A 258,219-nucleotide genomic window follows, 5' to 3' on the forward strand; every position below is an offset into this window, starting at 1 on the left:
TTAAAAGATGTAACTGTACTTAACTGTTGTTTTAATTGTCTTTTTCTCCCCTTCCCCCCAATTGCAGTATCCGATCTGCCGGAGGAGTACAGTTTGGTGGATTGTAACCCAACAGTTCCAACGCTGATGGATTTAAAGGCTGTCATTCCCAACCAGCTGTTGTTGGTCTCGCTCTTGGAACACCTCTGCTTCGTTTACGAGCGAAATCCTCAGCGCTCGATGAGCCTGTTCAAGTGTAAGACTCACCAAGTACAGTACTGTAGAGAAATCTAGCTGAGGGACCAGAGCCCAGCGTGCAGGATGGCTCCTGAGTTGAAAAGAAAAGAGGATGGAATATGATGTTTTAAATAGCCTGTAGATTGTAGCAGGAAGAGAAGATCAAGAAAGCTAAGCTGCCCCCCCCCCCCCCCACAGCTCTGACAATGAGTTAGCGTAGGAGGTGGTGTGATAAATGGAGTCAAGATACAAGGAGGAGGAACTAACGTTAATTCTAAATGATGCAATTGTGAAATCTATTTTGTAGTAGGGGGCTTGGTCAATGAAACCACAGGTACTGTAATTGGAATCTCTGTAACCTCCTTCAGCCCTGCAACCCTCCAAGATCTCTGCGGTCCTCCAATTCTGGCCTAGACCCTTTAAGCCAAATGGCCTGTTTGTGAGCCATAAAATTCTATGTAATTTCACAGCATTCAAGCATTTTATTTTAGAAAGAAGCCTTTACACCCAGTATCGATATTTATCTTGATCATTCAAAACTCTACTGTCCATATTCTAACTCGCACCCAGTCCCGTTCACCCATCACCCCTGTGCTCGCTGACCTATTTTGGGATCCAGTCCCACAATGACTTCATTTTGAAATTCTGATTCTTGTGTTCAAATCCATCTATGGCTTCACTCCCTCTCTATCTCTCTAACCTCCTCCAGCCCTACAACCTTCTGAAATCTCTGCGCTTCTCCAATTCTGGCCTCTTGCACATCCACAATTTTCATTGCTCCACAATTGGCGGCCGTGCCTACAGCTGCCTGGGCCCTAAGCACTGGAATTCCCTCCCTAAACCTTGCCGCTTCTCTCTCCTCTAAGATGCTCCTTAAAACCTACCTCTGTGAACAAACCTTTGGTTATTTGCCCTATAATCTCCATATATGGCTCAGTGTCAAATTGTGTTTGATAATCGTTCCTGTGAAGCTCCTTGGAATGTTTTACTACGTTAAAAGTGCCATATAAATGCAAGGTGCTGTTGTTAATGGCTGTTAGCATTACACACTGCACTAAGTTAGGATGTAAATATGACTGTCTGTGTGAAGCTGTTTCTTCAGTCAGTAATTCTGTTTAAACATACCTTCCTTTCTGTCAGCTGTGGCTCAGTGGGTCAGAAGGTTATGGGTTCAAGTTCCACTGCAGAGACTTGAGCACATAATCTAGGCTGACACTCTAGTGCAGTGCTGAGGGAGTACTGCATTGCCAGAGGTGCCATTTCTGGATGAGATGTTAAACCGAGGCCCCGTCTGCTCTCTCAGGTGGATGTAAAAGATCCCATGGCACTATTTTGAAGAAGAGTAGGGGAGTTACCCCTGGTGTCCTGGCCAATATTTATCCCTCAAACAACATCACTAAAAAAAAAATTATTTGGTCATTATCACGTTGTTTGTGGGAGCTTGCTGTGCACAAATTGCCTGCTGCATTTCCTACATTACAACAGTGAACACACTTAAAGTACTTAATTGACTGTAAAGCACTTTGAGATGTCTTGAGATGGTGAAAGCGCTATATAAATGCAAGCCTTCCTTTTTTTTCAGTGCTGTGTCAAAAGCTAGAGGGAATGCACTTGATTTCATCAATCACCTTCAGCGATGAGTTCAGCACCGTGAGGCTGCAACACAATCAGGCCTTTACAAACCTACTACAGGCAGCAAGCAGCAGCTTGTATCGACAGGTGAGTCTGCATTGTCGGATGACATTAGAGAGCTCTACATCTCAGAGGCTTCTGGATCCTTTGAAAGTAAGAACTTGCATTTCTATAGTGCCTTTCATAACCTCAGGACATGTGGAAGTGCTTCACAACCAATGAAGTACTTTTTTGAAGTGTAGTCACTGTTGTAATGTAGGGAAATGCAGCAGCCAATCTTCACTCAGCAAGGTCCCACAATCAGCAATGTGATAATGACCAGAAAGTCTGTTTTTAGTGATGTTGACTGAGGGATAAATATTGGCCAGGACACTAGGGAGAACTCCCCTGTTCTTTGAAATAGTGCCGTGAGATTTTTTACTTCCTGAGAAGGCAGACCTAACCTTAAGCCTAAGCCTGACCCTAAGTTTACCGAGACTAGGTTTAACGTCACACCCTAAACACAGCTCCTCCAACAGTGCAGCCTTCCCTCCGCGCTGCACTGGGAGTGTCAGCCTAGATCATGTATTCAAGTCACTGGAGTGGGACTTGAACCCACGACCTTCCGACAGATTAACTGGTTTGTGGGACATTGCTGTGCACAAATTGGCTGCAGCGTTTACCAGCGACTAAGGTTCAGAAATACTTCATTGGCTGTGAAGCTGACATCAGCTAATTTAGTGCAGGTCATGGATTGAGCCAGTGAGCTTCCTGGTCCACATGGCTGAGTACAACACCTCGTGGTGCATCTACCATGTGGGTGGAAGGGTGGTCTGTGGAAATGAGCACCATATCTCATGGTGTTCCCCACCCCCCACGTAGCATAACATGGTCAGCCTAGCAAATGTCCCATATTTACTTAGACCACACATTTATTTTGGTGGGGTGAGCTAGATTATTGGGTTGAGCCACAACCAGGGGTTGCTGAGATGCTTGGGCAGGTGTCCTTTTTAACTTTTTCCTCTGGATTTCTGTTGTCAGATTCATTTGGGGGGGAGAGGTAGTGGGAAGTTGGGGAGAACCCAGTGAGAGATGGAAAAACTTCCATTGGGACGCCTTCAGCTGAGGGTAGTGTCAGCACAGTTGTTGAGAAGTGGGTTGTTGGCATTGCAGTGAATGAGGTCTGGTTCTAATTTACATTGCATTCCCTTATTTTAGGGACATGCTACCGATGAAGATGTGCCTACCCATGTTTCTAGCAGGTATGTGTTGAATATAGTGGGTACGGTAGCTCAGTGGTTATGTTACTGGACTGTTAATCCAGAGGACATGTGTTCAAATCCCACTGTGGGCAATTTGAGAATCTGAATTCAGTTTTTTTTTTTAAATTCTGGAAATAAAAAGCTGGTATCAGTAGAATTGACCATGAAGCAGTCGGATTGTCGTTAAAAACCCAACTGGTTCACTAACGTCATTTTAGGGAAGGAAACCTGCCGTCCTTACCCAGTCTGGGCCTATATGTTACTCCAGTCGCAGACCAACGTGGTTCACTCTTAACGGCCCTCTGAAGTGACCTAGCAAGACACTGTTGTACCCAAACTTTCTTGGTGTGATTAGGGATGGGCAATAAATGCTGGCCTTGCCAAGAATAAAATGAAAAAAAATGTGGTTAAGCAACATTACTGAAGGTCTAAGAATGTGTTACCTAGAACACTGTAAATTGAAGTGGTGCTTTTTGATACTTGCTCAGAACAAAGGAAACGCTGTTCCAGGGACAGACATCTCGGTACCTGAATGAATTTGAAAAGATCGAGAGACTGGGAAAAGGCAGTTATGGAAAAGTGTATAAGGTGTGTGGCAAAATCTTTCATTTCTGATTTCTAGATGGTCGAAGTAAAGGTGGTATATTTGTCGATCAGGGAAAATAATGCATGGAGCTAGAGAAACAGTAAGAGATATGGGACCCCTTCCTGTGTGCTATCCTTCCATTTACCTACAAGCATTATAAAGCTCATCTATTGTAACAAGGGTTGTGAATCTTTGGAATTTTATACCTCAGAGAGCTGTGGATGCTCAGTCGTTGAGTATATTCAAGACAGAGGCCGATAGATTTTTGGATACGAAGAGAACCAAGGGATATGAAAGTGTGTGATGGTGGAGTTGAGGTAGAAGATCAGCCATGATCTTATTGAACGGCGCAGTGGGCTCAAAGGGCCAGATGGCCTACTCCTGCTGCTATTTCTTGTGTTCTTCTTATGAGCCTGAAGGTACAGAGCATCGCATGATGGCAGTTTTTTTCCAGTAGCAGATTACTAGGAAAAAAGTTTAGACCTCATACATCAGAACTGAAGTAAGTCATTCAGCCCCTCGAGCCTGTTCCACCATTCAATTAGATCACGGCTGATCTGTATCTTAACTCCATCTACCCGCCTTGGTTCCGTAACCCTTAATACCCTTGCCTAACAAATATCAAATCTCAGCTTTGAAATTTTCAATTGACCCCCAGCCTCAACAGCTTTTTGAGGGAGGGAGTTCCAGATTTCTACTACCCTTTGTGTGAAGAAGTGCTTCCTGACATCACCCCTGAACGGCCTAGCTCTAATTTTATGGTTATGTCAGTTAATCTTACATTATTCTACTTGTACATTGATGGCATTCGTTACCTTGAGCCATTAGCCTGTTTAAAATAAATGGGTAATGCCTTCATAAAGAAAGCGTACACAGGAATACAGTATGAGTGCATTAAACTTCACCAATTGGAATTTCTACCCTTGTATTTATATTTATTCCAGGTCAGGAATAAATTGGATCGACAGTTCTATGCCATGAAGAAGATTCTCATGAAGAAAGTTACAAGACACGACTACATGAAGGTACTCAGTTAATAGCAACAGATGGTGGTGCTGATTTTTTTTATTATTCGTTCTGGGATGTGGGCATCGCTGGCAAGGCCAGCATTTATTGCCCATCCCTAATTGCCGTTGAGAAGGTATTGGTGAGCCGCCTTCTTGAACCTCTGCAGTCCATGTGGTGAAGGTACACCCACAGTGCCGTCAGGGAGGGAGTTCCAGGATTTTGATCCCACAACAATGAAGGAACGACAATATATATCCAAGTCAGGATGGTGTGTAACTTGAAGGGGAACTTGGAGGTGGTGGTGTTCCCATGAGGCACTCACCACAGAATACCCAGCCTCTGACCCGCTCTTGTTACCACCGTATTTATATGGCTGGTCCAGTTAAGTTTCTGGTCAGTGGTGACCCCCAGGATGTTGTTGGGGGATTCGGCGATGGTAATGCTATTGAATATCAAGAGGCGATGGTTAGACACTCACTTGTTGGAGATAGTCATTGCCTGGCACTTGCGTGGCGCGAATGTTACTTGCCACTTATCAGCCTAAGCCTGAATGTTGTCCAGGTCTTGCTGCATGCGGGCATGGACTGCTTCATTATCTGAGGAGTTGCGAATGGAACTGAATACTGCAGTCATCAGTGAACATCCCCACTTCTAACCTTATGATGGAGGGAAAGTCATTGATGAAGCAGCTGAAGATGGTTGGGCCTAGGACACTGCCCTGAGGAACTCCTGCAGCAATGTCCTGGGGCTGAGATGATTGACCACCAACAATCTCAACCATCTTCATTGAGAACAAGGAGAGAGGTTAAGAGACATTCCTTTACACAGAGGGTTGTTGGAGCGTGGAATGCTTTGCCCCAGGGAGTGGTTGAAGCAGAGACCATTGCGTCTTTTAACAAAGAATTGGATAAATATTTGAAGTAGAGGAAGATACAGGACTACGGGCGGGAGAGAGAGAGCAGGGCAGTGGGATTAGTTTTGGATGGCTCTAGCAACGAGCTGGCACAGGCCAAATAGCCTCCTCCTGTGCTGTATATGGCGTGGGACCAAGCCGCACGGACTCAGTTTGTGCTGCCGTAGTGGTTCCAACTGGAAAGGCAGTGGGGGTTTTAAAATTCCCCTCAGTGCCCTTGGGCTTAGGAAAGGGTGCTGGGGAGGGTGGAAATCACCTCATTCATGATCACTGTGCAGAATCCTACTGAAGGTGTGTCGACATAAGGACAGGACTTGACTGTGGTGAACTTGCTCAGGGTAGGGTACTGACGTCTGGTGCCCACGGAATTGTAACTCTGTGAGGGTCAGCACTTTGATCAGAGGGGTACAATCTGGGGATATTGTTTCTGAAAATCATAGGAACAGGAGGAGGCCATTCAGCCCCTCGAGTCTGTTCTGCCATTCAGTTAGATCTTGGCCGATCATTTGTAAGAATCCTGGGTTTAGAGGCATAACTGGAACCTTTTCTGTTTTTTATTTCAGGTCCTAAGAGAAGTTAAAGTTCTGGCTGGCCTTCAGCATCCCAACGTTGTTGGCTATCACACTGCCTGGATGGAGCATGTACAGCCACTACCTGCGAAAAGTACAGTTAAACCTTGAATCTCTATAGAAACCAATACAAGTAGACACCCCAACCTTCTTTCATAATCGCATGTTAACCATTTGTCCTCTGTTTGCGCCGTTTAGGTAACCGAATGCCTCGTGGTAATTTATGTGCGTTAAAGGGTCCCTCTAGTCAGGAAGGTGGCAGGTAAGAATTTCTTTACTGAAACTAGTTGTGCAGATGCTGAAGAAGGAAAGAAACATTACATGGGTAGACTGGAGAAGCTGAGATTGTTCTCCTTAGGTTAACAGGAGATTTAATAGAGGTGCTCAAAATTATGAGGGGTTATGATAGAGTAGATAGGGAGAAACTGTTTCCACTGGCAGGAGGGTCGGTAACCAGAGGACACAGATTTAAGATAATTGGCAAAAAAGCCAGGGCCGGGGAGCTGTGTGTTTTTTTACGCAGCGAGTTGTTAAGATCTGGAGTGCCTGACAGGGTGGTGGAAACAGATTCAATGATAACTTTCAACAGGGAATTGGATAAATACTTGAAAAGGAAAACAATTGCAGGATTGTGGGGAAAGAGCAGGGGAGTAGGACTAATCAGATAGCTCTTTCAAAGAGCCGGCACAGGCATGATGGGTTGAATGGCCTCCTTCGTTGTTGCATGATTCTATAAGTAATGTTCAATTCAATTCGGTGACCTGGTGTGGGGAGGAAATTAGCCACAATTTCTGTTGCTGATCATTTCCCACTGCTAGAGAGTGCAGCTGAGTGGATACCAAGTAAGGACAGGATTGTATTTGGCTACAATTCCCTCCACAGTTGAATAGCTGGATGACTGGCACCATTTGAGCTCATGTTAAAGAACAAATGAACTTGCATTTATATAATAGTAAAATACTGCGGATGTTGGAAATCCGAAATAACAACAGAAAATGCTGGAAAAACTCAGCAGGTCAGGCAACATCCGTGGAGAGAAATTTGAGTTGACGTTTTGGGTCGAACCCTTCTTCTTTTGACATAGGATAATAATAATAACCATTTTAGTGATGTTGGTTGAGTGATAAACATTGGCAAGGACACGAGGGAGAACACGCCTGCTTTTCAAAATAGCGCCATGGGATCTTTTACGTCCACCTGAGAGGACAGACGGGGCCTCGGTTTAACATCTCACCTGAAAGACGGCACCTCCGACAGTGCAGCACTCCCTCAGCACTGCTCTGGAGTGGGACTTGAACCTGCAATCTTCTGACTCAGAGACGAGCATGCTACCCACTGAGCCACGGCTAACAGTGTCCCAGGACACCCCAAAGCACTTTATAGCTAATGAAGTACTTTTGAAGTGCAGTCACTGTGGTAATGTAGGAATTGTGAGACATAGGGAAAAAATATGGGGGTAGGAGACAACAACCCAGAGCTTCAATCTGGAGGATTTATGGTCCAGATGCACTTTAGTGCTTTTGGAAGCATCTGTATAACTTTTTTCTTGTAGTTAAGGTTATTTTTATACATTTGATAGTTTAAAACTTGTAGAACTAATGTATCAAATTGTATTCTACAGAGACCCTTCTGTCCAGAACACGCAAACCAGTGGCTCAAGTATCATTTTTGCGGACCCTAGTTGTGTTGAGAGAGTGGGAGAGACTTTGTCAGGGAGCAAACTGGTTGAGGAAGAGATGTGCACGAGCATTTCAAAGGAAAATGGCAATCGAATTTCCTTGTACAATGAAGACTATGGAGCGAACCTTCTAAATAATGGTAGACGTCAATCACCAGCCTTACTCCCGGGAGTGAAGAGTCTCAAGGTGAACTCTTCACATTTTTATTTGAAGAATGTGTCTGTACACAGTGGCACAGATGCAAGCTCTGAGCTACAGTTGTCCCGTGTGGAAAGGAACAAATTGGACCCATTGGATGAAGCATTGGAGTCGGAGACACAAGATCCCAAGAGGGATGAAGAAAGAGTAACTGGTGCTATAGAGGAGCTTTCAGGTTCGTCTGTCTACCTAAGCAGTAGTTCAAGTCCAGAGGATTGCTCGTCATTCACAGATGTAGACTCTGAGTCCAAGGTGAGGAAGCAGCAGCTGCTGCTTTAGAATTCTTTTGAAATTCAACATAAGGAATATGTGCTGGGGATAGGAATGCTTTTCCCATTCCATAGCAGCCAGTGCCAGCATCAAAAACACTCACGTTGGATACAGAGTAAAGCTTCCTCTACATTGTCCCATCAAACATTCTAAGGGCAGGTACAGCATGGGTTAGATACAGAGTAAAACTCCCTCTACACTGCCCCATCAAACACTCCCAGGGCAGGTACAGCACGGGTTAGATACAGAGTAAAGCTCCCTCTACACTGTCCCATCAAACACTCCCAGGGCAGGTACAGCACAGGTTAGATACAGAGTAAAACTCCCTCTACACTGCCCCATCAAACACTCCCAGGGCAGGTACAGCACGGGTTAGATACAGAGTAAAGCTCCCTCTACACTGTCCCATCAAACACTCCCAGGGCAGGTACAGCACAGGTTAGATACAGAGTAAAGCTCCCTCTACACTGCCCCATCAAACACTCCCAGGGCAGGTACAGCACGGGTTAGATACAGAGTAAAGCTCCCTCTACACTGCCCCATCAAACACTCCCAGGGCAGGTACAGCACGGGTTAGATACAGAGTAAAGCTCCCCCTACATTGTCCAATCAAACATTCTAAGGGCAGGTACAGCACAGGCTAGATACGGAGTAAAGCTCCCTGTTGCTTTTCCATGGGACGTAGCCCCATCTTTAAAGGAGTGTCCCTCCTGTATCAATGTATCATTTCTATTTTTCTCACAAACTATCGAAGTGGAATTGACTATTAATGCTCAGATAAGGCCACTTTTATGCCATGGACCTCAAGCCCACTGGGAACTCGGTTGAGATTATCCAAACTCGCTTCAATGGGAAGCTTACAGCCAGCAGAAAGAGGAGACCTTCAACAGCTCATCAGGGAGGGAGAAAGTTACCTGGACCTTTTGCTCCAGGAGGCAGCCACACCCCTTAGATTAAATACTTTAGAATTGACACGTGGTCAGGGACAGGAGGGTGAGACTGCGAGTGAGGCAGGTACAGGGATCCAGGAGGTAGTATTGCAGGAGCCTCAGTCCCTGCACTTGTCCAATAGATTCAAGATTCTTGCAATCTTTGTGGACCAGTACGGGGACTGCGGGGAGGACGAGCAAACTGACCACGGCACCGTGGTACAGGAAGCCGTTCAAGAGTAAAAAGGAAGGTGGTTGTAGCAGGTGACAGTATAGTTAGGGGGATAGACACTGTTCTCTGCAGCCAGGAGCGTGACTCCTGAAGGCTATGTTGCCTACCTAGTGCCAGGGCAAAGGACATCTCCTCCGGGCTGGAGAAGAACTTGGAGTAGGAGGGGGAGGATCCAGTTGTTGTGGTCCACGTAGGTACCAACGAAATAGGTAGGACAAAGAAAGAGGTTCTGCTGAGAGAGTTTGAGCAGCTAGGGACTAAATTAAAAGGCGGAACCACAAAGGTCATAATCTCTGGATTATTACCGGAGCCACGAGCAAATTGGCATAGGGTCAATATGATCAGGGAGATGAATGAGTGGCACAAAGATTGGTGTGGGAGAAGTGGGTTTCGATTTGTGGGGCACTGGCACCAGTACTGGGGAAAGAGAGAGCTGTTCCGTTGGGACGGACTACACCTGAACCATGCTGGGACCAGAGTTCCAGCGAATCGAATAACTAGGGAGGTAGATAGAGCTTTAAACTAAATAAGCGGGGGGAGGGTCCTGGTGTAGAATGCTAAAGAAAAAAGACAAGGAAGCAGTGCAGGAAAGTGATAAGGATAACCAGATTGTGTCAGGAAGGGACAGAGCGTACAAACAAATAGGGTCCGGGTAAGAAAAATGGTAATAAGACAAATAGGGCCATAATACAAAAAAAAATGTTAAGATGTCTAAAAAATGTTAAAAAGACAAATCTAAAGGCACTGTATCTGAATGCACGGGGCATTCATAATAAGGTAGACGAATTAACAGCACAAATAGATGTAAACGGATACGATATAATTGCGATTACGGAGACATGGCTGCAGGGTAACCAAGGTTGGGAGCTGAATATCCAAGGATATTTGATATTTAGGAAGGACAGGCAAAAGGGAGGTGGAGTGGCCTTGTTAGTAAAGGATGAAATCAGAGCAATAGTGAGAAAGGATATTGGCTCAGAAAATCAAGATGTAGAATCAGCCTGGGTGGAGCTAAGAAGCACCAAGGGGCAGAAAACATTGGTGGGAGTTGTCTATATGCCTCCAAAACAGTTAGTATTAGTAATGTAGTGGATGGCATCAAACAGGAAATTAGAAATGCATGTAACAAGGGTACTACAGTAATCTTGGGTGACTTTAATCTACATCTAGACTGGCCAAACCAAATTAGCAATAATACTGTGGAGGATGAATTCCTGGAGTGTGTGTACGAGATGGTTTTTTAGACCAGTATGTTGAGGAGCCAACTAGGGAACAGGCTATCCTAGATTGGGTATTGTGCAATGAGAAGGGGTTAATTAATAATCTTGTTGTGCGGGGTCCTTTAGGGAAGAGTGACCATAACATGATAGAATTCTTCATTTAAAATGGAAAGTGAAGAAGTCCAATCCGAAACTAGGGTCCTAAATCTAAACAAAGGAAACTATGAAGGTATGAGGAGTGAGTTGGCTATGATAGATTGGAGAGCTTCATTAAAAGGAATGACAGTGGATAGGCAATGACTAACATTTAAGGAACGAATGCATGAATTGCAACAGTTATACATTCCTTTCTGGCGCAAAAACACAAAAGGAAAAGCAGCCCAACCATGGCTAACAAAAGAAATTAAGGATAGTATTAGATCCAAAGAGGAGTCATATAAAGTAGCCAGAAAAAGTAGCAAGCCTGAGGATTGGGAGCAGTTTAGAGTTCAGCAAAAAAGGACCAAGAGATTGATTGAGAGGGGAAAAATAGAGTATGAGAGTAAACTTGCAAGGAACATAAAAGCAGATTGTAAAAGCTTCTAGTATGTAAAAAGAAAAAGATTAGTGAAGACAAATGCAGGTCCCTTACAGTCAGAAACGGGAGAATTTATAATGGGGAACAAGGAAATGGCAGAGCAGTTAAAAAATACTTTGGTTCTGTCTTCACGGAAGAGGACACAAATAACTTCCCAGAAATGCTAGGGAACCAAGGGTCTAGTGAGAAGGAGGAATTAAAGGAAATTAGTATTAGTAAAAAAAATAGTGCTGGAGAAATGAATAAATCCCCAGGGCCTGATAATCTGCATCCCAGAGTACTAAAAGATGTAGCCGTGGAAATAGTGGATGCATTGGTTGTCATCTTCCAAAATTCTATAGATTATGGAACAGTTCCTGCAGATTGGAGGGTGGCAAATGTAACCCCACTATTTAAAAAAGGAGAGAGAGAAAACAGGGAACTACAGGTTAGCCTAACATCAGTAGCAGAGAAAATGCTAGAGTCTACTATTAAGGATGTGATAACAGGACACTTAGAAAATATCAACGGGATTAGACAAAGTCAACATGGATTTATGAAAGGGAAATCGTGTTTGACAAACCTACTGGAGTTTTTTGAGGATGTAACTGGTAGAATAGATAAGGGAGAACCAGTGGATGTGGTGTATTTGGATTTTCCAAGAAGGCCTTTGATAAAGTCCCACATAAAAGGTAAGTGTGCAAAATTAAAGCACATGCGTTTGGGGGTAATATACTGGCATGAATTGAAAATTGGTTAACAGACAGGAAACAGAGAATAGGAATAAATGGGTCTTTTTCAGGGTGGTAGGCGGTGGCTAGTGGGGTACTGCAGGGATCAGTGCTTGGGCCCCAGCTATTCACAATATATATGTCAATGGTTTGGATGAGGGAACCAAATGTAATATTTCCAAGTTTGCTGACGACACGAAACTAGGTGGGATTGTGAGTTGTGAGGAGGATGCAAAGAGGCTTCAAGGTGATTTAGACAAGGTGAGTGAGTGGGCAGATGCAGTATAATGTGGATAAATGTGAAGTTATCCACTTCAGTAGGAAAAACATTATTTAAATGGTGCTAGATTGGGAAATGCTGATGTACAAAGGGACCTGGGTGTCCTTGTACACCAGTCACTGAAAGCAAACATGCTGGTGCAGCAAGCAGATAGGAAGGCAAATGGTATGTATGTTGGCCTTCATTGCAAGAGGATTTGAGTACAGGAGCAAGGATGTCTTACTACAGTTGTACAGGGCCTTGGTGAGACCACACCTGGAGTACTGTGTGCAGTTTTGGTCTCCTTACCTAAGAAAGGATATACTTGCCATAGAGGGAGTGCAGCAAAGGTTCACCAGACTGATTCCTGGGATGGCAGGACTGTCGTATGAGGAGAGATTGGGTCGACTAGGCCTGTATTCACTAGAGCTTAGAAGAATGAGAGGGGATCTCATTGAAACATATAAAATTCTGACAGGGCTAGACAGACTGGATGCAGGGAGGGAGGATGTTTCCCCTGGCTGGGGTTCTAGAACGAGGGGTCACAGTCTCAGGATATGGGGTAGGACACTTATGACTGAGATGAGACATTTCTTCATTCAGAGGGTGGTGAACCTGTGGAATTCTCTACCCCAGAAGGCTGTGGAGGCCAAGTCACTGAATATATTTAAGAAGGAGATAGATAGATTTCTAGAAACAAATGGCATCAAGGGGTATGGGGAGAGAGCGGGAATATGGTATTGAGATAGAGGATCAGCCATGATCATATTGAATGGCAGAGCAGGCTCGAAGGGCTGAATGGCCTAATCCTGCTCCTATTTTTCTGTGTTGGGTTCAAACCCAAGCCCCGCAGTTGAATGAACCCACTGCACCAAACAACCCCCGAGTTGGGCCGAATCTTTATCATTCCTTAAGTTCTTGGCACTAGTGGTTTTACCAAAGCAATGCGAATGTCAAAGCTTTTCAGTTTAATGGACATCCATCAGTTAGTCTGTTGTGGCATTTTGTAACTTATACTTTACTAAGTTAAATGATCATGAAACATAGAAGATAGGAGCAGGAGTAGGCCATTCGGCCCCTCAAGCCTGCTCCGCCATTCAATGAGATCATGGCTGATCATCCAAATTCAGTACCCTGTTCCTGCCTTCTCTCCATATCCCTTGATCCCTTTAGCCTTAAGAAATATATCCAACTCCTACTTGAGTATATTTAATGAATTGGCCTCGACTGCCTTCTTTGGCAGAGAATTCCACAGGTTCACCACTCTCTGGGTGAAGAAATTCCTCCTCATCTCTGTCCTAAATGGCTTACTCCTTATCCTTAGACTGTGACCCCTGGTTCTGGACTCCCCGACCATCGGGAACATCCTTCCAGCATCTAGTCTGTCTAGTCCTGTTAGAATTTTATAAGTTTCGATGAGATCCCCTCTCATTCTTCTAAACTCCAGCGAGTACAAGCCCAATCGACCCAATCTCTCCTCATATGTCATTCCTGCCATCCCAGGTAGCAGTCTGGTGAATCTTGGCAAGAACATCCTTCCTCAGATAAGGCGACCAAAACTGCACACAATACTCAAGATGTGGTCTCACCAAGGCCCTGTACAACTGCAGCAAGACATCCTTGTTCCTGTACTCAAACCCTCTCGCTACGAAGGCCAACATACCATTTGCCTTCTTAACCGCCTGCTGCACCTGCATGCTTACTTTCAGCGACTGGTGCACAAGGACGGCCAGGTCTCGTTGCACTTCCCCTTCTCCCAATCTATTGCCATTCAGATAATAATCTGCCTTCCTGTTTTTGACACCAAAGTGGATAACCTCGCATTTATCCACGTTATATTGCATCTGCTATGCTTCTGCCCAATCGCCCAACCTGTCCAAATCATACTGGAGTTTCTCGGCATCCTCCTCACAGCACACACGCCCACCCAGCTTTGTGTCGTCTGCAAACTTGGAGATATTACATCTAGTTCCCTCGTCCAGATCATTAATATATATTGTGAATAGCTGGGGTCCAAGGATCGATCCCTGCGGTACCCCACTAGTCACTGCCTGCCACTCGGAAAAAGACCCGTTTATTCCAACTCTTTCTGTCTGCCAACCAGTTCTCTATCCAAGTCAATACCTTGCCCCCAATCCCATGTGCCTTAATTTTACACGCTAATCTCTTATGCGGGATCTTATCAAAAGCCTTTTGAAAATCCAAATACACCACATTCACTGGTTCTCCCTTATCTATTTTACCAGTTACATCCTCAAAAAATTCCAGTAGATTAGTCAAGCACGATTTACCTTTTGTAAAGCCATGTTGACTTTGTCCAATCCGGTCACTTTTTTCCAAGTGCTCTGCTATTACATCCTTTATAATGGACTCTAGCATTTTCCCCACTACCGATGTCAGGCCTACCGGTCTGTAATTCCCCGTTTTCTCTCTACCACCCTTTTTGAACAGTGGGTTAACATTAGCTACCCGCCAATCCATGGGTACTGTTCCAGAGTCTATCGAATTTTGGAAGATCACCAGCAATGCATCTACTATTTCTCGGGCCACTTCCTTAAGTACCCTAGGATGTAGATTACCAGGCCCTGGGGATTTATCGGCCATCAAGCCCATCAATTTCCCTAACACCATTTCCCTACAAATACTGATTTTTATCAGTTCCTCCCTTTCATTAGACCCTATGTTCCCCGACACCTTTGGGAGGTTATTTGTGTCCTCCTTTGTGAAGACAGAACCAAAGTATGTATTTAATTGGTCTGCCATTTCTTTGTTCCCCATTATAAATTCACCTGATTCTGACTGCAAGGGACCTACGCTTGACTTCACCAATCGTTTTCTCTTCACATATCTACAAAAGCTTTTACAGTCAGTTTTTATGTTCCCTGCAAGCTTAATCTCATACTCTTATTTTCCCCCTCTTAATTAATTCCTTTGTCCTCCTTTGTTGGATCCTAAACTGCTCCCAATCCTCAGGTTTACTGCTTTTTCTGGCCAATTTATATGTCTTCTCCTTGGATCTAATTTCCCTTGTTAGCCACGGTTGAGTCACCTTTTTTGTTTTATTTTTATGCCAAACTGGGATGAACAAATTCTGTAGTTCATCCATGCGATCTTTGAATGTTTGCCATTGCCCATCCACCGTCAACCCTTTGAGTGACATTCCCCAATCAATCCTACCCAACTCGCACCTCATACCATCGTAGTCTCCTTTATTTAAATTCAGGACCCTGGTCTCTGAGTCAACTATTTCACTCTCCATCTTAATGAAGAATTGTATCATATTATGATCGCTCCGACCCAAGGGGCCTCGTACAACAAGATTGCTAATTACTCCTTTCTCATTACATAATACTCAGTCTAAGATGGCCTGATCTCTAGTTGGTTCCTCGACATATTGGTCCAGGAAACCATCCCGTATACACTCCAGGAATTCCTCCTCCACAGTATTGTTACTAATTTGGTTAGCCCAATCTATATGTAGATTAAAGTCACCCATGATAACTGCTGTGCCCTTATATGAGTCCTAATGGTGAAAGCTGAGTTTTGTAAAATGTTGAATTTGAAATCTATTAACGATTTTTTAAATCTGATTGTCGTCTCACATGTTGCACCTCAGGAAGGGTATATTGGCCGTAAATGGGGTGCACCACAGATTCACCAGAATGATACCGAGACTAAAAGTGTTAAATTATGAGGGCAGTTTGCAGAGACTAGGCTTGTATTCCCTTGAGAAAAGATCAAGGGTTGATCTAATTGAGATGTTTAAGATAATTAAAGGAATTGATGGGGTAGATAGAAACTATTTCCTCTGGTGGGGGAGTCCAGAACAAGGGGGCATAACCTTAAAATGAGAGCTAGGCTGTTCAGGGGTGATGTCAGGAAGCGCTTCTTCACACAAAGGGTTAAGAAATCTGGAACCCCCCCCCCCCCCCCCCCCCCTCAAAAAAAGTTGTTGAGTCTGGGGTCAATTGAAAATTTCAATACCGAGATTGATCGGATACCGATCAGCCATTATCTAATTGAATGTTGGAACAGGCTCGAGGGGCTAAATGGCCTCCTCCTGTTCCTATGTAGCATCACTGCCGCCATTTTGTTGTTGACAATCTGATTCGCGTCACGTGACTGCTGGGGACAGGGCGAAACAAATACAAGTGTCTATTTTCTTCAACTTATTATTAGTGGGGACCTCTTAAAGGGGCACGCACTTGTTGTCCAGTGATACTGGGGGAATCCTTTTGAAACAATCTGATTAAAATAGGCAAAACCATGTCCTGTTGGACAATCCTGGAGCATTTTGGCATGTCTGTGTGTTAGTGTGTCTTGAGCATAAAAATCTAGGCTGACACTCCAGTGCAGTGCTGAGGGAGTGCTGCACTGTCGGAGGTGCTGCCTTTCGGATGAGACGTTAAACCGAGGCCCCGTCTACTCTCTCAGGTGGACGTAAAGATCCCATGGCACTATTTCGAAGAAGAGCAGGAGAGTTCTCCCCGGTGTTCTGTCCAATATTTATCCCTCAACCAACATCACTAAAACAGATTATTTGGTCATATTGCTGTTTGTGGGAGCTTTCTGTGTGCAATCTGGCTGCCGCGTTTCCTGCATTACAACAGTGACTACTCTTCAAAATTACTTCATTGGCTGTAAAGCGCTTTGGGATGTTCTGAAGTTGTGAAAGGCACTGTATAAATGCAAGACTTTCTTGCTTATTTCTTAGATCCATTTCCACCTCATGCTATATATACAAATGCAGTTGTGCGAGGGGTCGCTTCAGGATTGGATTTTGGAAAGGAATACCAGCCCGAGAGGGGGTCCGTCACTTATCTGTGAGTTGTTTAATTCTTAATCATCTCTCATGCATCTTATTAAATATTCCATTTACTTGGTTCTAACTCTCCTATTTGATACAAAATAAGTCTTTATATTTTTTTTAAAAACTCATTAAAATTGTAAAATTCAATTTTCAACTTTTTGGTATCCTTCAGGTCCGTTTGGTTTGGTGGAGTCTGACTGCACCGCTCACATATTCCGTCAGCTGCTCGAGGGAGTGCACTTCATCCACTCCAAGGCCGTCATGCATAGAGATTTGAAGGTGAGTCTGTGTCACAGCGCTCAGTGCAAGACTTTACCGAATCACAGAAGGAGGCCGTTTGGCCCATCGAGCCTATGCTAGCTCTTTGAAAGAGCTCTCCAATTAGTCCCACTCCCCTGCTCCCCATAGCCCAGCAAATTTTTCCTTTTCAAGTATTTATCCAATTCCCTTTTGAAAGTTACTATTGAATCTGCTTCCACTGTCCTTTCAGGCAGAGTATTCCAGATCACAACTACATCTCCCCCCTGGCTTTTTTGGCAATTATCTTAAATCTGTGTCCTCTGGTTACCGACCCTCCCGCCAATGGAAACTGTTTCTCCTTATTTATTCCAACAAAACCCTTCATAACACCTCTTGCTAAAACTCCCCTTAACCTCCTCTGCTCTAAGGAGAACAATCCCAGCTTCTCCAGTCTAATCAGATGATGGAGGTGGCCCTGTATTAAATTTCACACAAATACTCTGTCCTTTCATTATGCACTCGGCAATCTCAAGTAATACCATGGACCTTTTATTCCTCAGTTAGTGTTTCTAGAGCTCCCCCTCACCCCCTTTGTTCTTATAGCGATGAAAAGAACCAGTCAGATATCAATGTTTTATTTTTATTTTTGGTAAAAAAAGAACCTTGTGTTTCATTTAAGCAGTGGCTGATTTGAGAAAGTATTTAGATTTAGTTCACAAGATCTTGAAATCTAGTCAAAAGCAAGGAGGGAAGAAAGGACACAGCAGTGCCGTTCTCAGTTAGACCTGAGGTTTTTGATGACAGCAAAGTGGCAAAAATTCTGTAACCTTTCAGTAAGAAGGCTAGCATATCAAATGATTCACAGACTAGGCGGGTCTAGTTGTAAATGGAAGGATATTTTCGAAACTCTTGTATTTTCTTACGACTAATCAAATTGAGAGAGTTAAACCAGTACCCACCGAGTGACGGTAGAAGTTACTTGGGCTCCAGAAAAGATACCCATCGGTGCATCTAAAATAAATAAACACCCGTCGGTAAAATCTGCATCCGCTCAGAGGTGCATGTGGAGCAGGCTGTTGTTCAGCTCCACTTGACCCTCGCACTCCGGCCGCTCTTTCGGCTTGACCGTGATCTCCGCCAGCCTGTCTGCGTAGTCCTGGTAACCGTACACAAACTGCCAGACCAAGGTGGGCAGGATCTGCTTGAGGCGTTGGCTGTGCCGGTGGCCGTAAACCTTCCTGACCGCCACCCGGCAGAGGTCCCGGAGCGCCGGAGGCTCCCGGCTCAGGGCCAGCAAGAACTCCCGGTGCCGGCGGAACTCTGGGACCAGTAGCCCACTGGGCAGCACCCCCCCGGCGCCGGCGATCCGCGGAGGGCAGGATAGGCTGAGCAGCATGGCCAGCAGACGGCCGCACCGGAGGTTGGGCCGGCGCTCCAGGAAGAGGGAGAGGGCCGACTCGCCCAGCTCCGTCTGCAGGCCGAGGTCGGCATCGTGCTCCAGCAGCAGCTCGACGATCTCCTCCCGCCCCCCGAAGCAGGCCTCGTGCGCTGCTGTCCTCCCCCGCCAGTCCCGGGCATCCACGGCGGCGCCTGCTGCCAACAGCGCCCGCACGCAGCCCAGGCCGGCCCCCAGCCGCTGCCCGCCCTTGCCAGAGGCGGCGCAGACGGCCAGCTGGAGCGGGGTGCCTCCGCTGCCCGCCACCTGGCTGTCCACCCGTGCCCCCCGGCCCAGTAGCTCCTCCGTCATGCGGCGGTCCAGCACCCCACTGGCCATGTGCAGTGGGGTCATGCCATGCTGGTCGCGCGCCTCCAGGTCAGCGCCGTGCCGCGCCAGGATGGCCACCGCCGGCCAGGCCCCATGCTGCACGGCCAGGTGCAGCGGCGTGTCCTGGCCCCCGCCATCGATGGCTGCGTTGACCCGCACCCCGTGCTGGCACAGCAGCAAGAGGCAGAACTCTGCTCGGCTCTGCATGGCCGCCATGGCTTTCTCGAACTTGGTCTTAGGTACGATCCAGTCTCGGACTATGTTGGGCCAGTGCATGATGATAAGATGCAGTGCTGTTCGGCCTCTGGCATCCCTAAGGCAAAGAAAGAGAAACAAAATCCATAAGAATTTTTAAAAGAAAGGACTAGCATTTATATAGCGCCTTTGACAACCTCAACAACAACAACTTGTATTTCTATAGCAGCTTTAAATGAGTAAAATGTCCCAAGGTGCTGCACAGGAGTATTTTAAGACAAAAAAATTGACACTGATCCACATAAGGAGAAATTAGGGCAGGTGACCAAAAGCTTGATCAAAGAGGTAGGTTTTAAGGAGCGTCTTAAAGGAGGAAAGAGAGGTAGCGAGGTGGAGAGGTTTAGGGAGGGAATTCCAGCGCTTAGGACCTAGGCAACAGAAGGCACGGCCACCAATGGCTGAGCAATTATAATCAGGGATCCTCAAGAGGGCAACATTAGAGGAGCGCAGATATCTCGGGGTGGGGGGTTGTGGGGCTGGAGGAAGGGGCGAGGCCATGGAGGGATTTGAAAACAAGGATGAGAATTTTGAAATCGAGGTGCTGCTTAACCGGGAGCCAATGATAGGCGAACCGGACTTGGTGCAAGTTAGGACACGGGCAGCCGAGTTTTGGATGATTGCAAGTTTACGTAGGGTAGAATGTGGGAGGCCAGCCAGGAGTGCGTTGGAATAGTCAAGTCTAGAGATAACAAAGGCATGGATGAGGGTTTCAGCAGTGGATGAGCTGAGGCAAGGGCGGAGACGGGCGATGTTACAGAGGTGGAAGTAGGCGGTCTTTGTTATGCTGCGGATGTGTGGTCGGAAGCTCATTTCAGGGTCAAATATGACACCAAGGTTGTGAACAGTGTGGTTCAGCCTCAGTCAGATGTTAGGGAGAGGGATGGAGTCAGTGGCGAGGAAACAGAGTTTGTGGCACGGACCAAAACAATGGCTTCGGTCATCCCAATATTTAATTGGGAGAACATTTTTGCTCATCCAGAACTGTATGTCGGACAAGCAGTCTGACAATTTAGACACTGTGGAGACGTCCCAAAGTGCTTTACAGCCAATTAAGTATGACCTGTAGGGGGTGGCGCGTGTGCCCAGTCAGTTATGCCCCTGACTGTCTGTGAGTGGTTCGAATCGCTCCCACGCCCCTGGGTTCTAGACACCGGACTTAGGTACAGGCGGCGATACAGAAAACTCAAGTAGACCGGTGGTTTGGTGTAAGAAAACCAAGATTTTATTAAAACAGAAAATAAAACAGTCTTATGAGAAGTCACTCGTATAAAATACAGGCAAATACGAAAATGTATATACTTATACAGGGAATGGGGAACACACGGCACATCGAGGGAAAAACAACTACATTAACAATCCACTTATCCTTATCCCACCCCCCTAAACCTAACTAGATTAAGCTATGAGGGGCCAGAATTCATGCTCACCAATCCAAAGCCTGTTATTCGTTATGGCGTGGACACATGCGTTTAACGCCAGCTTAGTCTCACTGTCCTCAGATATTTCTTCCCCAAGCGTCAGCTTATAACTCGGCGCCTGGTCTTAATTAATACGTCTTCTGCTGCCCTTCTCTGCTCTTTGTCGGGTCTACCTTACTCTTCGTCTCGGTTCGTTTCGCCTCGTTTCCTCTGCCCTCTCTCGTGGCCCGGGTGTCCTGGGTGACCTTGGACTCGGGTCTCGTTCCCCTCCCCTGCGATTGGTATGGATGTCCTTGACTGCTGAAAACTTACTGCGGGGAGCGAGGAGAGAACCCGCCACGAGGCCAGGGCACGAGTACGGGTGGCGGCAGCCCAAGGCCCGACAAGAGGTCAGAGTCGAGAGCAGAGCAAGAGTCAAGAGGGACGATTGCTACTGAGGGCCTACAGTTATACTCTTTTCGATGGCCCTTATCTGCGCGCTAAATCAGGTCAGTTCATTGTTTCAATTTTGGCGGGCTGTTTTAAATGATTATAGCAATCTAAACTAACTGTTTTTAGATGGCCGTTTATCGCACCTAATGGCCTGATGTCCGGGCTGTATTGTCATTAATGCATTCTAATCGGCCTGTCCAGCCTTGATGGCTTCCATAAGCTGTTTCCGATTGTTTATGCGGACAAACTAATGGCCTCATGCATATCTGACGTAATGCATATTCAGTGTTTGCTTAACTGTCTGATTTTTCAAACACAAAAGTCCTTTTCACAGAAATGCATTTTAAGTTTCGATTTCCCAAAGCTGCCTGCGCTGTTGCAGAGTCCAAGCTTTAAAATCTTACAGGCTTTTGGTCACGAGGTGCGGTCGCCATCTTTTGGGTACCCTTTTTAAAATGTCCATGCAGGGTCCCTTTTATTAATAACCTTGGGGGATGTGGGAATTTTGCGAATCTTACACTGACCTTCTGACTCAAAAAGCGACATTGCTACTACACACTGAGCCATGGCTAGCGCTAAGTTATTGTTACAAGTTATTGCTCAGAAACTGACATTTTCACTACCTCATGGACTTTTTAAAAACTGCACAATGACTGTACTTGGGCTACCAATCACATTGCATGCACAAAATGCATGGAATTTGTGGAGAGATGTTATAACGAATCATCCGCCCTACTCTCAAATAAAAGTACTCCAGTGCAGTACTGAGGGAGTGCTGCACTGTCGGAGGTGCCGTCTTTCGGATGATACGTTAAACCGAGGCCCCGTCTGCCCTCTCGGGTGGCCATAACAGATCCCATGACACTATTTTGAAGAAGAGCAGGGGAGTTATCCCCAGTATCCTAGCCAATATTTATCCCTCAATCAAAATCTATAAAAAACAGATTATGGTCATTATCTCATCACTGTTTGTGGGACCTTGCTGTGCGCAAATTGGCTGCCGCATTTCCGACATTACAATAGTGACTATACTTCAAAAAAGTGCTTTTTTAAATTCGTTCCTGGGATGTGGGTGTCGCTGGCAAGTCCAGCATTTATTGCCCATCCCTAATTGCCTTTGAGAAGGTGGTGGTGAGCCGCCTTCTTGAACCGCTGCAGTCCGTGTGGTGAAGGTACTCCCACAGTGTTGTTAGGGAGGGAGTTCCAGGATTTTGACCCAGCGATGATGAAGGAACTTCCAAGTCAAGATGGTGTGTGACTTGGAGGAGAACTTGGAAGTGATGGTGTTCCTATGCGCCTGCTGCCCTTGTCCTTCTAGGTGGTAGAGGCCACGGGTTTGGGAGGTGCTGCCAAAGAAGCTTTGGCGAGTTGCTGCAGTGCATCTTGTAGATGGTACACACTGCAGCCACGGTACGCCGGTGCTGGAGGGAGTGAATGTTTAAGGTGGTGGATGGGGTGCCAGTCAAGCAGGCTGCTTTGTCCTGGATGGTGTCGAGTTTCTTGAGTGTTGTTAGAGCTGCACTCATCCAGGCAAGTGGAGAGTATTCCATCACACTCCTGACTTGTGCCTTGTAGATGGTGGAAAGGCTTTGGGGAGTCAGGAGGTGAGATACTCGCCACAAAATACCCAGCCTCTGACCTGCTCTTGTTGCCACAGTATTTATGTGGCTGGTCCAGTTAAGTTTCTGGTCTATGGTGACCCCCAGGACAACCACAATCCTCTTCCTTTGTGCTAGGTATGACTCCAGCCAGTGGAGAGTCTTTCCCCTGACTCCCATTGACTTCAATTTTACCAGGGCTCCTTGATGCCACACTCGGTGAAATGCTGCCTTGATGTCAAGGGCAGTCACTCTCGCCTCACCTCTGGAATTCAGCTTCTTTGTCCATGTTTGGACCAAGGCTGTAATGAGGTCTGGAGCCGAGTGGTCCTTGCGGAACCCAAACTGAGCCCCGGTGAGCAGGTTATTGGTGAGTAAGTGCCGCTTGACAGCACCGTCGACAACACCTTCCATCACTTTGCTGATGATTGAGAGTAGACTGATGGGGTGGTAATTGGCCGGATTGGATTTGTCCTGCTTTTTGTGGACAGGACAGACCTAGGCAGTTTTCCACATTGTCGGGTAGATGCCAGTGTTGTAGCTGTACTGGAACAGCTTGGCTAGAGGCGTGGCTAGTTCTGGTACAAGTCTTCAGCACGACAGCCGGGATATTGTCAAGGCCCATAGTCTTTGCTGTATCCAGTGCACTCAGCCGTTTCTTGATATCACGTGGAGTGAATTGAATTGGCTGAAGACTGGCTTCTGTGATGGTGGAGACCTCAGGAGGAGGCCGAGATGGATCATCCACTTGGCAACTGGCTGAAGATGGTTGCAAACGCTTCAGCCTTGTCTTTTGTAGTCGCATGCTGGGCTCCACCATCATCGAGGATGGGGATATTCATGGAGTCTCTTCCTCCCATTAGTTGTTTAATGGTCCACCACCATTCACGACTGGATGTGGCAGAACTGCAGAGCTTTGATCTGATCCGTTGGTTGTGGGATTGCTTAGCTCTGTCTATAGCATGCTGGTTCCGTTGTTTAGCATGCATGTAGTCCTGTGTTGCAGCTTCCCCAGGTTGGCACCTCTTTTTTTAGGTACGCCCGGTGCTGCTCTTGGCATGCTCTTCTACACTCCTCATTGAACCAGGGTTGGTTGCCTGGCTTGATTTTAATGGTAGAGTGAGGGATATACTGGGCTATGAAGTTACAGATTGTGGTGGAACATAATTCTGCTGCTGCTGATGGCCCGCAGCACCTCATGGATGCCCAGTTTTGAGCTGCTAGATCTGTTCTGAATCTATCCCGTTTAGCACGGTGGTAGTGCCACACAGCATGATGGAGGGTGTCCTCAGTGTGAAGATGGGACTTCGTCTCCACAATGACTGTGCAGTGGTCACTGCTACCAATACTGTCATGGACAGATGCATCTGTGACAGGAAGATTGGTGAGGACAAGGTGAAGTAAGTTTTTCCCTCGTGTTGGTTCTCACCACCTGCTGCAGGCCCAGTCTGGCAGCTATGTCCTTCAGGACTCTGCCAACTATGTCAGGCTGTTGCTTGACTGCACAAGTCCCCAGATGTTAGTGAGGAGGACTTTGCAGGGTCGACTGGGCTGGGTGTGCCATTGTCGTGTCTGAAGCCAGTGCCGAGGTCGATGCCAGGTGGTCCGTTCGGTTTTATTATTCTTATTGTTTCTTGTAGCGGTTTGTTACAACTGAGTGTCTTGCTGGGCCATTTCAGAGGGCAGTTAAGAGTCAACCACATTGCTGTGGGTCTGGAGTCACATATAGGCCAGACCGGGTAAGGACAGCAGATTTCCTTCCCTGAAGGACATTAGTGAATCAGATGGGTTTTTACGACAATCCAATAGTTTCATGGTCACCGTTAACTGATACTAGCTTTTTATTCCAGATTTATTTAATTAACTCAATTTAAATCTCCCAGCTGCCGTGGTGGGATATTAACTCACTGTGGTAAACCACTGTTTGTATTCCTGTTTGTCCTGTTTGTATTCCACTGTGTACATGCCTGGACATGCCTCGGCTGACTCCTCCCACAGGTCCTAGTATAAAGGTGACTGCTCCCCAGCCCTTGGTATCCTGGACCGGTCGACCACTCGAGGCAGACCTCCATTCTGTTGTTAATAAAAGCCTTTAGTTACTCTTCTAACTCTCAGTCTTTTATGAGTAATTGATAGCGCATCACTCACGTCTCTGGATTATTAGTCCAGGCCTCTGGATTACTAGTGCAGTAACATAACCACTATGCTACCTTATTGGCTGTAAAGCAATTTGGGATGTCCTGAGGTTGTGAAAGGCGCTAAACAAATGCAAGTTATTTCTTTTACCACCTTGGCACCTTAATCATTCAGAATAAATATAGAGCGTCAATTCTGGTCCGCCCAGGCCCCTTGTCCCGTCCCATTTAGAGAGGCCTACGCACACTACTCGAGAACCACCGGAACAGATTAGAACGTTTAACTTGCAACACTTACCTTGCCTCGATATCAGCCTTCTGTTGAAGTAAGCATTGTAAACTCTTTGCCTTTCTGTATGTTGCAGCCAAGTGGATTGGAAGGACGGCCAACTCCTTCGGATGATAGAAATGTATTACAAGTATTAGACCAATAACATAGTTTTGAAAAGTATTTGCTTCTTGGACATTGACTTACATGGTGCTCGCTGACCTACATTGGCTCCCAGTTAAGCAGCGCCTTGATTTTAAAATTCTCATCCTTGTTTTCAAATCCCTCTATGGCCTCGCCCCTCCCTATCTCTGTAACCTCCTCCAGCCCTATAATCCCCCGAAATCTCTGCACTCCTCCAATTCCGGCTTTTTGAACATCCCAGATTTTAATCGCTCCATCATTGGTGGCCGTGCCTTTGGCTGCCAATGTCCTAAGCTCTGGAATTCCCTCCCTAAACCGCTCTATCTCTCTTTCCTCCTTTTAAGACGCTCCTTAAAACCTACCTCTTTGAACAAGCTTTTGGTCATCTGCCCTAACATCTCTTTATGTGGCTTGGTGTCAAATTTTGTTTTTGATAACGCTCCTGTGAAACGGCTTGGGATATTTTACTATGTTAAAGGCGCTATGTAAATATAAGTTGTGTTAAAATAATCAAGTTTTCTTAAAATTGATCGGTTTAGATTCTGTTACACCGAAAATGCCTTAATATCTCTGCTTGTTCATATTTGTGGCCTCTTCTCTCCTGAAGTCATTGACTCTTGCTAGAGTACGGTCCTGTGGGTCTCGTGAATCATGTGGTGAGACCCAGACAGTGACTGTCATCTCAGGCAGCTATTCGACTGAAAGGGGAACCAGCACTGAGCCCAATTCCACCTTCACCAGATGTCTACACACCTGATCTTTCCAGCAGGGGTCACTATCGGGAATGGGAACCGTGGCTGACACTTTTTTAACCGTCTTTCCTTCCCCCTCTCTCACCTTTTAAAGTATAACACCTCAGAATATCACTCTTCGGGGTAAGTAAGTTAATCTGACAGTATTCTCCATTTAAAGGAACTTCGAGCCTAATCAACAGGCTTTTCTGCTAGGTAGCTCATGTATTAGAAAGGTACAAAAGGGATAAACTGAATGGCCTTTTCTCACAGATAATTTATGGTCAGCAAATTGATGGGAATGACTGGACCCATCCTGAACTTTTGTCCAGCTGAAATGTCAAGCTTAGACCAATGGAACATGTTTTATGTAAATTAGATGGCTAATAGCCCTGGGAAAGAAAACTCTACATCATGGACATCATCATCTACATACCCAAAGTATCTGAGGACAATGTGTGGAGAATCGGTCAGCGATGCATTATATTGTTGCCCAGGATATTTACAGATATTAAAGTATACATCAGAAAGCCCCAGTATCTTTCTTCTTTGTGGTTGACCTCTTAGCACCATCCAGCATCTACTGTAGCATAGTCTCCCCTCTGTTACAGGGAGAACAGCTTAAGAGCATTGAGGTTTGATGATACCCAATAGCCTCTTGTCTTGAACTATTCTTGTGTTCAAAGCCTTGGCTCGATCACTTCAAAAGGAGTGAATTATAAATTGGGTGAATTTATGAATCCCTGGTCGGAATATTTCACTTGAGGAAAAGTGGGGTGTTCAACTCTAGACTCGAGTGACCTGGCAAATATGGATCTACTTCTCTTGAATCCAGAGGCTCAGTTGGATAATGCATCCCTCCTATTTTGTTTTGACAAGTTGATCAAAAAAGAGATTTGATAGCAGTGTTTAAAATCATGAAGGGTTTAGATAGAGTAAATAAAGAGAAACTGTTTCCAATGGCTGAAGGGTCGATAATCAACATACCCCCTAAGCTGTGCGGAAGAGTTACAAGAATGGCTCCAGGGATGAGGGACTTCAGTTACGTGGATAGACTGGAGAAGTGTTCAAGATCATGAGGGGTCTGGACAGAGTAGATAGAGAGAAACTGTTCCCATTGGCAGAAGGGTTGAGAACCAGAGGACACAGATTTAAGGTGATTGGCAGAAGAACCAAAGGTGACATGAGGAAAAACTGTTTTACACAGCGAGTGGTTAGGACCTGGAATGCACTGCCTGAAAGGGTATTGACCAGCTAGAGACTTATTTCTACTGACAAGGCTTTTAGGTGGAAGGGGAATTGGGGAGGATCACATGATTCTTTTAGCACTTCAAGGTGTATAACCCCCAGGTATATCCTGGATGCAAGTTCAAAAAATGCGGAAGGCTAAACTATATAGGTAGATCATTTTATGATCAACCTTTATAGATTTTATATAAAACCTCTGATACACTTAAGACAAAGTAAAAGGAATGTCTGAATGATTGGCTGGATTTACCTGAGTTTGAAGTTTGGGGAACAAGACACAGTTTTTCCAAATAGCTATGGGATCATTGATTGGATGGACCTTCAGCAAGCTTGTGATATTCTCTCGGTCTCCTTTCATAATGGCATCGTGAAGCTTGGCATGGCGATCATTAAATTCAGCGCGGCATTCACACATTTTTATTAGAGCTTTCTTCGGCAGGGGTTTTATACAAAGTGACTTCAGGATCGGCACATTCTCTGCTCACGCAGTCTCCATGCAACTGATTAGTAGAAACATGAGTGTGGTCGCTTACATGTAGTCAGATTGAGACCCCTGCAGACTCCCTTCTTGCTTTGATGTGCGGGGAGAGGTTTCCTGTTGGGAGGCAGCAGTTGCACGTGCGCGATTTTGATTCGTTTTGGGTTGTGATGGTAGCGGATTGTGATATCACAATCTTTCCGTTCCGTTCGGAATTCGAACTGCGATGTTACAATCTTGAGTTGTGTTTGGGATTGTCGAACAACCAGAGTGACCTGGTACCATTTGACTATTTGATCGCATCAAGCAATAGTGTCTGTCAGCTATATTTGTTATGGCGAATGGTACCCATTATTTAGATACTAGGTGTGTTCATCCTACCCCTGTCCCTCATCCCGACCAACACTGTAAAACAAATTATTTTTTCAGCTGACGAAACAGGAAGAGTTTCGGCATATTTTGATCAGATTCTGATGTCTAATCTGTTTTGTTACTGTAGTTATATCATAGAATCTTACAGTACAGAAGAAGGCTATTCGGAGAGCTCTTTCAAAGAGTTGGCACAGACACGATGGGCCGAATGGCCTCCTCCTGTGCTGTAAGATTCTGACACACTTGGCTACATGCCATGAAAGCTACTTCATTCATAGTTAAGGCTTACGTAAGCTACGCTCACAATGTGCTCTTTTAAAGCCAAGGAACATCTTTCTCCATGGCCCTGACCACCATGTTCGCATTGGGGATTTCGGACTGGCCTGCAGTGACATCATCGTCGAGGCATCGGATCCTTGGCCGGCAACAAACAAAGTAACTAGTGAGTATTGGAGGTCACAGTCTACCCGTGACCAATTCTCACTTTCCCCTGTGCGAGGAGATCAAACCATAAAGCTAGAATCTTGCACTATGCAGATGAACATTTACAGCAGGAACTTTTTCAACTTTCTGATGTGTGACTGCTGTTGAAGCTTAATTAAACTAAGTTTTAAAACTGTGTATTTTAATTTTTTTTTCGAAGTTTCAGGTAAATTGTCCCAATTCACACAGACTTGCATTTCTATAGCACCTTTCATGACCTTCGGACGTCCCAAAGCGCTTTACAGCCAATGAAGTACTTTCTGAAGTGTAGTCACTGTTGTAATGTAGGAAATGCAACAGCCAATTTGTGCACAGCAAGCTCCCACAAACAGTAACGATCAGATAATGTTTTTTAGTGACGTCGTTTGAGGGCTAAGTATTGGCCAGAACACAGAAGAACATAAGAAATAGGAGCAGGAGTAGGCCATACGGCCCCTCGGGCCTGCTCCGCCATTCAATAGGATCATGGCTGATCTGAATCTAGACTCACGTCCACTTCCCTGCCCTCTCCCCGTAACCCCTAATTCCCTTATCTGCTAGGAAACTGTCTATCTCCATTTTAAATTTATTTAATGTTGCAGCTTCCACAGCTCTCTGGGGTAGCAAATTCCATAGATTTACTACCCTCTGAGTGAAGAAGTTTCTCCTCATCTCAGTTTTGAAAGGGCAGCCCCTTATTCTAAGATTATGCCCCCTAGTTCTAGTCTCACTCATCAGTGGAAACATCCTCACCGCATCCACCCGATCAAGCCCCCTCACAATCTTATATGTTTCGATAAGATCGCCTCTCATTCTTCTGAATTCCAATGAGTAGAGTCCCAACCTACTCAACCTTTCCTCATACGTCAACCCCCTCATCTCTGGAATCAACCGAGTGAACCTTCTCTGAACCGCCTCGAGAGCAAGTATATCTTTTCTTAAATATGGAAACCAAAACTGCACGCAGTATTCCAGGTGTGGCCTCACCAATACCCTGTATAACTGCAGCAAGACTTCCCTGTTTTTATACTCCATCCCCCTTGCAATAAAAGCCAAGATTCCATTGGCCTTCCTGATCACCTGCTGCACCTGCATACTAGCTTTTTGTGTTTCATGCACCAGGACCCCCAGATCCCTTTGTACTGTAGCACTTTGCAGTTTCTCTCCATTTAGATAATAACTTGCTCTTTGATTTTTTTCTGCCAAAGTGCATAACCTCACACTTTCCAACATTATATTGCATCTGCCAAATCTCTGCCCACTCACTTAGCCTGTCTATGTCCTTTTGCAGGTTTTTTATGTCCTCCTCACTCACTGCTTTCCCTCCCATCTTTGTATTGTCGGCAAACTTGGATATGTTGCACTCGGTCCCTTCCTCCAAATCGTTAATATAGATTGTAAAGAGTTGGGGCCCCAGCACTGACCCCTGCGGAACACCACTAGTTACTGATTGCCAGCCCGAGAACGAACCATTTATCCCAACTCTTTGTTTTCTGTTAGATAGACAATCTTCCACCCATGCCAGTATATTACCCCCAATCCTGTGATTTTTTATCTTGATCAGTAATCTTTTGTGTGGAACCTTGTCAAATGCCTTTTGGAAGTCCAAATACACTACATCCACTGGTTCCCCTTTATCCACCCTGTTTGTTACATCCTCAAAGAAGAGAAGAAAAATTACGGAGAGGTTAATTGAGAAAGTGCAGCAAGAAAAACTAGAAAGGCGATGGTAGGAGCTTCAAATAAGAGCTTACTTGCTGAGCCCAAGGATGAGGTAAGGTCTCACTATGGATATACACAAAATAGTCAACTCTAGTAAAAGGATAAGATTCAAATTCCCAATAATATTAATCACTCCCACTAATCAAGCATGTTTAGTTGCAAATCTCAGCTACTTCTGCATAAATGATGGATTTTACCTTCTGGACATATTACCAAAATGTGGCAAATTCCAATATTATAGAAACTATTCCACTCCTATTAAAAGTACAGAAGAAACTGAGGAACATCTGCTCTGAATTCTGACAAAGAAACAAATCTTTGTGGCCAGAATGAAATCTTAATCTATCAGGAAGTGATAGGGATCAGAAAAGTGGAAGAAGTTGTTGACTATACAAATAAGAACATGTAAGAAACAGGAGCAGGTGTAGGCCATACAGCCCCTCAAGCCTGCTCCGCCATTCAATATCATGGCTGATCATCGCCCTCAACTCCACTTTCCTGCACTAGGATTCTAGTCCCAGCACTGGCCAAGTGAAGTCCGTCCCAACGGAACAGCTCTCTCCTGTCCCAGTACTGATGCCAGTGTCCCAGGAAGCAAAACCCATTTCTCCCACACCAGTCTTTGAGCCACGCATTTAACTCTCTAATTTTATTTACCCTAGCCAAATTTGCACGTGGCTCAGGTAGTAATCCAGAGATTATTACCCTTGTGGTTCTGCTTTTTAATTTGGCCCCTAGCTGCTCAAACTCCCTCAGCAGAACCTCCTTCTTTGTCCTATCTATGTCGTTGGTACCAACATGGACCACGACAACTGGATCCTCCCCCTCCCACTCCAAGATTCTCTCCAGCCCAGAGGAGATGTCCTTAACTCTGCGGCTGCAAAGAACTCTATCTATCCCCCTAACGATACTATCCCCTACCGCTACAACATTTCTTTTAACTCCCCCCACTTGAATGGCTCCACGGTGCTGTGGCCAGGTTGCTCATCCTCCCCGCAGTCCCTGTTCCCATCCTCACAGGGAGTAAGAGCCTCAAACCTGTTGGACAAGAGCAAGGGCTGCGGCTCCTCCAACACTACCTCCTGGATCCTCGTACCTGCCTCACTTCTAGTCACACCATCCTGACCCTGGCCACGGACTACATCTGAATTAATTAATCTAATTGGTGTGACTACCTCCTGATACACAGAGTCCAGGTAACTCTCCCCTCCCTGATGTGTCTCAGTGTTTGAAGCTCTGACTCCAGCTCTTCAACACGGAGCTGGAATTCCTCGAGCAGCCAACACTTACTGCAAATGTGATCACCGTGAGCATCAATGGTGTCCACCAGCTCCCACATATTGCAGCAGCAACACACCACCTGATCTCCCATTCTATGTAATTAATTAAATTTATCAATATTATTTTTAAATACCCTCTGCCCCGATTCTAGATGATGAATATCGCACCTTAGAAACTATAAACCACAGAGTTTAAGCTTAAAAAAGAGAGACTTACCAACCAATCACTTACCTGCTTTCTGGTGACGTCACACTTGGATTACTTTTTACCTCTCTCCTTCCCTCCGAGTTCGGAGATTGGCCTTACCTGGTCTCTGGGGCCTTTTATAGCCCCGCTCTGCTGCTCGAGTTTCCCGCCGACGCTCTGAGGCCTTACCTGGTCTCTGGAGCCTTTTATAGCCCCGCTCTGCTGCTCGAGTGTCCCGCCGACGCTCTGAGGCCTTACCTGGTCTCTGGGGCCTTTTATAGCCCCGCTCTGCCGCTCGAGTTTCCCGCCGACGCTCTGGGGAGAACTCCCCTGCTCTTCTTCGAAAATGCCGTGGGATCTTTTATGTCCACCTGAGAGGGCAGACCGGGCCTCGGTTTAACATCTCATCCAAAAGACGTCGCCTCCAACAGTGAAGCGCTCCCTCAAAATTTATTTATATAGTGCCTTATCACATCCTCAAGCCAATGGGCTATCTTTTGAAATGCAGTCACTGTTGTTATGTAGGTAAACCCAGCAGCCAATTTGCGCACAGCAAGGTCCCACAAACAGCAAGTGAATGAATAACCAGACAATCAGTTTTTGGTAGTGGTGATTGAGGGAGGAATGCTCGCAAGCACACCGGGAGAATCATACAGCACAGAAGGAGGCCATTAGGCCCATCGTGCCTGTGCCGGCTCTTTGAAAGAGCTCTCCAATTAGTCCCACTCCCCTGCTCTTTCCCCATAGTCCTGCAAATTTTTCCTTTTCAGTATATAATCCAGTTCCCTTTTGAAAGTTACTATTGAATTTGCTTCCACTGCCCTTTTCAGGCAGTGCATTACTCTTCGAATAGTTCCTGTGATCTAGGCAGAAAGGGCCTCAGTTTAATGCCTCATCTGAAGGATGGCACCTCTGACTGTAGCACTCCCTCAGTACTGCACTGAAATGTCAGCCTAGATTATGTGCTCGAGTCCTTAAGGGGGCTTGAGCCCACAACCTTCTGACTGAGAGGCAACAGTGCTATCAACTTAATTGCACATGGAGGAAGAAAAAAGTCAGCTGTCTCAGGAAAAGCAACTTGTATTTTGAAATATTATTTTCTGTTCATGACGTCTGTTTCCTCGCTGCCCTTCGGGTGGGGTGGGAATAAAATCCACCCGAGAGTTAACCTGGGGTGCCACTGTACACTTTTATTAGCTAAACCAAGAACACTATTTGGCAATGAAAACATACTGTATCAGCAGAATGGAGGGGAAAATAGAGGGGAAGCAGAGAGGAGACGGGTGCATGATGATAACTGGTTATGTGATGAGGACTGAGATAAATTGACCTTTGTCATGAGTTTTCTTCTTGTACTCCTGTTGCGGGCACGTTGATTTTTCCTGTTTTCTATTCACTCCCAGATTCAAAGCACACCTCAGGAGTGGGGACTTCGCTGTATGCTTCCCCTGAACAACTGAAAGGCTCTCACTATGATTTTAAGGTACACCTATCTCTTAAAAATGTAATCCACCTGTTTATTTTCTATTCGTGTATTCTCCAGGCCAGCTTGTCAATGCACATGTTTTTACAGCTGGAATAGCAGAATGCAGGATATAATTCGGGGCGATGGGATGTTTTATCAGATGCAATTTTAACCTAACTTGCTCGTGGGGAAACTGATCAGATCGGGTGCAACACTTGTTTTATACCTCATCTGATTTTACTCTCCATTGAAGCCAATATAGGGCAGGGTGTAAAACCAGCATTCCACCCAATCCCATGGGTTTCCCGCTTGGTTACAATTACACCCAAGTGGAAATCAGGAACTCTCTCCCCCAAAAACCTGTTGAGGCTGGGGTCAATTGAAAATTTCGAAACTAACATTGATAAATTTTTGTTAGGCAAGGGGTATAAAGGGTTACAGAACCAAAACGGGTAACTGGAGTTAAGATACAGATCAGACATGATCTAATTGAATGGCGGAACAGGGTCGAGGGGATGAATGGCCTCCTCGTGTTCCTATGTTCCTAATTGATTGAGGAACTGCAAGGTTTCCTTTGTCAGATTAACTGGGACTGAACTATTATATTAAGTCTTTGTTTTAAATTGTACTATTTGATCTCCCTTGGTGTTGCACACAGGATATCAAGTGTCGTCTTCTGTGAAACAGGGTTAGAGGGCATGGGATAATTGGAACAATGCAATTAGACATAATTCAGTCCCCATACAGTCTACCCTTATTTTTACATGAAACTCTGATTTTTATATTATTTATAGCTAAATAGCAAAACTTACGGGAACTTGGGAAGTAGAGTTGGTTGGAGGTTTTCTGCAATACAGGCAGAGGAGCTGGGAGATGTAAAACTCAGACAACAGCACCACCATTGGCTGAAGGGGGTAATTACAGCGTGACAAATTTACATATCCATGTTCTATTATAAATGTGGACATAGGAATTTACAATGGAATATTTGACAAAAGTGTAACAAAAACGTGATGACAGGAAGTAAGATTTTATAGACAGGAAACAGATGCAGACATTGTTTTATTAATTTATTATAGCTATATAAATGACTGCACAATACAACCTACATAAGTAAGGCTGCTCTTGTAAAATTGAGAAAACTTTCAAAAGTTATATCTTCTCCGCCCCATACTTTGCAACTATCCATCCTGGCTTCTAACTCTAATATTTTTGCAATGGTTTACACCATGGATTTTAAGCTTAGTCTGTGGTTCATAGAATCATAGAGCACAGTGCCTTCATTACTGCCCTGGCTGAGATCCAATAGTTCACCACAAAGCAAAGATATAATCTGGAACTGACCTGTGTCTATATAGTTAGGTACCACAACAAACATTTTGTGTTCAAAATTATGAAGGGTTTTGAGTGTGCAAAATTATGACGGGTTTTGATAAATAAGGAGAAACTGTTTCCAGTGGCAGAACAGTCGGTAACCAGTGGACATAGATTTAAGGTAACAACAGAAAATGCTGGAAAAACTCAGCAGGCCAGGCAACATCCGTGGAGAGAGAAATAGAGTCAACATTTCAGGTCGAAACCTTTCGTCCGGACTGAAAAAACACAGGAAATGAAACAGATTAAAAGGCCAGTTTGGGGAATGGGGATGAAAGAGCAAAAGAGAAGTGAAGAGACATTAAGAGGTATTCAAAACGAGACGAGATGGTGATAGGACTAGTAAAAAGACAAAAGACGGCGCTCCACGGATGTTGCCTTGCCTGCTGAGTTTTTCCAGCATTTTCTGTTATTTCGGATTTCCAGCATCCACAGTATTTTGCTATCGTAATAGATTTAAGGTAATTGGCAAAAGAACCAGTGAGGAGATGAGAATTTTTTTTTTAAACGCAGAGTGTTGTTGTGATCTGGAACGCACTGCCTGAAAGGGTGGTGGAAGCAGATTCAGTAGTAACTTTGAAAAGGGAATTGGATATATAGTTGAAAAGGAAAACTTTGCAGGGCTATGGGGAAAGAGCAGGGGAGTGGGACTAATTGGATAGCTCTTTCAAAGAGCTGACACAGGCATGATGGGCTGAATGGCCTCTTTCTGTGCTTGCACGAGGACATCAAATCTGCAAGACCAACATCTGAAGAGTGCTATTCTGAATTTGTTTTTAGTATTTGTTAAACTTGTATACTTCTGTTGCTGTATAAAAATGTTTTTTGCAAGAGTGGCCTGTTTTCCTGACGTTCTTTCCGCAGTTAGCACAAGGGATTCCCTATGACCTGCGTCAGCATTTGCAGGAAGTCTCCGTACAGAAAAGTTTGAAAGCCACTGGCTCTCACTATGGAGTTTTTTGTATTGAATCTTAACCATGGATACAAGATTAAATGGAAGAAATGTAGAACAGAGGGCAGGAGAAACTTCTTCAGAGTTAGGAGACTGCAGAATTGACTTCCAGGGTTAGAGGTTGAGGCGGAAACTATGTTAACATTCAAGATTAGATTGGACGGGTGGTTGAAGGGATATGGAAACAGGGCGGGTAAATATGATAGGAACTATTTGTTCATATGGAGGATAAACTCCAACAGGGACTGGTTGGGGCAAATGGACTGTTTCTGTGCTGTAACGTCTGTGTTTCAACCTCCACTTTCAGTCAGATATGTACAGTGTCGGCATCATCTTACTGGAGCTCTTCCAGCCATTTGGAACAGTGATGGAAAGGACCAAGATACTCTCAGCGCTTCGCGAAGGCCACATCGCAGAGGACTTTACACACCGGCAGCCTGTACACGCTAAATACATTAAGATGCTAACCAGCGAAACCGCTTCCCATAGACCGAGTGCAGAGGAGATGCTGGCCAGTGAACTCTTCGACAATTCACGTGAGGTAAGGGAGAAAATCTTAGTCCCTTAAAATTGGTTTCAGGAGTAAGGGTCAGAAACACCTCGTTCAACAAAAATAAACCCTCCTGTCTGAATTCCTGCTTTTCTCCGTAAGCATCCTATTGCTGAATTTGCGGGAAGGAGATTTTGAAAGGGGTGATCTTTGAGGACGCAGTTTTGTTAGCGAGCCATTAGTCAATTGTGGAGAAAAGTGGGCATTGTCCTGTTTCTCATCTGAGGAATTTAACTTTGTCTCTTGGGTTTAGTCAGCCATGGCTCACTGGTAGCACTCTCTCTCTCTCCTCGGAGTCAGAAGGTCGTGGATTCAAGTCCCACTCCAGGACTATCGGCTGACACTCTTAGTGCAGTACTGAGGGAGTGCTGCAGTCAGAGATGCTGTCTTTCGGTTGAGACATTAAACCGAGGCCCCGTCTGTTCTCAAGTGGATGTAAAAGATCCCACGGCACTATTTGAAGAGCGGTGGAGTTCTCCCTGGGGTCCTGTCCAATATTTATCCCTCAGCCAACATCACTAAAACAGATTATCTGGTCATTTATTTAATTGTGGGATCTTGCTGTGTGTAAATTGGCTGCCATGTTTCCTACATCACAGCAGTGACTACACTTCAAAAGTGCTTTGGGATATCCCGAGGTCATGAAAGGTGCTGTATAAATGCAAGTCTGTCTTTTTTTGGGGGCGGGGGGTTGGGGTTTAAATCTCTTATTTAGGCCAACTTTGGCCTTCAGTGAAGATTTAACTTCTAGAAAATTGAGGGGAAGAAAATAATTTACGGTGAGAATCTGGGGCTGTAGTAGGATTAGTTTTGGATTGCTCAAGCAAAGAACTGGTACGGACCCAATGGGCTAGATCACCTCCTGCGCTGTCTTGTTTTATGCTTCATCTGTTTTCTTTTTCTCCCCACCTTGTACTTTCTTTCACATGTAGGTCACTCCACCGCAGGGCAACCTAGAACAGAAAGTAGTGACCCAGGATCAAGAAATTAAGAGCCTACAACAGAAAGTGATTGATCAGGAAGCAGAAATCAGAAACCTCAAAGAAAAAGTCAAATTACTGGCTGGGGACGGGGAATGCAGCTAGAGATCTTCATGATGTCCCGGAGAAACTTACTCCCAGTCCGGCGTCCTTTTAACCCAAATTCACGATGAATACCTCATGTATGATAATGATTTGTGAGTTGTGAATGTACAGGTTTAATTTAATGAGTTGGTTATATACAGTGTGTAGGATTAAATATTGAATGATACATTGTCAAGGCTTTGCATTCATGGTGTCAGCTACAGCTCAGTGGGTAGCTGTCTCTATTGGTCAGAAGGTTGTGGGCAATGTTCCACCCAAGGTGTGCATGCGCATAGCCACACCTCAATCGGGAGGTCCTGCGCAGGCTGCTTACAAGCTGTTGCCGTTGGAAGATACCGCACAGCAAATTTAAAGGGACAGTGCACAAAAAAATTGGCACGAACATTGGTTGTGGGTTCAAGTCCCACTCCAGAGACTTGAGCACAAAAATCTTGGCTGACACTAGTGCAGTACTGAGGGAGTGCCGCACTGGCAGAGGTGCTGTCTTTCAGATGAGACATTAAACCAAGGCCCAGTCTGCGCTCTCAGGTGGACGAAGGATCCTACAGCACTATTTTGAAGAAAAGGGGAGTTCTCCCTGGCGTCCTGGCTACTATTTACCTGGTGATTATCACATTGCTGTTTGTGGGATCTTGCTGTGTGTAAGTTTCCTGCATTACAACAGTGACATCACGTCAAAAATACTTCTCTAGCTAAAGCGTTTTGGGATGTTTATTATTTCATTATTCACATTATATATTAATGATCTTGACAAGGGAACTAGATGTAATATCTCCAAGTTTGCAGACGACACAAAGCCAGGTGGGCGTGTGTGCTGTGAGGATGCTGAGAAACTCCAGTATGATTTGGGCAGATGCAGTATAATGTGGATAAATGCGAGGTGGCAAAAACAGGAAGGCAGATTATTATCTGAACGGCAAGAGATTGGGAAAAGGGGAAGTGCAATGAGACCTGGGTGTCCTTGTGCACCAGTCGCTGAAGGTAAGCATGCAGGTGCAGCAGGCGGTTAAGGCGGCAAATGGTATGTTGGGTTTCATAGCGAGAGGCTTCGAGTACAGGAACAAGGATGTCTTGCTGCAGTTGTACAGGGCCTTGGTGAGACCACACCTTGAGTATTGTGTGCAGTTTTGGTCACCTTATCTGAGGAAGGATGTTCTTGCCATGGAGGGAGTGCAGTGAAGATTCACCAGACTGATACCTGGGATGGCAGGAATGACGTATGAAGAGAGATTGGGTTGATTGGGCTTGTATTCGCTAGAGTTTAGAAGAATGAGAGGGGATCTCATAGAATTTTATAAAATTCTAACAGGACTAGACAGACTAGATGCAGGAAGGATGTTCCCAATGGCAGGGGAGTCCAGAACCAGGGGTCACAGTTTAAGGATAAGGGGTAAGCCATTTAAGACAGATGAGGAGGAATTTCTTCACCCAGAGTGGTGAACCTGTGGAATTCTCTACCACAGAAGGCAGTAGAGGCCAATTCATTAAATATATTCAAGAAGGAGTTAGATATATTTCTTAAGGCTAAAGGGATCACGGGATATGGGGAGAAAGCAGGGACAGGGTACTGAATTTGGATGATCAGCCATGATCTCATTAAATGGTAGAACAGGCTCAAGGGCCGAATGGCCTACTCCTGCTTCTATGTTCTATACTCTTTATAAATAGCAGGTAGTCGTGTCCTGGCCACGATTCCTCCCTCGACCAACACCAAAGATAGATGAACTGGCCATTCATCTCTCTGCTGTTTGTGGAATCTTGCTGTGTTTCCCCATCATCTGTGACTGCATTTTCAAATATAATGCAAGTACATTTTTAAGAATGGATTTCCTACACAGTCAGATGCATTGATTTGAGGAAAGTAAAAGGAGTACATACCTTCATCAAAGGGACTGCAGCAATTCAAGAAGGTAGCTCGCCATCACCGTTTCAAAGTAGAGATAGGCAATAAATGCCAACCTTGCCAGTGATGTCCATATCCTGAGAATGTATAATAAAGTCTGAAGTACACTACAAAGGTATTAAGGCCATTTGCACAGATCTGCATGTGTTAATTTACTCCTCTATGGTGTTAGTTACCTGTTGAGTTTGGATAATGTATACAAGGTGTCTTTCTAACTGGTGCCACAGTAAATGCCAAATTACCTGATGTAAAACATAACACTTCCAGACTGCTGGGCATTTCATAAATCTTAGTAGCTGTGCAGTGACAGGGTAACAGCTGTGATCAACCGGTTTCAGGCACCAATCCACAGGGTGGAGTGTTATCTTTGTCACACAGAAGAGCATTGTCGGAACAGATTTTCTGCTCCTCTAAGACAGTCAATACTACAGGAGGAACCATCTGCAGTGTAGCAGTGGGTACCAGATTAGGGGTTGTCCACAAGCTCGGTACACTAAACTCTCCCAAAGTGCATGTTTATTATATTTTAATCCTTGTACTGTGTAAAGTTGTATTAATCAGTTTTATCTGAACCAAGTTGTATTTAACAACAACTTGCATTTATAGAGTGCCATGAATGTTGAAAACATCCTAAGGCACTTCACAGGAGCGTTGAACAAAATTTGACACCAAGTCACACAAGGCGATATTAAGGGTAGAGGAGGTAGGTTTTAAGGAGTGTCATAAAGGACCAAAGAGAGGTGGAGTTTAGGGAGGGAATTCCAGAGCTTAGGGCCTCGGCAGCTGAAGGCACGACTGCCAATGGTGGAGCGATTAAAATCGGGAATCCGCAAGAGGCCGGAATTGGAGGAGTGCAGATATGAGGATTGTAGGGCTTGAGGTTATAGAGATAGGGAGGGGCGAGGTCCTGGAGGGGTTTGAAAACAAGGATGAGAATTTTAAAATCGAGGTGTTGCCGGACAGGGAGCAATAAGGTATAAATTAATTTTGGGGAAAGAGCAAAAGGAGCTGTGGGGATTTGATGTGTTTGAAAGAGTAGGATTGGCAGGGAGGGGGTTAAAGAAAATCTTGATTTTTGATGTACTTTTATGGATAGTCTCTAGCTATTTTCCCCAACAATTTCCACTTGCCTATAGTTCATTAGCAGAGTGCCAGAGCCCACTTAGTCAGGGTTTCAGACCATTGAACCTACACATGAAATCAATACATTTTATGTTGCTGCTCGTGTCAATCAGTCGCGGCCTGACTGGTATTAGAGGCAGAAAGAACTGATTTTTAAATTCAGATGAACTAAAACGCACAATTTTTATTAACAGAGAGACTTTTCAATCAAAGAATGCCTTTAAAAAGATATTTATTAAATGTTTTAAATAGGTGTTTCCTCAGATATGCAAACATTAAGAGCAGATTTAAATGCAGGGTGTCAGCAAGAAAAGACAAAGTATAATTTCACCATAACTATGACATTTACTTCAGCAGCTTTAGTGCTAGAGTAAAGCATGCTAGATTCTCACAGGATTTCACCCATCTCTGGACATTAGCTGGAATACCGGCACTCTCCGTCTGCTGCAAGGCACAGTACAGCGCGATGTCAGCCAACGTCAGATCAACTCCCACTACCCAGGGGCTTTTGCCGAGGACGGAGTTCAAGGCACGCAGTACGGTTGCCTTCTCCTTGGTGCTGCCCTTCTTCAGCTGGAAGATGGCAACGTCCACCCAGCTGTCGATCTGCGTCGAGGCCACCGCGTCGTATTCGCGGCCGAGTAACGCGAAGAGGAAGCGGGCGACGTTTCCCTCACCTTCGATGGAGCACATATTTTGGATGCTGAACTTCATCTGAGGTTTGGGCACTGCCAAAACAAAAAAAATACAAAAGCTGTCACACATGACCGGTCCATCTAAAACACATGGGCAAACCTCAAGATTTGCACACTTCAGAATTTCTACACTTATCTAATGGCCAAACTAACAGCTAGCACTCCCTACGTGTGGAAGACAGGTTCAGTGCACGGCAGCCCTGGGACCCAGATCAATGATCAACCGGTGAGGAAACAGCTGCTCCAATACTTGTGTTGCCATGAAGGCACATTATAATATCCATCACATTGATTTTCAACATATAATCTATAACTGCTGCTGGAAGAAACTGAATGCACCACATGTCGAGTACGGTCAGGGCTTACACCAGAATCAGCAGTAATCGTCTAGGCTTCTTACGCTGCCTCAACCGCTGGAAGATTACCCTCCTGCACCAAACCCAGCTTCAAAGCCTCTGGCAATGTCCCTCCAAATGCTGTTCAAAAATGAACAGTTCAGTGAAACTCACTGCACAATTTACATTCTTGCTTCTTCTGCCAAATCTCAAGACTTTACACTTAACCCTTTGCCCGCTGATCTAGCTTGTCTCTCTGGATTATTGAACATTGGTTAGTATCATTGGCCACTGCACCCATTTTTGTACCAGATACCATGGCCAATATTCTGTCCTCCGAGCCATTTAGTAAAATGGCCTGTTTCAGTGTAAATTTGCTCAAGTACAGATTTCCTTTTAAATAACTGAGCACAATCTTATGAGGAGCAAACCTGGGCTCCAAACTGATTATTTAGGGACATACTTGTTAAAATTTCTGGCTGTACAGTGAAGATAGGAAATGAGCTTGATTTGTTTTGCAAAATGACTAAACTGCGAACTCCAATAATTCAGTTTGTTTTCAGGAAAGCTCAAGAGTATGGCCCAATATTTTTTTTCTCACCATCCTTCCAGACGAGAGTGAAGCCGAGTTGATAGTCTCGCCGTGACCGACAGCTGCTTCCTTCACCCAGACAGTTCCAGAGTTGGGAGGGAACATTTTGCACCGAGGAGTGCACGTGCACTGAAGACAGCACCCTGTATTGTTCACACAGCAAACCGTGCAGGACCAATAGCGACAGCGGCATCTCAGAAGGGCTGGCATTGATGACGATGTCTCGGAGGACACCAGAACTCTAAAGCGAAGTGTAATTAAATTAAAGACAACTGTGAATGTAACACAAACAGTATAAACTGGCAACATAGAAACAGGAGTCGGCCATTCAGCCCCTTGAGCCTGTTTCCGCCATACAATCAGATCATGGCTGATCAGTACCTCAACTCCATTTACCTGCCTTTGTTCCATATCCCTTGATACCCTTACCCAACAAAAATCTAGCGATCTCAGTCTTGAAAATTTAATTGACCCAGCAATTGACTATGTTGTGTTTTGAGTTTTGCTTCAAGTTGTCCCAGTTCCCAGGTGTTACCTGAAGGGGGTGCTGGGGGGCTCGGTTTTACTTTGTCTGCATGGCAGAACCCGAAACTGAAAGTGAAAGACAATGTGCTGTAATGTCCACCCACTTACTCAGTAAATAGTAAAAGGTACATTCCGTCTCCTCTATTCATTACTGTTCGGTCAAGATGCAATACTGGCGATGAGGCAGCTGTTGAACTCTCTAGAAGGATGGAGATAGACATGCGAACCTACAGCCGTGATATTGGAAATTGCGACGAGCGGGCCACTCAGCTAGCAACATCAACGGCATTTTGATAGTTGGCTAGCTGCAACGTAGACGGCGGACGGAGTATTGTGCGGGTCAGGCAACTACCGTGAGTGTAGCTACCGTAACTCTGGCCGGAGGAGAAAAATAATTTTTAAAAAAAGAAAAAAGCCCGTGGATCTTAAAGGGACAGTGCACATTAAAACTGACGACCTTGGGACGTATTGAAGAGTTCTCTGGGGGATAAGGACAGTTCATGGGAGGAATACGCAGAAAGACTGGGGTGTTTCTTTGAGGCCAATAATATTGACAAAGAGAAGAAGCGCTCAGTGTTGCTAAGTGTATGCGGAGCTGCTACTTACTCCGTCCTGCGTTCATTGGTGGCTCCTCATAAACCTAGTGAGGTGGATTATGCTGATTTGATTGAGAAGCTGCAGAAACATTTTAACCCAAAACCCTCAGAGATTGTGCAGCGTTTCCATTTTCACAATTGTAAACAACAGCCTGGTCAATCTATTTCAAGTTACATTGCTGAGTTGAGGAAACGCTCATTACATTGTAATTTTGCTGACCAGTTAGACAATATGCTCCGTGATCGGATTGTGTGTGGAGTGCTGGACTCGACATTGCAGAGACAGCTGTTAGCGGAGAAGGCCCTGACGTTCCGGCTGGCCGAGGAGAAGGCTTTAGCAGCAGAGGCTGCATCGATGAACACACGTATGCTCCGTACAGAGGCAGCACCATCTCAGGCCACCGAGGAGGTGCACAAGACCACACACGCAGCTGCTGCTGCGAGAGACATGGAGGCAACTCAAGAGACAGGAAGAAAATGTTTCCGCTGTGGGGCCCTCCATGGTTCCACTACATGCAAATTTGTGTCAGCGGTATGTCATTTCTGTAAGAAAAGAGGACACATAGCTCGTGTCTGCATGAAGAAAGCTCAGGCTGCTGCAGCAGAGCCAACACAAGCATCGCAGACACACACCCTGACACTGGAGGACAACGATGAGTACACAGTGTATACCACGGAAGCTGAGCAGCTACCCCACAGACGGTGGGGATACACGGCAAATGTGATCATGAATGGGGCACCACTCTGCATGGAGGTGGATTCAGGCTCAGCGTGTTCGTTGATAAGTGAAGAGACTTACAATAGGTTGTGGCCAGGTGAACCCCTGGCGATGGCTCAGGTCGGTGGCGTGCTACGGCAGTGGTCCCAAGCTCAACTCCAGGTGCTGGGTATGATTCATGTGGAAGTTAAGTATCAGGCAGTCAAGGACACACTTCCACTTTATGTGGTGGCGGGGCAGGGCACAAGCCTGCTGGGCAGAGATTGGTTTGAGCCCCTCGGTATTGAAGTGACAGGAGTACACACGGTACAGCGACAGCCCATAATGCCTATGTTGGAGAACTATGAAGAGGTTTTTGGCGAGTTCGGGGCCTGTCAGGGACCGCCAGTCTCAATCGAAGTGGACCCAGGGGTAGCGCCTAAGTTCTTCAAGGTGCGACCAGTTCCTTTTGCGTTGCGCAAGAAGGTGGATGAGGCCCTGGATAAGCTGGTGAACCAAGGGGTTCTCTTGCCAGTGAAGAACTCCTGTTGGGCCACCCCTATCGTGCCCATTGCAAAGAAGGATGGGGGCCTGCAAATCTGTGGAGATTACAGATGTACGGTTAATACTGCTGTGTTACCAGATGTGTATCCCTTACCAACAGTTACAGAGCTGTTTTCAACACTGGCTGGAGGCACTCTGTTCACCAAGCTGGATCTCAAGCAAGCATACCAGCAACTGGTCCTGGATGAAGAGTCAGCCGAGCTGTTGACAATCAACACCCACAGAGGACTTTTCCAAGCCACAAGGCTGCAGTTTGGGGTGTCTACGGCGGTGGCAATCTTTCAGAGGTTCATGGACACCCTGTTGGCTGGTGTTCCGGGAGTTCAGCCTTACTTGGATGACATACTGATTACAGGCAAGACACAGGAAGCCCATGATGAGCGGCTGCAGGAAGTACTACGCCGGCTGGCTGAGGTAGGACTACGCCTTCAGAAGGAGAAATGTGTGTTCGCTGCCAATGGGGTGGAGTTCTTGGGATTCCGAGTGGACAAAGACGGTGTGCATCCGACTACGGAGAAGGTGGAGGCTATCAGGAGCGCACCCACCCCCAAGAACAAGACCGAACTGCAGGCATTCCTCGGACTGTTAAACTTCTACAGTTGTTTTCTCAAGGGCAAAGCCACAATCTTGGAGCCACTGCACAGGCTGTTAGACCAAGCAACAGTGTGGAACTGGACCTCAGCTCATGAAACAGCCTACAGACAGGCAAAGGAACTGCTACAAGCAGATAAGGTTCTGGCACACTATGATGAAAACAAGCCATTGGTGTTGGTGGTGATGCCTCACCATACGGGCTGGGAGCTCTGCTGGGTCACATAGAGCCAGATGGCCGGGAAGCGCCTATCAGTTTTGCCTTGAACACTCAACAACAGAACGTAATTACGCCCAGATTGACAAGGAGGCCCTAGCCATCATATTTGGGGTAAAGAAGTTCAGCCAGTACCTGTTAGGGAGACAGTTTGTCATCTACACAACCACAAGCCACTCTTGGGGCTCCTGCATCACTCCAAGCCCATGCCCCAGATCATATCACCGCGTATGCTTCGGTGGAGTCTGATGTTGGGGGCCTACAGTTATGAACTTTGCTACAGGCCTGGGAAGATGCTGGCTAATGCTGATGCTCTGAGTCGCTTGCCTTTGAACCGGCCGATGGCTGAGACGCCACCACCCCTGGAGGTGCTGCTACTGGAGGAGGTTCCGGAGGCCCCACTCCATGCCCAGCGGATTGGCAGCCTCACACAGAAAGATCCAGTCTTATCACGGGTGCTACGCTGGCTGCTGCATGGCTGGCCTTCCGAGGTCCAGGAGGAGCATTTCAAGTCCTTCGTTCAGAGGCGCCATGAAATGTCTGCACACAAGAACTGCGCGCTCTGGGGAAGCCGTGCGGTGGTTCCTGCCGCCGCAAGAGAGGAGGTGCTGAAAATGCTGCATGACTCACACCCTGGGATTGTGCACATGAAGGCGTTGGCGAGAAGCTACGTCTGGTGGCCGGGGTTGGACCGAGACGTGGAGGAGGTGGTAAAGGGCTGTGAGACATGTCAGCTGACTCGCCATAGCCCATCCAAGGCTCCCCTTCACCCCTGGGAGTGGACCACTCGTAAATGGTCAAGACTCCACATTGACTTTGCAGGGCCATTTCAGGGGAAGGTCTTTGATAGTGGTGGATTCTCATTCGAAATGGCTGGAGGTGGCTATCATGAGCTCCATGACATCCAGTGCAGTGATCAACACGTTGCGTTTGCTGTTTGCCACACATGGGGCCCCCGACGTGCTGGTTTCGGACAATGGAGCAGCCTTCACGTCAGCGTAGTTCAAGGCTTTTGCAGGCAGAAATTGGATCCGCCACGTGACCACAGCACCCTATCACCCCTCCTCTAATGGGCAGGCAGAGAGGATGGTGCAAACCACAAAAGAGGCACTGGTGAGGATATCGGTGGGGGACTGGCAAACCAGATTGGCCAGGTTCCTGTTATCACAGCATACCACACCAAACTCAGCAACGGGGAAGAGCCCTGCCGAGATGCTGATGGGTCGCCGGCTGGCGACTGCACTGGACCGGCTACACCCGGACTACAGGGATGAGATGCACACAAAGCAAGAAGAGCTGGCTAAGAAGCACCAGGGCACCGCCAGGCAGGTCGAGCCGTCAGAGACTGTTTGCCCGTTGCTATGCAGGAGGAGACAAATGGATGCCTGCCGTGGTGGAGCAGGCCACGGGTCCCATCGTACAGCATCCGTACACCTGATGGCCAGCTACACAGACGCCATGTAGACCAGCTACGGGGTCGTACTCCGGTGAGTGTAACAGAGACGTCACAGGCTAGGCCATTGTCTCCGCCACCTCTGCCAGGCAGTGACGGCCTGCTTCCTGCAACAACGACGGAAGCCACATCGACAGAAGGTGTCACGGAGTCATCAGCCACGGAGGAAGGTTTTCCTGCGGCTAGCAGTGGCACCCCGACTATGCCTGTCCAGCGGCGCTCAAGTCGGGTTAGATTCCGTCCCAGACGCCTGGAGGACTAAGGGGTTTTATCTGGGGGAAAGGAGTGTTGTGTTTTGAGTTTTGCTTCAATTAAGTTTGTCCCAGTTCCCGGGTGTTACCTGAAGGGGGTGCTGGGGGGCTCGGTTTTACTTTGTCTTTCACTTTCAGTTTTGGGTTCTGCCATGCAGACAATGTGCTGTAATGTCCACCCATTTACTCAGTAAATAGTAAAAGGTACATTCCGTCTCCTCTATTCATTACTGTTCGGTCAAGATGCAATAGACTACAACTGGAAATCCTCCTTTTCTAGATTTCACTGGAGCCAGGGACACCGTTATATGGACAGACATGTATAGCGACATGTTGAGCATGGTCTTTATAGCAACAGATATGGAGGCTTCGTTTGCATGAACAGATGACCTTAGGCAGTAATTTTAAGAGCGGCTATATTGATACAAGGGCTACTTTTATCATAATTCGTATAGAAATGCAGAGTGAATGCTAACATGCAGGGTCCACTGACAGAACTGGGCCAGCACATGAATATCAGAATCATACAGGGAAATTTTTTATGTAATGTAGATACATGTCACACTCCCACTTTTTAAATCTGTTTAACACATGAACAATTTTTATTAACTACAACAAAGGGCATTTCAATACAAGACTTAAATAGGAAATAATTAGAATTTATATAGACAGCTCGCTGTGTAAACAGTTAATAGCAGTTGTGCGTTACCAGTATCTGCACTGTAGTTGGGAAGATCAAAGTAGATTCAAAGATCAAAGAAATGAAGATATGATCCTTAGCTGATCCCAATCAGGGCAGCAGTAAGTGCTACAACTGGCCTCTGTGCCTTTGGGGTAGGGACGGGGGAACTGACCTGGGTCGCTGCTCCTGATCAATTCCCAGTGATCCCTTCTGGAATTATGGAGACTCAAGTGACAACAGCTCTTGCTCACAGTTTACACCCTCCATGAGTCAAACAGCCTGCTCACACCCACTCTCCAGGCTAATGCATGAAGAACGGCCACTTGGGTGAGGTACCGAAAGGCACCCTGTCCATGTGAAACTGTACCCCAGTGAGGAGTTCACACCTTTAAGTGAGAAGATTCATCAGGAAAAGGAGAGTGGGGAAATTTTTTTTTTAAAATCAGTATTTAATAATTCTACTCATATTAAACAGATTATTCTGCCTAATGCTCCTTCTCTTGGCAGGTTGCAGTCACACACATCATCTTCCAATTATTGAGGCAGAAGGAGGAAGAAAGGACAGAATAGGAGGAAGAGGCAGATAATTGAAGATTGTTTTTGATTCTATGTACTCCAGGGCGTATGCAACATCACATTTAGTTGAGTCAGAAACGCTCAATAACAGGCACGAATCCTCAAAATATTATTTAAAATGACAGTAAAGATGAACGCAAACTAACCATGCAACTAAAGCAATGGACGTTGGAAATTGTAAAGCTAAGAGGAAAAGAAAAATTACGGAGAGGTTAATTGAGAAAGTGCAGCAAGAAAAACTAGAAAGGCGATGGTAGGAGCTTCAAATAAGAGCTTACTTGCTGAGCCCAAGGATGAGGTAAGGTCTCACTATGGATATACACAAAATAGTCAACTCTAGTAAAAGGATAAGATTCAAATTCCCAATAATATTAATCACTCCCACTAATCAAGCATGTTTAGTTGCAAATCTCAGCTACTTCTGCATAAATGATGGATTTTACCTTCTGGACATATTACCAAAATGTGGCAAATTCCAATATTATAGAAACTATTCCACTCCTATTAAAAGTACAGAAGAAACTGAGGAACATCTGCTCTGAATTCTGACAAAGAAACAAATCTTTGTGGCCAGAATGAAATCTTAATCTATCAGGAAGTGATAGGGATCAGAAAAGTGGAAGAAGTTGTTGACTATACAAATAAGAACATGTAAGAAACAGGAGCAGGTGTAGGCCATACAGCCCCTCAAGCCTGCTCCGCCATTCAATATCATGGCTGATCATCGCCCTCAACTCCACTTTCCTGCACTATCCCCATATCCCTCGAGTCCAAAAATCTATCTATCTCAGCCCTGAATATACTCAAAGACTCAGCATTCACAGCCCTCTAGGGCAGAGAATGCCAAAGATTCACAACCCTCTGAGTGAAGAAATTCCTCCTCATCTCGGTCTTAAATGGCCGACCCCTTATCCTGAGACTATGCCCCCTAGTTCTAGACACTCCAGCCAGGGGAAACAATTGATCAGCATCTATCCTGTCAATCCCCTTCAGAATCTTGTATATTTTAATGAGATCACCTCTCATTCTTCTAAACTCGAGAGTATAGGCCCATTCTACACAATCTCTCATCATAGGACAATCCTCTCATCCCAGGAATCAATCTAGTGAACCTTTGTTGCACTGCCTCCAAGGCAAGTATATCCTTCCTTAGATAAGGAGACCAAAACTGTGCACAGTACTCCAGGTGTGGTCTCACCAAGGCCAAGGCCCTGTACAATTGTAGCAAGACTTCCTTACTCTTATACTCCAACCCCCTTGCAATAAAGGCCAACATGACATTTGCCTTCCTTGTTACTTGCTGTACCTGCATGCTAGCTTTCTGTGTTTCTTGCACGAGGACACCCAAATCTCTCTGAACACCAACATTTGAAAGTTTCTCACCATTTAAAAAATATTCTGTTTTTCTATTCTTCCTACCAAAGTGAATAACCTAACATTTCCCTACATTATACTCCATCTGCCACATTACTGCCCACTCACTCAGTCTATCTATATCCCTTTGCAGACTCTGTTCTCCTCACAGCTTACTGTCCCACCTAGCTTTGTATCATCAGCAAGCTTAGATACATTACACTCGGGTCATTAATATAGATTGTAAATAGCTGAAGCCCCAACACTGATCCTTGCGGCAACCCACTAGTTACAGCCTGCCAACCTGAAAAAGATCCATTTATCCCTACTCTCTGTTTTCCGTCCGTTAACCAATCCTCTATCCATGCTACTATATTACCCCCCAACCCCATGAGCCCTAATCTTGTGTAATAACCTTTTATGTGGCACCTTATCGAATACTAAAATAGAAATCACAAGAGTTGAGGAAAAGTAGAAAGGCAAACCACAAAAGGAGAATAAATAGACAAAGCGTTTGATAAAGAGTCTTAATGCCAGTCTCAAGACTGCAGCTTAATTTATTAATGGCTTCTTCACAAAGGAAGTCTGCGGTAATGTTCTTGACCCCAAATCAGAAGGACTGAGTGAATCAGAAAAATCCATAAAGATTCGTATTACAACTTAGTGAAGTGCTATAACTCTCCTCATATAGAGCACCGTTTCAACATGCTTTACAGGACAGTGGACAACGAGTGCATACCAGAGCCAGAGGGGGGTAGGGAAGGAAAAAGGGGTTGGATGGTGAAAGTGCAGCTGAAGAGAAAGGTCTTTCGGTAGATTTTGAAAGTAGGGAGGGTGATGACATAACAGGTGGACTGAGAAAAGGGCACATCAGATAGCATGTACCCAGAGCTCTAAGGAGACTGGCAGAAATATCTGTAGCTCACTGAGCAAAAGGGAGCTTCTCCCATTAAATTTACCTGAAAAGCACCTGCTCATTTAACAAGAGATGGGTTGAGATTCAAACTTACCTTTCCCAGTACAGAATCTAAATTAGCTGAGGTACGGATTGTCGGCACAAAACAGGCGTGGTTAATTTCTGTAACATCAAGGTCAGCATCTGGTGTAAGAACAGTCTTCGAGAGCCCGTCAACAACTGCCTTCAACTCATACAAACGTTTCAGGATTTCTGTTTGCCTCGATTCCAAATTCTCAAGTGCTGGATACTCATCCCCATTCTGAAAACAGATTAAGTAGTCATTTGCCTCATTGCTGTTTGTGGGACCTTGCTGCATGCAAATTGGCTGCCATATTTCCCTATATTAAAATAGTGACTAGGATTCAAAAGTTGGCTGGAGGGAGCACAGCGAGTGGAGCAGTTAAAAGGAGCGGCAGCAACTCAACAGAGGCAGTTTTTGAAAAAGTGATGTCGGCACAAGGGAAGGAGCTGATTGGTGAGTAGCCGATGAGTGTATATTTTTAATTTTCTTCAAAAAAAATTAAGTATTTAAAAACATAAGTTTACTTCTGCTAACTTAGTTAATAGCCTATAAAATAAAGGGAAAGAGCTAATTGGCGAGTAGCTGGGGAGTTTTTTTTTTGTTAAGTTTTAAGTTTACTTCTGCTGGGTTAGTTCTTAGTCTATTAACTAGAGGCATGGCAGGGCAGCTCAGTCCCATGGAGTGCACATCCTGTGCCATGTGGGAAGTCCTGGACGACCACATGTGTAGGAAGTGTCGCCAGCTACAGCAACTCGAGCTCCAGGTTTCGGAGCTTGAACGGCAGCTGGAGTCACTGCGGTGCATCCGCGAGGCTGAGAGTTACGTGGATAGCACGTTCCTAGAGGTGATCACCCCGCAGCTTAAAGAGTATGCAGGCAGAGAGAATGGGTGACCGCCAGACAGAAGAGGACCAGGCAGGTAGTACAAGAATCCCCAGAGGGTATCGCACTCTCCAACCAGTATTCTGTTCTGAGTACTGGTGTGGGCGATGGTTCCTCTGGGGAGTGCAGCCAGAGACAAGTCCACGACACCACAGGTGGCTCAGCTGCACCGGGGGGGGGGGGGGGGCAGGAAAAAGAGTGGAAGAGCAATAGTGGTAGGGGATTCGATAGATAGGGGAGCAGACAGGCGTTTCTACGGCCTCAGACTTGACTCCAGGATGGTATGTTGCCTCCCTGGTGCCAGGGTCAAGGATGTCACTGAGTGGCTGCAGGACACTCTGAGGGGGGCGGATGAACAGCCAGAGTTCGTTGTCCATATCGGAACCAATGACATAGGCAGACAGAGGGATGAGGTCCTGCAGGCAGAGTTTAGGGAGCTAGGAGAGAGATTAAAAAGCAGGATCTCAAAAAGGTAGTAATCTCTGGATTACAAGTTGAGTACAGGAATAGGAGGATAGAACAGATGAATGCATGCAGGAGGGAGGGCTTTAGATTCCTGAGGCATTGGGGCCACTTCTGGGGAAGGTGGGACCTGTACAAGCCAGGCGGGTTACACCTCAACAGAGCCAGGACCAATATTCTCACAGGGAGGTTTGCTAGCGCTGTTGGGGAGGGTTTAAACGAGCTTGGCAGGGGGATGAACACCAGCATATAGGAGTAGAAAAGAGGAATAAGGTGCATAAAAGAGTGAGTGCGTTGGATAGTACTAGAGAAGAAAGTAGCATCATATTAGATAGGAGCAGACTAAGAAAGACTATGAAAAATCAAAAATGGGTTTAGAATGCATGTATGTAAACACACAAAGTGTGGTGAATAAGGCTGGTGAGCTACAAGCAGAATTAATCGTGTGGCAATATGATGCTGTGGCAATAACAGAAACATGGCTTAAAAACAGTAAGGACTGGGCATTTAACATTCAAGGGTACAAGGTGCTGAGAAAAGATAGGGAAGGAAAAAAGGGAGTGCTGATTAAGGAAGTGTTGGAAAGGGAGGATGTTCTTGAGGGGACAAGGACAGGATCCATTTGGTTAGAGTTGAGGAGCAAAAAGGGTATGATCACGCTATTGGGCGTATTCTACAGGCCTCCAAATAGTGAGGGGGAGGTAGAGGAGCAAATCTGCAGGGAAATCACAGAGATATGCAAGAGCTATAGAGTGGTGATACTGGGGGACTTTAATTACCCAAATATCTTTTGGGATAATGCTAGGGTAAAGGGAAAGGATGAGGAGGAATTTCTGAAATGTGTTCAGGAGAATTTCCTTGACCAATATATTCTTGGCCCAACTAGGAAGGAGACATTGCTGGATCTGGTGCTGGGGAATGAGGTGGGCCAGGTCGACTAAGTGTCTGTGGGAGAACACTTGGGTACGAGTGATCATCGTTACATAAGATTTAGATTAGCAATGGAGAGGAGCAAGGAATTTTGGTTGGTAAGTATTTCTCTCTTTTTAAGCTTAAACTCTGTGGTTTATAGTTTCTAAGGTGCGATATTCATCATCTAGAATCGGGGCAGAGGGTATTTAAAAATAATATTAATAAATTTAATTAATTACATAGAATGGGAGATCAGGTGATGTGTTGCTGCTGCAATATATGTGGGAGCTGGTGGACACCATTGATGCTCACGGTGATCACATTTGCAGTAAGTGTTGGCTGTTCGAGGAATTCCGGCTCCGTGTTGAAGAGCTGGAGTCCGAGCTTCAAACACTGAGACACATCAGGGAGGGGGAGAGTTACCTGGACTCTGTATCAGGAGGTAGTCACACCAATTAGATTAATTAATTCAGATGTAGTCCGTGGCCAGGGTCAGGATGGTGTGACTAGAAGTGAGGCAGGTACGAGGATCCAGGAGGTAGTGTTGGAGGAGCCGCAGCCCTTGCTCTTGTCCAACAGGTTTGAGGCTCTTACTCCCTGTGAGGATGGGAACAGGGACTGCGGGGAGGATGAGCAACCTGGCCACAGCACCATGGAGCGGGGGGCCATTCAAGTGGGGGGGGGGGTGGGGGAGGGGGGGAGTTAAAAGAAATGTTGTAGTGGTAGGGGATAGTATCGTTAGGGGGATAGATAGAGTTCTTTGCAGCCGAGAGCGAGAGTCCCGAAGGCTGTGTTGCCTGCCTGGTGCCAGGGTTAAGGACATCTCCTCTGGGCTGGAGAGAAACTTGGAGTGGGAGGGGGAGGATCCAGTTGTCGTGGTCCATGTTGGTACCAACGACATAGATAGGACAAGGAAGGAGGTTCTGCTGAGGGAGTTTGAGCAGCTAGGGGCCAAATTAAAAAGCAGAACCACAAGGGTAATAATCTCTGGATTACTACCTGAGCCACGTGCAAATTTGGCTAGGGTAAATAAAATTAGAGAGTTAAATGCGTGGCTCAAAGACTGGTGTGGGAGAAATGGGTTTTGCTTCCTGGGACACTGGCATCAGTACTGGGACAGGCGAGAGCTGTTCCGTTGGGACGGACTTCACTTGGCCAGTGCTGGGTCTAGAATCCTGGCGAATCGAATAACTAGGGCTGTAGAGAGGGCTTTAAACTAATTAGTGGGGGGGGGGGGGGGGGGGGGGGGGGGGAGGTTTTCAGAGCGAAAAATAAAAATGACAGCGGAGAAGGCAATAGAGCAAGGTAGCAGTGGGGGAATTAAAAACCAGAGAGTGTGTCAGGAAGGGACAGAATGTATAATGATAAAGGTAAAGTAGTAAAAGGGGTAAAAGCAGGAATAAATTGTCAAAAAACATATTTGAAAGTTCTTTATCTGAATGCACGCAGCATTCGTAACAAAATTGACGGGTTGACGGTGCAAATAACTACACATGGGTATGATCTGGTGGCCATTACGGAAACATGGCTGCAAGATAATCATGAATGGGAACTAAACATACAAGGGTATTTGACAATTAGGAAGGACAGACAGGAAGGAAAGGGAGGTGGGGTTGCTATGTTAATCAAGGATGGAATCACTGCAATAGTCAGAAATGATATTGGGTCAAAGGATCAGGATACTGAAACAGTTTGGGTGGAGATAAGGAATAATAAGGGGAAAAAGTCACTAGTGGCCGTAGTCTATAGGCCTCCTAACAGTTGCAACTCTGTTGGTCGGAGTATAAATCAGGAAATAGTTGGGGCTTGTAATAAGGGAACAGCTATAATCATGGGGGATTTTAACTTTCATATTGACTGGACTAATCAAATTGGGCATGGCAGCATTGAGGAAGAGTTCATAGAGTGCATTAGGGACGGGTTCCTTGAGCAGTATGTAACTGAACCAACCAGGGGGCAGGCAATCTTAGATCTGGTCCTGTGTAATGAGACAGGATTAATAAAAAATGTCCTAGTAAAGGATCCCCTTGGAATGAGTGACCATAATATGGTTGAATTCCAAATTCAGTTTGAGGGTGAGAGAGTTAGATCTCAAACCAGCGTACTAAGCTTAAATAAAGGAGACTATGAAGGTATGAGAGTAGAATTGACTAAAGTGGACTGGGAAAACAGATTAAAAGTATAAGACGGTACAAGAGCAGTGGTCTACATTCAAGGAGATAGTTCACATCTTTCAAGATAAATATATTCCACTGAGGAAAAAGGGGAGTAAAAGAAAAGACAGCCATCCGTGGCTTAGTAAAGTAATAAAGGATAGTATTCGACTGAAAACAAGGGCATATAAATTAGCCAAATCTAGTGGGAGGATAGAAGATTGGGAAGCATTTAAAAGCCAGCAAACAATAACTAAAAAATTAATTAAGAAAAGGGAAGATAGATTATGAAAGTAAACTAGCAAAAAATATAAAAACAGATAGCAAGAGTTTCTACAGCTATATAAAAAGAAAAAAGGGTGGCTAAAGTGAACGTTGGTCCCTTAGAGGATGAGACCGGGAAACTAGTGGTGGGGAACATGGAGATGGCAAAGACACTGAACAAATACTTTGTATCAGTCTTTACAGTAGAGGACACTAAAAATATTCCAACACTGGACAAACAGGGGGCAATGGGGGGGGGGGGGGGGGGGGGAAAGAGGAGCTAAACACGATTAAAATCACTAAGGAGATGGTACTCAGTAAAATAATGGGACTAAAGGCGGATAAATCCCCCGGACCTGATGGCCTACATCCTAGGGTCTTGAGAGAAGTGGCGGTAGGGATTGTGGATGCATTGGTGATCATTTTCCAGAACTCCCTGGACTCAGGAAAGGTCCCGGCAGATTGGAAAACTGCTAATGTAACACCCTTATTTAAGAAGGGATGTAGACAAAAAGCTGGAAACTATAGACCAGTTAGCCTAACATCTGTGGTTGGCAAAATTTTGGAGTCCATTATTAAGGAAACAGTAACAGAGCATTTGGATAAACATAATTGGATAAACATAATTTAATAGGACAGAGTCAGCATGGTTTTACGAAGGGGAAGTCATGTTTGACAAATTTGCTCGAATTCTTTGAGGATGTAACATACAGGGTGGATAAAGGGGAACCAGTGGATGTAGTGTATTTGGACTTCCAAAAGGCATTTGACAAGGTTCCACACAAAAGATTACTGATCAAGATAAAAAATCACAGGATTGGGGGTAATATACTGGCATGGGTGGAAGATTGGCTATCTAACAGAAAACAAAGAGTTGGGATAAATGGTTCGTTCTCGGGCTGGCAATCAGTAACTAGTGGTGTTCCGCAGGGGTCAGTGCTGGGACCCCAACTCTTTACAATCTATATTAACGATTTGGAGGAAGGGACCGAGTGCAGCATATCCAAGTTTGCCGACGATACAAAGATGGGAGGGAAAGCAGTGAGTGAGGAGGACATAAAAAACCTGCAAAAGGACATAGACAGGCTAAGTGAGTGGGCAGAGATTTGGCAGATGCAATATAATGTTGGAAAGTGTGAGGTTATGCACTTTGGCAGAAAAAAATCAAAGAGCAAGTTATTATTTAAATGGAGAGAAACTGCAAAGTGCTACAGTCCTGGTGCATGAAACACAAAACGTTAGTATGCAGGTACAGCAGGTGATCAGGAAGGCCAATGGAATCTTGGCTTTTATTGCAAGGGGGATGGAGTATAAAAACAGGGAAGTCTTGCTGCAGTTATACAGGGTATTGGTGAGGCCACACCTGGAATACTGCGTGCAGTTTTGGTTTCCATATTTAAGATATACTTGCTCTCGAGGCGGTTCAGAGAAGGTTCACTCGGTTGATTCCAGAGATGAGGGGGTTGACGTATGAGGAAAGGTTGAGTAGGTTGGGACTCTACTCATTGGAGTTCAGAAGAATGAGAGGCGATCTTATCGAAACATATAAGATTGTGAGGGGGCTTGATCGGGTGGATGCGGTGAGGATGTTTCCACTGATGGGTGAGATTAGAACTAGGGGGCATAATCTTAGAATAAGGGGCTGCCCTTTCAAAACTGAGATGAGGAGAAACTTCTTCACTCAGAGGGTAATAAATCTATGGAATTTGCTACCCCAGAGAGCTGTGGAAGCTACAACATAAAATAAATTTAAAATGGAGATCGACATTTTCCTAGCAGATAAGGGAATTAAGGGTTACAGGGAGAGGGCAGGGAAGTGGACGCGAGTCTAGATTCAGATCAGCCATGATCCTATTGAATGGCGGAGCAGGCCCGAGGGGCCGTATGGCCTACTCCTGCTCCTATTTCTTATGTTCTTATCTAGATTGGAATAGGGCTAACTTTAATGGGATGCGAAAGGATCTAAAATAACAGAAAATGCTGGAAAAACTCAGGTGGTCAGGCAACATCCGTGGAGAGAAATTTGAGTTGACGTTTCGGGTCGAACCCTTCTTCAAAACTGGAAAGAAAAGAAAATTGATCGAAGGCAGGGCTGCGATCGGACAAAAGAAAGAAAAGAAACAAAAGACGTAAAAGAGACAATAAAAAGGTATTCGAAGCTGGACGAGATGGTAATAGGCTGAGATTAGGTGTGAAGTGTACTGGCAGGGCAAGAGATAGCTGCCAGGTGTGAGAGAGAAACAAAAGGAAAGGAGGGGGGGGGGGGAGGGAAAAAAGGAGTGGAAAAATTACAAGTAAAAATGTAATAGGGGCCGAGGTTATGATGTGAAATTGTTGAACTCGATATCGAGTCCGGAAGGCTGCAGAGTGCCTAATCGGAAGATGAGATGCTGTTCCTCAAGTTTACGTTGAGCTTCCGTGGAACAATACAAGAGGCCAAGGACAGTGAGGTCCGAGTGGGAATGGGGCGGTGAATTAAAATGACAGGCGACCGGAAGTTCGGGGTCACCCTTACGGACTGAACGGAGGTGTTCCGCAAAGCGGTCACCCAATCTGCGTTTGGTCTCCCCAATGTAGAGGAGACCGCATCGTGAGCAGCGAATACAGTATACTAGATTGCTAGAAGTACAAGTAAATCGCTGTTTCACCTGGAAGGGGTGTTTGGGGCCCTGGACAGTGGGAAGGGGGGAGGTATAGGGGCAGGTGTTACATCTCCTCCGCTTGCACGGGAAGGTGCCAGGCGAAGGGGAAGGGCTGTTTGGGGTGATAGAGGAGTGGACTAGGGTGTCTCGGAGGGAGCGGTCCCTACGGAATGCTGAAAGGGGAGGGGAGGGGAAGATACGTTTGGTGGTGGGATCACTTTGGAGGTAGCGGAAATGCCGGAGGATGATCCGTTGAATGTGGAGGCTGGTGGGGTGAAAGGCGAGGACAAGGGGAACCCTATCGTGGTTCCGGGAGGGAGGGGCAGGGGTGAGGGCAGAAGTGCGGGAGATAGAACTGACACGGTTGAGGGCAGTGTCAACCACGGTAGAGGGGATTCCTCGGTTGCGGAAAAAGGAAGACATGTCTGAAGCACTGGTGTGGAAGGTGGCATCGTCGGAGCAGATACGGCGGAGACGGAGAAACTGGGAGAATGTAGCCAGGGTAAAATGGAACCAAAGACTGACAGGAAAAACTGTAATGGAACAATGGATGATCTTTAAGGGGGAGATGTTCCAGGTACAGGCTAGGTACATTCCAACAAGAGGGAAGGGTAAGGGAACCAAAGCAAGGGCTCCTCGGATGACGAGGGAGATAGAGAAGATGATGAAACAAAAAAAAGGAGGGTGTATGATGCGTGTCAGGTGAATTCTTCAAGGGAGAACCAGACCAAATACAATAAGTTGAGAGGGGATGTGAAGATGAAAATAAGATTGGCAGAGAGAGAATGAGAGTAGAATGGCAGTCAACATCCGACACGGCAAGAGAACCCCAGGTGGGCAGAGGAAACACTTCAAGGACACCCTCAAAGCCTCCTTGAAAAAGTGCAACTTCCCCACTGACACCTGGGAATCCCTGCCCCAAGACCGCATGAAGTGGAGGAGAAGCATCCGGGAAGGCGCCGAACACCTCGAGTCTCTTCGCCAGGAGCAAGCGGAAGCCAAGCGCAAGCAGCGCACGTCAACCCAAGCACCCCACCCACCCGCCCCTTCAACCACCGTCTGCCCCACCTGTGACAGAGACTGTAGGTCCCTGATTGGACTCAGTCACCTGAGAACTCATTTTTAATGTGGAAGCAAGTCATCCTCGGTTCCGAGGGACTGCCTGAGAGAGAGAGAGTTAACATAAAAGGGAACCCAAAAATCTTCTACCGGCATGTAAATAGTAAACGGGTAGCAAGAGGCAGGGTGGGGCCTATTAACGACAAAGGTGATATACGCTTAGTGGCACAGGGCAAGGCTAGAACACTCAATGAGTACTTTGTATCGGTGTTTACTAAGGAGGTGGATGCTGACAAAATATCGGTAGAAGTGGAAAAGGTAGAAGCAATGGAAGGGGTGAAAATTGATAGACAGGATGTACTAGAAAGGCTGGGTACGCTTAGAGTAGACAAGTCGCCTGGTCCAGATGGCTTGCATCCCAGGTTGCTAAGGGAACTGGGGGAGGAGATAGCGGAAGGGCTTGCCATAATTTTCCAATCTTCCCTAGATGCAGGGGAGGTGCCCGAGGATTGGAAAGTGGCAAATGTGACACCATTGTTCAAGAAAGGGTGTAAGGACAATCCTAGTAACTACAGGCCGGTCAGTTTAACATCAGTGGTGGGTAAAGTATTAGAAACAATAATCAAGGAAAAAATTAACAGGCACTTGGAGAGCTAATTGAGAGCCAATACAAATCTGTAAAAGGCAGATCACGTTTGACTAATTAAATTGAATTTTTTGATGAAGTAACCGGGAGGATTGATGAAGGGAATGCAATGGATGTTGTCTACATGGATTTTCAGAAGGCGTTTGACAAAGCACCACACAGAAGGCTGGTTAACAAAATTGAGGTTCATGGAATAGATGGGTCAGTGGCAGCTTGGATAAGGAATTGGCTTAAGGACAGAAAACAGCGAGTTGTGGTAAATGGCTGTTTTTCAGACTGGAGAATGGTAGACAGTGGTGTTCCCTGAGAGTCAGTGCTGGGGCCACTGCTTTTTTTTTTTTTTTTAGATAAATGACCTGGATATTGGAATACAGAGTAGAATTTCTAAATTTGCCGATGACACCAAACTTGGGGGTGTGGCAAACAGTGATGATGATACCAATCGACTACAACAGGGCATAGAAAGGCTAGCAGAATGGGCAGACAAGTGGCAGATGGAATTTAATAGAGAGAAGTGTGAGGTGATGTATTTTGGCAGAAGGAACAAGGAGAGGCAATATACACTTAATAGCATAGTTTTAAAGTGTGCAGAGACAGAGGGACCTGGGAGTGAATGTGCATAGTTCCCTGAAGGTGGCAGGACATATTGAGAGAGTGGTTAGAAAAGCATATGGGATTGTGGGCTTCATAAATAGAGGCATTGAGTACAAAAGTAGAGAAGTTATGCTGAACCTTTATAAAGCGCTAGTTAGGCCACAAATGGAGTATTGCGTCCAGTTCTGGTCACCACACTTTAGGAAGGATGTGAAGGCCCTAGAGAGGGTGCAGAGGAGATTTACCAGAATGGTTTTGGGGATGGGGGATCTTAGCTACAAGGACAGGTTGGAGAAGCTGGATTTGTTTTCATTAGAGCAAAGGAGGTTGAGGGGCGATTTGATAGAGGTGTACAAGATTATGACAGGTTTGGGTAGACTAGACAGGGAAAGGCTGTTCCCACTAGTTGATGGTACAAGGACTAGGACACAGAATTAAGGTTTTGGGCAAGAGATACAGGGAGGATATGAGGAAAAACTTTTTTTACACAGCGAGTGGTGAGGACCTGGAACTCGCTGCCGACGGAAGTGGTGGAAGCGGAGACACTCGATGTTTTCAAGGGGAGACTGGATAGGCACTTGAGGGAAATAAACTTGCAGGGCTACGGGGATAGAGCGGGGGAATGGGACTGACTGGATTGGTCTACAGAGAGCCGGCATGGACTCGTTGGCCTCCTTCTGTGCCGTATGACTGTGACTAAGTGCTTTGTGGCATCCTAAGGCCGTGAAAGGTGCTAAATAAATGCAAGTTCTTCTCTCTATTCATTTTATGAACAAGAACCAGGAAACTGAAAGTTAGTAGAATGCCTCTAAACAACATTTTAAATGTCTGTAAGGGATGCTGGCAGACTTAGCCACATGATGCAATAATAAACTTAATGATGATTATTATTTATAATGCAGTGGGCCTTGGCCCTTCACACCCAGATTTCTCAATAATAAATCATAGCATGTATTCCAAATTAGAGTCAGAAAAGAAAATTGTGCAGCACAGGAGGCCATTCGGCCCATCATGCCCATGCCGGCTCTTTGAAAGAGCTATCCAATTAATCCCATGCCTCTGCTCTTTGCCCATGGCCCTGCAAATTTTTCCTTTTCAAGTATATATCCAATTCCCTTTTTAAAGTTATTGAATCCGCTTTCATCATCCTTTCAGACAGTGCATTCCAGATCATCATAACTCAATGCGTAAAAAAGTGTCTCCACATCTCCCCACCGGTTCCTTTGCCAATTACCTTAAATCTGTGTCCTCTGGTTACCAGCCCGCCTACCAGTGAAAGGTTTCTCCTTATTTATTCTATCAAAACCCTTCATAATTTTGAACAACTCTTATTAAATCTCCCCATAACCTTCCCTTGTCCAAGGGGAACAATCCCAGCTTCTCTAGTCTCCCCACAAAAGTGAAGTCCCTCATCCCTACCACCATTCTGGTGAATCTTTTCTGCATCCTCTTCCAGGCCTCGACACCCTTCTTACAGTGTGGTGCCCAGAATTGTTCACTATACTCCAGCTGAGGCCTTAACAGTGATTTATAAAGGCTTATTTTGCATCACTTCCCTTGCTTTTGTACTCTGCCTCTATTTATAAAGCCCAGGACCCCATATGCTTTTTAAAAATATAAATACAGCTTTAATCGACATGTCCTGCCACCATCAAAATAAATAAAGGGCAGTAAAATATGAATTATATAAACAGAATCAGGCCATTCTGTCCAACTGGGCTATGCTGGTGTTTATGCTCCACACGAGACTCATCCCACTCCTGTTCATCTAACCCTATCAAAATATCCTTCTATGGCTTTCTCCCTCATGTGTTTCTCTCACTTCCCCTTAAATGCATCAATGCTATTCGCTACAACCGCTCCAAATGGTAGTGAGTTCCACACTCTCGTCACTCTCTGGTTAAAGAAGTTTCTCCTGAATTCCCTACTGGATTTATTAGTGACTATCTTATACTTATGGTCCTTGTGTTGGACTCCCCCACAAGTGGAAATATCTTCTCTACACCTACCTGATCAAATCCCTTCATAATTTTAAAGATCTCTATGAGGTCACCCCTCTAGCTTAACTTTTCTAGAGAAAAGAGCCCCAGCCTGTTCAGTCTTTCCTGATAGTATATAGCCTCTCCGCTCTGGTGTAATTCTTGTCAATCTTTTTTGCACTATATAGCCTCTCCGCTCTGGTGTAATTCTTGTCAATCTTTTTTGCACTATATAGGGCCAGAAATTCCAGAACGGGGCTTGCAGCGCATGCAAGCCCCGTATTTGCACTTACCCCACGCTCCTGCCGATCAGCTCCAGGGACGCCTGCACTTCCAGAAACTGAAACAAGAATCCCGGGCAGCGTATGACGTCACGCCGCCCAGGAGTGCAGCCAGCACGGACCCAGGAGCGTGCAGTGTAAGTGAGACACGCCCCTTGAGGTCTCAGTTTCACTGGACACGCCCCCAATGTTTCTGTCAAGCTGCTTTGCTTTTTTACATGCAAAGCAGCAGTTTAAATAGGTTTTTGGAAGTTTTTTCAAGATTTTGGTAACTTTTATAAATTTTTTAAAATGTTTACATTATTTTGAGTAATCTGAAGTAGTTTTAAAGAGAATTAAAGCAATTTAAAGACTTTTAAAAGCCCTAAAAGAATTTTTTAAATTCCATTTATTTATTTAGCAATGTCGTCGTCATACGTGTCTTCACACTGTTCCCTTTGGGGAACTGTATGAAGTGGTGGAAGGATTTATGGCCGTGATTAACGCTCATTCCGTGACCGTAACCATCTTTGAACCAGCCATTAGGGCGGTTAGTCCTATGGCGGGAGGGTTTTACGGGCTCCCACAAGCTATACAAGGAGGGGGGGCCACCCACACCCACGGACGCAAATATCCCACTGGATGTCAACCCAGAATTTAGAGCCGGAGCTCCGACTCCACTTGCCGGGACTGTCTGGAGCGGGGTTCGAAACCCTACCCTGATCTGGCCCAGCGGCAGGGATCCTACCGCTATGACAAAGGCCCAATCCGATTAGCAACGTGAAATGGCAGCATAGGGCTCCAGACACGGGGAGGGAAAAGGCGCAGGAAACGTATGGGTGTCACCTTTTGTGCGGAGTGGGCCTTTTGTGTAGCAGTAAGCATCCCCGCCGCTGGGCCAGAAGCAGTAGGGTTTTGAACCCCACTCCAGACAGTCCCGGCAAGTGGAGTCGGAGCTCCAACTTTAAATTCTGGGTGGACATCCAGCGGGATACTTGCGTCCGTGGGTGTTGGTGGCCCCCCCCCTCAGATGGGTTGTGGGAGCCCGTAAAACCCTCCCGCCATAAGACTAACCACCCTAATGGCTGGTTCAAAGATGGTTACGGTCACGGAATGAGCGTTAATCACGGCCATAAATCCTTCCACCACTTCATACAGTTCTCCAAAGGGAACAGTGTGAGGATACGTCCGATGATGACCTCTTGCGCAATGCACCTCCTTGGACCCTCAGTCGCAGGTGCGAGGGGGCAAGTGGTGCAAGTGTTAAATTTTTTATTTTATTGACATGTAAAATGTTGGCCCAATAATTCCCTTCCAAATGCGCTAGTACGGTCGGGGTACTTACGCATCTGGCCGGATGAAATGCCGGTTTTCAGCATGCACAGTGCATGTGGGGAAAACCGGCATTTCCTGTCCTCTGAACGAAGGGGTTCAGAGGCAGAACGCGTGCGACTGCACATGCAGCGCGTGCGCAGTATAATTCGCCGCTTTCATTAATGCTTTCAGTGAGGTCCAGTCATTACAACTTACACATGAAAAAAGCATGGGTACAGTTGCTACAGAGGAAGATATTTCTTATCGTGGAGCTTCTGAAAGTATGTATGTCTGTATATATTCCTTTGCGTGTTATGTATATATTCCTTTACTTATGTGTATGAATGTATTATTTAATTATGACTTTCAGAGAAAGTAACTTATTGGAAAATCATAATTAAAAACATACATTCATAGTAAAGGAATATAAAACATACATACATATACGTAAAGGAATATATGTGGACATACATACATAACTCATTCCGTTCACACAGCCACAATTGCTCCTTCTACCTACCGTTCTGAAAACCCTTTTTAAAAAAAAAAAAAAAAAATTTTTAACTTTAAAACTTACTTAAAATTTCTTAAAATAACTTCCCTCCCTTTCCCAAACAAAAATATTGCATTTCAAAAGCTCCACGATAAAATATATCTTCCTCCGCAGCCAATGAACCACTTTACACTTGCTTTTTTTCAGTGTAAGTTCTGAGGACTTACCCTCACGGATTTCATGAATGAAATCCACGAAGTTCACTGCGCAAGCGCTGCCTGTGCAGTCGCACGCACTCGAGGTCTGGAAATGCCGGCGTTCCCCGCATGCGCTGTTCCTGCTGAACGCCGGCATTTCCAACGGCCAGAAGCGTGAGTACCCCGAGCGCACTCACGCTTCTGGCCTGGAATTTCTGGCCCATAGCCTCTCCGCTCTGGTGTAATTCTTGTCAATCTTTTTTGCACTATATAGCCTCTCCGCTCTGGTGTAATTCTTGTCAATCTTTTTTGCACTATATAGCCTCTCCGCTCTGGTGTAATTCTTGTCAATCTTTTTTGCACTTTCTCCAGTGCCTCTACCTCCTCCTCCTCGTAATATGGAGGCCAGAACAGTGCACAGTACTGAAGGGTATAGTTAATACTGATGAAGACTTGCAGAATGGGCATGTAATTGGCAAATGAATTTCAATCTGGATACGTGTGAGTTGCTGCATTTTGGTAGGAAGAAAAGACCACCTACTCATTGGAAAAGAATCCAAAAGAAATTTAGGGATACAGATACACAAATCACTAAAATTAGTGACGCAGGTGAATAAGGCCATTAAAAAAACAGGGTTAATTTCTAGAGGAATAGAATTGAAAAGCAGAGAAGTTATGTTAAACTTGTATAGAATCTTGTTAGAATACATAGAATGTACAGCATTGGTCCAAGTGTGTGAGTACAGCGGCAGCGGGAAACACGAGCTGTGAGGCTATAAAAGGCCCAAGAGACTCAGGTAGGCCTCACAGCGGCAGCGGCGGGAAATGCAAGCGGCGAGGCTATAAAAGGCCCCAGAGACCAGGTAGGCCTCACAGTGGCAGGAAACGCGAGCGGCGAGGCTATAAAAGGCCCCAGAGACTCAGGTAGGCCTCACAGCGGCAGCGGCGAGAAACGCGAGCGGCAAGGCTATAAAATGCCCCAGAGACCAGGTAGGCCTCACAGCGACGGCAGCGGGAAACGCGAGCGGCAAGGCTATAAAATGCCCCAGAGACCAGGTAGGCCTCACAGCGACGGCAGCGGGAAACACGAGCGGCGAGGCTATAAAAGGCCCCAGAGACCAGGTAGGCCTCACAGCTGCAGCGGCGGGAAACGCGAGCGGCGAGGCTATAAAAGGCCCCAGAGACTCCGGTAGGCCTCACAGCGGCAGCGGCGGGAAACGCGAGCGGCGAGGCTATAAAAGTCCCCAGAGACTCAGGTAGGCCTCGCAGCGGCAGCGGCAGGAAACGCGAGCGGCGAGGCTATAAAAGTCCCCAGAGACTCAGGTAGGTTTACTAATCTCCAATCTCAGAGAGGGAGAGAAGTAAAATGTAACTGAAGTGTGACATCACCAGAAAGCAGGTAAGTGATTGGTTGGTGAGTATTTCTCTCTTTTTTAAACTTTAACTCTGTGGTTTATACTTTAAGGTCTCTGTGGTGTAGCGGGGACTGTTTGCAAACCAGGGCCCTTAAATGTATCATTTAACTGTAGTGAAATTGGTGGGATTGATTTGTTTAATTTAAATTAATTAAAGGGTAAGTCATGGCAGGACAGCCCGGTGCCGTGGTATGCTCCTCCTGCGTTATGTGGGAGCTCAGGGACACTTCCTGTGTCCCTGACAACTAAGCGTGCAGGAAGTGTGTCCAGCTGCAGCTACTGGCAGACCGCATTGCGGCGCTGGAGCTGCGATTGGATACATACTGGACCATTCGCGATGCTGAGGACGTCGTGAATAGCACGTTTAATCAGTTGGTCACACCGCAGATAAAAGGTGGCACAGGCAGAAAGGGAACAGGTGACCAACAGGCAGAGTAGTATGCGCAGGCAGGTAGCGCAGGGGTCCCTTGTGGCCATCCCCCTCTCAAACAGATATACCGCTTTGGATACTGATGGGGGGGGATGGCTTACCAGGGGAAGGCAGCAGCAGCCAACTTCCTGGCACCAGGGGTGGCTCTGCTGCACAGGACGGGAGGAAAAAGAGGGGGAGAGCTATATTAATAGGGGATTCTGGTGCAAGGGTCAAGGATGTCTCAGAGCAGCTGCAGAACATTTTGGAAGGGGAGGGTGAACAGCCAGTTGTCGTGGTGCATATAGGTACCAACGATATAGGTAAAAACCAGGAGGAGGTCCTAAAAGATGAATATAGGGAGTTAGGAGGTAAATTAAAAAATAGGACCTCAAAAAGGTAGTAATCTCAGGATTGCTACCAGTGCCACGTGCTAGTCAGTGTAGAAATAGAAGGATATTTCAGATGAATACGTGGCTAGAGGAATGGTGCAAGGGGGAGGGATTCAAATTCCTGGGACATTGGAACCGGTTCTGGGGGAGGTGGGACCAGTTCAAACTGGACGGTTTGCACCTGGGGCAGGGCCGGGACCGATGTCCTAGAGGGAGTGTTTCCTAGTGCTCTGGGGGAGGGTTTAAACTAAAATGGCAGGGGGTTAGGAACCTGAGCTGGGGGACAGAGGAAAGGGAAACAAGGATAAAAGAAAAAGATAGGAAAGAGAAAAACAAAAAAGTGACAGGCAGAGAAATAAAGGGTTTAAATCAAACATGGCCACATTAAATAATAATTCTAAAAGATCTAAGAGCGTTAAAAAAACAAGCCTGAAGGCTTTGTGTCTTAATGCGAGGAGCATTCGTAATAAGGTGGATGAATTAGCTGCGCAAATAGAGGTAAACGAATATGATATGATTGGGATTACGGAAACATGGCTCCAGGGTGGCCAAGGCTGGGAACTCAACATCCAGGGGTATTCAATATTCAGGAAAGATAGGCAAAAAAGGAAAAGGAGGTGGGGTAGCATTGCTTGTTAAAGAGGGGATTAACACTTGAAAGGAAAGATATTAGTTCTGATTATGTGGAATCTGTATGGGTAGAACTGAGAAATACCATGGGGCAGAAAACGTTAGTGGGAGTGGTATATAGACCTCCAAACAGTAATGCGGAGGTCGGGGATGGCATTAAATGGGAAATTAGAGAAGCGTGCAATAAGGGCACAGCAGTTATCATGGGTGACTTTAATCTACATATACATTGGGCTAACCAAATTAGTAACAATACTGTGGAGGAGGAATTCCGAGAGTGTATACGGAATGGTTTCCTGGACCAATATGTCGAGAAACCAACTAGAGATCAGGCCATCTTAGACTGGGTATTATGTTATGGGAAAGGATTAATTAGCAATCTTGTTGTGCGAGGCCCCTTGGGTCGGAGCGATCATAATATGATCGAATTCTTCAGTAAGATGTAGAGTGAAATAGTTGACTCAGAGACTAGGGTCCTGAATTTAAATAAAGGAGACTACGATGGTATGAGGTGCGAGTTGGGTAGGATTGATTGGGGAATGTCACTCAAAGGGTTGACGGTGGATGGGCAATGGCAAACATTCAAAGATCGCATGGATGAACTACAGAATTTGTTCATCCCAGTTTGGCATAAAAAAACAAAAAAGGTGACTCAACCATGTCTAACAAGGGAAATTAGGGATAGCATAAGATCCAAGGAGAGAACTTATAAATTGGCCAGAAAAAGCCAATTGGGAGCAGTTTAGGATCCAACAAAGGAGGACAAAGGGATTAATTAAGAGGGGGAAAATAGAGTATGAGAGTAAGCTTGCATTGAACATAAAAACTGACTGAAAGCTTTTATAGATATGTTAAGAGAAAAAGATTGGTGAAGTCAAGTGTGGGTCCCTTGCATTCAGAATCAGGGGAATTTATAATGGGGAACAAAGAAATGGCAGACCAATTAAATACATACTTTGGTTCTGTCTTCACAAAGGAGGACACAAATAACCTCCCAAAGATGTCGGGGAACATAGGGTCTAATGAAAGGGAGGAACTGATAGAAATCAGTATTAGTAGGGAAATGGTGTAAGGGAAATTGATGGGATTGAGGGCCGATAAATCCCCAGGGCCTGATAATCTAAACATAGAAGATAGGAGCAGGAGTAGTCCATTCGGCCCCTCGAGCCTGCTCCGCCATTCAATAAGATCATGACTGATCATCCAAATTCAGTACCCGGTCCCTGCTTTCTCCCCATACCCCTTGATCCCTTTAGCCTTAAGAAATATATCCAACTCCTTCTTGAATATATTTTAAATGAATTGGCCTCTACTGCCTTCTGTGGTAGAGAATTCCACAGGTTCACCACTCTCTGGGTGAAGAAATTCCTCCTCATTTCTGTCCTAAATGGCCTACCCCTTATCCTTAGACTGTGACCCCTGGTTCTGGACTCCCCGACCATCGGGAACATCCTTCCAGCATCTAGTCTGTCTAGTCCTGTTAGAATTTTATAAGTTTCGATGAGATCCCCTCTCATTCTTCTAAACTCCAGCGAGTACAAGCCCAATCGACCCAATCTCTCCTCATACGTCATTCCTGCCATCCCAGGTATCAGCCTGGTGAATCTTCGCTAAACTCCTTCCATGGCAAGAACATCCTTCCTCAGATAAGGCGACCAAAACTGCACACAATACTCAAGATGTGGTCTCACCAAGGCCCTGTACAACTGCAGCAAGACATCCTTGTTCCTGTACTCAAACCTTCTCACTTCGAAGGCCAACATACCATTTGTCTTCTTAACTGCCTGCTGCACCTACATGCTTACCTTCAGCGACTGGTGCACAAGGACACCCAGGTCTTGTTGCACTTCCCCTTATCTATTGCCATTCAGATAATAATCTGCCTTCCTGTTTTTGACACCAAAGTGGATAACCTCGCATTTATCCACGTTATATTGCATCTGCCATGCTTCTGCCCAATCAACCCAACCTGTCAAAATCATCCTGGAGTTTCTCGGCATCCTCCTCACAGCACACACGCCCACCCAGCTTTGTGTCGTCTGCACATTTGGAGATATTACATCTAGTTCCCTTGTCTAGATCATTAATATATATTGTGAATAGCTGGGGTACAAGGACCGATCCCTGCGGTACCCCACTAGTCACTGCCTGCCACTCGGAAAAAGACCCTTTTATTCCAACTCTTTGCTTTCTGTCTGCCAACCAGTTCTCTATCCAAGTCAGTACCTTGCCCCCAATCCCATGTGCCTTAACCTTACACGCTAATCTCTTATGCGGGACCTTATCGAAAGCCTTCTGAAAGTCCAAATACACCACATCCACTGGTTCTCCCTTATCTATTTTACCAGTTACATCCTCAAAAAATTCCAGTAGATTAGTCAAGCAGGATTTACCCTTTGTAAATCCATGTTGACTTTGTCCGATCCCGTCACTGTTTTCCAAGTGCTCTGCTATTACATCTTTTATAATGGACTCTAGCATTTTCCCCACTACCGATGTCAGGCTTACCGGTCTGTAATTCCCTGTTTTCTCTCTACCACCTTTTTTGAATAGTGGGGTAACATTAGCTACCCTCCAATCCATGGGTACTATTCCAGATTCCATCGAATGTTGGAAGATGATCAGCAATGCATCTACTATTTCTAGGGCCACTTCATTAAGTACCCCTAGGATGTAGATTATCAGGCCCTGGGGATTTATCGGCCTTCAATCCCATCAATTTCCTTAACACCATTTCCCTACAAATACTGATTTCTTTCAGTTCCTCCCTTTCATCAGACCCTATGATCCCCGACATCTCTGGGAGGTTATTTGTGTCCTCCTTTGTGAAGACAGAACCAAAATATATATTTAATTGATCAGCCATTTCTTTGTTCCCCATTATAAATTCCCCCGATTCTGGCTCAAGGGACCTACGCTTGACTTCACCAATCTTTTTCTCTTCACATATCTATAAAAGCTTTTACAGTCAATTTTTATATTCCCTGCAAGCTTACTCTCATATTCTATTTTCCCCTTCTTAATTAATCCCTTTGTCCTCCTTTGTTGAATCCTAAACTGCTCCCAATCCTCAGCTTTACTGCTTTTTCTGGCCAATTTATATGTCCTCTCCTTTGATCTTATGCTATCCCTAATTTCCCTTGTTAGCCACTGTTGAGTCACCTTTTTTGTTTTATTTTTATGCCAAACTGGGATGAACAAATTCTGTAGTTCATCCATGTGGTCTTTGAATGTTTGCCATTGCCTATCCACCGTCAACCCTTTGAGTGATATTCCCCAATCAATCCTACCCAACTCGCTCCTCAGACCATCGTAGTTTCCTTTATTTAAATTCAGGACCCTAGTCTCCGAGTCAACAATTTCATTATCCATCTTAATGAAGAATTCTATATCATACCCGGCTACCGACCATAGAACATATATATCAGAAACGCTGCCTACGGAGGGCACGGACCATCATCAAAGACCCTACCCACCCCAGCCACAGTCTGTTCGCCCTCCTACCATCTGGAAGACGCTACAGATGCATTCGCACCCGTATGACCAGATTTAGGAACAGCTTCTTTCCCAGGGCTGTCATCCTACTGAACTCCACAAATAAACACTAAAGCCTGCACATCTGCCGATGCACTTTATTATGGTCATATTTATGCTAATATATATGTACAAATGTATGTTGAAATGTCCTAATCCAAATTGTACACTCTCGGGAGCCGCAAGCCTACATTTCGTTGTACTGCACTTGTGCACTAACAATGACAATAAAAGTAGATTTGATTTGATATTATGATCGCTCCGACCCAAGGGACCTCGTACAACAAGATTGTTAATTAATCCTTTCTCGTTACATAATACCCAGTCTAAGATGGCCTGATCTCTGGTTGGTTCCTCGACATATTGGTCCAGGAAACCATCCCGTAAACACTCCAGGAATTCCTCCTTCACAATATTGTTACTAATTTGGTTAGCCCAATTTATATGTAGATTAAAGTCACCCATGATGACTGCTGTGCCCTTATTGCACGCTTCTCTAATTTCCCTTTTAATGCCATCCCTGACCTCCGCATTACTGTTTGGAGGTCTATATACCACTCCCACTAATGTTTTCTGCCCCATGGTATTTCTCAGTTCTACCCATACAGATTCCACATCATCAGAGCTAATATCCTTCCTTACAATTGTGTTAATCCCTTCTTTAACCAGCAATGCTACCCCACCTCCCTTTCCTTTTTGCCTATCTTTCCTGAATATTGAATACCCCTGGATGTTGAGTTCCCAGCCTTGGCCACCCTGGAACCATGTTTCCGTAATCCCAATCAAATCATAATCGTTTACCTCTATTTGCGCAGCTAATTCATCCACCTTATTACGAATGCTCCTCGCATTAAGACACAAAGCCTTCAGGCTTGTTTTTTTAACGCTCTTAGACCTATTATATTAATAGTATTATTTAATGTGGCCATGTTTGATTTAAACTGTTGATTTCTCTGACTGCCACTTTTGTTTTTCTCCTTCCAATCTTTTTCTTTTATCCTTGTGTCCCTTTCCTCTGTCCCTCTGCTCAGGTTCCCAACCCCCTGCCATTTTAGTTTAAGCCCTCCCCCAGAGCACTAGCAAACACTCCCCCTAGGGCATCGGTCCCGGCCCTGCCCAGGTGCAAACCGTCTGGTTTGAACTGGTCCCACCTCCCACAGAACCGGTTCCAATGTCACAGGAATTTGAATCCCTCCCCCTCACACCATTCCTCTAGCCACGTATTCATCTGAAATATCCTAGGGTACTTAAGGAAGTGGCCCTAGAAATAGTAGATGCATTGCTGGTCATCTTCCAAAATTCGATAGACTCTGGAACAGTACCCATGGATTGGCGGGTAGCTAATGTTATCCCACTGTTCAAAAAGGGTGGTAGAGAGATAACGGGGAATTACAGACCGGTAAGCCCGACATCGGTAATGTGGAAAATGCTAGAGTCCATTATAAAGGATGTAACAGCAGAGCACTTGGAAAAAAGTGACCGGATCGGACAAAGTCAACATTGATTTACAAAAGGTAAATCGTGCTTGACTAATCTACTGGAATTTTTTGAGGATGTAACTGCTAAAATAGATAAGGGAGAAGCAGTGGATGTGGTGTATTTGGATTTTCAAAAGGCTTTCGATAAGGTCCCGCATAAGAGATTAGCGTGTAAAATTAAGGCACATGGGATTGGGGGCAAGGTATTGACTTGGATAGAGAACTGGTTGGCAGACAGAAAGCAAAGAGTTGGAATAAATGGGTCTTTTGCCGAGTGGCAGGCAGTGACTAGTGGGGTGCCGCAGGGATCGGACCTTGGACCCCAGCTATTCACAATATATATTAATTAATGATCTGGACGAGGGAACTAGATGTAATATCTCCAAGTTTGCAGACGACACAAAGCTGGGTGGGCGTGTGTGCTGTGAGGAGGATGCCGAGAAACTCCAGTATGATTTGGACAGGTTGGGTGATTGGGCAGAACCAATATAACGTGGATAAATGCGAGGTTATCCACTTTGGTGTCAAAAACAGGAAGGCAGATTATTATCTGAATGGCAATAGATTGGGAGAAGGGGAAGTGCAACGAGACCTGGGTGTCCTTGTGCACCAGTCGCTGAAAGTAAGCATGCAGGTGCAGCAGGCGGTTAAGAAAGCAAATGGTATGTTGGCCTTCGTAGCGAGAGGGTTTGAGTACAGGAACAAGGATGTCTTGCTGCAGTTGTACAGGGCCTTGGTGAGACCAGATCTTGAGTATTGGGTGCAGTTTTGGTCACCTTATCTGAGGAAGGATGTTCTTGCCATGCAAGGAGTGCAGCGAAGATTCACCAGGCTGATACCTGGGATGGCAGGAATGACGCTATGCGGAGAGATTGGGTCGATTGGGCTTGTACTCGCTGGAGTTTAGAAGAATGAGAGGGGATCTCATCGAAACTTATAAAATTCTAACAGGATTAGACAGACTAGATGCTGGAAGGATGTTCCCGATGGTCAGGGAGTCTAGAACCAGGGGGCACAGTCTAAGGATAAGGGGTAAGCCATTTAGGACAGAGATGAGGAGGAATTTCTTCACCCAGAGAGTGGTGAACCTGTGGAATTCTCTGCCAAAGGTGGCAGTAGAGGCCAATTCATTAAATATATTCAAGAAGGAGTTAGATATATTTCTTAAGGCTAAAGGGATCAAGGGATATGGAGAGAAGGCAGGAACAGGGTACTGAATTTGGATGATCAGCCATGATCTTATTGAATGGCGGAGCAGGCTCGAGGGGCCGAATGACCTACTCCTGCTCCTCTCTTCTATGTTTCTATGTTACACCAACAGTTTTACCATACCACCTTCAAAATAACTAAATAAATGGCATTAAAACATGAAGAGGGAAATTAGCTCGTAAGATGAAATTGTAAACGGTAAATTAGAGGCACGTCAGCTGGGAATGTGCAGCCCGAGGTCCCTGGCGGCCTGTGGGAGTGCAGGCCTGTCCAACTCCCCAACCAACACCTCCTACCTGAGCGTCCGCAGCGGCTCGGTGAATATTCGGCAGCTTGTACATGCAGGTGGGCAGCTCTCGGGCTTGGTCGCCCAAATGATACGGTTTTACCTTGTACATCTGCATAACTGACGAGCCCGACCCTCAGATCTCGACACCTCACCAACCTCCCGGGTCAACGCACCATGGAAACCTTGCACCTCCCGCCAGCCCCCGCGGCCGGCCGGCTGGTTGGTCCGCCCCCATTCCTTTATCTGATTAGTCGCTCAATGTCTCCTTTAGGTTTCTGATTGGATAACAGAGATGTCAATCTTATAAAATGCGTGGCATATATAATGGTGGAAATACTTGGATTCACATAATTGAGTATAGCATTTAAATCATCTCTTTATTATAATTAAATTCGTACATTCGTATCAAAAAGTTTTATTTTTAAAGATGAACGAAAGACGATTGCGTCGTCCGTGTGGCGCTTGGCATAATGGGTGTTGTAGGTTGATGACGCGGGTAACGCGAGGGGAAGGTTTTCTTTTGGACTACATTTCCCAGAGGCCAGTTAGCCGCGGCGCCAAAGCTGAACAGAGCCGCCTGGCGTTCGTGGTTACGTCGCTTGAGGTGGCAGCCGGCGCTCAGCTCGAGTCCGTTAATAAGTAAAGAGCTCGGTGGTCGCTGCACATTTGACCCTCTTGCTTGTTACAGTCCGCGGGGGGGTCAAATGGAAGCTTGGTGAGTTCCAGGACCGAACCGTGCGGCTCAACGTGAGGGGAGGGGCGGCCTGTCGGCCTGTGAATGAAGCCACTCCATTGCTCCTCAAACTCGCCTGGCACCGGGACGGGTGAAGGGAGAGTGTCAGCCGTGGCTCAGTTGGCAGCAAACTTGTCTCAGAGTTCAAAGGTCGTGGGTTCAACCTTCACTCTGGAGGCCGGTCTTCCACTCACCATAAACTTGAGGTCATCCAAAACTCAGCTGCCCGTGTCCTAACTCGCACCAAGTCTCGTTCACCCATCACCCCCTGTGCTGGCTGACCTACATTGGATCCCGGTCAGGCAGCGCATCGATTTCAAAATTCTCATCATTGTTTTCAAATCCCTCCGTGGCCTCGCCCCTCCCTGTCTCTCTAACCTCTTCCAGCTCCACAACTCCCCTGAGATCTCTGCACGCCTCCAATTCTGGCCTCTTGTACATCCTCAATTTCCTTTGACCTCAAATGTTAACTCTGTTTCTCTCTCCACAGATACTGCCTGACCTGCTGAGTATTTCCAGCATTTTCTGTTTTTGTTTCTCAATTTTCTTCACTCTATCATTGGCGGCCGTGCCTTCAGCTGTCTCGGCCGGAAGCTCTTGAATACTCTCATTACATCTCTCCTCCTTTAAGACCCTCCTTAAAGACTACCTCTTTGACCAAGCTTTTGGCCACCTGTCCTAAGGTCTCCTTCTTTGGCTTAGTCTCAATTTGTGTTTGATTATGCTCCTGTGAAGCATCTTGGGACGTTTTACTATGTTAAAGGCGCTATGTAAATGCAAGTTGTTGCAGAGACCTGAGCACATAATCTGGTACTGAGGGGAACACTGCATTGTCAAGGCTGCCATCTTTTGGATGAGATGTTAAGCCAAGATCTCGTCTGCCCGCTTAGGTAGACGTCAAAGATCCTGTGGCACTATTTGAAAAAGAGCAACGGAATTCTCCCAGTGTACTAGCCAACATTTATCGCTGTACCAGCATCACTAAAAACAGTTTTACTGATTGTTCCTCTCGCTGTTGTTTGTGTGACATTGCTGTGTGCAAATCAGCTGCTGTATTTACCTGCAGAGCAACAGTGACGACACTTCAAAAGCTCTTTGTTGGCTGTGAAGCGCTTTGGGATGTCTGGAGGATGTGAAAGGTGCTATATAAATGGAAGGCTTTTTTCTTTCTTGCCTTCTGTGGCTTTTACCTTTTGCCGAAAACTGATCAGGGGTGGGATGACAAGGTCAATGCGGATGAGGAAAGCCTTCCAATTTTATTTAAACTATAGGCCCCTCTCCCATCGCAGTATTGAACTGTCTCATGGTGTAAAGTCCCAATGACAATTTATTGAATATCTTACTAAGATCATGTAATAAAAGACAAAAGTAAACTCATTATTTAAAAAAATGTCATTTACATTAAAAATATTCCAAACAGCCTGCCCAAAAATCTAATTTTCAATATTAAACCAGTGGGATTGGCACAGTTTGTATGTGAGTTTCTCTGTGGGCCTGTTAACTATACCATAACTGACATAAGTATCTTTTATGTGCTTAGTGCGCTTTTGTTTTAGTAGTCTATTTTCTGTTGATTTAGCTCAGCACCTGCAAGAGTGATCAAGCCAATTGACCGACAGTCAGTGCACCAGATTTGTTCAGGGCAAGTTGTGCTAAGCCTCAGCACTGCAGTGAAAGAGTTGGTGGAAAACAGTCTAGATGCTGGAGCTACTAACATTGGTGAGGACAAAAATGACTAATCCAAATCTATGTTACTTTTCAGCAGTGTACATTTATATACCGAGCAGGAAGTACCTCTTTCAAAGGGCCGGCGCAGGCACGGTTGGCTGAATGGCCTCCTTCTGTGCTGTATCATTCAATGATAAAGAAAGTTATTGTACTTTCATGTATTTCAGACAGCTGTTTTGAAGCAACCCTCCTGGGACATTAGTTATACGTCAGTTAACAGTTGGTTGCAAATGCCAACAACAATTTGCACTTACTTAGCAACTTTAATGTAGTGAATTTCCCCAAGGCACTTTACAAAGAGGAGCAGGAGCTTGGGAGGAGGGATATGGGAAGCGATTGAAGGCGCAGTCAAAGGTAGGTCTTGAGGAGGCTGTTGAAAGTGATAGGTGATGTGATATGGCAGGGAATTTTAGGAAGGGAATTATAGAGTGCCGATAGGTGATGCCTGGAGGTTTTTTTTAAAGTTTACATGGCTTTTGGATAGCGCCTTAGCATATGAAATCCTTTTATTATCAGCTGATTTAAAAAAAAAAAATCAAACTGAGACTTGAAAGCTGCCCCTTTCTCAATCGCTGGTGTTTACAATGTCTTGAAACACCTTCAGTATTAGCCAACAGCACTTCATGGTGATTCAGTATACACGGTAATTGCACCTTAACAAGGTGTGGACTGCTCACTGAACATGTTTCTACCCAAATAGCTGGGGCGCTTAAAACAACGTAAGGGGCGACTATGTAATTGACAGTAATAGTAATAACAAATGGTTTGCGCTATTTACCAATTTAAATGGTTGCCTGATTTAAACGTGGGCAGTGTAAGTGGTGGAGACTATTTGCTTTTTTACTAAAGCACAGCTGTTTGTCAGTACAGCTCTGAGTAGATGCCATGTGGAATACTTCTAGCTATTGCAGTTAAAACATTTGATTACATCCAGAGCGACTGACCTCCTCCAAGAAATATCTAGTATTTTAATTTTTATTCCTGTCTCTTGTGCTACATATTTTTCAGATATTAGATTGAAGGAATTTGGAGCAGATTTGATTGAAGTATCAGACAATGGAGATGGAGTGGAAGAAAAAAACTTTGAAGGACTAAGTAAGTTTTTAGTAGGAATCACAGACACCCCACAGTGCAGATAGAGGCCATTAGAATGAGTTCAAATTCCAGTCTAGTTGAAAATCTAACATCCTTAGTGTTGCAGTTGTTAAGCTGCTGCAGATGAACCAGCTCTCCCTTCCCTCACCCCCCCCCCCCCCACCAAAAGTTGTTGGGGCTAGGACTCAATTGAAAATGTAAAAACTGAGATTGATAGATTTTTGTTGGGCAAGGATATTAAGGGATATGGAACCAAAACAGCTAAATGGAGTTCAGATACAGGTCAGCTATGATTTAATTGAATGGCAGAACAGGCTCGAGGGGCTGAATGGCCTACTCCTTGTTCCTATGTTCAACAGATTGCTTGCTTTGTTGGCCTTCATATATTCTGTGTACAGTGAAACCTGTAAATTACAGACACCTAGGGGACTGGCATCAGCTGTCCACTTTTTGCAGGTGTCCCTTTGTCCCAAATGATCATTGTCAATGGAGCGGAGATGGGGATGATTTGTGGCAGTATGCTGGAACCACTCCCACACCATATGCCTTACATTTCATGGTCATTCGACACGGGGAGGGGGGGAACTTAATTGCAATCAGTCCCTTTTAATTAAGCACCAGTGACATTGCTCGTGAAAAACTTTACAGGGGCCCATGTTCCGTGTTTTAAGGTGTAAAATAAACTAATTAAATAGGGCTTGGTATATTGGAGGCTGTCCGTCATTTACAAGTGTCCGTCGTTTCAGAGAGCTTCTTGTATCTTTTATAATGTAAAATACTTGGGACTGTCGTGAAATGTCCGCATTTTAATAGGATGTCCGTCGTTTGCGAGTATGTCTTTTTCTTTCGTATGGTAGTAGCAAAACAAATCAAATGCCAATATCTAAGTCAGATATCCAGGCCAAAGCTTCCGGTGTAACAGCGTGGATATCTTGTAGGCTGCCTGCAAATTTCCTCTGAGGGCAGTGCTCCATGATGTGCTCTGGGGTCTGATTAGGAGCTCCACAGTCACATGATGGGGATGCTTTAATCTTCCATCTATGGAGAAGGTGGCAGCATCTACCATGACCAGTTCTGAGGCGGTTGTTGGTTGTCCACTGTTTGCGAGGAAGGTTTGATCCTTCAGGTTGTACTGTGGGGTCCTCTATAAGGACTCCATTCCGTATGTCGCAGTTCTTCCAAGCATTCCGCCATCAGTCATCAAGGCTGAGGGGAGATCGCTGAAGGGCTTCGGCAACAGTCCAAAATGGCCTTCTGGATTTGAGACGGGTTGATGGTAGATTGTTCAAGTCAGCCTGGATCGGCATGTCTTTGTTGGTGTAGTGGTTGTATTCTCTGGAGACTGCATATTCGCAGCGTAGGTGTGGTGGGGTAATGTTTGCAAGCATGGGCAGCCATGGTGTTGGTGTTGATAAAAGCGTCCAGTCCTGTCAGAATTTTATAAGTTTCAATGAGATCCCCTCTCATTCTTCTAAACTCCAGCGAGTACAAGCCCAATCGACCTAATCTCGCCTCATACGTCATTCCTGCCATCCCAGGTATCAGCCTGGTGAATCTTCGCTGCACTCCTTCCATGGCATGAACATCCTTCCTCAGATAAGGTGACCAAAACTGCACACAATACTCAAGGTGTGGTCTCACCAAGGCCCTGTACAACTGCAGCAAGATATCCTTGTTCCTGTACTCAAACCCTCTCGCTACAAAGGCCAACATACCATTTGCCTTCTTAACCGCCTGCTGCACCTGCATGCTTACCTTCAGCGACTGGTGCACAAGGACACCCAGGTCTTGTTGCACTTCCCCTTTTGCCAATCTAGTGTCCGTAAGACCAAAATTGAAAGACAAATGTTGACATAGCAATTTACAGGACTAGACAGACTAGATGCAGGAAGGATGTTCCCGATGGCGGGGGAGTCCAGAACCAGGGGTCACAGTCTAAGGATAAGGGATAAGCCATTTAGGACTGAGATGAGGAGGAATTTCTTCACCCAGAGAGTGGTGAACCTGTGGAATTCTCTGCCACAGAAGACAGTTGAGGCCAATTCATTAAATATATTCAAGAAGGAGTTAGATATATTTCTTAAGGCTAAAGGGATCAAGCGATATGGGGAGAAGGCAGGGACAGGGTACTGAATTTGGATGATCAGCCATGATCTCATTAAATGGCGGAACAGGCTCGAGGGGCCGAATGGCCTACCCCTGCTCCTATCTTCTATGTATCTATGTTTCACTTTGTCCTTTATTGCAGTCCAGTTAAATGAAACATTTTAAGATTAAAATAGGCCAGTAAATTGTCCGTGGTGTTGCCCACAGTCACTGATGCAGATGTTATTTTTTGTGCAAGAGTTGGGAAAGAGAGGTCGAAAACTTAATCCACAGAGCCAGCTAGTTGCCAAGTGCTGCAACTACATTGTGACCGTGACATTACCAAAATTGAAAGGCAAATGTTGACATAGCAATTTACAGTGGTAAATAGTGGAAAAAAAGCATGACCAAAGATCGTGACAACAGGAAGTAAGGTTTGTGGACTGGAAGTGTGCATTCTACACGAGATTTTTAATATAAAAAGATTAGTAACCTTTCATTTGTGATGACATCTTAAAAGAAAGTAGTGAGTTCTGCAGGTATACACAGGGTGCAAGAATTGGTGATGCGATCGACTAGTAAGCGTAATAAAGCACGTTGTTGTCACAGTGGAATACCATACTGATCTTTCAACACTTCGACTTGGGTTTGAAGCCAGCCTGGACTAATATTAAAAGTCTCTTATATCTACTGGCTGTAAGGACGCTCAGTGATTAGAGTTTTGGGCAGACCAAAGTTTGACTCTGAATAAATTTTTTATTATTAATAATAAGTTTAAAAGTTCACAGTGATCTACTAGAGGGTGTGCCCTTCTTTAGTTTGGGATGGAGATGTTTTGGGAAGCTTTACTCTGTCTCTAAGTACTGTACCCGACCTGAGAGCGCTTTATACTGCCCCTGAGTGAAGAAGTTAGCACCAACATCCCTCATCTTGATTGGGACTCCGATTCACTCAAAATACAGATTTAAAGCTGATGGAATAATTTCTGTAAGGTTGAAAACTTTAATAGTTACTAAGGATATGTTAGTGAAATTTGTAATTGTGAATCTCAATTAAAAGTTACTGTAGTCACATTTGTGTAACAAATGAATATTTTAGCATGTTACAAATTTATATCTATTCATTTTAAAGCACTGAAGCATTACACTTCCAAGCTGCAAGATTTCTCCGACCTCTTACATGTGGAGACCTTTGGATTTAGAGGTGAAGCCCTGAGCTCCTTGTGTGCCCTGAGGTATAGAGACAGAACCTTCAGTATCAACAGTTATGTTGCACTGTACATGTAATCTGCTGCAGTAGGCATTGTTGTTTTCATATCTACACATTCTTCCTTTGGAGAACAGTGTGAAGTAGTGGAAGGTTTTGTAGGCTGATTAACAGTCTGACAGTTCGTGACATGAACGATGCTTCCTTGGCCATAACTATCTTTACATCTGCCGATCACGGGTTAGTTCTATAAGGCGGGAGTTTTATGGGCTCCCACAGCCCATACGATGGGGTGGGGGGCGGGAAACCATCCACCGGACACGAGTATGCAGTAGGCATTGTACCGTTGATTTGTAAACAGCAGATTGCGTTTGTATAGTGCTTTTAACATGAGAATTGTACCAAGGCTCTTCCTAAGTAGGGTAAAGAAGATGGTTACCAAGACAGGAAGTGAGAGGCTAGTAGAGGTGACTGAGAGCTGGGTCAAAGAAATGTGTTACGAACTGTTTTTGAAAGGAGGACAGAGCGGTGCAGAGGTTTAGGGAGGGAGTTTCAAAGAGCTGCTCCAAGACAGCTGAAAGCTCTGCCTCGAAGTATAGAAGGCCAGAATCCTAGGCACGCAATATTTGGGAGGGAATATAGAATTTGATGAGGTTGTAGATTTAGTGAGGGGCAAGTCCATGGAGGGATTTATAGATGAGGACAAGAATTCAGAATTCAATTTATTTCCTACAACAGTGACTGCACTTCAAAAGTATGTCATTGGCTGTGAAGCACCTTGGGATGACCTGAGGTCATGAAAGGTGCTATAAAAATGCAAGTCTTTATTTATTGTGAAACCGCAAGTCTGTTTAGGTGGTGAGCAAGAAGGGCGGGTATTTTCACAGCACGGGAGTCCAACAAGAAAACCATGAGAGTAGTCTAGTCTGGAGTTGGCGAATGTGTATTTAAATCTACTGCTTTTGCTATGTTTTGTTTTTTTAGCTCCAAGGAAGGGATCGGGCTGCACTGGGAATGTGCTCTTATCGTTGTCCTTTTGTTCTTTCCAGTGACCTTTGTGTCGTGACCTGTCACAAAACCGCCACGGTTGGAACCCGCCTGGTATTTGACCATAATGGGCTCATCAGCCAAAAGATGCCATATCCTCGACAGCAAGGGACGACGGTTAATGTTCAGCAGCTGTTTTGCACCCTTCCAGTCAGGCACAAAGAGTTTCTGCGAAATATTAAAAAGGTGGGTTTGCTTTTATTTTTAAAAAAGTTTTCAAGCAGTTAACATGAAACATTTATATGTTTAATTCACGCAACCTAGGTCTAATGTAGGTACCTGTCTCCAATACACTTTGTTTCAGTTGGAAGGTGAGGTGGCCCAGGAAATGGGCGTTCTCTATTATCTATGCTGCTCTGTGTTTGGCTCGCTGCCAGTAAATGTATTGTAGCTGGAATTTGTACACTGGAACAAAAACAGAAAACGCTGGAAACACACAGCATCTGAAAAGTGTTAACATTTTGGGTGTGAACTCTTAGTAAGAACCCATCTTTTCTCTTACAAATACTGATAGACTTGCTGTGCATCTCCCTGCTTCTTTTGCTTTTGTTTCAGTTTCAAACATTTGTAGTTTTATTACATAGAATGTACGGCACAGAAACAGACCATTCGGCCCAACTGATCCGTGCAGGTGTTTATGCTCCACTCGAGCCTCCTCCCACCTTACTTCATCTAAGTCTATCACAATAACTTTCTATTCCTTTCTCCCTTGTGTTTATCTAGCTTCCACGTAAATGCATTTTCTTTTGTATAAGTTGGGGTATTTGGTTCTCCAACAAATCTGATTGCAATATATTTATTCATGTATTTAAAAAAATATGTTTTTGAGAGGAGAATTGATAGAGGTGTTCAAAATCATGAGGTGTCTGGACAGAGTAGATAGAGGGAAACTGTTCCCATTGGCAGAAGGGTCGAGAACCAGAAGACACAGATTTAAGGTGATTGGCAGAATCAAAGGTGACATGAGGAAAAAATGTTTTACGCAACGAGTGGTTAGGATCTGGAATGCACTGCCTGAAAGGGTGGTGGAGGCAGACTCGATCACGGTTTTCAAAAGGGAGTTGGATAAGTACCTGAAGAAAAAAAATTTGCAGGGCTATGGGGGAAACGCAGGGGAGTGGGACTAGCTGAAGTGCTCTTGCAGAGAGCCGGCACGGGCTCGACGGGCCAAATGGCCGTGCTGTAACCATTCTATGATTCTATGTTTAGTGTTCAAGCTGCAATATTAGAAATCTGAAGTTTTTAATTTGTTTTATTTAAAACAGGAATACAGTAAAATGGCGCAGGTGCTGCAGGCCTATTGCATCATTTCTACAGGTATACGGATAAATTGCACGAATCAGGTTGGACAAGGAAAGAGAAACCCCATTATTTGCACCAGTGGCTGCACCACATTGAAGGAAAACATCAGCGCTGTATTCGGATCAAAACAGGTGAAATATTTATAGTGCACCTGCCCGGGTCAGAAGTCCTGCTGCTGCACTAGTATCCTCCGCCCTGTGCATAATGATGTTGATGCTGCATCCTCCATGAGGGAGAACATGGAGGGGAGGTGGAGCCAGCAGGAGGCAGTCACACTCTACTGGGAGGACTATTATTAGGATGGGGAGTCCTCTTAATACAGCTAAGTTAACATACTCATTAAATACTCGGCATGATTGCAGGCTGAGGTAGTCACTCTCTTGGCTTCTTTCACCCTCTCCCAGTTGCCGCATGTAGGCAGTCTTCTTTTAGCTCCCAATGTAAAGCAGGCCAAGTTGTCAGCTTCTGTGTGGTTGATGTTTTGTACAATGTGATCGACCGATTGGGGGGTGGTTCCCGTGGGGCAGGGCTGGCAGTATAGCCTTTTCATATGCATTCTGTGCCAGCGCACTAATGGTGTGAGAAATGGAGATGCCACAAATGTGCAGCCAAGGGATGCTGAGGTCGGAGCACTGGGTGTGTAAAATGGGAAATGTTATGTTCTGCAGCATTGAGCAATACAAAAATTCATCAAACACTGAACGCTTTCATATCCACGGAATATATTGTATACGTTGCACCGAACAAATTTTCTGCTGGGTAGCATTCATTTGTATTTTGCTCATTAAGTGTCCTACCCCAGGACTTAAGCTCATAATCCCAGTGCAGTACTGAGTGAGTGCTCCTTGCTGCACTTAGATGAGACAATTAAACCAAGGTCCTGTGTGCCTGCTTGGATTGACACTTAAGGATCCCATAGCACTATTCAAAGAGTAGGAAGTTTTCCCAGTGTACTGGCCAACATTCTGCCCTTGACCAACACCACTAAGGAACAGATGAATTGGGCATTCATCTCCTGGTTGCTTGGGGGGCATTGCTAGTGCAGAATAGCTGCTATGTTTGCCTGTGAAACTGTTATTGCATTCTGGAAAATAATTGACAATGTGATAAGGTATTGTATAAATGTTAGTATTTTTATTTCTGCAATACTAACCTACTCTTGTGAATGCCTAATGTTGCCACCCATGTGACTGTATATGCACGCCAAACATAACTAGACCACAGCCAGAGTTCCTTGCCACATTGAGGGCTTTCCAGTAAATACAGTATAACCGGTACTGAAATAGAGAAGCGAGTTGTTGTGATCTGGAATCCACTACCTGGAAAGCTGATGGAAGCAGATTCAATATTACATTCCAAAGGGGAATTGGGTTAATACTTGAAAAGAAAACATTTGCAGGGCTATGGAGAAAGAACAGGGGGTAGTGGGACTAACTGGATAGCTCTTTCGAAGAGCCGGCACAGGTACGATTGGTTGAATGGCCTCCTTCTGTGCTGTATGATTCTATGTAGTATCATTTATGTTTTTTGTGTTTTCCAGTTACAGAACCTCGTCCCTTTTGTTCAACTGCGCCCTAGCGAGGCTATTTGTGAAGATTATGGCATTAATCCTGCTGACATACCTGAAAAGCTCTACAGGTAAGTGATGATCAATAGTTAATATATCTGATTTCAACATTTGTTGTAGTAATGGACAGAAATTGAACATTTGTAAAATAAGATTCTTTTTCATTCACTCTTGGGGTGTTGGCATTGCTGGCAAGGCGAGAATTTATTGCTTATCCTGAGTTGCCCTTGAGAAGGTGATGGTGAGCCGCCTTCTTGAACCGCCGCAGTCCGTGTGGTGAAGGTGCTGCCACAGTGCTGTTAGGGAGGGAGTTCCAGGATTTTTACCCAGCAACGACGATATATGTCCAAGGCGGGATTGTGTGTGACTTGGAGGGGAACTTGCAGGTGATGGTATTCCCATGCGCCTGCTGCTCTTGTCCTCAAAGGGTTGACGGTGGATAGGCAATGGCAAACATTCAAAGATCACATGGATGAACTACAGAATTTGTTCGTCCTTGTTTGGCATAAAAATAAAACAAAAAAGGTGACTGAACCGTGGCTAACAAGGGAAATTAGGGATAGCATAAGATCCAAGGAGAAGACATATAAATTGGCCAGAAAAAGCAGTAAACCTAAGGACTGGGAGCAGTTTAGGATTCAGCAAAGGAGGACAAAGGGATTAATTAAGAGGGGGAAAATAGAGTATGAGAGTAAGCTTTCAGGGAACATAAAAACTGACTGTAAAAGCTTTTATAGATATGTGAAGAGAAAAAGATTGGTGAAGTCAAGCGTAGGTCCCTTGCAGTCAGAATCAGGGGAATTTATAATGGGGAACAAAGAAATGGCCGACCAATTAAATACATACTTTGGTTCTGTCTTCACAAAGGAGGACACAAATAACCTCCCAGAGATGTCGGGGAACATAGGGTCTAATGAGAGGGGGGATCTGAAAGAAATCAGTATTTGTAGGGAAATGGTGTTAGGGAAATTGACGGGATTGAAGGCCGATAAATCCCCAGGGCCTGATAATCTACATCCTAGGGTACTTAAGGAAGTGGCCCTAGAAATAGTAGATGCATTGCTGGTCATCTTCCAAAATTCGATAGACTCTGGAGCAGTTCCCATGGATTGGAGGGTAGCTAATGTTACCCCACTATTCAAAAAACAGGATCGGACAAAGTCAACATGGATTTACAAAAGGTAAATCGTGCTTGACTAATCCACTGGAATTTTTTGAGGATGTAACTGGTAGAATAGATAAGGGAGAACCAGTGGATGTGGTGTATTTGGACTTTCAGAAGGCTTTCGATAAGGTCCCGCATAAGAGATTAGCATGTAAGGTTAAGGCACATGGGATTGGGGGCAAGGTACTGACTTGGATAAAGAACTGGTTGGCAGACAGGAAGCAAAGAGTTGGAATAAACAGCTCTTTTTCCGAGTGGCAGGCAGTGACTAGTGGGGTACCGCAGGGATCGGTCCTAGGACCCCAGCTATTCACTATATATAAATGATCTAGACGAGGGAACCAGATGTAATATCTCCAAGTTTGCAGATGACACAAAGCTGGGTGGGCGTGTGTGCTGTGAGGAGGATGCCGAGAAACTCCAGTATGATTTGGACAGGTTGGGTGATTGGGCAGAAGCATGGCAGATGCAGTATAATGTGGATAAATGCGAGGTTATCCACTTTGGTGGCAAAAACAGGAAGGCAGATTATTATCTGAACGACAATAGATTGGGAGAAGGGGAAGTGCAACGAGACCTGGGTGTCCTTGTGCACCAGTCGCTGAAGGTAAGCATGCAGGTGCAGCAGGCGGTTAAGAAGGCAAATGGTATGTTGGCCTTCATAGCGAGAGGGTTTGAGTACAAGAACGTTGCTGTCTTGCTGCAGTTGTACAGGGCCTTGGTGAGACCACACGTTGAGTATTGTGTGCAGTTTTGGTCGCCTTATCTGAGGAAGGATGTTCTTGCCATGGAGGGAGTGCAGCGAAGATTCACCAGACTGATACCTGGGATGGCAGGAATGACGTATGAGGAGAGATTGGGTCGATTGGGCTTATACTCGCTGGAGTTTAGAAGAATGAGAGGGGATCTCATTGAAACTTATAATATTCTGACAGGACTGGACAGACTGGATGCAGGAAGGATGTTCCCGATGGCAGGGGAGTCCAGAACCGGGGTCACAGTCTAAGGATAAGGAGTAAGCCATTTAGGACTGAAATGAGGAATTTCTTCACCCAGAGAGTGGTGAACCTGTGGAATTCTCTACCACAGAAGGCAGTGGAGGCCAATTCATTAAATATATTCAAGAAGGAGTTGGATATATTTCTTGAGGCTAAAGGGATCAAGGGATATGGGGAGAAGGCAGGGACAGGGTACTGAATTTGGATGATCAGCCATGATCTCATTGAATGGCGAGCAGGCTCGAGGGGCCGAATGGCCTACTCCTGCTCCTATCTTCTATGTTTCTAGGTTGTGGAGGTCATGGGTTTAGGAGGTGCTGCCGAAAAAGCCTGACGACTTGCTATAGTGCATCTCTGGGTCAGAAGGTTGTGGGTTCAAATCCCACTCCAGAGACTTGAGCACAAGATCTAGGCTGATACTCCCAGTGCTTTACTGAGGGAGTGCTGCACTGTCGGAGGTGCTGTCTTTCGGATGAGACGTTGAACCGAGGTCCTGCCTGCTCTCTCAGGTGGACGTAAAAGATCCCATGGCAATATTTCAAAGAAAGCAGGGGAGTTCTCTTATTTCCTTTTCCCTATTTCCCTTAGCAGAGAGGTCAATAACTGGGGGCATAGATTTAAGGTAATTGGTAGAAGGATTAGAGGGGAGTTTTTTCACCCAGAGGGTGGTGGGGGTCTGGAAGTCACTACCCGAAGGGGTGGTAGAGGCAGAAACCCTCATCACATTTAATAAATACTTGGATATGCAACTGAAGTGCTGTAACCGACAAGGTTACGGACCAAGAGGTGGAAGGTGGGATTCGGCTGGATAGCTCTCTTTTGGCCCACACAGACATGATGGGCTGTATGTCCTCCTTCTTTGCTGTTAATTTATATCATTCTCCCCGTTGTCCTGGCTAATATTTATCCCTCGACCAACATCACTATAAAACACATGATCTGGTCATTATCACATTGCTGTTTGTGGGAGCTTGTGTGCAAATTGGCTGCCGCGTTTCCTACATTACAACAGTGACTACACTTCAAAAGTACTTCATTGGCTATAAAGTGCTTTGGGACGTCCCGAGGTCGTGAAAGGCCCTATAGAAATGCAAGTTTTTCTTTTTAGCAAACCGTATATTTGTACAAATGAAACACAGAAGGTTTCACCTTCTCAAAGCACTTGGGGACGGGCAATAAATGAGGCCTTGCCAGTGACGCCCAGATCCCGAGAACATAACTAAATAAAACACAGTGGTAGCTGTCCATGTTCCACGGTGTAGGTGGAACAATCCTCATGTACAACAGTCTCATCTTGCTAAGAAGCATGGGTAAGAAATGCTACAGTGATTAAAGGGGAAAAAAATGGACATACTTTATACTAATTTTCTCATTAGAAATGGTTCTCAGTCTTTGCACTTCCTGAATTATGCTGTTCTTTGGGGGATGGTAGGAGATTAGGGTAAGGAGAACAACCAAATCAGAAAATCTAGATATCCCGCTTTAACAAGCAATATCTGAATGAATTTCAATACTTCTGCTTTGACGTCTTCAAATGCTCAGCATTTTATTTGCTTGCTGTCATAGTCATAGAGTCATAGAGTTTTACAGCACAGAAAGAGGCCCTTCGGCCCATCGTGTCTGCGCCGCCCATCCATCCCTGTCCAGTCTAATCCCATTTTCCAGCATTTGGTCCATAGCCTTGTATGCAATGGCATTTCACGTGCTCATCCAAATGCTTCTTGAATGTTGTGAGGGTTCCTGCCTCTACCACCCTTTCAGGCATTGAGTTCCACATTCCAACCACCCTCTGGGTGAAGAAGTCCCTCCTCAAATCCCCTCTAAATCTCCTGCCCCTTACCCTGAATCTATGCCCCCTTGTTATTGACCCCCCTACTAAGGGGAAAAGTTCCTCTTTATCTACCCTATCTATGCCCCTCATCATTTTGTACACCTCAATCAGGTCCCCCCTCAGCCTTCTTTGCTCCAAGGAAAACAACCCCAGCCTGTCCAGCCTCTCTTCATAGCTGAGGCGCTCCATCCCAGGTAACATCCTGGTGAATCTTCTCTGCACCCTCTCCAAAGCAATTACATCCTTCCTATAGTGAGGCGACCAGAACTGCACACAGTACTCCAGCTGTGGCCTCACCAGCGTTTTGTACAGCTCCATCATAACCTCCCTGCTCTTATATTCTATGCCTCGGCTAATGAAGGCAAGTATCCCATATGCCTTTTTAACCACCTTATCTACCTGTTCCGCTGCCTTCAGGGATCTATGTACATGTACACCAAGGTCCCTCTGACCCTCTGTACTTCCTAGGGTCCTACCACTCATTGTGTATTCCCTTGCCTTATTTGTCCGTCCAAAATGCATCATCTCGCACTTTTCAGGGTTAAATTGCATTTGCCACTTTTCCGCCCATCTGACCAACCCGTTTATATCGTCCTGTAGCCTGAGGCTTTCCTCCTCGCAATTTACCACCCCACCAATTTTTGTGTCATCTGCGAACTTACTGATCATACCTTTTACATTCTCATCCAAATCATTTATGTAGATCACAAACAACAAGGGACCCAGCACCGATCCCTGAGGTACCCCACTGGACACAGGCTTCCAGTCACAAAAGCAACCTTCGACCATCACCCTCTGCCTCCTGCCACTCAGCCAGTTTAGGATCCAACGCGCCAAGGCACCCTGGATCCCATGGGCTCTTACCTTCTTGACCAGTCTCCAATGCGGGACTTTGTCAAAAGCTTTACTGAAATCCATGTAAACCACATCCACAGCATTTCCCTCATCCACCCCCCTAGTCACCCCCTCGAAAAATTCAATCAGATTTGTCAGACATGATTTACCCTTGACAAAGCCATGCTGACTATCCCTGATTAATCCTTGCCTCTCCAAGTGGAGACTAATTTTGTCCCTCAGAATTTTTTCCAATAATTTCCCTACCACAGATGTTAGGCTCACTGGCCTGTAATTCCCTGGTTTATCCCTGCTACCCTTCTTGAATAATGGTACTACGTTAGCTGTTCTCCAGTCCTCTGGTACATCCCCTGTGGCCAGAGAGGTTCTGAAAATTTGTGTCAGAGCCCCTGCAATCTCCTCCTTTGCCTCCCACAGCAGCCTGGGATACATCTCGTCCGGGCCTGGGGATTTATCCACTTTTTGGCCTGCTAAAACCGCTAGCACCTCCTCCCTCTCGATGCTAATATGTTCAAGTATGTCACAGTCCCCTTGCCCGATTTCTATGTCTGCATCGTCTTTCTCCATAGTGAACACAGATGCAAAAAATTCATTTAAAACCCCGCCTACCTCATCTGGCTCTACACACAGATTGCCACTTTGGTCCCTAATGGGCCCTACCCTTTCCCTGGTTATCCTCTTGCCCTGTGTAAATATCAATGACTGTTCATGCAAGCCTGAGTGTGCAATCATTTACAGTGGGAACTGTGCACCTCCTAGTGGCTGTCGAGGAGTACTGCATCCCTTAGCATCCACGTTCAGATGGCTCATTTCACAGAAATCACAGAAACCCCACAGTGCAGATAGAGGCCATTTCGGCCCATCGAGCCTGCACCAACACATATCCCACCCGATCCCCGTAACCCCACGTATTTAATCCCCCTAACACTAAGGGTCAATTTATCACAGCCAATCAACCTAACCCGCATCATTGGACTGTGGGAGGAAACCGGAGCACCCGGAGGAAACCCACGCAAACACGGGGAGAATGTGCAAACTTCACACAGACAGTCACCCGAGGCCGGATTCGAACCCGGGTCCCTGGCGCTGTGAGGCAACAGTGCTAACCACTATGCCACCATGCTGCCCTGATCACTTTGTTTCCTGATCACTTTGTTTTCAAAACCTTTTAAAAGTATCTTAAATTCACCGCTTTCTTTATAAAAGTGGAATTCTATTCATAGTTGACTTTACGTGAAGGGAAAATAAAGTTTTCTGTGTGTTTGGGGGTGGAGGTGCAGGGTTGACATAGACATAGAATGTACAGCCATTCGGCCCAACCGGTCCGTGCCGATGTTTATGCTCCACACGAGCCTCCTCCCACCCTACTTCATCTCGCCCTATCACCTAATCCTTCTATCCTGCAGTTCGGATAAGTCAGATGCCTGCAGCTCCACCTCTCCCCATGACTCAGTGAAGTTATCCAGTGAGCAGTTAGGTAACACGGACTGGGAAGATCCCAGTGTCAGCTGCCTTATCTGCAGCAGTGACCCGAGGCAGGGCAATTGGCTCCAGTGCCACTAGGTGAGAAGGGGAAGAGGGAGATGGAGGCATCCTCTTGATTGCAATCCAGCGACCTCTAGTGGAAGTGAGTGTGCGTAAGCCGTGGGTGAGGACAGGAATGGGTATGATGCCCTCACATGGTCGAACAGCGTGGTGTTGCTTGTTCAAAGTACACACCCTTCCCATTCTATTCTGTATATAGGTACACTTTATTTTATTTGTCACAGAGGCGCTTTGGTCAGATCTGCATTGCTGCCTGGCAGCTCCTGTGACATTATTGATGGGGAGCAACTCTTATATTTCCTGGAGCGGTTTTATGGTAAACAGTGGCAGGGAGGGAAGATGGGGTCACAGCTGTTCTGCTGGCCTGGCAGGTCACACTAATGAATAACATTTTGTGTGCAATAATGGTAACTTTCTTTTCTGTGATACACAGAATCACAGGGTTCGTGTCCTGTAGCGATCATGCCGTTGGTAGGAGTTCAACCGATCGGCAGTTTTTCTTTATCAATCAGCGACCATGTGACCCGGCAAAGGTAAGCAGCAGTGACAGTAAAAATGTGTGAATGATTAAATTGAAGTGACTTGACAACGCTGGCGACATGCATGCTGCCACAATGGCTGCAGACGGCCCTCCACCCTGCTATTGGCCCCGTGGGATTTAGGGGTTATGGTTAACAACAACTATTGACAACACCGTTGTCACTAGATGCGTTCAGTTCCTGATTATAGTTTGTGCCCGTGGTTCCTTGTGGTCAGTCCCTGATCTGGTCTGTGCCTGTGGTTCCTTGTGGTCAGTCCCTAATCTGGTCTTTGCCTGTGGTTCCTTGTGGTCAGTCCCTGATCTGGTCTTTGCCCGTGGTTCCTTGTGGTCAGTCCCTAATCTGGTCTTTGCCCGTGGTTCCTTGTGGTCAGTCCCTGATCTGGTCTTTGCCCGTGGTTCCTTGTGGTCAGTCCCTAATCTGGTCTTTGCCCGTGGTTCCTTGTGGTCAGTCCCTGATCTGGTCTTTGCCCGTGGTTCCTTGTGGTCAGTCCCTAATCTGGTCTTTGCCCGTGGCTCCTTGTGGTCAGTCCCTAATCTGGTCTTTGCCCGTGGTTCCTTGTGGTCAGTCCCTAATCTGATCTGTGCAAGTGGTTCCTTGTGGTCAGTCCCTGATCTGGTCTGTGCCCATGGTTCCTTGTGGTCAGTCCCTGATCTGGTCTGTGCCCGTGGTTCCTTGTGGTCAGTTTCTGATCTTGGTCGGAACGTTAAGAGGCGATGAACCTCCTCATAGGAAGTAAATGGAAAAACCCGAGGTTGAGTCAGCCTGCACCACTATTGGACTTCTCTTGGCAGACAGCAAACTGGCTGCTTGCCTTAGTGTTTTAGGGGACCCTTAAAAGGTGAAATAATTGACATATTGGGAAGGATGGAGAAGTAAACTAACAAAAAGTCTTAATAGATCCATCTAGTAGTGACCATTTATCATTGTGTTTGTTTCTTTGATGAATTACTAAAGTGCTTTACCTTTGCCTTTAGGTTTCAAAACTTGTAAATGAAGTATATCACATGTACAATAGGCACCAGTATCCATTTGTTGCCCTTAATATCTGTGTTGATTCTGGTAAGTGACACTCAAACGTATATTCTAGGATCTTTTATTTGCGAATGATATCTATTGAGAATTTTAGCTGAAAAGAATTGTGAACTAATTTACAAAACAGTTTTGTTTAAAATGGGAAAAACAAGGAAATTGCGGATTGATTGTAGTAATGGACTTCTGTTCTAATGACTTATACAACCAAGGTATGATGTACCCTCCATAATAAATCTAGCCATCTTCAGTGTGGTCATTTACTAGATGTGCTTTGCCATTTTTAGAGTGTGTTGATGTCAATGTTACACCAGACAAGAGACAGATTCTTCTTCAGGAGGAAAAGCTGCTTCTTGCAATCCTGAAGACATCCCTTATTCAGATGTATGATTCTGATGTTAACAAGCTCAACGTTAATCAGAAGTTTCGTCAGATGCCAGGTAAAGAACACACCGACCATCCTTCTGAGTTTCTCAACAAAAAAGTCTTTGGTGTGTGAGAAAACTGAATGTAAAATATTCCACAATTGATATCTTTTAGTTGCAGCGTACAGAGGGACAAACATTCTATGAAAGTATTGAAAATAAAAAAACTATAGTGTAGCTATCAGTGAACTGTAAGTACTGTAGATTATTATAGGTCAGTGAGCTACAAGTACATTGTAGATTAATGTATGGCTAAATGTTAGCTGTATTTCAATCAAGTCATTCTGAAGATATAAGCACTTTACAGCAGAACCCAGAGATTGATGAGAGCTTAGAAAGTCTTTAGTGATATTTGCAAATGGGCACTTGACATGTATGAAATTCCTTGGTCTGCTGCTATTTCAACAGGATTAATGCCTCAGTTAAGATAGTGTGACCCAGGAATAGCATATGAAGGTAACAAGTGTTCATAAGCTAATATCACGAGCAGTCATTTTTAGGTTTTTATGTTCTATATTGGTTTTTTAAAATGTTTTTATTGCTGTTGTGTAACTGGTACCTTGAGAATTAGAGATGGAATGATGCAAGTAAAAGATACTGCTGTAGTACTTGAAAGTACAGTACATTACATTTTGTGAAGGGCTGTGTAGTTTTGAGTGTTTTTAAGCCGCACCTAATTACAGATAAATTATTTCCAACACAACATTACTCGTACATTTCTGGCATATATACGAACTATAGCTGTTGCTAACTGTTCGCAAACACTACTATAAATAGGATTTAAATTCAAAATTGACAAAGAAACATTAACTTCAGTGCATCTGTGAAAGCTGAAATCTGTATCCATTTCATTACTAGACCTTTCAGCTTGAAAAATGCACCAGCTTTAGTCTGCCTGTCCATCAACTAAAAATCTTAACTCAATAATTCTTTGGCGTGTAGTGCTGTGGTTTTTGGCACTGGGTTAGTAGTCCAAAGGTGACAAGCTCCAATCCCATGATGGCAAGCTGTGAAATAGGATTCAGTAAATCTGATAAATTGTGGGCTGGCACCAGAATAACGATCATGAAAAGTTGCCAGATTGTCGATTTAAAAAAAAAAAAACTGGTTCACTAATGTTTCAGGGAAAGGAACCTACCCCTCCTACCTGCTTTGGCCTATGCGTGACTGCAGTCCCAGATTACGTTGACTTTTAATGCCCTCGGGATAACTAGGGATGGGCCATAAATACTACCCGGTGACACCCAAGACCCAGGAACAAATTTTTAAAAACTTGTACAACCAACGTGTTGGAAATTGACCAGGCAGGTCTGCCATTCTACTGACTGGAATCCAAGTAGCATATAGTGTAATATTGGACAGGTCATTTTGTGTTTTTAAACATTAAGCTTTGTTCCTAGTTTTAGGAATCTTTGAAAAAGTTCCCCAAACAATCGGTCCAGAGTCCTATGTTCCAACCGAGCGGAAATCCCCTGCTGTGCAATCGCATTCAGAGAAAGAGAAGAATATGAGCATTGCCAGATTACGTGAGGCATACTCGCTACACCAATTGTCATTGTGTGGGCCCAAGTACAGTAAACAACAGGACTTGCCAGTGCAAAGAAAACTACACTCGTTTTTGACCAGTTGTAAACTGAGTAGCCCTCAGCCTGATTGTAGGACTGACCCCCGTGACTGCCCGGCATCTGGAAATCCCGAACAAATGGAGAAGGACTCCAGGAACTCTGAAAGCAATACAGATTCTGGTAAAGGCAGCACAGCACCAGGCTCGGCGCTTGGCTGCAACACACCAGAAGCCAGCACTTCGTCCAAATCTACCAACAGCTCTGACAGTACAGTTAGCTCACCTGAAGCACTGCAGAATATTTCAGAAGCCAGGAAAGGAGATGAAGAACTGAAAACTGAAATGACCGGCTGTGACGTTTTGGTTCCTGGCGTTGCTGTGCTAACGGCGAAAGCTGATTCAACAGAAAATAGCAGCCGACCATTGGCGGGTTCTTACTCACACGGTTATGTCACCCAGGGTGCAAAACGCACAAAGATTGGTGGTTTGTGTTTGGACGTTGGCTTGTCTTCGGGTCTCGGAGCGTTTCAGACTTCAGAAGTCGATAGACCGGTAGAAATGAGCAAAAAGTTTGTGAAGCTCCCTTTTTCCATGAACCTTCTTGCTGAAAGGATGAAGATGGTCAGTAAGCAGCAAGCACAACGAGAAGAGGCGCAGAGATGCAGGCGATTTCGAGCTCAGATTAGTCCCGGAGACAATCGGGTGGCAGAAGATGAACTCCGGAAAGAGATTAGGTAATTAGATTAATTAAATTAATATGAATATATTTATATTTGCTTCTGAAGAGGTTTATTATATTATAAATCACCACATGGCTCCTGTTTACCTGATTGAAAAGACTATGTAATGCACAGTCTAGAATGCTCCATAAACTATAACTGAATTATGCTGTTACACTGATCAAAGATAAGAGCTCAGTGCATTTACAGAGTTATCCTAGGTACTGATAACAGCAGAATTGGGTGTAAATTTAGGAGCAAATCAAAATTGACACCAGCTGTTGAAAATTGTGCACAGTACTTTCATCAGAATGAAGTTGTGTTTTTAATACATAATCATAGTAATAAAGCATAGAATTAGAAAAGGCCATTAGGCCCTTCAAGCTTGCTTCTTCTGTAGGCCATGTATAATCTCACGTGAACTGCGCTGGGGAAAAGTTCAGTATAAATAAGCCTTGATCTTTACATTTAATCCAGTAAAGCTCCAGTCATCCACCCTCACTACGCCTTCACTGTTCAACCCTAACCTGCTGCTTCCACAGACAACACATTTTCTCCCTTCCCCAGCCCCAGTAATGCAGGAACCATTGATTTAGATATTGATCATTTCAGTCTGTACCGATCCCTACAACCAGATATTTATTCAGCTCCTTTTTAAAGAAGCTAATTGTTTCACCCGTAACTGCTCTGGCTGAGATTTTGTTGCTCAGATCCACTATAGGTTTCTCTTAATGCAATTTCCAGTTCTAATTTTCAACTGCTGTTGACGTTTCACCAAATGGTATGTTGGCCTTTATTGCAAAGGGGGTTGGAAGTCTTGCTGCAATTGTACAGGGCTTTGGTGAGACCATGCCTGGAGTACTGTGCACAGTCTTGGTCTCCGTACCTAAGGAAGGATATAAGATTCTGAGAGGGGTTGGCAGGGTAGATGCTGAGAAGCTGTTTCCCCTGGCTGGAGAGTCTGGAACTAGGAGGCATAGGCTCAGGATAAGGGGTCGGCCATTTAGGACTGAGATGAGGAGAAATTTCTTTACTCAGAGGGTTGTGAATCTTTGTAATTCTCTACCCCAGAGGGTTGTGGATGCTGAGTCTTTGAGTATATTCAAGGCTGAGATAGATATATTTTTGGACTCTAGGGGAATCAAGGGATATGGGGATCGGGCAGGAAAGTGGAGTTGAGGCCGAAGATCAGCCATGATCTTATTGAATGGCGGAGCAGGCTCGAGGGGCTGTATGGCCTACTCCTGCTCCTAATTCCTTTGTTCTTAATAAGGCCACACTTTCTATTAAAAAAGAATGAGTAACATGTTATGATGAAGAAGAGGCTTTGGCCCATTGATCATTCCTACCCTCTCCCCATCATTCTGACAGTTCACTTGATCATGCAGCCAGGACCTCAGTTTAACATCTCATCTGAAGTGCAGCACTCCCTTTGTACAGCACTGGAGTGTTAGTCCAGATTAGAGTGCCACCTACTGAGCCAAGCTGACACTAAATATATCTGTTCAAAACAAAATGTAAATAAAAGTCTGATCCTTTATTGATTATAATTGGTGGGGGGGGGGGGAAGTGGAGGAAAGGAAGTCCCATCTTGGGATCATGTGCTGCTTGTAACCTATCTTGGACCATCCGTTATTATATACATATATTATAGTTGCGCTACATCTCAAACTAGATCTTATTCAGTGAGTGGAATAATGGAGCGTTTTTCTTCACTGAAGTAATTTGCAATCGCAGTATATTCAGTGGCCTTGTCCTCCTGTTTGCAGCAAAGACCGGTTTGCCAGCATGGAGATTATTGGCCAGTTTAACCTGGGGTTTATCATCACCAAGCTTGAGTCGGACCTGTTCATTGTGGACCAGCACGCCACTGATGAGAAGTACAACTTTGAGATGCTGCAGCAACACACTGTTCTTCAAGGTCAAAAGCTGATAGCGTAAGGTGTTTTCTTTGTTGTACGTCGCACTATTGTCTGAAAGGAATTATTGCTGAATTCCTGTAATGCACTTTTCACTAAACCTTCTAACCTTGGTAGAGGTCTTGGGATTCTCTCCCCCAAAAGCTGTGGACACTGGGACAATTGGAGCTTTCAAGATTGAGATCAATAAATTTCTGTCCGGATATGGAGCTGAGGTGGGTAGATGGGAGTTAAGATACAGATCAGCCATGATCTAATTGAATGGTGGAGCAGGCTCAAGGGGCTGAAGGGCCTCATCCTGTTCCTATGTCCCTAACCTTTGAAAAACGAGTGCTCCACCGTGAGAGACCTGTCTGTTTTATTGATATATACATCTCCCCTCCCTAGAAATAGAATGTTAAGGCATCAGGTTTCAGTGGTAGAGTTAATGTAGTCCGATTTACGATGACCTTTACTACTTAAAAGTGAATAGAATAATTGAGTACAAGTATTTAAATGGGGTCTGTGGGGTTAATTGCCAGTAGCTGTATCTTGCTATACACCATCTATAAATATTATTGTCGTCCTCTGTTACAGGTGAATTCTAAAAGTAGAATGGAAGTTGGATGTGATTTTATTTTAGTGTATATTCTTCTCCAATTCATATATTTAAATATTGTTTTTGATTTCCAGGCCCCAGAATCTGCATTTAACTGCCGTGAATGAAACAGTACTGGTGGAAAACATGGACATTTTCAGAAAGAATGGTTTCGATTTTATTATAAACGAGCAAGGTTGGTTTGACGCCTTGCATTTAAAACACAGGCCAGAACTTAGATTTGTTCGAGGATCTATTCTTTTACTTTATTTATCTTGAGATCCATTTCTCCAAATATTGGTAACCTGCTGAACGTGGAGGAATTATTAGGGAAACATCTGAAACTTTGAGCCGAGACCTGTTGAGGTGGGCGGCCTATTTTGTTGCAACACCTGCTTATAGAAAATGTCTTTTTTTCTTTGTCCTCGGCGGTTTTCTGTACAGCCCCTCCCACTGACAGAGTGAAGCTGGTTTCCTTGCCAATGAGCAAGAACTGGACATTTGGTCTGCAGGATATCGAGGAGCTGATTTTTATGCTGAGTGACAGCCCTGGGGTCATGTGTCGGCCATCCAGAGTCAGGCAGATGTTTGCTTCCAGAGCTTGTAGAAAGTCGGTAAGTGTTCCTCAAAGTGTTCCGAACCAGAGAGTGCACTTAATGATCACCAAATGGCACTAATGCATTGCATGTTCCCTAAAGACCAATATATTGCACTGTAAATCTTATGGGAAGCTGAGGTCCTGCAAGATGGGTATCATTATATTTGTGCCCTTGTTAAACAGCATGTTAAGTGATGCCAAGCCTGCAGAGTACTGCTGTCGATTTCACAGAAATTGACACTTAAGGAGCCTGAAGTGAGCCCACCTGACAATACATCATTGTGGATCAGCTGTAGTATAACTGCAGACTACACGCCACCAACTTTTATAAAGGGCACTCTATTCTGATTCAAGTTTTGAATCGTACAAAAGAGCTGTCTATCTCATTAGGTTTTTCCCTCAACATTCAGAAATTCACCGGCATTCAAAGGCCGGTGAGCTCTGTGTATGCAGAGCTTTGCTTTTCCCCCACTTATGGCTTATATAGCTGCATGTACCTGCTGTCTTTCCCCTCAAATATGCACCCAACTCCCCCAATGGCTTAGTGGGTGGATGTCCCATGTGCTGTTAAACTGAGCCATACAAAATGGCCCAGCTTTGATCTGTGCTGAGTCAGTTAGCATGCTACAATTAACTTAAATACCCTTTGGCTAGGGTGGGGAGGCATCAGGCTGGGCTCCTGCTTCTGATCGCTCCCTAATGATTCCTGCTGCAAAGTGAGTGTGGGCAAGGAGGACAGAATCAGGCTAAACTGTGATACCCTCTGCTGCTGAATAGTCCCATCATCACTCTCCCGTTAAGAATAGGCACTAGGACAAGGTATTGAAGGAGCCGCTGGCTTTAAACAACATCTGAAGTAAAGAAGTTGAAGACAGTTACCATTGTGTTTGATATTGTGCAACTCTTTATCGACAGGTGATGATTGGGACTGCACTTCAAATCAGTGAGATGAAGAAGTTGGTTACACACATGGGTGAGATAGAGCATCCCTGGAACTGCCCACATGGACGTCCAACCATGAGACATTTAGTGAACCTGGACATGATATCTGTGGAATGAATGGCTGTATTCAGCCTGTGTATTAATCATAGATGTTATACTAATTTTAATTTTAAAAGTTAATCATCAAACCTGATTATGTTGTACTGGCAGTGAATTGCCCTCTTTCTGCAACTATGTATAAGCTTAACTGCAATTTTAATCAGTATTTTAGTTGTGGAACTACTTCTGCTAATCTTTTGTTTCATTTCTATTAAATAATTTTTATTTTTTCACTGCTATCTGTACCTCTTTACAAAACAAACGGCCTGTTGAGTTCTTGGCTGTCGTCATGAAATGCTACATTCCTCAATAGCCTGCATTGCTGGAACAAGATCGAATGCCAAAGCTGAATGCTCGTTACCGTCTCTGAACGAATCACTAAGACATGTTCCAGTCTGCTTAATGCTCGAATTGGGATATTTGAGCTGATTAATCAGCCCGTTGCTTTCCATTTCTGCATAAAATCATGCATTGATGCCATAATAATGAATTTTAAGTATAGATGATGATCTTTTGTATTTTCACATAGGTGCAATATGGTGCAAAACAATACAGTTTACATATGAAAAGGAAGGCCAGGAAAAGGCCAGCTGTTCCTCTGAGCCTGTTCTATACTGTCAGGGTGTAACTTTTGCACATCATAACCCCTATTTGTTCTCCACCCACACCCATCAGCCATCCTATCTCCTGGAAGAAACATACTGAGGCCAATTTAGGAATAAAAATCTCTGGGAGATTCCTCTCTAACCTCCAAAGACGATTAAACAAGTTCAAACAAGGAACAGGTCATTTAGTTAATAAAACAGCCCCAGTTACACTTCTTTATAGCTTTAAATTATAACCAGTTACAAAACCAAACTTTAAACTAACCTCCAAGTAATTAAAATGCACTGTTTTGAGCCTAATGTTTTCTGACTTGTGGTACAGTTCGAAAGACATAGGGTAGCCCTTCATTATTACCTCACCCAAGTAGCCATTATTCGTTTAATGGTTCATTTTTGGGAGGCTATTCAAGTCAGCACTGCCAAGACTGATCCCATACTCTCAACATTGCAATAGGGTCACTGGACAGCGATCACGAGCCGTAAGTGTTGATTTGGCGGGGGGGAGCCAGTAAAAGGTTTGTGAGGGATCAGCAGTTTGGGAGCAGGACCCTGGCTCACTGCTGAAGCACTCTGTCTTAGACTCGTTACATTGCCTCATCTGGCAGTGGTTATTCAACCTTGCCTCTTTCTCTGACTGACCTTGAGCTGGACGACTCCTCTGCTGAACTGAATGTCGCACCCAGTTTTGAGATTTTTTCCTACATGCTTGGGTACAAAATTCAAACTAAGCCACTGGATTTGTATTTCATATCCAAGTGAGTGCTATCAGCAATGAATTTAAATCAGGGGTTGTGTAGCTGGTAGGAGCACGTAGGGCAGTAGCACCGTTCATGAGAGTAAAATTGTTCTATATCCCTCTAATCGCAATCATTCAGTGAACGGGAAATGGATAACTGAATTTTGATTAGAGGACCCGACTATACTGCAGTGACCAAGGCTGAGGACCAGGGCAATGGGACATGTTGCTGCGCAAACCCACCAAAACTAATACCCCGAAACAACTTTTTATGGAGCCACTAGCCCTTCCCAAAGAGCAATTCCAACATTATCTGCAGTTGCGCTATTAAGCTATAGATCAGGGCTCAATCAGTAGTGGGACAATAATATAATGGTTATGATGGTTGAGCAATCCAGAGAATGACAGTTCAAATACCACCATGCACAATGAGAATTTGAATTCAGTTTTTTTTAAATCTGGAGAATGAGCTGATCTCAGTAAAGGTACCTATGAAGCTGTTGGGTTGTCATTACTAAACCAGTTGGGTGTTTTTTTTTAATGTCCTTTAGGGAAGGAAACCTGCTGTCCTTACTCAGTCTGCCTAATGTGACTCCAGTAACGCATCTGAATTGGCCTAGCAAGCCACTCTGTTCCAACTAGGGATGGGCAATAAATTGTAGCTTTGCCCACAATACCCACATCCCAACAATGGAAAATAAATCCAGAAACATACATACAGAATATGTATATAGAATATAGATTGCCCGGGTAAGGTACAGAGGGCTGCTGGTGCCTGTAGGATCGTGAGACATTAAACCATCTGCTGCATCAGGTGGATGTAAAAGATTTAAAAGGCACTGTAACATTTGCATGTTGAATTGTCATTGGCCCGCAGGCATCTGTAAGGAATACCTATTATATTCACGTGATCACATGCTGAGTTGCCATTGGCCTGCAGGCATCTGTAAGGACCGCTATTGTTTTGGAGGACCCAGGGTCCTGACTCCATCTTGTCCACACGGTGCTGTACTGTTGTGAGTCAGAACAAACCTAATGCTTCATTAAAAGAGTTTAAACTGTAATACTCCGTTGTCCTGCAATTTATTAGTTTTGTACAAAGTGTGCAAAACAAGACATGATGTCAGAACAGGGATTTGAAATGGACATCGAAGCTCCCTTACCCCGAATGAATTGGGAATCTTTGAACTTACCTAGAGAATGGAGCAAGTTCAAGCAACACGTGGAGTTGATGTTTTCGGGTCCGTTGAAAAGCAAAGGGGAGGAAGAAAGATGCAGCTACCTACTCTTGTGGATCGGAGAAAAAGGGAGAGACATTTTTAACACATGGTCTCTCACCGCAGATGAAGCAAAGGTACTGAAAAGTTATTTTGACCGTTTTGAAGCATATGTGATGCCCAAGACAAATACGATATTCGCTAGGTACAAGTTTCAGGAGATAGTACAAGGAGCTAGTGAGTTGTTTGAACAGTTCGTGACTGAGTTAAAACTGCTGGTAAAAGACTGTGCATATGCAGATAAAGATGAGATGGTCAGAGACCGCATCGTGTTTGGAATACATTCAGCTAAAGTGAGAGAGAAACTTTTGAATGTTGGGTCCGGGCTAACGCCGGACAAAGCAATGGACATAGCTAGATTGCACGAGATAGCCCAAGCACAGTTGAAAACCATAACCGGCGCCACGAGCAGCTCGAGTGAACAGACAGTGCACGCAGTTAATAGACACACACCAAAGAACACTGCCCAGAGAGCGTGTTTCAGAACAGAAAGAACAGCGAGAGTTCTAAAAATGGGCGACACAGACATAAAACGCTTCAAAAACTGTGGATATTGTGGAAACAACTGGCATGGAGAAAAGCAGTACTGCCCTGCCAAAGGAAGGCAATGTACTAAATGTGGTAAACGGAACCACTTTGCTAAAGTTTGCAAGACTGTTTTCTGAAAAGCAGTACACACAGTCAGTGACAGCCAAATGCCAGATAGAGAGCCAAATGCAGAGGAACTGTTTATTGATTCTGTGTCACAGAAAAAACTGATTTCAGAGACTGAGCAAGCTTTTGCCGATATTGAGGTAGGAAAACAGGGCAAAGAGCTTAAGTTTAAACTAGACACTGGATCTCAGGTTAATGTAATTCCTCTGAGTGAGTATCACAGCTTGAAGGATGAGTGTGAGCTACAGCCCACCTCACGCAGACTGACCGGCTATGGGGGTGAGCAGCTCATTGTAAAAGGCACATGCGTGATGAAATGCAAGTACAAAGAAAGCGACGTGATGTTGAACTTTTACATTGTTGACACCCAAGCACCTCCAGTGCTAGGTCTAAAGGCATGTTTAGACATGGACCTCGTCAAGCTAGTGCTATCATTGACAGCACCAGTTGAGAAGCAGACAGTCATGGAGGAGTTTGCTGACGTTTTCAAAGGAATCGGACTATTCCCAGGTGAATGCACTATTCACCTCGACCCAGCAGCAACCCCTGTGGTTTGCCCACCGAGAAGGATACCCCTTGCTCTGCGTAGTTGCCTGAAGGAGGAGCTGCAGAGCATGGAGAATACAGAAATCGTCGTCCGAGAAACAGAACCGACAGAGTGGGTCAACGCGTTAGTAGTGGTTGAGAAACCACGTACAGGCAAGCTCAGAGTCTGTCTCGACCCCAGAGATTTGAACAAGGCTATCAAACGCCCTCACTACCCTCTACCAACGCTAGGTGACATCACACCCAAGCTAGTGGGAGCACGTTACTTCAGTGTAATGGACGCACGATCAGGATACTGGACTATCAAGCTCACGGAAGAGTCATCTAAGCTAACAACGTTCAACACACCATTTGGACGCTACCGATTTCTGCGTTTACCATTTGGTCTTATCTCAGCTCAGGATGAATATCAGCAGAAGATCGACGAAACCTATGAAGGCCTCGACAGAGTAGTCACAATCGTAGACGACATCCTCATCTATGGCAGGAATAGAGAGGAACATGACAGGAACCTCCGTGCGATGCTACAAAGATCACTGGAGAAAGGTATCCGGCTCAACCCGAGAAAAGCATAATCGGATCCACCGAGATCAGTTATTTCGGGCATCGCCTCTCAATTGATGGCATTAAGTTGGATCCAGAGAAAATCTCCGCCATCAAGAAGATGGAGCCGCCGAAGAACCGCGCAGAGCTAGAGACAGTATTAGGCATGGTTAACTACTTAGCCAAGTTTGCCCCGAGCTTCTCCGAAATCAACGCACCCATGCGTCAGTTGCTCAAACAATCCAATGAGTTCCTGTGGGACAAACAACATGACACAGCATTTCAGAAAATGAAAGACCTAATCACCAGAGAACCAGGACCAGTTCTTGCCTACTTCGACCCCAACAAAGAGCTCAGACTACAAGTGGACGCGTCAAAGTACGGACTAGGCGCAGTATTACTGCAAGAAGGAAAGCCCATCGGCTACGCTTCCAGATCTCTCTCAGATAGTGAAATCAACTATGCTCAAATCGAGAAAGAGCTATATGCAATTCTGTTCGGATGTAAGCATTTCCACCAATATGTCTATGGCCGACAAGTCATTGTGGAATCCGACCACAAGCCCCTCAAGTCAATCATGAGGAAACCACTAGCCGCAGCCCCACCAAGGCTACAGAGAATGATACTTCAGCTACAGAAGTATGACTTCACAATCATTCACCGTCCAGGCAAAGACATTCCTGTCGCAGACACACTCTCCAGAAAGTCTCTTAGCTACCAGGACAGCAGCCTCAGTGAAGGCATGGATGTGCAGGTGCACATGGTGTACAACAGCTTACCTGTGAGTGAGTCAAAACTGAAGGAGATCTGAGCAGGAACAGAGAAAGATGCACAACTCACACTGCTGAGCAAAGTCATACATGAAGGATGGCCTGAGGAAAGGAGGAAATGCCCTCAGAGCATATCTGAATTCTGGAACCACAGAGACGAACTGTCACAAATCAATGGAATCATCTTCAAAGGGGAGAAAATCATTATTCCTACCAGTCTCAGAGAAGAGATGTTGACAAAAATTCATGCTGGACATATGGGCATGGAAAAATGCAAACAAAGAGCACGTGACATTATGTTTTGGCCCGGAATGTGCAAACTCATTTAGGACATTGTCGGAAAATGTTCCATTTGTCTAGAACGCCGCCCATCAAATGTCAAAGAGCCCATGATACCTCACCGTATCCCAGACAGGCCCTGGCAGGTCGTCAGCTGCAAGCAAGTGCATGCAAAACGTGTACAGAGACAGCAACACCAAAAGAGATACTATGACAGGTCAGCTAGACTACTGCCGCCGCTGCACAATGGAGAATCCATCAGAATCCAGGAGCATGACTACTGGAAGCTAGCAGTCGTCATCCAGCCAGCTGACACTGAGCGATCGTATCACGTCCACACCCCAGAAGGACAGGTGTACCGCCGCAATCGCAGGCACCTCCTGAACACCAAGGAACAACACCGTCATTCCGACGAGAGGTCAAGCCTAGAGTTATCCTTGACTTGTGAACTGTCAAAGGGTGTAGGTGGATCGCTCCCCTAAAAAAAAATCTGTACATTGTTATTGAACCGTTGAGATCTTTTCAGTGCTAGTTAAATGTTGAGTTTACTTATATGTTGATGCTACTGAGAACATTATGTAGAAGAAAGGTTCAAAAGTAATGCATAACATTTTTCTTTTAAAAGAAAGGGGATGTAACATTTGCATGTTGAATTGTCATTGGCCCGCAGGCATCTGTAAGGACTGCCATTGTTTTGGAGGATCCAGGGTGCTGACTCCATCTTGTCCACACGGTGCTGTACTGTTGTGAGTCAGATCAAACCTAATGCTTCATTAAAAGAGTTTAAACTGTAATACTCCGTTGTCCTGCAATTTATTAGTTTTGTACAAAGTGTGCAAAACAAGGCAGGCACTATTTTGAAGAAGAGCAGGGGAGTTCTCCCCAGTGTCCTGGGTTAATATTTATCCTTCAATCAGTATCACTAAAACAGATTATCTGGTCATTATCTCATTGTTGTTTGTGGAATCTTGCTGTGTGCAATTGACTGCCGAGTTTCCTACACCACAACTGTGACGACACTTGAAAAGTACTTCATTGGCTGTAAAGTGCTTCAGGACTTCCTGAGGTTGTGAAAGGCGCTATAGAAATACAAGTTTTTTTTCTTTACCCCAGCCAGAGTCAGCATCAGTAGGGTAGGGAAAAAGAAACGGGGAAGTTGGATGTTTGCCTGCATTTATTATGAAAAAGATTGCAGACGTAGGAGTTGTAAAAAAATCCAAGTGAATGAATGTGGTCAGGATGGAGGATGTACAACACTTGACAATGCTCCTGGTTGCATATTTAGAATTCTGAAGCGCGTGTTGGTGCAACGACATGTTTGTTTTGAGCCTGGCGGCGACCCGCAGTTGATGCGCGCGCGCGTGGAAGGAGTTGCTCTGGCAACCGCGGGGCTGCGTTGCTCGGGGCGACGCCAAGATGGCGAGAGGATCGGACAAGAAGAAAAAGAAAGCGAAGGAGGAAAAGGAGAAGGAGAAAGAGAAGCTAAACAAAGGGAAGTCAAGCGACTTGACGGAGGAGGCCTCCACGGAGCTCGAGGCGACGCAGTCGGAGGGGAACCTGTGGTGCCGGGTGGGCGCCGATCAGCTGGATGAAGGCAATCTGGAGACGGTGCCCGAGGAGCCCGACCGCACCAGCGAGCTGCATGAGGCCCCGGTGACTTATTATGAGGAACCCATCCTGACCAAGTTGATTGTGGCGAGGTGCGGCCTGGTATCCTGCGGCTCCGCCGGCGCTTGACAGGAGCCTGGGGCTCGCTCAGCAGTTCACAAGAAACCAGCCCTGTCTCTGCACCTGCTATTAACCAATTACTAACCCCCTAACCCGAGCCCCACCACAAACCTTAACCCGAACCCTAACCCTAGCCTTAAGCCCTACCACTGACCCGAATCTTAACCTGCACCCAACCACTAACCTTAACTTGAACTTTAACCCCTACCACTAACCTGAATTTTATCCTGAATCCTAAATCTAACCATTAACCTTAACCATAACCCGAACCCCTACCACTAAGATTTACAAGGATGATACCAGAAATACGAGGGTATACATATCAGGAAAGGATGAACAGGCTGGGTCTCTTTTCTCTTGAAAAAGGAAGGCTGAGGGGTGACCTATTAGAGGTCTTTAAAATTATGAAAAATTTTGATAGAGTGGATATAGAGAGAATGTTTCCACTTATGGGGAAGAGAATAACTGGAGGCCATCTATATAATAGCAAAATACTGCGGATGCTGGAAATCTGAAACAACAACAGAAAATGCTGGAAATACTCAGCAGGCCAGGCAGAATCCGTGGAGAGAGAAACAGAGTTAACGTTTCAGGTCTGGGACCCAGTTCTGATGAAGGGTCCCAGACCTGAAACGTTAACTCTCTTTCTCTCTCCATGGATGCTGCCTGGCCTGCTGAGTATTTCCAGCATTTTCTGTGGCCATCTATATAAGATAGTCACCAAGAAATCCAATAGGGAATTCAGAAGAAACTTCTTTACCCAAAGAGTGGTGAGAATGTGGAACTCGCTACCACAGGGAGTGGTTGAAGCGAATAGTAGGGATGCATTTAAGGGGAGACTAGATAAGCATATGAGGGAAAAGGGAATAGAGAGTTATATATATGAATAGATAGATTTAGATGAGGAAAGACGGGAGGAGGCTCATGTGGAACATAAACGTCGGCATGGACTGGTTGGGCCAAATGGTCTGTTTCTGTGTTTCTGAATATTCTTTGTTCCAGGCCTACTTAGGTCCCCTCCCTCACCTCTTTTTCCGGTACATTAATGATTGCATTGGTGCCGTTTCCTGCTCTCGCCCTGAACTAGAAAATTTCATTCACTTTGCTTTCAATTTCCACCCCTCCCTCACCTTCACATGGTCCACCTCCGACTCTTCCCTTCCCTTCCTTGACTTCTCTGTCTCCATCTCTGGGGATAGGCTATCGACAAACATCCACTATAAGCCCACTGACTCCCACAGCTACCTGGACTACACTTCCTCTCACCCCGCCTCCTGTAAGGACTCTATTCCATTCTCCCAGTTTCTCCGTCTCCGCCGTATCTGTTCCTCTCCCCTTTCAGCATTCTGAAGGGACCGCTCCCTCCGCGACACCCTGGTCCACTCCTCTATCACCCCCAACACCCCTTCCCCTTCCCACAGCAGCTTCCCGTGCAAGCGCAGGAGATGCAACACCTGCCCTTTTACCTCTTCCCTTCCCACTGTCCAGGGCCCCAAACACTCCTTCCAGGTGAAACAAATATTTGCTTGTACTTCTTGCAATTTAGTATACTGTATTCGCTGCTCACGATGCGGTCTCCTCTACATTGAGGAGACCAAACTCAGATTGGGTGACTGCTTTGCGGAACACCTCCGTTCAGTCCATAAGGGTGACCCCGAGCTTCTGGTCGCCTGTCACTTTAATTCTCCGCTCCACTCCCACCCTGATCTCTCCGTCCTCGGCCTCTTACACTGTTCCAACGAAGCTCAACGTAAGCTCGAGGAACAGCTCCTCATCTTCCGATTAGGCACTTTACAGCCTTCTGGACTCAACATCGAGTTCAACAATTTCAGATCATAACCTCGGCCCCTATTTTTTTTCTTGTTTTTCTTTTTTTCCCTCTTACATGGCAGCTGTTGATGATTCTGCCATTACCATTTACACCTCATCTAGAGTCATCTTTTGTTTCTTAACTTGTCCCATTACCATCTCCCTTTGCCTTGCACCATCATCCCTTTTGTCTTTTAATCTCTCCTGCCTTCCAGCCTATCACAGACCTTCCCTTTGTTCTTTCCTCCCCTCCTCCCTTTCCCAGCCTCTACACTTGCTTAAAAATCTGTTACATCTCTAACTTTTTCCAGTTCTGACGAAGGGTCATCGACCTGAAACGTTAACTCTGTTTCTCTCTCCATGATGCTGCCTGACCTGCTGAGTGTCTCTAGCATTTTCTGTTGTTATATCAAAAGATGGCAACTTGTGCAGTTTATGCTATCCTGGCAGTTTGATTGATGGGGGAGGAACGGTGTGAAGGATTGCCAAGCAATCTTGCATAACAACTTTGGAACTTAAGCACTGCTTCCATTTTCTCTTGGACATTCTATAACCTCTTACACCTCCTCTGGAGTCATCTATACCATTACCACGTTTTGCTTTACACCATCATCACTTTTGTCATTTAATCACTCCTGCTCTCCACCCTATCACAGATCTTCCCTTCTGCCTTTTGTTCTTTTCCTGCCCATCCACCCCCCACTTTTCCCTGGCTCTGTACTTGCTTAAATGCTGTCCATCACTAACAATTCCCAGTTCTCATTGACTGGAAACATTAACTCTGTTTCTCTATCCATAGATGCTGCCTGACCTGCTGAATGTTTCCAGCATTTTCTGTTTTAATTGCATAACTTTAATGTGATTTTTTATGCTCATTTTTTGCTGTATTGTGCCTTGGGCAAGGTCCTCTTGAACAGTGTTTCTCAAACTTTTTTGGCTGAAGGACCTCTTTTCAAATGGATCAATAATCACGGACCCCCCCCCCCCCCATCTAAATTATAATACTCATAATATGAAAGTGCTGCATGTAAAGAGTGTTTTAATAATGCTAAGCGTAGCCGCGCAGTTCTCTGCTGATCCCACACAGCCTGGGATTGGCTTTTCCAATGTTAAGTTTCACGCATGTGCGAAACTGTGAATGGGCTGCACGAAAAGAAATTACGGGGAACATTGATGGCTACTATTAGCCACTTAGTGCTGGACAATTTTTAAAGCCGTCAGCAGGCTGGCCAAGGTGAGTGCAGACACGAGCACCCGTGAGGCTGCTGGAAGCGCGACTCACCACCACACTGTCCCACCGGCATGTTCTGTAACAGCTGCACTGTGGGATTGTGCTGTTTGCGTGAGCCCGTTCAGGCATGTGTTTGAGGGTCCCGCAGGCGCTCTGATCAGGTGTCGGGAGGATAGCACAGGGTCGCTGCGACAGGGAAAAGAATCGGCTTGACCAGCAGGGAGCGCTCGTTGCAAAGTGAGCGAGAGCTGTGGGCCTCTGAGGAGGCGGGCCCAGACGTTGAGAATAATTCGCAAGAACTGAATCAGTGTCGGTTTTATAAAGAGGAGCAGGCTGAAATTGCATCCGGTCGCGGATCCCCTGGAAAGTCTCAACAGATCCCAGTTTGAGAAACACTGCTCTTGAACACATTTATATGAGCACATGCTACGTTCAGACTCTTAATAAAATATAATAGGAGCACACTAAGTATTAATACCTGAACTTTGCCAATCAAGAAAAAGAAACTCATAAACTATTTAACAACTGCCTGTAATAATTTTTATATTTTGGAGCTGTGAATCCCTTTCTGTTGGACTAAGCCCCTTTCCTTTGTCTGGTTTGTGTACTAGCTGTAAACAGACACCAACTCCCATGCTTCAACCAACACTGCTCTGAGCCAGCTGCTCAGAAAGTGCATGAAAGCAATGTGGGAGAAAAGTCTATTCTGCCCCTCGTGTGACTTTAACAAAACTAGAAAATTCTCCAGTGTGGGGAATGAGGAAGACCCCATTTAAAAGTGAGGTAATTTAGTGAGAAACTACAAAATGATATCCGCAAAGATGTTATAAAACAAACGTGTTGAAAAATTACAATGAAATAAGCAAATGCGTTTCTATCTTATAAAAAGGAACCATTTCTTTTAAAGCTATGTGGGAGAGACGATACGAGGCCTTTATGAAGGCATTGGAATTGCGCATTTCCAAGGAGGCCATGTTTACAAAGTAAGTGGAATTCTGCTTTTAATTCTTTTTCATTCAACATTCACCTTCAGAGCAGAAATTGGAATTCTCTGTGTGATGATTATTGTTGAGGAATTTTCTTGCAGAATGTTGTATCAACTAAGGTCCCCTGTCACTGGTTAGGATATGCCCCCATTAATGGTATGTTAGCCAAACAAGAAGGATGGCCAGCCTTGCTATGTGTCAGTTGTGGCTCAGTGGTAGCACTCTCACCTCTGAGTCAGAGAGTTGTGGGTTTAAGACCCACTCCAGAAACTTGAGCATAAAAATCTAGGCTGACAGTCCCAGTGCAGTACTGAGGGAGTGCCGTACTGTCGGAGGTACTGTCTTTCGGATGAGTCATTAAATCGAAGCCCCGTCTGCTCTCTAAAGTGGACGTGAAAGATTCCATGGCATTATTTTGAAGAATAGCAGGTATCCTCGGCGTCCTGGCTAATATAGATCCCTCAATCAACATTACAAAAGCAGATTATCTGGTTATTAACATATTGCTTCTCCTGGTCCCTGCCACTACCATCCCACCGCTACCTTCCACATGGATGAATTTTGGAGCATGCACGATGCTGAGAGGGTCGTGGATAGCACGTTTAGCGAGTTGTTCACGCCTCAGGGTAGGGCTGCACAGGCAGAAAGAAAGTGGGTGACCATCAGGCGGAGCAACAGAGGCAGGCAGGAAGTGCAGGGAACCCCTGCGGCCATCCCCCTTTCAAACAGGTATACCAAGTTGGATACTGTTGAGGGGGATGACTCACCAGGGGAAGGCAGCAGCAGCCAGCTTCCTGGCACCAGGGACGCTTCTGCTGCTCAGGAAGGGAGGAAAAAGAGTGGGAGAGCAATAGTGGTAGGGGATTCTATCGTAAGGGGAACAGATAGGCGTTTCTGTGGCCGCAAACGTGACTCCAGGATGGTTTGTTGCCTCCCTGGGGCCAGGGTCATGGATGTCACTGAGCGGCTACAGGGCATTGTTAAGGGGGAGGGTGAGCAGGCAGAGGTCGTGGTCCACATTGGGACCAACGACATAGGTAGGAAGGGGGATGAGGTCCTGCATCAAGAATTCAGGGAGCTAGGTAACAGATTAAAGGGCAGGACCTCAAAGGTTGTAATCTCTGGATTACTCCCAGTGCCATGTGCTAGTGAGTATAGGAATAGGAGGATAGTGCAGATGAATGCGTGGCTAAAGAGTTGGTGTAGGAGGGAGGGTTTTAGTTTTAGTTTCCTGGATCACTGGGCCTGCTTCTGGGAAAGGTGGGACTTGTACAAGTCGGACGGGTTGCACCTGAACCAGAGCGGGACAAATATCCTTGCGGGGAGGTTTGCTAGCACTGTTGGGGGGGGTTTAAACTAACTTGGCAGGGGGGTGGGATACAGAGGGGAGCTGAAATAGTGGGTGATGTGCTGCCAATTATAGAGAAAAAACAAGTCAGCTTGGTAGACAGGGCAAATATATAAGGGCAAGGCTGGATGGCATCTATTTTAATGCAAGGAGTCTTGCAAATAAGGTGGATGAACTGAAGGTGTTGATAAACACATGGGAGTATGATATTGTTGCTATCACGGAGACATGGTTGAGGGAGGGGCAAGACTGGCAGCTCAATATTCCGGGGTACAGAATCTTCAGGCGAGACAGAGGGGGAGGTAAAAGAGGAGGGGGTGTCGCAATATTAATTAAGGAGTCAATTACTGCAGTAAGGAGGGATGATATATTAGCAGGTTCCTCTAATGAGGCCATATGGGTGGAGCTTAAAAACAAAAAGGGGGCAAGCACTTTGCTGGGAGTGTACTATAGGCCTCCAAACAGTCAGGGGGAGATAGAGGAACAGATATGTAGGCAAATCTCAGAGAAATGTGCAAATAATAGGGTAATAATAATGGGGGATTTCAACTTCCCCAATATTAACTGGGATAGTCAAAGTGTGAAAGGCTCAGAGGGTGTAGAATTCTTAAAGTGCATCCAGGAGAGCTTTTTGAGCCAGCATGTAGAAAGTCCTACAAGAGAGGGGGCGGTACTGGACCTAATTCTAGGGAATGTGGCCGGCCAAGTGGAAAAAGTGCTAGTACGTGAGCACTTTGGTGACAGTGACCATAATATGGTGAGATTTAAGGTGGTCATGGAAAAGGACAGGGATGGGCCGGAAATAAAGGTTCTAAATTGGGGGAAGGCCGATTTTAATAGGATAAGGCAGGATCTGGCCAAAATGGACTGGGATCAGCTACTTGTAGGAAAATCCGCATCGGAGCAATGGGAGGCTTTCAGAAGGGAGATTGAGATCATACAATGGCAACATGTTCCCGTAAAGGTCAAGGGTGGTTCCAAAAACCACAGGGAACCTTGGATGTCAGGGGATATACGAGAATGGATTAGGAAAAAAAGGAGGGCTTTTGGCAGATACAAAAGGCTAAAGACGGAGGAAGCCCTAGAGGAGTACAAAAAGTGCAGGGGGATACTTAAAAAAGAAATTAGGAGATCAAGGAGGGGCCATGAAATAACACTGGCGAGCAAAATAAAGGAAAATCCTAAGATGTTTTATAAGTATATTAAGGGTAAGAGGATAACTAGGGAAAAAATAGGGCCCATTAGGGACAAAAGTGGCAATCTGTGTGTGGAGCCGGAAGATGTAGGAGGGGTTCTAAATGAATTTTTTGCATCTGTTTTCACTATGGAGGAGGACGATGTAGACATAGAAATAGGGCGGGGGGACTGTGATATGCTCGAACATATTAACATCGAGAGGGAGGAGGTATTGGCGGTTTTAGCAGGCCTAAAAATGGATAAATCCCCAGGCCCGGATGAAATGCATCCCAGGCTGCTGTGTGAGGCAAAGGAAGAGATTGCGGGGGCTCTAACACATATATTCAGGACCTCTCTGGCCACAGGGGATGTGCCAGAGGACTGGAGAACCGCTAATGTAGTACCATTATTCAAGAAGGGAAGTAGGGAAAAACCGGGGAACTACAGGCCAGTGAGCCTAACATCAGTGGTAGGAAAATTATTGGAAAAAATTCCGAGGACAAAATTAGTCTCCACTTGGAGAGACAAGGATTAATCAGGGATAGTCAACATGGCTTTGTCAAGGGAAGATCATGTCTGACTAATTTGATTGAATTTTTTGAGGGGGTGACTAGGTGTGTGGATGAGGGTAACGCAGTGGATGTGGTATACATGGATTTCAGTAAGGCCTTCGATAAAGTCCCGTACAGGAGACTGGTCAAGAAGGTAAGAGCCCATGGAATCCAGGGTGCCTTGGCACATTGGATACAAAACTGGCTTAGTGGCAGAAGGCAGAGGGTGATGGTCGAAGGTTGTTTTTGTGACTGGAAGCCTGTGGCCAGTGGGGTGCCACAGGGATCGTTGCTGGGTCCCTTGCTGTTTGTGGTCTACATTAATGACTTGGATATGAATGTAAAAGGTATGATCAGTAAGTTCGCGGATGATACAAAAATTGGTAGGGTGGTAAATAGCGAGGAGGGTAGCCTCAGTCTGCAGGACGATATAGATGGGTTGGTCAGATGGGCGGAACAGTGGCAAATGGAATTTAACCCGGAAAAGTGCGAGGTGATGCACTTTGGGGGGACTAACAAGGCAAGGGAATACACAATGAATGGTAAGACCCTAGGCAAGACGGAGGGGCAGAGGGATCTGGGTGTGCAAGTACACAGATCCCTGAAGGCGGCGGAACAGGTGGATAAGGTGGTAAAAAAGGCATATGGGATACTTGCCTTCATTAGCCGAGGCATAGAATATAAGAGCAAGGAGGTTATGATGGATCTGTATAAAACACTGGTTAGGCCACAGCTGGAATACTGTGTGCAGTTCTGGTCGCCACACTACAGGAAGGATGTGATCGCTTTGGAGAGGGTGCAGAGGAGATTCACCAGGATGTTACCAGGGCTGGAGCGCTTCAGCTATGAAGAAAGACTGGGCAGATTGGGTTTGTTTTCCTTGGAGCAGAGGAGGCTGAGGGGGGACATGATTGAGGTGTACAAAATTATGAGGGGCATAGATAGGATGGATACTGAGGAGCTTTTTCCCTTAGTAGAAGGGTCAATAACTAGGGGGCATAGATTCAAGGCAAAGGGCGGGAGGTTTAGAGGGGATTTGAGAAAGAACTTTTTCACCCAGAGGGTGGTTGGAGTCTGGAACTCACTGCCTGAAAGGGTTATGGAGGCAGGAACCCTCACAACATTGAAGAAGCATTTGGATGAGCACTTGAAATGCCATAACATACAAGGCTACGGACCAAATGCTGGAATATGGGATTAGATTAGACAGGGCTTGATGGCCGGCGCGGACACGATGGGCCGAAGGGCCTCTATCCGTGCTGTATAACTCTATGACTCTATGACTCTAAGTGTTAAAAATTTGTGGCATTTTTTATAATGTTGTAAGGGTTGTTACTTTAATGTTTTCCCACAGGGCATGTTTTCTGAAGGCCTTATGCATGGTAGAGGCACTTACACATGGTCGAACGGAATAAAGTATGAAGTAAGGAAACGCCAAGGCACATCAGTGTTCTCAGCCTTTTCATATGATTTGGAATAAATGCCTACTGATCAGCAAATAGAGATATAATCAGATCGGCAAATTAGTGAACAAGATAAGATATATAGTGCAACACTGTAATTGCTGCGAAATCTTCTTGCTTTATGTAATATTGCATTGCTTTTAGTTTAGGGTTGGGTTTTGGTGCTGCTGGTTATGATCAGACTTTTTGTGGAGTAACGCAGGAGTCAGTTCTTGGACCTTTGTTAAAGAAAGAAAGACCTTGCATTTATTTTTTATGACCTCAGGATGTTTCAATCAATGAATTATATTAGCCTCTAAACATTGTGGGTTCAAGTCCCACCCCAGAGACTTGAGCACAATATCCAGGCTGACACTCCCAGTGCAGTACTGAGGGAGTGCTGCACTGTCTGAGGTGCTGTCGTTCAGATGAGACGTTAAACCGAGGCCCTGCCTGCCCTCACAGGTGGACGTAAAAGATCCCAAGGGACTATTTTGAAAATGAGCACAGGAGTTCTCCCCGGTGTCCTGGGCAATATTTATCCTTCAACCAACATCATAAAAAAAAACGAATTATCTGGTCATTATCATATTGCTGTTTGTGGGAGCTTGCTGTGCGCAAATTGGCCGTGTTTTCTACATTACAACAGTGACTATACTCCAAAAGTACTTCATTGGCTGTAAAGCACTTTGGGATGTTGTGAGGTTATGAAAGGCACTACATAAATCTCTTTCTCTCTGTCTTTCTTTTTCTTTCTTTCTCTTCTCTTTGTCTCTCCACTCCAACTTAAGATTATCTGTTTAGGACCAGTTTATCTCAAATAGTTAAGTATGTCTAGCCCTGTATGTCTTTGATTCTCTCAATACTACACAATTAAGACTTCATACCATAAAAGTAATTCAAATTTTATTCTGCAGGGAGATTTTTCGATGAATACCCCTACAGGTCATGGCACCTACACATGGACTGATGGCAGCACCTATGTTGGCGAGGTGCAAAATGGAATACGCCATGGTCAGGGGATATTCACAAGTGCTGATCAATCCATTTCTTACACTGGAGAGTGGCACCAAGCCAAAAGACACGGGAAGGTAAGAGCAAATGTCTCATAATTTGATTATATAATTTTTCGTTCTAAGTGTCGAGTTATAGCCAATATCACCATTCAGAAAACTTTAAGAGCCCTATTGTAGTCAAGAATTTTTAAGTTCAAAAAATGATCATGATAAGAGGACTGGATGCCAATGTGGGCTAAGACACTGCTCTCACCTCTGGGAATTGGGTTTGAATTTAGCCCACATTGATGGGGATGAAAGCCTCCACAATCCGCTGGCTGTAAGAACCTGAGGTGAAATGGGTTTGGGCAGCCTCAGCCTAGATCCTAGTGACAGTCGTGCACAGCTCTGCACTGCCCTTCATTGCCCTTCATTCAGTATTAGTTGGCACTAATTTAGAATCCAACCTAGAGAGACCAAGGGGAGACTTTGTATGTGTGTATGTCAGGTTTTGCTGCAATTGTAATGTACATTTGTCCTTTACATATTGCTGCGATCTTGCTTTCTAGGGCACGATATACTACAACCAAGAAGGGAGCTCATGGTATCAAGGTGACTGGGTGAATAATGTCAGGGAAGGCTGGGGTATAAGATGGCAAGTATATTTCCAAGAAAATTTATTTTGTGTACAGTCTACTGTTAATTCAGTCATTTTTTTGTGCTGATAAAATTTAATTATCCAGTAATGTGAATTAAACATTGTAAATAACACAGTAAAGTAAGAATTTCGCATTTAAAAAATATGATCAGATAACCTGAATTAAGTGACTGAATTAAAAGGAATAGACTATTCAATGCCAAAGTCTCTACAAGCATGCATTAAAAAAAAACCTGTTAAGCAAATTTATACTGTCTTTAACATTATGTAAAATTTAAATTAATTAAAATCATATTTTTCTTGTGAACTTTTGTGCTCATCCTGATGAGCGATAGAGAGACTTTCATTCCAAGTGCAAACTGGATGTGAATGCCTTGGGATGTTTTACTATGTTAAAGACGCTATATAAATGTGAGCTGTTGTTGTGAACTGGATAGAAATGGCAAAGAGATGAAAGGAGAATGTACCAAATCCACCTTGTGTTCTCCGTTGCTGAATTAAATGAAAATTATTACACGCAAACTTCCGACAAGAGAAGTAGACTCAGTGGCCTTAATAAACTTCTCTATTCTCCTAAACAATTTGTGGCACTTAATAGTTTTGTTTTGAGTGCAGCGTGCAAGTTGTTCATGTATCTGGATTGACTGTGGTGGCTGGGAACTTCTGAGTCAAATTACATGGCCACTGACTGTGGCTTCATGTATTTCTGTTACCAAAAAACATTTTTACTTTGCATGAAATTACAGAACAGTCATCCGCTCAAGTAACATTCAGAAACCTTATTGCAGTGAACATGACACGCTCTCTTTCCCTCTTCTTCGCTCCCCCCACCCCCCCAAGTTTTCTACCTTTTCTGATTCATGCAGATATCCAGTCCAAGTGGCCATTATTCATGTGTGAACTTGGAGAGTGGGATATTTGACTCTGGAAGGTGTCACAATTAACCCTGATGCTATCCTCTCCTGACATCCATATGCACATGTTCCAACAGTTCATTGAGTGGCAACCAGAAGCTGGTGGAGTTCCCCCTCTCCCTTTTAGTGCAGGGAGACGGAGGATGCTGTAGTGTTGCTACCACAGCCCCATCTGATCCAGCAGAGACCAGAAACCAAACTGGCGATTGGGGGGGGTGGGGGAGGTTGTTGCTGGACAGGACAATATTTTATTCAGATGACTAGTAGAAGAAAACTTCTTCCCCATAGCTTTTGACATTGGATTGAATGTTTCATAAAGGGCAACGTGCAAATATTCTGTGTTGCAATGCACTCTGTAATATGAACATGTCTCCCTAGGTATAAGACTGGGAATGTGTATGAAGGGGAATGGAAAAACTTTGCACGCCATGGGGAAGGCACCATGAGTTGGATTTCTACTAATGAAGAATACACAGGCCAGTGGGAAAATGGCATACAGGTAGGATTCCAGTCCTGTTCAACTTTCTTTTGGTTGGAGGAGGTTATCATTGCCAACATAAAAATTATCATACAGTTTCCATAATTATAGTTTCACAAATTCCAAGTTCTGTATAAAAATAGAGAGAACTTCTGGGATTTGTAATGTGTAAGTTCAGGAAGGGGTGAGCAACTAGCGACACTATATATAGCCCCGATTGTAAACCAGGCGGGTTAGGTGTGGGGGTCGCAGGGACTCGTCTGTGTGTCGCCTGGGCCATTATAACTCCCGGGCAATCATTTAAATTTGTCTGAACTGTCTCCCGTCCTGAAGCTGGCGGGCAAGTGCGTGGATTGTGCCGGGAGCTGGACACTGCCAGGGTCCCAAGGCAACCTTAGTGACTCGTGTAGTGGTAGGGGAAGAGATATGAGGATATGGGGTTGTAGATCCATCTTGCATCTAATTAAAATATACTGTACCTGCTGCCAATGTTATGTGGGAGTTATATGGGTTATTTAATAATATGGCTAAGACTGAGAGAGAGAGAGACACACTATATATAAATTATACTGCAATAGATGTGCTATATATGAACTATGCAGCTGTATTTAGATATCCAAACTATAAGCCACAACGTGTAGCACAGTATATAGAGCAAAGAAGTTGTATGGTTATTCATAAATTCAATGCTAAAAGAAAACAGAAAGACTTGCATTTATATAGCACCCTTCACGACCTCCGGACATCCCAAAGCGCTTTACAACCAATGAAGTACTTTTGAAGTGTAGCCACTGTTATAAGGTAGGAAACGCGGCAGCCAATTTGCACACAGCAAGCTCCCACAAACAGCTATGAGATAATGGCGAGATAATCTGTTTTTGGTGGTGTTGGTTGAGGGTTAATTATTGGTCAGGACACCAGGAAGAACTCCCCTGCGCTTCTTCGAAATAGTGGCATGCGATCTTTTGCGTCCACCTGAGAGCAGACGGCGCCTCGTATAGTGCAGTATGGAAGACGTACAGGTTTTTCATATATGTCGATTCTCAATATACTCTATTACATTGTATACAGGGACAGTGCTGGTTACTGATTTATATTTTTGCTATATAAAATAGTAGAGTGCACACAGTATAGGAACTGCATGTGCTGCATATTGTTCAATAGACACCAAACTCTTCCCACCCACTGCCTCGGAGCAAATTAAATTACAGGGTCAGAGTGAAGGACAGTTTTTTATGTGTGTATGTCCTTTTGTGCACGTGTTTGTATATCTGTGTTCATCAGTGTGATGGTGTGCGTGTGTGCATGCAATTATTGGGCATGCTTTGTCAGAACTAGCAGGCATACATTGCCAGCAGCTAGCAGTAATGAATCGCCAGTAACTAACTGTACCACCGTGTCGGTAATTAACAGGTGTGCATGGTCGGTAACTAGCCGTAATGCATTGTAAATGAGATATTATATTCCATAAGTGAGCTGATTTGAAGCTTTTCCAGCACACTTTATTTTTGTTTCAGCATGGGTTTGGCACCCACACCTGGTTTCTGAAGCGGGTGCCAGGTAGCCAGTATCCACTGAGGAACGAATATGTAGGGCAGTTTGTGATGGGAGCCCGTCAAGGGCACGGCAAGTTCTTCTACGCTAGCGGAGCAGTGTACACGGGAGAATGGGCATCAAACAAGAAGCATGGTTCGGTAAGATTCCTCCAATAACCACTGGCTCTTTTTTATCTGCAGCCCCTTTCATAATTTCATTAGCAGTTTGTTAATTAAGGACAAAAGCAAGTATTCTCTGGTCTTCATTCAAAGAGGAATTTCACCCTAAATACCTTGAAATGTAAGCCCAGATGATGTCCTCAAATCCCTAAAGTGGGACTTGAACCTACGACTTTCTGACTCGAAGGGGAGTGTGCGATCACTGAGCCAAGTAGACACTTAATTAAATTAACTTGTTTTAAAAAATTCACTATCTAAATAACAATTCTGCTCTCTTGAAAACTATACAAATCAACTATAATAACATTTACACATAAAATGCTGTCTTTCTTGCATCTTTCTTGAAAATTTAAAATAAGACAATAATTCTGCAAAAAATGCACTGTTGCTTTCGCCAGATTGGTGTGTGTTTCTAGGTCATTGATGTACAGGTTTGCCAATATGGTATTTTCAGTCAAATTAAGTCTGAATAATTAAATCAGATCTTTTACCTTTCATAATATTAGGGGACATTCGTGTTTAAAAATGGTCGTACTTTTGAGGGAGAGTTTTTTGAAGATCGTATGGTAGAGTTTCCTAATTTTTCAGTTGATGGAATGAACACACCGGACCTCAGTACTATATGCACCCGATCGCCACTTGAAACTGGTAAGAATTTTTGCCAGTCAGCAACTAGTGGAAAGGCTTTGGCCTGGATTTTACGGGGCCTATGACGGCGTATGCACAGCGTACACCGTCGTAAGTGCTCCGCAAGTTCCGGGTTTCCGCATGTGATTTCCGCAAGTTTCTCGTTGATAGTTCGTACCCATCCGCTACAAATTCACTTTCGCTGGCACAGAGTTGGGCTATCTGCCCAGTGAGTACCCACCAAACCCTTACGCCTGGTAAAAGCAGGCATAAAGCCTTCTTTTACCAGTGTAAGGGTTAAAATAAATGTTTAAATGTTTAAAAAAAATGTATTTTAAACATTCACTTACATTTAAGTGAAGGGAGACGAAGGGAGACAAAGTCCCATATTCACACTGATGACACCCTCCATCGTGTTGTGTGGCACTACCACCGTGCTAAATGTGATAGATTCAGAACAGATCTAACAGCTCAAAACTGGGCATCCATGAGGCCCATCAGCAGCAGCAGAATTGTATTCCATTACAATCTGCAACCTCATGGCTGGCATATCCCTCACACTACCATTACCATCAAGCCAGGGGACAAACCCTGGTTCAATCAGGAGTGCAGAAGAGCATGCCAAGAGCAGCACCAGGCGTACCTAAAAATGAGGTGCCAACCTGGGGAAGCTGCAACACAAGACTACATGCATGCTAAACAGTGGAAGCAGCATACTATAGACAGAGCTAAGTGATCCCACAATCAACGGATCAGATCAAAGCTCTGCAGTCCTGCCACATCCAGTCGTGAATGGTGATGGACAATTAAACAACCAACAGGAGGAGGCTCCATGAATATCCCCAATCTCAATGATGGTGGAGCCCAGCACGTGTGCAAAAGACAAGGCTGAAGCGTATGCAACCATCTTCAGCCAAAATGCCAAGTGAATGATCCATATCGGCCTCCTCCTGAGGTCCCCACCATCACAGAAGCCAGTCTTCAGCCAATTCAATTCACTCCACGTGATATCATGAAACGGCTGAGCGCACTGGAAACAGCAAAGGCTATGGGCCCCAACAGCATCCCGGCTGTCTTGCTGAAGATGCTCCAGAACTAGCCGCACCTCTAGCCAAGCTGTTCTAGTACAGCTACAGCACTGGCATCTACACGACAATGTGGAAAACTGCCCAGGTATGTCCTGTCCACAAAAAGCAGGACAAATCCAATCCAATCCAGCCAATTACCACCCCATCAGTCTACTCTCAATCGTCAGCAAAGTGATGGAAGGTGTCGTCGACAGTGCTATTAAGCGGCACTTACTCACCAGTAACCTGCTCACTGATGCTAAGTTTGGGTTCCGGCAGGACCACTCGGCTCCAGACCTCATTACAGCCTTGGTCCAAACATGGACAAAAGAGCTGAATTCCAGAGGTAAGGTGCCCTTGATATCAAGGTAGCATTTGACCGAGTGTGGCATCAAGGAGCCCTCGTAAAAATTGAAGTTAATGGGAATCGGGGGGGAAAACTCTCCACTGGCTGGAGTCATACCTAGCACAAAGGAAGATGGTTCTGGTTGTTGGAGGTCAATCATCACAGCCCCAGGACATTGCTGCAGGAGTTACTCAGGGAGGCGTCCTAGGCCTAATCATCTTCAGCTGCTTCATCAATAACCTTCTCTCCATCATAAGGTCAGAAGTGGGGATGTTCGCTGATGATTGCACAGTGTTCAGTTCCATTTGCAACTCCTCGGATAATGAAGCAGTCCATGCCCGCATGCAGCAAGACCTGGACAACATTCAGGCTTGGGCTGATAAGTGGCAAGTAACATTTGCGCCACACAAGTGCCAGGCAATGACTATCTCCAAAAACCGAGTGTCTAACCACCGCCCCCTGACATTTAACGGCATTACCATTGCCGAATCCCCCACCATCAACATCCTGGGGGTCACCGTTGATCAGAAACTTAACTGGACCAGCCACATAAATACTGTGGCCACATGAGCAACTCAGAGACTGGGTATTCTACGGCGAGTGTCTCACCTCCTGACTCCCCAAAGCCTTTCCACCATCTACAAGGCACAAGTAAGGAGTGTGACGTAATACGCTCTACTTGCCTGGATGAGTGCAGCTCCAACACTTAAGAAGCTCAACACTATCCAGGACAAAGCAGCCCGCTTGATTGGCACCCCATCCACCACCTTAAACATTCACTCCCTCCACCACCGGCCTACCGTGGCTGCACTGTGTACCATCTACAAGATGCACTGCAGCAACTTGCCAATGCTTCTTCTACAGCACCTCCCAAACCTGCGACCTCTACCACCTAGAAGGACAAGGGCAGCAGGTGCATGGGAACACCATCATGCAAGTTCCCCTCCAAGTCACACACCATCCTGACTTAGAAGTATATCACCGTTCCTTCATCGTCGCTGGGTCAAAATCCTGGAACTCCCTCCCTGACAGCACTGTGGGAGTACCTTCACCGCACGGACTGCAGCAGTTCAAGAAGGTAGCTCACCACCACCTTCTCAGGGCAATTAGGGACGGGCAATAAATGCTGGCATTACCAGCTACGCCAACATCCCATGAACGAATAAAAAGAAATTAAAATTAGTTTAGGTTATTTTTGTCCCATTTAAAAATGTTTAATTTAATTTTCAAAAAATTACTTTTTTATTTTAAATGTTTAATTAAGGGTATTGTAATTAATTTTGAACCTGTGATTATTTATTTTTATTTGTGTTGTGAAATTGTATTTATTAGGTGATTTTTATTATGCTTGTGGGGATTCCATACGTAAATGGAATTCCCCCTTTGTCCAGGGATGCATGGCAGGCCCAGGACCACTAGAGTCCGAAACTCTGGAGACAACAGGTAAGTACAGAGTTTTCTTGTGGTTTGGATGCGTACACAGGCGGCAAGCCTCCGATCGCAATTTCCAAGCCTTTATTTTCAAACCACTATATAACCACAATTTGTAACCCCCTTCCCCCTTGTAATGAAATCTGTTTGTCTTGATCCTGTATTCGTTTTGCACTCATGTATATTACCCTCCCCCACTGTGTATAGTTTCACTTCCTCTTTCCCGACTATCCTGGGAGGTTCCAGATCTTGGCTCTTGGCTCCGCCCCTGACTTCTCTTACATAAAGATCCCAGGATCTGTATGACTCATTCCTGTGAACCAGTCGGCGTGTTGAGATGTTAGCTCTGATCTTAGTGATTAAAAGCCAACTTGTTTAAGTCTATAACTTCTAGTTTTGTGGTTATTGAAGGCCCATCAATTTTAATCACTAAAGAACACTAGGATGGATCGACTCCTAAAACCAGAGCGTCTGGACTTGGATCCACATTCTGCTGAAGCATCAAATCAATTTGGACACTGGCTCAAATGCTTTGAACTCTTCGCGGGGGCCTCATCCGCTAGCGAGGTAGATAAACTGAGTCTACTGACTACTCGCGTAAGTCATCGGATTTATTTGTTCATCCGGGACGCCACCTCTTACACGGAGGCCATCACTATCCTGAAGGCCCAATACCAGAGGCCGGTAAACGAAGTGTACGCCAGACATCTGCTGGCTACACGCAGGCAGCGACCAGAGGAATCAATGGACGATTTCTTACAGGGCCTAAAGGACCTGGTCCGGGACTGTAACTGCAAGGCCGTGACGGCCAACGCGTACTCTGACGAATTGGTCTGCGATTCCTTCATCACGGGCCTCAAATCGAATTATATCCGGCAGAGACTGCTGGAGAAGGAGGTCCTGGACTTAAAAAAGGCAGTGGCCACTGCGCGATCGTTGGACGTGGCTCAGAAAAACTTTGACTCTTATTCTTCCGGCCATGCGGCCCTCACCGCCTCGTGCGCGCCGAGGGGGCCGCCATCTTGGAATCAGCCATCTTCCCCATCCAGGTCTCAGACCAGCTCTACGCCGCCGGAGTCCCCACACAGAAGTTCACCCAGGAGTCCTACTACAGCGGCAATGTCTCGAGGCCCGAAATGCTACTTCTGCGGCCAGGCCAAGCACCCCAGACAACGATGCCCAGCGAAGGACGCTACATGCTTCAAATGTAAGAAAAAGGGGCATTTTAGCAAAGTCTGCAGGGGGAATCCGATTTCCAACTCCGTCACCGCCTCGTGCGTGCCGTGCGGGCCGCCATCTTGGGATCCGCCATCTTTTCCCGACTCAACGGCCGCCCAGGGCCCAACAGTGGCTTCGATCACGGTGGATCAATCTAGGCCACACCCGTTGACAAAATCCATGATGGACATACAGGTAAACGGGAATTTAACGAAATGTTTAATTGACTGTGGGAGGACCGAGAGTTTTATCCACCCTAGCCTGGTACGGCGGCACTCATTAACGGTAACCCCTACACGGAGCAGAATTGCTATGGCTGCTAAGCCCCACACTTCGGACATTTTGGGCTACTGTGTGGTAACACTGACTGTAAAAGGCACGGACTACAAGGATTTTAAACTCCTCGTGATGCCAGAACTCTGTGTTAATGTAATCTTGGGCCTGGACTTCCAGTGCCACCACGAAAGTGTCACGCTAGCATATGGCGGGTCCCAGCCGCCACTCAGTCTGTGGCCTATCAACCTTAAAAATCAGCCCGCCCTCTTTATTCGCTAATCTCGCTCCGAACTGTAGGCCCATAGCGACCAAAAGTAGACGGTACAGTCTGGAAGACAGACACTTTATCAAGGCGGAAGTGGACAGACTACTGCGGGAAGGCATTATTGAATGCAGTACCAGCCCGTGGCGTGCCCAAGTAGTCATAGTTAAAAATAGCGAAAAGAAACGGATGGTAATTGACTACAGCCAGACTGTTAATATTTATACCCAGCTGGACGCCTACCCTTTACCCCGCATATCAGAAATGGTCAACCAGATTGCGCAATACCGAGTCTTCTCGACTATCGACCTCAAATCCGCGTATCACCAGCTCCCCATTAGAACAGAGGACCGCCCATACACCGCCTTAGAGGCGAACGGGCGCCTCTACCATTTTCTCAGAGTGCCCTTCGGGGTAACAAATGGGGTCTCGGTCTTCCAATGTGAGATGGACCGCATGGTTGACGAGAATAAACTACAAGCTACCTACCCCTATCTGGACAATGTCACTATCTGCGGGCACAACCAGCAAGACCACGATCTAAATCTTGCGAGATTTTTAAAAACTGCCGTAAAGCTGAATCTAACCTACAACGAAGACAAATGTGTCTTCAACACAACCCGTCTCTCTATCCTCGGCTGTGTGGTGGAAGATGGGGTAATTGGACCGGACCCTGACCGATTACGCCCCCTAAAGGAACTGCCCCTGCCACACAATCCCAAAGCTTTAAAAAGGTGCCTGGGATTTTTTTCGTATTATGCCCAATGGGTGCCCAATTACTCTGATAAGGCCCGACCCCTCATTAAATCGACGTCCTTCCCACTATCAGCTGAAGCTCGGGAGGCTTTCACCAGTATTAAACAGGACATTGAAAGGGCTGCAGTGTGTGCAGTGGACGAATGCATTCCCTTTCAAGTTGAAAGCGATGCGTCAGACTTTGCCTTAGCTGCAACCCTCAATCAGGCTGGGAGACCTGTGGCCTTCTTCTCCCGAACCCTTCAGGGACCTGAAATCAGGCACTCTTCTGTCGAGAAGGAGGCACAGGCTATAGTGGAGGCAGTGCGGCACTGGAGACACTACCTAGCCGGCAAACGTTTCTCCCTGCTCACCGACCAGCGGTCGGTGGCTTTCATGTTTAATAACAAAACAAAGGGGGAAAATCAAGAATGACAAAATACTCAGGTGGTGGATCGAACTATCCACGTTCGACTATGATATTATGTGCAGGCCGGGAGCCCTTAATGAACCCCCAGACGCCCTATCGCGGGGAATGTGTGCCAGCATTCATACGGACAAATTACAGGGTCTCCACAACGACCTCTGTCACCCAGGGGTCACCCGACTATACCATTTTATAAAGTCCCGCAATCTGCCCCACTCCATCGAGGAGGTCAGGGCAATGACCAGAGCCTGCCGCATCTGTGCGGAATGCAAGCCTCGTTTCTACAGGCCTGACCGTGCACACCTTATCAAAGCCACATGGCCATTCGAGCGCCTAAGTCTGGACTTCAAGGGACCCCTTCCCTCTGCCGACCGTAACGTATACTTCCTCAATATCATTGATAAATATTCCCGCTTCCCCTTCGCCATTCCCTGCCCAGACATGACCAGTGCCACGGTCATCAAGTGTCTCTGTAATCTATTCTGCATGTTTGGCATGCCGAACTACATACACAGCGATAGGGGGACGTCATTCATGAGTGACGAGCTGCGCCAGTTCTTGCTCTCGAAGGGGATAGCCACTAGCAGAACCACTAGCTACAACCCCCGGGGTAATGGGCAAGTGGAAAGGGAGAATGCTACTGTTTGGAAGGCTGTCACGTTAGTCTTAAAGTCAAAAGGCCTTCCGACCTCCCGCTGGCAGGAAGTCCTCCCAGACGTGCTCCACTCCATAAGGTCTCTGTTATGTACTGCCACTAACGCTACCCCTCACGAAAAGATGTTCGTTTTCCCCCGGAAATCCACCTCGGGCATATCTCTACCCGCGTGGCTGACGTCTCCGGGGACAGTACTATTGCGGAAGCACATGAGAGGCCATAAAACGGACCCCCTTGTGGAAAAGGTACAGCTCCTCCATGCAAAACCTCAGTACGCCTATATCGAATACTCTGACGGGCGAGAGGACACTGTTTCCATAAAAGACCTCGCTCCCTCGGGGAGCGGAGAGAACGATGAGAGACTACCCGATGAAGACCTACACTACAAAGAGACAGGACGCCCAGAGGTATCAATACCCAACTTTAACCTGGAGGACACTGCAGATAACCTGGAAGACACTGCGGAGGCCCGGACAGCGGAGGAACCAGAATCCACTCCCCTAGAGGCACCCCAACCGGCTTTGCGCCGATCACTGAGAACTGCAAAACCTCCTGACAGACTCACTTATACCAACTTTTAAGAAACATCACCCCGATGGACTAAATCTATAGAAGGGGTGAATGTAATGAAATCTGTTTGTCTTGATCCTGTATTCATTTTGCACTCGTGTATATTACCCTCCCCCACTGTGTATAGTTTCACTTCCTCTTTCCCGACTAACCTGGGAGGTTCCAGGTCTTGGCTCTTGGCTCCGCCCCTGACTTCTCTTACATAAAGATCCCAGGATCTGTATGACTCATTCCTGTGAACCAGTCGGCGTGTTGAGATGTTAGCTCTGATCTTAGTGATTAAAAGCCAACTTGTTTAAGTCTATAACTTCTAGTTTTGTGGTTATTGAAGGCCCATCACCCCTATCATACTGTTGGCAAGTATTTCCAAAGTGCTTTAAAAACGAAACTACGGGCATGAATTTGTAGCAAACTTGTGCCATAGTAATGGCGTATCTACAGCGTACGGCATTATTATTATGGTGCAGAAATTACGCATGACTGACTTCTGCCATTACATGCGCTACATCTACCAGTTTACCAGTTCGGTGCTGAGAATCCAGCGCAGGAGGTAGCAGGCATGGAGTGCAGCTTCTAGGGGGTTGCGGCATCAGAGTTGCCAAATCTTGCAGCAGCTGGTGGGGAAGAGAGGTGTGTCCAGAAGCAAAGCGGGCAGGGCCAGTAGCGGTGGGGAAAGTGTTGGACTTGAAAAAGCAATGGAAGAAGAAAATGAAACCAGAGAAAACTTACTTGCAGGTTGAAAAATGTTTGAAGGACCAGTCACATAGGAGAATTTACAATGACAGCTAAATATGTGTGGAATAGTGCTATATCCCCACCTAGCGTCAGGAGGGCTGAAATGTAAGTATATAATTATATAGATACCTTACAGTTTAAGATGAAGACCCAGGTGTGACACACAGGTGTAATGGAAATAGCGTGATGTGACCATGCTGTAAGGATAGGAAGTCCCTGCTGTACATAAAACTTTATAATATATGTACACAGATATGTAACAATAATAAAGGGTTTAAAAATCAGTAAAAAGGAATAAATGTTCAATATTTCTTTCTATGATAGGTAATATCAAAGCAAGTGGTTCAAAGGGTGTCATTAAATCAGTTCTGGAACATAACGTGCAGCTTGATATTGCTTCACTTTTGGAGAAGATCCGAGAGGAAAACAGACAAAACGAGCTTGTGCAGGTAAACAGAAACTCCATCAGATTAGAGAATGCAGCACCTAAACCACTACCAACCTGAAATGAAGCTTTATTGATTTAATATAAATATTGGCATCAAAATTACTGGATACGGTGAACATGCCCGATCGCAGATACACGCTTCCCCGATAATTCAAGGCCCGGCCTGCCCACATGCGGCCTGACTTGAACAACGCATGCAAGGCACCAAATGCACAGATACCTGGTTCCCTTCTTTTGGCTGGCCTTTTCTCCATGGGTGAAGAGAGTGATATGCCAGTACAGTAATCCCAGTCCCCATTACTGTCTCCAGCACCCCCAACTCCTGTGGCTGGACCCGCCATCATCTCATGGGCCTTGGGCCACCAGTCTCCCTCTCCGTAGCCTTTCCCCACCAGTCTCCCTCTCCATAGCCTTGGCCCACCAGTCTCCCTCTCCGTAGCCTTTCCCCACCAGTCTCCCTCTCCATAGCCTTGGCCCACCAGTCTCCCTCTCCATAGCCTTGGCCCACCAGTCTCCCTCTCCGTAGCCTTTCCCCACCAGTCTCCCTCTCCATAGCCTTTCCCCACCAGTCTCCCTCTCCGTAGCCTTTCCCCACCAGTCTCCCTCTCCGTAGCCTTTCCCCACCAGTCTCCCTCTCCGTAGCCTTTCCCCACCAGTCTCCCTCTCCGTAGCCTTTCCCCACCAGTCTCCCTCTCCGTAGCCTTGGCCCACCAGTCTCCCTCTCCGTAGCCTTGGCCCACCAGTCTCCCTCTCCGTAGCCTTGGCCCACCAGTCTCCCTCTCCGTAGCCTTTCCCCACCAGTCTCCCTCGCCGTAGCCTTTCCCCAGCAGTCTCCCTCTCCGTAGCCTTTCCCCACCAGTCTCCCTCTCCATAGCCTTGGCCCACCAGTCTCCCTCTCCGTAGCCTTTCCCCACCAGTCTCCCTCGCCGTAGCCTTTCCCCAGCAGTCTCCCTCTCCGTAGCCTTTCCCCACCAGTCTCCCTCTCCATAGCCTTGGCCCACCAGTCTCCCTCTCCGTAGCCTTTCCCCACCAGTCTCCCTCTCCGTAGCCTTTCCCCACCAGTCTCCCTCTCCGTAGCCTTTCCCCACCAGTCTCCCTCTCCATAGCCTTTCCCCACCAGTCTCCCGTAGCCTTTCCCCACCAGTCTCCCTCTCCGTAGCCTTGGCCCACCAGTCTCCCTCTCCATAGCCTTTCCCCACCAGTCTCCCTCTCCATAGCCTTGGCGCACCAGTCTCCCTCTCCATAGCCTTGGCCCACCAGTCTCTCTCTCCATAGCCTTGGCCCACCAGCTCCCTCTCCGTAGCCTTTCCCCACCAGTCTCCCTCTCCATATCTTTTCCCCACCAGTCTCCCTCTCCATAGCCTTGGCCCACCGGGCTCACTCACTATAGCCATTTTGTTGTTTTCCCGCCTACCCAAAGTGCCTGCAGCCTTTCTGTCCCTGGCCTTCTCTTCTTTCATAGCCTCAGCTTTCCCGCTCTTCTGGACTCGCCCACTCTCATCTGCTCCTCGGACCTAGATGCAGACCCAGCGCTCTGTTTCTCACTCCAGTCTTGGACTGTGTCTGCTGTGCTGTCTGCTCACTCTCACCTGGCAGTTTGCATTTACAATATTAGAATCATTTACTATCGGGCATTTATATAACAATGCATCATATTGAAATCATAGCAACCCATTGGGTATTTAGAAAATAATCTTATTAATACTTAATGGGTGTTTATACACAAAACCTACTGGGATCATTCAAATACTGAAGATAGATGTATGAATTATTTGTTGGATGCTTTATAATCATTCACAGCATTGGAGTTATTTATCGATTTGGTTCCTATATAAGTTAAAAGAAACATTTTACCCATCTTATCCTACATATTTGATTGGTCTGTGCTAATCATGTGCTTGTTAATGAATTGTCATTCTTCAGTTACCAAGGAACAATTCCTGTGTTTCTGGCCCAACTCCCACTCCGCAGCCAACTATCCGCCTCTCTCCTTCTCACCCTAGGACTCAGCCCCACACTCGCTCCTAGCCCTCACCTCACCACAATCGCCACTCAAATGTATTTTAAAAAATTACTTTATTAGAATTCAGTCACGTGATTTTAGATTTTGGTTTTTTTGTGCAGTTAGAGTACGCTACTCTCCGAAATCTGACAGAATTGAAGAAAATGTACAGTTTCTACAGTTGTCTGGGACATCAGCAATCGCTGGATAATACGTTCTTAATGAGCAAACTTCAGTTCTGGCGTTTTCTGAAAGACTGTAAATTTCACCATTACGGCCTGAGCCTGGCTAACATGGATAGGATCCTTCATGGTAATTACATCTCCTTCAGAGCACATACCAAAGTTCTTTTACTCAGTTTTTCTGGATGATAATACTGATGTGATGGAGCCAAAAAATAGCCTTTCCAGGCAGCCAATTACTCTTTAAGAAAGATTGCATTGCTAGATAGAATTGAATGAGAAAATAATTTGTGTTCAAAATTATGAGGGGTTTTGACAGAGTAAATAAGAAGAAACTGTTTCCACTGGCTGGAGTGCCAGTAACCAGACGACACAGATTTAAAATAATTGCCAAAAAAACCAGAGGGGAGATGAGTAGAATTTTTTTTTTATGCAGCAAGTTGTTATTGATCTGGAATGCACTGTCAGATCATAAAAGGTGGTGGAAACAGATTCAATAGTAACTTTCAAAAGGGAATTGGATATATACTTGAAAAGGAAAAATTTGCAGGGCTATGGGGAAAGAGCGGGGCGAGTGTGATTAATTAGAGAACTCTTTCAAAGAGCCGGCACAGGCATGATGGGCCGACTGGCCTCCTTCTGTGCTCTATGATTCTATGACTGCGACCTAAGCTTAAAGTAATGGACTGTCAAGGTAACCAATTACTCTGAGAGGTTGCTCACTAGATAGCTTTGAATGCAAACACTGAGAAATGGATAAGAAACTGGCTGAGGGATAGGAAGCAACAGGTGCTTGTTTGGGGAATGATGTCAGGATGGGAAGGGCCTAAATCAGACCAGTTGAGTGCAAGTCAGAGGGTGTCATGCTAAAGATGTATAGACTATGGTTAGACTGCACCTTGAATACTGGTCCCGTTTTGGTCACGGAGACACATTCACGCTCTGCAGATAGTGCAAGCAAGAGATATAAGGCGGATCCCTAGCATTGAAGGACGGAAGCATGGGGAAATAGTGTAGAAACTTGGACTTTTCAGCGTTGAAATGAGATGACTAAGAAAGGGGATCGTATAGATGTATATAAGAACATAAGAAATAGGAGCAGGAGTAGGCTATTTGGCCTTTCGAGCCTGCTCTGCCATTCAGTAAGATCACGGCTGATCTTCTACCTCATCTCCACTTTCCTGCACTATCCCCAGATCCCTTGATTCCCTTAATATTCAAAAATCTATCGATCTCTGTCTTGAATATACTCAACGACTGAGCCTCAACAGCCCTTTGGGGTAGAGAATTCCAAAGATTCACCACCCTCTGAGTGAAGAAATTTCTCCTCATCTCAGTCTCAAATGGCCAACACCTTATTCTGAGACTGTGACCCCTGGTTCTAAACTCCCCAGCCAGGGGACACATCCTCCCTGCATCTACCCTGTCAAGTCCTGTAAGAATTTTGTATGCTTCAGTGAGATCACCTCTCATTCTTCTAAACTCTAGAGAATATAGGCCTAGTCTACTCAATTAAGGGAACGGTAGCGTAATGGTAATGTCACTGGGCTAGTAATCCAGAGGCCTGGACTAATGATCCAGAGACGTGAGTTCAAATCCCACCACGGCAGCTGGGGAATTTAAATTCAATTAAATAAATCTGGAATGAAAAGCTAGTATCAGTAATGGTAACCATGAAACTATCGGATTGTCGTAAAAACCCATCTGGTTCACTAATGTCCTTTAGGGAAGGAAATCTGCCGTCCTTACCTGGTCTGGCCTATATGTGACTCCAGACCCACAGCAATATGGTTGACTCTTAACTGCCCTCTGAAATGGCCTAGCAAGCCACTCAGTTGTAACTAATCACGAAACAAAATAATAAGAATGAAACCGGATGGACCACCCGGCATCGACCTTGGCACCGGCAATGGCACACCCAGCCCAATCAACCCTGCAAAGTCCTCCTCACCAACATCTGGGGACTTGTGCCAAGATTGGGAGAGCTGTCCCACAGACTAGTCAAGCAACAGCCTGACATAGTCATACTCACACAATCATACCTTTCAGCCAATGTCCCAAACTCCTCCATCACCACCCCTGGGTACGTCCTGTCCCACTGGCAGGACAGACTCACCAGGGGTGGCGGCACAGCGGTATACAGTCGGGAAGGAGTGGCCCTGGGAGTCCTCAACATTGACTCCGGACCCCATAAAGTCTCATGGTTTCAGGTCAAGCATGGACAAGGAAACCTCCTGCTGATTACCACCTACCACCCTCAGCTGATAAATCAGTACTCCTCCAGGTTGAACACTACTTGGAAGTAGCACTGAGGGTAGCAAGGGCACAGAAAGTACTCTGGGTGGGGGACTTCAATGTCCATCACCAAGAGTGGCTCGGTAGCACCACTACTGGCCGAGTCCTGAAGGATATAGCTGCCAGTCTGGGCCTGCGACAGGTGGTGAGTGAACCAACACGAGGGCAAAACCTACTTGACTTCGTCCTCACCAGTCTACCTGTCGCAGATGCATCTGTTCATGACAGCATTGGTAACAGTGACCACTGCACAGTCATTGTGGAGACGAAGTCCCGTCTTCACACTGAAGACGCCCTCCATCATGTGTGGCACTACCACCGTGCTAAATGAGATAGATTCAGAACAGATCTAGCAGCTCAAAACTGGGATTTATCAGTTTTCAGTCCCATTAATTTGTCCTGTACTAATTTTTTACTAATAATTTCTTTCATTTCCTCATTCTCGCTAGACCCTTGGTTCTCCACTATTTCCGGGAAGTTTTTTGCATCTTCCGCCATGAAGACAGACACAAAGGGCTGGATTTTACTTACCGAGATGAGTTGGGGGCGGGACTGCTGCCTTCCGGGTTTTATTCCTGCCCCCAGTGCCGTCTGACGAACAGACGCTATTTTGCCCTGATTGGCCTTGTTAAGCCCGCCCTGCGGGCTTGCTGGCCAATTAAGGAAAGCCGGTGTCGGATGACATCAGTTGATGACGCTTCATCTGCCGGTTTCCTTAAAGGCATATGCACCACACTTGTTTGATAGATGATTTGTCAGTGTTTGACAGCATTGAGGTGCTGTCAAACACTGACAGTCACTGTACACAGGTGAGCCCTTGCACCCAGGCTTTCCAATTACTTACTCCTTAGGATAAAACAGATGGCAGCTGCAGCTGAGATTGCAGAAGCCATCTGTCACTTCTCCCGATGAGATGAGGCTACACAAACACTTCACAGCTTGTCACTGCAGAAACATCTAACCACATTAAAAATGACTTTCCCAACATTTCCTTACCTCTGATACTAACCATTGTCCCATTGCATCCTTCACACCACTTCTACAGCTGTCATCCAAAGACCAACATAACAACAGACTCACAGCACACCTCACTTACCCTGGCGAGGTTCCCCGACGTCGGGAAGCCCGCAGCAGTAGTCGAAAAATTGGGCAAAGCCTGTTAACAGGCAGTTAAGTGGCTATAATCCTCTTCCCGCCGCTAGGAGTTGGGTCCCTGCGTAAATCGGTGACCCAACTCCCGGGAAGATTGGTTGGAGGCGGGTTGGAAGCGGGTTCGGGACCCGCTCCCATTCTTTTGGACTTTCCCAGCAGACCCGCCTCCTCAGGGCTGGTAAAGTCCAGCCCAAAGTATTTGTTTAATTTCTCTGCCATTTCCTTATTCCCCCATTATAATTTCTCCTGTATCAGCCTGTAAGGGACCCACATTTACTTTTGCTAATCTTTTCCTTTTTACATACCTATAGAAGATTTTACAATCTGTTTTTATGTCTCTTGCTAGTTTACTCTTATATTCTATTTTCCCTTTCTTGGTCCTCCTTTGCTGAATTCTAAAATCCTCTCAATCCTCAGGCTTACTACTCTTTTTGGCAACATTATAAGCCTCTTCATTTGATCTAATACTATCTTTAACTTCTCTTGTTAGCCACGGTTGGACCACTTTTCCTGTGGGGTTTTTGTGCCTTACAGGAATGTATATTTATTGTAAATTATGTATTAATTTTTTTAATGCTAGCCATTGCTTGTCTACCGTCATACCTTTTAATGTAGTTACCCAATCTAACGTAGCCAACTCGCCCCTCATACCTACGTAGTTTGCTTTGTTTAGATTTAAGACCCTTGTTGCGGATTTAACTAAATCACTTTCAAACTCATTATAAAATCCTATCATATTATGGTCACTCTTCCCTAAAGGCCCCTTTACTACAAGGTTATTAATTAACCTTTTCTCATTGCACAATACTAGATCTAAAATAGCCTGTTCCTTAATTGGTTCCTCAACATACTGATCTAGAAAACTATCTTGCATACATTCCATGAATTCGTCCTCCACACTATTACTGCAAATTTGGTTTGCCCAGTCTATATGTAGATTAAAATCCCCCATGATTACTGTACTACCCTTGTTATGCGCCTCTAATTTCCTGATTTATACTCTGCCCTACATTACAAATACTGTTTGGGGGCCCATAAACAACTCCCACCAATGTTTTCTGCCCCTTGCTGTTTCTTAGCTCCACCCAAACTGATTGTACTTCTTGATTTTCAGAGCTAAGAACCTTTGGGGGAGAAATTCAGTATCGCCCTGTTTGGGGCGCCGTTATCGGCCGTGCGCATAATTTAGTGCCTGGCGCTAATTATCGCCTCCAACGGCAAACTTGGCTTTTATCGCCCCTGGAGGTGATTGGAGCGCTAAATCAGGCGCAACATACCTCTCTTAAGGCGCTAAGGCCGAGGAGCGAGACGCTACCTCAGAGTGCGGGCGCAGCACAGGTGCTGTCAAGTTACCGATTGAACACAGACACACTGGCACCGGCCAGTTCTTAAAGGGGAGGGTCGATCTTGCTCTCCAGCCACACCCTGCTCATTGGAGCCTTGAATCTCGGCCTGGACAGACCTGTGGCTAAATCATGCAGGCAAGGACTATGGAGAGGGCCAGGGAGCGAGCACAACGCTTCAGCGAGTGGGCCTTGGAGGCTGTGGTTGGCGCGGTGGAGCGCAGAAGATCTATACTGTACCCAGAGAGTGGCAGGAGGCTTTTGCCGCGCGAGTATAGAAGAGTGTGGAGGGAGGTGGCTCAGAGCGTCTCCTCAAGGAGCATGGTGCCCAGGACCCAAATCCAATGTAGAAAAAAGTTCAACGACCTCACTCGGGTCGTCAGGGTGAGTGGCTTCTTTTCAAAACCTCTCCATCCCTCCATCTCAACCTCACTCTATGGCCAGAGGGTCTTAAAAGCCCCAATGCCCAACACTCATCCAAGACCTATGGCCCTTTTATCAAACACACACGCACATTCCACACTTTGCATACAGTAAGGGCTATTCAACTATGGGATGCACATCAGGCAAGACCATGGCTGCGTACAGTAAGGGCTATTCAACTATGGGATGCACATCAATCCAACTTACTAAGTTGCTGCACTCATTTCTCCCTTGCTGCCACCCTGTCCTCACGCTAAAGCCACTCTTGTACCTCCCTGCTTTCAGCTGGTGATTCACCAGTTGAGGAGACGGGCCCTCAAGCTGCCAGGGGAGTGAAGCTGCAGGCGAGGAGGAAGAGGAAGCCGGAGCATCAGCACCACCCTCTCCCGAGGAAGCCCATGCCCACATTAGGAACACGCCTTCCCTGGAGGGGAGCAGGGGGGAAGTGTCTGATGAGGGTGAAGCTCCAGGACCTAGCGGGCTGCAGCAACGCGATGGGGGCAGGGAAGCTCGGGGGCACTTCTCCCTGGAGGGAGAGTAGGCCAGTGAGTCCTGCTGCACTGGATCCAGAGGAGGAGCGGCTCCTCGCTGAAATGAACACCCAGGCAGTGCACAGGCACACTGAGCTCATGGGTGCAGTGGGAAGGGTGACCGAATGCATTGAATTACTGGCAAGGAGTGTGGAGCACTTCGCAGTAGCACAGGCGGAAGCCACGCAATTCAGTTACTGGCTGCCATGAGCTCATCTCTGACTGTTCTCATGCAGACTCAGATTGAGGCCACGCAAGCACTGACTGCTGCCATCCTCGCTGGTTCGGACACATTTCCCCGTGGCTCTCACCGCGCTGCAGCAGGCCAGCAATCTGTGCTCCAGCAGGTTGCTCCAGATGCTGAAGTGCTGCCCCGTGGGAGTGCCAGTGTGTCGGTCGAGTAGGGAGTTGCTATCCTCTCTCAAGATGACAGCATTCCTGCTGCCACCACGGTCACTTCTCCACTGCACTTGCCACCGCCTGTAGGACAGACTGCTGCCGCCCATGCAGAGTTGGTGCAGTCTGCAGCCGGGCCCTCCAGACCCAGAGCTGGTCGAGGCCGTCCTTCAAGGGCATCTGCAGTCTCAGGTTGTGACAATCAGTAGCCTTCCACCAGCCTTGCTGCAGCCACTGGGGTCCCATTACGGAGGAGCAGTAGGGTGGGAAGGGGGGAAGTGCGCAAGGGAAGGAGATCACCCTCAAAGGGCAACAAGTAGGAGGTGTGACAAAATGTTGTTCATTTTTTTATTAAAGGCCGAGGCTCGTGATCAAATTTTTGTTTAGTGTTTTGGGCATTATCTCCAGGTTGTGAGAGCCAATTATGTTAATTACTTTTTTTTGTGTTTCTTTCTATTAGTTTGTCATGCAGAAATGACACACACAAAGTTTGTAAAATAAAAAAGTTTTTGTATTCAAAATGTACATGTTTGGTCTTTGCAATCTGATGGGCCTTCAATAACCACAAAACTAGAAGTTATAGACTTAAACAAGTTGGCTTTTAATCACTAAGATCAGAGCTAACATCTCAACACGCCGACTGGTTCACAGGAATGAGTCATACAGATCCTGGGATCTTTATGTAAGAGAAGTCAGGGGCGGAGCCAAGAGCCAAGATCTGGAACCTCCCAGGTTAGTCGGGAAAGAGGAAGTGGAACTATACACAGTGGGGGAGGGTAATATACATGAGTGCAAAACGAATACAGGATCAAGGCAAACAGATTTCATTACATTCACCCCTTCTATAGATTTAGTCCATCGGGGTGATGTTTCTTAAAAGTTGGTATAAGTGGGTCTGTCAGGAGGTTTTGCAGTTCTCAGTGATCGGCGCAAAGCCGGTTGGGGTGCCTCTAGGGGAGTGGATTCTGGTTCCTCCGCTGTCCGGGCCTCCGCAGTGTCTTCCAGGTTATCTGCAGTGTCCTCCAGGTTAAAGTTGGGTATTGATACCTCTGGGCGTCCTGTCTCTTTGTAGTGTAGGTCTTCATCGGGTAGTCTCCCATCGTTCTCTCCGCTCCCCGAGGGAGCGAGGTCTTTTATGGAAACAGTGTCCTCTCGCCCGTCAGAGTATTCGATATAGGCGTACTGAGGTTTTGCATGGAGGAGCTGTACCTTTTCCACAAGGGGGTCTGTTTTATGGCCTCTCACGTGCTTCCGCAATAGTACTGTCCCCGGAGACGTCAGCCACGCGGGTAGAGATATGCCCGAGGTGGATTTCCGGGGGAAAACGAACATCTTTTCGTGAGGGGTAGCGTTAGTGGCAGTACATAACAGAGACCTTATGGAGTGGAGCACGTCTGGGAGGACTTCCTGCCAGCGGGAGGTCGGAAGGCCTTTTGACTAAGGCTAACATGACAGCCTTCCAAACAGTAGCATTCTCCCTTTCCACTTGCCCATTACCCCGGGGGTTGTAGCTAGTGGTTCTGCTAGTGGCTATCCCCTTCGAGAGCAAGAACTGGCGCAGCTCGTCACTCATGAATGACGTCCCCCTATCGCTGTGTATGTAGTTCGGCATGCCAAACATGCAGAATAGATTACAGGGACACTTGATGACCGTGGCACTGGTCATGTCTGGGCAGGGAATGGCGAAGGGGAAGCGGGAATATTCATCAATGATATTGAGGAAGTATACGTTACGGTCGGCAGAGGGAAGGGGTCCCTTGAAGCCCAGACTTAGGCGCTCGAATGGCCATGTGGCTTTGATAAGGTGTGCACGGTCAGGCCTGTAGAAACGAGGCTTGCATTCCGCACAGATGCGGCAGGCTCTGGTCATTGCCCTGACCTCCTCGATGGAGTGGGGCAGATTGCGGGACTTTATAAAATGGTATAGTCGGGTGACCCCTGGGTGACAGAGGTCGTTGTGGAGACCCTGTAATTTGTCCGTATAAATGCTGGCACACATTCCCTGCGATAGGGCGTCTGGGGGTTCATTAAGGGCTCCCGGCCTGTACATAATATCATAGTCGAACGTGGATAGTTCGATCCTCCACCTGAGTATTTTGTCATTCTTGATTTTCCCCCTTTGTTTGTTATTAAACATGAAAGCCACCGACCGCTGGTCGGTGAGCAGGGTGAAACGTTTGCCGGCTAGGTAGTGTCTCCAGTGCCGCACTGCCTCCACTATAGCCTGTGCCTCCTTCTCGACAGAAGAGTGCCTGATTTCAGGTCCCTGAAGGGTTCGGGAGAAGAAGGCCACAGGTCTCCCAGCCTGATTGAGGGTCGCAGCTAAAGCAAAGTCTGACGCATCGCTTTCGACTTGAAAGGGAATGCATTTGTCCACTGCACACACTGCAGCCCTTTCAATGTCCTGTTTAATACTGGTGAAAGCCTCCCGAGCTTCAGCTGATAGTGGGAAGGACGTCGATTTAATGAGGGGTCGGGCTTTATCAGAGTAATTGGGCACCCATTGGGCATAATACGAAAAAAATCCCAGGCACCTTTTTAAAGCTTTGGGATTGTGTGGCAGGGGCAGTTCCTTTAGGGGGCGTAATCGGTCAGGGTCCGGTCCAATTACCCCATCTTCCACCACACAGCCGAGGATAGAGAGACGGGTTGTGTTGAAGACACATTTGTCTTCGTTGTAGGTTAGATTCAGCTTTACGGCAGTTTTAAAAATCTCGCAAGATTTAGATCGTGGTCTTGCTGGTTGTGCCCGCAGATAGTGACATTGTCCAGATAGGGGTAGGTAGCTTGTAGTTTATTCTCGTCAACCATGCGGTCCATCTCACGTTGGAAGACCGAGACCCCATTTGTTACCCCAAAGGGCACTCTGAGAAAATGGTAGAGGCGCCCGTTCGCCTCTAAGGCGGTGTATGGGCGGTCCTCCGTTCTAATGGGGAGCTGGTGATTCGCGGATTTGAGGTCGATAGTCGAGAAGACTCGGTATTGCGCAATCTGGTTGACCATTTCTGATATGCGGGGTAAAGGGTAGGCGTCCAGCTGGGTATAAATATTAACAGTCTGGCTGTAGTCAATTACCATCCGTTTCTTTTCGCTATTTTTAACTATGACTACTTGGGCACCTGGATGGGGAAGATGGCTGATTCCAAGATGGCGGCCCCCTCGGCGTGCACAAGGTGGCGAGGGCCGCATGGCCGGAAGAATAAGAGTCAGAGTTTTTCTGGGCCACGTCCAGCGATCGTGCAGTGGCCACTGCCTTTTTTAAGTCCAGGACCTCCTTCTCCAGCAGTCTCTGCCGGATATAATTCGATTTGAGGCCCGTGATGAAGGAATCGCGGACCAATTCGTCAGAGTACGCGTTGGCCGTCACGGCCTTGCAGTTACAGTCCCGGACCAGGTCCTTTAGGCCCTGTAAGAAATCGTCCATTGATTCCTCTAGTCGCTGCCTGCGTGTAGCCAGCAGATGTCTGGCGTACACTTCGTTTACCGGCCTCTGGTATTGGGCCTTCAGGATAGTGATGGCCTCCGTGTAAGAGGTGGCGTCCCGGATGAACAAATAAATCCGATGACTTCCGCGAGTAGTCAGTAGACTCAGTTTATCTACCTCGCTAGCGGATGAGGCCCCTGCGAAGAATTCGAAGCATTTGAACCAGTGTCCAAATTGATTTGATGCTTCAGCAGAATGTGGATCCAAGTCCAGACGCTCTGGTTTTAGGAGTCGATCCATCCTAGTATTCTTTAGTGATTAAAATTGATGGGCCTTCAATAACCACAAAACTAGAAGTTATAGACTTAAACAAGTTGGCTTTTAATCACTAAGATCAGAGCTAACATCTCAACACGCCGACTGGTTCACAGGAATGAGTCATACAGATCCTGGGATCTTTATGTAAGAGAAGTCAGGGGCGGAGCCAAGAGCCAAGATCTGGAACCTCCCAGGTTAGTCGGGAAAGAGGAAGTGAAACTATACACAGTGGGGGAGGGTAATATACATGAGTGCAAAACGAATACAGGATCAAGACAAACAGATTTCATTACACAATCATTGTTGCCTTGGCCGGCTTAGGGGCTGCGGGTTGGTTTCATTCATGTCGTTCTCAATGGCAGAAGCCATTTCCTCAGCAGGGGCCTAGAAGTGGCTTGCTATCAGCCGTTGATGGACGGCCCTTCCAGTTTCGACATTGTGTGCCTCCCTCCCGCCTTGGTGCTGCTGATCATCATCCTCCTCATCTTCCTCCTCCTCTTCATCCTCCTCCTCTGGTGGTGCTCCAAGGCCTGGTGGCATTGGCTGGGTCCTGAGGATTGCCGGGTCGTGCAGCACACAACAACGAAGTGGGAGACTCGCTCAGGCGAGTACTGCAGGGCTCCTCCAGAATGGTCCAGACAGCGGAACCGTTGCTTGAGCACGCCGATTGTGTGCTCAACGATGTTCCTGGTAGCTTGATGGCTCTCGTTGTACCGCAGCTCAGCAGGGGTGTTGGGCGTACGGAGCGGTGTCATCAGCCAGGTGCACAGTGGATATCCCTTGTCCCTGAGAAGCCAACCACCTGGGTGATGCAGTGCCTGGAAAAGTTCTGCCACAGTAGTCTGGCGCAGGATGAATGCATCGTGGCTGCTGCCAGGATAGTGGGCATTGACAGCAAGTATCAGCTGTCTGTGGTCACAGACCATCTGAACGTTTAAGGAATGGAAGCCCCTTCGGTTGCGGAAATCCTCGGCATTCTCATGCGGAGCACGCAAAGCCACATGCGTGCAGTCAATGGCGCCCTGCACCATGGGGAAGCCTGCTATCCTAGCAAAGCCGATTGCGCGTTCTTGCTGTTTGTCCGTGGTCACGGGGAAAGAGATGTACTTTCGTCTCCTTTTATAGCGGGCATTTGTGACCTGACGGATGCAGCAATGCACCGCGAACTGGGAGATATTGGCGATGTCCCCAGTAGCTGATTGAAATGAGCCGGTGGCATAAAAGTTCAGTGCCACTGTTATCTTCACTGCCACCGACTGAGACGTCCTGCTCCTCAGTTGAGGCTGCAGCAGGTGGCAGAGCTCAGTGACCACCTCCTTGCTGAAGCGCAGCCTTCGCAAACACTGCTCCTCAGACATATTAATGTAGGAGAATTGTTGGCGAAATACCCTGGGAGGGTAAGGTCTCCTGTACAGAGGCCTGTTGGCCCTCCTCCATCTGGCCATGATTGCCACTCCCTCTCTGCGTCTCTGTGCCCTCCGAATCTGATGGCGCAGGATGACGCCCCCATTCATTGCAGCCCCCATAGTATCTTGGCAATCAAAGTAATGAAGGTCAAAAACCAAAGTACCTGCAAAGTTATGGTCAGAAGCCAAAACTATTTCAGACGGCGTTGACTCAATGCAGAAGTCACTTTCTTTTTTCTCTCTCTCTCAAAATCTCTTTCTCACTCTCTGAACGAGTGGTGCAAAAATGTCTACCACAGAAAAAGCCAGGACAAGGCCCCCTTTAAATAGCGCCCCTCCAGCCCCACAGCGACTGGGTAGCGTTCCGGTCTACCTGTCGTTGGTAGCACCAGGCGGAAAGGAGGGGGGCGCCACTCAATTTCCATTCCGGGCGCCCCAAGGGCGTTGCACGCTCGAATGACGTCAAGATCTGCATGCGCAGGAGATCGGGCAGTATTGTTTAGCGCCGCCGCAAAATGTCCGGTCAATTCCGCGAGAGGCATAGATATCGCCTCGCCCGGGCGCTAGTTGCTTTGTGCCCCATTCGTGCCCTCTTAAGGCGCTAATGGGAGGCGCAAACCAACTGAATTTTTCCTCCTTTCTCTCTACTGTCTTTATCCATTCCTTTATTATCAGGTCTATCCCTCCTCCTTTTCCATTTTGCCTATCTCTTCTAAAAGTTAAGTATCCTGGAATATTTAGTTCCCAACCTTGGCCACTTTGCAACCATGTCTTCGTTATGGCTATTAGATCCAACCTGTTAATTTCTGTCTGCGCTATTAATTAATCTATTTTGTTGCAAATGCTTCGCACATTTAGATGTAGTGCCTTTAGCTTTGACTTATTTCTGTTTTTCCCCGATGTCACCTTAGTCACTGATGCCTTATTATCTTTGTTACTCTCTCTGTCCCTTCATGACCCACTCTGCTTATTTTTACTCAAAACTCTACTCTGCTCTAGAGCCTTGACATTTCTCTCGCTGCTTTTGAATTTACTCTTTCCTGAATCCTCCCACCCCCCCCTCCATTAGTTTAAAGCCCTGTCCACTGCCCTAGTTATTCGGTTCACCAGGACACTGGTTCCAGCCCGGTTTAAGTGGAGCCCGTCCCAACGGAACAGCTCCTTCTTTCCCCAGTACTGGTGCCAGTGCCCCATGAACTGAAGCCCCTACCTCCCACACCACACTTTCAGCCACGCATTTAAAACTCTAATCTGTTTGTCCCTATGCCAATTTGTGCATGGCTCAGTTAACAATCCAGAGATTATTACCTTTGAGGTTCTGCTTTTTAATTGGGATCCTAGCTCCTCAAACTCCCTCAGCAGCACCTCGTTCCTAGTTCTACCTATGTCGTTGGTTCCTACGTGGACCATGACAACTGGATCCTTCTTCTCCAGCTGCGAGGAGATGTCTTTAACCCTGGCACTGGGCAGGCAACACCACCTTTGGAAGTCTTGGTCGCGGCTGCAGAGAACAGTACCTATCCCCCTGACTATACTGTCCCCTACCACAACTACATTCCCTTTCACTCCCCCCACTTGAATGGCCTCCTGCACCATGGTCAGCTTCCTCATATAAGATAGTGAACAGGATAGAAAAGGAAAAGTACTTCCAATTTAACTGTGGCAGTAGGACGGGGGGCACAGCTCAAAATAGCAAAAGGGAAATTTAGAACTGATGCAAAAAATTAAGGTAGTAGAGGCAAAAACTCCGGAGAATTTAAGAAATAGTTGGCTGCTGCGATGAGGGATCTCTGGGTTATTTCTGGATGGATGAGTTAGGATGGGCGACCTTTTCAATCTTGTGTGATAGTTTTCTTTTGTGATACTGAGCTGCTGATGTAGTTACTGCTTTAAATTTACAAGAAACAGTTGCATTTGTGTAACACCTTTCACATATAATAAATCTCATTGAAGTGCAGACTGTTATGTGGACAAATGTAGTAGCCATTTTATACAATGCAAGATCTCACAAATAGCAATGAGATGAATGACCAGTTAATCTGTTTGATGGCATTGGTTGAGGGAGGAATGTTGGCCAGGACAACTGAAGAACGCCCTACTTTTCTTCAAAATAGCGGCAGCTAAACCACAGGCAGACGGGGCCTCAGTTCAATATCTCAGCTGAAGGATGGAACGCCTGATGATGCAGCACTCCCTCAGTTCTATACTGGCGTGTTAGCCTAAATTATATGCTCAAGTCCTTCTGACTTCAGGACTTCTGAGTGAGGAACGAGCGCTAAAAAAATGAAGGAACTGCTGTCTAGCAAATTTCTTCCAACTAAATTTTGGGAAGACCAAAGCCATTGGCTGCGATTTTGCCGGCGCTCAGCGGACCCAATTGGTGGCGGGTCAACTGCGAAATTTAAAATGATTGACAGCGGGTCGGGAACCCGCTGTCAAAACGCACACACCTGCATTTCCTGATGTTTTGTCTGCCAGCGCTGAGCAGACCCGACAGGCAGCGGCGGGGGACCCAATTCAAATCATTAGTGGCTTGTTTACAGCCACTTAACAATGCTTTTGTCCCCCAGCTTTTTAACTTTCACTGGTCTCCCACAGGTTTCCCGTAGGCCTCATCAGTGAAGCTGAGGCGGGAGGTCAGTGGCCATTGAATCAGCTGATGAGTTGACCGCTTCAAATGTCAACTCAGAGCTCCCAGCTGATTCAGATATCTTCCCTTAAGCACTGGCATCTCTAAACTGTATTTCCACTACAGATTCAGGATGCTGCAAGTCTTTACACAAGTCTCCATGCAGTCTGACCTCATTACCTCTTTCACCATTGACAGATCTTTTCTGTCATCTCTACTTTACCAGCCATCTATTCCATCAGCATGGGCGCACTTTATACTTTCTCACCTTGGTTCTCAGAATCTGACAACGATCAGTCCCAACACCAGCATTACCAGGCACACCAGCAGCACCAACAACCACACCAACCTTCTCCACAATCACCTGATGCTGCACAGGACAGAGGACATCAGCACCCGACCACATAGCTGCCTGGGATGCCAGAGATGGCCTCACCACAGCTACAATTACTTCACTTGATGCTGTACACCCTGGCTGCCACATGATGCGCCAGGTTGGCACCACCCCACACCAACAACATAAAGCATCCCTACAATGCCCAAGCCATTCCTTTCACACTCATCAGCATTGCAGGGGGTACTGTTATGTCTCAACATTCACTGCAACTCACTAAGCCACTTCCAAATGTGTCCAAGAATGCAAAGTGTTGAAAATAAAGATTCAATGTTTGACAGCACATTAACAGAAACTTCACATGAACATTGGCTAAAACACACAAGTGCCTACCCTTGTGTGTTAGTTGGTATGATTGCACTAGGATGAGGGTGAGTGTGAAGGGTGGCTAGTGAGATGGGGAAGTGATAATGTAGATAGAGAGGGATGGGTGGAGGTGCAAGGTAAGTTGGTGTGAGTAAGGATGTGCAGGAATAGGGTAGGGAAGGCAGAGTGATGGGGTTGTGATGAAAGGCACCGCAGGATGAGGTTGAGTGTGGCTTTGTACTAATGTTTTGTGATCTCCTGAGATCATTGAAAGGTTTGCACCACTGCACCCAAGTCCTCCTGACCACATCCCTGCTTGTGCCCTCCTGTGCAATGTGCAACCAGGCTGCGTTGGTCTCCTGGGGAGGTTTCTTCCGCCCATTGGAAGGGAAGAGGACTTCACTGCGTGCTGTGAATCCCTCCGTAAACATATGGAGGGAGTCAGCAGAGAGCCTGGGTGCACCTCTGCAGTGCATGTCAGTGTTTGCAGCACCTCAATGCTGTAGAACACTGACAGCACAAATGTCAAAGTAAATTTGTGCATGGTCCCTTTAAGGAAACTGGCTGATGACACGTCATAAATGATGTCATCAGACCAGCTTCCTTCAATTGGCTGGGAAACTCGCTGGGCGGGCTTAACAAGCCCAGTCAGGGGAAAGTCATGTCGGAGGCTGGAATGGAGATAGCAGCGGGGTCGGGTCCCACCACTGACGTCGCCCGCAGAAGTAGGCAAAATCGCGGCCATTGTCTTCGGTCCCCGGCCCCACCACAAACTCCGTTCCCTAGTCACCAACTCTACCCCTCTCCCTGGCAACTGACTGAGGCTGAACCAGGCTGTTTGCAACCTTGGTGTCATATTTAACCCTGGGATGAGCTTCCGACCATATACCTGCGCCATCACTAAGACTGCCTATTTCGTAACATCGCCCGACTCCGCCCTTGCCTCAGCTCATCTGCTGCTGAAACCCTCATCCATGCCTTTGTTACCTCGAGACTTGACTATTCCAAAACATTCCTAGCCGCCCTTCCATTTTCTACCCTCCGTAAACTTGAGGTCATCCAAAACTCTGCTGCCTGTGTCCTAACTTGCACCATGTCCCATTCACCCCGTGCACACTGACCTACATTGGCTTCCGATTTTAACATTTTCATCCTTGTTTTCAAATCCCTCCATGGCCTCGCCCCTCTCTGTAATCTCCTCCAGCCCTACAACCCCCGAGATAGCTGTGCTCATCCAATTCTGGCTTCTTGAGCATCCCTGATTTTAATCTCTCCACCACTGGTGGCCGTGCCTTCAGCTGCCAAGACCCTTAGCTCTGGAATTCCCTCCCTAAACCTCTCCACCTCTCTACCAATGTTCCCTCTAATTTTTTTTTGGGTGTGCGGCCCCTTTAACGGGCTCCGCGGCCCATTCAGATTTCCGCTTGTGCGGTTTCTCCATTGTGAAGACATTGAACAGCCTGCACAGCTTAACGGGAACATTGCTCTCTACCTCTCTTTCCTCCTTTAAGACACACCTTAAAAATCTACCTCTTTGACCAACTTTTGGATATCTGCCCTAACATCTCCTTATGTGGCTCGGTGTCAAGTTTTGTTTGATAAAGCTCCTGTGAAGCATCTTCCAACATTTTACTACATTAAAGGTGCTATTAAATATAAGTTGTTGTTGTTGTCATTTGCTAGCAGTGAAAGAAAAAATACAGTGATTAACATGGACCCTAAAAACACTCTGGCCCCATTTGAGGTCTCCTCCCCACCCCCGGTCCCACTTACTGACCGGCCTAACCTGGAAACTGGCCAATTTCCTGTCCTGGCGAGTTGCTGGGGGTTGGCCGATGGGGGAGGGGGGGAGCGCTGCCCACGTGGTGCCTGCAGCTCGTCAGGGACATGTTAATGAGGCCTGGGACTCATAATGGCACCAACAGCCGCTCTGCCGACTTCATGCCTATTGTGGGCGCTACTGAAAAAGTGCCATTCCATGCATCTAGTCAATCACTATTTTTCTTTCCCTGCTACCAAATGACAGTGTGAGACAGCAGTCCCTTCATTTTTTTTAGCACTCATTCCTGACTCAGAAGTCCTAAAGTCAGGACTTGAAAGAAAAATAGAAAGACTTGCATTTATATAGCTCCTTTCACGACCACCGGACGTCCCAAAGTTCTTTACAGCCAATGAAGTACTTTTTGAAGTGTAGTCACTGTTGTAATGTAGGAAAACCTGGCAGCCAATTTGCACACAGCAAGCTCCCACAAACAGCAATGTGATAATGACCAGATAATCTGTTTTAGTGACGTTGAGTGAGGTATAAATATTGGCCAGGACACCGTGGATAACTCCCTTGCTGTTCTTCGAAATAGTGCCGTGGGATCTTTTACGTCCACCTGAGAGAGCAGACGGGGCCTCGGTTTAATGTCTCTTCCGAAAGACGGCACTTCCGACAGTGTAACACTCCCTCAGTACTGCACTGGAGTGTCAGCCTAGATTTTAGTGCTCAAGTGTCTGGAGTGGGACTTGAGCATATAATCTAGGCTAACACTGCAGTATAGAACTGAGGGAGTGCTGCATTGTCAGAAGTTCCATCCTTCAGGTGAGATATTGAACTCTTCAGATGTCTCTCTTCAAATTGACACATGTTACAAATGCAAACCAATCTTTAAAAAATGTATTGCAAATGCAGTCATTTTCTGTTGTTTTCTCTGAATATAGCGAGGAGCCAAGAATTTAAAAGCAGCTGCCAATCTACAGAGAAATAGTTGATCTCAGGATGTGACTAACAGGAATTACCCTCTAGTTCATCTCAGAACATGCCTATTTACAGCACTTAGACATTGTTGCCATAAACAGACATAGACATAGAAGATAGGAGCAGGAGTAGGCCATTCGGCCCCTCGAGCCTGCTCCGCCATTTAATGAGATCATGGCTGATCATCCCAATTCAGTACCCTGTCCCTGCTTTCTCCCCATATCCCTTGATCCCTTTAGCCTTAAGAAATATATTTAACTCCATCTTGAATTGGCCTCAATTGCCTTCTGTGGTAGAGAATTCCACAGGTTCACCACTCTCTGGGTCATCTCAGTCCTAAATGGCTTACCCCTTATCCTTAGATGTGACCCCTGGTTCTGGACTCCCCCGCCATCGGGAACATCCTTCCTGCATCTAGTCTGTCTAGTCCTGTTAGAATTTTATAAGTTTCAATGAGATCCCCTCTCATTCTTCTAAACTCGAGCGAATATAAGCCTAATCAACTCAATCTCTCTTCATATGTCATTCCTGCCATCCCAGGTATCAGTCTGGTGAATCTTCGCTGCACTCCCTCCATGGCAAGAACATCCTTCCTCAGATAAGGCAACCAAAACTGCACACAATACTCAAGGTGTGGTCTCACCAAGGCCCTGTACAACTGCAGCAAGACATCCTTGCTCCTGTACTCGAATCCTCTCGCTATGAAGGCCAACATACAATTTGCCTTCAGACTAGATAACACACTGTACTACCTTAGCAGCAGAATAATATATTGGCCAGGAATTCGGGTCGGGGGGCTTCCCGCAGGTGTAAGCCCCCGACCTGCACTTACCTTGCGCGCCGGCCGCGTAAGCCCCCGACCTGCACTTACCTTGCGCGCCGGCCGTTGAGCTGTGGGCCCCCGTGGAATTCCGATCCTGGGCCTGCTCCAACTGCCGGCGCACAGTGCTTGCGTACCCCAGGGGTGCAATTAGTTCGATGCGTCCCCTGGGATCATGTGGGCCTTGGGGAGCCAATCGGAGCAGGGAAATGCCTATTCATAAGTTTGACAGGAAGAGCTGTCAAACCTTAGAAATACTACGGGCCCCAAAACATCACTAAATCTTCAAATAATTTTTTGTTTAAATCACATTTTTTAAATAAACTATAAATTACATGAAATAACTATTTTAAACAATAATTAAAATTTTTGAAAAAATAATTTTATTTTCTAACGGGGCTAAAAATAAACTTACCTTTAAAGTATTTAAAAATAATAAACCTGTGGAAAAAATGTTTTAATTTTAATTAATTCACCACTTACCTTGTAAAAAGCAGGCCTTACGCCTGCTTTTTAAATGTGTAACTTCTGGAGACTTACCCTCCCGGGAAAACCTGTAAAAAAAAAAAAAAAAATGTAAGTTCGATGCGCACGCGCAGCCTCTCCCGCGCATGCGTTCGAACTCTGAACCCCTTCTTTCAGGGGAACGGAAGTGCCGGTTTCCCGCGCACGCGCAGTGCATGCAGGAAACCAGCACTTCCATTGGGCCTACGGGTGTGTACCCCGTGCATACTCACCCGTGGAGACCCGAAGTTCTGGGCCATTTTGTGTTATGCAATGCAGTGCTGCTGTCCTTGTCAAACAACATATCATCCAACTTACCTTGAACAACACCACTGAAGATCCACTAGTATTTATTTTATAATACAAAACAAGTTGCTGAATTTCCTGCTCACTGAGGTGAGAAATGTCAGTGCTGGTAAATGGGACACTCTTTTAGTACTTAAGCTGGGATTTTACTAACCTCGGCAGGTCCATGGCAGGCAATGTCGGTGGCGGGTCCCGACCCTGCTGCTGGCTCCATCCCGCTCTGTAAAATGATTTTCCCTTGATGAGGCTTGTTGAGCCCGCCCAGTGCATTTCCCGGCCAATTAGAGGGAGTGGGTCTGGTGATGTCATTTGATGACGTGTCATTTGATGGTTTCCTTAAAGGGACCATGGCCAACTTTAATTTGACATTTGTGCTGTCAGTGTTCTACAGCATTGAGGTGCTGCAGACACTGACAATGACTGAACAAAGGCACAGGGCTGCACCCAGGCTCTCCCATGACTCCCTCCATATGCTTATGGAGGGAGTCACAGCACGCAGGGAGGTCCTCTTCCCTTCCCATGGGCGGAAGAAACCTCCCCAGGAGATCAACACAGCCTGGTTGCACATCGCACAGGCGAGCACAAGCAGGGATGTGGTCAGGAGGATCTGGGTTTAGTGCCGCAAACCTTTCAATGATCTCAGTAGATCACGAAATGTTAGTACAAAACCATACTCAACCTGTGCCTCTCATCACATCCCCATCTCTCTGCCTTCCCTACCCTACTCCTGCACATCCTTCTCACACCAACTTACCTTGCACCTCCATCCATCCCTCTCTATCTATATTATCACATCCCCATCTCACTAGCCACCCCTCACACTCACCCTCACCCTCATCCTAGTGCAATCATACCAACTAACAACACACAAGGATAGGCACTTGGGTGTTTTATACAATGTTCATGTAAAGTTTCTGTTAATGTGGTGTCAAACATTGAAACCTTTATTTTCAACACTGCATTCTTGGACAGATTTGCGTGCACCTTTGAAAGTGGCTTAATGAGTTGCAGTGAATGGTGAGACATAACGGTACCCCCCGCAATGGTTATGGGTGTGAAAGGAATAGCTTGGGCATTGTAGGGATGCTTTATGTTGGTGGTGCCAACCTGGCTCATCATGTGGCAGCCAGGGTGTACAGCGTCAAGTGAAGTAAATGTGGCCATGGTGAGGCCATCTCTGGCCTCCCGGGCAGCAATGTGGTCGGGTGCTGATGCCCTCTGTCTTGTGCAGCATCAGGTGATTGTGGAGAAGGTTGGTGTGGTTGTTGGTGCTGCTTGTGTGCCTGGTGCTGCTGCTGTTGGGGCTGATCGTGGTCAGATTCTGAGGACCAAGATGAGAGAGTATAAAGTGCACCCATGCTGATGGAATAGATGGCAGGTGAAGTAGAGATGACAGAAGTGATCTGTCAGTGGTGAGAGAGATAATGAGGTCAGACTGGATGGAGACTTGTATAAAGACTTGCAGCATGGCGAATCTGTTGTGGAAATGCAATGAGGAAGAGCTTGTGGCTGAGGGAAGATAACTCTGTACGGTCAGAGTTTTTACTGTACATTTGAAGCTGTTAACTCAACAGCTGATTCAATGGCCACTGAATTCCCGCCTCAGCTTAACAGACATGGTCCATGACCAGCGTGGACCCCATGGATGAGCACGTAAAATCAAAAGGTGAGCTCAAATGTATTCTTAAATATCTCTAAACAAGATCATAATTACCTGAATTGGGTCCTCCGCCGCTGCGTGTCGGATCTGCTCAGCGTTGACAAACCTGACAGCGGGAAAGGCGCATGGCGGTGGATCCATAGCGGGGTCCCGACCCGCTGGGGAAAAAAACACTTTCCTACCCGACCCGCCACCGATCGCGCCTGCTGACCGCCCGGAAAATCTTGGCCTTAGTGTCGGTATCAAGCGCGCCCAGTTCAGGCACAGCAAGGCATAAGTGCACAGTAAATCTCCCTGTACTGCGCAACAATGGTATACTTAAAATCCCAACTTTAGAAGACTTCTGCACCAATGTGGAGTTTCCTCTTGGCCTCTTTGAATGAGATTACTGTTTTAGTGACAAATTGTGGGCAGTTTTGAGCGATGGATCTGTGACCAACAGGATCTCTTGAGGCTTGGAAAGAGAGAGAGAGAAAGACCAAACTCTCATCCTATGGGATGGAATCCAGGTCCCAAAGGTGAAAGGGCCAAGAGGAAGGTGCCCTATGTCATTGTGTCTCCCAGTCTCACCCAACAGCACCATTTAAGATAAAGGCATTGATCAAATGTAAACATCTATTAGTGTGTGTAAAATGTCAGGACTGGAATTCAAATCCTGCTAATTTACAAAGGATACATCCCATTCTAACCCTTTATTTTATTCATTGAGAATCAAGGTTGCTGTATTCCTACGGTCCGAATTCATGAACTATGTGGTGTTATAAATTCAAAGTAATTTGAAAGTGTTAAGCATTTATCCTCAAGAAAAGCCGGATGTTAAGCCACTAATTTTCTGATGGTTGCAGAAAAATTTACGACAGTGGAGGATACTCACTCTCCGTTTGATACGTTGCTGCTGGGGAAGTTCCTGAGCTATGTCATTATCCTGGCATTCCACATTTACCACAAGGAGCACGAGTAAGAGACCAATGTTTAGTTGCTGCCCCATTCAGGAAAATTGCTGAAAATTACTCAGTCATTTTCCTTCCGTCCATTTAACTTGATTATTAATGTATTAACTGTATTTAGTGTTTATTACACCTTTTTGGTTTTGAATCTCACTGATTGTGGATCTCATGACATCCTATAAAAATTTTAATATTTTTAAGTGTCAATGTATACATTGTATGGTTGTGACAATTCTGTAACAATGTTGGCTGTTAAAACTGTTGGTCTTTGAATTTTAATTCAATGTAACTATTCCCCCATTTCTAACTAAACTTTAATATCTCCTGCTAACCAGCACCCTTCCTTTAGGTAGAGCCTTTAAGCATGCTGAGGTCACAATGGGTTAATGAAACATTTTTGTTTCAGTTGTTTAAGTGCCTCTTGAATTGAGTAGGAGAATAGATATGTTGAGTGGACTCCCAACAAAAATAAGCTAATTCTTTGTATGTTAACTCCTTTGAAAATGTACTAGGAAATATTTGACTATGCTTGGGTGTGAGGGTCATAGGAATAAGTATTACCATAACTGATCAGGCAGTCCATGGAATATTATAGTTCGACCATGGTGATGCAATGTATAGATTGTAACTGGTCAGGGTTGAGTGATGTTGGGTTGATATCGAGTGTTGTGCTTGATTGTGTTTGTATTTTGGGGGGCGGGGGAGGGGAAGGGTGGTGGGAGGTGGTGGAATGACAGGAAGACTTATTTTACTTAGAATTGCTACCAGTGGCTATTTGCCTTCCTCAAAATACATTAGGGAAAGCTTGACGCTACAGAGCTCACTGGAAGTGGTGAGCATGACGCCCAGAAAGGAGTCAAGTTATTCCATTCAGTTGCAAGCATCCTGTGGGCCTGTTTCCAGTGCGTGTTTGTTTGGCAGCTGTACTTGTGTGAGCCAACATCGTTTTAAATCTTGTGAATGAATGTAATTATGAGAAATACCTGCTTTTATTTCCCGTTGTTCTGGGGTCTGAAATAAGAACATAAGAACATAAGAAATAGGAGCAGGAGTAGGCCAATCGGCCCCTCGAGCCTGCTCCACCATTCAATAAGATCATGGCTGATCTGATCCTAACCTCAAATCTTCTATCACTCTGCATCCACCCGAACCCATGTGATCTCCCGGGAGAGGCGAAAAACCAGATAAAGACCCAATGGCCAATTTGGGAGAAAAAAATCTGGGAAATTCCTCTTCGACCCATCTAGGCGATCGAAATTCTTCCAGGAGATCACTCTGTCCCTATATTTTCTACAGTACTTACCTTCTGTAAAGGCGATCTCCACCCCAGCCAGGAACAGGAATAAAACCATCTCCTGAAATCTAACACAGAATTAGAACACAGTAGGAGCAGAACAAGGCTACACGGCCCCTGGGCCCACTCCACTACCCACAGGGCCATGACCATTCCGAACCTAGACTCATGTCCAATTTCCTGCCCGCTCCCCGTAACCCTTAATTCCCTTTACTTCTAGGAAACTATCTATTTCTGTTTTAAATTTATTTAATGATGTAGCTTCCACAGCTTTCTGGGGCAGCAAATTCCACAAACCTACCACCCTCTGAGTGAAGAAGTTTCTCCTCATCTCAGTTTTGAATGAGCAGCCCCTTATTTTAAGATTATGCCCCCTAGTTCTAGTTTCACCCATCATTGGGAACATCCTCACCGCATCCACCCGATCAAGCCCCTTCACAATCTTATATGTTTCAATAAGATCGCCTCTCATTCTTCTGAACTCCAATGAGTAGAGTCCCAATCTACTCAACCTCTCCTCATATGACCACCCCCTCATCCCCGGGATTAACCGAGTGAACCTTCTTTGTACTGACTCGAGAGCAAGTATGTCTTTTAAGTATGGACACCAAAACTGTATGCAGTATTCCAGGTGCGGTCTCACCAATACCTTGTACAACTGCAGCAATACCTCCCTGTTTTTATATTCCATCCCCCTAGCAGTAAAAGCCAACATTCCATTGGCCTTCTTAATCACTTGCTGCACCTGCATACTAACTTTTTGAGTTTCGTGCACCAGGACCCCCAGATCCCTTTGTACTACAGTACTTTCCAGTTTCTTGCCATTAAGATAATAACTTGCTCTATGATTTTTCCTGCCAAAGTGCATAACCTCACACTTTCCAGTATTGTATTCCATACATGTGGAGCTATATTTTGGTTGTGTTCTAAGAAGAAATCTGACAGTCTGAGGGTATCGGGATCTAATCAGAGGGCTCTGTGGTGATGTATAGCTTCAGTAGCAGTGACCATGCTTCAGTGGTCAGTTTTATGTTGAGGGTTTGTGCAGGAGAAGCAGCTTTGTTGTTTTGATATCTTGAGGCGAACACTATATAGAACTACATAGAATATACAGCACAGAAACAGGCCATTCAGCCTAACCAGTCCATGCAGGCCTCCTCCCATCCTTCCTCATCTAACTCTGTTGCATATCCCTCTATTCCTTTCTCCCTCATATACTTGTCTAGATTCCCCTTAAATGCATCTATGCTATTCACTTCAACTACGCCCTGTAGGCCACTCAAGGATGTAACTACTGTAAATATACTGTTTGTACTGAATACTGTTCAGTAGCCTGTTTAATACTAAATCAGTTTGTTTTAGCTCAAGCTTTGGTCAGATAGAATGTATGTTCTAACACCTTACACAGTGCAGTGACAAGGGTTCTCTGTTTAACCCCTGGATCTTGTTGCATTTGCACTCTAGATAGTGGGCCAGAACAGGCAACTGTGGTTCATAAGGGATGCAAGGTCTGCTTATATCAATGAGCTGCATCCAAGGAAAATATCTAGCGTAAAAACCCAAAAACATAACACTGCTCCTTGTCTACTGTAACTTTCTCAAAGTGAACCAATACCCTTTGTCACAATGATGAAATTCTAATTTCAGAGGCCAGAGTCCAGTTCTTGTTGCTTGTTTTTCCAAGTTGATGACCAACAACCTTATTCCTTGCGCCTGCAATGTTAACGGTATGTACAATTTGCATATGCAAATTAATAAAGTAACCACTGATAGGACACAATGACCTGCTGTACTTATACCTTGCTTAATCCAAAAACATAGAATGTGGGATTGTCAGCAGTGATGTCCTGTAGGAATGATTTGTATCTTATGGGTGTGCTGACCTTGTCATTTATGAATTATGGACAGTGTCACAAGTGGGTTAGAAATCATACCTGACCATCAGTTTGTCAATGGTTCTTCCTCTGCTCTGAACACTAAAATATGAAATAGCAATGTAATACCTGCTTCCATACATACTGAACCACGCCATTCTTTTATACAGCTGGCAACATTTTGTTGCCTTCAATGTGAAGGTCAGAGGCATCTTGTTCAGAGGAAGGCAGTTATTCTCTGACTTGCCAATTTCTACTCTGCACATCAGCAAAATCACTGCAGCCTAGACAACCTGCAGCTGATATCGTGTATGCTCTATAAACACTTATTATAGATGTTGCATGTGAAAGTAGTTCCATGCACAACTCTGATGGCATTCGTCCAGTGAAAATACAACTTCATATTTCAGTAATTTGTAGAATTAAAAAAATCTTATAATGAAATTGTGCGTCAGCACTTTTGCATAGTGAAACCTCTTGTGTATTTATACCCACAATACGCAATTATGTTGAGAGGACAGATTGCTTGTCAGCATAATTTGTTGCTCAGACGTAGACTAATTTGTAACTTGGAATATATCAACCCATTATCTTCACTGGCCGACTTCTTTGAGAAAACATGCATAACTGTTCCTGAAAATTGTTTTGGTGAGGAAGAAGTGGTGAAGTATGCAACATATGTTTCAGCATTGTGATGGTCAATGAAGTACAGAGTATAGACTTTGTTTTAGAGAGTTTCTATTTTTTAAATAAAATATAAACTTTACTGTCTTATGAATAGTTGATTACATTGTTATTGTTTTGGTATCCCAATAAAGCAGTTAGATGGGAAGGGGGAGGCATAGTAATGAGCAACATTTAAAAGGAGAAATTAAGAGGTTAAATGATAAATGTAACCAACCTTGCTGTTTTCCTTTTGTCCTCTGATTCCTGATGGGTTCCCTTTTGATGCAGGGAATTTGTTTCAAGAACATCAAAGTACTATAATCACGCTTGGCTATGTAAGTAAATGCTGGGAGGTGTACAGAGTCTACTGCGAACAAAACCGTAGGCCACCCAACACCAACATCATGACAATGAGGCACTTCATATGGATGCTCAAGGTACACTCTTAGTCTTGTCTGTGCAACAATGATATATCTCATGATAGAATATTATATTAAGGAATATCACTAGTCACTGACTGATATTGTTATGATATTATTACAAGTTTAGGGTCTTGTCTTGCGTATTATCTTAGGTACAGTGGTACTAGTCACTGCCATAAGTGGTCTGAGCATTTTATGTTTAGGGGTGTGCTCCATACTCCCCAATATCTAACTCTATGGTAGCATACACCAGGGGTGTAATGATGGTACTCCCTTGTGGTCTGAACCAGATATTTGTGACTATTGCATGCCTGTTTTTTCAATCTTTTCAAAGGTGCTCCGAGAAATCACTTGGTAGGATGATACACTGTTGTATTTCACAAGTGAACATACAGAGCAATAGTTATGATAAGAGTCATTTAGTTCAATTGTCTTTGTGTAATAATACAAAATAATAAATACACCACACTTCCTACATCAGTGGGCTGTCTTAAACAAAATAACTCCCAACTAACCTCCGGCATTTTCCTTCTGAGCCTGGCCAAACCTTGCCCACGCTACTTTCTGTTTTTAAAAACCTGACTGGGTTCATAGCTGTTGATGGCTGACTGCCTGTATCTCCTTCTCTATTTGTTGTCATCCTGTGTTCATAGCCAGAAGGGACCAGAGACTTCCCAACACATGGGCATGAGGTGTTTATTGACTGCTGTGACAGGCTAACAATTTGCTTATTGTCAGTCGTGGCTCAGTGGGTAGCACTCTCGCCTCTGAGTCAGAGGTTGTGGGTTCAAGTCCCACTTCAGAGACTTGAACACAAAAATCTAGGCTGAAACTCCAGGGCAGTACTGAGGGAGTGCTGCACAGTCGGATGTGCTGTCTTTCGGATGAGACATTATACCGAGGCCCACTCTGCTCTCTTAGGTAGATGTGAAAGATCCCATGGCAATATTTCGAAGAAGAGCAGGGGAGTTATCCCTGGTGTCCTGGCCAATATTTATCCCTAAAAATCAACATGACTAAAAACAGATTATCTGGTCATTATCACATTGTGGGAGCTGGCTGTGTGCAAATTGGCTGTTGTGTTCCATACATTACAACAGTGACTACACTTCAGATGTACTTCATTGGTTATGAAGTGCTTTGGGACATCCTGAGGTCGTGAACAGCACTATAGAAATGCAAGGTTTTCTTTCTTTTATTATATACAGTCTATGGGGAAACAACATTAAAGCTCAGTGCATCAGCAGTTTAACCACCTATTGGCTCCATGCTTTTTAAAATTTATGTGACTATTCTTTGCTTTAAAAATCCAGCATTTGAAGGTAACTTTTTTCCCCAAATTCTTTCTGTGGAAAATGGTCAAAAGATCTCAAGATGCGACTATTATAATACAGTAAAATATTGGTAAATATTTTAAAGTACGTCCATGGAAGTGAATGGAGCAACACGAGATCACTTAATTTGCCACTTCATTATTTTTGTTAATAAAATTGCAGCTTTACCTTTTTAAAAGAGTTAGGCACCATTTGGGAATCTTCTGGAAGTAAGTGATATAATGAGATGATTTTTCACTAGTTATTCCACCTCTACAAAAGATTCATTTCATTACAAATATCCTTGGGTCCTTAATATTACCTTCTCAGACAGCTGTATACATGATGCAAGAATCCTATCTAACTGTCTGTATGATGGTAACCTAATAACCCCTTTTTGTGGATGCTCCTGCTGGACCAAAGTGGATTGCCCTCCACCTTGCTTAGAGGAGGAAGACAAAGGAATTGCATGTGTTCTAGAGAAAGATAATTGCTCACAGGATACACTACTGCAGCAATAGGAAGTGAAGAAGGGAATTTAGGTGAGCGATGGGGATGAAAACCATGCTGAATTACTTAGGTAGTGGCCATATAAGTGGAGCCTTATCTAGGTTAAGGTGTAGTCCTTCAAAACCAACAGGTGAGAATAAGGAACTGTTGTATTGGAAAATAATTATTTGACACTGGAGGTCCATGGGATGCAGCATTAATTGCCTCCAAAATAATGGAAACCTGGGAATTAGGTGGTGCAATTTTCTCCCATCTCTCCTGAAAGCGTTGACACCTTTTGGGTGCTAATTGGACTTCTAGGATCTTGTTCAAGCGGCTGTTATTCATGTGCGAGCTGAGACAGTGAATATTGGCTTGCAACGCAACACACAAACCTAATCCTAGCCTAACCCAATATATTTCGCATCAGGGTTTGCTGGATAACCATCAAGAGCAGGTACCCTGGTCATTTATTCTGTCCCTTTTGGAGGGGAAGTTTCATGGTAAAGAAAAGGTGATATTTTATAATTCAAATTTACTAAATTATATATAATCTTTTTACACATTTATGTAAAAAAGTGCATTTGTCTCATTTTTCATTTTATTCTGTAATTGCAGGATCTAAATTTATTGAGCAAGCACTTAACAGCAACTCGTATAGTAGAAATCTTGTCCGAGGATAACCCTGCAGTGTCTGATGGAACCTACAATAACATGAACATAGAGGTACAATAGGCCTTAATTAAAAAAGTTTGGGGTTTTAACCCATAACTTTCTGACTGTGAGACAAGAGTGCTACCAACTAACACTTGGAAGGGGTTCTACAGTATAACGTAAAGCTTTACTGTGCATAAGTTGGCTGCTGTGTTTGACTACCTTATAACAGTAACCACATTACAACAGCACTTGATTGGTTGTTAAGTGCTTTGGGCCATGCAATTTCTTTTCTTTATTTTCAAATCAGTGTAAAAAATTCAAAAGCACACTTATGAAACTTACTTCTAGCAACACTGGTCGAAATTTTCCCCTAAAAAAAAAGGTGGGGTTGGAGCGTGGGGACAGTTAAATTGTTAAAAGAATCGGATTCCTGAGTTGATCCCGCCTCCAACCCGCCCACTTCTGGTTTTACTGGAGGCGGGACAGGGGCAGGCAACCAACCCGCTCCCAGGGGGCGTTTCCTCAATTTAAATGTTGTAATGAGGCTGGAAGCCTCTTTTTCTTCATCCATTTTGAAGTAAACTGCCTGGGGATGGGTTTCACACAATTTGTGAAACCCGGCAGTTAAACAGAGGCGGGGACTGCTGTATCCAGGAGGTAAGTGGATTTATACCTATCTCTTAGATCAGGGTCCCTACCTAACCCACCCCCTGCGATTGGAGACCCCCCCCCCCCCCAACGAGGCCTACGATTGCATTCTCAAGCCTCCCCCCCCACCGCCTGGGCCTACCCCCCCAACCCCAACGATGATGATAGGGCCGGCCACGATCCTCCATTGGCCGGGCCCGATCCTCCGGACCCCGTCGATCTTCCGCCCCCACCCCCTCCCCCCCCCCCCCCCGATCCCTGGCCAATCCACCCCCCGCGATCCCTGATCCCCTGCCGCGATCCCCGCTTTCTGGCCGATCCCTGACATCCCCGATCACCCCCCATCGCCTGCCGATCCCCGATCCCCAATCCCCTGCCGATCCTGCAACACCCCCTCCCCGCCGATCCTCTCTTTCCCCCCTCCAGATTCCCGAACCGTCCCCTCCCCAATGCCCGACACCCCCCGCTGATTGCTGACCCCCTCCCGATTCCCAACCCCCCCCCCACCAACCGCGATCCCTCCCCCGCACCGACCCCTCGCAACTGAGGCCTACCCACTGGCAGCCAGCCAGCCTCTCAAGCTGGCTGGCTGCGGGCGGGAAACCGAGGCCTCACATTCAAATTAGGTCCAGCCGGTAAAGTCGGCAGGGCCGACGGGAAACCCGCCTTGGACCCCCCCGCCCCCCAACCCTCCTCCCCGAAGAAAATTCTGGCCAAAGTGTTTACAAACATGATAAAAGTGTTTTACTTTATGATGATGTGAGCAGCAAACTTTTTTTTATTCAGATGGTTTTCTTGGAGTTTTTGGAAGCGCTTCTTGCGTGTGCAGCAGTATACGTGACTGAAAAAATGATGGAGAATTTAGAAGCATCCTCTGCAACCTTGAGTGGCGTGAATGTAATCCCATTATCAAGTAATGTGTCTGTGCAGCTGACCCAAGCACCTTCAGAGCAGGTAATGAAATGGCTTTGATTTCTTTATTTTTTAAAAACAAACTGCTCTGCTTAACAGCAAACTAAATAAGAGCAAGTTCCTCTTAAAGATAAATTTGCTCTCTATAGGTTACATTTCACCTCTCATTAAATTTTGTTGGAGTTAATTCATAGAATCATAGAATGATACAGTACAGGAGGAGGCCATTTGGCCCATGGTGCCTGTGCTGACTCTTTGAAAGAGCTATCCAATTAGTCCTACTTCCCTGCACTTTCTTCAATACCCCTGCACATTTTTCCTCTTCAAGTATTTATCCAATTCCCTTTTAAAAGTTATTATTGAATCTGCTTCCACCACCCTTTCAGGCAGTGCATTCCAGATCATAACAACTTGTGTAAAAACAAACGTGTCCTGGCCAATATTTATCTCTCAACCAACATCACTGAAAAAAAGATTATCTGATTGTTATCACATTGCTGTTTGTGCGAGCTTGCTGTGTGCAAATTGGTTGTCACATTGCCTACATTACAACAGTGACTACACTTCAAGAAGTGCTTAGTTGGCTGTAAAGTGCTTTGGGACGTCCTGAGGTCATAAAGGCGCTATATAAATGCGGAGCTTTCTTTTTCCAATTTTTTTTGCCCTCCTACTCACATGAAGCTGGTGACTTGTGCTGACGTTTGATACCGTGGGTACGAATTGCCCTCTGAACACACATTTATCATGTGCGAGCTCAGATAGTGACCAACATTTTGACCATTGAAGTCTAGTCAGCTAACTAAAACTGGTTACTGGCGTTTTTAATAATTTAATTGGATTTTTGTTATGTGATGCAACTGCAGAAAGTCTATATCCACCAATGCTCACTCACCTTTAGGGCCCAACACTGCAGAAAACTGAGGTTTGTTCCAGCACAGTTACAGTTTTTTATAGCAGTAGCGCCATCTGCTATAAGGCAATAGGATTAGCACTGTGCAAAAGCCAAGTCTGGTTGAGAGATTGTTGAACTGAATCCTCATTATACAGGACTGCCCAAAGAGGGAACATAGAGCTTGTGGAAAATAAAACAAAGCAAAGCCCAGAGAGCCACTGTTGCAAAAGATATTGAGTAGATATTTCCAGTATGATAAAATTAACAAGACAAGCTTTAGAAATTGTGATAGCTAGAGCTCCAAGGTGCCCAGGTTGGATGTGGCAATTTACCATACAGTGAATCTCAACTGTCCTATCACGCTGGCTCAGTATTTCGCGAGAGAGAAGGTCTGAGGGTGTGTCAGTCATAGCGCTTGCATACACCTCTTAATTCTCAGCTTGGAATGGGAGGCTGGAAATGTCCGATAGCAAGTTGCCTACCATCCTGTCAACCGGGAATTGCGTGTGATCCTGAAAGTACTTTTTTTATAAAGAAAGGAAAAATGCAAAATAACTTCAAAGACAAATTTTAAGCTTTGTCTGACCTAATGTCTGATTTTTGTATACTCTGTATTTCCCTATCATCTCAAACTATAATGATTTATATATAAAGAGCAAGAGGATAACTAACGAAAGAGTAGGGCTTATTAGAGACCAAAAAGGTACTGTGTGTGTGGAGGCGGAAGATGTGGGTGTTATAAATCTCATCATTCATCAAGAAACTACTCGTGAAATAACGCTGGACGGCCAGCTGGTGGCGCCGTCCAAGGAGTTTAAATACGGGCGTCGGCCCCAGCTTTCCAGAGACATTTTGTAAGACAAGGAACTAGTGAAGTACAACTAGACCTCCATGTTCTGAAACAAGTTGATTAAAGCCTTGCTTTATGCTCAAACCAAGTGCGTAGTGAGTTTTATTACGTCAATTTAATCAACTTGATATCGACTCCACGCTTTGGGTGATTCGGGAACAGCCAGCTACGACTCGAACCGTAGAAGGGAACTCAGACAAGTAATCGATCCATCATGGAGAAACTACTTGGACCCGCCCGTCTCGACCTGGACCCGAATTCACTTACGGCCGCTAAGTTATGGAAACACTGGTATCGTACCTTTAGCAACTTCCTTGAGGAGTGTGGTGAGAATGTTCCTAACAAGTTACGAATGCTTGCTAATTATGTATCCCCTCATGTGTTTGATTATATCGAAGACTGTGTAGACTATGACGCCGCTATCCAAATACTACAGCAGCTATATGTCAAGCCCCCAAATGAAATTTTTGCTCGGCATCTACTGGCCACAACTCAACAACAACCCGGGGAATCACTTGACGAATTCCTTCAGAAACTTCGCAGGCTCAGCAAGGATTATAATCTTAAAGCTGTTACAGCTGAGCAGTACCAGGAGGAGTTAATTCATGATTCCTTTATTAATGGGATTGTGTCTCCCTTCATATGTCAGCGTCTGTTGGAGAATAAAACCCTCAAGTTACAGGCTGCCTATGACCAGGCATGTTCTCTGGACTTAGCAAAGAGGAATGCAGACACCTATCTTTCACCACTTGCACAGGCTGCTGCTATCACTTTTAGTAACTCCTTCGATAGGCCCCGGGCGGAAGCCCTCACGGATGACGACTCCAACCCGGCTGATGACAACCCTACCCTAGAAATCTTCACTGATGACGACCCTGCCCTAGCGGCATCTTGGCAATCTGGAAGGAAGTGTTTCTTCTGTGGAGGTGTGTTCCATTATAGGAAATTTTGTCCTGCTCGTAACGCGACCTGCAATCATTGCAGCAAGAAAGGTCACTTTTCTAAGATATGCCAGTCAAGAGCCGCTGTTAGTAAGAAAGGCCACTTTTCTAAGGTATACCGGTCGAGAGCTCCTGTTAGTTTTGCAGCTACTATCTATAAAACGGCTCCTCCCCCAAGAACCACTACTAAGGTTACAGCTGTCAAGGGTAAAACTGCCCCTCCTCCCATCACAGCTATTTTTCCCCAAAGTCTGTCCCATGCAGCCACGAATGTTTCGGTAAATGGACACATTTTGAGTGCACTAATCGACTCATGCAGCTCTGACAGCTTCATTAGTGAGCGGGCTGTCAGTAAGTTAAAACTGCGTATTTACCCCTCGGACAGGGAAATTGCAATGGCTCTAACGACACTGACCACCAATTCTTCCGGCTTTTGTCTTGTCGACCTTATTCTCAATGGCCGCACTTATTTCTCCACCCGGCTCGGGGTGCTCAAGAACCTATGCAGTGATGTGCTCCTGGGACAGGATTTCCAGAAACAACACAAAAGACTCACTTTCGAGTTTGGAGGGTCAAAGCCGGAGCTTACTATTTCCAAAGTACCGTTTTGTGCGCTTTCGGCGGCTTCGCTCGACGAGCCTTCCTTGTTTGCCAATCTTTCCCCCCGATGTAAGCCCATAGTCACTAAATCACGACGTTTCAGCCAAGATGATCGATCCTTTATTGAGGCAGAAATCTCTCGCCTTCTAGCTGATGGTATCATTGAGCCATGTTCATCTTCCTGACGGGCTCAAGTCGTCGTTGTTAAAAATCCTCTGAAGCAACACAAGAAACGTCTTTGCATCGATTACTTGCAAACTATTAACCAGTATACCGACCTGGATTCCTACCCACTACCATGCATCGATGACATGGTCAATAACCTTGCCAACTACAAGGTATTTTCAACTTTTGATTTAAAGAGCGCATATCATCAAGTGCCGTTAAAGGACTCTGACAAAAAGTATACGGCCTTTGAGGCCAATGGTCGGCTTTACCAGTTTTGTCGCCTTCCATTTGGGGTCACCAATGGGGTGGCCGTCTTTCAACGGGCAATGGATAGCCTAGTCAAACAGGAGAACTTAACGGACACTTTTCCATATCTGGATAATATCACCATTGCTGGTCATGACCAGAAGGAGCATGATGCCAACCTCCAGAAATTTTTTGACGTTCTCCGTCGTCGCAACTTAACCTTAAATGAGTCCAAATCTGTGAAATCAGTACCATCAGTCAACATTCTTGGCTACTGGGTGGGCAACGGTGTCATCAAACCGGATCCAGAGCGACTTCGCCCGCTTCAGGAGCTCCCTCCCCTTAGGAATCTTGGCTCTCTTCGTCGGGCACTCGGCATGTTCACCTATTATGCGAAATGGATACTCCACTTCTCTGACAAGATCCAGCCCCTGCTTCACGCAGTCATTTCCATTAGAGGCAACGGCTATTTCAGCTTTCAACCTCCTCAAGCGACAACTGGAAAAAGCCACGCTTCGTTCCATTGATGAAAATCTTCTTTTCGTGGTCGAGTGCGATGCATCGGATGTGGCGATCTCTGCTACCTTGAATCAAGGTGGTCAACCCGTTGCATTTCTGTCCAGAACTTTGCAGGGTAGCGAGCTCCATTATCCTCCTGTCGAGAAGGAGGCTACGACCATCATCGAAGCGGTACGTAAATGGAGTCATTTTCTCGCTCGTCGCCATTTCACACTTATAACCGATCAGCGCTCCGTGGCCTTTATGCTGGATAACCGGAAATGCACTAAGATCAAGAATAACAAAATACAACTCTGGAGGATGGAATTGGCCGTCTTTGGATACACCATACATTATCGACCCGGCAAAGAGAATGTGGCCCCGGATACCCTCATGCGGGCATTCTGCTCTTCTATGTTAGCTTCTACTCTGGCGGATCTTCATATTGACTTATGTCATCCTGGCGTTACCCTTATGTTGTACTTTGTGCGATCTAAAAATCTCCCATTTTCTACGGAAGATGTGAAAAGAACGTGCTCCTCCTGTAGAACTTGTGCGGAATTAAAACCGCAATTCTTCCGTCCATCGGATGGCTTGCTCATACACGCTATGCAGCCTATGCAGCGACTCAGCATTGACTTTAAAGGGCCATTGCCTTCCTCAACGCGACACACCTACTTATGACTATGGTGGACGAATATTCACGCTCTCCCTTTGCTTTCCCCTGTCCCAATATGCTTACTTCCACAGTGATCAAATGCCTCGATCAAGTCTTTTCCCTTTGCAGTACGGCCAATTTCATCCACTCTGATCGGGGTCCCTCCTTCATGTCAAGCGAACTCAAAAGTTATCTTTCCCAACGGGGAATCGCCACAAGTAAAACGACACCGTACCATCCCATCGGTAACGGACAGGTTGAGAGATACAACGCTATCATTTGGAACGCTGTTCGTCTTGCGCTGAGGTCAGCAGGGAAACTATGCTCCCTGACGTGTTGCATTCCATCAGGTCTCTCCTTTCTATGTCTACCAATGTCACACCTCATGAGCGATTTTTCAGCTTCCAGCGTCGCTCCACCCATGGGACGTCTCTACCATCATGGTTGGCAGCTCCCAGCCCCGTGCTGCTCCGAAGATTCATCCGATCATCTAAAACCGATCCTCTCGTCGACGACGGACGTCAACCCCACGTACGCGCACGTGCGGTACCCTGATGGCCGGGAGTCCACCATTTCGCTCCAGGACCTCGCTCCCTGTCCGGCCGGTTCCACGGACCCAACCGATAGAGGGACCCACGGGGATGATGCCGACACCCTACGCTCCCCTGAAGATGACGCCCTACCTGGGGCATCGAGAGATTTGCCAGGTGTCCCACCGGATCCACTCGGGGAGCCGAGCGTTCCCCGTGGGATGGCCACCCGAGGCCAGGACTCCGGTCAATCCCCGGCTATCCAACAGGATGAAGCCAGTTTTGGCCAACGATGTAGGTAAAAAACAGGATAAGGTCCTAAAAGCTGAATATAGGGAGTTAGGAGGTAAATTAAAAAATAGGACCTCAAACGTAGTAATCTCAGGATTGCTATCAGTGCCACGTGCTAGTCAGAGTAGAAATAGAAGGATATTTCAGATGAATACGTAGCTAGAGAAATGGTGCAAGGGGGAGGGATTCAAATTCCTGGGACATTGGAACCGGTTCTGGGGGAGGTGGGACCAGTACAAACCAGACGGTCTGCACCTGAGCAGGACCGGGACCGATGTCCTTGGGGGAGTGTTTGCTAGTGCTCTGGGGGAGGGTTTAAACTAAAATGGCAGGGGGTTGGGAACCTGAGCAGGGAGACAGAGGAAAGGGAAACAAGGATAGAAGCAAAGGACAGGCAGGAGAAAAACAAAGGTGGCAGTCAGAGAAATCAAGGGTTTAAATCAAACATGGCCACAGTAAATAATAATTCTAAAAGGTCTAAGAGGATTAAAAAAACAAGCCTGAAGGCTTTGTGTCTTAATGCGAGGAGCATTCGTAATAAGGTGGATGAATTAGCAGCACAAATAGAGGTAAACGAATATGATATGATTGGGATTACGGAAACATGGCTCCAGGGTGACCAAGGCTGGAAACTCAACATACAGGGGTATTCAATATTCAGGAAAGATAGGCAAAAAGGAAAAGGTAGCATTGCTGGTTAAAGAAGGGATTAACACAATTGTAAGGAAAGATATTGGCTCTGATGATGTGGAATCTGTATGGGTAGAACTGAGAAATACCAAGGGGCAGAAAACGTTAGTGGGAGTGGTATATAGACCCCCAAACAGTAATGCGTTGGTTGGGGATGGCATTAAAAGGGAAATTAGAGATGCATGCAATAAGGACACAGCAGTTATCATGGGTGACTTTAATCTACATATAGATTGGGCTAACCAAATTAGTAACAATACTGTGGAGGACGAATTCCTGGAGTGTATATGTCAAGGAATCAACTAGAGATCAGGCCATCTTAGACTGGGTATTATGTAATGAGAAAGGATTAATTAGCAATCTTGTTGTGCGAGGCCCCTTGGGTCGGAGCGATCATAATATGATAGAATTCTTCATTAAGATGGAGAGTGAAGTAGTTGACTCAGAGACTAGGGTCCTGAATTTAAATAAAGGAAACTATGATGGTATGAGACGAGAGTTGGGTAGGATTGATTGGGGAACGTCACTCAAAGGGTTGATGGTGGATAAGCAATGGCAAACATTCAAAGATCGCATGAATGAACTACAGAATCTGTTCATCCCATTTGGCATAAAAATAAAACAAAAAAGGTGACTCAACCGTGGCTAACAAGGGAAAATAGGGATAGCATAAGATCCAAGGAGAGGACATATAAATTGGCCAGAAAAAGCAGTAAACCTGAGGATTGGGAGCAGTTTAGGATTCAGCAAAGGAGGACAAAGGGATTCATTAAGAGGGGGAAAATAGAGTATGAGAGTAAGCTTGCAGGGAACATAAAAACTGACTGTAAAAGCTTTTATAAATATGTGAAGAGAAAAAGATTGGTGAAGTCAAGCATAGGTCTTGCAGTCAGAATCAGGGGAATTTATAATGGGGAACAAAGAAATGGCCGACCAATTAAATACATACTTTGGTTCTGTCTTCACAAAGGAGGACACAAATAACCTCCCAGAGATGTCGGGGAACATAGGGTCTAATGAGAGGGAGGAACTGAAAGAAATCAGTATTTGTAGGGAAATGGTGTTAGGGAAATTGACAGGACTGAAGGCCGATAAATCCCCAGGGCCTGATAATCTACATCCTAGGGTACTTAAGGAAGTGGCCCTAGAAATAGTAGATGCATTGCTGGTCATCTTCCAAAATTCGATAGACACTGGAACTGTACCCATGGATTGGAGGGTAGCTAATGTTACCCCACTATTCAAAAAAGGTGGTAGAGAGAAAACGGGGAATTATAGACCGGTAAGCCTGTCATCGGTAGTGGGGAAAATGCTAGAGTCCATTATAAAAGATGTAATAGCAGAGCATTTGGAAAACAGTGACAGGATCGGACAAAGTCAACATGGATTTACAAAAGGTAAATCGTGCTTGACTAATCTACTGGAATTTTTTGAGGATGTAACTGGTAAAATTGATAAGGGAGAACCAGTGGATGTGGTGTATTTGGACTTTCAGAAGGCTTTCGATAAGGTCCCGCATAAGAGATTAGCGTGTAAAGTTAAGGCACATGGGATTGGGGGCAAGGTATTGACTTGAATAGAGAACTGGTTGGCAGACAGAAAGCAAAGAGTTGGAATAAACGGATCTTTTTCCAAGTGGCAGGCAGTGACTAGTGGGGTACCGCAGGGATCGGTCCTGGGACCCCAGCTATTCACAATATATATTAATGATCTAGACGAGGGAATTGGATGTAATATCTCCAAGTTTGCAGACGACACAAAGCTGGGTGGGCGTGTGTGCTGTGAGGAGGATGCCGAGAAACTCCAGTATGATTTGGACAGGTTGGGTGATTTGGCACAAGCATGGCAGATGCAATATAATGTGGATAAATGCGCGGTTATCCACTTTGGTGTCAAAAACAGGAAGGCAGATTATTATCTGAATGGCAATGGATTGGGAGAAGGGGAAGTGCAATGAGACCTGGTTGTCCTTGTGCACCAGTCGCTGAAGGTAAGCATGCAGGTGCAGCAGGCAGTTAAGAAGGCAAATGGTATGTTGGCCTTCGTAGCGAGAGGGTTCGAGTACAGGAACAAGGATGTCTTGATGCAGTTGTACAGGGCCTTGGTGCAACCACACCTGGCGTATTGTGTGCAGTTTTGGTCGCCTTATCTGAGGAAGGATGTTCTTGCCATGGAGTGAGTTCAGCGAAGATTCACCAGGCTGATACCTGGGATGGCAGGAATGACGTATGAGGAGAGATTGGGTCGATTGGGCTTATACTCGCTGGAGATTAGAAGAATGAGAGGGGATCTCATTGAAACTTATAAAATACTAACAGGACTAGATAGACTGGATGCAGGAAGGATGTTTCCGATGGCCGGGGAGTCCAGAACCAGGGGGTCACAGTCTAAGGATAATGGGTAAGCCATTTAGGACTGAGATGAGGAGGAATTTCTTCACCCAGAGAGTGGTGAACCTGTGGAATTCTCTACCACAGAAGGCAGTAGAGGCCAATTCATTAAATATATTCAAGAATGAGTTACATATATTTCTTAAGGCTAAAGAGATCAAGGGATATGGAGAGAAGGCAGGAACAGGGTACTGAATTTGGATGATCAGCCAGGATCGCATTGAATGGCGGAGCAGGCTCGAGGGGCCGAATGGCCTACTCCTGCTCCTATCTTCTATGTTTCTATGTTTGCGCCTGTGGGGACCCGCACCCGGAGTCACGATCTCCCCAGCCTCCCTCGGGTTGATCAGAGCAACACGAGCCCTGTCGATCTACCGGTATGGATCAAGCGGCCCAGGGACCAAGACACGGTCCAGGGAGACGTGCCTTCTAGCCATAAACAAAAATCTAAAAGACTGCGGCTATTCGTGATCCGCCTAATCCGCTAAGATGAAGTCTTCGGACTTCCAAATCTTTTAGGCAGGAAGAATGTTATAAATCTCATCATTCATCAAGAAACTACTTGTGAAATAATGCTGGACGGCCAGCTGGTGGCACCGTCCAAGGAGTATAAATACTCTGGCATCAGCCCCAGCTTTCCGGGGACATTTTGTAAGACAAGGAACTAGCGAAGTACAACTAGACTTCCATGTTCTGAAACAAGTTGATTAAAGCCTTGCTTTATGCTCAAACCAAGTGCGTAGTGAGTTTTATTACGTCAGTGGGTATGGTTCTTAATGAATACTTTGCGTCTGTCTTCACAAAAGAGAGGGACGATGCAGACATTGTAGTTAAGGAGGAGAGTGAAATATTAGAGAAGATAAACATAGTAAAAGAAAGACTTGTATTTCTATAGCGCCTTTCACGGCCACCAGTTGTCCCAAAGCGCTTTACAGCCAATGAAGTACTTTTTAAGTGTAGTGACTGTTGTAATGTAGGAAACGCGGTAGCCAATTTGCGCACAGCAAGGTCCCACAAACAAAATGTGATAATGACCAGATAATCTGTTTTAGTGAGGTGGTAGAGGCAGAACCCCTCATCGCGTTTAAGAAGTACTTGGATATGCACTTGAAGTGCCGTAACCTACAGGGCTACGGATCAAGAGCTGGAAAGTGGGATTAGGCTGGATAGCACTTTGTCGGCTGGCACAGACACGGTGGGCTGAATGGCCGCCTTCTGTGTTGTAAATTTCTATGATTAACAATTTGCTTCCCGGCACTAATTGCAAGAATTCTGACAAAATGCTTTTACCAGCGATAACATCGCATGTCATAGAATTTCAATACGTACTGATTTATTTAAGTTAAAGAATATTGAATAAAACTTTTCAAAAAACATATTTTTTCAAAATCAATCAACAGAACACTGTCCAAGAATCACCTGCTACAGATACGAATGGACATAGCTCAAAATCCCACGGGAAGAAACGTGGAGAATCTAATGTAAGTACTTCAAGGAAATCAGAAGTTTACACGATGATTACAGATCTCATTTATTTACAAGCAGAATGGATGACATTTCACATGTAAGATCTAGGTGCTTTTTCCAATGCATTTTCTTTGCCAATCTCTCTCCTCTGAAGGTATTAACTCCTTGCTGCGGTACAGTTCCACAGGTGCAGCCAGCCCGCTGGAAGTAGTGGCTCACCCAAGTTGGCCTTTCATGTGTGAGCCATGAGCTCGATCCAGTTGATCCTGACACCCATCCTTTGCACCTCCCAGTTGGGGGGGTCACAGGATAAGGAACTTTGACTGATAACTAATGTAAACTAGTACTCGATATCAACATACAACAATCGCAACAACCTGGATTTATAGAGCACCTGTAAAATACAAAGAAAACCTCTCAGGGTGTTTCACAGAGGCATAAGGAAAAAATGGATACTGAGCTAATGAAGAAGATATTAGGAAGAGTGACCTTGAGCAAAGAGATTGGTCTTAAAGGAGAAGAGGCTGAGGGGTTTATGGAGGAAATTCCAGAGTGTGGAGCCTAAGGGGGCGGGTTTCGGTTTGGGTGTGTTCCAAACCCGCCTCAACTGAGAGGTGGGAAAAATTTGCGATTTTCCCCTAATTGGCTAGTTGATTTCAGAGGTGTGGGTTCCCCTGGGCCAATTAGTATTTTGGGACTGAAACTCGCCTCTGCTGACATCACTTATACAGCTTCATTTAAGGGCTGCTTGCTGCCTTGGCTCATTCCACTGGTATTTGGTTGACGCCGCATCACCTCCATACCCGCCTCCCCAGGGCTGGCAAAATCGCCCCCCATGTCTGCGGATGATGTTGTCAAGGGGCAGCATGTAGATGAGGAAGAGGAGGGGGCCAAGGAAAAAAATGTAAATGAAAATGGGAGAGATGAATCGATATTGCCCGTTTTACACTATTGCCCAAAGTCAAAATGACCCCCACTGTCTTCATCAAATCAAATCAAATCAAATCAACTTTTATTGTCATTGTTAGTGAACAAGTGCAGTACAATGAAATGTAGGCTTGCGGCTCCCGAGAGTGTACATTTAGATTAAGACATTTAAACATTCAACATACATTTGGCTTGTAATACATTAACATAAACATAACCATAATAAAGTGCATTGGCAGATGGGCAGGCTTTAGAGTTTATTTGTGGAGTTCAGTAGGATGACAGCCCTGGGAAAGAAGCTGTTCCTAAATCTGGTCGTACGGGTGCGAATGCATCTGTAGCGTCTCCCAGATGGCAGGAGGGCGAACAGACTGTGGCTGGGGTGGGTAGGGTCTTTGATGATGGACCGTGACCTCCGTAAACAGCGTTTCTGGTATATGTGCTCTATGGTCGGTAGCCGGGTGCCGGTAATGCGTTGGGCAGTTTTGACTACCCGCTGCAGGGCTTTCCGGTCATAGTAGCTACAGCTGCCATACCATACTGTGATACAGTTCGTCAGGATGCTCTCTATTGTGCAGCGGTAAAAGTTAGAGAGGATCAGGGGTGACAGGTTACATCCCTTCAGCCTCCTTAGGAAATATAGGCGCTGCTGGGCCTTCTTCACCAGAGAGGAGGCGTTGAGGGACCAGGAGAGGTCTTCCGTGATGTGGACTCCGAGGAACTTAAAGCTGTCCACCCTTTCCACCACAGCCCTATTGATGTGGATGGGGGTGTAAATGATGGGGACTGCAAATTGTGCCATGGGCAATAATTAACTTTTACATTTGTTTTAGCGTAAGAAATATAAAGGACCTGCCTCATCAGCTGAGAAGACTTTGAAACCATCCGTCCATCACAGTAAGTTCAGCACATGAATGCACGCAGCAATTACAATACGGGAGATGCATTTATTTCTGTAGCAGTGATTGTATAAAACGGAGTGACTGCTGCCAATGACCGGACACTGGGCAGAAGAGTACTGCGCACTCCAACAACTGGAAGCATGATGTTTCTGCTTTTTTAAAAATGAGCACGCTAACCAGCCGAAAATGCTGGAAAAACTCAGCAGGCCAGGCAACATCCGTGGAGATAAATTAAAAGTTGACGTTTCGGGTTGAAACCCTGTTCAACCCGAAACGTCGACTTTTAATTTCTCTCCACGGATGTTCCTGGCCTGCTGAGTTTTTCCAGCATTTTCTGTTGTTATTTCGGATTTCCAGCATCTGCAGCATTTTGCTATCACGCTAACCAGCCCGCTCCCTTCCTGACTTTTTCTCACCAGCCCGCTCCCTTCCCGGCTTTTTCTCACCAGCCCGCTCCCTTTTTTCTCACCAGCCCGCTCCCTTTTTTCTCACCAGCCCGCTCCCTTTTTTCTCACCAGCCCGCTCCCTTCCCGACTTTTTCTCACCAGCCCGCTCCCTTCCCGGCTTTTTCTCACCAGCCCGCTCCCTTCACGAACCAGAAGCATGCATGCGCAGAACACTTCTGGTTTGTTGGCAGCAGTCGCGTCCTTTATAAAAACAGAGAACGTTTGTCTGTCTGGCTCAGCTTGGCAGTGCATTTAACAACTGCGCTATGGGAGAAGCTTGAGTACTGGCCCCTACGCCGCTGGTTCAATTAGTGAAGTCAATGAGCAACTGAGCCTTGGAGACCTGAAGGTCCCAGGTCTGCTTCTCAGTCTGCACTGAGTTAGCTGATTTTAGCTGCAGTGACAGTAGCAGGACTCTCAATTGTCCAAATTGCACCTGAGCGAAGGAGAAAAAAAATCTTCCCGAGTTCCTATCCCATTGTTATCCAGTGTTCATTCAGGGGATTTGGGTGGCAGTGGGGATGGAATTGGAAGGGGTTAATTGAGCCAAAAAAAAACCCCAGCGCATTCGCCCATAGTAAGCTTTCTTTGGATCTGATAAATAGGAAACTACTGTCTCAGTGCCCTTATTTATATGTGGTCCAGGCCATTTCAGCATGTTGTAAGGGCTAAATCAATCCTGGTTTTGGCACAGTACAGTGCTGATCTCCAATCTAGATGTTAAGAACATAAGAAATAGGAGCAGGAGATGCCAATTGGCCCCTCGAGCCTGCTCCGCCATTCAATAAGATCATGGCTGATCTGATCCTAACCGCCAATCCACTATGACAGGACTATCTCCTGAATCCAACAGAATTAGACACACGAAACAGGAGCAGGATCAGGCTACACGGCCCCTGGGCCCGCTCCGCTACCCACAGGGCCATGACCGATCCGAACCTAGACTCATGTCCAAATTCCTGCCCGCTCCCCGTAACCCTTAATTCCTCTATTTCTGTTTTAAATTTATGTAATGATGTAGCTTCGACAGCTTTTTGGGGCAGCATATTCCATGGACCTACCACCCTCTGAGTGAAGTAGTTCCTCCTCATCTCAGTTTTGAAAGAGCAGCCCCTTATTCTAAGACTATGCCCCCTAGTTCTAGTTTCACCCATCATCTGGAACATCCTCCCTGCATCCACCCGATCCAACCCCTTCACAATCTTATATGTTTCAATAAGATCGCCTCTCATTCTTCTGAACTCCAATGAGTAGAGTCCCAATCTACTCAACCTCTCCTCATATGTCCATCCCCTCATCCCCGGGATTAACCGAGTGAACCTTCTTTGTACTGGACAGCACAACAAATAAGAAAGAAAAATAGAACTTGCACTGCACCTATCAAGACCTCTCTGCCCAATTTATGTGCCTCAGGCCATTAACATGTCCGGTCGCACCCCTTGGGAGAACTTTCTATCGGGGAAACAGGTAGAATCAGGAGTGCTGCTGCAGGAGTGCTGCTGCAGGCCTGAGATTGTCAATGATATGTTTAGTCTCAGCAGGTGAACCTGATGGTACAGTTTTTACAATTCCATTAAACGGGTATCACGTACCAGCCCAAACATATCGGTGGCCTGAAGCTCTTCAGAATCTTCATGTAGAATCAGATTGATACAGCACAGAAGGAGGCCATTCGGCCCATCGTGCCTGTGCCAGCATTTGAAGGAGCTATCCAACTAGTCCCACTCCCCACTGCCCTTTCTTCAATAGCAAATTTTGCCACATCAAGTATTTATCCATTGTGTTGTAGTTAAATCCCCTGGGCCTCCAGCCAACATTCCCTTTAAGCCGCAAGGTGCTGCAGGGGATCCGCGCGGCCGGTGAGCCAGCTTTTAAATAGAAAAACTGCGCATGCGTGGAATTTTGAATGTCCTGTGCAGCCCGGTAAAAGAAATTAGGGGGAACATTGCCTCCAGCCACAGTCATAGCCAGCCTTGTAGGTTGGAAAGCAGTAGCCAGAAGGTGGCGGGACCTGAACATGTGCCGGGATCCCGAAAGGAAGATTGGCTACTCACCTTGCCAGCCTTCTTCTGTGGTCTGAAGATGACTGTAGGAGTGAGGGTCACCACCAGCTTCTTGGGGCTCCCTCGGATTGTGCACTCCATTCATTTACATGAGTAAAGGAAATTGAGGCAGAAGGGTTTGGAACTCCAGTCCCACCTCATTACCACAGCAATGCTGCCATGCTCCACCCGTTGGGGGATGTGCTGGGAATCCTGGCATAATGTAAAAGGGACAGAGGCCCACAATCCATTAGTTCTCTACCCCTTTTCCCTCACGTCTGCACCTGCAGCTTGTTTCCCCTGGCTAGAGAATCTAGAACTAGGGGTCATAGTCTCAGGATAAGGGGTTGACCATTTAGGACTGAGATAAGGAGAAATTTCTTCACTCACAGGGTTGTGAATCTTTGGAATTCTCTACCCTAGAGGGCTGTGGAGACTCAGTCCTTGAGTATATTCAAGGATCGATAGATTTTTGGACATTATGGGGATAGGCGGGAAAGTGGAGTTGAGGTAGAAGATCAGTCATGATCTTATTGAATGACGGAGCACCACGAGGGGCCGTATGGCCTACTCCTGCTCCTATTTCTTATGAAATTGGCGCAAGTTTATAGGTGTTGCACGAGTACTTTTATAGGTCCTAACAACTGTCTGTTATTGATTTGTGCAGATCACAGTAAATCTAGTACAATCTCTACAAAGATCATTCCGAAATATGAGGACCAAATCCATGAATCCATGCAATCTCCCTCTACAATGGATAGCAAAATGCAGTCCAAAACCTTTCTGAGTGAAATAGGTGAACACAGTGAGGCTGGTTTAATTGCACACTTGGGGTTTTTTTTGTATTTGCTACGCACAGCTTTCCACAGCAGAGAACTGCCCCCACTGGGATAGGATTTGGGCCCTAACTACCAATAGCAGTTGAAAGGAGAAATACATACTCTGAACCAAATGGCCCATACATACTCCTCAAGGAGCCACTGCACACTGTAGGAAGACAAAGCTGGTGAGGAGCACAGTTACAAAAGTCATTAGAAACACAAAGGAGTATAAAATGTGTCTGTCCCACTCATGGGAGCAATAATAGTGGTTTGCTTTTATGCTTCAAGCCACTATCCCAAAAACAGGGAGAGTGGATTAATAAGAGGGTCCCACTGCACTGTGGACTATGTTGTCTTCTGTTTGGTCATTTTAGCAAAAGTGTAAAGGTAAGCATAAAATACTGCTGTTCTTTATACTCATCTACATTTTCTGTAAAGTTACTAAACAGAGGTGTATCTCCGGGCAACTTTCTCAAGAGTGATGTGTTGATTTTTACAGCTAATGTTGAATATTTGAGAGAAACATAGGTACAGGAGGAGGCCGTTCAGCCCTCAAGCCTGTTCCGCCATTCAATGAGATCATGGTTGATCTGTATCTGAACTCCATGTATCTGCCTTGTTCCATATCCCTTGATACCCTTACCTAATAACAATCTGTTGATCTCAGTCTTGAAAGCTCCAATTGACCCCCAACATCCACAGTCTTTTGGAGGGGGGAGAGTTTCAAATTTCCACTACCCTTTGTGTGCAGAAGTGCTTCCTGATTTCACTCCTCGACGGTCTAGCTCTAATTTTAATATTGTGCCTCCTTGTTCTGGTTTCCCCCGCCAGAAGGAATAGTTTATCTGTATCATCCCTATTGAATCCCTTATTAGCTTAGATCACCCCTCAACCTTCTATACTTAAAGGAATACAAGCCAAGTATGCAACCTGTCCTCATAATTTAACCCTTTAAGCCCTGATATCATTGTAGTGAATCTGCGCTGTAGCCGCCCGCAAGCCCCCCCCCCCCCCCCCACCTCCAGGCCAATATATCATTCCTCACAGAAACCACACAGACAAGGGTTCCCCTGATGACTTTATGAGTGAGTACATCACCTGATGTAATACCGAGCCATGACCCCAACAGTGACCTGTACTGAGCTGGCTGACCCGCTCACTGTCTGTACTTAGCCAGTTAGCTGAGTTGCCAGAAAGCTGTTGATGTGTGTTGAATGGTAGCCCATCATGAGTCAGTAGCTTCAGCAGGTGATTGGAAGGGAGAAAGTCCAACAACACTATGTAGAATCAACCATCCGTTACCTCTTGATAAACCTGCATTAATGACTTTGCAACCTTACAATCCTTGAATACGAACAGCATTACACACGAGGGATGTGGAGTGCATAGTGTCAACATCCACAAGCACACACACCTGCTGCCAGCTCAAAAAACAATCAGCAATGACTAGATGCAAGTTTAAAGCTGTAAGTATTATAAGTTGCAGTAATACCAGGGGTCAACAAATTTCAAGTGATGCCAGTTATTCAATTTTGTTCTCTCAGTTCTGTCTTTTAAACCTCTTAATCAGATTGTAAAGGAGTGTTCACTCCCAGCAATCCATTCTTATCTACAGAAATAAATCTTGGATTTTAGCTGTAAAACTGTTCTGTGAATTATCTCTTTTTCCTTTTGTTAAGACAAAGCAGCAAAGCTCAAAGCAGAAAAGGCTCCAGCAGCAAAGGTCCCTGTCAAGTCAGGGGCCGAGTTGGAATTCTGGTTGAGTCAAATTTGTTTCTTCTTCATGAAGAGGCTGTTTCCAGCCCATGAACATGCTGAAATTCTGAAAATGGAGGCAAAGAGGGACAGCGTGCGACAGAATGAGCTGGCTCGCTTGGCTAGGATAAAGGCTGCAACAAGAGCTAGGTCTGTGTCACTGCATTTACTAGGAAATCATTGATTAATCCCGACAAGGGGATTCCGCCTCTTCTAGTAAGGTGGAAGGAAGAGATCTTGAGCAGATCTAAAACAAAAGTTTTTCACAAGGTTGGGAGTCCCTCACACTGGTGCTCATAGAAGAGGATGTGTCTGGTAGATTCAAGACCGAGAGAGCGATTGCTTGTTCTTTCATGGTGTGTACGTCATACATGGGTAAGGTAGCCTAGTGGTTATAGTCTAGTACTGGACTAGTAACCCAGAGGTCATGAGGATCAGATTCACAACTTGCCTTGGTGGGATTTGAACTCCACACTGAGAGTTCAAATCCCATTGTGGAAAGTTGAGAAACTAAATTTAATAAATCTGTATGTTTGTGGGCTGGTGCCAGAAAAAATAACCACAAAAGCTGCCAGACTGTGGTAAAAACCTAAATAACAACAGAAAATGCTGGAAAAACTCAGCAAGTTCACTGATGTCCTTCAGGGAAGGAAACCTGCCATCCACCCCTGGTCTGGGCCTACATGTGACTCCAGTCCCACACTACATGGTTGAGTCCAAATGCCCTTGGAGCAAACGGGGCTGGGCAATAAATACTACACATCCCAAGAATGAATTTAAAAAATCACAGAATTTCAGATATTTTTTACATTTTAATTCCTTTATGTAGGAAAGCCCTATTCTGTGAAAAATATCTTTAACAAAAGTTATTTTTCAGTGATGCTTTCTCTTTCTGTCTTATAATAATTGTAGTCGAATGTCATTCTTTAACAAAGCTCCCCATTTCCCCCCACATGACACAAAACCACATGGTAAAACTGAGCAGCCACATTGATGATTCACACAAGATAAGGAGATGAGAAACCTTATTCAACCCATCTTGGTTTATCTTTCTGGAAACATCCTACAATTAGCCCCCAATCCAACTGTTTTTAACTGATTCTGCAGTTTTCACCTCCACTACCCAACCCATGTGTTGATCACTCTTTAGTGTCAGGAGGTTTTTCTTCACGCAGTTGGAAATTTGCCTTTTACCACTTTGACCCTGTGTCCTCTTGTCCTACTGTCATGGTTTAGTTTAACGTAGTGTTTTAGATCTACTATTGCTATACCATTTCTACTTCTCTAAGGTTATCTCTCAGTCGCCTCTGTTCGAGCCTGAAAAGCTCAAGTTTCTCCAGTCTTTCCTCATAACCTCTGTCCTCTGAGGCTGGAGATCATTCTTGTGGCTTTTCTCAACCTCTTCTAGGCCTTATGTTCCTATGTTACAGGAACTAGACTGAGAGGACTACCACAAAAATGTTGCATTGGACAATAATAATGTATTATGGAGGATGTTGGGGAAAACAGGTTAATTCTATGAAAGTGAGACCTGACTGAAACGGTTCGCATCATTTTACTGATTCATGGCTCATCCATTAATTAGTTGTGGAACTCATAATGCTCATCAGAGGCTTCTCTCCTGCAAGCCTGTGGAAGAGTTTTAACTTAATGCACTTGTGTGGTTCACATGGTGTGTATAATGTTGGAAATTTACAGCACAGGAGGAGGCCATCCGGCCCATCGTGTCTGTACCAGCTCTTTGCTGACGCCATCCAAATCTAGCCTCACTCTCCACTAGAGGTGTAAGATCGGTGAGATCCATAATTTATATTTAATTTGTCCGTGACTATAACAAACCACTCCTGGTACAGGTATATTGTGTATAAGTATAATAGATTTATTAAGCACTTTACATCCAGTACAAAGAAGTAATACTTAACAAGATGATAGTCACAATCCGTTCCTCAAAACCCCAGCAGCATGCCCACCGGGTGACTGTGGCGCAGTCTCTTTTCTCAGTCTTGCTGTGTTCTGTTGACTGAAGTTTCTCTTCCTCTGGTTTCACGCTGCCTCCAGTGTTCAATAACTGTTCATTTATATCTTTTACTCCCCTAAAAATACTTGGCAACTTGCAGCTACTTTGGCTATCTCACCATTCTTATTGCTAATTCCTGACCTTCAATAGTACGGTCTATGATTCCCTCCCCTTTTCTGAATGAGCTTTTCTCTGAGAACTTTTACACAAACAAACTTCCCACGAATTATGACAGATGTCTTTTGCCTTTCACATAGCCCATTATCTAGCCTGGTCTGAAACATCAGCAATAAGAGATGTTAGGTGTTGGAAACCCTCTATCTTACTTTGAAACTTTAATTAATGTTTGTCCTTCACTGGCTTCTTGTTTTTAACATAACAGAAAATCTACACTACCTCAGCACTATTCTCGTAGTTAACATAATGTCGGCTTAATTTTACCACCTTGCTTTGCTTCTCAGCCTTGTGTCTTTTTAACGAAGGTTATACATATTGTAACAGAGGTTTTATGCTTCTAACATACATTATTATATATCATAGTAATTTTAAGAAAAGCATACAGATAAGCTCTATTCTACAGAGTATATTCCTCTGTTTCAGATGTTTGTTTACTTTTCCTTTAAAAGGTGCAGTGGTCTCCGCCTCAACCAACCACTGTGACGGAGCATTCCATGATCTAGCAATGCTCTACATAAAGACATTTCTCCAAACCTCTCTCCCCAACCTCACTCCCTGTCACTGACTCCCCAACCAGAGGAAATAGGCTTTCCCTATTCACCCAATCCATTTTTTTAAAACCTCTATTAAATCTCCCTTTAGCCTTCTCTGCTGCAGTGGGAATAATCCCAGTATCTCAAGTCTTTTCTCATAACTATAGATTTTCATCCCTAGTATCATCCTGGTATATAAACTCTGTACGCTCTGTGACTTGAATGTCCTTTCTATAATGTGGCTGCCGAAAGCTGCACACAGTCCTCTAACTGTGGTCAAACCATTGCCTTGTACAAATTATCATGACCTCTTTGGCTTTTGTATTCAAGGCCCCTACTTATATGATGCTGATGCTTGTTCATTAAGTTGGTAAGTTAAGATGTTGCATATTGGGATTTGGACAATAACAGAAGTCTGCATAGCTATCTAAAGTGCCTCGATGGCATCCCAACCGTGTGGTTTGTGTTAATGTGATTACAGATTGAAAGCGGAAGCCATCAAACGAGAACAGGATGAGCTTGAAATAACCCTGACTGTCCACAGTCCTGGAGACCAAAGTGACGAAGAAGATAAAGTCATCTATCCAGTGCAGATGGAGCACTCGGAAATGACCCCTGTGACACCAACCAGCAAACCCAGTGGAAGCAGAAGGAAGAAAAAATCACTATAAACTAGTTCCTCTCGTATTAACTGGACAGAATTTATTAAACAACAAGATTATTTTTATTTAAAAAATGGAACCAGGCCATTTTCTAACTCACTGAAATGTAAAATCAGATGTTGGGAAAACAAACTAATTACTTTCATTGCAGCAGGTTTTTGCAGCAGTTTTAAGTATAGGTCAAGCCGGGGTCTAAGTACAAAAATGTATCTCAGTGCAAAGTATGTTGTGTTTAATAACTATTTGTTCTCAAATCCCTCCATGGCCTTGCCCCTTCCCTATCTCTGCAACCTCCTCCAGCCCTACAACCCTCCGAGATCACTGCGTTCCGCCAACTCTGGCCTCTTGTACATCTCTGATTTTCTTCACTCCACCATTGGCGGCCGTGCCTTCAGCTGCCTAGGTCCTAAGCTCTGGAATTCCCTCCCTAAATCTCTCCGCCTCTCTACTCCTTTAAGATGCTCCTTAAATTCTACCTCTTTGACTAAGCTTTTGGTCACCTGTCCTAATATCTCATGTGGCTCGGTGTCAAATTTTCTTTTATACTGCTCCTGTGAAGTGCCTTGTGCTGTTTTACATAAGAATTAGGAGCAGGAGTAGGCCATTCGACCCTTCAAGTCTGCTCCGCCATTCAATAAGATCATGGCTGATTTACCTCAACTCCACCTTCCTGCACTATCCCCATATCCCTCGAGTCCCTTAATATCCAAAAATCTATTGACCTCTATCTTGAATATACTCAATGACTGAGCACCCACAGCCCTCTGGGGTAGAGAATTCCAGAGATTCACCACCTTCCGAGTAAAGAAATTTCTCATCACAGTCCTAATTGGCCGACCGACCCCTTATTCTGAGACTGTGACCCCTGGTTCTAGACTCCCCAGCCTGGGGAAACATCCTCCCTGCATCTACCCTGTCAAGCCCCTTAAGAATTTTGTATGTTTCAATGAGAGCACCTCTCATTGGCCCAGTCTATATTTACTATGTTAAAGGTGCTATATAAACAGAAGTTGTTTTTGTTGTTATGGCAGGTTTCAATTGTTTGGCTTTATTGACATGTTCATTTAATGCATTTACATGTATAATAGGCACTGCACTCTAGAAAGTTAATTGTCTGGGATTTTACACTCACATGGGATGTGGATGGGTAAAAATTTAAAAATTCTACCTCCTGGCCCCCGCTGTAATTTTTTTGACGACAACTCATGCCATCGAATAGGCTCCCGGTAAAGGCAAGCGGGGGCCTACTTAATATTCAAAAGTCATTGGCACCGCGTCATAATACAAACTTCAGGTCGGGGGGTAGTACCGCACTGTCTGCAGGCCGGCAGCACAAGCACGAACCTGAGGAGCCCAGTGGCCAGCAGAGGCCCAGCTAGGTCTTTAAACATTACTTCTGTTAGAACACCTCGTGGGCCAAGAGGAGCAGGAATGTTCTCCCCAGGCAGCTCAGGGAGTCCTTAGCTCCCCGGCCCTGGCCACCCGCCCACCGCTTGCTCTGGGACCACTCAGCCTCAGCACCTGCCTTTTGAACTTATGCACTCTATAATGTTCGATCTCTATTCAAGATAGCACGTAGAGCTCAGATTTATTAGTGGGGGGGGGGGGGGGGGGAGAAGGGGTTGTGGTGGAAGTTAAAGAAATATTTGGGGACGTTTTCTTCTAATGTACTAAGTTCTAATATTGTACATTTAATATTGTAATAGTGTCAGCTGTGGCTCAGTGGGTAGCAGACTTGCCTCTGAGTCAGAAGGTTGTGGGTTCAAGTCCCACTCCAGAGATTTGAGCACAGAATCCAGGCTGGCACTCCAGTGCAGTGCTGAGGGAGTGCTGCACTGTCGTAGGTGCCGTCTTTCGGATGTGACATTAAACCGAGGCCCCGTCTGCTCTCTCAGGTGGACGTAAAAGATCCCATGGCACTATTTCAAAGAAGAGTAAGGGAGTTCTCCCCGGTGTCCTGGCCAATATTTATCCCTCAAGCAACATAACAACAGAAGATAATCTCGTCATTATCTCATTGCTATTTGTGGGAGCTTGCTGTGTGCAAATTGGCTGCTGCATTTCCCACATTACAACAGTGAGTACACTCCAAAAAAGTACTTCATTGGCTGTAAAGCACGTTGAGACGTCCGGTGCTATAGAAATGCAAGTCTTTTTATTTGATTTCGAGCATTGATGCAGCCCAGACTTCTGTAATATGGAAAATGAACACTAGAGGTCACTCTTACTACCTGGATGCCAACAAGTGAGGTAGTCTGGGCCAGAACTTCAGGTCCCCACGGGTGAGTACGCGCTCGGTACTCACGCGTAGGCCCAACGAAAGTGCCGGTTTTGTGCATGCACTGCGCATGCTTGGGAAACCGGAACTTCCGTTCCCTTAAAGGAAGGGGGTCACAGGTCGAACGCGTCTGCCGGAGAGGCATCGCGTACGCCTGGAACTTCCGTTTTTTTTTGCAGGTTTTTCCGGGAGGGTAAGTCTTCAGCAGCTACGCTTTTAAAAAGCAGTCGCAAGGCCTGCTTTTAACAAGGTAAGTGGTGAATTAAGTAAAATTAAAACATTTTTTCCACAGGTTTATTATTTTTAAATACTTTAAAGAAAGGTAAGTTATTTTATGTAATTTAGTTATTTTAAAAATGTGATTTTTTTTTTTAATTTTGAAGTTTATGTTTTGGGGCTAAATTGTATTCATAGATTTGACAGGTCTTCCTGTCAAATCTATGAATAGATTCCCTGCTACCATTGGCTCTCCATGGCCCATGTGATCCTAGGGGACGCTTCAAACTAACTGCGCCCCTGGGACACGCAAGCACTGCACACCGGCAGTTGGAGCAGGCCCAGGATCGGAATCCCACGCAGGCCCACAGCACAACGGCCGGCGCACTAGGTAAGTGCAGGTCGGAGGCTTGCACCCGCAGGAAACCTCCGACCCGAATTTCTGGGATGATAGACGATTAAATCATCTTCCTCTTAATTCACAAGATCAAAAGTTAGACAGATGACAAAGGCCATTCGGCCATTCTAACTCGCCCATCCAGGGAAAAAAACCAAGTCAGTCCACCTCTGCACCCTTCTCACCCCCATTCTCCTTCACAGCACTCTGCTTCTTAAATGACTCCAGAGTTTCTGCCTCCACTATACCTTGAAGTCCATTCCATGTAGGTCACTTTGTAGGAGACAGAGCCTCCTGAATATGACTTTCACCAGTTACATATAATGTACAGCACATCACTGTGTACATACAGTAGCACTGCTGGGTCACGGCCTCATACACTGTGTCCTGAAATACAAGCGAAGATTTACTGTACTAAAGGGCAGCAGCAAGACAATTACATCGAGTTTACAGCACAGAAACGGGCCCTTCGGCTCAACTGGTCCGTGCCGGTGTTTATGCTCCACACAAGCCTCCTCCCACCCCTCTTCATCTCACCCCATCAACAATTCTATTCCTTTCTCCCTCATGTGATTATCGAGCTTCCTCTTAAATCCACCTATGCTATTCGCCTCAACTACTCCCTGTGGTAGCGAGTTCCATATTCTTACCACTCTCTGGGTAAAGAAGTTTCTCCTGAATTCCCTATTGGATTTATTAGTGACTATCTTCTATTTATGATCTCTACTTTTTGACTTCCCCCACCCCTACAAGTGGAAACATCTTCTCTACATCTACCCTATTGAACCCCTTTCATAATCGTAAAACCCTCTATTAGGTTACCCCTCAGCCCTCTCTTTTCTAGAGAAAAGAGCCCCAGCCTGTTCAATCTTTCCTGATAATTAGAACAAGGCCCTGTCTACCCTCTCAGGTGGATGTAAAAGATCCCGTGGCACTAATCCAAGAAGAGCAGGTGAGTGCTCTCTGATGTCCTGGCCAATATTTATCCCTCAACCAACATCATTAAAATAGATTATCTGGTCATTATCATATTGTTGTTTGTGGGACCTTGCTGTGCGCAAATTGACTGTCGCACTTCCTGCACGGTGGCATAGTGGTTAGCACTGTTGCCTCACAGCGCCAGGGACCCGGGTTCGAATCCAGCCTCGGGCGACTGTCTGTGTGGAGTTTGTACATTCTCCCCGTGTTTGCGTGGGTTTCCTCCGGGTACTCCGGTTTCCTCCCACAGTCCAAAGATGTGCGAGTTAGGTTGATTGGCTATGATAAATTGACCCTTAGTGTTAGGGGGATTAAATACATGGGGTTACGGGGATAGGGTGGGATATGTGTTGGTGTAGGGGTTACGGGGATCGGGTGGGATATGTGTCGGTGCAGGCTCGATGGGCCGAAATGGCCTCTATCTGCACTGTGGGGTTTCTGTGATTACACCAGTGACGACACTTCTAAAGCGCTTTGAGACATCATGACGTTGTGAAAGATGCTATATAATGGCAAGTTCTTTGTTACTCAATTCAAATGATCTGATAATTCAATTTTTTGGCACTAAATTCACACTTTACTTTGGTATTTCCACTGCATAATTCTAATCTAATTTTTAATGACAAATTTATTTTGAATTATCAGATACAATATTTATATCAATGCAAGTTTGTTCTTTTATAGTTTTGATTAAAACCTGGCAGTATCATCAAATTAGCCTGCCTGCAAGTTCAATAAAGGTCATTGAACAGACGATATAATGCAAACTGCAGTCAGCAACTAAAGCAGCCACAAACTTAGGCAGAAGAACAGGATAAAAAATCTCACTATTGGTGAAATCAAACTCAGCAAGTTTATTTTATTTCCAATATGGTAAAATATATGCCATTAAAAAAAAATCTTCCATTTTTCCTCTGGTTATCTTGAATTTGACACTTTAATGCAGAAAACACAACAGAGTCTTAAGTTAGTGCAGATAGATTTTATTTTATTTTTTTTAAATGCATCATTACATGGATAAATCAGCACCATGTTTTCTCAGACAAACCCGTTTCATTTTACGTTGAGGAAGTGGGGAAAATGAGGAGGCAGAATTCTTGAATGCTAAAACACAACCTGTCTAGGGTATATGCCTGTACTCGTCTGATGTGAAAACTGTAAATTTGAGGTACAAAAGTTTTGCTAACTTTTCTTTTAAAAAATTGAGAATTTACAGCATGCAACATACAAGACCACACATCTAAAGAGAGGGCATTTGAGGATAAGATCGCATTTCTAAGATACTGTATTGCAATTAAGTCTAGGAGGTTGCGTCTATCCGTAACTAGCGATTGGGCTGGGGAAGGGGAGGCAAAACCCTACGATATGACGTAACTGAGCACCACTAAGACCAGGCAACACAAGAGAAGCTGTCAGATATGTGATAACAGACTATTCCTTTCTATTATTATATAAAAGAGTCTCCTTTGTGTTAGTTTAGTTGCCCATTTCATGTACAAATGTTTACATAATGCAAATATTTCCTGCGTCTAGTTTCTGAAACTAATTTCTTCTTTTATTAAAAGGTTTTAATACAAATGTGGGATCTGTGTCCAAGTGATTTTCTTAAAAAAATAAATGAATTCAAATTATAATTACATTTCGCTTCAAGAGTCCATGTCTGCAAATATTACAGAGTACGTAGCCTTGCTCAAAGGCCAAGTTACAAAGTACATAGCCAGGTGCTGCAGACTAATCTTTACTACAATAACCCGCACTTAGTATTGCTGAACTCAGACACGTCGTCATAAATACAGCTCACTTTAAGCATAAACCCACAACTTTATAAGTAAAAAAAAAAGGGCCCACATTATATAGGAAGATCACTCATCTTTTGTTAGAGGATATAATTTTCTATAAAATACCCAATGATCAACCCTCCTAAGTGAGGGTTAACTTATAAATAAAGCAAAAATACACAGACACAATCGGAATGAAGTTAAAATCTCACTCAAATGTTACTGTTAATTTATTTTTTTACAGTACAGGCTTGCCATATATTACAGATTGGAATGATAAAGTCGACATTCTTTTAATTCAGTTACCATAAATATTTAAAATCTAATTATCTTACATTCCATGGAAAATTCCTCTAACAGCATCTGCTGTCTGTGAGATGAGGTGGGGCCTCGCCTTCCGAGGACAAGCGGCATTAGCGAGGACACCGCACTAGCCACTGGCGGAGTGAAGAGCACGTGTTTGCCACACGTGGCATTGTAGTTACTGCCTGTGCCGGCAGGGTGACCGACGCCCACCCACGTGTCTGTCCCGTACCCAAAGCCACAACGGGCGGCGAGCTTGAGTGATGGTTAATCCAGGAAGAAGATGTTGTTAAACTGAGTTGCGCAGAGTTTCTTAACTTCCTCTGGAAGGAGACAGACAGTCGGAGAAAGAACAAGGTAAACGTCAGGGAGGGGGGGGTTGGGATTTCCTAGCTACTGATGCCACCCACTCCTGCAGATAGAACCACCCAGCACCCCCATGAAAACCCGCCAAACATAGTGCTAAAACAGCCCCAAACCCCGGGAATCTCTGAAGCCTGGGGTAACCCAGATCTGCTTTTGCTTCTGGAACGCAGGAGGAGGCCTTTCAGCCCCTCAAGGCTGTTCCGCCATTCAATTAGATCACGGCTGACCGGTTTGGTTTGCTCGGTTTGACTGTCGCCAGAAACCATTGCCTCACCGTTGAACACATCCTAAACCAGGACACCGAGCTCTGGTAGCATCAGCAACTTGAGATGTACGCACAGTCATGGGAACAGGGAAGGGAACGTTACCTGGGGCACCCTTGGCTGCACACCATGCACCCTTGCAGCTCAAGAAGCTTGGTCGCCCTCGCTTCAGCGTGTTTCAAAGGGGCTCACTTAGGAGCAAATTTACTTGTTAGCCACTCAGCTTTGCTATTGAGTTGGACTGATGACAATTAACAGCGGTTACCAAGCAAGGCTGCTCATACCATGAAATTAATCTCAGGGGCATCGAGGTCAAATTTGTAATTTCACATCATCGGTATTCATAGCAACAGGATTCAGCCCCTCGAGCCTGTTCCGCCATTCAATTAGATTATGGCTGATCTGTATCTTAACTCCATTTACCCGCCTTAGTTCCGTAACCCTTAATACCCTTGCCTAACAAAAATCTATCAACCTCAGTTTTGAAATTTTCAATTGACCCCCAGCCTCAATAGCTTTTTGGGGGGAGAGAGTTCCAGATTTCCACCACCCTTTGTGTGAAGGAGTGCTTCCTGACATCACCCCTGAATGGCCTGGCTCTGATTTTAAGGTTATAGCCCCTTGTTCTGGACTCCCCCACCAGAGGAAATAATTTCTCTCCATCTACGCTATTGAATCCTTTAATCATCTTAAACACCCCTTTATCTTCTATACGCCAGGGAATACAAGCCTAGTCTATGCAATCTGTCCTCATAATTTAACCCTTTTTAGCCCAGGTATCATTCCCAGTCACAAACTGAATGGGGTGGAACTTCCTCTTCCTGCACCCGAGTGTAGTGCATCAGCTGGATGCAGAGCATGGAAGAGATGGGGAGGATCGAGTGCCATAAAGGAGCACCCCCACTCCCCACCCAGTTAAATTAGTGGATGAAAAATCGTTCGAGCCCCGACAGATGTGTGATCCTCCTTGCCTGAATTTCCTTTATTCGTTATACAAATGCAAGTTGTTGTTGTCATCATTGTGTATCACCTTTATCATAGTAAAATGTCCCAACGTGCCTCACAGGAGCATTATCAGACAAAATTTGACACCGAGCCACATAAGGAGATATTAGGACAGGTGACCAAAGTAGGAGGTTTTAAGGAGCGTCTTAAAGGAAGAGAGAGAGGTAGAGAGGTTTAGGGAGGGAATTCCTGAGCATAAGCCCAAATTTATTCCTGGTTTTCACAATAGAAAAAAACAGCGAGGTTAAAAAAAAAAAACAAGTCTTGAAGCACTAATGTAGGGTTGTGTTTAAAACAGAAACCAAAACCAGGAAGTGATATGATCTCAAAATGCATCCATAGTTAATGCTAGAGTTTGCCATTTCACTTGGTCCTTGTTACCTGAAACCTACGCTGCATGTAAATGACAAACACAATCTACACATACCAAAGGAGAGCTGATTTCCTCAGTAAGTGACTGACTCGCACCAAGTCCCGTTCACCCATCACCCCTGTGCTCAATGACCTACACAGGCTCCTGTCTGGCACCGTCTCGATTTTAAAATTCTCATCCTTATTTTCAAATATACCAATACTACATACAATGTACAGGAGGGAAACAGGCCATTCAGCCCAACTAGTCTGTGCTAGTGTCTATGCTTCACACGAGCCTCCTCCCATCCCCCTAACCCTTTCGGCATCTCCTTCCACAAAAGCAAAATACTGACGTCCAAAGGGTCCTTGACCTGAACGTTGACTCTGTTTCTCTCTCTCCACAGATGCTGCCTGACCTGCTGAGTGTTTCCAGCATTTTCTGTTTTTATTTCAGCATCTCCTTCTATTCCTTTCTCCCTCATGTGCTTATCTAGCTTCCCCTGAAATGCAGCTATACTTTTCGCTTCAACCACTCCCTGTGGTAGCGAGTTCCACAATCTCACCACTCTCTGGGTAAAGAAGTTTCTCCTGAATTCCCTATTGGATTTATTAGTGACTATCTTATATTTTATGGACCCCAGTTTTGGGCTCACCCGCACACCCCCGCCTCCCCCACCACAATTGGAAACATCTTCTCTACGTCTACCCTATCAAACCTTTTCATAATTTTGAAGATCTCAATCAGGTCACCCCTCAGCCTTCTCTTTTCTAGAGAAAAGAACCCCAACCTGTTTAGTCTTTCCTGATAAGTATATCTTCTCAGTTCTAGTATCATCCTCATAAATCTAGGAAGGAGTAGGTGATTCGGTTCCAAGACCAACAGCCGCTTACCGTTAACTTCAATCAGATTTGCGTTCTTCTGATTCAGAATTACGTAAAGCTCCCGCTGGTCAGACTTTTTGCCAACAACCCAATAATCTGTCATCGACTTCACGATGATCTCTTCATCCTCGTCAGCTCTGCGTAAATTACAACACGCAAGTTAAGCAAAAAAAAAATAAAGCTCCCATTAAATCAACTGCTCATCTTTGCATAGCGTTAATTTAAGCCAACAGAGGCAGTACCTTGAGAAGTCGCTGTTAATGTCCCCCAGGATCTTCATTAGATCCGGGTGGACAGACGTCAGGGACATGCTGGCTGTTTTACGCATGTGGATAGTCGTTTTCTCAGCGAGGTTCATGTGATTGAAGTAAATAAATTTGAAGTGAGGTTCCTTTTCAGGTCTGCAAGATAAGGAAAGACATCCAAGTTTTGTTAATGCAAATGCATCTTTTTTCTTAATGCGATGTAATTTAAGTACTGCTCCCGCCCGCCCCCACCGCAACCACCCCACCCCCCCGCCTGACGACTGTTTGGAGAGCAATTCCAAAAAATATTCTTGTAACGAGAAAGTTGATGAATGGCAAGTGTTATTTTTCATACACAAGATGGTGACGGAGTTTGGAAACAGACTTCAGAAACTTGCTCCATAGAGCCACCTAATGGCCAGAGGTTGCAACTACATTGTGACAGTTGACATAGCAACATTAAATGGGAAATGTTGACATAGCAATTCACAATGGTGAGAGAAAAGTTTGACCAAAAATTGTGACAACAGGAAGTGCACGTCCTACCCAAGATCTGTAATTGTTCGGTGGAATTTCTTGCCACTGTCAATTTCCTTATTCCCTGTTGGTTAAGTCTATGATTTTCCATTTCCTAATTGGTAATTTTCTCCAATCATATTGTGCAAAACCTGTCCCCCCTGCGGTGCGGGCTGCCACTTGCACGATGGCGGTCTGCTCTGTTTGCGAACAGCTGGAGGCTATCACTCTTCAGCCAACCCTCGGCATCATGCAGTCCAAGGGGCACTAATCCTGAACGAGCAGCTTGAAGTTGGTCGAGCGAGTTAGCAAAGCGACAGAGGTTGGTGGAAGTGAGTGAGATGCATTCAGCATGATCAACATCATCAGCGGCACCACCATCACGTGCTGTCTGGCCTGCCAGCACGTGGGGCATCCCTCACAGTGCCCTATACTGTAGGGTGGAGAGAGAACCTGTTGAGGAGGGAGCCCTATTGAGTGGAATTGGGCAAAGGGGGATGAGAGGGGAGAGAGACGCGTGCGTGTGTGTGTGCGTGCGTGTGTGGAATTCACCACCAGCACAGCTCAGAGAAAGGAGGGGGGTTAACTGGCCCAAGTCACTGTGGGCAACACCATAGTTCTACACTAGCATTACAAAAGGGTAAAGCGTCACAAGTTTATTTTAAACTTAGTGAAGGATCCACACACCATGCCAATGCTTCAGAGAAGCTCTCTATCTGTTGTAAGGCTCTAAAATTGTGTGTGGCATAAATATATTAGACTCAGCAGATATAACTCGATGTAATCATAAAAAGTCAATGCCTGGCATCCATTTCACACTCATTCGTACTGCACTTAAAAATTAATTAACAATATGGCTGATCCTGGATATCGAGTAACAAGAGACCAATCGCATTAAAAATGCTTTTGATGATCACGAACAACAGTCTGAATCGGTCCCCTCACAGACTGAGCCATAAGGTCCTTGTCCTGCGATGTGCCGCTAGATTGTACCATCATCAACTCTTTCTTGTACTAAGGTAGGTTGTTTATTGCGTCAAGCCTCGTTAGGAGACACAAGGGGGCATTAAAGTTTTAGGTGCAGTTAATCAGTGAGAAGGCCCCTCACACCTGAAACCGATACATCACACAGTGAGCCTCAAAGCTGCAGAGCCCCATTAATTAACCTCTAGCCTAATGAGTAAACTCAGGGCTCTCCACAGTCAAGTCCTGAAGGTGGAATTTAGACCACAAGCACCCCAGTATCCCGCACACAACAACACTTGCTCTTGGCAAAGGCAAACAGTATCAATAATTCTGTAGTACCTGCAGATCTTTTTACAGTTACACAAGTTGTGAGAATTTTTTATTTTATACTGGGACTCATGCTATAGGAAGGATGTTGAGGCAATGGAGAGGGTACAATGCAGATTCACCAGGATGCTGCCTGGTATGAGGAGATTAAGGGATGATGTGATAGAGAGGTTTAAAATTACGAAGGGATGGGAAAAAATTAGCCTCACAGCTCTCTGTGCAAAAAAAGACTTCCTCCGGCTCTCTGTATACGCACGCGCGCGCACACACACACACACAGAAATGCTGGCTAATTTCTCTCCCCTGATACTGTGGCGGGGTTAAGACTCCCCCAGCTCAGCAGAAAGTTTAAACATGTTCATTATAAAATGCACATGTCCCTTTTTGCCTCACTAAGGAGGGGTCTGGTTATACTCACGCCGATAGCCTCTTGTTTGTATTGAACTGTTCACAAATGTCTGAAGCCAGGAGAGTGAGCTGAGGTCCCACAAGGTTGTCCAGCTTCTGGCAAAACTCTCTAGTGAGCTCCACCGAGGCTAAGGAGAAACAAAAACAGTAAAATTAACGTTGCCACTACAATGTGCAAAGAGTGGGGAACCATCGAAGGAAGCAGGGGGTGCACACAAGGCCAGAATTGGAGGAGCGCAGAGATCTCGGAGGGTTGTGGGGCTGGAGGAGGTTTCAGAGACAGGGAGGGGCGAGGCCATGGAGGGAACTGAAAACAAGGATAAGAATTTTTAAATTTGAGGTGTTGCCAGACCGAGAGCCAATGTAGTTCAGCGAGCACAGGGGGGTAATGGGAGAGAGAGATGCCAAATAATTCTTCATTGTGTTCCCTCAGCAAACTCCATTGATTGTCTCATATTAGGATGATGACACTACAACCTAGATGAATTAATGTGAGTGAAGTTTACACGTTAATTTTTAAGAAATGGAATTTTAGGAGAGTGACCAACATACAATATGGAAACCCAGGTAGGAGAGAGGCAAAAGCCCTGGAAACATTTAAGAAATAAATTAAATGCGGCAATGGGCGGGGGGAGGAAGAGGCAAGTCTAACTGGATAAATGACCCACGGTGGTATTCCTCATCCACATTTATCGTGTGATCTTTAATGAGAAAGGGTATGTATATTGGAAATTAAAACTAGCCTCAATCAATTAAATAAAGTAACTCACCATCAATCAGGAAACAAACCACTGCACTCATAGCCTGGAAACAGAAACAGAACATATAAGCATCCAAAAAGCTGAAATGTAAAACATTTTATATATAAAAGTGTGTGATTATGTTTAATATATAAATAAAATGTCAGATCCTCAAATAAATGGTATTTTTGAACCTAAACAGGAGCTGCACAGACCTACAAAACAACATGTGCTTCGACACACTGAATGCGATAACTCTCGCTATCATGCCCAAGCTAGAATCAATCGTTCTTTCCTTTTTGAACTATATTTATGTTTGTGCGTTGCAAAGATCAACATACAATCTATTTAATTAATGCACAGAGTCTGGAAAACCAGATAGTGTGGGATATGGAGTGAGGGTCCGATAGATACAGTGTGGGATATGGAGTGAGGATCCGATAGATACAGAGTGGGATATGGAGTGAGGATCCGATAGATACAGTGTGGGATATGGAGTGAGGATCCGATAGATACAGAGTGGGATATGGAGTGAGGATCCAATTAGATACAGAGTGGGATATGGAGTGAGGATCCAATAGATACAGAGTGGGATATGGAGTGAGGATCCGATAGATACAGTGTGGGATATGGAGTGAGGATCTGATAGATACAGAGTGGGATATGGAGTGAGGATCCAATAGATACAGAGTGGGATATGGAGTGAGGATCCGATAGATACAGTGTGGGATATGGAGTGAGGATCCGATAGATACAGTGTGGGATATGGAGTAAGGATCCGATAGATACAGAGTGGGATATGGAGTGAGGATCCGATAGATACAGAGTGGGATATGGAGTGAGGATCCGATAGATACAGAGTGGGATATGGAGTGAGGATCCAATAGATACAGAGTGGGATATGGAGTGAGGATCCGATAGATACAGAGTGGGATATGGAGTGAGGATCCGATAGATACAGAGTGGGATATGGAGTGAGGATCCAATAGATACAGAGTGGGATATGGAGGAGATCGAGGTCACGCTTGTGATTGGTTTTCCCAACATTCCCCATTATCCCGTTTATACAGCAAATTCAACAGCTTCCCTAGTTTGTGGTAATATTGACTTGAAATGATTTGGTGTCCCCACTGTTAGCCTCCAGTGGGAGAGCCACAACACAACATACCAAACTGAAGTGGTTTTAGTTTCATTTTGCAGTGGCACGCTTAAACTGTGGAGCAAAACACATGACGGGAAAGGTAGACAAAGAACTCCAAAACCCGTTCTCAGCCTTGAATAAACTGTATATTCATCGTATGACCAACCATCAAATGCATCAATTTGGGCTTTACTTAAATGGATTGAATACCAAGCACGAGGAGTTAAACCATACTGAAAAGCAAAGTTATTCACGCGAAAGATCAGTAAAATTTACTGCACCATCTCGGGGGCAGTCAGTCAGACAGACATTATTTGATGAGGTGTATAGGGCAATGAAGTGACCTCTGAATTGACATGTTTCAATGTGCCAAATGGATCAATATTCTTTACAAATTCAACACATCATAAAACAATTGCAAGAGACAATCATCAAACTTGCAACCGGGATTTACTCAGAGACTGATCTGGCCTCTAAAGCTGTGCGACATATCTCAACAACTCAAGTGCACAGCCAACACGCCCCTTGAAACATCTGACTTCATTTAAGAAAGAAAGACTTGCTTTTCACGACCTCAGGATGCCCCAAAGTGCTTTACAGCCAATGAGGTACTTTTTGAAGTGCAGTCACTGTTGTAATGTAGGAAAACGCGGCAGCCAATTTACACACAGCAAGCTCCCACAAAGAGCACTGAGGTAATGACTGGCTCATCTGTATTTAGCGATGCTGATCTAAACCTTTACCTTGGAGGTCAGGTGTTAAGACCTGCGACCGTTTAATGACAGTAGACGGTGCTACTAGGCACAGGTCAACTCCGAGTCTCGGGAGGTGGTTAAGTAACCTGGCCAACCCCTGGAAAGTGCCAATGGCTTCGGGTAGGCCAGCCCCTGGGGGAGGGGATTGGGACCCTTGAGGAGAATGAGCTAATCCTCAAATTAGCCAACGGCCTCCGCAACCCGCAAGGAGTGACGCAGCCCCAGTACAGAATAGGGCAAAGAGAGAGCGACTGTGGACAGTCCCGGGCTTCATGTCCCCACATTAAAGAGATGAGCAGGACAGTCCTGGGGCTTGAGCGATAGTCAGCCCATGATGATAATGGTGATGACCTACCAGAAACAGTGCTCAACTAGAAGACACTTGATGTAAATCCTAACCTGCATTGAATTGCCCTATTCACGTGTTGCTGGCCAGGTTAAGATTCCCATCTGTGGCCACGTGTCTCTTTGAGCGCTACAGCTTCACTGTACATGTAGAGTTTCTGCGGCCTCTTTATCCAGTACAAGCTAATGAGATGGTTCAGGCGATGTGGGGATCAGTTACCATTGTGCTCCAACAAATGCATCACCAAAGAAGATTTCTCAGTTCCCTGAACAATACTGCCATCAATCAGCATTAATCAAGAGGGGCATGACACCAACTTAGGTTGGTATCAAATTAGTATCACTTATTTGTTTTGGCCGTGTCGCTAACTATCGAGGGTAGGGCTCGATTACACAATTTTGTACTTACCTGCAAACTCAGGATTGTTTTAAGTCCCATGTTAACTAATTAAAACTTGCCATATTACACAAAAACAAAAATAAAGTCACTGCAGATATAGGACTTTAATAGCTACTTGGCCCAGTGGGCAGCACTCTCTCTCACCTCCGAGTCAGAGCCACTCCAGAGATTGGAGCACAAAATCCAGGCTGACACTCCAGTGCAGTGCAGTACTGAGGGAGTGCTGCACTGTCAGAGGTGCCGTCTTGTGAATGAGACATTAAAATACTGCGGATGCTGCCCTCTCAGGTGGACGTAAAAGATCCCACGGTGCTACTCAAAGAGGAGCAGGGGCGGTGTCCTGGTCAATATTTATCCCCTAAACCAACATCACTAAAACAGATTATCTGGTCATTATCTCATTGCTGTTTGTGGGAGCTTGCTGTGCGCAAATTGGCTGCTGCTTTTCCCTACATTACAACAGTGACCACACTTCAAAAAGTACTTCATTGGCTGTAAAGCACTTTGGGACGTCCTGATAATCTGTTTTGTAGTAATGTTTTTAGACAGAGAGAGAACGGTTGCCATCTTTTTACCTGTTTCCTAAGCTTCTTTCATTCAATTATTACTTGTGGCGTGAATCTGCCTCCCGCTATGTATTTGTTTGAAGTTTGTTACGTTGAAGACAGTTAGAACTCACCTTGTAGACAATTAAGTGCAATTCTTCATAGACGCTGTCTGTATTCACAAAGATCCTGGGAAACCGTACTGCCAGTTCGGGATCATTGATATTATATGGGCCAGTGAGAAACCTGAGGAAAAACAAACACCTTCGGGATCAGAATCCTTTCACGAGACGTAGGACTGTGGCAGAGTAACGGGGCGCGGCTGAAACAAGCCTGCGTCCTGAACACACCCGCCTTTTGTGGGCCAACGCGGCGAGTGCTCAGTTCCAGCGGTGGAGTTTATCCTGGCCATGCGGGAGTATCAGTTCAAAGCTCGGCATCATGCCAATACAAATTTAGTGGCAGGCACACACAAACCGACCATTGATTCCCTCCGGAATGCGTGTTGAAAGCAAAATACTGCGGATGCTGGAAATCGGAAATAAAAACAGAACATGCTGGAAAACACTCAGCAGGTCAGGCAGCATCTGACGAAAGGTCATCGACCCGAAACGTTGACTCTGTTTCTCTCTCCGCAGATGCTGTCTGACCTGCTGAGTGTTTCCAGCATTTTCTGTTTATACTTTTAATTAAAAGGAGTGTGCTGGATTTGGAGTACTGAACCCAGATTTACAGCCTAGAGTAAGGCAAGCTGGTACAAGCAAGGTGTTCAATGCTTAATGACATCTGGGACCCTGCTTCTTGTAGCTTTACAAATAAATGACTCTGCAAAGTGTGTACATCACAAAATATTAACCCCTAGTACCCGAGACAAGCCTTCGAGGGGAATCAGTGCCTGGATGCGAGGTGAGGCACTTTCAATTGTGTTAAACAGCAGCTATTAAAGCACTTGCTTATTTGCCACATCTTCCTTTTAACACTTAGAGTTTCCGATAGTTACATTGGAAGCTCTTGGTCGACATTTCCTCCCTCAACCAAAACACAGATTCAACTGCTCTCAGTCTCACTGCTCTTCATGGGATCTTGCAGTGCACAAAATGTCTGCTCTGAAGCCAAGAGCACTGCTCCCTACCCCCCAACTCAGGTACAGTCTCCCTAGTGAAACTCCCCCTCTGAATAAAGAAACCAGGCCTCAGGCCCCCAGCCATGTCCCCTTTTCAAAGACCAGATTCCCACTCTAAATGGAAAAGCAAGAAACTGTCACCCACGGAGCTGTGCAGATAAAGGCGCCTTTCGACGAGAAGTCTCAAGAGGTCGACTCTCCGCTGCCAATTGTGCAGCACAATCCAACAACACTGTCTATATTTGTGGGACAATTCAAACTGTGGCCTGAAAGCCCACTGCAACCATCTGCATTGACCTGTCGTAACTTACATATCGAAACTGGGAATGGGTCACTCACTCATTCTCAGGATGTGGGCATTGCTGGCATTTATTGCCCATCCCCATTGCCCTTGAGAAGGTGGTGGCGAGCCGCCTTCTTGAACTGCTGCAGTCCGTGTGGTGAAGGTACACTCACAGTGCTGTTAGGGAGGGAGTTCCAGGATTTTGACCCAGCGACGATGAAGGATCGGCAATATACTTCTAAGTCAGGATGGTGAGAGACTTGGAGGTGATGGTGTTCCCATGCGCCTGCTGCCCTTGTCCTTCTAGGAGGTAGAGGCTGTGTGATTGGGAGGTGATGTCGAAGAGGCCCTGCCTTCCATTCACCCCAGTCATCTGCTGTCAATATCTGAGCATATTCTGCTCTTTCTGGGGAGCGGGTGTGAGAAAACCTGCCCTGCCCGTCACTCTCCCCCACAAAATGGGAAGATCATTGCACCAGGATTTACAGTTAAAGCAGGAGAACCCAATCCCAAGTTTGAGGAAAAGTGACACCTCTAGCTTTCATGTGCCAAATGCAATTAATTGTTCACAAATTCACACCTCCTCATACAAGATTAGTTTGGACTCCTGGTGCATTTCTTAATCCACAGCGGGTGCAGTCTGCTCCTGGAGCCAAGCAGCGGATTTATAGACCTTATAGGAAGCGAAGCGCATTTACTCGGCAACTATGTCACTGATTAATTACAGTGCATTTCAATCTGATCAGTCTGCTCACTCCATTTTAATCAATTAGTACTACACCCGCTCCCTTACACACCACTCCCTTGCACACCCCCTCCCTTGGACACTGCACCTTTACACACCTGCACCCTTACACACCCCTCCCGTACACTCCCTCACCCTTACACGCCCCCTCCCGCACCCTTACACACCAACTCCCATACGCGCCCACCCTTAACACGCCCCCTCCCGTGCACTCCCGCACCCTTGCATGCCTGCACCCTTGCACACCAACTCCCATACGCACCCACACCCTTACACACCCCCTCCCGTACACTGCCGCACCCTTGCACGCCCGCACCCTTGCACTCCCGCACCATTACACGCCAACTCCCTTACGCGCCCACACCCTAAAGCACCCCTCCCATGTGCGCCCCTCCCATACCCGCCCGCACCCTCACGCGCCGCCCGCACCCTCATGCTGCTACACTCCACACCGTTACACCCTAGTCCACGATGCCCCTCCACCCTCTGCTGTTACACCCCCACATTGCTATGTTCCACCCTGCACCTACACACCCCGTTTTGTCTTTGGAATGAATGGTAAAGGTCAGCCGACTGTGTGAATTTCCATTCGGTTCTTTATTCACTCGCACACGCCTTCTGCAAAAACCACCCCGCGTGCACATAGCAACATTCGCATTCAGGGTTTACCTTACGTTTGAAATTCCCTCCCTCCCCATTAATCCTCGGTAGACTCCTTGCAAGGTAGGAGGTTCCAGCCCTGGGACATCTCCAGAGACACCTTCGTCTCCGAGGCCAAACCACCACCACGGGAACTTGAACAATCTGCAAAAGATTCCAGTCCTCAGACACACCAGCGCAGACTGGGGAGACCCCCCCCAACAAACTGGGGTTCAAAATCAGGCCTAACAGCGAGGATTGCTCGAACGCGTCGGACTGCAAGGGACGTTTTTAAATTTTATTTATTCGTTCATGGGATGTGGGCGTCGCTGGCAAGGCCAGCATTTATTGCCCATCCCTAGTTGCCCTCGAGAAGGTGGTGGCGAGCCATCTTCTTGAACCGCTGCAGTCCGTGTGGTGATGGTACTCCCACACAGTGCTGTTAGGGAGGGAGTTCCAGGATTTTGACCCAGCAACGATGAAGGATCGGCGATATATTTCCAAATCAGGATGGTGTGTGACTTGGAGGGGGACTTGGAGGTGGTGGTAGTCCCATGCGCCTGCTGCCCTTGTCATTCTAGGTGGTAGAGGTTGCAGGTTTGGGAGGTGCTGCCGAAGAAGCCTTAGTGAGTTGCTGCAGTGCATCTTGTAGATGGTGCACACTGCAGCCACGGTACGCCGGTGGTGGAGGGAGTGAATGTTTAAGGTGGTGGATGGGGTGCCAATCAAGCGGGCTGCTTTGTCCTGGATGGTGTCGAGCTTCTTGAGTGTTGTTGGAGCTGCACTCATCCAGGCAAGTGGAGAGTATTCCATCACACTCTGGACCAATGGTCCCTTTAAGCTGCAGGTCCCACGCAGCCAGTGAGCCAGCTTTTAAACTGAAAACACCGCACATGTGCAGACTTTTGAATGGGCCCGCAGCCCGTTAGAGGCCTAGCAGCTCCCAAAAAAATTGAAGGGAACATTGCTCCTGACTTGTGCCTTATAGATGGTGGAAAGACTTTGAGGAGTCAGGAGTAATGTTTCCTCGTGCACCTCTCTGCTCGTCTCATCCAGCCCGGGACCGGCTTTTTCAATGTGAATGGGCCGCGCACCCAAAAAAAGAGGTAAAATGGAGTCACTCACGCAGAGTAGTCAGCCTCGGGCCTGCTCCTGCAGCCTCAGTATGTGTGTGGCTGGTCCAGTTAATGTTTCTGGCGACCTCCAGGATATTGATGGTGGGGGATTCGGCGATGGTAATGCCATTGAATGTTAAGGGGCGGTGATTAGACTCCCTCTTGTTGGAGATGATTATTGCCTGGCACTTGTGTGGCAGGACACAGGGCAAGAGTTCAGGATGAAAACCCAACCCACGTTGACAGGGCACAAGCTTTTCTGCTTGAAGCGCTTCCACAGTGTGTTCCACCGCCCCTAGGGAACACGCCCCCTTTACACTGCAGCACTGCTGAAACGGCACGCAAGGGCGTTTCAAAGTTGCGCTAGCCGCGGACTAGCCCCGATGGCAGGAGAGGACCATACGGGATGGGAGACTCCAGCTCCGCCAGCTGGCAAGGTGGCGATGTGTGGTGCCCTGTGCCACACGGGCGGGGCTGGCCATTCAGGTGTGTCTCCCGAGGATGGAGGGGTCACTCAGCTGCCATCTCCTGGGCCGTTGATGCAGAAACCGATCCGTGCGTCACTGGGACTGGCACTCATCTCAATCTCAAATATAAAACTCCACCTATCTGTCAGGTCAGGTATTAAACCTGCTACCATAGCGACAGTAGATTATTTCAATGCTCTCCTGGCCGTCCTCCCACCTACCAATTTCCAAGGTGCTTCACGGGAGCGTAAATCAGACAAAATTTAACATCGAGCCACATAAGAAGCTATTAGGGCTGGTGACCAAAAGCTTGGGTCAAAGAAGTCGGTTTTAAGGAGTGTCTTAGAGAGAGAGGCGGAGAGGTTTAGGGAGGGAATTCCAAAGTTTAGGGCCCAGGCAGCTGAAGGCACGACCGCCAATGGTTGGGTGATAGAAACTAGGGATGCTCAAGAGGCCAGAATTGGAGGAGTGCAGAGATCTCGGAGGGATGTAGAGCTGGAGGAGGTTTCAGAGATAGGGAGAGGCGAGGCCACGGAGGGGTTTGAAAACTAGCCGGGCACTGGCGATAAGCAAGGACAGTGTAAGTGGCGGGGACGGCAGACACCTGTTAAAGTGCTGTTTGATTGAGGAGGTTTGAGTCAATGGATACAGGGCAAGTGCCACAGGCTGTACACAAGATTCCCAACATAATCGATGCCGTCAACAATCGTCATGGAAAGCCGTACCTGCCGTAATGGTGAAGGCTGACGGTTATTCCACCTCGCCCCGGGGAATCGCGACCGATCAGCTAAAGGCAAAGGAACAAAATAAGTTCAATACCATCTGTGGTATTAACACAAAACATCCTCATGAACAGAAGTTATTCGCACATTACGACCAGGAACTGCTTTACTGTAAAGGGGGCAGGTTAACAAATCACCCTTTCACCTCTGGGATCAGGATTCAAATCCAGCCCAGACTGAATCATTCAGCACAGAAGAAAGCCATTCGGCCCATCGAGTCTGTGCTGGATTGGGCTCTCCAATGAGTCCCGCTCCCCTTGCTCTTCCCCCATAGCCTTGCAAATGTTTCCCCTTCAAGTATTTATCCAATTGCCTTTTGAAAGTAACTATTGAATCTGCTTCCCATTCAGGCAGTGTGATCCAGATCATAACAACTTGCTGCATAAAATAACATTCTCATCTCGTCTCTGGTTCTTTTGCCAATTAACCTCCGGTTACCGGCCCTCCCGCCAGTAGAAACAGTTTCTCATTTACTCTACCAAGGCCCTGATGAAATCAAAGTCTTTTCAACCTCCGAGGGCCCTGCAGGCTACGAACTCGAACTATCTTAATCCAGGTCCTCGGGTGGAGCAGGTTACTGCCCCAGACTGCTCCGAATGGAGCAGTTTCCCCTGGAGGGGGCTCAGGGCAACTGATGCAGGGAATGGAGATCCGAGGTGGGGATGGGGCGCCTCATTGAGCCGGAGCAGAGGTCTCTTCTTAGGCAGGCAGTCCCTCAGAACCGAAGATGACTTGCTTCCACATTAAAAATGAGTTTGCAGGTGACTGACGAGTCCAATGGGGGACCAACAGTCTGTCACAGGTGGGGTGCTTGGGTTGACGTGCGTTCCTTGCGCTTGGCTTCCACTTGCTCCCGGCGAAGAGACTCGAGGTATTCGGCGCCTTCCCGGATGCTTCTCCTCCACTTTGTGCGGTCTTGGGCCAGGGATTCCCAGGTATCGGTGGGGATGTTGCACTTTTTCCAAGGAGGCTTTGAGGGTGTCCTTGAAGCGTTTCCTCTGCCCACCTGCGGCTCTCTTGCCGTGTCGGAGCTCCGAGTAGAGCGCTTGTTTTGGGAGTCTCGTATCAGGCATGCAGACGAGGTGACCCGTCCATCGGAACTGATCGAGCGTGGTCAGAGCTTCGATGATGGGGATGTTGGCCTGAGCGAGAACACTGACATTGGTGCACCTATCCTGCCAATGGATTTGCAGGATCTTGCGGAGGCAGCATTGCGGAGACAACAGCCGAGTCTAACTGCAGTATCCAGGGCCCTCAAGGAGTTCCGAAAATAGGGCCAAGCACTCCACTCCCCAACACTTAACATTTCTCATCCCAAGAAGCACAACAATTCACCAGTTTAAAAATAAAAACAGGGTACAGATTACTGCTTCTCATAGAAACAGGAGGAGGCCATTCAGCCCCTCGAGCCTGTTCCACCATTCAATTAGATAATGGCTGATCTGTATCTTAACTCCAATTACCCGCCTTGATTCCATGACCCTTAATACCCTGACCTAACAAAAGTCTATCTATCTAATTACATTTTCTATTGACCCCCCTCCCCCCAGCCTCAACAGCATTTTGGGGGGGGGGGGGGTGGGGGGGGGAGAAAAAGAGTTCCTGATTTCCACTACCCTTTGTGTGAAGAAGTGCTTCCTGACACCCCTGAATGGCCTGGCTCTGATTTTAAGGTTACGCCCCCCCTTCTCGAGCGTAGAGAAGGATTACAGACGCATCGAGAATACCTCGGGCTCCAGATGCCTTGGGAAGAGTGATGTTGTGAGGTACTTGTACAGAATTCGCATATCGTCCTGCTCCAGACCACTCCTGAAAGAAAAAAGAAAGACTTGTATTTCTATAGCGCCTTTCCCAACTTCAGGACGTCTCAAAGCGCTTTACAGCCAATGAATTACTGAAGTGGAGTCACTGTTGTAATGTAGGAAACGTGACAGCCAATTTGCGCACAGCAAGCGCCCACAAACAGCAACGTGATAATGACCAGATCATCTGTTTTTTAGTGATGTTGATTGAGGAATATTGGCCCAAGACACTGGAGAGAACTCCCCTGCTCCTCTTCGATCCATGGGATCTTTTACGTCCATCCGAGAGGGCGCATGGGACCTTGGTTTCACGTCTCATCCGAAAGACGGCACCACCGACAGTGCAGCACTCCCTCAGCACTGCACTGGGAGCTTCAGCCTGGATTTCACACAGAATCCCCACAGTGCAGATAGAGGCCATTTCGGCCCATCGAGCCTGCACCGACACATATCCCACCCTATCCCCGTAACCCCATGTATTTAATCCCCTAACACTAAGGGTCAATTTATCATACCCAAATCAACCTAACCCGCACATCTTTGGACTTTGTGAAAATAAGAGGGGTTCCATTGTCCAGTTCTGCTTAACACAGGAACAATGAACATTATTCCCTTTTATGCCGTTCTTGAGCTGCCCGGCCCCCCTGACCTGGGTCTCCTGGCGGATAGATGACAGGAAAACCGCCACATTCCGTTAGCCCAACAACCTGGTTCCCCCTGGGTCTTAGTGCCTGCCACGTCCAGTGCCTGGAGCTGACAAAATTCAGCCACGCCCCCTTGATAAAGACATGACCTCACACCACAACGTGTATGTCGCCACCATGTATCCATTTTCTTGTTGTGATGTCACTGGTTAACGAATGTCAATTGTGCTGCCTGCGGGTACCGGGCGGGTGTCATGGCCGCCCTGCGCAAGCGCCTTCACAATTTATCAGTAGATTCAATTCAAATGTATAAAATTCTTAGAGGGCTTGACAGGGTAGATGCTGAGAGGTTGTTTCCCCCTGGCTGGATAGTCTAGAACTAGGGGTCATGGTCTCAGGATAAGGGGTTGATTTAGGACTGAGATGAGGGGGAAATTCTTCACTCAGAGGGTGGTGAATCTTTGGAATTCTCTACCCCAGAGGGTTGTGGATGCTCAGTCCTCGAATATATTCAAGGCTGAGATCGATAGATTTTTGGACTCATGGGGAATGGGGATAGTGCGGGAAAGTGGAGCTGAGTCACAACAGCACAGAAGGAGGCCATTCAGCTCATCGAGTCCGTGCCGGCTCGCTGTAGAGCAATCCAGTCAGTCCCATTCCCCGCTCTATCCCTGTAGCCCTGCAAGTTTATTGCCCTCAAGTGCCTATCCAGTCTCCAATTGAGTATGTCCGCTTCCACCACTTCCGTCGGCAGCGAGTTCCAGGTCCTCACCACGCTGCGTAAAAAAGTTTTTCCTCACGTACCCCCTGTATCTCTTGCCCAAAACCTTAAATCGGTGTCCCCTAGTCCTTGTACCATCAACTAGTGGGAACTGCCTTACCCCGTCTAGCCTATCCGAACCCGTCATAATCTTGTACACCTCTATCAAATCACCCCTCAACCTCCTTTGCTCTAATGAAAACAAATCCAGCTTCTCCAACCTGTCCTTGTAGCTAAGATCCCCAGAACCACACTGATAAATCTCCTCTGCACCCTCGAGGTCGAAGGTCAACCATGATCTTATTGAATGGCGGAGCAGGCTCGCAATGCTGAATGGCCGACTCCTGCTCCTATTTCTTATGTTCTCAAGAGAGCAACCATCCGAACATAATAAAGCCTTTAAAGCACACTCATGTTCAGCAGTGGCTCAGTGGGTAGCACTATCGCCTCTGAGACTTGAGCTCATAATGCAGGCTGACGCTCCCAGTGCAGTACTAAGGGAATGCTGCACTGTCGGAGGTGCCGTCTTTCAGATTAGACATTAAACCGAGGCCCCGTCTGCCCTCTCAGTAGAATGAATTGATTGATCGCTACTTTTGCATTACAAAGTTCACAACTGTTGCCAGTCAACAGCAGATAACAAGTGACCTACCAGATAAGCTGATCATTGTAGAGAAATGCTGTGTACTTGACGAGATCCAGGCTTTCCTCCATTCTGTTGACAAATGACTGGATTTTCAGGTAGGTCATCTTATCCAGAGGGAAGAAACTGATTCCCCCAAACACGTCCAGCAGGTCACAGGACTGCAAGTGCAACGTTTGCAGGTACTGTGGGAGGAAGAGCGACAAAAGGAATTAATGAGACACCTTTATTTTCACTTTTAGTTGTCTTCTCCAAGAAAATTTATCACCCCTGACCCAAACATAGGAACAGGAGCCTGCCATTCAGCCCTTTGAGCCCGTTACACAGGGACAGGAGGAGGCCATTCAGCCCCTCGAGCCCGTTACACAGGGACAGGAGGAGGCCATTCAGCCCTTAGAGTCCTACACAGGGACAGGAGCAATGTTCCCTTAAAGATCCAGGTCCCGCGCAGCCGGTGAGCCGGCTTTTAAATAGTGGCCATGGGATCTTTTACGTTCACCCAAGAGGACAGACAGCAAATATAAACGTCTCATCCAAAAGATGGCACCTCCAACAGTGCAGCACTCCCTCAGTACTGCCCCTCTAACAGTGTGACACTCCTTCAGTGCTGCCCCTCCGACAGTACGGCGCTCCCTCAGTACTGCCCCTCCGACAGTGCAGCGCTCCCTCAGTACTGCCCCTCCGACAGTGCAGCGCTCCCTCAGTACTGCCCCTCCGACAGTGCAGCGCTCCCTCAGTACTGCCCCTCCAATAGTGCAGCGCTCCCTCAGTACTGCCCCTCCGACAGTGCAGCGTTCCCTCAGTACTGCCCCTCCGACAGTGCAGCGCTCCCTCCGTACTTCCCCGACAGTGCAGCGCTCCCTCAGTACTGCCCCTCCGACAGTGCAGTGCTCCCTCAGTACTGCCCCTCCGACAGTGCAGCTCTCCCTTAATACTGCCCCTCAGACAGCGCAGCATTCCCTCAGTACTGCACTGGAATACAAACACTTTTGTGGTGTATGTGCCTTTAAGAGCCCCAGGTATGCTGTAATGCCGGTAATTGCCACTCGGGCTATATAAGCCTGTATATTGTGTATATCCGTTAGAACCCCCCCCAGACTTTGCTTAGTAAATACCTATGAACCAACTCCTGTCTTCAGTGTCTTTATCAACACACGGACACTACAGTGGCGACGAGGATGGGAACGGACTTACCTGCAATTCGGCAGCACCTCAAGGACATCGATTCCTCGGGCGTCCAGAAGACTCAAGGAAGTGAGAGAAGCTGTGGTTTCACCAGCTGGCCAAGCTGCTGGCAGGTACTGCGCTAATCCTTCCTGGGCGTCAGGCTGGGGCTCCAGCGGCTGGCTCTACAGCTGAGACAGGCAGCGAAATCGGAGGCAAGCAATAACGGACTGGGAGGGAGCACTCGGGAGACGGCCGGCGCTGCAAGCAGGTCAGCGTTCAGACCTCCGGCGGGAACAAGTCTCCAACAGTAAATTTAAAAAAAGAGAACGGAAACCGCAGTAAACAGCGTTGTTATCAGCAGCAGCGGCGGGAAAGCGCGGGAAGCGCCATATCTTTGCTACAGAAAAGAAAGCGCGGGAAGCGCCATATCTTTTCTGAAATGCCTAAATCTGGTAATATTGATGCTTTTGATAGCGAAATAGAGGATTGGACCACATACGTGAAAAGAGTAGAGGTATATTGCGCTGCAAATGGAATAGAAGATGAAAAAAAGCTTCAGTACTTCTGAACTTAATGGGCGCAAAGACATACGGGCTGTTACGAAATTTAATCACTCCAGCCAAACCAAAGGACAAGAATTTTAAAGAAATTGCTGATACCCTGCAGGAGCACTTAAACCCAACACCGCTGCTGATAGCGGAACGATTCAAGTTCTTCAAGAGAAATCAACACAAGAATGAAAGTAACGCTGATTACCTAACCGAATTAAGAAAGCTATCAAAGTACTACCAATTCGGGGCAGGACTATCAGATTATCTTCGAGACAAATTTGTTTGCAGTCTCTTAAGTGAAGGAACACAAAAAAGACTGTTTTCTGAAAAAGATTTAACATTGGACAAAGCTTTCAGTATGGCTGTATCATACGAAGCAGCAGCAAAAGGAGCTGCAGAGATACAACAAAAGACACAGGACTTCGGCACCCATGAAATGACACAGGGTTTCAAAAGATGTTATCGCTGCGGCAGATCCACCCATAACCAGAGGGACTGCTGGTTCAAGGACAAAGCATGCAGGCAATGCGGAAAGATTGGACACATTGCACGGGTATGCCGATCTGGACAAAATAAATCCACTGACAGAAAAAAAATCAATAAAGAAAAGTACAGGAAGGTACAAATGATGACGGACAGTAGCTCCGAAGACCAGAAGAGCGATAGCGACTTCGAAAACAAGAGACTAAGCTGTCTCAAATTACATAATGTACTTGCCAAAGATGATTACCAAACCATTTGGGTTACCCTCACAATAGCAGGGTCCCCAGTTAAAAAATGGAGCTAGATACAGGATCAGCTCTAACCGTAATAAATCGACGTGATTACGAGAGGCTATTTTCGCATATACCTCTAAAAGACACATCCATTATCTTAAAAACATATACGGGGCAGAAAGTATACCCCAAAGGAAAAATAAGGGTGCCTGTTGTATACAACGGCAAAGAAATACAAAAGTTGTATTTATACATTCTACAAGATGGTGGTCCACCGTTGTTGGGACGTGAATGGATCAGGAAGATACGTTTAGACTGGCACTCCATTCAGGCACTGACGGTGACCAGTAAGGAAAAAAACAATGATGACATCATACCTGAACGATTAAAAGACATCTTGGCCAACGCCAAAGAAGTGTTTCAAGAGAAACTAGGAACCTTGAAAGGCATCACCGCCTCAATAAAAGTGGAAGATGCAGCAATTCCCAAATTTTTTAAGGCAAGACCGGTGCCATACGCAATACGTCCAGCAGTCGAGGCAGAGCTGGAGAATTTGGAAAAAGCAGGCGTATTATCCAAAATAGATTGGAGCGAGTGGGCAACACCCATCGTTCCAGTCATGAAAAAAGCATTGAATAAAGATAAATCTGAAGAACAGAGAAAAATTCGCATCTGTGGTGACTTCAAGGTGACTGTAAACCCGGTCCTTCACACAGTACAGTATCCTCTTCCGAGGATAGAAGATATTTTCGCCTCACTATCCGGAGGGAAACGTTTCACCAAAATTGACTTGGCACAGGCATATCTACAGATGGAGGTTGAGGAGGCCTCTAAAAAGTATCTCACGATAAACACACACACAAAGGCCTGTACCAGTACAATCGACTGGTTTTTGGAGTAGCATCAGCTCCAGCTATCTGGCAAAGAGCTATGGAGCAAGTCCTGCAAGGGATTCCGGGGACTCAATGCTACCTAGACGACATCCTTATAACAGGAGAAAATGACAACGAGCACCTTGCCAATTTGGAGCAGGTGCTCACTAGGCTGAAAGAACGGGGCCTATGAGCGAATCGCCCCAAGTGCGAATTTTTCCAAAATCAGATATCATATTGTGGCCACATAATTAATAATGAAGGGTTGCATAAGTCACCTGAAAAACTTGAAGCGGTTATAAAAGCCCCAGCACCTGAAAATGTTTCACAATTAAGGTCGTTCCTGGGATTAATAAATTACTATCATAAATTTTTACCGAACTTATCAACTCTTCTACACCCTCTTAATGAACTTCTACAAACAGGAGTGATTTGGAAATGGAACAAAGACTGTAAACGTGCCTTCCATAATTGCAAAGACTTAATCACATCCGAAGAAGTTTTGGCTCATTACAACCCATCACTGCCAATCAGACTGGCGTGCGATGCATCCCCTTACGGCATAGGAGCAGTATTATCCCATAAATTCCCTGATGGCTCAGAACGGCCGATAGCTTTTGCGTCACGCTCATTAAACTCAGCTGAGCGTAACTATGCCCAAATCGACAGGGAAGCAGTCAGCCTGGTATGGGGAGTGAAGAAATTCAACCATTACCTACACGGACAAAAATTTACTTTGTTGACTGACCATCAACCCCTCATCTCCATATTCAACCCTAAAAAAGGTGTTCCCATTATGACAGCGCAAAGGCTACAGAGGTGGTCCCTTTTTCTAGGGGCACACCAATACAACATAGAATACAAAGGGTCAAAACAGCATGGGAATGCTGACGGTTTATTGCGCCTACCGTTGCCAACGGTAGAAGAGGCACCTACAGTAGACCCAGTAGAGATGTTCCACTCTACCATAGTAGAATGTCTACCAGTGACAAATTCTGCCATTGAAAGGGAGACGAGAAATGACCCGACTCTCTCACGGGTCTACGATTTAACAGTGAAGGGATGGCCAGCACATGGCGAACCACTGTTGCCAGCATTCTCGCAAAGAAGAGAACAGCTGTCAGTGTGCCGAGGAACCTTGATGTGTGGATCCAGAGTGGTGATTCCACCCAAACTCCAGGATAAAGTGCTAAAGGAGCTTCACGAGGGGCATCTGGGTGGAGTGAAAATGAAGAACCTAGCTAGGGCGTTTGTATGGTGGCCAGGTATCGATGGAGACATCGAAGAAATGACCAAGAGCTGCCTAGGATGCCAGAAGGTCCAAAACGCTCCACCACAAGCCCCTCTACATCCATGGGAGTGGCCCTCATCTCCCTGGCAAAGGGTGCACATCGACTTTGCTGGTCCATTTATGGACTCAATGTTCTTAATCGCGGTTGATGCACACTCCAAGTGGCCGGAGGTAATAAAGATGTCCTCCACCACCACGGAAAAAACCATCACAGTATTAAGGACCATATTTACCAGGAATTGGCTGCCGGAACAAATATGTTCTGATAATGGACCGCAATTTGTGTCCGAAGAATTCAGAAAGTTCTTAAAAAACAATGGGGTTAAGCACTACACGTCCGCCCCATACCATCCCGCCACCAATAGATTGGCTGAAAGGTTTGTCCAGACCTTCAAGAAGGCCATGGGTAATGAAGACATAAAACTTCAGCACAAGGTGGATAACTTCTTATTCGCATACAGAAATGCAACACATATGGTTACCAACCAAACTCCCGCCATGATGTTCTTCAATAGAAACCTAAGATGCCGGCTGGATTTGGTCAAGCCCAACATCAGAAGGGACGTGGAGAACCGGCAGTTTCAAGGCATGAATGAAAGGCCAACTAGGGCCTTCCAGATAGGTCAACAGGTTTTGGCCCAGGACTACCGTACTGAGAAATGGCAGCCTGGAACTATCTGCACACGACTAGGACCACTGATGTATACCGTGGACATCGGAGAAAGCATAATAAGGCGCCATGCTGACCAAATCATAAAGTCATCCGAAAAGGGACAACCTACACCACAACTCTATACATCTAACGATGAAGTAGAGATACCCATATCTACCTCCGATCCGGTGATACTGGAACCCGATGAACCCGACACTGGCATTCAAGCCGAATCAGCCTTGCCAGAAAAACCTACTACACCACCAGAAACTACTACACCCCCGAGGCGTTATCCGGACCGAGTCAGGAAGCCTCCTGAGAGACTAACTTATAATTAATTAACTACAGCAATGTATATTATTTTGCTTATAACATGTAATTAATAATTACTTAAAATATGATGTACTGGTTAGCTAAAAGGGGAGGAATTGTGGTGTATGTGCCTTTAAGAGCCCCAGGTGTGCTGTAATGCCGGTAATTGCCACTCGGGCTATATAAGCCTGTATATCCGTTGGAACCCCCCCCCAGACTTTGCTTAGTAAATACCTATGAACCAACTCCTGTCTTCAGTGTCTTTATCAACACACGGACACTACACTCCTAAGGGACACAGTATCCACAGACTTAGTGTTTATTTGTGTTCAGTTATAGTTGAGGTTTTACATTCCCAGTAGTCACTGACCTAGTTCGCAAAGCCTCAGCCTATACTTAAAATGAAAAAAATAATCCAAAATAGGGATCCTCTTGCACACAACTGGGCTCGTTTTTCTGAATGAGTGGAAATTCAAGGCCACTGCTAGAAAGTAAGACTGCAACTCGTTATCAAATTTAAAAGAGGCAAACTAAATCTGTTATTGCCAATATTTTATATTGATATACGTACTTAGGTTTAAAAAAAAGTGAGGAAATCATTTTAAATTATCTTGCTGTCACTTCAAATGAATTATTTAATTGCAACGTTATAAAAGTTTAATTACAAAGTTTGTTGTCACAGGCTGGTATCTCGAGTCCCAGTTATCCCAGCGCATACCATAACTCAAGCTGTCGTGTAGCAATGCTGTTCAGTTTAGACTGTATAGGAACCAGACAAATCATGCAACTATAACATATGTTTGGACAGATCGGTGTAAAACCGTAATGTAACACTAAACTGGCCATTAAATTGTTATAGTGACAGGGTTAGATCGCAGTGACAGTTAGCCGGCCGTGAGCTCCATTTTTAAACTAATCCCGATATGTATTATTCAGGCTGAGAAGACCACAAGGCAATGTGGATATCAGAGACCGGGGTGGGAGAGGAGAGGAAATTTAAGCATACCCAATATAGTTTAAACCTATTTAAGCACAAAATCGACCGTTGCTGCTAAAATTAATGCATTTACCAGTCTAGCAACAGATTTTTAAAAGTTAGAAGGCGTTGTAAAGTGCTGGACAGAATACGGGGCGGGGGCGCGATATTTGAGAGACTCAAGAGGTGCCTCAGACATGGTAAGTGGCTTTACATTCCTGTGATCTTCTGGACTGGTTTCACTCACTTGAGGGGGGTCAGAGAGGAATTTCCCAGAGTACTTTTTCCCGGGTCGCTCTCGGGTCTTTTGTCTCTCCTGGGAGATTACATGGCTGCGGTGGGGGGGCTGGGGGGGGGGGGGTGGGGGGGTATTGTCCCGTCATGAGGGAATACATTCTTGTATTCTTTTAAGTATAGAAGATTCAGGATTGATCTAATTGAGGTGTTTAAGATGATTAAAGGGTTTGATGGGGTAGAGAGAAACTATTTCCTCTGGTTTGGGGGGGGGGGGGGGGGCGGGGGAAGTTTGGAACAAGGGGGCATAATCTTAAAATTAGAGCCAGGCTATTCAGGGGTGATGTCAGGAAGCACTTCTTCACACAAAGGGTGGTGAAACTCTGGAACTCTCTCCCCCAAAAAGCTGTTGAGGTTGAGGGTCAATTGAAAATTTAAAAATGGCTATGGTTATATCTTTGTTGTGGGACCAAGGCAGGTAGATGGAGTTAAGATACAGATTAGCCATGATCTAATTGAATGGTGGAACAGACTCAAGGGGCTGAATGGCCTTCTCGTGTTCCTGTGTTCACACATGCACCGTCCAGTAAGGAGGTTGCTGGATGGTGATTAGGAGAAGGCTGATTCTTGCTGTTCTCAGCCCAGGAGCACTGACCAGAATTGTGATCATCTTAAATGCCTCAATTAGATCAAACGAATATGATTTGGTTGGGATTACGGAAACGTGGCTCAAGGACGGCCAAGACTGGGAACTCAACATCCAGGGGTATTCGATATTCAGGAAAGATAGGCAAAAAGGAAAGGGAGGAAGGGTAGCATTACTGGTTAAAGAAGGGATTAACACAATTGTAATGAAGGATATTAGCTCTGATGAGGTGGAATCTGTATGGGTAGAATTGAGAAATACTAAGGGGAAAAAAACATTAGTGGGAGTGGTATATAGACCTCCAAACAGTAAGGCGGAGGTTGGGGATAGCATTAAAAGGGAAATTAAAGAAGCGTGCAATAAGGGCACAGCAGTCATCATGGGTGACTTTAATCTACATATAGATTGGGCTAACCAAATTAGTAACAATACTGTGGAGGAGGAAATCCTGGAGTGTTTACGGGATGGTTTCCTGGACCAATATGTTGAGGAACCAACCAGAGATCAGGCCATCTTAGACTGGGTATTATGTAATGAGAAAGGATTAATTAGCAATCTTGTTGTACGAGGCCCCTTGGGTCGGAGCGATCATAATATGATAGAATTCTTCATTAAGATGGAGAATGAAGTAGTTGTGGTAAACCACTGTTTGTATTCCACTGTGTACATGCCTGGACATGCCTCGGCTGACTCCTCCCACAAGTCCTAGTATAAAGGTGACTGCTCCCCAGCCCTTTGTATTTCTGGACCGGTCGACCACTCGAGGCAGACCTTCATTCTTTTGTTAATAAAAGCCTTTAGTTACTCTCTTAACTCAGTCTTTTATGGGTAATTGATAGCGCATCAATTTTATTAACAAAATTTTTTATAATGGAGAAGATCCTCACACCAGCATGCCTGGACTTAGATCATCGGGAGGCGGACTCATCCACCAAGTTTACTCACTGGCTTAAGTGTTTCGAAAAATTCCTGACCGCCTCCGCAGCAATCAAATCGGACGAGGACAAACTGGATGTCCTGACCTCCAAAGTGAACCACCGAGTGTACTCGGTCATCCAAGACGCGACCTCGTACGCGGACGCTATCAAGCTCCTCAAGGACCAGTACACGCGCCCAGTGAACGAAGTGTACGCCAGGCACCTTCTGGGGAGTCATAAACAACAACCTGGGGAATCGACCGTGGAATACCTTCAGGCACTGTCTGTGCTTGGCCGGGCCTGTGGTTGTAAGGATGTAAAGGCCGCCGTGTACACAGAGGAACTTATCCGGGACGCTTTTGTAGCGGGCCACAGATCCAATTACACCCGACAGCGACTGTTGGAGCAGAGTGACCTCGACCTCAACAAGGCCTCTGAACTCGCACTATCATTGGATGCAGCCTACCGGGGCATGGATGCCTACTCCTCTGCACCATGGACGCCGCGGGGAATGACAGCCTGGGACACGGTAGGACCGCCTCATAGCGCCGTGCCACCCCAGCAACGGCCCAACTACCGCAGCAGTGTCCCAAGGCCAGACAGCAGTGCCCCAAGGCCAGAAATGCTACTTCTGTGGCCAGGCAAAACACCCCAGAGCGCGCTGCCCGGCGAAAAACGCGATCTGCTCGGGCTGCGGGAAGAAGGGACACTACGCTAACGTCTGCAGGGCCAAAGCCACCCCGAACCCCAGCAGCGCCGCGTGTGGGCCATGCGGGCCGCCATCTTGGGCCTCCCCAGCCATGTGCAAACCACCGGTACAGCAGCCATTTTGGACGCCTCCAGCCACATGGGGATCATGGACGCCGCCATCTTGGACGACAGCCGGAACGCAGCAGGCCCCCAACACCGCCTCATCTGATACCCGCAGCGACACACCGACCCCTACGCTGGCATCCGTTACACTGGACCAAGCGAGACCGCACCAGCTGGCCAGTTCCACAATGGACATTAAGGTAAATGGCCACGATACAATCTGCCTTTTTGACTCTGGGAGCACGGAGAGCTTCATCCACCCCGACACGGTGCGGCGTTGCTCTCTCCCAGTCCTGCCTGCGCACCAGCGGATTTCTATGGCCTCCGAGTCCCAGTCGGCGGACATCGGCGGCTACTGCGTAGTGACACTCGTAGTAGACGGGACCGTGTACGATCATTTTAAACTTCTGGTCCTGCCCGACCTCTGCGCTGCCGTCCTGCTGGGGTTAGATTTTCAGTGCCACCTTAAAAGTGTTACGATGGCGTACGGTGGACCCCTACCCCCACTCACAGTCTGTAGCTCCCAAATTGCCCGCCGCGCACCAGGTGCAACCTCTCCACACTCAGAGTCACCCCCCCCCCCCACTGTTTGCTAACCTCACCCCCGACTGTAAGCCCATCGCCACAAAGAGCAGGCGATACAGTGCCGGGGACAGGGTTTTCATTAAAACCGAAGTGGAGCGGCTCCTGAAGGAAGGGATTATTGAGGGCAGCACCAGCCCCTGGCGAGCCCAGGTTGTGGTCGTTAAGACCGGCGAGAAGCAGCGCCTGGTCATCGACTACAGCCAGACAATAAATCGCTACACCCTGCTGGACGCCTACCCACTCCCCCGCATAGCTGATATGGTCAACCAGATCGCGCAGTACCGCGTCTTCTCGACCATTGACCTGAAATTAGCGTACCACCAGCTCCCTATCCGCCCTGAGGACCGCCAGTATACTGCCTTTGAGGCAAACGGCCACCTCTACCACTTCCTTAGGGTTCCCTTTGGCGTCACCAACGGGGTCTCCGTCTTCCAAAGGGAGATGGACCGGATGGTAGATCAAAATGTGTTGCAGGCCACTTTCCCATATCTGGACAATGTGACCATCTGCGGCCGTGACTTGCAGGACCATGACGCAAACCTCGAAAAATTCCTCCGCACCGCCCAACTCCTGAACCTGACATATAACAAGGAGAAGTGCATATTCCGCACAAACCGCCTCGCCATCCTTGGCTGTGTTGTGGAACACGGAGTCATCGGCCCCGACCCCGACCGGATGCGTCCCCTTATGGAACTCCCACTGCCCCACTGCCTCAAGGCCCTGAAGAGGTGCCTAGGGTTTTTCTCCTATTATGCCCAGTGGGTCCCCTACTATGCGGACAAGGCCCATCCGCTGATCAAGTCCACCTCTTTTCCCTTGACGGCAGAGGCCCGCTTAGCCTTCCACCGTATCAAGGAAGACATTGCCAAAGCCACCATGCACGCAGTGGACGAATCCATCCCCTTCCAGGTGGAAAGCGACGCGTCCGACTTTGCCCTGGCCGCTACCCTCAATCAGGCGGGGAGACCCGTGGCCTTCTTTTCACGAACCCTCCAAGGCCCGGAGACCAGACACTCCGCTGTTGAGAAGGAGGCCCAGGCGATTGTGGAGGCTGTGCGTCATTGGAGGCACGACCTGGCCGGAAAACGATTTACCCTGCTCACTGACCAACGTTCAGTTGCTTTCATGTTTAACAACAAGCAGAGGGGCAAAATCAAAAATGACAAGATCTTGAGGTGGAGAATCGAACTCTCCACCTACAATTACGAGATCTTGTACCGGCCCGGGAAGCTCAATGAACCCCCGGATGCGCTATCGCGTGGCACCTGCGCCAGCGCGCAGATCGATAGACTGCGGGCCCTCCACAATGACCTCTGCCACCCGGTTCTTCCACTTCATCAAGGCCCGCAACAAGCCTTACTCTATTGAGGAGGTCAGGACCATGACCAAGAACTGCCAAGTCTGCGCTGAGTGCAAACCGCACTTTTATAGACCAGACAGGGCCCACCTGATAAAAGCCACTCACCCCTTCGAGCACCTGAGCGTTGATTTTAAAGGGCCTCTCCCCTCCTCCGACCGCAATGTGTACTTCCTCAATATTATTGATGAGTACTCCTGTTTCCCGTTCGCCATCCCCTGCCCGGACATGACCAGTGCCACGGTCATTAAATGTCTGAACGACCTCTTCACCCTGTTCGGTTTCCCCAGCTATATCCATAGCGACCGGGGCTCATCGTTTATGAGCGACGAACTCCGTCAGTACCTGCTAACTAGGGGTATTGCCACAAGCAGGACCACCAGTTACAACCCCCAGGGGAACGGACAGGTGGAAAGAGAAAATGCGACAGTTTGGAAGGCCGCCCTGCTAGCCTTAAAGTCTAGGGGCCTTCCAACCTCCCGCTGGCAGGATGTGCTCCCCGATGCGCTCCACTCTATTCGGTCACTGCTCTGCACTGCCACTAACGCCACCCCTCATGAGAAAATGTTTGTCTTCCCAAGGAAGTCCACATCGGGGACATTGCTACCGCCATGGCTGACGTCCCCAGGGCCGGTCCTACTGAGAAGGCACGTGAGGACCCATAAAACGGACCCCCTGGTCGAGAGGGTCGACCTCCTCCACGCCAACCCCCAGTATGCTTACATTGCATACCCGGACGGGCGGGAGGACACAGTCTCCATAAGAGACCTTGCACCCTCGGGGGCCGCAGTAACCCACTACTCACTACCACCCCCCCCCACGATCCGATATCCAGCCCCAGCAGACGGCAGGCCTGGGCCCCGCGACCCGCTCGACATCTACGAGGACGACACGCCTGTGCCACAGCCCACGCAGGACTCGACGCCGGAAGCTCCACTACCCCTGCCGTCGCCACGCCGATCACAGCGGCAGACAAGACTTCCGGAGAGACGCCAATACACTAACTTTTAATACACTTCACCCCGCCGGACTCAATTTTAAACAAGGGGTGAATGTGGTAAACCACTCTTTGTATTCCACTGTGTACATGCCTGGACATGCCTCGGCTGACTCCTCCCACAAGTCCTAGTATAAAGGTGACTGCTCCCCAGCCCTTTGTATTTCTGGACCGGTCGACCACTCGAGGCAGACCTTCATTCTTTTGTTAATAAAAGCCTTTAGTTACTCTCGTAACTCTCAGTCTTTTATGAGTAATTGATAGCGCATCAGTAGTTGACTCAGAAACTAGGGTCCTCAATTTAAATAAAGGAAACTACGATGGTCTGAGGAGCGAGTTGGGTAGGATTGATTGGGGAATGGCACTCAAAGGGTTGACGGTGGATAGGCAATGGCAAACATTCAAAGACCGAATGGATGAACTACAGAAGTTGTTCATCCCAGTTTGGCATAAAAATAAAACAAAAAAGGTGACTCAACCGTGGCTAACAAGGGAAATTAGGGATAGCATAAGATCCAAGGAGAGGACATACAAATTGGCCAGAAAAAGCAATAATCCTGAGGATTGGGAGCAGTTTAGGATTCAACAAAGGAGGACAAAGGGATTAATTAAGAAAGGGAAAATAGAATATGAGAGTAAGCTTGCAAGGAACATAAAAACTGACTGTAAAAGCTTTTATAGATATGTAAAGAGAAAAAGATTGGTGAAGTCAAGCGTAGGTCCCTTGCAGTCAGAATTGGGGGAATTTATAATGGGGAGCAAAGAAATGGCAGACCAACTAAATACATATTTTGGTTCTGTCTTCACAAAGGAGGACACAAATAACCTCCCAGAAATACCGCAGAACATAGGGTCTGATGAAAGGGTGGAACTGAAAGAAATCAGTATTTGTAGGGAAATGGTGTTAGGAAATCCCCAGGGCCTGATAATCTACATCCCAGGGTACTTAAGGAAGTGCCCCTAGAAATAGTAGATGCATTGCTTGTCATCTTCCAGAACTCGATAGACTCTGGAACAGTACCCATGGATTGGAGGGTAGCTAATGTTACCCCACTATTCAAAAAAGGTGGCAGAGAAAAAGCGGGGAATTGTAGACCGGTAAGCCTGACATCGGTAGTGGCGAAAATGCTAGAGTCCATTATAAAAGATATAATAGCAGAGCACTTGGAAAGCAGTGACAGGATCGGACAAAGTCAACATGGATTTACAAAAGGTAAATCATGCTTGACTAATCTACTGGAATTTTTTGAGGATGTAACTGGTAAAATAGATAAGGGAGAACCAGTGGATGTGGTGTATTTGGACTTTCAGAAGGCTTTCGATAAGGTCCCACATAAGAGGTTAGCGTGCAAAATTAAGGCACATGGGATTGGGGGCAAGGTATTGACTTGGATAGAGAACTGGTTGGCGGACAGAAAACAAAGAGTTGGAATAAACGGGTCGTTTTCCGAGTGGCAGGCAGTGACTAGTGGGGTACCGCAAGGATCGGTCCTAGGACCCCAGCTGTTCACAATATATATTAATGATCTGGACGAGGGAATTGGATGTAATATCTCCAAATTTGCAGACGACACAAAGCTGGGTGGGAGGGTAGGCTGTGAGGAGGATGTCATGAAACTCCAGTACGATTTGGACAAGTTGGGTGATTGGGCAGAAACATGGCAAATGCACTATAATGTGGATAAATGTGAGGTTATCCACTTTGGTGGCAAAAACAGGAAGGCAGATTATTATTTGAATGGCAATACATTGGGAGAAGGGGAAGTGCAGAGAGACCTGGGTGTTCTTGTGCACCAGTCGCTGAAGGTAAGCATGCAGGTGCAGCAGGCGGTTAAGAAGGCAAATGGTATGTTGGCCTTCGTAGCAAGTGGGTTCGAGTACAAGAACAAGGATGTCTTGCTGCAGTTGTACAGGGCCTTGGTGAGACCGCACCTTGAGTATTGTGTGCAGTTTTGGTCACCTTACCTGAGGAAGGACGTTCTTGCCATGGAGGGAGTGCAGCGAAGATTCACCAGGCTGATACCTGGGATGGCAGGAATGACGTACGAGGAGAGATTGTGTCAATTGCGCTTATACTCACTGGAGTTTAGAAGATTGAGGGGGGATCTCATCGAAACCTATAAAATTCCGTCAGGTCTGGACAGACTAGATGCAGAAAGGATGTTTCTGATGGCTGGGGAGTCCAGAACCAGGGGTCATAGTCTAAAGGATAAGGGGTAAGCCATTTAGGACTGAAATGAGGAGGAATTTCTTCACCCAGAGAGTGGTGAATCTGTGGAATTCTCTGCCACAGAGGGCAGTGGAGGCCAGTTCATTAAATATATTCAAGAAAGAGTTGGATATATTTCTTGAGGTTAAAGGGATCAAGGGATATGGGGAGAAGGCAGGGACAGGGTACTGAATTTGGATGATCAGCCATGATCTCATTGAATGGCAGAGCAGGCTCGAAGGGCCGAATGGCCTACTCCTGCTCCTATCTTCTATGTTTCTATGTTAAACTTTAATCTTCTATGCTCTAGGGAATATAAGCCTTGTCTGTGCAACCTATCTTCATAAGTTAACTCTTTTAGCCCTCGTATCATTCTGCTGAATTTGCGCTGTACCCATTCCAAGGCCAATATATCACACTTGGGGGAAAGGTGGGGGGTGGGGGTGAGAAGAGGATCAGGAACTCGGCAGTGAAGCAACGCACAGTTGAATAGCCCGTTGACCCGTACCGTCCTGGCTCGTCGTAGGGCAGCTGCTAGAGCAAGTTGGCAGGAGGCGGCCGGTGTGTGCCTGTGGAACAGATGCCCAAGAGTCAGCACCTTCAGGGGAGGAGGGGAGAAAAGGGCAGCAAGATTGGCAAAACAAATCATAGAATCTTAGAATCGTACAGCACAGGAGGCCGCCATTCGGCCCATCGTGCCTGTGCCGGCTCTTTGAAAGAGCAATCCAACTAGTTCCACTCCGCTGCTCTTTCCCCATAGCCCTGAAAATTTCTGCTTTCCAAGTATTTATCCAATTCCCTTTTGAAAGTTACTACTGAATCTGCTTCCACCGCCCTTTCAGGCAGCACGTTCCAGATCACAACAACTCGCTGCGTAAAAAATGTCTCCACATCTCCCCTCTGGTTCTTTTATCAATTCTCTTAAATCTGTGTCCTCTGGTTACCGACCCTCCTGCCACTGGAAACAGTTTCTCCCGATCTACTCTCTCAAACCCCCTCATGATTTTGAGCACCTCTATTAAATCTCCTCTTAACTTTCTCGGCTCCAAGGAGAACAGCCCCAGCTTCTCCAATCTCTCCACAGCAATGAAGTCCCTCATCCCAGCTACCATTCTAATAAATCTCCTCTGCATTCACTCCAAGGCCTTGACATCCTTCCTAAAAGTGCAGTGCCCAGAATTGAACACTCCAGCTGAGGCCTAACAAGTGATTAATAAATCAAGGGTCCTACCCTGTAGAAAAACTTCTGGATCCTCTGTTGCAGCTGATCCACGCCTCCAGCCTCCAAGGATTTTGTAAAAGTGCCATTGAAGAGCTGAATATGTGAGAAAACCAGAAACGTACGTTAAGCTAGGAAAATTGGTCATAAAAGGAAACGAGAAGATGAAAACGTGTAGGAAATAGCCGATCCACATCACCTTGTACATACAGTAGCACTGCTGGATCACGGCCCCATACACTGTGTCCTGAAATACAAGCAAAGATTTACTGTACTGAAGGGTAGCATCACGAGAAATACATAGAATGAACAGCACAGGAACAGGCCATTTGGCCCAACTGGTCCGTGCCGGTGTTTATGCTCCACACGAGCCTCCTCCCACCTTACTTCAACTCACCCTATCAGCACCCTATTCCTTTCTCCCTCATGTGCTTATCTAGTTTCCTCTTAAATACATCTATGGTATTCGCTTCAACCACTTCCTGTAGTAGCGAGTTCCACATTCTCACCACTCTCTGGGTAAAGAAGTTTCTCCTGAATTCCCTATTTGATTTATTGGTGACTATCTTATATTTATGGCCCCTAGTTCTGGTCTCCCCCACCAGTGGAAACACCTTCTCTATGTCCACCTTTATCAGGTCACCTCTCAGCCTTCTCTTTTGAAAGACAATTTTTACAACCTTTCCACAGCTATAGTGTCCTAGGAACGTAGGAACAGGAAGAGGCCATTCAGCCCCTCGAATCAGTTAGATCATGGCTGATCTGTAGCTTAACTCCATCTATCCACCTTGGTTCCTTAACCCTTAATACCCTGGGCCGAACAAAAATCTATCAATCTCAGTCCTGCCTATTATGGGGTGCCGACTGTTACCATCACCTCCTACATGTTCTATTCCAAGCATAAAGCCCCGAACCCCAATGTCTATTGGTGGCTTTTCCAGTCTGCTTTTAGCGATTTTGAGTGCTGTAATCGTTAGGTTCCCATTGTCCCCCACTCCAATGGGAATTTTACAGTTTAAGTTTTATTTTTTAATTACGATAGCTTTTACTATGTTTTTTTGTTGAAATTGATGAGAGAGAAATGATTGGTAGTGAAATACCCCCAATCCATAGAAGCATACAGCACAGAAGGAGGCCATTCGGCCCATCATGCCTGTGCCGGCTCTTTGAAAGAGCGATCCAATTAATCACACTCGCCCTGCTCTTTCCCATAGCCCTGAAAATGTCTCCTTTTCTCTCAAAGTTGCTAAATACATACCGAATGGTGTAAATTCTGGGATGAGGCTATTCTCTTGTGATCTCTGCCATCCATCCACTAATACCCACAACTCCTCCGTTTCCTTTTAACGGATGATGTGATACCCCAGCACAGTAACTTAAGATTGCCTGGTGAAATCTAACCCTGGGGCTGGAGCAGATCATGAGCAGACATTGACTAACCAGTAATTCATCCTCCTGGTATTCTGGGACACGAGTTCCATCCTTATTAGTCTTTTCAATCATTGGATTCGACACCACCTGGACACAGAAACATAAAGAGCAGCGGTTTGTGCACAAACAGAAACAGCACCCGCTTTGATAGGGGAAAGAGGGCGCGGGGGGGGGGGGGGGAGAAAGAGGGCGCGGAGGGGGGGGGGGGAAGAGGGCGCGCGGGGGGGGAAGGAGAGGGCGCGAGGGGGGGGGGGAAGGAGAGGGCGCGAGGGGGGGGGGAAGGAGAGGGCACGAGGGGGGGGGAAGGAGAGGGCGAGGGGGGGGGAGGAGAGGGCGAGGGGGGGGGAGGAGAGGGCGAGGGGGGGGAAGAGAGCGAGGGGGGGGAAGAGAGCGAGGGGGGGAAGAGAGCGAGGGGGGGGAAGAGAGCGAGGGGGGGAAGAGAGCGAGGGGGGGAAGAGAGCGAGGGGGGGAAGAGAGCGAGGGGGGAAGAGAGCGAGGGGGGGAAGAGAGCGAGGGGGGGAAGAGAGCGAGGGGGGGAAGAGAGCGAGGGGGGGAAGAGAGCGAGGGGGGGAAGAGAGCGAGGGGGGGAAGAGAGCGAGGGGGGGAAGAGAGCGAGGGGGGGAAGAGAGCGAGGGGGGGAAGAGAGCGAGGGGGGGAAGAGAGCGAGGGGGGGAAGAGAGCGAGGGGGGGAAGAGAGCGAGGGGGGGAAGAGAGCGAGGGGGGGAAGAGAGCGAGGGGGGGAAGAGAGCGAGGGGGGGAAGAGAGCGAGGGGGGGAAGAGAGCGAGGGGGGGAAGAGAGCGAGGGGGGGAAGAGAGCGAGGGGGGAAGAGAGCGAGGGGGGGAAGAGAGCGAGGGGGGGAAGAGAGCGAGGGGGGAAGAGAGCGAGGGGGGGAAGAGAGCGAGGGGGGGAAGAGAGCGAGGGGGGGAAGAGAGCGAGGGGGGGAAGAGAGCGAGGGGGGGAAGAGAGCGAGGGGGGGAAGAGAGCGAGGGGGGGAAGAGAGCGAGGGGGGGAAGAGAGCGAGGGGGGGAAGAGAGCGAGGGGGGGAAGAGAGCGAGGGGGGGAAGAGAGCGAGGGGGGGAAGAGAGCGAGGGGGGGAAGAGAGCGAGGGGGGGAAGAGAGCGAGGGGGGGAAGAGAGCGAGGGGGGGAAGAGAGCGAGGGGGGAAGAGAGCGAGGGGGGGAAGAGAGCGAGGGGGGGAAGAGAGCGAGGGGGGGAAGAGAGCGAGGGGGGGAAGAGAGCGAGGGGGGGAAGAGAGCGAGGGGGGGAAGAGAGCGAGGGGGGAAGAGAGCGAGGGGGGGAAGAGAGCGAGGGGGGGAAGAGAGCGAGGGGGGGAAGAGAGCGAGGGGGGGAAGAGAGCGAGGGGGGGAAGAGAGCGAGGGGGGGAAGAGAGCGAGGGGGGGGAAGAGAGCGAGGGGGGGGAAGAGAGCGAGGGGGGGGAAGAGAGCGAGGGGGGGAAGAGAGCGAGGGGGGGGAAGAGAGCGAGGGGGGGGAAGAGAGCGAGGGGGGGGAAGAGAGCGAGGGGGGGGAAGAGAGCGAGGGGGGGGAAGAGAGCGAGGGGGGGGAAGAGAGCGAGGGGGGGGAAGAGAGCGAGGGGGGGAAGAGAGCGAGGGGGGGGAAGAGAGCGAGGGGGGGGAAGAGAGCGAGGGGGGGGAAGAGAGCGAGGGGGGGGAAGAGAGCGAGGGGGGGGAAGAGAGCGAGGGGGGGGAAGAGAGCGAGGGGGGGGAAGAGAGCGAGGGGGGGGAAGAGAGCGAGGGGGGGGAAGAGAGCGAGGGGGGGGAAGAGAGCGAGGGGGGGAAGAGAGCGAGGGGGGGGAAGAGAGCGAGGGGGGGGAAGAGAGCGAGGGGGGGAAGAGAGCGAGGGGGGGAAGAGAGCGAGGGGGGGAAGAGAGCGAGGGGGGGAAGAGAGCGAGGGGGGGAAGAGAGCGAGGGGGGGAAGAGAGCGAGGGGGGGAAGAGAGCGAGGGGGGGAAGAGAGCGAGGGGGGGAAGAGAGCGAGGGGGGGAAGAGAGCGAGGGGGGGAAGAGAGCGAGGGGGGGGGAAGAGAGCGAGGGGGGGAAGAGAGCGAGGGGGGGAAGAGAGCGAGGGGGGGAAGAGAGCGAGGGGGGGAAGAGAGCGAGGGGGGGAAGAGAGCGAGGGGGGGAAGAGAGCGAGGGGGGGAAGAGAGCGAGGGGGGGGGAAGAGAGCGAGTGGGGGAAGAGAGCGAGTGGGGGAAGAGAGCGAGTGGGGGAAGAGAGCGAGTGGGGGAAGAGAGCGAGTGGGGGAAGAGAGCGAGTGGGGGAAGAGAGCGAGTGGGGGAAGAGAGCGAGTGGGGGAAGAGAGCGAGTGGGGGAAGAGAGCGAGTGGGGGAAGAGAGCGAGTGGGGGAAGAGAGCGAGTGGGGGAAGAGAGCGAGTGGGGGAAGAGAGCGAGTGGGGAAGAGAGCGAGTGGGGGAAGAGAGCGAGTGGGGGAAGAGAGCGAGTGGGGGAAGAGAGCGAGTGGGGGGGAAGAGAGCGAGGGGGGAAAGAGAGCGAGGGGGGAAAGAGAGCGAGGGGGGAAAGAGAGAGAGGGGGGAAAGAGAGAGAGGGGGGAAAGAGAGAGAGGGGGGAAAGAGAGAGAGGGGGAAAGAGAGAGAGGGGGGAAAGAGAGAGAGGGGGGAAAGAGAGAGAGGGGGAAAGAGGGGGGGAAAGAGAGAGAGGGGGAAAGAGAGAGCTGGGGGAAAGAGAGGAAAGAGGTGAGGGATGGGGGAAGGGACAAGTGTAAACAGAGTGACACCAAGCTGTGCCAAAACATGAGTTCTGTGCACTGAACAGAGTGAATCTGCCCTCAGGGAGGGAGGGAAATATGAAGAAAGAACTTGCACACAGCAAGTTCCCACAAACACCAATGAGATAAATGCCCAGATAAACTGTTTCAGTGATGTTGATTGAGGGATAGGAGAACTCCCCTGCTCTTCTTTGAATAGTGGCCATAGGATCTTTTATGACCACCCGAGAAGGTCGACGGGGTCTTGGTTTAACGTCTCATCCAAAAGACGGCACCTCCGACAGTGCGGCACTCCCTCAGTACTGCACTGGGAGTGTCGGTCTAGATTAAGGGCTCAACTCTCTGGGGTGGGACTTGAACCTACAACCTTCTGACTCGGAGGCGAGGCTGCTTCCCACTGAGCCACGGCCGACACCTGGTGAAAAATTCAGGTGCTGGCTGCACTCACCCACCATTGGAATAGCCAGGGTCAGGTTGGAACTGGTGGAAACACATAACGTTTGATAAATGCATTACCACAAGCTCAGCCTTGATTACACTCAGCTTAACAAGCAAGACAATAGTTCCAGGTGATATGCAGCAAAGCATCGCACCATCTGCAAGTCTTTCTGCCTAAAGTATGCCATGCAATGTGTACCATAACCATCCAGAAATTCTCTTCTGCTTCATGAAAGAACTGCCTGTTCTTCTGTGTATGCAAGGACTTTGCAGGCTTGGTGGGACAAAAGGTCCTGTGAATGGGAAAGAAACATTCAGGTTAGTTCAGAGTTTGATTCTGTAAAGCTGCGAGCTAACGCAGGTAACATACGATTTACTCTCACTCGTGAATAGCTTACAACATTTGCACAAGATCCAGACTAATGGGCAGACCGAGCCATTGAAGGAAAGAAAGAAAGAAATTGCATTTGTACAACTCCTTTCACGATGTGATGCAAGAGGCAGAAAATGCAGCTGTAAACCAGCCGTTTCACAGGGACAGAGAACAGGGCTTGGAGAAAACCAATTTAAAATTACCGAGTGGGTCGAGGGGTTCGACTAAAACTCTCATTCTCGCAGAGTTGCGGGTGTGGAACCAATTCCCCAGCCTCTCCGGATGTTCCAAAGTGCTTGACTTCCAATTAAGCACTTTTGAAGTGTAGTCACTGTTGTAATGTGGGAAACGTGGCAGCCAATTTGCGCACAGCAAGCTCCCACAAACAGCAATGTGATAATGACCAGATAATCTGTTTTTTAGTGATGTTGGTTGAGGGATAAATATTGGCCAGGACACCAGGGAAAACTCCCCTGCTCTTCTTCGAAATAGTGCCATGGGATCTTTTACGTCCACTTGAGAGCAGACGGGGCCTCGGTTTAATGTCTCATCTGAAAGACGGTACCTCCGACAGTGCAGCGCTGTCTCAGCACTGCCCTGGAGTGTCAGCCTAGATTTATGTGCTCAAGTCCCTGGAGGGGGACTTGAACCCACAACCTCCTGACTCAGAGGCGAGAGTGCAACCTACTGAGCCACAAAATGCAGCAAGCGGTAGCATAAGAAAGTGTGGATCAAGGGGCCGTTCAGCCCAAGAGGCCTTGTACAATCTACCCTGTTAATATTTTGAGGGAATGCTCTGTGTAAGTACTCCCTCATCCCTAGATGTAATCAAAAAAACTCCACACTGTTCACCCTTCCTCGCATCTCCATGATTCAACCCTGCCCTGCTGCCCTCCAGAGAAGATTCCCCACCCCCCTGCCCCAGAAGTAATCACGAGATCCTGTGCAGTATTTGAACATCTCGATTCTACCTTTATAATCTCCAATCTCATTCCCAACCAGATACTTACGCAGCTCATGTAGTCCCGAAACCACCTTCGCTGGGGAATCTGTTCCACACCTGCTACTTTGCGAGAATGAGAGTTTTCGTCTAACCCCCCCCGCCCCCAACCCATTCAGTAATTTTAAATTGGTTTTCTCCACGCTCTGCACTCTCCCTGTGAAAGAAAAAACCTGGATCATCCCCTGTCTCATGACAGGAAGGGCCAATGACACAGAGATATTCCCTGGTCCAGGGAATCACACGTACGTCCAGAGGAAAGGTCACATCGTGAAAACAACACTGTCTTGTTAAAACAATTCCACTGCTGTATTCTTACCTTGTAAACTGCACAATTGCCTCACACAATCCAACATTCCTAATCTTTTCATTCTTATCAACCTCACTGGGATGATAAAACAGGATCTTTTTTTCTTCCTAAAACAGAAACACATGGTCTGTTAATGATTCACGATGACCCACCTCTTCTATAAACAGCAACAACTTGCATTTATATAGCGCCTTTATCTAGTAAAACGTCCCAAGGGGCCCTACATTCCTATGTTCAAAGAGCATTATCAGACAAAAATTGACACTGATACACATAAGGAGATATTAGGACAGGTGAGCAAAAGGCTTGGTCAAAGAGGTAGGTTTTAAGCAGCGTCTTAAAGGAGTAAAGAGAGGTAGCGAGGCGGAGAGGTTTAGGGAGGGAATTCCAGAGCTTAGGGCCCCAGCAGCTGAAGGCATGGCAAGAGGCCGGAATTGGAGGAGTGCAGAGATCTCGGGGGGTTGTGGGGCTGGAGGAGATTACAGAGTTAGGGAGGGGGTGAGGCCATGGAGGGATTTGAACACCAGGATGAGAATTTTAAAATCGAGGCGTTGCCGGACCAGGAGCCACTGTAGGTCAGCAAACACAGGGGGTGATGGGCGACGGGCACTTGGTGCGAGCTAGGACACGGGGCAGAAGAGTCAGTCTTCACACTTTCACGCTAATATTTTGAAATGACACACTAAAGGTGGGGATTCCGACAATGCCCCCGGCTGTTACATCAGCCTCAAAACTGGAACTGACGGACTACAGCACGAGTTCAACAAATGCTTTCACTTATACTCATCTTGCTGTTCACCTACCTCACCTTCTCTTGGTCCAAACTTCGGATTGTAAATGAAAAAGCTCAACAGCGAGGGAGGAAATTGCTTTTCTTGTGCTGTTGTCATCCTGGGGCTGAACAGAAAGAAAAAAGGACAAAAGGACGTAAGTGTTCCGTTCATCCAAAGCCTGTTGGCAGTTCAATGCCGTCTGCATCAGCATTTGATAATGAGCTAAGGCAATGTAAACAAGCCGCTCATTCGTACAAAAATCCCGTCGTTGTTGTGAAGTGCTTGCACCAGTATCAATACGTTCTAATCTGTTACCTCAAACTGCTCCCACCACCAGTGACAGACCAGTAACCAACAGTGCTACACCAGCTCAAATTAGTCCCGACAGGTACAACCCATGTTTGGAAGGACGCAATCTATTGATGTACTGCCAGGTGTTTCAAATCCACTACTAAAACTTCTCAGACCCACCAGTGTCTCAGTGGCAACATGGATAATAGAACATTTAAAAGTTGATACAATAAGATACATAGAATTGAAAAGCAGAGAGGTTATGTTAAACTTGTATAGAACCCTGGTTAGACCACAATAACAACAGAAAATGCTGGAAAAACTCAGCAGGCCAGGCAACATCCGTGGAGAGAAAAAAAAGTCATTGTTTCGGGTGAAAACCCCTTTGTCAAGACTAAAGAAGCACAGGAAATGAAATGGATTAAGAGGCCAGGCTGGGAGAGAAATTGAAAGTAATGATGAACAAGGTTGACGAGCCAAACGGAGATCCCGTCGAAGAGAAGAGCAGAACTTCTTCAAGGTAGGCATTCCTAGAAGAGGTGTGGCAGTGAACCAAACACACACTGAGTACTGTGAGCAGTTCTGGTCTCCATATTGTAAAAAGGATATAGAGACACTGGTGAAGGTGCAAAAAAGATTGACTAGAATGTTACCAGAATTGAGGTTATATCCATCAGGAAAGATTGAACAGGCTGAGGCTCTTTGCTCTAGAAAAACAATGAGGGGTGACCTGATGGAGGTCTTTAAGATTATGAAAAGGTTTGATAGGGTAGAAGTAGAGAAGATGTTTCCACTTGCAGGCGAGACCAGAACTAGGGGCCATCAATATAAGATAGCCACTAATAAATCCAATAGGGGATTCAGGAGAAACTTATTTATCCAGAGAGTGGTGAGAATGTGGAACTCGCTGCCACAGGGAGTGGTTGAGCCAAATACCATGGATACATTTAAGGGGAAGCTAGATAAACACATGGGGGAAGGTAGGAATAGAAGGATATGCTGATGGGGTGAGATGAAGAGGGGTGAGAGGAGGCTCAAGTGGAGCATAAACGCCAGCATAGACTAGTATAATGCCTCTATATCCCTTTTATAATATGGAGCGCAGAACTGCGCACAGTACTCCACATGTGGTCTAACCAAGGTTCTATACAAGTTTAGCATAACTTCCCTGCTTTTCAATTCTATCCCTCTAGAAATGAACCCCAGTGCTTGGTTTGCTTTTGTTTTTAAATGTCCTTATTAACCTGCGCCGCTAGTTTTAGTGATTTGTGTATCTGTTCCTCTACCCCATTTAGACTCTTATTATCCAAGCAGTGTGTGGCCTCCTTATTTTTAAAACACTATTACATCTTTTTGTTATATATAAATGTAATTGCCTGCTCTTGTGCTGTACAGTAGGAATGAGCAGAACACACTTGAAGATTTGCCACTGTATATATTATTAATTGTGTGCAATCATCATCAATGTCACTGACAACCACTAACATTTATACTGTATATTGGTTTACAAGTCTTAATGCTACAGGTATCTTATTTCAGTTCATCAGCCAGGTGTCCTGATTGACGGTATTTATTAGGAATGAGGGAAAGGTCCAGATGTGAAAGTGCATTAAAGAATTCCAGCTCTTTGATACGATCACTTTGCACCTAGTGTCACATTAAACACAAAGCAATTGCAGGACTTAACCTTAGAATTTAAAAATATTTATAGTTTTAACAACATTTTCCTACCCCCTTCTCACACCTGCCAACTCATCAGGGATTGAACCTGAATTTAAAATTCTCATCTGCATGTTCAAATCCCTCCCTATCTCCGTAGCCTCCTCCAGCCCTACAACCCTCCGAGATCTCTGCACTCCTCCAATTCTGGCCTCTTGCGCATCCCCGATTTCCAAGCTCTGGAATTCGCTCCCTAAATCTCTCCGTCTCACTCTCCTTCTTTAAGACGCTCCATAAAACCTACCTCACCCATCCAAATGTGAGCCTTGTTGGCTCGGTGTTAACGTTTGTCTGGTAACGCTCCTGTGAAGCGCCTTGGGACATTTTACTACATTAAAGGCACTGTATAAATGCAAGTTGTTGTTGATGTACTTATGCATTGAGCCAGTGGGGCTACCCTCCCCTCTACATTTTAATTGTGCACTTGTTTGTGTGAGCAAAAGAATAACTGGCTTCGAAAATTACCTTATCATCAACATTAGCGGTGTTTTGATTCAAGACGTTTCTCGGTCTTGGTGCTGAAGCACATTACTCAAGTCTCAGACAACCATCTGCTGAGAAAGAGAGAGAAATGTCAGACCAATCGCTATACTCCCCAATGCTTCTCATCATCAAAGTCCTGAGTGGTTTAGCAGGTCTGCAAGTCGGAAGCACAACCACTTCAGGAAGAGTTGGTGGCAGCGAGGGCAGCAGCAAGGTTTGGAGTGGGTGGGGGAGGGGAGACAAGACTAAACCGGGCGGTAATGCACATTGTCACGACAATCGAGAGTGCCAACACTCTTACATACGGTACAGGTGTCAGCCATGGCTCAGTGGGTAGCGACTCGCCTCTAAGACAGAAGGTTGTGGGTTCAAGTCCCACTCCAGAGACTTCAGCACGTAATTCAGGTTGACACTCCAGTGCAGTGCTGAGGGAGTGCTGCACTGTCGGAGGTGCCGTCTTTCGGATGAGACGTTAAGCCGAGGCCCCGTCTGCTCTCTCAGATGGACATTAAAGATCTCACGGCACTATTTAGACGAGCAGGGGAGTTATCCCCGGTGTCCTGGCCAATATTTATTCCTGAACCAACATCACGAAAACAAAACATATTATCTGGTCATTATCTCATTACTGTTTATGGGAGCTTGCTGTGCGCAAAGTGGTTGCCGCGTTTCCTACATTATTACGACAGTGACTACACTTCAAAAGCACTTCATTGGCTGTAAAGCGCTTTGGGACATCCTGAGGTCGTGAAAGGCGCTGTAGAAATACAAGTCTTTCTTTCTTCTCTTTAATACCATAGGTACAGAAATGAAGACAAATGCAATCCCCGCCCTATTATAACACGCGTGTTGGTGTTAACGCAATTTGCCCGCTATATGTGTTGGACGGTGTATCGTCTTTTAGAGACACCGAGAGCGAGCGGGAACAGAGAAGGAATGCCTGACGGGATTCTGATTCCGTCCTCCGCGATTATTGTTAACAAAATTTAACATGGAGAAGGGAAGAAGGAATGCCTGACGGGATTCTGATTCCGTCCTCCGCGATTATTGTTAACAAAATTTAACATGGAGAAGGGATTAACAGACGGTTTGTTTGGGATTTAAACCAAGGGTTTATCCAATGTTCCCAAATTACTGGCTGAAGAATTGGGAGCTGGTGAAATGCATGAGGGAATGGGATTTCTTAAATCCCTGCAGCAATGATTGGTAGCTGAGCAACGGGTCGGATTCTAGTTCACAACGGGTGATTGTTAACACGCAGATCAATCGTAGACTCAAAACAGACACAATGGTCCATTGAGGGATTGAAATACAAATATAGTAACAAGGTGCAAAGAACTTATTTAACTGCCCGAAATAGCCGGTGAACTTAATGAGTTATAAACGGTGCCTTTGTAATGGAGTCCTATGGTAATGGCAAATGGTTAGCGCCACTCTAGGGCTGTGAAGTCGATTTATTTTAGGCATCTCTGTAATCTCCTCCAGCCCTACAGCCCTCCGAGATCTCTGCGCTCCTCCAATTCTGGCCTCTTGCGTAACTAGCAGAATAGATAAGGGGGAACCAGTGGATGTAGTGTATTTGGATTTTCAGGAGGCATTCGATAAGGTGCCACACAAGAGGTTATTAAACAAAATTAGGGCTCATGGGATTGGGGGTTGATTAACGGACAGAAAACAGAGAGAGTAGGAAAAAACGGGTCATTTTCGGGTTGGCAGGCTGTAACTAGTGGGGTACCACAAGGATCAGTTCTTGGGCCTCAGCTATTCACAATCTATATCAATGATTTGGATGAGGAAACCAAATGTAATATATCTAAGTTTGCTGATGATACAAAGCTGGGTGGGAATGTAAGCTGTGAGGAGGATGCAAAGAGGTTTCAAGGGGATATAAACAGGCTAAGTGAGTGGGCGAGAACATGGCAAATGGAATATAATGTGGAGAAATGAGAAGTTATCCACTTTGGTTGGAAAAATAGAAAAGCAGAGTATTTTTTAAATGGTGAGAGATTGGGAAATGTTGGTGTTCAGAGGGACCTGGGTGTCCTTGTACATGAATCACTGAAAGTTAACAAGCAGGTACAGCAAGCAATTAGGAAAGCAAATGGTATGTTGGCCTTTATTACAAGAGGATTTGAGTATAAGAGTAAAGACGTCTTACTGCAATTATATAGGACCCTGGTGAGACCACACCTGGAGTGCAATAAAGGTTCACCAGACTGGTTCCTGGGATGGAGGGAGTGTCCTATGAGGAGAGATTGAGTAGACTAGGCCTATATTTTCTAGAGTTTAGAATAATGAGAGATGATCTCATTGAAACATACAAAATTCTTACAGGGCTTGACAGGGTAGATACAGGGAGGATGTTTCCCCTGGCTGGGGAGTCTAGAACCAGGGGTCACAGTCTCAGAATAAGGGGTCGGCCATTTAGGGCTGAGATGAGGAGAAATTTCTTCATTCAGAGGGTGGTGAATCTTTGGAATTCTCTACCCCAGAGGGCTGTGGAGGCTCAGTCGTTGAGTATATTCAAGACAGAGATCGATAGATTTTTGGATATTATGGGAATCAAGGAATATGGGGATAGTGCAGGAAAGCGGAGTTGAGGCCAAGATCAGATCAGCCATGATCTTATTGAATGGCAGAGCAGGCTCGAGGGGCCAAATGGCCGACTCCTGCTCCTGTTTCTTATGTTCTTATCCCCGATTTATCGCTCCACCATTGGCGGCTGTGCCTTCAGCTGTCTAGCCCCTAAACTCTGGAATTCCCTCCGTAAACCTTTCCAACTCTCTCTCCCCCCCCCCCTTTAAGATGCTCCTTAAAACCTACCTCTTGGTTTACTTGTCCAATACCTCCTCAGGTGGCTCGGTGTTAAATTCTGTCTGATATCGCTCCTGTGAAGTGCCTTGGGACGTTTTACTCCGTTAAAGGTGTCATATTAATGCAAGTTGTTGTTGTACCTCACCGCTTCTCCCAAAGCACTTTGCTGCCAGTGGATTACATTTAAAGTGCAGCCAATTTGCACGCAGCAAGGCCTCACTAACAGCAGTTGACTGAATGAGCAGTTAATCTGTTTTTCGTGGTATTGGTTGAGGGAAGAATGTTGGCCGGGACATTGGGACAACTTCCCCTGCGGGACTTTGACTGGGAGAGGACTTGGCAGCAAAGTGCTGGATCAGCCAAGGGTCTGCAACAGCTAGAGGTGGGGATCCCAGTGAGACCCTGTACCTCGCTGCTGCAAAACCACTTTGAATGGGAAAATTATACACAAATCCAGGACACGGATTTAGATGCAGATGGAATGAACTGAGAATTTTGAGCTCCTTACTGAATATAATGAGACTGATCCGAAACACAGCCTGCCTGTAGCGACTCTCAATCCTGCCATGAAGATCGGAGGCTGCATTAGGAGATTGCTGCTTAGTTGCAAGCACAATAATTACTAACAGCTTTCAGTCTGGACTGGAATACTTTTCAAAACCAATCCGTTCTAAATGGATTTCCTGGGGTGGTGCTGAATGATACAGACCAGGGCGGAACCAGTTTTGAGCCCCGGTCTATGCTGAATGAAATGGCCTAAGCCAAGGGCAATAGTGGGAATGTTACAATCGGTCTCAGTGCCCCTAGGCTGGAGAAGGGGGGAGAAACGAATCAACCAGAGTCCCTGCTCCTGATCGTTATCTAGTCACAGGTGCCAGGGCAGACCAAACTCAGACTGCCTCTAAACGTAAACATCAAGCATGGTACCCCTGAGTAATAGGAATAGTACCGTATTAAGGAATAAAGACTTGCATTTATATAGCACCTTTCACAATCTCAGGACCAATGAAGTACTTTTGAAGTGTCGTCACTGTTGTAATGTAGAAAATGCAGCAACCAATTTGCGCACAGTAAGCTCCCACAAACAGCAATGACATACTGACCAGATCATCTGTTTTAGTGATGTTGGTTGAGGGATTAAATATTGGCCAGGACACTGGGGAGAATGTTAGGTCCGTGATTCTGAGAGTATGATGTTTTTCAATAACCACACGGATGCTGTAACTGAACAATCAACAGGTATTTACTGGAGTAGGGTAATCTCAAGACTGGGGTACAGAGGCATGCTCAAGGCTTATATACAGGTGTGGTCACTGCCGGTACTACAGTATACAGGAGCTGTAAAAGTAGTTCTCTCTTAAAGGTACATACGCTGCAGAGAACTCCCCTGCTCTTCTTTAAAACAGTGGCCATAGGATCTTTTACATTCACCCGAGAGGGCAGACGGGGCCTCAGTTTAATGTCTCATCCAAAAGACGGCACCTCCAACAGTGCAGCACTCCCTCAGCACTGCACGTGTCAGCCTAGATTTTTGTGCTCGAGTCTCTGGAGTGGGACATGGACTCAGAGGAGAGAGTGTGGCCCACTGAGCCACGGCTGACGCATAGAGCCCCTTCCTATTCTGCTTATCTGGTTATTTATCTCATTGCTGTTTGTGGGACCTTGCTGTGTGCGAATTGGCAGCCGCATTTTTTTTGCATTACAGCAGTGACTGCACTTCAAAAATGTAATTAATTGGCTATGAAGCGCTTTGGGGTGTCCTGAGTCTGCGAAAGGTGCAATATAAATGCAAACTTTTTCTCATACTCCAACCTCTAGAACGCCAAGCGGCAAATATTTGACACAACTGGAAAATAAATACATCTCTAAGCAAGTAACAAAAACATATAGCACCTTTAACGTAGAAAAAAACCAACCCATGGCACTTCACAGGAGTGTTAATCAGACAAAAACAGACACGGCCATAACATAGATCGCTCTAGGACATGCACTAACAAGCTCAAGGTTAACAGATGCACTAACAAGCTCAAGGTTAACAGCCCCACCAACAATTAATATGCTCAAAAATACAACAACTGGTCATAAACTTAATATAATCTTAGGTGTTAAGAACACACAGGACCTACTTATCTGTACAAGTTCAGTACTGTTTCTTCTGATGTGCACAGCTCAGTTATTAAATCATACATATTTATTAAAAACAAAATCTTGGCCAAAGGTTCTTTTTAATGAAAATAAAATTTTAAAAGTACTTTTTTTTGTCTTCCCCCAGGTTGTTGTGTGATTTGGGTTGTAGGCCTCATTTGGAACCAGGCTAAATTTGAAATCCACCCCAGCTACTGTGCACCATGGCTGGGCTAGTTTCCTCCCCCACTAGAATTTAATCTTAGTTGGAGACTTGTACAGCTCTCCACTATATACAAGACAAGCAACAATCTATTACTTTTAAAATGTAAAATTATATATAAATAAAATGGAACATTTTACTGACATGCACATTAGAAAAATATCCAGGCCTCACATTTCCAGCCAGTCTAAATTTGATCAGTCCCCCAGTCACAGTGCCTGTTGCCTGGGACACTGCTCACAGATGGCTCAGTCAGAAAGCTGAGGCCTAGAACACTACACAAACCAACCAGGAATCCCACATGTAAAGCTTCGATAATGTAGGTTTTCTTTTTCCTGCAGTCAATTAAAATATATATTTTTAAATACCTTTTTTGTTTGTCACTGTGTTTCGAGCTTAAAGTCCTGCAGCATTTACTATCCTGAATACTGGAGAGTGTCTGTGGAACTCTACAGCACCACATACTGGTTAGGGAAATATTTCTGCCTCTCCAAAGGCTTGCTCACATAAAAATTTACCTGGGTTTAGCCAAATTGGTTTTGCCTTCATTCACATGTTTTTGAACAGAAGACTGTTTTAACATTTCTTTAAATTTCAAAAAGCAAAGTGTTTCAGTGTAAGTTTCCCTTCAGGCGGTATTTCCTCCTAGAAAGAAAGACTTGCATATTTATATAGCGCCTTTCACAACCTCCCAAAGCACTTTACAGCCAATGAAGTACCTGCTGAAGTGTGGTCACTGTTGTAATGTAGGAAACTCTGCAGCCAATTTGCACACAGCAAGCTCCCATTAACAACAATGTGATAATGACCAGATCACCTGTTTTAATGAATGTTGGTTACAGGAATAAATATTGGCCCCAGGAAGAACTCTCCTTTGAAACAATGCATGAGATCTTTTACATCCACCTGAGAGGGCAGACAGGGCCTCAGTTGAACATTTCATCTGAAAGACAGACATCTCTGACACTGCAGCACTCCCTATGTATTGCACTGGAGTGTCAGCCTAGAAGGAGGCTCAAGTCTCCGGAGTGGAGCTTGAACCTATAACCTTCATGACTTAGCCAAGGGGCATTACCAACTGAGCCAAAGCTGACGCCTAGAGTGCCTTAGGCACATTATTGCAGCCTTTTTATTTTAATACCCTGCCTCATTTGTCTCTCCTGCTCGCGCTCAGTTCAGCTTCCATACAGTTCCATTGATGAGCCTGCATAGCTGTACTTTGCCCAGGAGACAATTTTCACCTGACCTTGGAGAGTCGGGGCTGACAAAGGGCGGAACTTTCAAATTAGGCATTTTTCCCTTCCCTTTAATTTCTGCCAACGCAAAGTAAAATCAGGCAGGGCGTCTAATGGGCGCCAATCCATTAGGACCAGTATTTCACCCATCTCCATCCAAGGTATTCAACTGTGGAGGGCATCGCTGGTCCTGTCCTCATCTGATGTCCACGTGCACAAACATTCAATGGATCACGATCAGACACAGAAACCCTAGCTGATCTCTCCCCCTCCTCCTCCTCCTCATTCCCCAGCCCAGTTGCGCTGAGGCTACCGTCACATCCCTATCACTGCAACCCTGCAACCCTGCTGATCGGTATCGCTCAGTTTGACACAGTAATTGCATCAACTAAGCCATTAGGGGCCAGCTTATCATAGAATCACAGAATCATACAGCACAGAAGGAGGCCATTCAGCCCATCGTACCTGTGTCGGCTCTTTGAAAGAGCTATCCAATTAGTCTCACTGACCTGCTCTTTCCCCATAGCCCTGCAAATTTTTCCCCTTCAAGCTTCTTTTATTAAAAAGTCCATGTTTCGAATCAACCCTCCTTATAACATACAAAACCTGGCAGCATTTTTCATCTCTGTTCCAACAGCCCATTATAGCTGAGGTCTCTTGGTCCTTTTTGATATCAAGCTCCTCGGGCACGTTAGGCCCTTTCTGATAAGATATTATACAATATTTTTAATAACAATTTTTTTTTTTTTAATTTTCAACAAAGACTAATAATTTTTTCTTAACTACAGTCAACTCTGGTTCACATCTTCCATCATCCATAAACTTGAACTCATCGAAATCTGCAACCCGTACCCTAACTCACACAGCCGTTCACCCATCACCCCTGTGCTCACTGACCTACATTGGCTCCCAGTTCCCCACGCCTCAAATTTAAAATTCTCACCCTTGTGTTCAAATCTCTCCATGATCTCACCCCTCCCTATCTCTGTAACCTCCTCCAGCCCTACAACCTGCCAAGATCTTTGTTCTTCTAACTCTGGCTTCTTGCGCATCCCACACTTCCTTCGTTTCACCATTGGCGGCTGTGCTTTCAGCTGTCCAGGCCACAACCTCTGAAATTCCCCCCCTAAACCTCTCCACCTCTCTCGCTCCTCCTTTAAGACGCTCCTTAAAACCTACCTCTTTGACCGAACTTTTGGCACCTGTCCTAATGTCTCTTTCTTTGGCTCGGTGTCAATGTTTTCGTCTGATTACGCTCCTGTGAAGCGCATATAAATATTGATTGGGAAACAAGACCTTTGACCAAAAAAACATTTTTTTTTATTCGTTCATGGGATGTGGGCATCGCTGGCAAAGCCCGCATTTTATTGCCCATTCCTAATTGCCTTTGAGAAGGTGGTGGCGAGCCGCCTTCTTGAACCGCTGCAGTCCGTGTGGTGAAGGTACTCCCACAGTGCTGTTAGGGAGGGAGTTCCAGGATTTTGACCCAGTGACGAAGAAGGAATGGCGATATACTTCCAAGTCAGGATGGTGAGTGACTTGGAGGTGGTGGTGTTCCCATGCGCCTGCTGCTCTTGTCCTTCTAGGTGGAAGAGGTCGCGGGTTTGGGAGGTGCTGCCGAAGAAGCCTTGGCGAGTTGCTGCAGTGCATCTGTAGATGGTACATACTGCAGCCACGGTAGGCCGGTGGTGGAGGGAGTGAATGTTTAAGGTGGTGGATGGGGTTCCAATCAAGCGGGCTGCTTTGTCCTGGATGATGTCAAGCTTCTTGAGTGTTGTTGGAGCTGCACTCATCCAGGCAAGTGGAGAGTATTCCATCACACTCCTGACTGGTGCCTTGTAGTTGGTGGAAAGGCTTTGAGGAGTCAGGAGGTGAGACACTCGCCGCAGAATACCCAACCTCTGACCTGCTCTTGTTGCCACAGTATTTACATTGCATTGCTGGCTACTGTAAAATATCTGGCTTTTGGCAGAAGATTTATACATAAGGGAATGTAAGAAACTATGGAACAAGCTAACACCATTTTTCTCTGAAGCCTCCTTCCCAATAGATCATTTACAATTTCCCCTATCATGGGGTCTACCCAACGAACAGTCTCTCCTGAGGTGAATGTCACAGGCAAGAATTCCAACAGGATAAAAGATCTGTGAAATCTAATGAAACTCCGTACTGTTGATCTAAAGTTACAAACCACGTTATTTTACTTTAGCCAGCTGTCTTACACAGATGATATTTTTGACCATTCCAACAGCATTTAGTCATCTGTGTTTATCTAGCCTTCAATGTAGAGAGTCTAGTGAGTCCTACAGAGAGGGGAGCTTCAACTTTGAACAACGCTTTCACTAGGTAGGTGTTAGAATAAGGATAAACTAATTACAGTGATTAACTATTAACACTGTCTTCTCCATAGCACATATCTTTAACCAATAAGTGATGTCCAAAATGGCAGACACAGCCAATTGACATCAAACGGTGACATCTGTAAAATAATTCTGGAGCAAGACAAGACAACAGCAGAGATGAAAAGTGATGAGTGAAACTGAAGAACTTGGCTAAGTGTAAATTTATTTAAACGGGACAATTTAGTAAATAAAATTCCATTTCAGGCCAACATTGCTTTTTGTTGGAGACAAAAATGTTTTAAGTCCATTTGTTCAATGATATCCAATCATGCAAAACCATTTTGATATCTCTGTTGACAGTCCTGTATAAGAAAACTATATCTTAATTTAAATATTGAAAGAAGTCCCTCATACATTGTATCAGCATCATGCTTATTGTTCACATATCAAATCCATCCCTGCATAGTTATCCTTCCCCCTTCCCCAAATTATCTCCCTTTGGACTTCATACAGTTAACTTGGATGATGTGCTTACCAGTGGTTAGATGTACTGCTTGATGTGACCAGGAAGATCCCAAGTTCAACCTCTGGATTGTGTTGAGTTCGCTGATTTAAGCAGGCACTACACCTGGCCTAAGTAACCCCAGACTAAGGAGAGGAACAATCAGTCTGATTGCAATCCAATGACTCTTGCTGGAGAACTTGATCATAGAAACATAGAAACATAGAAGATAGGAACAGGAGTAGGCCATTCGGCCCCTCGAGCCTGCTCCGCCATTTAATGAGATCATGGCTGATCATCCAAATTCAGTACCCTGTCCCTGCTTTCTCCCCATATCCCTTGATCCCTTTAGCCTTAAGAAATATATCTAACTCCTTCTTGAATATATTTAATGAATTGGCCTCAACTGCCTTCTGTGGTAGAGAATTCCACAGGTTCACCACTCTCTGGGTGAAGAAATTCCTCCTCATCTCTGTCCTAAATGGCTTACCCCTTATCCTTAGACTGTGACCCCTGGTTCTGGACTCCCCTGTCATCGGGAACATCTTTCCTGCATCTAGTCTGTCTAGTCCTGTTAGAATTTTATAAGTTTCAATGAGATCCCCTCTCATTCTTCTAAACTCCAGCAAATAGAAGCCTAATCGACCCAAACTCTCCTCATACGTCATTCCTGCCATCATCTATGTTACTGGTCTCAAGTGTATCAGCCACAAGCTTTTGCCAGAGATGATTAACTCTCTTGTGCCTGTGAAGTTTGCTACATTTCAATGTGACTTTTGATACATGACCTTGGATTTCAGATGACTTTTCTGTAGATACCTGATTTGAACAGCTTCAGCTTATCCAGAGGTTTGGCACATGGACTCTACGCTTCACAAGAGAAGGGGTAAGCATTTAGCCCTGATACTGAAAACCAATTTGCTTGTCTTCTTCCAGTTTTTGGACCCTGTTGGGTGTTTGGAGATAATATTGGATTTGTATTTCTGACAGACTGATTACTGGATCTTGTCAAACCTGGACCTGGCATTGAGACAAAAGCAAAATACTGCAGATGCTGGAAATCTGAAGTAAAAACAGGAAATGCTGGAAATACTCAGCCGGTCAGGCAGCATCTGTGGAAAGAGAAACAGAGTTAGCGTTTCAGGTCGATGACCGTTGGAAGATCATCAGAACTGAAATGTTAACCTTGTCATTGAGATGTTCACTTCCTCATCCATTCCATGGTTTGATCTTCCCCATTTACCAAAGCATTTTTTGCTTTTTTGGCTGATGTTAAGTCACGTCGTTCACCAAACTATGGCTCTGAGTGTTTAGCTGTGTAGGTGGTGTACGACCTTCCCAGTCTGAGTTCACTCGATGCCTGAGTCTTTAGGCTGAAAGTAGGGATGCCGATCTGAGGTAACAACTTGATGCTTGAGGCCATTTCTCCCGGCTCGGCAACACACCCAGACCCTGTTGCTTGGTATTTCTTTCAGGTTATCAGTGAAAGGCCACTGGATGAAGACCGGGGAGTGGAGAGAGGTGCCAAATTGTTGCTGTTTACAGGCGATTAAACAGGGATCTAAACTTTAGTCTCAAATTTTAAATTGCTGGGATTTGTGTAAATAATCATCACAGAATGCTCATTCCCATGCTAACATCAAGCACATTTGTACTTTTTAAGCACAGGCTTTTGTTGACTTGGAATGAGTGTATAGATAGATAGAACTTGCATTTCTACAGCATCTTTCATGGCCTCAGATATCCCCAAGTGCTTTAATGGTCAATGAAGTACTTTTAAAGTGTAGTCACTATCACAATGTAGGCAACGTGGCAGCCAATTAACACATAGCAAGATACCACAAACAGCAATGAGACAAATTACCAAATGAATCTGTGTTTGATGTTGGTTGAGGGATAAATATTGGCCAGGACACCGGGGTGAACTCCCCAGCTCTTTGAAATAGCACCATGGGATCTTTTACGTCCACCTGAGAGAGCAGACGGGGCCTTGGTTTAACGTCTCATCCGAAAGACGGCAGCACTCCCTCAGTAATGAGTGTACGGGCAACAGCAGGAGCAGTATTCCGGTTGTGTATTTAGGATACGTTCCATTCAGGAAACATGAAACAACAACAACAAGTTGCATTTATACAGCACCTTTAATGTAGTAAAACAACCGATGGCACTTCACAGGAGCATTATTAGACAAAATTTGACACTGAGTCGCATAAGGAAATAGAATTTAGGACAGGTTACCTAAAGCTTGATCGAAGAGGTAGGTTTTAAGGAGTGACGTAAAGGAGGAGAGGGAGGTAGAGAGGAGGAGAGGTTTAGGCAGGGAATTCCAGAGCTTAGGGCCTAGGCAACAGAAGGCACGGCCGCCAATGGCGGAGCGAAGGAAATCGGGGACGCTCAGGAGGCCAGAATCGAAGGAGCGCAGGGGGTTGTAGGGCTGGAGGAGGTTACAGAGATAGGGAGAGGTGGGACCACAGAGGAATTTGAACACAATGTTGAAAATTTTTTAATGTCACAAACGTTCCCGGTTTACGGTTTTCCGATATAATAAGCTAAATATGAAGTGTTAAAAGAAAAGAAAGACTTGCATTTCTGTAGCGCCTTTCACGACCACCAGACATCTCAAAGCACTTTACAGCCAATGAAGTACTTTTGGAATGTAGTCACTGTTGTAATGTGGGAAACGCGGCAGCCAATTGCGCACAGCAAGCTCCCACAAACAGTAATGTGATAATGCCCAGATAATCTGTTTTTGTTATGTTGATTGAGGGATAAATATTAGCCCCAGGACACCGGGGATAACTCCCCTGCTCTTCTTCGAAATAGTGCCATGGAATCTTTTATGTCCACCTGTGAGAGCAGACGGGGCCTCGGTTTTAACGTGTCATCCGAAAGATGTGTTTTTGTCAGTGCTTCCCCCCCAAACGCCTCTCCACAATAATAATATTTAATGAACTCCTGTAGCAAATGTTAATGAAAAATGCAACAATTTGACTGGACTAGCCAACTAAACAGGTATTGTGCACGCGTCTCTCTTTTTCTGACGCCTAACAAGAAATGGTACAAGAAACTCAACTTGGTTGCTATTAAATGCCAGGAAAACGTTTGTAGTTTTCAAAGGTGCCAAAGGAAACACGGCACAGAAATACAACGTTAAAGCTGTCAAGAAAGTGTGCAGATTCCAGCTACCCCGCAGTTTCCCCTTTCACCCCTTTCACAAGAGCATGGGATCATTGCGTCCACCGGCCTCACTCTCGAATTTGAGATTATATCATTTTCTTTTCTTGTAATAAATCATTAAACAAAGCGAAACCCACAGCTCAGCAACTCGTGTAGTGAAACAATATCGCCCGCATAAACTTTTAAAGCCAGCAAAGCAGGTGAGAAACGGGTATTGTGGTTACTGTTCCTCTCATTGCCCTAATTGTTAGCAAGGCAACACCGCGCTTTCAAACAGGCTCAATGTTATTAGAGAGCACAGCATCAAATGTACCTCCGACTGAAACCTGATTCGCAGGGTCATTGTTCCATGTAAAGGTTTTATCCTGCAATTTTTTCATGACACTTATGTCAACAGAAAATCCCAAGTTTGGAGAGCTATGCAGACTATAAATAAATGCATCTTGCACCTCTGTGGGCTTTTTTTTTCATTTACAAGAAGTTTCACTTTTATTTTTTCAGGAATAACGAACATTTGTAATGAACTCGGAAGTGATGATGTATGTCATGGTGTTCCACAGTTTTGTGTACACAGGGATTCCAGGTGCTATCCAGTGTCCTGTCTTTCAACTCCATGATACAGACTTAAATAAGAATCCTGAGAGTCTGGGTGTGATAGAGACTGTAAGCCAGTACAGCTGGAAGCCAGAATGATGCATGCATGCAAGGTTGATGCAGATGTACAAAGCTTGGGAATGTATTTTTAAAAAGTTTGCAAGGAATTCTCCATTCCCGTTGAATTGCTGGCCGGAATTTTCTGTACCTGGGCGGGGCGGGGCGGGTCGGGTGCGGGCGGTCAGTGTGGTGGGTCGCGACCCCGTTGTTGCTTCCATCCCACTGCAGAAAACGATTTTGCAATAATGGTGCCTATTAACCCCACCCTGCGCATTACCCGGCCCGATTAAATGGTGCGGGTCTGATGATGTCATCCATGATGCGTTTTCAGCCAGGATATTTAAAGGAGCCATGGCCACATTACATTTGAAGGTTCATCTAGGAGTGTGCAGGCCGCATTGTTCCAAACACTTGGAGAGATGGCTGCACAGAGACAGAGGGCTGCACCCAGGTTCTCCAATGACTCCCTCCATATGCTTGTGGAGGGAGTCAGAGCACGCAGGGAGGTCCTCTTCCCTTCGAATGGGCGGAAGAGACCTCCCCAGGAGACCAAAAGAGCCTGGCTCCAAATAGCAGAGGAGGTGAACAGCAGGGATGTTGTGAGGAGGACCTGGGTGCAGTGCCAGTATGTTTCAATTATCTCATTAGATCAGGAAAGGTGAGTACAAAGCCACACTCAACTTCATCCTGCTGTGCCTCTCATCACGTCCCCATCACTCTGCCTTCCCAAGCCTATTCCTGCACATTCTTACTCACACCAACACACCTTGCACCTCCACCCATCCCTCTCTCTCTTTACATTATCACATCTGACTAGCCACCTATCACGCTCACCCTCATCCTAATGCAATCACGCCAACTAACAACACACAAGGAGGCCACTAAAGATGTAACCCATCCATTCCTTACACTCATTCCATCACTCTCACTCAAGAGGGAGAGGGAGAGTACCGGAGGTGGCCCTCTATCATTGGCCACCCTCACATCAGCAGAAGAGGCTGCCTTGGAAGTCTCTGGAGTCGCTGAGCAGCTGGTGGTGGGAGACGGAGAGAAGGGGACATCTCAGCAACCTGGTGACAGAATTACATCCCATACAGCCACATGGCATACAGCAGTCACTCATATGGGGACTGATGTCAGTGGCCAGTGAATGGTCATCATGTGCATAATGGCATCTGTACCCATTCTTCATATGATATATCTAATTCATCTCTTTACTCACCCGCAGGTCCATCAAGAGTCCCCTCCACTGTCCAGGAGGAAGAGGAAATCGATTCCTCAGAGGAACCTCCAGCCTCTGAGGACGCACCATCACCAGACAGAGCACCCAGCACCAGCGCAGATACGCACACCTCGGTGGGTCCCACGTGAGATAGAGTACTGTCTCACAACTCACAAGTGAGCAAGGGAAGATAAAAGAAAGACTTACATTTATATAGCGCCTTTCACGATCACCGGACGTCTCAAAGCACTTTACAGCCAATGAAGTACTTTTTGGAGTGTAGTCACTGTTGTAATGTGGGAAACGCGGCAGCCAATTTGTGCACAGCAAGCTCCCACAAACAGCAATGTGATAATGACCAGAGAATCTGTTTTTGTTATGTTGATTGAGGGATAAATATTGGCCAGGACACCAGGAATAAATCCCCTGCTCTTCTTCGAAATAGTGCCATGGGATCTTTTACGTCCACCTAAGAGAGCAGACGGAGATGAAAGACGGCACCTCCAACAGTGCAGCACTCCCTCAATACTGCACTGGAGTGTCAGCCTAAATTTATGTGCTCAAGTTCCTGGAGTTCTGACTCAGAGGCAAGTGTGCTACCGACTGAGCCACAGCTGACACTGATGGTGGAGATAGGGACAGCAGTGGAGACTCCTCGCCGGAGGGCGCAGGATGCTCCCAGCTCTGCTCAGCTGCATGCAGATGCTGAGCCTTGGGGCCCATCCAGAAAGAGGGTGATCCTGGAGGTGCAGCAAGACATGCAGGAGGCTTTGACAGGTTTTGCGAGTGCAATGTCTGCAAATGTTCAGAGAATGGAGGAGTCCAACATGAGCACCACCGTGTCGCAGGCGATGGCGACTGTAGGCTCCTCCATGGATAGGATGGCCACCTGCATGGAGCAGCTAATGCGCCACTCACAGGAGCACATGGCCTCTATGGAGAATAGATGGCAGAGGCTCATAGACCTCCTGTCTAGGAGGGATGTCAGTGGAGATGTGGGTCCACATGGCCCCACTGATGTGCAGCAAGGTGCTCTCCAGCTCCTTGCTAGTAGGAAAGAGCGGGTGGCCCATGAGAGGAATGATGGTGAGGGGGAGATGAAAGTGGGGGCTCCTCTCAAAGTGCTTACACTTCTCCCCCGTTGCCACCCCCTCAGTCAGAGCCCCAGATACCTCCTCGGATCCCGATGGCTGAGTTTGCCCTTGCACAGTCGCAGGAGGAGCAGACCTTGGAGGGACATCACAGGCTCCAAAACCCAGAGGACGCCCACCAAGAGTGTCTAATCAGTCGCAGCAGGGAAGTGAGCAGCCGGCCTCTACCACTGCTGAAGCCACAGGGGTAGGACCTCGTAGAAGTACGCGGAAGAGAAAGATGAAACACGTAGAGTCACAAGGGTAGCCACTTGGGTGTTTTAGTCAATGTTCATGGCAAATTTCTGTTAATGTGATCTCAACCATTAAAATCCTTATTTTCACCACTTTCCTGCCTTGGACACATTTGTGTGTGCCTTTTGAAGTGGCTTAGTGAGTGGCGAGAAGTAATGGTACCTCCAGCAATGGTGGTCAGTGTGAAAGGAATGGCTTGGGCATTGTAGGGATGCTTTATGGTGTTGCTGTGGGGTGGTGCCAACCTGGTGCAGCATGTGGCAGCCAGGGTGTACAGCGTAAAGTTAAGTAAATCTGGCTATGATGAGCCCATCCCTGGCCTCCCGGGCAGCAATGTGCTCGGGTGCTGGTGAGATCTGGGCCACAGGTTCCTCCTGCTCCTCCTCTGAAGAGGCTGTGCGCTCAGTGCCTTGCTCCTCATGCAGCGCTAATCCTCGCTGCAGTGTGATGTTGTGCAGGGTGCAGCAGACCACGACGATTCTGAGACCCTGGCTGGTGCATACTGAAGGGCTCCTCCAGATCTGTCAAGGCATCTGAAGCACATTTTTAGCACGCCTAGTGTCTGCTCTATGACACATCTGGTGGAGATGTGACTCTCCTTATATCTCTCCTGGGCCTCAGTACTCGGGCTCCTCAAGGGTATCATGAGCCACGTCTTCAGTGGATAGCCCTTGTCTCCAAGCAGCCAGCCGGAATGTCTGTTTGGAGGAGCGAAGAGCTGAGGGAGAGTGGACTGGCGCAGGACGAAAGAGTCTTGACAGCTGCCAGGGAATCTGGCACACACATGCATGATGATCTTCCTATGGTTGCAGACAAGCTGCACATTGAGGGAGTGGAAGCCCTTATGACAAAGACTCCCGGGAGCCGTTGACAAAGACTCCTGGGTGATGATGGGGTGCCCTGATAGCCACATGTGTGCAGTCGATGATGCCCTGCACCCGTAGGAAGCCAGCCAGCGCGGCAAAGCAGAGCGCCCACTCAGTAATACTGGCTTCATCAGTGGCAAAGTTGATATAATTGGCTGCCTTGTCAAACAGGGCATTGGTGACCTGGGTGATGCATCTGTGGGCGGCCGACTGCGAGATGCTGCAAATGTTTGCTGCAGACCCCTGGAAGGAGCCTGAGGCAAAGAAGTTGAGGACGGTGGTGACTTTGACAGCCACTGGTAAGGCATGTCCACCCACTCCTCTGGGCCGCAGGTCTTCCTCCAGCAATGTGTAAATGTCTGCGATGACCTGACATGATAGCCCGAGCCTCCTTTGGCACTGCTGCTCTGTCATGTTGAGGAAGCTCATCCTCTGCCTGTATACCCTGTGTTGGGGGTACCGCCTCCGGCGTGGTGCAGCCCTGCGCTGATGCCCTCTGTCCTGTGCAGCATCAGGTGGTTGAGGAGAAGGTTGGTGGTGCTGTTGTTGGTGCTGCTGGTGTGTCTGGTGATGCTGGTGTTGGGGCTCATCGTGATCTGATTCTGAGGACCAAGGTGACACAGTATAAATGGCTCCCATGCTGATGGAATAGATGGCAGGTCAAGTAGAAATCAAAGGAGCAAGCTGTCAATGGAGTGATAGATTACAACAATGAGGTGAGACTGGATGGTGACTTTGCTGGAAGCACTTGCAGCCTTTAGAAAGCTAAATGTGCTGGGAATGCAGTCAGCAACAGCTTCTGCCTGAGCAAAGTGATCAGCTGTGAGGTGGGAGCTTTTATATTATATTTCATGCTGTCATCTAATCAGCTGGAGCAAGGACCACTCAACTCCCGCCTCAGGCTGACAGACGTGATTCCCAAGCTGCGTGAATCCTGTGGGCAGCTAGGAAAATTCGAAAGGTAGGCTAAAAAAGGCTCTTAAGGGTCTGACAACTACCTGTTAATGATTTGAATTAGGTCGCCCGCCTCTGCCGGTCGGGTCGCTGCTGCACCGGCAAACGCGCCCGAGGGAAATCCACGTGGGGGCGGGATGACGGTGTGTTCCTGACCCGCTCCAACTTTTTTCAAATTTCCAGCCCAACCTGCCTGCAATTGTGCCTGCACAGACCCCAGAAAATTCTGGCCGCTGTCTTTAGGAGAGGTGGGTGAAGGGGGGAAAAAGCAGAGGGAATGCTGGAGGAGAAATCAAAACAGAAAGCTTGCACTTCTGATTGCAAACTCTGCAGCTAGCTTCAAAATAATGTGAAATCTATTTTCATTAGAAATTAATTTTAAATGGTTTATTGCTATTCAAAATAATGGAGGGAGATATATAACGCACCAAGTCCCGTTCACCCATCACCCCTGTGCTCGCTGACCTACATTGGCTCCCAGTCTGGCAACACCTCGGTTTTAAAATTCTCGTCCTTGTTTTCAAATCCCTCCATAGCCTCGCCCCTCCCTATCTCTGTAACCTCCTACAGCTCCACAACCCCCCCGAGGTATCTGTGCCCCTCCAAATCTGGCCTCTTGCACATCCCTGATTTTCTTCGCCCCACCATTGGCGGCCGTACCTTCAGCTGCCTAGACCCTAAGCCCTTTGCCCTCCTTGACCTCCCTAAACCTTAGGTTACAGTGATAGGGAGGGGCAAGGCCACGGAGGGATTTGAAAACCAAGGATGAGGATTTTAAAATCGAAGTGCTGCTTGGCCGGGAGCCAATGTAGTTGAGTGAGCACAGGGGGTGGTGGGTGAACGGGGCTTGGTACGAGTCAGGACACGGGGCAGCAGAGTTTCGGATGAGATCAAGTTTACGGAGGGTGGAAAGTGGGAGGCTGGCCAGGCGTGCATTGGAATTATCGAGTCTGAGGGTAACAAAGGCAGGGATGTGGGTTTCATCAGCAGATGAGCTGAGGCAGAGGCAGAGACGGGGAATAACTGAGACAGTATCGAGAAACATCACTGGAGACATCATTTATACAGGCAGTCAGACATCGGAAAATGTAAATGTTTTCTCATCAGCAGTATTACAGGTTGTGCAGCCAGTGTATGCTCTAAGAAGAAAGATTAGAGAATGTTAAACAGAAATAAAAGATCTTGGGGGAGAAATTCGGTATAGCCCCGTTTGGGGCGCTAGAATTGGCGCTGCGCAAATGTTATCGCCAGGCGCAACTTATCGCCACCTCGAGCGATATTGGGTTGCAGCGCCCCTCAAGGTGATAGCGGCGTAAGATCAGGTGCTGCACGGGACTCTTAAGGCGCTAACCCGGCGGCGCTACTCAATTTCTCGGCGGCTGGGCGCAGCGCAGGTGGTGTCAATAATCGATTTCCCCGAGACATGCTGGCGCCGGCCAGCTCTTAAAGGGGCAGGTCAATTAGGATCAGCTGCCACACTCTGCGCCTTGTAGGCCTCAAAATCAGCTCTGTGCATTCTGTGGCGTTCCAAACTTTGAACAGATGGAGAGGGTGAGGCAGAGAGCGGAGCTCTTCACCGAAAGGGCATTGGATGCTTTGGTTGGCGCAGTGGAGCGCCGGCGAGCTGTGCTGTACCCCGACAATGGCAGGAGGCCTCATCAGAGCGAGTACCGCAGGGCTTGGAGGGAAGTTTGTCAAAGAGTCGCCTCCAGCAGCATCGAGGCCAAGGACTCCTGTGCAATGCAGGAAGAAGTTCAACGACCTCACTCGGTCGTTAGGGTGAGTGCCTTTCTCGCAATCATCTTCATCCCTCCATCTGCACCTGACTTTATGGCCAGAGGGTGCGCGAAGCCCCAATGGCCATCTGTCAGCCAGCACACATGGCCCTTTCTGGAAACACACACACACATTCAGCTCAGGGCATAATGTAAGGGCTATTCTACCATGGGGGGCATGTGATGTCAGCTTAGGGCATAATGTAAGGGCTATTCTACCATGGGGGGCATGTGATGTCCGCTCAGGGCATAATGTAAGGGCTATTCTACCATGGGGGCATGTGATGTCAGCTCAGGGCATAATGTAAGGGCTATTCTACCATGGGAGGCATGTGATGTCAGCTCAGGGCATAATGTATCATCACTTCCCGTCCTTTCTCCTGCAGGCCAAGCTGGCCAGGAACCGGAGGGAGCAGCTTTGTACCGGAGGAGGTCGGCCTCACCTGCAGACACTCACGGACCTGGAGGAACGAGTCCACCAGATTGTTGGAAGCCGGATGATTGGTCCTGTCACCACTGGAGCTGCCGACCCCATTGTGCACAGCGATGGTAAGGTCATCACCTTTTTGAACTCTCTCCTTCCAGTTGTTCCCCACACCAGCATGCTTTTTCACTCTGGACCCAAGTCAGAGCATTGCAGCACTCATGCATCCCTTGCTGCCACCCTGTCCTTTTGCTAAAGCCACTCTTCAACCTCCCTGCTTTCAGATGCTGCATCACCAGCTCGGGAGCCGGGCCCTCAAGCTGCCACTGCCACTGACTCCGGAGGCGACGAGCAGGAGGAAGCCGGACCATCCGTGCCACCCTCAGGCGAGCCAGCCCATCTGCAGGCTGGGGATATTACTTCCCTGGAGGGGAGCGGGGGGGAAGGCTCTGAGGAGGAACCAGCTCCAGGACCCAGTGGGCTGCAGCAACACAAGGGGGGTAGGGAAGCTCGGGGGCTGTCTCCCCGGAGGGCGAGTCAGGCCGCGAGTACTGCTGCACAGAGCGCAGAAGAGGTGCGTGCCCTCGCAGAAATGAGCGCCCAGGCTCGGCTCAGACACACTGAGCTCATGGCTGCAGTGGCAAGGATGCCTGAATCCATCGAGACACTGGCAAGGAGTGTCCAAGACTTCGGCGCAGCACAGGCAAGGAGTGCGCAGGACTTCGGGGCAGCACAGGCAAGGAGTGCGCAGGACTTTGGGGCAGCACTGGAAAGGACTGTCCAGGGCATCGGGACATCACTGGAAAGGACTGTCCCGGGCTTCACCGAAGCACTGGAAAGGACTGTCCCGGCCTTCACCGAAGCACTGGAAAGGACTGTCCAGGGCTTCACCAAAGCACTGGCACCTGCCACGCAAGTGCTGAGTGCTGCCACGCAGTCACTCGCTGGTCTCATGCAGACGCAGATTGAGGCCATGCGACCACTGACTGCTGCCACCCTCGCTGGATCAGGCAGGATTACCCGGGGCCCTTGCAGCACCACAGCAGGCCAGCAATCTGTGGACCAGCCGATTGGTGCGCATGCTGTGGTGCTGCCCCATCAGAGTGCCAGTGTGTCGGCCAACCACAGAGCAGGTGTCCGCTCTCAGGATGACAGCATTCCTCATGCCACCACTGGCACATCTCCACTGCAGCTTCCACCACCTGCAGGACAGACTGCTTCCACCCATGCATGTAATGATATCAGCAAATAGTGATGGTATTTGCCTGTTTGATTATTATGCCTTACCAGCATATTTGCCTGTTTGATTATTTATGCCTTACCAGCAGAGGGCATGTGAGAGAGACAGTTTAGTTTTAGTTTTGTTTTTAGATGGATCTCTAAGATGGTGTCTCCTGTAAAACTGTTAACATGCTTGAAGACACTTTAGATTGAAAGACATTGGCCTAGAAATTCATTAAGGCGCTGCCAGCTTTGCGCCCAGTTAACGCCTAAAGGGTGATTTTGCGCCAAAAATGAGTTTGCGCAGATATTCAGCGCAGCGGTATTGGCGGCGGTAGCCGTTAGCGCTGCGCCGGCACCGATGACGTCATCGGTGTGCGCAGTGCCCCGGTTCCACCCCGAAACCGCGCCGATCCCCATATTTAGTTGCGGCCGCCTCCTCCGAAGCGGCCGCAAACAGCGACCAGAAAACGGGGCCGTCCTGCTGCCTTAGTGGGGCGCTTTAAAGCGGAAGGTGCGGCCGGCCGCTTTTGCGGCGGCCACCTGCCCGCACCTCCTTCCCCGGCCTCCTCCACCCCCCCCCCGCGGCATTGCCGGCTGCTTTCCGCGAGCCCGGCACTTCTCCGTGGTGCCGGGCTCATTTGCCAGCACTATCCAGCGGCGATCTCCCCGTTGCAGGCAGCTCCCCCTTAAGAGAAGGAGGAGGCCTGCAGTACCGCAGCCTGCCGCTGCGCAGCACCTGGCGCAGCGGCGCCAAGAGCGCTGATATTCAGTGTCAGCGCACCAAGCGGAGGCGGGCACAATCTGGTATAGCGCCCGCTTCCGAATTGGGGCGCTAACAATGAATATCTGACAATCGCTATAGGCTTCCCGCCCAGCACTAACTTTTGGGCGCTAGGCAGCTGGCGGGGCCATAGTGAATTTCTAGGCCATTCTCTTTCATCAATGTGTCGTCATTGAACCCACATACAAATCAATACATGATGTCAGAAGTGATTGAAAGAGATGAAGAGGAAAAATCTGAAGTTAGCAACTCGACGAGATAGTGGCAAGCAAGCTAACCAGTGAAATCAGCTCTCCACATATTAGCAAGCCAAAAGAGAACATCGTTACTTACCTTTGGAGAATAGCTAACGAAGTGAAAAATGGTAGGATTACACCCACCGGCAAAGCTTCAGTTGACAGGTAATGTGGCTGAAAGTTGGAGGAGGTTCAAACAACGTTTGGAGTTGTATTTAGCAGCAATCGGAGCTGACGAGAAAAGTGATAAAATGAAAGCGTCAGTGTTCTTACATGTCGTGGGTGATGAAGCGCTGGAGGTGTATAATAACTTCACATTCGCTGCTGATGGAGACAAAATGAAGCTGGATAAAATAATGGAACAGTTTGAGGCCTACTGCATACCTAAACGTAACGTGACGTTTGAGAGGCACAGATTTTTCACATGTGTACAGAAAATGGGAGAGACTATTGATCAGTATGTGACTGAACTGAGAAACAGAAGCAAAACATGTGAATTTGGGGGACTGACAGACTCGCTGATAAAAGACAGACTGGTGTGTGGTATTCCAGATAATGGTCTAAGGGAAAGACTGCTAAGAGAGCAAAATCTAGACCTGGGAAAAGCCATAGCACTGTGTAGAGCTACAGAGACTGTGAAGTCACAGGCAAAGGAACTGTTCAGTGACAGTAGCTGCAACGTGGATGCAGTGAGAAAGAACGGACACAAACCGTTTAACAAAAAGAGCGCCAATGTGAAAAAAGAGGCGTGGCCAGCGAACAAAAATGAAAGGGGCAATCGAAAGTCATGTAGTCGATGCGGTACACAGCATCCACCAAAAAAGTGTCCAGCATATGGTAAAACATGCAATAGTTGCAACAAAAACAACCATTATGCCCGTTGCTGTAAGAACCAAGCGCAACAAAGCAAGGTCCATGCAGTAGAGGAGTTCTATGTGGATGTTGTGTCTGAAAACAAAAAAGAAAAAAGAGACTGGATGTTGACACTAAAAGTGAATGACATAGACATTCCATTTAAATTGGATACTGGAGCACAAGTTAATGTGATATCAGAGACTGATTTTAAGAAAATTAGACCCAGACCAAGGATACATGGAATAAAAGTGAAAGTGACAGGATACTCAGGTACTAATATACCAGTGAAAGGAAGATGCATTGTCAAAGTGACACACAAGGACAGAGAGTACACGTTAGCATTAATCGTGGTGCCAAAGGATGTGCAAGCCATACTAGGTTTAAAAGCCTGTGAGAGACTGAACCTGGTAAAGAGAGTTCTCGTTGTGGAAAGCAAAGGAGAGACAGTCTATGATGAACTCATGAAAGAGTACAATGACCTATTTCAGGGTCTAGGCTGCCTTCCAGGAGAACACACGATCAGAGTATAGATAAAAGTATACCAACGGTCATACATCCATGCAGAAAAGTTCCGTTTGCTCTTCAAAAGCAACTGAAGGCAGAGTTGGACAGGATGGAAAGCCTGAACGTGATTCAGAAGATAGATGAGCCAACTGAGTGGGTGAGTTCCCTCGTCGTTGTGGACAAAAAGAATGGAAAGCTCAGAATTTGCCTGGATCCAAGAGATCTAAACAGAACAATAAAGAGAGAGCACTTCAAGCTTCCTACACGTGAGGAAATCATGTCACAGTTTGCAAATGCAAAGTATTTCAGCAAGTTAGATGCATCATCAGGATTTTGGCAGATGAAACTGGACGAGGCAAGTTCAAGACTGTGCACGTTCAACAGTCCATTTGGCAGATACAGATTCCTAAGGTTACCATTTGGCATTGCCTCAGCTCCTGAAGTGTATCACAAAACTATCCATATGATCTATGAGCACCTGGAGGGAGTTGATACATCAATGGATGACATCATAGTATGGGGAACCACGAGAACTGAGCATGACGAGAGACTGAAAAAAGTGCTGGAAGCAACAAGGAAAACAAACCTGAAGCTGAATAGAGAGAAATGCCAGCTCGGGGTGACAGAACTGACATTCGTGGGAGATATCCTTAGCAGTGAGGGCATCAGACCAGATCCCAGAAAGGTGTCCGCCATTGAGAATATGCCAAAGCCACAATGCAAAAAGGACGTGCAGAGGTTTAATGGAATGATCAACTACATGGGTAAATTCATATCCAACCTCTCAGAAAAGATGGCGCCACTGAGACGACTAACTGAAAAGAACATAGAATGGGAATGGAATCATGAGCATGAGAAGTCATGGAGCGATCTAAAGAAACTGCTCACAGAGGAACCAGTTCTGAGGTTTTATGACCCAGCGAGACCCATCAAGATATCATCAGATGCATCACAGAGTGGGCTCGGTGCCGTTCTTCTGCAAAAATATGACTACTGGCAACCTATTGCATATGCATCGCGCTCAATGACAGACGTGGAGACGCGATATGCTCAAATAGAAAAGGAGCTGCTCAGCATCACATACGCCTGTGAAAGATTTCACCAGTTTGTGTCAGGACAAGCAATCAGTGTAGTGACTGACCATAAGCCCTTGATTGCATTGTTCCAAAAGCCACTAAATGGGTGTCCGCTTAGAATACAAAGAATGATGATCAGGCTGCAACGCTATACACTGAATGTTGCGTACACCCCGGGTAAACTGATGTATACAGCAGACACGTTGTCCAGAGCTGTTGACCCAAGAGAGCCCGCAAACACCAAAATGGATGAAAAAGTGAACGCCTATGTGGACATGATCACAAGTGCACTGCCCATAGCAGATGCAAAAATGGAGCTCATAAAGACTGAGACAAACAAAGATGAAACAATGAGACGACTGAGGAAAAGCATCTTGGATGGATGGCCCAACATGAAGCAAGACTGCTCACCTGACATGGCAGAGTACTGGAACTGCAGGGTGGAACTATCAGTGGTCGAAGACATCATCTCCAAAGGAAGTAAAATAGTTATCCCAAAGAGTCTGAGAAAAGAGATGCTAAAAAGGATCCATGGAGGACATCTGGGAATCGAAAAGTGTAAGAAAAGAGCACGAGAGGTGATGTACTGGCCACGAATCAACCAAGATGTGACAAATGAGGTGTCAAACTGCACAATATGCCTGAAATATCGAGCAAGCAATCCGGTAGAACCACTAAAGCCACACCCAGCGCCAGACAGAACTTACCAGAAGGTAGGCGCTGACCTATTCGTATGTCAAGGGAAGGACTATCTTGTAGTCACAGACTATTACTCCCTGTATCCAGAGGTTTGTAGACTGTACACCACCACTGCAGATGCTGTGATAACATGTATGAAAGCCATATTCTCCAGACATGGCGTGGCAAGCGAGGTCTTCACAGACAACGGACCCCAGTTTTACAATGCAAGTTTCCGACACTTTGCCAAAGAGTGGGACTTTGTCCACACAACGTCAAGTCCTCACTTTACACAGTCCAATGGACTAGTGGAAAAATCGGTCCAGACAGTGAAAAGACTGATGTACAAGGCAAAAGACAGTGGAACTGACTTCTACCAGAGCATGCTTGTATACCGCACAACGCCGCTCGAGTGTGGTATGTCACCAGCCCAACTCCTTATGGGACGTCTGCTAAGGTCAAACCTACCCATCCCGGAGAACCTCCTGAAAACAAAAGAGGGGAGAAAGTGAGGAAGTTCAAAGAACAACAGAAAGAAAAGCAAAAGTACTACTATGACAGAGGAACACAAAACCTACCTGAACTCCACACTGGTGACCAAGTAAGGTTCAAAGACAAAACAAACATATGGACTCAGAAGGGAACTGTCCTGAGTGAAGTTCAACCAAGATCATACACCATTCAGACAGATGAGGGTGCTGTTCTGCGAAGAAATCGTCGGGATCTTCTCATGAGACCAGCCACAGCAAGTCAAAAGACTGATACTGTTGAACAACCTGATCACACAGCAGGTCAAAAGACTGATACTGTTGAACAACCTGATCACACAGCTGAGAACTCATCATCTGAGGCAACAACTCAGATTCAAGGACAATCAATCAGAAAATCCTCAAGACACGTGAAGCCTCCTGAGAGACTCATTGAGGAAGTTTAAGGACTATTGTTATAGAAGGAAGTAATGTTATCTGATTCTCTCTTCAAGTTCTAGTGTATTTACATATTTCATGTGAACACACAAAACAAGGTTAAAAAACCTTGATAATGATAATGATAATGTAAGTTCATTAAGTGTTACAGTTAAAATGCAGAGTAATACAAAGAAAACATGTTGTTAGATAAAAGTGAAATACTTTTGTTTTAAGAAAGGGAGATGTAATGATATCAGCAAATAGTGATGGTATTTGCCTGTTTGATTATTATGCCTTACCAGCATATTTGCCTGTTTGATTATTTATGCCTTACCAGCAGAGGGCATGTGAGAGAGATAGTTTTGTTTTAGTTTCGTTTTTAGATGGATCTCTAAGATGGTGTCTCCTGTAAAACTGTTAACATGCTTGAAGACACTTTAGATTAAAAGACATTCTCTTTCATCAATGTGTCGTCATTGAACCCGCATACAAATCAATACAATGCACAGTTGGAGCAGTCAGCATCCGGGCCCTCCAAGCCCAGAGGTCGTCCAGGCCGTCCCTCAGGGGCATCTGCACTTTCGGACAGTCAGCTGGCCTCCCCCAGCCTTGATGCAGCCACTGGGGTCCCATTACGGAGGAGTTGCAGGGAGGGAAGGGGCCGATCTCGCAAGAGAAGTAGATCACCATCAAGGGGGAATGAGTAGCTGCTGAGATGTCTTATTTGTAGAAATCAAGGCCGTGGATGCTGGTCTGAATGTTAGTAATGTTTTGGATAGTCTCCTGGGTGTGCGAGGCACCTGGTCTGAATGTTAGTTATGTTTTGGATAGTATCCCGGGTGTGCGAGCCACTTATGTGTTAGAGTGTTAGTTTTGCTTTCTGTTGCCATTGCTTTGTCATGTTGGAAGGAAGCACATTTTGCAAAATAAACAAATGTTTTTATTTACATTGGCCATGTCTGCTATTTACATTCATATTGCCCTTCATAGGCTTTGGGTTATCAGAACGGTTCCATTCCTGCTCTTCGAATGACACCAAGCATTCCGTGAGAGGGGCCTAGAAGCGACTTCTGATCAGCCTCTGACGGATGGCCCTTCCAGTTTGTGCCTCCCTCCCGTCTTGGTCCTCCTCCTCCTCCTCCTCCTCCTCCTCCTCCTCTGCTGGTGCTTCAATGTCTGGTGGCATTGGCTGGGTGCGTAGGATAGCGAGGTTATGCAGCATGCAACATACAACCATGAAGTGGGAGACTCGCTCAGGTGAGTACTGCAGGGCGCCTCCGGAATGGTCCAGACAGCGGAACCGCTGCTTCAACACGCCGATTGTGTGCTCCACAATGTTCCTCATCGCCTGATGGCTCACATTGTAGTGCTCTTCAGCAGGGGTGCTGGGCGAACGGAGCGGGGTCATCAGCCATGGGCACAGAGGATAGCCCTTGTTACCGAGAAGTCAGCCTCCTGGGTGGGCCAGGGCCTCGAAAAGGTCTGCAACTGAAGTCTGGCGCAGGATGAAGGCGTCGTGGCTGCTGCCTGGGAACTGCGCATTGATTGCGAGGATCAGCTGTCGGTGGTCACAGACCAGCTGCACATTCAAGGAATGGAACCCCTTGCAGTTGTGGAACTCCTCCGGATTCAATACAGGCGCCCGCAAAGCCACGTGCGTGCAGTCAATGGCGCCCTGCACCATGGGGATGTCTGCTATTGGTGCGAAGCCTTCTGCGCGCTCCCACTGCTTGTCCAGTGTCATAGGGAAGGAGATGTACTGCCGCCTCCTTTTAAACAGGGCATCAGTGACTTGACGGATGCAGCAATGCACCGCAAACTGCGATATGTTAGCTATGTCCCCAGTTGCGGCCTGAAAGGAGCCGCTCGCGTAGAAGTTCAGGGCAACAGTCATCTTGACAGCCACCGACAAAGAGGTCCTGCACCTTATCTGAGGCTGCAGATCTGGCTGAAGCAGGTGTACCAGCTCAGTCACCACCTCCTTTCTGAAGCGCAGCCTTCTGAGACACTGCTGCTCTGACATGTTCAAGTAAGAGAACTGCTGTTGGAAAACCCT

At 46.3% G+C, this 258,219-nt stretch overlaps 6 protein-coding genes across 17 annotated transcripts in view; 3 read left to right on the forward strand and 3 right to left on the reverse strand.

Annotated features, from left to right (window-relative positions):
• Positions 1 to 37,376, forward strand: part of eif2ak1 (eukaryotic translation initiation factor 2-alpha kinase 1) — a 43,468-nt gene extending 6,092 nt beyond the window's left edge. Inside the window, exons 2-15 of the mRNA XM_086001095.1 lie at positions 68 to 235; positions 1,799 to 1,935; positions 3,046 to 3,089; positions 3,578 to 3,677; positions 4,620 to 4,700; positions 6,160 to 6,259; positions 6,364 to 6,427; positions 7,787 to 8,294; positions 16,954 to 17,062; positions 17,222 to 17,328; positions 28,455 to 28,575; positions 33,188 to 33,267; positions 35,883 to 36,116; positions 37,058 to 37,376. Of these exons, the coding sequence (XP_085857221.1) occupies positions 68 to 235; positions 1,799 to 1,935; positions 3,046 to 3,089; positions 3,578 to 3,677; positions 4,620 to 4,700; positions 6,160 to 6,259; positions 6,364 to 6,427; positions 7,787 to 8,294; positions 16,954 to 17,062; positions 17,222 to 17,328; positions 28,455 to 28,575; positions 33,188 to 33,267; positions 35,883 to 36,116; positions 37,058 to 37,210 (2,006 nt within the window). The 3' untranslated portion in view covers positions 37,211 to 37,376. The remainder of the gene's footprint in view (positions 1 to 67; positions 236 to 1,798; positions 1,936 to 3,045; positions 3,090 to 3,577; positions 3,678 to 4,619; positions 4,701 to 6,159; positions 6,260 to 6,363; positions 6,428 to 7,786; positions 8,295 to 16,953; positions 17,063 to 17,221; positions 17,329 to 28,454; positions 28,576 to 33,187; positions 33,268 to 35,882; positions 36,117 to 37,057) is intronic.
• Positions 17,916 to 27,908, reverse strand: LOC147110781 (ankyrin repeat domain-containing protein 61-like). Its single transcript, XM_086001096.1, has 3 exons — positions 27,534 to 27,908; positions 25,191 to 25,285; positions 17,916 to 19,367 (listed from the first exon to the last, which is right to left on the reverse strand). The coding sequence occupies exons 1-3, from the start codon at positions 27,696 to 27,698 to the stop codon at positions 18,341 to 18,343; spliced, it is 1,287 nt and encodes a 428-aa protein (XP_085857222.1). The 5' UTR covers positions 27,699 to 27,908; the 3' UTR covers positions 17,916 to 18,340.
• A 3,074-nt stretch (positions 37,377 to 40,450) lies between the features above and the next one.
• aimp2 (aminoacyl tRNA synthetase complex interacting multifunctional protein 2) lies at positions 40,451 to 73,771 on the reverse strand. Of its 3 annotated transcripts, none has more exons than XM_086001104.1 (4): positions 73,562 to 73,769; positions 50,373 to 50,579; positions 41,867 to 42,098; positions 40,451 to 40,963 (listed from the first exon to the last, which is right to left on the reverse strand). In XM_086001104.1, exons 1-4 carry the CDS (start codon positions 73,667 to 73,669, stop codon positions 40,581 to 40,583), a joined length of 930 nt encoding a protein of 309 aa, XP_085857230.1. In that variant the 5' UTR covers positions 73,670 to 73,769; the 3' UTR covers positions 40,451 to 40,580. The 3 variants fall into 3 exon arrangements, with proteins under 3 accessions (XP_085857230.1, XP_085857231.1, XP_085857232.1); XM_086001105.1 differs by having other exon boundaries at positions 73,655 to 73,766; XM_086001106.1 differs by lacking the exon at positions 50,373 to 50,579 and having other exon boundaries at positions 73,562 to 73,771.
• A 285-nt stretch (positions 73,772 to 74,056) lies between these two features.
• pms2 (PMS1 homolog 2, mismatch repair system component) lies at positions 74,057 to 99,355 on the forward strand. 3 transcript variants are annotated; one of them, XM_086001092.1, is made up of 15 exons: positions 74,057 to 74,269; positions 75,867 to 76,006; positions 77,024 to 77,110; positions 80,327 to 80,429; positions 81,451 to 81,634; positions 82,714 to 82,881; positions 84,291 to 84,388; positions 91,145 to 91,244; positions 92,228 to 92,312; positions 92,570 to 92,722; positions 94,108 to 95,005; positions 96,760 to 96,927; positions 97,582 to 97,682; positions 97,931 to 98,100; positions 99,000 to 99,355. In XM_086001092.1, the coding sequence occupies exons 1-15, from the start codon at positions 74,259 to 74,261 to the stop codon at positions 99,141 to 99,143; spliced, it is 2,610 nt and encodes an 869-aa protein (XP_085857218.1). In that variant the 5' UTR covers positions 74,057 to 74,258; the 3' UTR covers positions 99,144 to 99,355. The 3 variants fall into 3 exon arrangements, with proteins under 3 accessions (XP_085857218.1, XP_085857219.1, XP_085857217.1); XM_086001091.1 differs by lacking the exon at positions 74,057 to 74,269 and adding an exon at positions 74,771 to 75,426; XM_086001093.1 differs by lacking the exons at positions 74,057 to 74,269; positions 97,931 to 98,100 and adding an exon at positions 74,763 to 75,426 and having other exon boundaries at positions 99,000 to 99,142.
• A 6,343-nt stretch (positions 99,356 to 105,698) lies between these two features.
• Positions 105,699 to 186,371, forward strand: rsph10b (radial spoke head 10 homolog B). 4 transcript variants are annotated; one of them, XM_086001109.1, is made up of 21 exons: positions 105,699 to 106,235; positions 110,211 to 110,286; positions 114,719 to 114,787; positions 115,724 to 115,897; positions 116,371 to 116,456; positions 117,752 to 117,872; positions 119,369 to 119,545; positions 120,073 to 120,214; positions 122,939 to 123,049; positions 128,240 to 128,364; positions 130,488 to 130,677; positions 152,042 to 152,153; positions 155,085 to 155,164; positions 156,266 to 156,414; positions 158,820 to 158,927; positions 160,293 to 160,460; positions 170,573 to 170,653; positions 172,400 to 172,463; positions 175,624 to 175,752; positions 177,457 to 177,682; positions 180,741 to 186,371. In XM_086001109.1, the coding sequence occupies exons 1-21, from the start codon at positions 105,952 to 105,954 to the stop codon at positions 180,928 to 180,930; spliced, it is 2,862 nt and encodes a 953-aa protein (XP_085857235.1). In that variant the 5' UTR covers positions 105,699 to 105,951; the 3' UTR covers positions 180,931 to 186,371. The 4 variants fall into 4 exon arrangements, with proteins under 4 accessions (XP_085857235.1, XP_085857238.1, XP_085857237.1 ...); XM_086001111.1 differs by lacking the exon at positions 175,624 to 175,752 and having other exon boundaries at positions 105,700 to 106,235; XM_086001110.1 differs by lacking the exon at positions 122,939 to 123,049 and having other exon boundaries at positions 105,700 to 106,235.
• Positions 186,372 to 186,763: 392 nt separating this feature from the next.
• ccz1 (CCZ1 vacuolar protein trafficking and biogenesis associated) lies at positions 186,764 to 235,965 on the reverse strand. 5 transcript variants are annotated; one of them, XM_086001114.1, is made up of 18 exons: positions 235,734 to 235,823; positions 230,187 to 230,272; positions 227,742 to 227,835; positions 226,948 to 227,045; positions 225,455 to 225,548; positions 222,087 to 222,164; positions 220,846 to 220,893; positions 220,659 to 220,742; positions 205,142 to 205,317; positions 203,011 to 203,092; positions 201,227 to 201,288; positions 198,950 to 199,084; positions 196,264 to 196,375; positions 192,974 to 193,007; positions 192,214 to 192,331; positions 189,984 to 190,142; positions 189,751 to 189,878; positions 186,764 to 187,194 (listed from the first exon to the last, which is right to left on the reverse strand). In XM_086001114.1, exons 2-18 carry the CDS (start codon positions 230,198 to 230,200, stop codon positions 187,139 to 187,141), a joined length of 1,572 nt encoding a protein of 523 aa, XP_085857240.1. In that variant the 5' UTR covers positions 230,201 to 230,272; positions 235,734 to 235,823; the 3' UTR covers positions 186,764 to 187,138. The 5 variants fall into 5 exon arrangements, with proteins under 5 accessions (XP_085857240.1, XP_085857241.1, XP_085857239.1 ...); XM_086001115.1 differs by having other exon boundaries at positions 230,187 to 230,275; XM_086001113.1 differs by lacking the exon at positions 230,187 to 230,272 and having other exon boundaries at positions 235,734 to 235,965.
• Positions 235,966 to 258,219: the final 22,254 nt, after the last annotated feature.

This window comes from Somniosus microcephalus, chromosome 11 (assembly GCF_052327205.1).
Source record: "Somniosus microcephalus isolate GS21.2 chromosome 11, FLI_Smic_1.0, whole genome shotgun sequence".
NCBI classification, from domain to species: domain Eukaryota; kingdom Metazoa; phylum Chordata; class Chondrichthyes; order Squaliformes; family Somniosidae; genus Somniosus; species Somniosus microcephalus.

Coding starts and splice junctions, on each gene's coding strand:
- pms2 (XM_086001091.1), top strand. CDS start 75,407: ATGTCTGGAGGATGTGAAAG. Junction 75,427..75,866: donor ATGTCTGGAGGATGTGAAAG/GTGCTATATAAA, acceptor CTGTTGATTTAG/CTCAGCACCTGCAAGAGTGA. Junction 96,928..97,581: donor CAAGGTCAAAAGCTGATAGC/GTAAGGTGTTTT, acceptor TTTGATTTCCAG/GCCCCAGAATCTGCATTTAA.
- ccz1 (XM_086001113.1), bottom strand. CDS start 235,828: ATGTGGTGCTGTAGAGTTCCACAGACACTCTCCAGTATTCAGGATAGT. Junction 227,836..235,733: donor CACAGTGACAAACAAAAAAG/GTATTTAAAAAT, acceptor CTTTCTGTTCAG/CCCCAGGATGACAACAGCAC. Junction 192,332..192,973: donor GGTTTGTTTCCTGATTGATG/GTGAGTTACTTT, acceptor GTTTCTCCTTAG/CCTCGGTGGAGCTCACTAGA.
- LOC147110781 (XM_086001096.1), bottom strand. CDS start 27,698: ATGTGTGAATGCCGCGCTGAATTTAATGATCGCCATGCCAAGCTTCAC. Junction 25,286..27,533: donor TCCCCAAACTTCAAACTCAG/GTAAATCCAGCC, acceptor TATCATCCGAAG/GAGTTGGCCGTCCTTCCAAT. Junction 19,368..25,190: donor AAGGCTGATATCGAGGCAAG/GTAAGTGTTGCA, acceptor TCTTTGCCTTAG/GGATGCCAGAGGCCGAACAG.
- rsph10b (XM_086001109.1), top strand. CDS start 105,952: ATGGCGAGAGGATCGGACAAGAAGAAAAAGAAAGCGAAGGAGGAAAAG. Junction 155,165..156,265: donor TTGCGCCTGCAATGTTAACG/GTATGTACAATT, acceptor CTTTTGATGCAG/GGAATTTGTTTCAAGAACAT. Junction 175,753..177,456: donor AACCTTTCTGAGTGAAATAG/GTGAACACAGTG, acceptor CCTTTTGTTAAG/ACAAAGCAGCAAAGCTCAAA.
- aimp2 (XM_086001104.1), bottom strand. CDS start 73,669: ATGCAGATGTACAAGGTAAAACCGTATCATTTGGGCGACCAAGCCCGA. Junction 50,580..73,561: donor GAGCCGCTGCGGACGCTCAG/GTAGGAGGTGTT, acceptor ATCTGTTTTCAG/AATGGGGATGAGTATCCAGC. Junction 42,099..50,372: donor TAGATTCTGTACTGGGAAAG/GTAAGTTTGAAT, acceptor ACTTCGCTTTAG/AGTTCTGGTGTCCTCCGAGA.